The following is a 270,687-nucleotide window of genomic DNA, read 5'->3' as shown; positions in this document are numbered from 1 at the left end:
CAACTTTAGATCATTGTTCGTGCATCGCATCTCATTTTCTCTGGAAGAATGGTTCTTCATTTTATTCCCTTAAGTAGCCCCTCGGGGTTGGGGATGACCTTCCACTCCAGGTCTGAGTCAACTGATGAAGCCAATGTCGGACCTGCACTGTCTGCCACAGAGGATCAGAAGACTGATGAAGCGAATGGGTCGTTATTGGTATTGGTTTATTATTGTCACTTGTACCGAGGTACAGTGAAAAACATGTCTTGCGTACGGTTCATACAGATCAATTCATTACACAGTGCATTGAGGTAGTACAGGGTAAAAACAATAACAGAATACAGAGTGTCACAGCTACAGGGAAGTGCATTGCAGGTAGACAATATGGTGCAAGGTCACAACAGGGTAGATTGTGAGGTCAAGAGTCCATCTCATCGTATAAGGGAACTGTTCAATAGTCTTGTCACCATGTGGTGGAAGCTGTCCTTGAGCCTGGTAGTATGTGCCCTCAGGGTCCTGTATCTTCTGCTGATGGGAGATGGACTCTTGACCCCACAATCTACCTTGTCTAGGAACAGTTCTCAAAGTTCAGTTCAGCAAGTTATGAAGCAAAACAATGAGCAAAGGCTTTTATAAACCACATTAGAATGTAGAGAGGAGGAGTTTACGAATTCCACGTTCCACGATGGAACCAATATGACACCTCAATCGCCAAAGAACTCTTTTGCTTTTAGTCAGAGATAACTGCCACTTCGAGGGCACTCGATACATGGCCACCCACAGATATACCTGGTCCCTGGTACGGGTTACCGACAAAGTGGACTCCATAGATTGCACCAAAAATCCTTACATGGATTGTAAGGTGACAGTCACAACGATTATGCTTCACTCATACATACAGAGACTGGCAGTCAGTGCTATGTTGGCGCCAGAAGTGTGGCGACACTTGCAGACTCTGCCTGCAGAACACTCTATTGCAAAAGATGCATTTCACTGTGTGTTTTGATGTACATGTGACTAATAAAGAAATCTCATCTCTCTCTCTCTCTCTCTCTCTCTCTCTCTGTGCAGTTGCCAGCACATTAGTGAATCCGCCTTCAGAGTCGTACATCATTCCAGTTATAGACGCTTATTTGCTCCCACTTGCAGCAGTCAGATAAAGCCACACACACTACCGCACTACCATCCAGGTGCCTTAAAGGGACACTCACCAAAGAGCAACCTGGCTCGTAACACTGCTGCAGTTCATTTATGTCTCTGAAGCATACAGAAAGCTGTGGATCACTAGTGTCATGAACTTTATACTACATCAAGGTCTTAAACATCTAACACTATTTTCCTCAGATGGTCAAAGGCTGTGCTGATGTTTTGGAGGCAGTGGTGAATTTCATCTTTGAGATTCTGCATTTGCACTTCTCTGAACCCATCTTATTTTTTTATTTGCCTAATTACATATCATCCATTTGTCACTTATTCATTCTGCTCTAGCTGTTCCCATCATTATTTCCCCTGTCCCTTGGTACATGAAAAGTATTTTGTAAATACAATTTGTTCTCATTATTTGTGTGGTGTGCAGCTCTATGACAAACCCAATTGGAGAAACTCAAGTAAGGAACAAATCATACCCTTTGGAAAAAAATAGTAATTATATTGAACCATAACTTTTCTAAATAGTCCCTAGATGACACCATGGGTTTAGTCAGTGAGTATAGCTATAAAGTTCTATGAAGTTGTGGTACAATGCTAATCATTTTGTACAAATTACAATGGTAAAACAGGCACAAAGGTCTTGGAAAACTGGATCCTAATTACACAGGGAGGGTTACTGCTCTCACTGCTGTGTATAATGAATGTGTCAATAAACCTGAAGGACTTAGAGTACATTCCAGTTAGATTCAAGCCAAAACTGTCACTGTAATTAAACAATGGTAGTGTTTAGAACCACACTGGGAAATGGCCGCTGTTGTGTCACAAAGCAACGCATGTATTTCCACAAAGCTGCTGGCCTTACATCAGAGGAGGAAGATGAGGAGCAACTTGAAGCCAGAATTACATTCCCTGTTACTGCTTGCTGTAGTGACAAATGCTTAACCAGCAGATGAGATACCAGGCTCAATGGTGATGGTTTTACAGTCAAATAGCCCCTTGGGGTGCACTGTCTGGACCCAAGCATTAAGAACAACGAGTCAGTCCGACGAAAACCTGAATTACGTCCACAGGAGAAGTCAGATCTAATGTACATTCCAATTATTTTTAGAATTTCTTTCTAGGATGAGACATTAAGCCAAGGCAAGTGGCCATATAAAGCAGAGAGCACAGTTCTAACTGAGATATAGGAACAGGAAGATCGCTGGATATATTTGTACAAAGCATTGAAACAGGCAGTGCAGATTGAAAAGTTGAACTAAAATCATTTGGAACATTTTATAAATACAATCTAAAAGCAACAAAGTCATGATGAACTTTTACAAAACAAAATTTGGCCTCAGTTGCAGTGTTATGTCTAGTTCTGGGCACCAACTTTAGGAAGTATATGAAGATTTTAGAGAAATGATTGCCTGACAATCAAAATGATCTAACCATTATCATCTAGCTCTGTGTGGGAGCTGGTTGTGCAAATTGAGTATCACTTTATTTCCTATATTTCAAGAGTATGTAAAATTATTTAATTGGCTATTGAGCACTTTGCAACAAATGAGCAATTGAGATAATCCAACAAACTATAGGCCAGTGAGCCTTACATCAGTGGTAGGGAAGTTATGGAGAAGATTCTCAGGAACAGGATTTGCTCGCATTTGGAAATGCTAAGACTTATTAGGGATAGCTAGTATGGCTTTGTGCTTGGGAGGTCTGTCTCATGAATCTGATTGAGTTTTTGAGGAGGTAACAAAGATGATTGACGAGGGTAGGCAAGTGGATGTTATCTAAACGGACTTAGGTAAAGCATTTGACAAGGTCACTCATGGCAGGCTGATCCAGAAGATTAGTCACATGGGATCCATGGTGACTTGGTAGGTTGGATTCAAAATTGATCCTTTTTTATAATAAAATATTCCAATTTTTCATTTATTAACTAACTATTACATGTGACTATTACTTCAGAGTATTGTGATCTTAAGCATGATTTAACACAATGTATTCTGTAATATTTTTACTCTTTTTTTGATGCATGTACTCTGTTTTCTCATGGAATTAATAAAAATATTGTAAAAAGAAAGAAAAGAAAATTGATCCTAAAATGGTAGAGGGGTGTTACTCTGACTGGAGATCTGTGACCAGTGGTGTTACACAAGGAGCAGTGCAGGGTCCTCTGTTGTTTGCAATAAATGATTTGGATGAAATATATGTGGTCTGATTTGTAGGTTTGCAGACAACACAAAAATTGGTGGAATTTTGAGGAAGGTTGTCAAAGGATACAGCGGGATATCGATCAGTTGGAAATTTGGGTTAAGAAATGGCAGATGGAGTTTAATCTGGACAAGTGTGAGGTGTTGCGTTTTGGGAGGTCAAATGTAAGAGGAAAGTATGTAGTAAATGGTAGGGTCTCCGCTCAGCTTTGGAGGACCTGGACAACAGCAAAACATACATCAGGCTGTTTATCGATTACAGCTTGGCATTCAATAGCATCATCCCCACAGTACTGATCAACAAGCTTCAAAACCTGAGCCTCTGTACCTCCCTCTGCAACTGGATCCACGACTTCCCTATCGGGAGACCACAGTCAGTAAGAATCAGTAGTAACGTCCCCTCGCTGACAATCAACACAGGCACACCTCAAGGATGCGTGCTTAGCCCACTCCTCTACTTTCTCTACACTCATGACTGTGTGGCTAAGCACAGCTTAAAAGCCATCTATAAATTTGCTGATGACACTACCGTTGTTGGCAGAATCTCAGATGGAAACGAGGAGGTGTACAGGAGTGAGATAGATTGGCTGGTTGAGTGGTGTCACAACCTCAACCTCGCACTCAACATCAGCAAGACCAAGGAATTGATTGTGGACTTCAGGAAGTGGAGGTCAAGGGAACACACACCAGTCCTCATTGAGGGGTCAGCGGTGGAAAGGGTGAGCAGCTTCAAGTTCCTGGGAGTCAACATCTCTGAGGATCTATCTTGGGCCCAACACATTGATGCAATCATGAAGAAGGCATGCCAGCAGCTCTACTTCATTAGGAGTTTGAGGAGATTTGGTACGTCACCAAAGACTCTTGCAAATTTCTATGGATGTACGGTGGAGAGCATTCTGACTGGTTGCATCACCACCTGGTATGGAGGCTCCAATGCACAGGATCAAATAAGGCTGCAGAGGGTTGCAGACTCAGCCAGCTCCATCACGGGCACAACTGTCCCCGCTGTTGAAGATGTCTTCAAGAGGCGGTGCCTCAAGAAGGCGGCATCCATCATTAAGGACCCTCACCAGGACATGCCCTCTTCATGTTACTACCATCAGGGAGCCTGAAGATCCACACTCAATGTTTCAGGAACAGCTTCTTCCCCTCCACCAAGAAATTTCTGAATAATCCATGAACCCATGAACACTACCTCGTTATTCCTCTTTCGCACTATTTATTTATTTTTGTAACTTATGGTAATTTTTATGTCCTGCACTGTACTGCCGCTGCAAAACAACAAGTTTCACGACACACGTCAGTGATAATAAAGCTGATTCTTACTCTTAGGAGCGTTGATGTACAGAGGCATGTTGGGGTGCATGTCCATAGCTCCCTGAAAGTGGCAAACAAGTGGATAGGGTGATAAAAAATGCATACGGCATGCTTTCCTTCATTGGTCATAGCATTGAATATAAAAGTCGGCAAGTCATGTTGCAGCAGTATAAAACTCTTATTAGGCCGCAGTTGGAGTATTGGGTGCAGTTCTGGTCGCCAAATTACAGGAAAGATGTGGGGGCTTTGGAGACAGTGCAAAAGAGGTTCACTAAGATGTTGCCTGGATTGGAAAGTATTAGCTATAAGGAGAGGTTGGACAAACTTGGATTGTTTTCACTGGAGTGTCGGAGGCTGAGACGCGACCACATAGAAGTATTTAAAATTATGAAAGGCATAGATAGGGTAGAGAGTCAGAATCTTTTTCCCAGGATGGAAATGTTAAATACCAGAGAGCATAGCTTTAAAGTGAGAGGGGGAACGTTTAAAGGAGATTTACGAGGCAAGTTTTATTACACAGAGGATAATAGGTGCCTGGAAAATACTGCCAGGGGAGTGGAAGAAGCAGATATGATGGTAACATTTAAGAAGCATTCAAACAGACATCTGGTCAGGGATATGACCTTGACCGGGCAGATAGGTTTAGCTTAATTTGGCATCGTGGTTGGTGCAGATATTGTGGGCCAAAGGGCTTATTCCTATGCTATACTGTTCTATGTTCTAACATCTCAAAAGTTTATAAATGAAGGTCTTTTTTTACTTGCCCGATGTTGAACCCTTTTCTGTCCTCCTCTCCTAGGAGGAGCCTAAAGTTGCCAAAGTGGATTCTCTTCAGGCATGAACTTTGAGAGTGGTTCTCATGAGTCTACTTAACCAGGACATGAAAAATCCCATGTGATAAGGATTGGGCTCAACAGAGATGATCCCACATTTTAATAGTCTGGCCACAATCCAGATTCAGAAAGAGACTCTGGCCTGTGGCATGTTTGACTGTGTCAACTCAAAAAACTTACGGTCATTGACCACGTCACTGCTGCCACTAACCTAATCTAAATCAACACGCACAGGGAATCAGACCTCAGTGGTCTATCTGGATCTTCAGTACATTGAGGGTGAGCAGTGTAGAAAATCATTACGGTATCAGCTATTGTGGAGTTGGAAGCAGTCTTGTCCTTGAGTCAATAGATTGTGGTTCATATCCACTTAAGAAACATATAAAACTAGGCTGATGTTCCAGTGCAGAACCAAGGGAATGCTGCACAATTGCAGATCCACCTTTTGGATGAATTATTCATTTGACAGCCTGCCTATTCTCTTAGTTAGATGTATAAGATCACATGATTCCCATGTAAAGAAAAGCAGGGACCTTACTCTTAGTGTCCTAACGATTTTTTTGATCAGCATTCACTATGGGATCTTGCTGTATGCAAATTGGCTACTGCGTCTGCTGAATTGCAACAATAATTACTCTTCAAAGCTACTTAATTTGCTGGAAAGCACTTTTGAACATTTCCCAATTGTGAAAGGATCAATAGAAATGCAAGATTTTTTTTCTTTCGTTTAATAACAATATTGTAAAACAGCTGCAGTTCATTTTTTAATATTCCATCTGTGTGCCTAGCACATTTGCAGGAGACAGAAAATATGAAATCAGATAATCCGGTTAAATTCCAATTTTTTTCTCTCTGATGGTCACGTTTTCCTGCTCAAAGACTAACCATCCCTTCCACCTCACACAGCACCACACCTTCCATTACCTTCCTGGCTGCTTTCAAATCATTTTCTTTGAAGACATCAACTCACATATTTTCAAGAGATGAATGGTTGGAATAATTAACTTGGTTGCGTTGGCGTGGTCTCAATCTACTGAAATACTCTGATTCTTAGAATTAAATAATTCTTTCTTTTAATAATATCATAATAAAGCAAACCAAACCCTAAGTTGGGGGATAAAATTGAAGAAATTAGGCTGCATGAGTATCAAACCACAGTTAGACCAGACTTTAAGTACCATGTAAAATAGCAGTTGTTATATTTTATACAAGTGCCATAGAGAATGCAGCATAGTCTTTCAAGAGTACCACCAGAAATGTAAGGTTTTTACCTTCCAAGAAAGTATGAGTGGACTGTATATTTTTTGAAAGACCAGATACAGCAAAAGAACTTTTAGGGAAGAACAAATCCAGATGCCGTCGTTACAACATAGGAGGGAAGCAAGTAAGTTGGATTCACAATTGACTCAGCTAACAGCAAAGCGCATTAATCAACAGGAGGTTTATTAACAGGAAGACTATATATAGAACATAGTACAGCACAGGAACAGGCCCTTCGGTCCACAATGTTCTGCTGAACTAATTGAGCTCATGACACCAAATCACTTCTGCCTGCTCAATGTCCATATCCCTCCATTCTCTGCAGGCCTCTTAAGTGCCTCTATTATATCTGCTTCCACCACCACACCTGGCAGCACATTCCAGGCACCCACCACTCAGTGTAAGGAGCTTGCCCCACACATCTCCTTTGAACTTCACCCCCCCCCCCCTCACCGTAAATGCATGCCCTATAGTATTAGACATTTAGACCCTGGGAAAAAGATACCAGCTGACTATCTATGCCTCTCATAATTTTATAAACTTCTATCAGATCTCCCCTCAGCCTCCACTGCTCCAGAGAAAACATCCCTAATTTGTCCAATCTCTCCTTATACCACATACCCTCCAATCCAGGCAACATCCTGGTAAACCTCTTCTGCACCCTCTCCATAGCCTCCACGTCCTTCCTATAATGGGGCGACCAGAATTGAATGCAAAACTCCAAATGCAGCCTAACCAGAGTTTTATAAAGCTGCAACCTTACTTCCTGACTCTTGCACTCAATGCCTTGACTAATAAAGGCAAGAAAGCCCTATGCATTCTTTACTGCCCATATAGTGGGGTTCTGCAGTATGTCACACCTGGCTCTTTGTGGTGTATGTCAATGATTTGGAATTAAATGTAATGGACTGGTTTGGTGGGCATGGAGATAACAAATGGAATTCCATCCACAGAAGTACAAGGTAATGCATTTTGGGAAGGAAAACAAGGCAAGGGAATATGCTGGAAATGATAGGATCATAAAATGTGTGGAGGAACAGAGGAATCTTGGAGTGTGGTTCCATAGATCTGTGAAGGTGGGCAGGTCAGGGGAATAAGTTAGTTAAGAAGGCATACGAATACTTTATTTGCCAAGGCGTAGATTGCAAGAGCAAGGAAGTCACACTAAGACTGCATAAAAGGCCAGTTAGGTCACAGCTAGAGCACAGTGTAACTTCTTCCCGTCACGCCACAGGAAGGATGTGGTGGCACTTAACTGATTGCAGAGAAGATTCTGAGGTAGGTTGCCAATGCTGGAGAATTTTAGTCATCAGCAGGGACCATCTAAGCTGTAGTTTTTTAAAACAGGGGAGATTTGTCTGAGGTGCTTTTGACTGCAGTGTATCATGAGAGGTTCAGGCAGGGTGAATGAGAGCCAAGAGAACAAAAATTAGTGGGTGTAGATTTAATTGAAGAATTGGAGGGAAATGAGAGAAAAACAATCACTCAACGATTAGTGAGAGTCTGGAAATCTTGAAAGTCATCACTAAGGAGTTTGAGGAGATTTAGTATGTCACCAAAGACTCTTGCAAATTTCTACAGATGTACGGTGGAGAGCATCCTGACTGGTTGCACCACCACCTGGTATGGAACCTCCAATGCACAGGATGGGTAGAAGCTGCAGAGGGTTGTAGACTCAGCCAGCTCCATCATGGGCACAACCCTGCCCACCATCGAGGACACCCTCAAAAGGCAGTGCCTCAAGAAAGCAGCATCCATCACTAAGGACCCTCACCGTCCGGGACATGCCCTCTTCTTGTTACTACCATCAGGGAGGAGGTACAGGAACCTGAAGACCCACACTCAACGATTCAGGAACAGCTTCTTCCTCTCCGCCATCAGATTTCTGAACGGTCTATGAACGCATTAGCACTTGATTCCTTTTAGTCCATGCCAGCTGATCTTCTGCCTAGTCCCATCTACCTGCACCAGGACCATATCCCTCAAACCCCTCCCATCCATGTACCTATCCAAACTTCTCTTAAATGTTGCAATTGAAGCCACATCTACCACTTCCGCTGGCAGCTCGTTCCACACTTGCACCACCTTCTGAGTGAAGAAGTTCCCCCTCAGATTCCCCTTAAATATTTCACCTTTCACCCTAAATCTATGACCTCATGATTCCTTTTTTATTGCACTATTTATTTATTTTTGTAACTTATAGATTTTTATGTCTTGCACTGTACTGCTGCCGCAAAACAACAAATTTCACGTCATATAAGTCAGTGATAATAAATCTGATTCTGAAAGTGTGGTGGAAACAAAAGCACTCAATGCACTTAACAAAGGGAGCTTGAAGAACCATAATTAACAATTCTAAGGCCAAGATCTGGAAAGTAGGAATGATATTATTGGCAAGCGTGGGTATAATGGGTCAGTGCTCTCCTTCTGTGGTATGGGCTTATGTGATTCTAAGACAGTCACCCAGAAATCAAACAGGGTATTCAGAAAGAGATGAGTTACAGTTCACTGGCACAGGAAGTAATTGCATGAAGTAGTATAGGTGCGTTTACAGGGAGGCTGGATAAGCCCTCGAAGGAGAAGGGCTTAACGTCACAGTGCACAACATACGGCCCATGGGCTGAACCATGGGTTCTAACCAGCCCCTCCATGGTGAGTAGCTGTCTGACCATCCTTGCCACACCAATGCTATGAGGCAAGTCATAAAACTGGAAAATCATGTAATCTGCAGAGCCACAAAACCAATGTTGATGCAAAGTTTAGTGTAAGATAACTTAAATCTTGGCAGCTGAAGACTGTTTCATCAGTTACTTAGCTGAAAAGAATGTAAGAGAATGGCAGAAAATAATTGATTATATTGAACGCATGATCATGAGTCCAAATTCTTCAAATATAATTATAGTCGGATGAGCCACACATCTGCAAAGGTAAATTTGCACCTAATTTCTGAGAAGGTCCTACAAAAATTCTCACCATCTGTAACAATCTGAGATTTATTTTAAGATAAGATTTCTTTATTAGTCACATGTACATCAAAACATACAGTGAAATGCATCTTTTACGTAGCGTGTTCTGGGGGCAGCCCGCAAGTGTCGCCACACTTCTGACGCCAACATAGCATGCCCACAACTTCCTAACCTGTACATCTTTGGAATGTGGGAGGAAACCGGAGCACCTGGAGGAAACCCACGCAGACATGGGGAGAACGTACAAAACTCCTTACAGACAGTGGCCGGAATTGAACCCGGGTCACTGGTGCTGTAATAGCGTTACGCTAAACGCCACACTACAGTGCCTGCACTAACGTACCGTGTCCTTAGCTTATAAAATGAATAGTTAAGGACCAGAGGTAGTAGGGGGACCAGATACAATAGTGGTGTATGAGAGGCTTTTAGATTGGCACATAACTATGCAGGGGATGGAGGGATATGGATCATGTGCAGGCAGAAGAGATTTAGTTTAAATTAGCGTCATGTCCAGTGCAGATATTGTGGGCAGAAGGGCCTGTTCTGTGCTGTCCTGTTCTATGTTTGTTCTTATTGAAGTTTATAAAATCATGAGGGGCAATGATAAGGTGAATGGTCACAGTCTTGTTCCCAGGGTAGGGGGGTCTAAAACTAGAGGGCATAGATTTAAGGTGAGAGGGGAAAGATTTAACAGGGATCTGAGGGGCAACTTTTTCACACAGAGGGTGGTGGGTATATGGAACAAGCTGCCAGAGGAAGTGGTAGAGGCAACATTTAAGAGACATTTTGAAAGGTACATGGATGGGAAAGGTCTAATGAGATATGGACCAAACATGGGGAAATCGGACTAGCTCAGTAGACAACTTGGTCAGCATATGCAAGTTGGGCCGAAGGGCCTGTTTCCGTGCTGTATAACTCTATAACTCTGTAACATAAGAACTATGAGTAGGAATAGGACAGCAAACCCTTCAAGACTGCTCCACCTTTCATCACGATTATGGCTAATATTCTACCTCAATGCCATTTTCCAGCATTGATTCCCTTAATATCCAGAAATCTAACCAATCTCTGTTTTGAATGAACGCAATGTCGAGTTAGAGAAGTATAAACATTTGCCACCCTCTGAGTGAATAAATTTCTCCTCATCTCAATCATTGGCCTCCCCTTCATTCTGAGACCCTGACTCTTGGTTCTAATCATCTCAGCAAGGGCAAGCACCCTCCCTGCATCCAGCCTGTTGAGTCCTGTAAGAATTTTATAAATTCCAATGACGTCACCTCTCATTCTTCTAAACTCTAGACAATACAGGCCAAGTAAACTCAACACACAAAGCACTGGAACTCAGCGGGTCAGGCAGCACCTACGGAGGGAAATGGATAGTTGACGTTTTGGGTCAAGACCCTTCATCTGGACCTCACCACTTGGCCGTTGACTGTCCAGTTCCCTCCATAGATGCTGCCTGACCCACTGAGTTCCTCCAGTACTTTGTGTGTTGCTCCAAATAAGATTCCTTTATTAGTCACAGGTATATGGAAACACTCAGTGAAATGCATCTTTGCATAGAGTGTTCTGGGGGCAGCCCGCAAGCGTCGCCATGCTTCCGGCGCCAACATAGCATGCCCACAACTTCCTAACCCGTACGTGTTTGGAATGTGGGAGGAAACCGGAGCACCCGGAGGAAACCCACACAGTCACGGGGAGAACATACAAAATCCTTACATACAGCAGCCGGAATTGAACCCAGGTCGCTGGCGCTGTAATAGCGTTACGCTAACCACTACACTACCGTGCCTGCCTCTGCAGTCCTTTGTGTCTCCTAGTTGACTCAATCTCTCCTCATATTATAAATACAAGTCCTTTTGAGGAAGTTGGACATTCTCACCGTTGTATAGAGCTGCTGCTCAGGTCATCGGGGATTATTTTTAACATTTACCTCTCCTCTCCCCACAACAAACCAAGTGTGCAGAGTGGAGGCAGAGTTGAGGTAGGATTACTAAGCCATTGTAGGGAGGGGTGACCCCTGTGGGTTCCTGCTCCCCCACCTGAGAACTAGAAAGTTACAAGGAGCACTAACCCCCACTGCTAGACAGCAGAATTACCTTGGCCTCTTACACCAAGCACCACAGATCACATGTCAGGAGTTTATTTTCCGAGCAGCACACAGCGAGAAAGGAAGACAGTCATTTTATTGTGCCATGCAAATACAAAATTTGCATGGATCATATTTCCATCCAGGTGTGCAGTTTCAGTACCCTCTTCTTCAATGTTGTAGACTAATACTTACAGGTACCCAATATTTTTGAGGGGCAGAAATGAATTGATATGTATAGAGATACCTCTCACTGTCTTGGTGAAGCAGCCAGCATAATCAAAGACCCCACCCACCCGGGTCATTCTCTCTTCTCTCCTCTCCCATCAGGTAGAAGATACAGGACCCTGAGGGCACGTACCACCAGACTTAAGGACAGCTTCTATCCCACTGTGATAAGACTATTGAACAGTTCCCTTATACGATGAGATAGACTCTGACCTCATGATCTACCTTGTTGTGACCTTGCACCTTACTGCATTGCACTTTCTCTGTAGCTGTGATACTTTACTCCGTACTGTTATTGTTTTTACCCGTACTACCTCAATGCACTCTGTACTAACTCAATGTAACTGCACTGTGTAATGAATTGACCTGTACGATCGGTATGCAACACAAGTTTTTCACTGTACCTCGGTACAAATGACAATAAAAACCAATACCAATACCAATAGATAGGAACATATTGAGATGCAGAGGGGACAGTCATATTGCAGGAGTTCTAAGAGTTCATTGGTGTGGGAATTATGCTGGAGATATGAGTCATTATTTGAAACATAGCTTTTTGGTGATGTTGCATGCAAGAGGAATGTTGGTTGACAGACAAAGAGGGCTCTCTGCTCTTCCTTCAGTATGGCAACCGGATTAGCAATGGCCACCACAACCAGACAAGACCTCGATTTAACATCTGAAGCTTGAGCCAAATTCTATAGTGACATATCACAGAAAGACAAATCAAGTAGTTTTGCAGCGTCAGTTGATTCTCTAGTTATACCAGCTGAAAATGCTGTCAATAGGAAGACAAGACCAGACAGGATTATAATTGCAGATAAGAACAGTTTGGGTGGAGCTTTGGCTTAAAGATGAGTCGGATAAGAAATCCTTGCAGAGTGAGACATGGACAGATTTCAAAAACAATTATAAAATCTGGGCATTGCAACTCTAGAAATCGAATGATGTTAGCAAGCAAGGTAGTGAGGGGTTAACAGTAAGCTACTAATGAAACTACTCCTTTTCTCTTGGTTATCTGAACATTGCTTTTTACCTCTCCAGCTCGACAGAAGTCTTGGTAGTGCTGTGCGAAATGATTGCTTAAATTACCTTCAATGGATTTTCTTCCAAAATTGAGTGATTATCAATAATTGCAGGCCTGAGTGCTTTTATACTTTAAGAAAGAACATGCACTCAGAGTTCACCTTTCACCAAGAGCTTCGCAACCAGCACCATAATTACTTTAAAAGCTTCATTGTGGGAAACACACTTAGTCTCCCTTCGCAACAGACTGAAAGAACCTCCCAAAGAGCTGAAGGCTAGTAATTATGTTACAGAGGATCTGCAGGACTCTTGACATTAAGTAAGTGTCAAGGGTGAGCAGTCAACTGCATTCCATGCTATCGCCACAGAAGTATAGGCTGGTAATTTTTTATTCCGTTTCATTCTGCCCCATTTCTGCCTTGTACAATTGTAATGACAGAGGGGTGTCGAACGCCCTCCAGTTTTGCAATGACTGCTAGCAGGCAGGACAGTAACTATGGAGAATGTCATATTGAGACAGACTATGTCCCCACATGTGGCTAATTGCAAATTCAGATCTTGCTTGTTAAGATTATGGTTGACCCTAAGTTTCAAGTCTATTTCCCATCTAGTCACCAGATCACCTGATTCACATCACGTCCAAAACTTGTTGATCTCAGTATATGATGCAGTATATAATGCTGCTCAGTATATAATGCTGCAGCTATATAGGACCCTGGTCAGACCCCACTTAGAGTACTGTGCTCAGTTCTGGTCGCCTCACTACAGGAAGGATGTGGAAGCCATAGAAAGGGTGCAGAAGAGATTTACAAGGATGTTGCCTGGATTGGGGAGCATGCCTTATGAAAACAGGTTGAGTGAACTCAGCCTTTTCTCCTTGGAGTGACGGAATATGAGAGGTGACCTAATTGAGGTGTATAAGATGATGAGGGGCATTGATCTGGTAGATAGTCAGAGGCTTTTTCCTAGGGCTGAAATGGTTGCCACAAGAGGACACAGGTTTAAGGTGCTGGGGAGTAGGTACAGAGGAGATGTCAGGGGTAAGTTTTTTACTCAGAGAGTGGTGAGTGCGTGGAATGGGCTGCCGGCAATGGTGGTGGAGGCGGATATGATAGGGTCTTTTAAGAGACTTTTGGATAGTTACATGGAGCTTAGAAAAATAGAGGGCTATGGGTAAGCCTAGTAATTTCTAAGGTAGGGACATGTTCAGCACAACTTTGTGGGCCAAAGGGCCTGTATGTGCTGTAGGTTTTCTATGTTCCTATGTAACAGAGAAGGAGGCCATTTGGCCCATCAAGCCTGTGCTGCTTTACAGAGCAATCCCATTAATCCTGTTTGCTACTTAGTTCCCTGTAATCTCTCACAATGCCCATCAAATCCATTCTAATACTCCTTCCTTTACCAGGGGAGTAATTACAGTGACCAATTAACCTTACAACTACCACATCTTTGAGATGTGGAAGGAAACCAGAGCACCTACAGCAAAACACACATGGTCAGGGGTAGAACATGCAAACTCCACACGGACAGCATCAGAAGTCAGGATTTAACCCAGAGCTGTGAGGCAGCAGCACAACCATTCAGACACCTTGACTATACTCAACAACTGAACCTCCAGGTTAAAAATTAACAATGTTAAAGTATCAAAAGGTCAAAATTTCAACTGGTAATTGTATTCAAAGTTTCTGGGCAGATGGTTACTGAAAGAAAAGGCTTCACAGTAAGTAAAGTGAGGAAATTAAAATTTGTATCAGGTACCTGTTTGCAGTTTGGACAAGTGGAAAGCTGGGTACAGCACAACATGTAAGTGAACACTGTTGGTATAAGAGGTTCAGAATCTGGAAAGTCATTGATTGAGGAGATAGCCATGAATTAGTGTTAATATTTTTGCTTGGGTCAGATAGCTTGTGGTTCAAAATCCTGTACCGGAGTTTTGAGCATTATATTGAGGCTGATTCTCCAATGCGCTACAGATGCTGTGCCATACTGCTGTATTGCCATTGCAGGCGTGATAGTAAACAGATCTCCAAATGCGTTTGGACATGGAGATAAGATTCTCTGGCACCTACCTCAAAGATAAGTCTCTTTAGTGTCCTGACAATACTTATCCCATACCCAACATCACCGAAGCAGAATGAACTTACCTGGCTTTTACATGGGAACACACAAGATTAAGATAAGATATCTTTATTAGTCACATGTACATCGAAACACACAGTGAAATACATCTTTTGTGTAGAGTGTTCTGGAAGCAGCCCACAAGTGTCACCATGCTTCTGACGCCAACATAGCATGCCCACAACTTCCTAACCCGTACATCTTTGGAAGGTGGGAGGAAACCGGAGCACCCGGAGGAAACCCACGCAGACACGAGGAGAACGTACAAACTCCTTACAGACAGCGGCCAGAATTGAACCTTGGTTGCTGGCGCTGTCATAGTGTTACGCTAACCACTATGCTACCAGGTACAGAAACAATTTATTTGGCCACAGAGTTATACAGCATGGAAACAGGCCCTTCGGCCCGTCTGGTCCATGCCAACCAAGATGTCTATCTGAGATGTCCATCTCAGATGTCCATCAAGATGTCTATCCCATTTGCCTGTGTTTGGCCCATATTCCTCAAGTCCTTTTCTATCCATGTACCTGTCCAAATGCCTTTTATAGATTGTAATTTTACCTACCTCTACAGCTTCCTCTGGCAGCTCGTTCCATATACCCACCACTCACTGTGTGAAAAAGTTGCTCTTCAGCTCCCTTTTAAATCTCTTCCCTCTCACCTTATATCTATGCCCTCTAGTTTTAGACTCCCCTACTATGGGAAAAAGTCTGCGACCATCCACCTTATCTACGTCCTTCATGGTTTTATATCCCTCTATAAGGTCACCCCTCAACCTCTTACACTTCAGAGAAAACAGTCCCAGCCTATCTCCTTATATCTCAAGCCCTTCAGTTCCAGTCACATCCTTGTGAATCTTTTCTGCACCCTTTCCAGTGTAATAGCATTCTGCTTATAGTCAGGTGACCAGACTGCGCCAAGTGCAGTCTCACCATCTACCAGTCCAAGCTGATATTCATGCTCCTGGACCTATATTTGTTGTGGGATCTTGCCGTGTGCAAATTGGCTCCCATATTTCCCATGTATAAACTACTGATCTTCCGTTATCCAGCACAGAGGCTCCCCAAGTTACAAATAATCAGACTTACAAAAATCCAACGTTACGCATATTCTCCCATATATTTTTAAAGCATTTTTTCAGGCTAGTAATGACAATAAAATATCTCATGGTATTCATTCATGACTGTATACAGTATATATTCCATTAGTTTAATTATGGGTAATGTTAGGGGGATCATTCAATGAAATGAAATAACTATAGCAAGTGTCAGAATCAGATTTATTATCACTGACATACGACGTGAAATTTGTTGTTTTGCAGCAGCAGTACAGTGCAAAGACATAAAATTACTATAATTTACAGAAATAAATAAATAGTGCAAAAAAAGGAGTAACGAGGTAATGTTCATGGGTTCATGGACCATTCAGAAATCTGATGACGAAGGGGAAGAAGCTGTTTCCGAATCATTGAGGGTTGGTTTGCAGGCTTCTGTACCTCCTCCCCTATGGTAGTAACAAGAAGAGGGCACGTCCCAGATGATGAGTGTCCTGAGTGATGGATGTGTATGTGGGGCGATATGATATGAAATGATATGGGCTGCTGTAGAAAACAGACGTTTCCAACTTACGGAGAAATCAGCTTACAACAGTTCTCAAGAACGGAACCCTTACACAGCCCGGGGACTGCCTGTAGTTTGCAGTCACTCTCCTGAAAAGTTAACCTGAACAATCCACTCAATTCACGAGTCTGTATGGAAAATTGAAATGAAGAAGTTCTATTGCCCATTGAATCCCACTTTCTTGCCTATTAATCCAACTGTCATCTCATCAGAACCTCTTACATAAGTGTAGGGATGGCCAACTCATGACGTTCAATGGCATTGAACACATGGTGACCTCTACTATCAGCAGACACATAATCTTTTTCCCAGGGAGGGGATGCTAAAAACAAGAGGGCATAGGTTTAAGATCAGAGGTGAGACATCAGGGGCAGCTTCTTCATGCAGAAGGTGGTGCATATTTGGAATGAGCTGCCAGAAATAGTGGTTGAGGTGGGCACATCAGCAACAAATGCCATCTAGATAAGTACATGGATGGGAGAGGGCTATAGGCCAAACATGGGCAGATGGGACTAGCTCGCTAGGCAACACAGTCAGCTTGGACAGGTTGGGCTGAAGGGCCTATATGACTCTATGACTGTTACATATATCAGGAGACTCTGGCATCCAGTAGATGTTGCCTCTTATCTTGACAAACAAGCCATAGAGCTCATCACGGGATTATGACATCAGACAGCATGTCTCACTCACAACACTGGGAAATGTCGCTGCAAAACAGATCACAAGATTTCATCTGAATATCCTCCTGGATCAAAGGTAAGTAGAAGCATGGTGACCACATTGAAACCATGACCAAACAGTGATAGAACACTAATTTCTGTTTAAGAAGTTCAATTCCGGCTGCTGTCTGTAAGGAGTTTGTACGTTCTCCCCATGTCTGTGTGGGTTTCCTCCAGGTGCTCCGGTTTCCTCCCACATTCCAAAGATGTACGGATTAGGAAGTTGTGGGCATGCTATGTTGGCGCCAGAAGCGTGGTGACACTTGCAAGATGCCCCAGAACACTCGACGCAAAAAATGCATTTCACTGTATGTTTCGATGTACATGTGACTAATAAAGATATCTTTTTAAATTGACAAAACTGTTGCAGTCAGTTTCATTATTTCATGGAATGTTGCCCGAGTTGAATGTGCTTATTCCATTGGAGAATTTAATATTCTAATTGGCTGCAATCTTGGATCCAAACAACTCGGAATTCAATGCCTAATAAAGAAAATTCCTCTTTCCAAGAAATCAAGATGGAGACCACATGACCTCCAGCGCTAGCAGTGAGCCAGCACAATGCAACAAGTATGGGTTTAGTGCCTTTCTACAGATTTTATAAGGTGGAGAATTAGCAATAAAAACGAAGATTTATGAGTTGTGCGTGCCTTGCCAGGTCAGAGAGCTACTAGGTTTAGCCATCTCTGCTTTAATGTGTCAATTGACCCAAGAAACAGTGTCCCACTGTTGATCACCCACTGTTTGAAGCAAAACTTTTCAACAATCAAAGCTGAGTTTAAATTCAACAAAACAACATCATTAACTGTGTACTCTCTCTCTCTACAGATACTGCCTGGCGTTCTGAGTATTTTCAACATTTTTATTTTTTACTTGGAATTAGCGCAAACTCCATAATAGAAGTGACAACAAATCAATGTACATAGATTAAAGGCACTGAAGTTCTGGATAAGAGCCAAATTAGTATTATTGGAGAGATTACAGCCGATCACTTTGTTGTAAACCTCTCAAGTGTTTTATTGTAGACACAGGATGAGAATGCATTACGATTGTCCCTGAAGATCTACGAAACTTTGTATTGGTTGCATAAGAATAACCTAACATGCAGAGGTAAGACCATAATCATATAGAAGAGCACCCTGTCACCAAAATCTAAAGCATATAGTGCAGTTGTTCGATTATTAACATTGGAAAGACACTGGGAGGAAGTAATTTATAATGGGAATAGAGAATAATTTGTCACAGTGTTACTGGATATCATTAGCAAGTAAAGTCGGAAATTTTGATCATATGAATTCACATCTCATTCTTTGGTTTATTTGCCCAATCACAATCAAATGAAGTCCCTTGGAACATTTAATGATATTAAAGAGTTGACACAATTGTTACTACTGTCATTTATTTCATGATTCTATCCAATATTGATGTGAAAGTAATGTGACTGTCAGCAACTTTGGGATTTTTGTGCACTCAGGTGAGAACAAGAAGCAGAAGCAGGAGTAGGCCCATTCGCTCTCCCTTGCTGTTCCTTTGCCTGTCCAGACTACCCCTCTGCCTCCACAGATGCTGCCTGACCCACTGAGTTCCTCCAGCAGCTTGATTTTGCACTCAGCTCACGTGCCTGCTCCACCATCCAATGAGATGGAGTCAATAGAGTAACACAGCATGGAAACAGGCCCTTCGGCCCAACACATCCATGCCAACCAAGGTCCCCACCTAAGCAAATCCAATTTGCCTGCATTTGACCTATATTCCTCTAAATTGTTCCAATCCAAGTACTTGACCAAATGCTTGTAAATGTTGTTATTGTAGCGACTCACCGTCCAGTCAGGGAAACTGGCTCGGCAGTCGGGTCGCGCGGCGTTGGAGCGACGAGGCCCAAGATGGCGGCGGGCCTCGTCTTTCCCGAGCGACGGGGAGAACCCACGCGTGGGAAAGACTTGATGACGTAGTACTTACGTCATTGCCGGTTGCATTGGGCGGGAACAGTCTCCCTTAAAAGGCCCGCGCAAGGCGGGAAAATAAACCAGTTCTTGTTTGACAATCCTTCGACTAGCGTCTTGTTTTATTTTGCTGTAGCAACCGCTACATTGGTGACCCCGATGGTCCAAGCGGATTTTGGACCTGCGCAATGGACGACAACGCAGCAGCCAACGCAGTGGCCCTCCAGCTGCCCACCTTTTGGACACTTCGGCCCAGCGTCTGGTTTGACCAGGCCGAAGCGCAATTCCACCTTCAGCAGATCACCTCCGACTCCACGAAGTACTACCATGTGGTTAGCTCTCTGGACCAAGACACAGCCGCCCAGGTTGGGGACTTCATCCAGTCGCCTCCAGAGGAAGATAAGTACCTGGCTTTCAAAGACCTTTTGATTTGGACCTTCGGCCTCTCCCGTCGTGAGCGCGCTGCCCACCTGCTTCATCTGGATGGCCTGGGGGACAGATCCCCATCCGCCCTAATGAATGAGATGCTGGCGTTGGCCGAGGGACACAAGCCATGCCTGATGTTCGAACAGGCCTTCCTCGAACAGCTCCCCGATGACATCCACCTGTTGTTAGCTGACGCCGACTTCAGCAACCCCGGTGAGGTAGCCACCCGGGCAGATGTCCTGTGGAAGGCCAAACGCGAGAGCGGTTCGTCCGTCGGCCAAATCACCAGGCCACGAGCCCAACGCCCACCTCGCCCAGTCCCAGCAACCGAGCAGCCACACCCCAGGAACACAGACGATGATACGGGTGACCAGCTGTGTTTCTACCATCAGAGGTGGGGTGTGGAGGCCCATCGATGCCGCCCACCCTGCAAGTTTCAGGGAAACGCCAGGGCCAGCCGCCGCTGATGGCTACGGCGGCTGGCCGCCGACAGAGCCTCCTATTCGTTCAGGACAAGAAATCTGGACAGCGTTTCCTGGTTGATACTGGAGCGGAGGTCAGTATTTTGCCCCCAACTGGCCGTGACACTCATAACAGGCCACCAGGTCCTGTACTCAATGCCGCCAACAGTACAACAATACGGTCTTTCGGTACCCGTACACTTCAATTACAATTCGGCGGCAGCTGTTTTACCTGGACCTTTACCCTTGCCACCATTGCCCGACCACTCCTAGGAGCCGATTTCCTTCGGGCCCATAACCTATTAGTCGACCTGCGATGGAAGCGGTTAGTCCACTCTAGCACTTTCCAGACCTATCCCCTGAGAGAAATCAGCCTACCAGCCCCACGCCTGGACTCATTTCCCTTTCTGGCGACGATTTCACCAAGCTCCTAGCCGAATTCCCATCAATTTTGGCACCTCCATTTACAAATTCTAGGCCCAAACATGGGGTACGACACCACATCATTACTACAGGGCCACCCCTTCATGCCCGAGCACGACGATTACCTCCAGACAAGCTTCGCCTGGCAAAGGAAGAGTTCCGTCACATGGAGGAGCTGGGGATTGTTTGCAGGTCAGACAGCCCCTGGGCCTCCCCCCTGCACATGGTCCCCAAAGCCACTGGAGGGTGGAGGCCCTGCGGCGACTACCGCAGGCTGAATGACGCCACCACCCCGGACCGCTATCCCATCCCTCACATCCAGGACTTCGCAGCGAACTTACACGGGGCCCACATCTTTTCCAAAGTGGACCTCGTTCGGGGATACCACCAAATCCCGGTCCATCCGGATGACGTCCCCAAAACTGCGATTATCACCCCATTCAGCCTGTTCGAATTCCTTCAAATGCCGTTCGGCCTTAAGAACGCCGCGCAGACCTTCCAGCGGCTGATGGACGCAGTAGGCCGAGACCTGGATTTTGTGTTCATTTACTTAGATGACATACTGATCACCAGCCGTAACCACCAAGAACACCTTTCCCACCTCCGCCAGCTGTATTCTCGTCTCCGCGATTTCGGCCTCACGATCAACCCAATTCGGACTTGACTCTATCGATTTCCTCGGCCACAAGATCACCAGCGATGGGGCAACACCCCTACCCGCCAAGGTAGACGCTATCCGCCATTTTGCCCGCCCCGACACGGTCAAAGGCCTACAGGAATTCCTTGGGATGGTCAACTTTTACCATCATTTCATCCCTGCAGCAGCCTGTATCATGCGCCCTCTGTTCTCGCTGATGGCTGGTAAGGGCAAGGACATCACCTGGAATGACGAGGCTGCGGCTGCCTTCGTTAAGGCCAAAGGTGCCCTGGCAGACGCCACGATGCTTGTACACCCTAGGACAGACGTCCCAACTGCCCTCACGGTGGACGCGTCTAACACCGCGGTGGGTGGGGTACTGGAACAGCTAATCAAAGGCCGTTGGCAAACCTTGGCATTTTTCAGCAAGCTCCTTAGACCACCCGAACTGAAATACAGCGCTTTTGATCGGGAACTTCTAGCGCTGTATCTGGTGGTCCGGCATTTCCGATACTTTCCAGAAGGCAGGCCTTTCACCGCTTTCACCGATCATAAGCCTTTGTCCTTTGCCTTCTCCAAAGTCTCCGATCCCTGGTCAGCTCGTCAGCAGAGACATTTATCCTACATTTCCTAATTCATAACAGATATCCAACATGTCTCCGGAAGGGATAATGTCATCGCTGATGCACTTTCCAGACCGACCATCCACAACCTGTCCTTGGGTGTCAACTACACGGCCCTAGCTGATGCACAGCAAGCTGACGACGAGCTGCCCAGCTACAGAACCGCAGTCTTGGGCCTGCAGCTCCGAGATTTCTTGGTTGGTCCAGGTCAGCAGACCCTACTTTGCGACATTGCGACAGGTCAGCCCCGCCTTATAGTCCCTGCAGCCTGGCGGAGACGCGTTTTCGACTCAGTACATGGGTTGGCGCACCCGTCCATCAGATCAACTGTCCGACTGGTCGCCAGCAAGTTTGTCTGGTATGGCCTGCGCAAACAGGTCAGTGAGTGGGCCAGGACTTGTCCGCACTGCCAGACATCGAAAATCCAATGACACACAAAAGTCCCGCCACAGCAGTTCGAGCCTACCCGTAGGAGGTTCAACCACATACACGTTGACCTCGTGGGCCCTCTGCTGGTTTCAAGAGGAGCCCAGTACCTCCTTACTATGGTGGACCGGTTCATGAGGTGGCCAGAGGCAACCCCCCTGACTGACATCACGACTGATTCCTGCGCCCGGGCGCTGCTCACAACTTGGGTCTCACGTTTTGGTGTTCCGGCCCACATCACTTCAGACAGAGGCACCCAATTCACTTCCAGTCTCTGGGCTGCATTAGCGAACCTGCTAGGGACGCAGCTGCACACCACCACGGCCTACCATCCTCAATCAAACGGGTTGGTGGAACGTTTTCACCGCCATCTGAAATCAGCCTTGATGGCCCGCCTGAAGGGTCCTAACTGGGTTGACGAGCTGCCTTGGGTCCTGCTCGGCATACGCACTGCCCCCAAAGAAGACCTCCGCGCTTCGTCAGCTGAGCTTGTGTACGGGGCGCCCCTAGTTGTCCCAGGGGATTTCATACCTGCCCTTCGAGAGCAAGGGGAACAACACCCAGCAGTCCTACAAAGACTGCGCGAGAAGCTTGGCAACTTGGCCCCGATTCCCACCTCGCGGCACAGTCAAGCCCCATCCTGCCAGCCCAAAGAACTACGAGACTGTAAGTTTGTTTTCGTTCTCAGGGGCACACCTCGGGCGCTGTTGCAACGACCATATGAGGGACCGTTCCAAGTCATAAGGAATAATGGATCCACCTTTATTTTGGACGTTGGGGGCAGGGAACAGGTTTTCACGATGGACCGCCTCAAACCAGCCCATTTAGATCTGCAACAACTGGTCGAGGTTTCAACGCCGCAACGCAGAGGCCGACCCCCTAAGCGGCGGCTGGCACCTTGAGGACTGTATCGCCAGTTCTGGGGGGGGGTTGTGTAGCGACTCACCGTCCAGTCAGGCGAACCAGCTCGGCAGTCGGGTCGCGCGGCGTCAGAGCGACGAGGCCCAAGATGGCGGCGGGCCTCGTCTTTCCCGTGCGACGGGGAGAACCTGCGCGCGGGAAAGACTTGATAACGTAGTACTTACGTCATTGCCAGTTGCATTGGGCGGGAACAGTCTCCTTTAAAAGGCCCGCACAAGGCGGGAAAATAAACCAGTTCTTGTTTGACAATCCTTCGACTAGCGTCTTGTTTTATTTCGCGGTAGCAACCACTACATTATTATCGTTTCTTGGCCTTTTGGCTAAGATCAAGTGTAGTGTAGTAAGGTCATGGCTAATCCTTCACCTCAGTGCCATTTTCCCACTAATTTTACATTACTTGTTCCTTAATATCCAAAAATCCAGCATTCTCTGTCTAGAGTGTACTCAGCTATTGAGTTTCCACCATCTGCTTGGGTAGAGAATTCCAAAGATCCACCACTTTCTGGAGAAAGAAATTCTTCTCAGTGCCTACCCTGAATGGCAGGTCACTTCCATTGAGACTGTCACCCTTGGTTCTAGACATCCAAGCCCAGGGAAACATTCACACCGCATGTACCCTTTCAAACCCAGTAATAACTTTGTACATTTCTGAGAGATCACCTCTTGTGTGGAACTTGTACTAACACAGTCTGCGGGTAAGATGAGATCCTTTGTCACCCATAAGCAGATTGGACACGTGCAGATGTACAGTGGAAAGCATTCTACAGACGTACAGTAGAAAACATTCTGAGTGGTTGCATCACGGCCTGGTGTGGAAACTCCAGTGCACAGGAACACAAGAGGCTACAGAGAGTGGTGGACTCAGCCAGTTCCATAACGGGTACAGCTCTCCCCATCATTGAGGAACATCTACAAGAGGCGATATCTCAGGAAGACGACATCCATCACTAAGGACTCCCACCATCTGGGCTATGCCCTCTTCTCATTGCTGCCATGAGGCAGCAGGTACAGGAGCCTGAAGACCCACACCTCAAGGTTCAACAACAGCTTCTTCCCCACTGCTGTCAGGTTCTTGAACTAACCTGAAAAACCCTAACTCTACCTCGGACTATATTTCCTTCAACTTGCACTAATGCCGTTATGTTACTTTTGTTTATTTTGTCGTGTACATTATGTATAATTTATGTTAATTTAACTTTATGTTACCTTATGTTTGTAATGTACTGTGCTGCTGCTGCAGAAAGCTAATTTTCATGGCATTTATACCCAGGGTATGTATGCCCATGTAAATAAACTTGAACTTGAACTTGTATTAGAGAATAAGAAAGAGAAGGGTGTGAAGGAATGCCCTCCACATTCCATAGTGCAGTTCGAACTATATTAAAGAACTATGAACTTGACCAAGCCTGCTGCTATTGTATTGCTTAATATCTACCAATGTAAGCACAAACTTCCCTCCCATCACTATTGCATCATGGCTGAAGTGTGTAATATCCGCGGCATGCATTGACTAAATGTTGTTGACAACAGCTTCCAAACCCACTGCCTTTGCCACACAGAGCAAATGAAGGGGAGCATCATCACATCAGAATCAGATTTATTATCACTGACATATGATATGAAATTTGTTGTTTTTCAGCAGCAGTACAGTGCAAAGACATAAAATCTATAAATTACAAAAATAAATACATAGTGCAAAAAACAGAATAGCAAGGTGGTGTTCATGGGTTCATGGGCCGTTCAGAAATCTAATGGCAGAGGTAAAGAAGCTGTTCCTGAATCATTGAGTGCGGGTCTTCAGGCTCCTGTACCTCCTCCCTGATGGTAGTAACAAGAAGAGGTCATGTCCTGAATGGTGAAGGTCCTTAGTAATGGATACCGCCCTCTTGAGGCACTGTCTCTTGAAGTTGTCCTTGATGGTGGGGGGGGTTGTGCCCATGATGGAGCTGGCTGAGTCTACAACCCTCCGCAGCCTCTTGCGATCCTGTGCATTGGGGTCTCCACACCAGGCTGTGATGCAACCAGTCAGAATGCTCTCCACTGTACATCTATAGAAATTTGTAAGAGCCTTTGATGACATACCAAATCATCTCAAACTCCTAACGAAGTAGAGCGCTGGCGGCACAGTAGCGTAGCGGTTAGCGCGACGCTATTACAGTGCCAGCAATCGGAGTTCGATTCCTGTCCCTGTCTGTAAGGAGTTTGTACGTTCTCCCGTGTCTGCGTGGGTTTCCTCCGGGTGCTCCGGTTTCCTCCCACATTCCAAAGACGTACGGGTAGGTTAATTTGGGGTTTAAAATGGGCGGTACGGACTCGTTGGGTTGGAAGGGCCTGTTACCACGCTGTAAATAAAAAAATTTTTAAAATTTTTTTTAAAATTTAAATTTAATTTTAAAAAAATGATTGCATCAATGTGTTGGGCCCAAGATAGACCCTCAGAGATGTTGATGCCCAGGAACTTGAAGCTGCTCACTCCACCGCTGACCCCTCAGTGAGGACTGGTGTGCAGGTTCCTCCCCAAGTGACAACCCTTCACCATCCTAACCTGGAAACGTGTCATTGTTCACTGGGGTTAAGATCCTAAGATAAGATAAGATAAGGTCTTTATTAGTCACATGTACAACAAAACACACAGTGAACTGCATCTTTTGCGTAGAGTATTCAGGGGGCAGCCCGCAAGTGTCGCCACGCTTCCGGCGCTAACATAACATGCCCACAACTTCCTAACCCGTACATCTTTGGAACGTGGGAGGAAACCAGAGCACCCGGAGGAAACCCACGCAGTCACAGGGAGAATGTACAAACTCCTTACAGACAGTGGCCAGAATTGAACCCAGGTCACTGGCGCCGTAATAGAGTTATGCTGACCGCTACACTACCGTGCTGGAACTGACTATAAGATAATATGAGGATATCTTCACCTCATGGAATAAGGGCAATTAAGGAAAGGCAGTAAATGTTGATCCCTGCAGTGGTATCATATTGCCTCTATGAACTAATTCTTGGAAAAACATTTCTGTAGTATTTGTGGGTCCCTTTGTGTTGTTGCAAACATCCATATTTAACAGAGGTGGGACTTTAACTAAATACCTTTTATTGAAGGCAGTAACCCTTGACTAACCAGTGGTGCTTGGCACAGGTTGGGTGGCCCAGTGGCACAGTTGGTAGAGCCTCTGCCTCACAGCACCAGAAACACGGGTTCAATCCCCACCGCCGGTGCTGTCTATGTGGAATTCACACGTTCTCCTTGTGACTGTGCGAATTTCCTCCGGGTGCTCCGGTTTCCGCCCACATCGCAAAGGCACATGGGTTGGTAGGTTGTTTAGCCTCTGTAAGTTGCCCCTGAAGTGTAGGTGAGGGGTAGAATCTGGGGGGACCTGATGAGAATGTGGGGAGAGTTAAAAAATAGGATGAGTGTGAATGGGTGATTGATGGTCAGGGCAGACTCAGTGGACTGAGGGGCTTGTTTCTGTGTTAGCAGTTAATGTAACGCTATTACAGCGCCAGAGACCTGGGTTCAATTCCCACTGCTGTCTGTAAGGAGATTGTACATTCTCCCCGTGTCTCAGTGGGTTTCCTCCGGGTGGTCCGGTTTTCTCCGACATTCCAAAGATGGGCAGATTAGGAGCTGTTGGCATGCTATGTTGGCACCAGAAGCGTAGCGACACTTGTGGGCTGCCCCAGCACATTCTTAGTAACGCAAAAAGACTGCGTGTTTCAATGACTAATAAATAAATGTCTAAACTATCTATATCATCCTCCATCTGAACAATGTATCGAAGTCACACCTCTATACTCAGTTCTTATTGGTACATTTACACTTATAAACAATACACTTTGCATGTTCTAATTCCTAGGAATTCACATTAAGGAGAAATGAGAGTCATAACCTTTCTGTGGAACTGAATCATCGGGCACTGCTGTTACATTCCAAAAGGGCAAGTCTCCACTCCCACAGCTTCCTCATTTCTGAGAAAAGTGAGAAATGTCAACCAGGAAAAGTGAGTTCGTCAACTAGAAACCAAAGTTCAGCAACCGTGCCTTTAAAGCAGCTCATTCCAGGAGTTTGCCATCCTTCTGCGTGGAGACTGAGTGGAACGGCTGTGGATTTACGTGGCCTGCTGTTGGTGTTTGCCAGTGAGTACCCTTCTCTGAACTCCAAGCACACTGAGGCAGCTGCTGCCAGACTTCAACCAACACTTACACTGTTACCAGCATTTTCTGTCTCCATGTTCTCTCTGTTGAAATTGCACTGAAGCTGAGTTTTTCGCATTTAGTCTTTTGAGTGACCCACCAGAATTTTTTTTAAATTCATACTGCTCGTGAAAAAATTATTTTTAAAATGGTGTAAAAGGTTTCTGGGAGGAGCTTTGCCGATCATGTACGTGTTTCAACCTTTTTATATTGCACCAGTATGTAGCCAGATTCAAAAAACTGAGTAAATAGCAGAACACAAGTTATTCAGAAAGTGGCAGATATGATTGAAGGGTTGGGGGGGGGGAACACTGAATTGTCTGAGGTGTTTAAAACCATGAAGGGTTTTGGTGAACTAAGGCAAATAATCAGACAGTGGTTGATGAAAGATTATAGGACATGAATATCGCTTGTTTGGACAGCCAGGGGTACAATTTGGAAAGTACAGTCTCATAGAGTGGTGGGAACAGTCATCTGTAGCCGTTGAAAAGGAACCTGTGTTTGGTAATTGGATACAATTGTCACATGTACTGTGATACGCTGAAAAGTTTTGTTTGCGTGCCATGCATACAAATCATTCCATACACAAGTACGTCGAGGTAGTACAAAGGATAAAAGCAAAAACAGAAAGGAATATAGTGTTACAGTTACAGAGAAAGTGCAATGTAGCCGGAGAATTAAGGTGCAATGGCCATGAGGTGGTAGTTTGAGAGATCAAGAGTTCATCTTTATCATACAAGAGGTCATTCAGAATTTATTGTACAAGGGGGTAATTAAGAATTGAAATACCGGGGGATAGAGCGGGGAGGGACCCACACAACCTGTAATGCACTGAACTACATGGTGTCAGGGTGAGAGGTCCTTGAACAACAGAGAGTAGGAGGGTCATGGGCTTGTGTCTCAGAAGGTTATGAGCAAGATTGGGACTGGGGCAGGGGTCAATGCTTTACTGTGGGGCGCACAGAAGGATCAAAGATAAGTAAAGACCTAATCCCACAGGGGTCCTGAAGAAGCACTGCGGTACTGAAACATGGTTGTCTTGGGAATGCCAAAATTGATCGTTCATGGACAACATAATCTAAGTCCCCCTTCAGTGCTCCAAAAGGAGCATTGTGTGGGGAACCACTGGGCATACAAGGGAGCTCCAGGAAGTGTTTGATCACACAAGAGGAGCTGGTATTTATGGCATTTCCCTCTGGCCAAAGTCAATCTCTGATTGTGTGGCACTAAAATAAAATGTGTTTGAATTTCTAGACCTTGGTTCCTTTCACAACATTAAGGTATTCCAAATAACTTTCCAGCCAATGAGGTACAGATGTTATTGTGATGCACTGAGTGGGACACTTACAGCAGGTCTGTGCTGGGAATATGTATTACCTTCTGGATGGAAAACATATAAAAGAGTGACACATTTCCTCCAAATTCATTGGATTTAGAGAATTAAAAGAACCAGACTTATTGTGTAAGGTGAAAGAAAAATAGTAAATGCTCAATAGGTCAGTCAACATCAGTGGAGAGTAAAACAGAGTTAATGTCTCAGATCAATGCCACTGATGAACTCCCCTAGGATCAGAATTTACATTAAGTGATTAAAATGATTAGCATTTTAACATTGTGTGCTGTTACATCTGTCAGCGGTTCAATTACAGTGGAATTATTTGGAGTTCAGTGGCATTGATTTCAAGGCAACCATTTGTACATCACATAGAACTCTGGTCAGACCACACTTGGAGTATTGTGTTCCGTTCTAGTCGCCTCATTATAGGAAGGATGTGGAAGCTTTAGAGAGAGTGCAGAAGAGATTGACCAGGATGTTGCCTGGATTGGAGAGCATGTCTTATGAGGATAGGTTGAGCGAGCTAGGGCTTTTCTCTTTGGAGAGGAGTATGAGAGGTGTACAAGATGATAAGAGGCATAGATCAAGTGGACAGTCAGAGACTTTTTCCCAGGGTGACAATGGCTAACAGAAGGGGACATAATTTTAAGGTGATTGGAGGAAGGTATAAGGGGGATGTCAGGGGTAAGTTTTTTACACAGAGAGTGGTGGGTGCATGGAACGCACTGCCGGTAGATCTTGTGGAGACAGATACATTAGGGACATTTAAGAGACTCTTAGATAGACACATGAATGATAGAAAAATAGGGGGCTATGTGGGAGGGAAGGGTTAGATAGAACTTAGAGCAGGATAAAATGTCGGCACAACATTGTGGGCCAAAGGACCTGTACTGTGCTGTAGTGTTCTATGTTCTATGTTCTGTAGCATATCGTACAGAATGGAAAAGGTTAAGGGAGGTTTAGTAGAGATGTTCAAGTTTAAGGAGGGAGGAGAGTTGAATAGAAATTATAGAAAGTAATTCCAATAGTCGGTAAACTCATCAAATGAACATTTTCACGGTGTATGTGCACTGTACTCTGCTTTTGAAATTCAGTTCTATTGTATTTGGTGGGAAATGGAGTGAAATTAGTCCATGTGATTGCAGAAAAATTTCTGCTCCAGTTTTTCTTCTGCCCCTTCCCTATCTTGAACAGCATAGACTTCCCAAAGAGATGGCTCAGGACCATTCTCCAAACCACTGGGTTGTCCAGTCCAGGAGTACAGTTTGTCCATGAATTTCTAACTTGGGATGAAGTGTGAATGGTTGTGGCGTGGCCTGCGTCAGTTCCAGGATGAAATCATGCCAGAAGCCTGTGCATGCATCAGAGGGTACTCATGCAGTCCATCTGAAAAACACTGACGTCAGCACTCATTTGTATACCCACAGAAATAGGACACCTCCCAACACCTGCGCGGCTTTTGAGACTGATAGGACCTTCGATCAGAGAGTAAGGTCAACCTATAGAAAACATACAATTGTCATCATGTCATTCTAAAGTGTGGACTGAAGTTAAGAAATTTGGCAGAGAGGAACTTTGTTCACAAATTTATATCAGGGAAGAGGAGGGCAGTCTCTTTATGCAGATGACCTGTTATTTTATATCTCTAACCCGGAGAAATCTATCCCTGCAGTATTATCACTACTTGCTCAGTTTAGTGTTTTCTCTAGTTATAGATTAAATCTTAATAAGAGTGAACTTTTCACATTAAGCAAGTCCCAATTTATAGGCAATTACCATTTAGATTAGTGACTGATTATTTTTCGTACCTGGGTGTTAAAATTACCAAGAAACACAAGGACTTATTTAAAGTGAACTTTTTACCTTTAATTAATTAAGTTAAACAATTATTTACTAAATGGTCCCCATTCTCTTTATCATTGATTGGCAGAATTAATACAGTTAAGATGAATATTTTACCAAAATTTTTGTATCTATTTCAGGCGATTCCAACATATTTTGAAGTCCTTTTTTGACACTATTGATTCCAAAATTCTTTCATATCTATGGCGGAATGAAAACCCAAAGTTAAGTAAGAAATATTTACAGAGATTAAAGAAGGATAGTGGTATGGCTTTGCCTAATTTTAGATTTTACTATTGGGCAATTAATATTAGATACTTAATTTTCTGGGTACAAGATTTAGATGCAATTCATTGTCCCTGTTGGGTACACCTTGAGTGTGAATCAGTGCAAGGATTTTCATTAGTTTCTATTTTAGGAGCTTCATTCCCTTTTGCACGTACTAAATTGAGTAAACAAATGACTAATCCAATAGTTAAACATACAATACAGATATGGTTTCAATTTCATAAATTTTTTGGATTGAATATATTTAATTTATCAAGTCCTATTCAATCTAATATTTTCTTTCAACCATCTAGAATTGACTCAGCCTTTTCCTTATGGAGAATGAAGGGAATAACATGTTTTCGAGATTTATTCATTGATAACTGTTTTTTATCTTTTGAACAGTTGTCTAATAAATACAATCTGCCTAGATCACATTTTTTTCGATATTTACAGATTAGAAATTTTTTAAAAATTACTTTACCTTCTTTTCTGACACCATATAAAATTGAAATTACGGAAAAAATTTTAGGTTTTAATCCTTATCAGAAGGGCCTGATAGCAATAATTTATGATCGGATTATGAAAATACGTTCAGAGGAACTTGATAAAATTAAGAATGAATGGGAAAGAGAACTGCAGATACTTTTACCTACAGAGACATGAAAGAAAATTCTTCAATTAGTTAATACATCTCCTATGTGTGCCAGACACTCTTTGATACAGTTTAAGGTGGTTCACAGGACCCATATGTCCAAGGACAAGTTAGCCTGTTTTTATCACTGTATAAATCCTATATGTGACAAATGTAATTTGAAGGTGGCTTCCCTGACACATATGTTTTGGTCCTGTCCCCTTTTGGAAAAATATTGGAAAGACATTTTTAACATTATTTCATCTGTATTGAACATTGATTTACAACCTCGTCCTATTACTGCAATTTTTGGGTTACCAGTAATGGAATCTCGCCATTTATCTGCTTCTGCTTGTCATATGATCGCCTTTGTCACATTAATGGCCAAGCGATCCATTTTGTTCAGATGGAAGGATCCAATACCTCCCACCACTTTTCAGTGGTTTTCTCAAACTATAGCATGTTTAAACTTAGAAAAAATTAGGAGTGGCACTGTTGATTCTTCGCTTAAATTTGAGGAAGTTTGGAGTCCATTTATTCAATATTTCCATATGATATAAGCTGACCTTTTTCAGATCCCTCTCAATAACCCTTGAATACAGAGGAGCGGAGTTGATGACAAAATAATGTTTTTTCTTTCTTTTTAATTGAAGAAATATCAGTCCAGTTTTTTTTGAAGTTTTTAGGGATTTTTTGGTTCATTATCAATATTTTTTTGATTTAGGGGTTCTTCTTTCATATAATTAAAAATTTCTTTTCAATCTTTCCTTTTGTATTCATTCACTTAATAAGAGAACGGGAGGTCTAGATTACTTTTTTTTACTCCTTGTGATTATATATATTAACTGTTACGATTGCTATCCTGATCTCTTAGCACCATATGTATAATTACTAATGTTATATATTTTATTTTGTACTAATTTGAAAATTAATAAAAAGATTGAAAAAGGAAGAGGAAGGCATGTTAGGAGACCTCAGAGATATCATAATCAAGACCATCTTCAAGAAATGAGAAAAATCCTTCGTGGTAGTTACAGTGGAGTCTCCCTGCTGTCTGCCACAGGGAGTATTATCACCAGCGTTCTTCTCAATCACCTGCTCCTAGTGGCTGAAGAACACTTCCCAAAAGCAGTGGATGGTGTCACTTTGGACATGTTTTTCATTGTGTGTCAATTCCAAGAGAAGTGCTGGGAACAGCAGAAATAATTCCATACGTGACCTTACCTCAATCTAACAAAAGTAATTGATTCTCCCTTCAAGACGGATTGTGGAACACCCTGTACAAATCTGGCAGCAACAGAAATTTGTCTCCGTCTTATATCTGTGACATGATGGTGTGGAAGACTCACTCTTAACCAATGGGTTCACAATGACCCAATTCCAATGCAAACCAGTCTCAAGCAAAGATTGGTATTGGTATTGGTTTATTATTGTCACTTGTACCGAGGTACAGTGAAAAACTTGTTTTGCATACCGATGGTACAGGTCAATTCATTACACAGTGTAGTTACATTGGGATAGTACAGAGTGCATTGATGTAGTACAGGTAAAAACAATAATTGCATCATTCCCCAGCAGTTCTCTCAATCTCTCTTTCTCCAGTGCTGCACCTTAGCTCCATCAAGCTTCCCACTAGAGTAGAACTAATTTACAGGGCAAATGGGAAACTGTACAATCTTCATTGCCTCCATTCCATGACCCAGGTCAACCACGGCACGGAACTGCCGTACACTGAAGGTGCTTACACTTGTGAATGTTTGGATGCCAAGCTCCAAGTTATTATTAACTCATTCACTGAAGCATATGACAGAATGGGTCTTAGAATTAACATCTGCTAAACAAAGGTCCTCTGCCAAGCTACCTACACTGTATAACACCACCCTCTGATGAGATCCTGGAAAACATGGATTATTTTCTAGATCTTGAAAGGACCTCTCAACAAAGACAAACATTGATAATGAAATTCACCACTTTATTCAGTGTGAAGCCATGGCCTTTTACCATCTTTGAAGAACAAGACCTCAAACCCCTTTTTGTTTTATTTAAAGTGGACCTCTCTGAAAGTACTTTGAGGGTCAGATTCCGTGGGCAGGAGCCCAGTCCGGTAGATCCACTTTAAGTTATGGCAAAATGGCCTCAGTGTACAGTGCGCAGGGTGTATGAGGATAAAAATTACAAGAATGGCATTTATAAGTCCCTGTGCTTGGAAACAACAGAGGGATAAGAAAAGGACTTTCATTTCGAACATCACCTTCCACAATATTCATTGGCACTTTACATCCAATGAGGTATTGTTCACATCATCGTTACTGTTGCAATGTGCCTTGTGATCCTTTATATGCACATATGTGATCAAATACCACTGGGGTATTTAACACCTACGTTATCCAAGAGAGAACAATGTAGCACTTCTTCACTGGGACATTTGTTCTTAACTCTGTGGACTGGGCCTGGATCTCACCACCTTCTGACTCAGAGCAAGAATGTAACCAACTGAACTACAGCTGACCCCATGGGTTATTTTACAAGGTTACTGACAACTCCGTTTGCATTGACTCATGTGACTACCTGACCAAATTGGAAGGAACTTTGCCTTTTGTTTTATTCTGCAATTCTTCTGCTCCTGTCCAGCTTTTAATCTTCAGTGGCAGTGGGGGCTTTTGTTTTACCGAGATTTTTATCTCATGCATTTAACAATAGGGAATATATATAATTGAAAGTTACCTCATTATAAATCAGCAAATAAAAAAGATGAACGATTTGAATCAGGTTGCTATCTCCCAAGCACTTGCGGTAGTTGAGTAAGAGATAGTGAATGTAGCATCGAGAGCTAGATTGTGACTTTAACCAGAGTGCACAGCAAGTGATTGGAAGTTCAAAGTCAAAGTTGAGTTTATTGTCATATGCACAAGTACATGTGTGCACTGAAAAACTTACTTGCAGCAGCTTCACAGGCACATGGCATCAGAAACACAACATTCACAAGAAAAGCATAAATGCAACATAAATTATACAAACTTAGACAAGAAAGAACATAATTAGAATTAAAAAAAACATTTTGTGGTGCAATGGTCAAAATGGTCTTAGTGTTGGAATACTGAGGTAGTGATTAGGGTTGTGCTGGTTGGTTCAAGAACTGAATGGTTGAAGGGAAGTAACTGTTCTTGAACCTGGTGGTGTGGGATTTCAGGCTTCTGTACCTCCTGCCCAATGGTAGCTGCGAGAAAATGGTATGGCCCGGATGGTGGGGATCTTTGATGATGGATGTTGCCTTCTCGAGGCAGCGCCTTCTGTAGATGTTGGGGAGGGATGTGCCTGTGATGTACTGGGCAGAGTCCACTACTCTGCAGCTTCTTACATTTCTGTGCATTTGAATTGCCGTACCAGCCAGAGAGTTGGCGACCTATTCACCATTTTTATTTACTAGATTTTTTCCTGGTTAAGTTCCAGCTCTCAATGCTATGTTCTCTTCCACTGTAGTTCCCTGAAAGTGGCGACGCAGGTAGACATGATGGCGAAGAGGGCGTATGGCATGCTGGCCATCACTGATCAGGACAGGTGTTGGGACATCATGTTACATTGACTACAAGTCACAGAGCATTGTCCACAGTTCTGGTCATCCAGCTACAGGAAGGATGTCATTAAGCTGGAAAGGTTGCAGAAAGATTCAAGAGGATGTTACCAGGACTGAAGGACTTGAGAGAGAGATTGGATTGGCTGGAGTTTTTTCCCTGGGGCATAGCAGCATGGGATGGAGGTTTTGGAGGTTTTGGAGGTTTATAAAATCATGAGGGACATAGATAGATAAGGGGAATACTCACAGCCTGCTTCCCAGGTAAGGGAGTCTAAAACTAGAGGGCATGAGTTTAAGGTGAGAGGGGGAATATTTGAAAGAGATCTGAAGGGGCAACTTTTTCACCCAGAGGGTGGTGGGTATATGGAACGAGCTGCCAGAGGATGTAGTCGAGGTGGGTACAATTACAAGGCATTTAGACAAGTACATGGATAGAAAATGTTCAGCGGAATATGGGCCAAATGCGGGCAAACGGGACTAACTCAAGTTGACAACTTGGTTGGCATGAATGAGTTGGGCTGAAGGGCCTGTTTCCATGCTGTATAACTCTATGAATCTATGGCTCTATCACTAATTCATCAACAGCTCAGTCCCAAAATTCACCAACACGTGGGGTGGAAGAAGCTTGATTCATTCAGGAGGAAACAAAATGCAGTTCCTTCACCAACTTTTTACTGACCAATTGCAGGCTTTTATCTGCATATCCAGAATGTGATCAACACACTGATCGCAACTGGAGAGGCTTTCAGCACCCGTCTTAACTTTTTACCAGCTTGGACTTGCTTCTACAATCTACCATGGTAATCAGTAATTGGTAGTGGTTTATTATTGTCACATGGACCAAGACAGAGTGAAAAGCTTTTGTGTGCGTGCCATCCAGACAGATCATTCCATGCACAGGTATATCGAGGTAGTACAAAAAGGAAAAAAAACAATGTAGGATATATAGAAAGTGCAGCGCAGGTAGACTAATAAAGTGCAAGGGCCATGTTGAGGTAGATTTGAGAGATCAAGAGTTCATCTTTATCATGTAAGAGGTCTGTTCAAAAGTCTTATAACAGCGGGATAGAACTGTCATTGAGCCTGGTGGTGGTGTTCTCAAGCTTTTGTGTCTGCCCAATGAAAGGGGGCAGGAGAGAGAATGACTGGGGTAGGAGGGATCTTTAATTATGTTGGCTGTTTTCCCAAGGCAGCGTTAAGTGTAGACGGAGTCAGTGGAGGGGGGGCTGTGTTCACAACTTTCTGCAATTTCTTGCGGTCTTGAGCAGAGCAGTTGCCATACCATAGTTGCATCTGGATAGGATGCTTTCTATGGTGCATCTGTAAAAATTGGTGCCAACATACATTTTGCCTTCCTAATAACATGCTGCACATATGCATTGGCTTTCAATGACTTGTGTACAAGGAACCTTGGTCTCTTTGGGTATGACTGATATTCAACAGTTCACCATTTAAAAAATACTCTGCTATTCTGTTTTGTACACAATAGTGGATAACTTCACACTTTTCCATATTATCTGACATCTGCCTTGTTCTTGCCCGCTCAGCTTGTCTCTATCCCCATGAAGCCTCTTTATACCCTCTCCATACTCACAATCCCACCTAGCAAACTTGGAAATATGACATTTGGTCCCCTCAGCCAAATCATTGATATAGATGGTGCCCAAGCACCAATCCATGTAGGACCCCACCCAAGACAGCCTGATAAATGGTGGATGAGTCACCTGGACCAGATGGACTACACCCCAGGGTTCTGAAAGAGGTGGCTGAAGAGATTGTGGAGGCATTAATAGTAATCTTACAAGAATCACTAGAATCAGGAATGGTTCTGGAGCACTGGAAAATCACAAATGTCACTCCACTCTTGAAGAAGGGAGGCAGGCAAATGATAGGAAATTATAGGCCAGTTAACCTGTCTTCAGTGGTTGGTAAGATGTTGGTAAGAGTCCATTATTAAGGATGAGGTTTCGGGCTACTTGGAAGCACATGGTAAAATAGGCCGAAGTCAGCATGGTTTCCTTAAAGGGAGATTTTGCCGGACAAATCTGTTGGAATTCTTTGAGTAAGTAACAGGCAGGATAGACAAAGGAGAGTCAGTGGATGATGTTTACTTGGATTTTCAGAAGGCCTTTGACAAGGTCCCACACATGAGGCTGCTAAACATGGAAAGGTACTAGCATGGATAGAAGATTGTCTGACTGGCAGACGGCAAAGAGTAGGAATAAAGGGGGGCCTTTTCTGGTTGGCTGCCAGTGACGAGTGGTGTTCTGCAGGAGTCGGTGTTGGGTCCGCTACTTGTCACGTTATATGTTAATGATGATGACGAAATTGATGGCTTTGTGGCCAACTTTGCGGATGATGCAAAGATAGGTGGAGGGGCAGGTAGTGTTGACGAGGCAGGGAGTCTGCAGAAGGACTTGGGCAGGTTGGGAGGATGGGCAAAGAAGAGGCAGACGGAATACAGTTTGGGGAAGTGTACGGTCATGCACTTTGGTAGAAAGAATAAAGGCGTAGACTATTTTCTAAATGGGGAGAGAATTCAGAAATTGGAGATGCAAAGGGACTTGGGAGTCCTAGTGCAGGATCCCCTAAAGGTTAACTTGCAGGTTGAGTTGGTAGTAAGGAAGGCAAATGCAAGGTTAGCATTCATTTTGAGAGGACTAGAATATAAAAGCAGGGATATAATGCTGAGGTTTTGTAAGGCGTTGGTCAAACTACATTTAAAGTATTGAGAGAAGTTTTGGGCCCCATATCTAAGGAAGGATGTGCTGGCGTTGGAGAGGGTCCAGAGGAGGTTTATGAGAATAATCCTGGGAATGAAAGGGTTTATGTATGAGGAGCATTTGATGTCTCTGGATCTGTACTCGCTGGAGTTTAGAAAGATGAGGGGGAATCTCATTGAAACCTACTGAATATTGAGAAGCCTGGATAGACTGGACATGGAGAGGATGTTTCCAGTAGTGGGAGAGTCTAGGACCAGAGGTCACAGCCTCAGAATAAAAAGATGTTCCTTTAAAACTGAGATGAGGAGCAATTTCTTTGGCCAGAGGATGGTGAATCTGTGGAATTCATTGCCACAGACGGCTGCGTATATTTAAAGAGGAGGATGATAAGTTCTTGATTAGTAAGGGCTTCAAAGGTTACAGGGAGAAGGCAGGAGAATGGGGTTGAGAGGGAAAAATAAATCAGCCATAATTCAGACTCAATGGGCCAAATGGCCTAATTCTGCTCCTATGTCTTATGGTCTTATAAAGATAGGTTTATTCCCAATCTTTGCTTTCAGTCCAGTAATCAATTCCCAATTCATATCAGTACACACACCTCCAGGCTGAAAGTCAGCTTCTATTGCACTGTTAAAAGATTCTTGAATGGACCTCTTATACAATAAAGATGAACTCTTGATCTCTCAGTCTACCTCGTCGTGGCCCTTGGACTTTATTAGTCTGCCTGCACTGCACTTTCTCTGTAGCTGTAACACTAATTCTGCATTTTTGTTTCCTTTTGTACTACCTCGATGTACTTATGTATGGAATGATCTGTCTGGATGACACGCAAACAAAGGCTTTTCACTGTATTTCAGTACATGTGACAATAATGAACCAGTTACCAATGAGCAGAATATTGCCATCAGCACTCTGTGTTCTTACCCTGTTGACCTATCTCCTGTGTTGCACCTTATCAAAGGCCCTTGGAAAATCCAAAATACACCACATCCACTGGTTCATCTTACCTATTTTGTAATGTGCATGTGTTAGAACCATAGAACCATACAGCACAAAACAGGCCCTACGGCCCATAATGTGCTGAACTAATTAAACTAGTCATCAAATGCATAACTCAACTAATCCCTTCTGCCTACACAATATCCATATCCCTCCATTCTCTGCACATCCATGTGCCTATCTAAGAGCCTCTTAAACACCTCTATCGTATCTGCCTCCACCACCACCCCTGGCAGTGCATTCCAGGCACCCACCACTCTCTGTGTAAAAATCTTGCCCCGCACATCTCCTTTGAACTTTCCCCCTCTCACGATAAATGCATGCCTTCTGGTATTAGACATTTCGACCCTGGAAAAAAGATACTGGCTGTCTATCTATGCCTCTCATAATTTTATAAACTTCTATCAGGTCTCCCCTCAGCCTCCGCTGCTCCAGAGAAAACAACCCAAGTTTTTCCAACCTCTCCTTATCGCAGATGGCTTCTAATCCAGGCAGCATCCTGGTAAACCTCTTCTGCACCCTCTCCAAAGCCTCCACGTTCTTCTTATAATGGCGGCGACCGGAACGTGTGTGTGTGTGTGTGTGTGTGTGTGTGTGTGTGTGTGTTTGTGTTTGGACGGTGTGTGGTGTGTGGTGTGTGTGTGTGTGTGTGTGTGTTTATTGAGCCACATAGGGAAATTCCAATATTATGTAATGTGAAAGCTTTGTGAAACATTTTCTCTGCGGTGCCAAAATGATCTCAACATTTTGTCTACACCTAATTGCCTCATTCAATGTACAAAACATCTCCCATGGTGCAACAGAACCAGTTGTACTGCACTGATTTCCACAAGACTGACTGTGCTCTTGTGGCAATGGAATCTGCATGGGCTGTGAATGTTTCCTCGACACGTAACATTCTCTTTTGCTTATAGTTGCCAACCAGTAGCCTGGGAGCTTCAAGCGATCATTTAGCAGGCAGCACAGTGGTGAAGATTGTTGAGCTGCTGCCACACAGCTCTAGTGAGGCGGATTCAACCATGGCCTCCGGTGCTCTCTGTGTGGAGTTTGTGTGTCCTCCCTGTGACCACGTGGGTTTCCTCCAGGTGCCCTGGTTTCCTCTGGGTTGTCCACGTGGATGGGTGGATTAATTGGCTGCTGTAAATTGCCCCCGAGTGGTAAAGTCTGTCCCTCCCCCACTCCCCTGTCCCTCTCTCACTCCCCTGTCCCTCCTTCACTCTCCCCCATTCCTCCCTCTCCCCGTCCCTCCCTCACTATGGAGGGGAGCTCTGGTGATTTGCAGGTCTGGCTCTTTGCCAAGTTCCCAAATAAAAAGAAATAATTTTTCTTCTTCTTCTTGCAAATAATATTTTTCACTGGATCTGACATTTCAGTGAACAAAAAAGCAGGACCCCGTGGACAGTTTGCACAATAGCACCTGAGTACAATCATGGTGAGTCATCACCCCTCAGCTGTGTGCTTTGATCTGGTTTGGCTGCTCCATCCTTCTCCGGCTGTTTGCTGGTTCACCCCACTGAGTGTGTGTGCAGTCTCCTGGTTCGAGAGCTTGCAATGGCTTCTCATCAATGGCAGTGAGTATAAGAGTCATGAAGCCACATTGCTGCTCTATAAAACTCTGGTTCAGCTGCACTTGAAGTATTGTGTGTGTTTCTGGTCGCCCCATTACAGGAAGGATGTACTGGTGTTGGCATTAGTTTATTATTGTCACTTGTACCGAGGTACAGTGAAAACCTTGTCTTGTATACCATTCGTACAGATCAATTCATTACACAGTGCATTGAGGTAGTACAAGGTAAAAACAATAACAGAGTACAGAGTAAAGTGTCACAGCTACAGAGGAAGTGCAGTGCAGGTAGACAATAAGGTGCAAGGTCACAACAAGGTAGATTGTGAGGTCAAGAGTCCATCTCATCGTATAAGGGAACTGTTCAATAGCCTTGTCGCTGTGGGATAGAAGCTGTCCTTGAGCCTTGGTGGTATGTGCCCTCAGGCTCCCGTATCTTCTGCCTGATGGGAGAGCAGGAAAGAGAGAATGACCTGGATGGGTGTGGTCTTTGATTATGCTGGCTGCTTCATCAAGGCAGCAAGAAGTATAGACAAGAGTCCATGGAGGGGAGGCTGGTTTCCGTGATGTGCTGGGCTGTGTCCACAACTCTGTGGAGGCTTTGGAGAGGGTGCAGAAGAGGTTCACCAGGATGCTGCCTGGACTAGAGGACATGTGCTATAAGGAGGGGCTGGACAGACGTGTTGCTTTCTCTGGAGTGTTGGAGGCTGAGGGGAGACCTGATAGAAGTTCATAATATGATGAGAGTCATAGATGAGGTAGTTAGTCAGATTCTTTTTCCCAGGGTAGAAATGTCAAGTACTAGAGGACATACATTTAATGTGAGAGGGGGAAAGTTTAAAAGAGATGTGTGGGGCAGGTTTTTCACACAGAGAGTGGTGGGTGCCTGGAACAGGCTGCCAGGGGGAGTGGTGGAATGGTGGTGTTTAACAGGCTGTTAGATAGACACGTGAATATGCAGGGAGTGGAGGGATATGGATCACGTGCAGGCAGAAGAGATCTAGTTTAATTTGACCTCTTGATCGGCACAGACATGATGGGCTGAAGGGCCTGTCCCTGTGCTGTACTGTTCTATGCTTTATCCCGTACCCACAATGTTGCCTCTGTCCCTCCCCTTAACCCTTTACATGCCTCATCCACAAACTGTGCCTCATCAGAGTACGTGGTTCTGGCCTCCATCCAAGACACAACAAGCACTGGAACTCTGAAATAAAACAGAGAATACAAACATTCCGGCAGCACAGAACGTGTGAAACATTAGGTTTGTTTCTCATGGAGTCAGTCGGCACAGAAGAAGACAATTGGCATGTCCATGCTGATAATCAAGTAACCATCTCTGCTAATTCCATTTACCAGCACTGGGTTCATAACCTTCTAGGTCTTGGTGATTCAAGTGCTTGTCTAAATGCTTCTTAAATATTACTCTTACAACATTTAAGAAGTATTTAGACAAGCACTTGAATCACCAAGGTATAGAAGATGACGGACCCAGTGCTGGTAAATGGAATTAGCATGGATGGTTACTTGTTTATCAGAATCAGGTTTATTAACACTGACATATGTCGTGAAATGTGTTGTTTTGCGTCAGCAGTACAGTGCAAGACATAAAAATTACTATAAGTTACAAAAGTAAATAAATAGTGCAGAAGAGGAACAACGAGGTCATGTTCATGGATTCAAGGACCGTTCAGAAATCTGATGGATGAGGGGAAGAAGCTGTTCTTGAAACATTGAGTGTGGGTCTTCAGGCTCCTGTACCTCCTCCCTGATGGTAGTGATGAGAAGAGGGCCCTTAATGATGGATTCTGCCTTCTTGAGGCACCGCCTCTTGAAGATGTCCTTGATGGTAGGGAGGGTTGTGCCCGTGACGGAGCTGGCTGAGTCTACAACCCTCTGCAGCCTCTTTTGATCCTGGGCATTGGAGCCTCCATACAAAGTGGTGATGCAACCAGTCAGAATGCAAGAGCCTTTGGTGACATACCAAATCTCCTCAAACTCCTAATGAAGTAGAGCCGCTGGCGTGCCTTCTTCATGATTGCATCAATGTGTTGGGCCCAGGATAGATCCTCAGAGATGTTGATGCCCAGGAACTTGAAGCTGCTCACCCTCTCCACCGCTGACCCCTCAATGAGGACTGGTGTGTGTTCTCCCAACTTCCCCTTCCTGAAGTCCACAATCAATTCCTTGGTCTTGCTGACGTTGAGTGTGAGGTTGTTGAATGCGACACCACTCAACCAGCCGATCTATCTCACTCCTGTACACCTCCTCATCGCCATCCGAGATTCTGCCAACAACAGTGGTGTCATTGGTGAATTTATAGATGGTGTTTGAGCTGTGCTTAGCCACACAGTCGTGAGTGTAGCGAGAGTAGAGCAGTGGGCTAAGCACGCATCCTTGAGGTGTGCTGGTGTTCATTGTCAGCGAGGAGGAGATGTTATTACTGATCCGTACTGACGGTGGTCTCCCGATGAGGTAGTCAAGGATCCAATTGCAGAGGGAGGTACAGAGGCCCAGGGTTAGGTCAAAAGTTGGAATTGAATTTGCAGCTTGAACTTCTGTAAGGAAGTTTCTTTCATGGAAGTATTCTCACTTACTAACCAAAATACTGTTTGTGTTTGTGTTGACAGGTGCTCTGTGTGTGATAGCAGAAGCTGATTGAAATTTTACCCTGGTGCTCAGCTGTGAGAACTGGATTCCTAGACCAGTGATGACTGGATTCTCGGTCTATGGACCCAGTTCCCCAGTTTGGCAACTGACTGACTGCAGTGCAAGCCCAGCTCTGACCCGAGGCAAAGACCTTTCCCCCTTTCTCCCACTGCCCCACTGTGTTCCCACTCCGGAAGAGCAAGTCAAGAGCGTCCCGGTGAAGGGGACTTGTTGGATCAGCCAAGGCAGCAGCTGGAAAGGTCCAATGATATTGCACGGAATGTACAGCAAGTGAACAAGCGCTTTATTTCCATGCAAACCCCTTCTCGCCCTTCCTCGTACAAACCCAACAGTTATTGTCTGTTCCCCTCTCCCCCTGTATCCACCTCCACTCTCCATCTCCCAGCCCACACACGTTCCACCATTCCCTCACCACCCAGTCCACACCTCTCCACTCCCTCCTCCCTGCCATTCCCACCTCCTATTCCCCTTCACCGCCCCTCCCCTCCACCCCCCTCCTCTTCACCCCCTCCTCCCCTCCACCTCCTCCCACCCCCTCCTCCCCTCCATTCCCACCCCCTCCTCCCCTCCATTCCCAGCCCCTCCTCCCCTCCATTCCCATTTCCCCTCCATTCCCACCCCCTCCTTCCCTCCATTCCCATCCCCTCCTCACCTCCATTCCCATTTCCCCTCCATTCCCACCTTCTCCTCCACTCCACTCTCTACCTACTCCTCCACTCCACTCACCATCATTCCCATTACCTGCTCTGCACAGTAAGATCCACATCCTCCAGGCTCTCTGAGTGAAGATGTTTCTCCCGAATTCCCTGTTGGAACAGTATCTCATCTCAATGATGTCTGGTCTTTGAATTGGCCTCAGCACCAATGGATTCCAAAGGAAAAATGCTTATAACTCAACAAAGGCATTGTTGGGGTTGGGTGTTTGGTAGTTTATTCTGAATGGGGTTTCAATGGGGCAACATCCCATCACTCTGATCCACATTACTGAACCAGTTAAAAGCTAAGTGACCTTTGCGGCTCAGTTGGTAGCTGAGTTGACCCGTACCAAGAATCAGTGAGTTCTTGGTTCAAGTCCCACCTCAGGTACTTGGAGCGCAAATATTTCGGCCAATGCTGCAGTGCAGTGTAAAGGGAACGCTGGAGGTGCTTCCCCTCACAGGAGATGCTAAACTGAAGTCTTGTCAGCCAGGCAGAGATCCCACGGAAATATCTCAAAGAGAAGCTGTGGTGATGCCCTGGTCTCCTGAACAACATCAGTGAGTTCATTATCACCTTGCTTTTTATGGGAGCTTCAGACACCACTTTTTACCCACTGAGTACTTCAGCAGCTGTAGAGCCTCTTGGGACATCCTGAATGGGATGTGAAAGGTTCCATAGAAATGCAAGACTTGCTTTGCATTTTTTTTTGCAGATTAAGAGCAGTGAGGTCACCAGAGTTGTTCTCTGTCTCTGGGCCAGAACACTTGGCGTTCTCCCAGTGTCTGCGTGGATTTCTTCTGGGTGCTCCGGTTTCCTCCCACATTCCAAAGACGTACAGGTTAGGAAGTTGTGGGCATGCTATGTTGGCACCGGAAGCGTGGCGACACGTGGGGGCTGCCCCCCAGAACACTCTACGCAAAAGATGCATTTCACTGTGTGTTTCGATGTACATGTGACTAATAAAGATATATTATGTGTAAATATGTGTTTGTCAGTGTTGGATTCGACTGTTTTAATTAGGTTTTTAACATGTGTAGTATCTAATACACCTCAAGTGGCTGCACAAGGAATGGCCGCTTCCTAGCTTATTGGTTCGTCCATCAGGTGAATATGTGTTTTCTCATTGGTTGGTTTGGCCACAGGTATCTAATAGGTTTCCCGATTGGACTATTGTTAGCTAAGGAGGACCTCTTATCTCAGGTATAAAGGGTGTCTTTTTTTGTTAATCTCTCTCTTGCTCTCTTCCTCCCCCAGTCCTAGCTCATCTTTAGTTCCTTTTGTCTCGGCTCATCTCCCAGTAGTAACGCCAGTGCCATGTGCTCTGTGACTGTTTCTTTGTTTTAAACTTTTCCAATAAAACTTTGTGAAGCACCAAGTTGTTTTCAACTCATTCCTGGACTCCTGAAAGAACCTGCAGATTCGAAAATAACCGGATCCGACGTGGGTTATGTCTACTTACTGAGAGTGCTGTGTCGTAAGCACACTGTCTCCAATTGTGCTTTTCTTTTGCCACCAATGTCTTGCTTTGCAGTCATTTTTTTCTTCACTGTCTTGTATAATTTATGTTCTGTGTGTTATCTGAACCTACATGCCTGTGATGTTTTTCATTGTACCTGTACCTCACCGTACTTGTGCATTTGACAATAAACTCAACTTGACTTGACACCTCTGATCCCAGCCCAAGTCTGCCCATCAATAGTGGGATCAGCCTCTGCAATAAGCAGAGTGGGAAACATTTTTTGTGCAGCCCGGGTTCAAGGTCAACTTTGGAATTATGAAGATTCCTCTCTTCTGACTTGGTGCCCGAGGGTTCTTCACAATTCACGGGGCCAGGGGGTCTGGGCTGGGACTGGTGGAAGATGTTCATCCTGGAGTACATAGAACATAGAACAGTACAGCACAGGAACAGGCCCTTCGGCCCACGATGTCTGTGCTGAACACGATGCCAAATTAAACTAAATCTCTTCTGCCTGCACATCACAAGATCACAAGATAAGGGAGCAGAAGCAGGCCATTCGGCCCATCGAGTCTGCTCCAAGGAAAAGGGAAAAAGAAATGGGGTGGGAAAAAAAGAGAGAGAAAAAAAAAACTATTCTAATCCCATTTGCCAGCCTTATCCCCATATCCCTTGATACCCTGACTATTTAGATATCTGTCTATCTCCTCCTTGAATACCCCCACTGATCTGGCCTCCACTGCTGTGCGTGGCAAGGAGTTCCACAATTTCACCACCCTCTGGGTAAAGAAACTTCTCCTCATCTCTGTCTTGAAACTGTACCCTCTAATTCTAAGATTGTGCCCTCTGGTCCTGGACACGCCCACCAAGGGAAACAGCCTAGCCACATCTACTCTATCCTTACCTGTCAACATTTTAAATGTCGCTACGAGGTCCCCTCTCATCCTTCTGTACTCCAGCGAGTACAGTCCAAGAGCCGACAAACGCTCATCATACTTAAGCCCTTTCATTCCTGGAATCATTCTCGTAAATCTCCTCTGAACCCTCTCCAACGTCAGCACATCCTTCCTAAGATGCGGGGCCCAAAACTGCGCACAGTATTCCAAATGAGGCCTCACTAGCGCCCCGTAGAGCCTCATCAACACTTCCTTACTTTTATACACTATACCTCTCGAGATGAATGCCAACATAGCATTCGCTTTCTTAACCACCGATCCAACCTGGTGGTTAACTTTTAAGGTATCTTGTATGAGTACCCCCAAGTCCCTTTGTACTACCGCACTATCAATCTTCTCTCCTTCTAGATAATAATCTACCCGCTTATTTCTACTTCCAAAGTGTACAACTGCACATTTCTCAACATTGAATCTCATCTGCCATTTCCTTGCCCATTCTCCTAAACTGTCTAGGTCCCTCTGCATTCTTTCTATTTCCTCTATGCTCCCTACTCCTCCACTTATCTTGGTGTCATCCGCAAACTTAGCCACACAACCATTTATTCCATCATCCAAATCATTGATGTACAAGGTAAAAAGGAGAGGCCCCAACACCGACCCCTGCGGCACACCACTAGTAACCGGTAACCAACCAGAACGAGATCCTTTTATTTCCACCCTTTGCTTCCTGCCAACCAGCCAATTCTCCACCCATTTTGCTACCCTGCCCATAATTCCATGACCTCTCATCTTATTAATCAGTCTCTTGTGAGGCACCTTATCGAAGGCCTTTTGAAAGTCTAAATACACAACATCTACCGCCTCTCCCTTATCCACCCTACCTGTGATTTCTTCAAAAAACTCCAATAGGTTGGTCAGACAGGACCTCCCCTTCACAAAACCATGTTGACTAGGTCCTATCTTGCCTTGCGCCTCTAGGTATTCGGTAACCTCCTCCTTGAGGATAGACTCCAATAATTTTTCCCACCACTGACGTCAGACTAATAGGTCTGTAATTGCCTTTGTGCTGCCTCCACCTTTCTTATACAACGGAACTACATTCGCTACCCTCCAGTCCTCCGGAACCATGCCAGAATCTATCGATTCCTGAAAAATAATCGCCAACGCCTCCGCTATCTCCACAGCCACCTCCTTCAGAACCCGGGGATGCACCTCATCCGGTCCCGGGAGACTTATCAGCCTTAAGCCCCTTTAGTTTTCCAAGCACCTTCTCCCTATTAATCTCAATTGAAACTCAGCTCCAATTCGTGAGACTCCTGACTAATGGCACATTGCTTATGTCCTCCACGGTGAAGACCGATGCCAAAATATTCATTCAATTCCCTTGCCATCTCACTATCATCCATTATAATACCTCCTGCACCGTATCAATTGGTCCTATGTCAAACCCGTGTCTCTCTTTTATTCCTTATGTATTTAAAAAAAACTCTTAGAATCCTTCCGAATGTTGTCCGCCAGCTTCCTTTCGTAACTCATCTTTGCTTTCCTAATGACCTTCTTAGTTTCTCTCTGCAGATTTTAAAATCGTTCCAATCTTCTGTTTTCCCACTAATTTTTGCTACTTTGTACGCCGCCCCTTTTGCTTTTATTTTATCCTTCACCTCCCTCTTATCCACATCTGTGCCTTTTTTCCATTCAAACCTTCTTTTTCTTGGAATATATCTGTCCTGCATTGTCCTTATTTCTGTAGAAATTTCTTCCATTTTTCCTCTGCCGTCCCTCCAGCTAACTTACTCCTCCAATCAATTTGGGCCAACTCATCTCTCATACCTTTGTAATTTCCCTTCATTCCACTGAAATATCGATACACCAGTTATCAGCTTCTCCTTCTCAAACTTGAAACTAAACTCAATCATATTGTGATCACTTGTTCCCAGTGGTTCCTTTACCTTTAGTTCCCTAATCACCTCGGGTTCACTACACAGCAACCCAATCCAAAACAAGCCGATCCCCTGGTAGGCTCCTCAATAAGTTGCTCCAGAAAAACATCCCTTAGACAGTCCACAAACTCACTCTCCTGAGTACTACCGCCTTGCTGCATTTCCCAGTCCACCTTCATGTTAAAATCCCCCATAATTATCTTCACATTGTCACTCTGACATGCTTTTTCTATCTCAATCTGCAACTTATGGTCCACTTCCTGACTGCTGTTCGGGGGCCTATATATGACTGCTATTATTGTTCTTTTACCCTTGCTATTTCTCAGCTCCACCCATAAGGATTCCACCTCCTCTGACCCAATGTCCTTCCTTTCTATTGATTTTATATCGCTACTAACCATCATGGCCACACCTCCCCCTCTGCCTACCCTCCTATCCTTCCTATATACTGTATACCCCTTGACATTCAGTTCCCAATCACATCCATCATGAAGCCACGACTCAGTGATTGCAACGATGTCATATTTATTAACCTGTAGTTGTGCCACTAGGTCATCTACTTTATTCCTGATGCTACGTGCATTTAAATATAGTATGTTTAGACTGGTATCTGCTATTGATTTTATTGTACCTCTATTGATCAGCAGATTATCCTGACTTTCTACCTGTCCATCCTTCTTACTATCTTCGCTACCTACTATCTTAGACATGTTCGTGTAGACCTCATCCCCTATCCTAACATTCGGTATCCGAACATCCTCATCCCCGATCCTAACATTCTGTATCCTAACATCCGGATTTGTTGTACTTCTATTATTCAGTAAATTATCCTGACTTATCACCTGCCTGTCATTCTTGCCATCCTCAATGGATTCGTTTCTATACACTTTCTCCCTCACCTTAGCATCTTGTAACCTAGCATCCTGGTTACCATCCCCCTGCCAGATCAGTTTAAACCCTCCCCTACAACTAAATTAAACATTCCCGCCAGGATATTGGACCCTTTGGAGTTTAGATGCAACCCATCCTTAGCAAATAGGTCTTGCCTCCCCCAAAAAAGGTCCCAGGTATCCAAGAATCTGAAGCCCTGCCCCTTGCACCAGTCACTCAGCCACGCATTTAACTGCCAGAGCTTTCTATTCTTCCTGTCATTGATACGCGACACGGGTAGTAGTCCTGAGATTACTACCCTTGAGGTCCTACTTTTCAACCTTCTCCCTAATGCCTTGTATTCCTCCTTCAGGACCTCTTCTCTTTTCCTACCTACATCATTGGTACCTACATGTACCAAGATTTCTGGCTGCTCACCCTCCCCCCTCAGAATATTCTCGACACGGTCTGTGATATCCCGTACCCTGGCACCAGGGAGGCAACACACCATCCGAGACTCATTATCGCTATCGCAGAATCTCCTATCCGTACCCCTTACTATCGAATCCCCAATAACCACTGCATGTCTCTTCCTCTGCTGGACCACAGTATCAGACACGGTGCCAAGGTCCTGGCTGCTGAGGTCTTCCTCTATGAAGTCATCCTCTCCAACCGAATCTAAAATGAGATATCGGTTTTTGAGGGGGACTGCCACTGAGGTGCTGTCTACATAATCTTTATAACTCCTGTCTATCTCCTGCTCGCTCTCCCTAACCAACCGAAGGTCATCCAGCTGCTGCTCCAGACTCTCAATCCGTTCCTTGAGGAGCCGCATCTCGGTGCACTTTGCGCAGATGTAGTTATCAGGGAGTCTGGTCGTCTCCCAGGGGCCCCACATCTGACACTCCAAACACAACACTAATCCCAGATGCATACTGCTGAATATCACTGAGCTCAACACTAAACTAAACTAATAACTCACCCCTCTCTATAATCTCGCCTCTTTCCCGCTCTCGCCGAAGCCCGTTGAGCCAAAGCCGAACCCACTCTGCTCCCTCTCACTCAGCTGCCCGCTCCGACGCTGCCCGCTAGATATGCTCGTCTGCTTTTTAAATCGCCCGTGCGCTTCCGGGTGACGTCACGCGCCTGCGCAGTCACTCGCCGCTGTCCCGAACGCTAGAAAGAGAAAAAAAAACTCGTTATTTTCCGGCAATCTCCGCTCTCTCGTCGCTGGAAAGAAAACTTGAAGGCGATCCATATCCCTCTATTCCCTGTATATTCATGTGTCTATCTAACAGCCTCTTAAATGCCACTATCGTATCTACCCCAGGCAACCCGTTCCAGGCACCCACCACTCTCTGTGTAAAAGAACTTGCCCCGCACATCTCCTTTAAACTTTGCCCCTCTCAATTTAAATGCATGTCCTCTATTATTAGGTATTTCTACCCTGGGAAAAAGGTTTTGACTGTCTAAAAATATTCTGACTACTTGGTCTAAAACGAAGAAGGATTGTAGTCTACAAGAGGGGTGGTGGTGTGTGCTGGCAGAGGAGGGAGAGGTGGGGCTGGTGGAGAGAGTGTGTCCTGGCAGTGGTGAAGAAGTGGGGAATGGGGGTGGGTATGCGGCTCGGGAGGAAGTGGGAAGGGGGAGGGTGTGCAAGTGTTCGGAGGGGTTGGGGGAATGGTAGAGGGGTGTGGGCACTGACTCTGTGAATGGGCACAGCCTCAGAATAAAGGGATGTCGCTTTAAAACTGAGGTGAGGAGGAATTTCTTCAGCCAGAGGGTGGTGAATCTGTGGAATTCGTTGCCACGGAGGGCGGTGGAGGCCAAGTCATTGGGTGTATTTAAGGCAGAGACTGATAGGTTCTCGATCGGTAAGGGGGGAGTTAAGGGTTACAGGGAGAAGGCAGGAGAATGGGATTAAAAAAGAATCAGCCATGATTGAATGGCAGAGCAGACTCGATGGGCCAAATGGCCTAATTCTGCTCCTATATCTTATGGGTGGGGTCTCTGAGCTGGGGCCAGGCTGCGGGCAAACACAGAGTGGAGTAACAAACTGGAGACACAAGAGACTTCAGATGCTGGAATCTGGAGCAACACACAAAGGCACTGGAGGAACTCAGCGGGTCAGGCAGCATCTGTGGAGGGAGATGGACAGTCGACGTTTTGTGTTGCTGTGGAGTAACAAACACTCTGCTCCATCACCCAGGACAGGGCCAAGGCAAACCCTCTCCACCTTTGGAGAGTTTTCTGTTCCTTGTTCCCCTACGTTACTCTGCTCTAGCTCTCTGCCCTCTTGCTTGGACGTGGAATCTTTGTGCACATCCCAATTATGGCCCCCACTGCCTTGCAATTCCATCCCTTTGTCCCAGTGTGCCGTCCTCCCTCACCAATTCCCTCCACCCCACTCTCCCCCCACCCCACAGATGTCCTCCACCACACTCTCCGGTAGGGACTCTCCACCTTCTCAAGATAAGGGGTCAGTCAATGGTGACTGAGGAAAAGGGCGATTCATCGTCCAGAGGGTGGTGAGTCTTTGTGCTGCTCTAGGGTTACAGATGTTCGGTCACTGTGTGCACTCGAGGCTGAAGTCAACAGGTTTTGGATATTTGGAGGGAAATGAGGATTGGGAGATCGGACAGGCCACCTTGAATCTTACAGAACTGTGCAACAGATTCAAGGGATCACATCAGCTACTTGTGGGTCTACTTCTTACATTCCTGTTCCTCTGATTAAACCTCCTTGCTATAGTGCTGTCAATGTTCTACCATTGCAAGAGGAACTATATTGTTAGAGGTACGTGTACCATTTCTGCTTGGGTTACTGCACCACTCACTGGCGCACTTAGATTTGACGTTCTGAGTACATATCATGTCTCTCAGCCAGCACAAAGTCTGGAAGAATAAAGCATTGTAAGCCAGAGACTGGAGTTTGGAAATCTAACTAACAAATAGTTCTGGGAAACAAGACACTTGTTGTTCTCGCTCAGATTTTGTTCCCCTCCTATCTGCACTCTCTCCAACCCTCCCCCTTCCTCTGCAACGTAAAACTTGTTTCACAATTCAAGAAATTTGCATGAAACTTGAGAAATGTAAGGTGTGTGTCAAAGTCAAAGCCAAAGTCAAGTTTATTGTCATATGCACAAATACCATGATGCAACCAGTCAGGAGACTTTCAACAGTACATCTGTAGAAGTTTGTTAGAGTGTTCAGTGACATGCCGAACTTCCTTAACCTCCTAAGAAAGTGAAGACGCTGGCGTGCTTTCCTTGTGATTGCATCTATGTGCTGGGCCCAGGACAGCTTATCCGATACGTGAACACCCAGGAGTTTAAAGCTGCTGACTCTGTCCACTGCCGAGCCACCAATGTAGACCGGTGCATGTTCACCCTCCTTCCCCTTCCTGAAGTCAACCATCAGTTCTTTGGTTTTACTGATGTTGAGTGGTATTACAGTAAATGTGGGGGACTTTAATTTACAGATAGACTGCATATGTCTAATTAATAGCAATGAGCTGCTCGACAAATTCATGGAATGTGTACAAGATATTTTTCTATGTTCCGGAAGCAATTAGAAAGGAGGCTAATTTAGATCTAATACTGTGTAATGAGAAAGGGTTAATTAACAATCTTGTTGTAAGGGAAGGAAGACCACAAATTTTACCTTGAGTCTGAAAGTGATGTAGCTCCAATCTAAAACTAGAGTCTTCAATTTAAGGAAATGACAAAGGTTGAGGGATGTGCTTGGAGTTTTAAAATAGGAGTGTAAAGGTGACCCTGCATTACGGGGGTGATGCGTTGCTAGAAAACGGTCTGAATTTCGATTTTCCTAACATGAAGCCGCGTCATCTGTGCATGCACCAAGAAATGCGAATTGCAAAAAATTGTGTTTTTATTTAATTACTTTTTTCATATAACTTTCGTAAGAGCGAATTTTAATTCCATATCCTAGATTTTTTGGTAGGGATTTGTGAATTCCATAAGGGTAGATTTCCATGACCTGAACGGTTGTAATGTGGGGTTTGCTTGTATTGTTACAAGTGTACAGGCTACTGATGAGCTTACACCCAAAGTACTGGACGCAGTTTTGATTCCTCTTAGCAATGGAGGCAATCCAAAAGAGATTGACTGGGCTAATTCATGGAATGAGAAGGTTATCCTACTGCCAGTGGCGAAGGAAATTAGAAGAATGAAGGGGTAATTTTATTGAGAAGTATAAGATCCCTCAGGGGCTTGGCAGAGTAGGTGTTGGGGTGTTTCCACTAGTGGGAGAGTCACGAACAAGGGGATGTAGTTACAGGATAAGGGGTTGTTCATTAAAAGCAGCAAAACAAAGCTCACAAAGGCAACAGAGGGCCGCAGTTTCTGGTTTCTTACAAGTAAGGAAGGTGTTGGGTGGAGCCACAAACAACCTGCTGGAGGAACTCAGAGGGTCGAGCAGCATCGGTAGGAGGAAAGGGATTGTCGACGTTTAGGTTCAAAACCCTGGATCGGGACTGAGAGTGGAGAGAGGTGATAAGTGGAACCAGTTAAGGGAGGAATGATAGGTAGATTGGTATTGGTATTGGTTTATTATTGTCACTTGTACCGAGGTACAGTGAAAAGCTTGTCTTGCATACCGATCGTACAGGTCAATTCATTACACAGTGCACTGAGGTAGTACAGGGTAAAAACAATAACAGAATGCAGAGTAAAGTGTCACAGCTACAGGGAAGTGCATTACAGGTAGACAATAAGGTGCAAGGTCATAACAAGGTAGATTGTGAGGTGAAGAGTCAATCTCATCATATAAGGGTATGTACTCCCAGGATGAACATCTTCCACCTGTCCCAGCCCAGACCCCCTGGCCCCGTGAATTGTGAAGAACCCTCAGACACCAAGTCAGAAGAGAGGAATCTTCATAATTCCAAAGTTGACCTTGAACCCGGGCTGCACAAAAAATGTTTCCCACTCTGCTTATTGCAGAAGCTGATCCCACTATTGATGGGCAGACTTGGGCTGGGATCAGAGGTGTCAAGTCAAGTCAAGTTTATTGTCATATGCACAAGTACGGTGAGGTACAGATACAATGAAAAACATCACAGGCATGTAGGTTCAATAGCCTTATCACTGTGGGACAGAAGCTGTCCTTGAGCCTGGTGGTACGTGCCCTCAGGCTCCTGTATCTTCTGCCTGATGGGAGACGGGAGAAGAGAGAATGACCCGGGAGGGTGGGGTCTTTGATTATGCTGGCTGCTTTACCGAGGCAGCGAGAGGTATAGACAGAGTCCATGGAGGGAAGGGAGGCTGGTTTCCGTGATGTGCTGAGCTGTGTCCACAATTCTCTGCAGTTTCTTGCGGTCCTGGGCGGAGCAGTTGCCATACCAAGCTGTGATGCATCCAGATAGGATGCTTTCTATAGTGCATCAATAAAAGTTGGTGAGTGTCAAAGGGGACATGCCAAATTTCTTTAGCCTCCTAAGGAAGTAGAGGTGCTGGTGAGCTTTCTTGGCCGTGGCGTCTACGTGGTTGGACCAGGACAGGCTATTGGTGATGTTCACTCCAAGGAACCTGAAACTTGAACTTGACTGGGGAAACTGGTGGAAGGGAAGAACACACCACTTCCCAACCCACCCCACCCACCCGCTCCCAGCTGACCAAGCTCCACCTGAGGCAGAGTCTGAGGGGTCCCACATCAGGCCTCATCAGCCACCCATAGATCACCTAAGGGGAAAGAGAGAGAGAGAAGGCGACATCCATCATTCAGGACCCCCACCATCTCCTCGATGCTGCCAGCATCCAGGAGATACAGGAGCCTGAAGACCCACACCTCAAGATTCAACAACACCTTCTTCCCTGCTGCCGTCAGGTTCTTAAATCCATCTGAAAAACAATTCAACCTCGGACTATATTTCCCCTCAATTTGCACTGACATTGTTATGTTATTTTTGTTTATTGTAGAGTGTAAGTTATGTATAATTTATGTTAAGTTTTTGTCATCATATTTGTAATGTGCTGTAATGTTCCTGCAAAAAGCTAATTTTCATGGCATTTATACCCTGGGTACGTGTGCCCATAACAATAAACTGCAGCTTGAAAATGTTCAAATTGAATGGTTCCCATCACTGCCATGTAGCGGGAGCCTCCTCTAGTGGCAAATATAAACCTTGCGTGTCAAAGCTGAGTATTTTCATGCACCAACAGAGGACAGCAGTTTGGGATTCAGGTTCCTAGTCCCAGATATCATGCCCTTAATGCAGCAAATCGTTCCAAGGCACCTTCCAGGAGTTTTATCAAATAAGAGTTGACATCAAGGCACATTAAGAGAAAATAGTCCAAAAGTAAAATACTGCAGATGCTGTAAGTATGAAATAAAAAGTACAGAAAATGCTTGAAATGTCTGTCCCAAAATCATTAAGCTGAAGCTTGAATCTTCCTCGGATTACTACATTTTCCCAGCATCTTATGTTTTATTTCAAGCCTTCTTGTGTTTAAAGGTCGATACAGCATATTAAAAAGATATTAAAAATATATAACCATTACCGGTGCAACATTATTTCTTAACTTTGACAAACCTCACTTAGAGGTTTGTCAGCTTGAGGACTGATATATATTTGTTACAGAAATTATGCAAAGCAACAATTTTCAGGGATTGAACCTCATATAGGTTGCTTTGAGATTTACATGCAAGGAAACAGTGTAACCAGATCTGCTCCTGATAAACCTGGATTAACTTTGGATCTTAATCACACCCATGGTTGACTCTTGACCACACATTAATCAGTCAAGTGTCACAGTCTGAGACCAAGAACTGGACAGCACAGTGGCGCAGCTAGTAGGACCGCCACCTCACAGCGCCAGAGACCTGGGTTCAAATCTGACCTCCGGTGCTGCCTGTGTGGGGTTTTTCACTTTGTATCTGAAACCACATGGGTTTCCCTCGGATGCTCCAGTTTCCTCTCTCACCCCAAGGATGTATGGATTGGTAGGTTAACTGGCCACTGTAAATTGGTGTGTAGGTGAGTGGTAGAATTGGTATTGGTATTGGTTTATTATTGTCACTTGTACCGAGGGTACAATGAAAAAACTTGTCTTGCATACCAATCGTACAGGTCAATTCATTACACAGTGCATTGAGGTAGTACAGGGTAAAAACAATAATAAAATACAGAGTAAAGTGTCACAGCTACAGGGAAGTGCATTGCAGGTAGACAATAGGGTGCAAGGTCATAACAAGGTAGATTGTGAGGTCACGAGTCCATCTCATCGTATAAGGGAACTGTTCAATAGTCTTATCACCGTGGGATAGAAGCTGTCCTTGAGCCTTGGTGGTATGTGCCCTCAGGTTCCTGTATCTTCTGCCTGATGGGAGAGGAGAGAGGAGAGGATGACCCGGGTGGGTGGGGTCTTTGATTATGCTGGCTGCTTCACCAAGGCAGCGAGAGGTATAGACAGAGTCCATAGAAGGGAGGCTGGTTTTCGTGATGTGCTGGGCTGTGTACACAACTCTTTGCAGTCTCTTGCGGTCTTCGGCAGAGCAGTTGCCATACCAAGCCGTGATGCATCCAGATAGGATGCTTTCTATGGTGCATCGATAAAAGTTGGTGAGTGTCAACAGGGACATGCCAAATTTCTTTAGCCTGCTGAGGAAGTAGAGGTGCTGGTGAGCTTTTTTGGCCGTGGAGTCTACGTGGTTGGACCAGGACAGGCTATTGGTGATGTTCACTCCTAGGAACTTGAAGCTCTTAACCCTCTCAACCTTGACCTCAGCACCGTTGATGTAAACAGGTGCATGTGTACCGCCCCCTTTCCTGAAGTCAATGACCAGCTTGGGGGGGGGGGGGGGGAGGGTGGGATGTGGGTGGAAGTTCGGGGAATGCGGGGAGAACAAAATAGGATTAGTTTAAGTGTGTAGTTGGTGATTGGCATGGACTCAGTTAGCTGAAAGGTCTGTTTCTATTCTGTATGACTCTGTGACTCTAATAATTAAAGGCTCTGTATTGAATGTGTCTATGCCGTGTAAGGAGGTAGGAGAATTACAAGCACAAACAGAAGTATTTGGAATATTGTGTTCAGTTTTGGTCACCCTGCTTTAGGTAAGAAGCCATTAAGCTGGAAAGAGCGCAGAGAGATTTATGAGGATGTTGCTGGGACTCGAGGGACTGAGTTATGCAGAGAGCAGGCTGGGATTTTATTCACTGGAGCGTAGGAAAATGAGAGGCGATGTTATAAGGATGTATGAAATCATAAGGGACGTAGATAGGGTGAATGCGCACAGGATTGGGGAATCAAGAGCGAGAGGGCATAAGTTTGGGGTGAGAGGGGAGAGATTTAATAGGGACATGATGGGAAATTTTTTAACACAGAGGGTGCACGGTAGTGTGGCGGTTAGTGTAACGCTATTACAGCGCCAGTGACCCAGGTTCAATTCCTGCTGCTGTCTGTAAGGAGTTTGTACCTTCTCCTTGTGTCTGTGTGGGTTTCCTCCGGGTGCTCCAGTTTCCTCCCACATTCCAAAGACGTACGGGTTAGGAAGTTGTGGGCATGCTACATTGGCGCCGGAAGCGTGGTGACACTTGCGGGCTGCCCCCAGAACAATCTACGCAAAAGATGCATTTCACTGTGTGTTTCGATGTACATGTGACTAATAAAGAAATCTTAATCTTATGTGGAACGAGCTGCCAGAGGAAGTGGGTGAGGCAGGTACATTAACAACATTGAAAAGACACTTGGACAGGTACATGGATAGGAAAGGTTTAGAGGGATATGGGACAAACGCAGGCAAATGGGACTAGCTTAGATGGGAATCTTAGTCAGCATGGACCAGTTGGGCCGAAGGGCCTGTTTCTGTGCTGTATGACTTTAGGACTCTGTGACTCTCAGTCCTGATGAGCCATTGATCCAGCTCCCTTTAAGAGAACTCATGCACAGCGGCATCCCAGTGCTGCCGCAGAGACTTCCTGGCATCTTATTTCCTCCTGGTGATTCACCCCTCATTTATTTTCCTCCACATTCCCAAAATGATCTTTGCTGCAGGCTGTCCCCAGTTTACAAACGCCTGACTTAGACTTAGAACTTAGAACATAGAACACTACAGCACAGCATAGGCCCTTCGGCCCACAATGTTGTGCCGACATTTTATCCTGCTCTAAGATCTATCTAACCCTTCCCTTCCACATAGCCCCCTATTTTTCTATCATTCATGTGTCTATCTAAGAGCCCCCTAAATGTCCATGATGTATCTGCCCCCACAATCTCTGCAGGCAGTGCGTTCCACGCATCCACCACTCTCTGTGTAAAAAACTTACCCCTGACATCCCCCTCATACCTTCCTCCAGTCACCTTAAAATTATGACTTATGGACACCCCTACATATGAACAAGCTCCTGTTATATTATTAAATTCAAAAGTCCAACGTACATACATACGTTCGTTCCTACAAGCTGCAGAACCAGTTTCCTCCTTCTCCACTTGTAGTAATCATTCTTTCTTATCAGTCTAATGTGCGTTTGATGCCATTCATGACAATATTGTGGAGGTCTGGTTACCACACCGAGTGATTATTGTGCCATCATAGACAGACTTGACTCAAGGATATCGGTAAAAACGGAACCCATTCACTACCCGAGAGTGGCCTGTCTCTTACTGTTTCAAGACGTGTTCATGTGTTGAGAACATATCACTTCCTGCTTGCAGATTGTGGTGGCAAGGAGCCAAGCTTTGTTTGGACCAGATGGAAGGGTATGCTTGGTGTCCATGGAATTTTGAGCAATCTTCTCCTGATCTCACGTCACGCCCTCATTGTTACTGTACTGCAATGTTGTGTTGGTAGCTTGAATACGACCAAATCTCACCCTAACAGTATTTGCCGTTCGACGCATCATCCTCCGCAAGAAGCTTTAGCGCCTCGACTTGCGTTTCTGCTTCTCCACCACCTCACTCTCGTCGTCACTGGGCGTGGGCGGTCTCCTGATGACTTTCTTCTCCACCTTGTATTTCTGCTCCCCGACCTTGGGCTCTGCCTTCACCAGGTACTCCCCATTCTGGTAGGTGATGGTGACAAACGTCTTGGGGTAGGTGCCGTAGACTCGCCGGAGCTCGTCCTGGAGAAAGTCGGGCAGCTCCCTCCTGGGGCCGTAAATCTGTTCTATCTTACCCCAGTGCAAGTCGCCCCTTAGGGTGGAGCCTTCAGGCCAGCCACCCGTGACGAGGGAGGGCTGCTGGGGGAAATAGCCGCCGTATGGGTAATAGGGTGGATACGGGTACGGGGCCGAGCTTGCAGGTGACGGGAACCAGAATGGAGACATGTAGGGAGTTCTGTAGAAGTGATGGTACTCTGTATATTTCCCTGCTCCTTCACGCTCAAAGTTTGCGTCCACCATGACGACGGTCAGCGGCCGACTCGAGAAGTTGTGCATCTGAATAGGAGGCAGCACCAAGGCTTCTGTTGGCACCGTGACCCACCAAGGTGCGGGATGTCCATAGGGTCCCGCAGCTGGGTACATGTTTGAACTCGGCCCTGTCTCTGCGCCAGCGGCTCAGTCCATAACTTGGGGAGTGAGGGCGCTGGCGATTGCCTCTACTGAAACGTTACGATGCTGGCTGGCATCAGCTTTCTGTTCGCTGTGGAAGGAAAGGAAAGCTGTGTTTTTTCCCCAAACTTCACGGTTCGTTCGACCAACTGAGCCCCAACCACCTCCCTCCCTTTATTCCATGTCCCACCTTCCTCTCCTATCAGATTCCATCTGCTTCAGCCTTTTGTTACTTCCACCTCTCACCTGCCAGGTTCTGACATCATTCCCACTTCTCCCCCTTCACCCCCCTCACCTGGATCACCTGCCAGCTCTTGCTCCACCCCTTCCCCCCACCTCTTTATACTGGCCATCTCCCCTCCTTCTTTCAGTCCAGATGGACTCAACACGAAATGTCGACTATCCATTTCCCTCCATAGATGCTGCCTGACCCGCTAAGTTCCTCCAGCTCTTTGTGTGTTGAGTCTCAACTGTACAGTTTTCTCAACCACATTTGCAATGTGCGCAGTTGTATAAAACTTGCCTGAGCATTACTTTCATCCTCTTAATACAAATTAATTTATTAAAGCCTTTCAGGATTTTCCAAAGCACTTCTCAGCCCAAAAAGTACTTTTTAAAGCAAGCTCCTGTCACTATATAGAAAGCATTCTTGCCTTAAATAGGTAACCAATACACTAAGACGGATGACATAGATATTTTGCACAGATTTCCATTCCCATTCACTGACATGAGGAGGAAGAAGGCAAGGTCGATCATTTTATTCACTTATTTGAATGTTTGCATTTATTTATTTGCATTTTAATGTCATTGATTTTTTATTTGAAATAAATTTAATAAATTTTCATTCCTCCTCTTTTATATTTCCATTCCTGGAACGTAAGAGATTGAGGGGTGACCTGATAGTATATGAGATCATGAGGGGCATAGGCAGGGTGAAAGCACATAGTCTTTTTCTCAGGGAGGGGGTGCCAAAAACAAGAGGGCATAGGTTTAAGATCAGAGGCAAGAGATTTACAAGGGACATCAGGGGCGGCTTCTTCACGCAAAGGGTGCCGTGTGTTTGGAATGAGCTGCCAGAAGTAGTGGGTGAGGTGGGCACATTAGCAGCGTTTAACAGCCATCTAAATAAGTACATGGATAGGAGGGGTTTAGGGGGCTATGGGCCAAACACTGGCAACACAGTCGGCATGGACAAGTTGGGCCAAAGGGCCTGTTTCCATGCTGTTTGACCTTATGACTCTAAATGTCCCTGTGTATTAGAGACATTCAGAGATAACAGAGTTTATACCTGGATAGGTACATGGATAGGAAAGGTTTAGAAGGATATGGGCCAAACATGGGCAAATGGGCTGAGTTTAGGTGGGCATCTTGGTCAGCATGGATGGGTTAGGCTGAAGGGCCTATCTCCATGCTGTATTACTCTATGGCTCTATAACAGGAGGGACAGCTCTGACCACAGCTGTCAGGACAGTCAGGGGTTGGGTCATTTGTATAAGGTCTGTTGGTCCCTGGGGCCTTCCATAGCCTCACTGCCCAACTGCAGGATGGAAGGGCCAAGAGCAACAGGACCCGGGCATCCACACCGGGTTAGTTCAGGTGCAGGGAGAACCCGAGGTGCCAAAGCCAAGGGTCTCATTAAGTTATGTGAGGACATTGCAGTTTGGTGCGTTTTAAACAGCAGAACATTTATACATCCAACTCATATGCATTGGAATACCATGGAGCTTCCTAAGAACATAAAGCCACCCTATAAATGCATGGTTGCCACATCTTTAAAAGTCAAATAGTGAAGCTCAATTGTAAAAGAAATTTTCAAAGGGAATCCTATCGTATAGAGTTAGGAGGGAGGAGAGGGACAAATGTAGAAATATGGGAAATGGAATGGATCTGATGGAGGATCCAGCATCTACAATGGAGAGGGAACAAATTCAGAGTCAAGTTTATTATTACTGACTTATGGGTCGTGAAATTTGTTGTTTTAATCCTCAGTTAAAGGTAAACGAAGGCACACTGGAATTATTGGTTTAGAATTTGAGGTCATTGGGTTCATAGCAATGGAGATGGATAAACTAGGAGAACTGAATGAGTGATGGGAAGAGTGGAGGGGGAGACAGTGCAATCAAGGTAGCTATGGGAATCAGTGGGCTCATATCCTCTGGAATGCAGATGTTGAGGCCAAGAAAGGGAGTGGAAGAGATCCAAGTCGTCCAGTTTATTGTCATGGGCGCAAGTACGGTGAGGTACGGGTACAATGAAAAACTTGCTTGCAGCAGCATCACAGGCACGTAGGTACAGACAACACCCAGAATTATACAAGTCAGTGAAGAAAGGAAAAAAGTCTGAGCAAACACAAGATCTTAGTGCAAAAGAAAGACACAGAGACTAGTTCACGGTAGTGCAAAAGGTGGTCTGTAGTGTTCCATTGCTGAGGTAGGGGTAGGGTCATGCAGGTCAGTTCAAGAACCTGGTGGTTGTAATGAAGTAGCCGTTCCTGAACCTGGTGGTGTGGGACTTCAGGCTTCTGTACCTCCTACCTGATGGTAGAAGCAAGAGGAGGCCGTGACCCGGATGGTGGGGATCCTTGATGATAGATGCCGCCTTCTTGAGGCAGCGCCTCCTTTAGATGCTGTCAGCGGTGCGGAGGCCTGTGCCTGTGATGGACCAGGCTGTGTCCACTACTCTCAGCAGCCAATGGAGATGGCCTGTGAAAAGATGAGAGCAGGACAGTCCAGGGCAGGAGCAAGAAGCCACACCAAAACATTGTATCCAAAAAAGGGCGGATGGAGGATGAAGTAGAGAACGATCCATGAATCCCACAGAAAGGTCGGCACAGCTTGCACCTGTACATTTCCATAGCAACATGTTAAGGGAGGAAGCACATAGAATGGAAGGAGGAGCAGTTCTGTCTGGGAACTGCCTCACACAAGTGGAGGAGCATTAGTTCGGCCTGCATTTCAGGGCCTTCAGACCATCCTGGTGTGGGATAGAAGTGCGGACCCACCCACCTGTCTCATCACGCTCGTTCTGCCCCACCTTTGGAAGAGTCTGTGGTTCCTAAATCGGCCTCATCCGCCACCTCAGAACCCAGAGAGCTGGAGAGGAAGCGTCATCCTTGATCCTTAGGGACTGCATAAGAAGAAGAAAACGTCTATCAAAATATGACTTTAATTACAGTACCGTGTGTGGTGTTGGACTCCACTTGAAAGGAGGGATCTGAGGTTGTAGTCTGGCGATGCAGGGGTGTAGGTCATAGAGAGATTCACCAGGATCTAAAGAAAAACTTGGTATTTGTTTATTATTGTCACTCGCATCGAGGTACAGTGAAAACTTGTCTTGCATACCATTCGTACGGATCAATTCATTACACAGCGCATTGAGGTAGTACAGGGTAAAAACAATATCAGAATACAGAGTAAAGGTTCACAGCTACAGGGAAGTGCATTGCAGGTAGACAATAAGGTGCAAGGTCATAACAAGGTAGATTGTGAGGTCAAGAGTCTATCTCATTGTATAAGGGAACAGTTCAATAGACTTATCACCGTGGGATAGAAGCTGTCCTTGAGCCTGGTGGTATGTGCCCTCAGGTTCCTGTATCTTCTGCCTGATGGGAGAGGAGAGAAGAGAGAATGACCCAGGTGGGTGGGGTCCTTGATTACGCCGACTGCTTCACCAAGGCAGCGAGAGGTATAGACAGAGTCCATTGAGGGGAGGCTGGTTTCTGTGATGTGCTGGACTGTGTCCACAACTCTCTGCAGTTTCTTGCGGTCCCGGGCAGAGCAGTTGCCATACTAAGCCATGATGCATCTAGATAGGATGCTTTCTATGGTGCACCAATAAAAGTTGGTGAGTGTCAAAGGGGACATGCCAAATTTCTTTAGCCTGCTGAGGAAGTAGAGGCGCTGGTGAGCTTCCTTGGCCGAGACGTCTACGTGGTTGGACCAAGACAGGCTATTGGCGATGTTCACTCCAATGAACTTGAAGCTCTCAACCCTCTCGACCTCAGCACCATTGATGTAGACAGGTGCATGTCACCGCCCCCCTTTCCTGAAGTCAATGACCAGCTCTTTTGTTTTGCTGACATTGAGGGAAAGGTTGTTGTCATGACATCATGTCACTAAGCTCTCTATCTCCTTCCTGTACTCCAACTCATTGTTATTTGAGATACGGCCCACTACAGTGGTCTCATCTGCAAACTTGTAGATGGAGTTAGAGCAGAATCTGGCCACACAGTCATGTGTATAGGGAGTAGAGTAGGGGGCTGAGGACGCAGACTTGTGGGGCACCAGTGTTGAGAATAATCGTGCTGGAGGTATTGCTTCTATCCTCACTGATTGTAGTCTGTTGGTCAGAAAGTCAAGGATCCAGTTGCAGAGGGAGGCGTTGAGTCCCAGGTCTCGGAGTCCGGTAACCAATTAGCTAATATTTTCAATGGAATAATGCAGATTGTGGGGCAATATGACTGTGTTAAAAAGATGAAAGGATGAGGCAGGTAGACAGAAACCTGTGGTTGCAGGACCAAGAACAAGAGCATGTAGATAAAGGATTAAATATAAAAGATTTGAGAGAGGGCAGGAGAAATCTCTCATGCAGGGGAGCTGCAAGACTGTGGAATTCACTTCCAGGCTTGTGCCCGAGGCTGAGACTGTGTCAGCATTCAAGGTTAAATTGGTGAGGGTTCGCAGATGAAGGAGAGGCAGTTGAACAGTGGTTGGGCCAAATGGCTTGTTTCCATGCTTGAAAATCAGTGGCTGGTGTAGCCTATACAACCAGAGGACAGAGGGGAACTAACATGGGTGTGCCAGCAATGTGCTTACAAGGAGCTTTAACTCATGTATGTCTTGTGTGACCAGTCACCACATCACCTCAGTGAATGCATTACATAGCAACATGCATCACTTGATAGGCCATGGCTTGTCTACTGTCTGGTGATGTTATAGGGAAGACCCAATTGCACCGGAGAGGTGCAGAGGACATGCATGAAGATATTGTCAGGACTAGAAAAAAAATCTACCAGGGAAGATTGGATAAATAGGGAGAGTTTCCTCTGGGGCGGTGGAGACTGAGAGGTGTATAAATCTAAGAGGGGCCTGGACTGATTGAACAGAAAGTACATATTTCCCTTAGCAGAGGGTCACAGACAAGGCAACAGAGATTCACAGTAACTAGTGGAAGGATTAGAGGGAAGATGATAACAAAGAACGTTTTCTCGCAGAGGGAGTGGTGGTCGGGAAGTCACTGCCTGTTAGGACGGTGAAGAAAGAAACCCTCACCACAGTTAGAGTCCTAGAGCTATACAGCAAAGAAGCAGGCCCTTCAGCCCAACTCGTCCATGCCGACCAAGATGTCTATCTGAACTACTCCCATTTGCCTACATTTGGCCCATATCCCTCTAACCCTTTTCTATCCATATCACTGTCTAAGTACCTTAAAATTGTAATTTATACCTGCCTCTACAGCTTCCTCTGGCAGCTCGTTCCATATACCCACCACCCTCTGTGTGGAAAAGTTGCCCCCAGGTCTCTTTTAAGTCATTTCCCTCTCACCTTAAACCTATGCCCTCTAGTTCTAGACTCCCCTACCCTGGGAAAAAAGACTGAAGCCATCCACCTTACCTCAGCCTCTCAGTATTTTATATATCTCAGTAAGGTCACCTCTCAGCCTCATACGCTCCAGGGAAAGAAAAGGTCCCAGCTTATCCAGCTTCTCCTTATAACTCAAGGCCAGTCCCAGCAACATCCTCGTGAATCTTCTCAGCACCCTCTTCAGTTTGGACAGCACTTGGATGTATAGTTGAAGAGCTACAGCGTAGATAGTGAATCTTTGGAATTCTCTGTGCCCAGGGATGGTAAAGGCCAGATTATTGGACATATTTCAGAATCAGATTTATTATCACTGACATATGTCGTGAAATTTGTTGTTTTGCGGCAGCAGTACAGTGCAAGACATAAAAATCTATAAATCACAAAAGTAAATAAATAGAGCAAACAAAAGGAATAACGAGGTAGTGTTCATGGGTTCATGGGCCGTTCAGAAATCTGATGGCGGAGGGGAAGAAGCTGTTCCTGAATCGTTGAGTGTGGGTCTTCAGGCTCCTGTACCTCCTCCCCAATGGTAGTAATGAGAAGAGGGCATGTCCCAGATGGTGAGGGTCCTTAGTGATGGATAGGTGGAGAGAGATATATTCTTTCCAAATATTCAAAAGATCGAGGAATTGAGGGTTATGGGGAACTGGCATAGAAGAGGAATTGAGGCCAGCATTGATCAGTCAATACTACCTTGAATGGCCCACTCCTACTCCTATTTATAGATTTATGTCTCTGCACTGTACTGCTGCCGCAAAACAACACATTTCACGTCATATATCAGTGTTAATATACCTGATTGTTCTTGTGCAGGGCTGCAGACCCGATCTTGGAATGTGGGCTTGGGCTAGTTAGTAGCTTTTCAACCAGCATGGAAACAATGGGCAGGATGGCCTCCTTCTGTGTCAAACATTTTCCCTGATACGGCACAAAGAGGCCATTCAACCCATCATGCTTTTCTGCCTCTTTGAATTGGAATTGGAACTGGTTTATTATTGTCATTTGTACCGAGGTGCAGTGAAAAACTTGTCTTGCATACTGTTCATACAGATCAGTTCATTACACAGTGCATCGAGGGAGTACAGGGTAAAACAATACAGAATGCATAATAAAGTGTCACAGCTACAGAGAAAGTGCAGTGCAGGTAGACAATAAGGTGCAAGGTCATAATGAGGTAGATTGTGAGGTCAAGAGTCCATCTTATCGTACTAGGGAACCGTTCAATCGTCTTATAACAGCGGAAAACTATTTCCTGGCCAGTCCCATTCCTTCACTTTCTCCCCCGTTCTTTGAAAGTCTTTCTTCTTCAAGTACCGGTCCTTCGGTAACTTACTGCTGGAAATGTCCTCACCAGCCTTTTGCACATCTCCTTCTAGATCCCAAAACTTGCATAAAATAATTGCATAAAATGATTTCTTTTTGGAAAATTATCTTATAGCTCTTCAGTTTTTCTGCATGCGGTGATAACTCTATTATTCCATCAAAGCCATTCATAATTTTGAACACCACATCTGTTCTGACAAGAGAATTGTTTCATCTTCTGCACATAACCAGAGTCCCCCGTAAGGTAAGCGGCTGAAGGATTCAGGAGAATATTTTTCACCCAGATAATGATGGGAGTCTGAAACTCAGTGCCTGAAAGGGTCGTGGAGGTAAAAACTCTTCATGCTTCTGATTAAAGGTGACGTGAGGGGCAAGCTTTTTTTATGCAGAGAGTGGTAGGTGCCCGGAATGGGTTACCAGAGGTAGTGGTGGAAGAAGGCAGTTTGGTGGAGTTGAAGAGGCTTTTAGATAAGACACATGAATATGAAGGGAATGGAGGGATGTGGATGATACACAGGAGGAGGACATTTAGCATAAATTGTCGTTAAGGTCGGCACAACATTGTGAGCCAAGGGGCTTGTTCAGTCCTGTCCTGTTCTATGGGTATTGGTATTGGTTTATTATTGTCACATGTACCGAGGTACAGTGAAAAACTTGTCTTGCATACCGTTCGTACAGATCAATTCATTACACAGTGCATTGAGGTAGTACAGAGTGCATTGAGGTAGTACAGGGTAAAAAAATAACAGAATACAGAGTAAAGTCTCACAGCTACAGGAAAGTGCATTGCAGGTAGACAATAAGGTGCAAGGTCAAACAAGGTAGATTGTGAGGTCGTGTCCATCTCATCGTACAAGGGAACCGTTCAATAGTCTTATCACCGTGGGATAGAAGCTGTCCTTGAGCCTGGTGGTACGTGAATGTCAGCGAACGTCAGGGACCAAGATCTAGAAAGTAGGATAAGGCCCGAGATTTTTTGGATGGCAAAAACACGATGTTGTAAATTTATTTTATTTAATATTTGTTCTTGGGATCTCGACATCACCAACAGGGCCAGTATTTACTGTCCAACCCCAGCTGCCCTTGAGGAAGTGGTGGTGAACTACCTTCTTGAACCCTTATAGTCTTTCTGGTGAAGGTTCTCCCACAGTGCTGTTGGGGAGGGAGTTCCAGGATTTAGAATTAGCAGCGATGAAGGAGCAACAACATATTTCCAAGTCAGGATGGTGTGAGACTTGGCGGGGAGTGTTCCCACGAAGCCCTTGTCTTTCTCAGTGGTAGAGGTCATGGGTTTGGGAGTATCTGCAGTGCGTTCTGCAGATGACACAGACCACAGTGCGTCAGTGGTACAAGTCACTGAGCCTGGCCTTAGCACCATTCTAGTAAATACCCCCTGTGTCCTCTCAAAGGCTTCTGAAGGAGGGTGCCCAGAATTGGACACAATGCTCCAAGTGACCCCCAAACAGTGGGTATAAACAAATTCCTTTCCGTATGAATACAGCAAACTACAAACAAGAAATAAAAGCGGAATTATAGACTACAACCCTGAAAAATAATTTTCTCTTTCTCCCTCCCTCCATGCACTAATTGTGAATTACTGCCACAGTGCAACACTGAGTCAGGACAATTGCACAATCTTCAAACACATGATGTTTCTGGCAACAGGTTAGCAATATAAGGTTACCTGACCTCTCACTTCCTAGTGATTGACGGTGTGTGGGAGTCTCAACTCCACCTGATGGTATCTGTTTACAAAGAAACTGGAGGTTGCACTTGGAAACTCAAAGGCTGGTTTATGGAATTTTTGTTCCTTAAATGAAGGAAGCTATACCTTCAAAAGGATCATAAATATTTTTTTAAATACTTTGATCTTTCTGAAGGGGGAAATGCCAAAATAAAAACATCCGCTCCACATTAGCAGTCCTAACCTGCGTTCTTCCTTCCTGTACATTCCCTGAATTAAAAACTCAGGTAATTAAACCACTCTATTCAGTGATTTTATTTTCTAATAACGCAAGATATATTAGTTGATTTGATGAGAAGAAAATGGTTAATGCAGCGTGAAGCGGAGATTGAGTATCAGCGCTCGAAGTATAACTTACCTGGGTGTTTCACGCTGAGCCAGACGAACTGTGGAGCTGCTCCGGAGAATATGTAGCTGGTCGCTGGGGAGGAGGCTGCTGTAGAGCCGGGCGCTGTGTTCCCAACGCCAGCCCCGTCCCCCAGCACCAACCCTGTCTCACTTCACACACTCTCGGGCCAAACTGACCGTCGCATCCGTTGCTGTGACCCTGTAACTAGGCGGGGTGGGAAGAAAACAAGGCAGGGAGAGAGGTTCAAACTGAAGGAGGGAGGGGATAAGCGAGAGTGAAAGGCATGAGAAAGGCAGGAAGGAAAGTTCTGAGGCGAAGAAAAGGGGAGAAGGAACTCTGTGGTGCTAATTTACAACTTTAAAATGACTCAAAGCAGTTCAGAGTCAATGAAGTACTCTCTGAAATGTGATCACGGTGGGAAAGGGGACATCCACGTTGTGCGCAGTAAGCTCCCACGCACAGCCAGATCCAAAGTAATAGAAGCAGGCCGTTCGGCCCCTCGTGTCCAGCCTAGCATTCAATAAGATATTTTACCTCAGCCACATTTTCCTGCACTAGGAGTTAGTGCTCTAGGAGTTAGTGCAGGAAAATGTAGCTGAGGTAAAATATCTTATTGAAGGCTAGGCTGGACACGAGGGGCCGAACGGCCTGCTTCTATTACTTCCTTCGATTCCCCTGATATCTACAAATCTACCTCTGCTTTGAATGTATCCAGCGACTGGACCCCTAGGGCAAAGTATTCCAAAGAATCACCAGTGGCTTTGCCAGGGGTGGTGGTGCAAGCAGACACAATAGTGATATTTGAAAGCAACACACAAAAAAATGCTGGAGGAACTCAGCAGGTCAGGCAGCATCTTCGGAGGGAAATGAACAGTGGACTTTTCTGGTCCAGACCCTTCGTCAGGACTCCCGGCCAGAAACGTTGACTGTTCATTTCCCTCCATAGATGCTGCCTGACCTGCTGTGTTCCTCCAGCACTTTGTGTGTGCGTTGCTCCAGATCTCCAGCATCTGCAGTCTCCCTTGTGTCTCCAGTGGTATTTAAGAGACACTTAGGCACATGAACTGACAGGGAGTGGAGGGATATAGACCTCGTGCAGGCACATAAGTTTACTTTAAATTGGCATCATGGTTGGCACAGACATCCTGGGCTGAAGGGCCTGTTCCTGTGCTAAACTGTTCTATGATCTTTCCTGAGCACAACTGTAGAGAGTTGTCAAGCTATGATCTAACCCTTGTTGTGTACAGTTGAGGTAGAATTGCCTCCAATCCCCAATCCCATTCCCACTCTGACCGATCTGTCTGTGGCCTCCTGCACAACAAGGCCCAACAAAAGCTTGAGCGACAACACCTCAAGTTCTCTCTGTGCATTTTTCAGCCTACCAGACTCAATCACAAGTCTCCCACTTCAGGTAACTGGTTCGTTCTTTCTGTCTGCATCAGAACTGGGCATTTCTGCCAGTCAGCCATTTGAGATTTTGGCCCAGTTTTCCTCTCTCCATTAGTATAATTCTGGCTGTCTGGCCATATCCTACAGCCCTGCCATTAGCAAAGCATTGCACAGCAAAGATAAGATAAGATTTCTTTATTAGTCACATGTACATTGAAACACACAGTGAAATGCATCTTTTGCATAGAGTGTTCTGGGGGCAGCCCGCAAGTGTCGCCACGCTTCCGGCGCCAACACAGCACGCCCACAACTTCCTAACCTGTACGTCTTTGGAATGTGGGAGGAAACCGGAGCACCCAAAAGGAAGTACCATCTGATTCCAACTGGCATGTGAACTTACGTATCACTTATCAGAGATATTCCCCTTGTTCTGTGCTCCCCTCCCCACCTTCTCTGCTTCTGAAAGTTAATTTGTTTTCTTTCTTTCACAATTCTGATGAAGGGTCTCAGACCTGAGATGTTAATTTTATTTCCCTTGCCACAGATGCTGCCTGACCTGCTAAGCGTTTCCTGCACTTTCTATTTTTATTTCAGATTTCCGGCATCTGCAGGTTGTTTTCAATTTTCTCCCTCTTTTCCTATGGCCTCAGCTAATGAAGGAAAATATCCCACATACCATTTAACCCACTTTATTGACCGGAAGAAACAAACAATCTGCTGGAACAACTTAGCAGGTCAAGCAGCATCTGTGGGGGGGGGGGCAGAGAGGGTGCAAGGAATTGTCGATGTTTGGGTCAAAACCCTGCATCAGGACAGATGCAGAGCCCTGATGCAGGGTCTCAATCTGAAATGTTGGCAGCTCTTTTCCCCCTACAGATGCTGCTTGACCCGCTGAGTTCCTCCAGCAGATTGCTTGTTGCTCCAGATTCCAGCTTCTGCATCTCTTGTGTCTTCACCTTAGTGACCTGTCCTGCCATCTGTGGGATCAGTGGAAATCTTTCCAACATTCTTCTGTTCCTCCACACCTCCCGTTTATTGTGTGCTCCCTGCCTTCACTGAATCGTCGAATCACAGAATTGTACAGCACAAAAACAGGCCCCATCCCACATTCAGTGCTTCTTTCCCTCCACCATCAGATTTCTGAATGGTCCATGAACATTACCTCATTATTCTTTTTTTGCAGTTTTTATTTATTTCTGTAATTTATAGTAATTTTATATCTTGCACTGTACTGCTGCCACAGAAGAACCAATTTCACGTCATATGGCATGGCTGTGTAGCAGTTAGCGTAACACCATTACAGCGCCAGCGACCCGGGTACAATTCCTGCTGCTGTCTGTAAGGAGTTTGTACGTTCTCCCCGTGTCTGCGTGGGTTTCCTCCGGGCGCTCCGGTTTCCTCCCACATTCCAAAGACGTACGGGTTAGGAAGTTGTGGGCATGCTATGTTGGCGCCGGAAGCGTGGCGACACTTGAAGGCTGCCCCCAGAACACTCTACGCAAAAGATGCATTTCACTGTGTGTTTTGATGTACATGTGACTAATAAAGAAATCTTATCTTAATAAATCTGATTCTGATTCTCAACCATGCTGCCCGTGTTGCTTAACTATACTCATCCCTTTGTCTGCGTTAGGCCTGTGTCCCTCTATGCCGATCCAAGTCCTCCCAAATGCCTTTTAAACATTGTATCTGCCTCCACTACCTCCTTCAGAAACTCGTTCCAGATACTCACCATCCTCTGTGTGAAAAACCTACCCCTCAGATCCCCTTTAAATTTCTCCCCTCTCACCTTAAACTCTAGTTCTAGACTCCACTGTCCTGGGAAAAGACTTTGACTATTGATACTATCTGTGCCCTTCATAATTTTGTAAACCTGTGTAAGCCTTGTGAACCTCCCCAAATGCCTTACCTAGCACTTCTTTGGATTAAATTCCAATTGACACTTTTGTGCCCAACTGACCAGATTAGTTTTTACTTCCTGTGGTCTAAAGCCTTCTCCTATACTGTCAACCACTGCCCAATTTTTCCAACATCTCCAAATTTCTTCACCATACCCTCCTTCCTACAAGAACGGCGCCGGGTAATGAAGGATACCATCAGTAACAGCCTTTCCCTCAACCATTACAAAGTTAATGGCAGGACTCTTAGCAGTGTGGAGGAACAGAGGGATCTTGGGGTCCATGCCCATATATCCCTCAAGGTTGCCGCGCAGGTTGATAGGGTTGTTAAGAAGGCGTATGGTGTGTTGGCCTTCATTAGTCAGGGTATTGAGTTCAAGAGCTGCGAGGTAATGTTGCAGCTCTATAAAACTCTGGTTAGGCCACACTTGGAGTGTGTGTTCAGTTCTGGTTGCCTCATTACAGGAAGGATGTGGAAGGTTTAGAGAGGATGCAGAGGAGATTTACCAGGATGGATTGGAGAGCATGTCTTATGAGGATAGGTTGAGCGAGCTAGGGCTTTTCTCTTTGGAGAGAAGGAGGATGAGAGGTGACTTGATAGAGGTGTACAAGATGATGAGGCATAGATCAAGTGGACAGTCAGAGACTTTTTCCCAGGGCGACAATGGCTAACATGAGGGGGCATCATTTTAAGGTGATTGGAGGAAGGTATAAGGGGGGTGTTAGAGGTAAGTTTTCTACACAGAGAGTGGTGGGTGCGTGGAACGCACTGCCAGCAGAGGTTGTGGGGGCAGATACATTAGGGACATTTAAGAGACTCTTAGATAGCCACATGAATGATAGAGAAATGGGGGCTATGTGGGAGGGAAGGGTTAGATAGATCTTAGAGCATGATAAAATGTCAGCACAACATTGTGGGCCGAAGGGCCTGTACTGTGCTGTAATGTTCTATGTTCTATTACCCTTTGCTTCCTGCCACCAAGACAAGTTTGGGCCCAATTTCAAATCCAAAGTCGATTGGCGTTTGGAATGGGGAAATAAAATGTCGGGCCAAAGTCGTTCAGTGGTGACTGAGGAGCGGCTACATCAAAGGGACACTTGTGCTGCTCTGCAAATAAATATCCGCTGGAGATCTAAGCAACAGAGCTGTTGCAGAGCAGAATCATGTGACAGGTATGCAGAGTGAAGTCTACATCCCCTTAGCGTGTTGTGGTGAATCCTCCACAGCTGGTGTACAAGTTAAGAACATTGGAAGAGGTGTTGAACTGGTGGCCAATCCAATATCGCAATTAAACTTATGTCTGAGGCTTCTGTGATGTTATGTCGGGTGCATAGAGGGTCTTTCAGTATCTTTTATTTTGCAAGCTTGCTTATTCCGTTAAATGTCCCAGTAACAAAGAGCCAGGACAGAATCAGTAGCTGGATCCAAAATCCAAAAAAGTTGCAGATCTTACAGTGAGCTGGCTTGTTAGCACAGTCATGCTATGATTGCAGAAAGGGAACCATAAAGTTTACGACTGCTGCACCAAATTTATTTGTTTGATGTGTGCTAATTTAAAATATTACAGGTTATTACTGAGTGAAGTAAAATCTGGTAAATTGGTTTATTATTGTCACACGTACTGAGGGTACAGTGAAAAACTTTGTTTTACATGCCATCCATACAGATTGTTTTATCACGTCAGTGCATTGAGGTAGTACAAGGGAAAACAATAAGAGAATGCAGAATAAAATGTTACAGTTACAGAGAAAGTGCAGTGCAGGCAGACAATAAGATGCAAGGTCATAACAAGGTAGATTGTGAGGTCAAGAGTCCATCTTACCGTACTAGGGAACCATTCAATAGTCTTATAACAGCAGGATAGAAGCTGTCCTTGAGCCTGGTGGTACATGCTTTCAGGCGTTTGTGTCTTCTGCCCAATGGGAGAGGGGAGAAGAGAGAATGTCCGTGGTAGGTGGGGGCTTTGATTATGTTGGCTGCTTTACCGAGGTGGCGAGAAGTATAGACAGAGTCCATGGAGGGGAGGCTGGTTTCTGTGATGCGCAGGGCTGTGTCTACAACTCTCTGCAGTTTCTTGCGGTCCTGGGCAGAGCAGTTGCCATACCAAGCCGTGATGCATCCAGATAGGATGCTTTCTATGGTGCATCGATAAAAATTGGTGAGTGTCAAAGGGGACTTGCCAAATTTCTTTAGCCTCCTGAGGAAGTAGAGGCGCATTCCAGGTGTCAGTATAATAAACCTTCCCTGAAACTGCTTCCAACCCATCAACAACCTTCCTTAAATAAGAAGATCAATACGTAGTCTGGCCTATGTCCTGAACAATTGAATCAGAACCTCCCTACTTTTGTAATCAATCCACCTCACAAAACTAGATAATATTCTGTTAGCTCCTCTTGCTACACCTGAATACCAGCCCTTTTATGAATCATGCACTAGGACACCCAGATTCCTCTGCACCTCAGGGCTTTACAGTTTCTCACCATTTCATTAAGGATATAAGAATTTTAGAAGCTTGAGCAGAAATCGGCCAATCAGCCCTTCAAGTCAGCTCCGCCATTCAATAAGATCATAGCTGATCGAATATTGGCCTCAATAGCACTTTCCTGCTCTCTTCCCAAACCCTTCGACTCCCTTGTAGATAATATACTGCCTTTTGATTTTTTCCTGGCCAAATAGACAATCTCACCTTTTCACACATAATATTCCACGCTGGATCTTTGCCCACTCACTTAACCTATCCTTATCAATCTGTAGCTTCATCACGTCCCCTCCACAATTACTTTCCTACCCAGGTTTGTGTTAGCAGCAAATTTATCAACCATACCTTTGGTGCCTTCATCGAAGTTATTTGTATAAATAGTAAAAAGTTGAGGCCCCTGCACCTGATCCTGTGGCTCACTGCTTGTCACATCTTGCCAACTAGAAGATGACCCATTGGTGCCCCCTGCTGGCCAGCCAATCTTCCATTAATGCCTACACCATGAGCTCTTATTTTCTGTAATAACCTTTGAATGCAGCTCGTCCTCAAATGCCTTCTGGAAATCCAAGTATGATACATCCACCACTTCCCCTTCAAACACAGCACCTGCTTGTTCTTCAAAGAGCTCCAGTAAATTGGTGAAAGATGATTTCCTTTCTACAAAACGATGTTGACTTTGCCTAACACTATGAATTTTTCTGACTGCACAGCCATTACATTTTTAATACAGCTTCTATCATTTTCTCTATGACAGATGTTAAGCTAACTGGCCTGTAGTTCCCTGCTTTCTCTCTCCCTCTCTTTTTGAATGAGGGAGTTAAACTTTCCAGCCTTCCCTGAATGAAGGGAATTTGGAGAACTAAAACCAACACACGAGCTTTTCTATTGGCACTATTTATTTTTGTAATTTATGGTAATTTTATGTCTTTGCACTGTACTGCTGCTGCAAAACAACAAATTTCACGTCATACGTCTATGATAATAAATCTGATTCTAATTCTGAGCCACTTCTTTGAAGACTCTTGAATGAAGTCCATCTGGACCCAGGGACTTTTTTATGTAGAGTACTACAGCGCAGAAATAGGCCCTTCGGCCCATCTAGTCCATGCCAACCTGACCTTCTGCCTGCACCCAGACCATATCCCTCCAATCCCCTCCCATCCATGTATCTATCCAAACCTCTCTTAAATGTTACAATTGAACCCGCATCTATCACCTCCGCTGGCAGCTCGTTCCACACTCACACCACCCTCTGGGTGAAGAAGTTCCCCTCAGATTCCCCTTAAATATTTCACCTTTCACACCAAACCTATGTCCTCCAGTTCTAGTCTCACCTGACCTTTGGGGAAAAAGCCTGCATGCTATCTATAGCCTAGCTGGTCCAGATCACGCTGCCAGCTTTGATAGCCTTCCTTGCTGTCCACTACGCCGCCAATCTTGGTGTCATCTGCAAATTTGCTACCACATTATCATCCAAACCATTAATATAGATGATAAACAACAAAGGACCCAACACTGATCCCTGCGGCACACCACTAGCCACAGGCCTCCAGTCAGAGAGACAACCATCTACTACCACTTTCTGGCTTCTCCTGCTGCCAATGTTGAACCCAGTTGGCTATTTCATCCTGAATGCCAAGCGACTTAACCTTCTGGACCAACCTCCCCTGCAGGACTTTGTCAAAGCAGACAATGTCCACCACCTTTCCCTCATCAACCTTCTTGGTAACCTCCTCAAAAAACTCTATTAGATTGGTTAGACATGACCTACCACGCTCAAAGCCATGTTGACTATCCCTAATCAGGCCCTGTCTATCCAGATACTTATATATCCTGTCCCTTCAAATGCCTTCTAATAATTTACCCATGACTGACATCAGGCTTACCAGCCTATAATAAAGGGAAATGCCAGCCTCCAATTCCAATTATTTGCTCAGTACCACTTCCCTGACTGATTGCAACTTTTCTGAATTCCCCTTCCCTTCCATCTCCCAATTCACAGCCCTTCGTAGATTACTTGTATTCCCTGTATTAAAGACATGCAGAGTGACTGTTTAATTCAGCTACCATCTCTTTATTTCTCATCATTAAATCCCCAGACTCACTTTCTACAGGACAAACACTCTACTTGTTAACTCTTCTTTTAAATATCTACGGAAGCTCCTACTATCTGTTTTCATACTTCTGGTTTGCTTTATGTCATGTTCTAAGTTTTCCTTATTAATATTTTAGTCATTTTTTTCTAAGTTTGAGATTCCAATTTTCTGACATGTGCATTTGCAGTAATATGTTTGGTCTCTATCTTTGATGCGATCTTATACATTCTTTAGTTAATCACAGCTGAGTGATTGGGTAGGCAGATGGGATATAGTGTGGAAAAATGTGAGATCATCCACCTTCAATGCGAATAACAGAGTACTATTTAAATGGTAACATTTGGGAAAAGTTGATCTTCAAAGGGACCTTGGTGTCCTTTGTTGGATTTGGATGTTTTAATTAGTTTTTTTTAACATGAATAGTGTTTAATACACCTCAAGTGGCTGTACAGGGAACGGCCGCTTCCCAGCTTATTGGTTCGTCCATAGGTGAATACGTGTTTTTTCATAGGTTGGTTTGGCCGCAAGTATCCAATAGGTTTCCTGATTGGACTATTGTTAGCTAAGGAGTACCTCTTATCTCAGGTATAAAAGGTGTCGTTTGTTGTTAATCTCTCTCTTGCTCTCTCCCTCCCCCAGTCCTAGCTCATCTTTAGTTCCTTTTGTCTCGGCTCATCTCCCAGTAGTAACGCCAGTGCCATGTGCTCTGTGGCTGTTTCTTTGTTTTAAACTTTTCCAATAAAACTTTGTGAAGCACCAAGCTGTTTTCAACTCATTCCTGGACTCCTGAAAGAACCTGCGGAGTCGAAAATAACCGGATCCGATACCTTGTACACAAGTCATTGAAAGCTAATGTGTAGGTGTAGCAAGCAATTAAGAAGGCAAATGGTATGCTGCTCTTTTTTACACCATTCAAGTACAGGAGTAAAGATGTCACACTGCTATAAGGCCTTGGTAAAACTGCCCCTGGACCATTGGGTACAATTTTAGTCTCCTTACTTATATTTGCCATTGTTGGAGGACAATATAGATTCACCATATAGGTGCCTGGGGTGGCAGCGGTGTTGTTGCAGCCACACTAATCCAGGAAAGTGCAGGGTGTTTTACGGCACTCTTTGCCTGGGTCTTGTCAATGGGGAATCACTCACTGCGGAATATCCACCCGCTGATTTGCACCAATAACCAATGTACAGTTAAGTTTCTTATCCCAAAAGATGGTGAGGGGAGCACATGTTCCTCCAAAAGCAGTCAAATAAAATTCCTGGAACCATGGGATCATTCCCTGGATATATTCTCAGAGACTTCATTCTATGATCTCTTTTCTCACAGTCCTATCAAGATAAGCAGGTTCTTTCCCAGTTCCGACATTCCATCAGCTAATGAAGAAAATTATTCCAACAAAATAAATAATTTCTTTATTAGTCACATGTACATCAAAACTCACAGTGAAATGCATCCTTTGCCGCAGAGTGTTCTGGGGGTAGCCCGCAAGTGTCGCCATGCTTCCGGTGCCGGCATAGCATGACCACAACTTCCTAACCTGTATGTCTTTGGAATGTGGGAGGAAACCAGAGCACCCGGAGGAAACCCACGCAGACACGGGGAGAACGTACAAACTCCTTACAGACAGCAGTGGGAATTGAACCCGGGTCGCTGGCGCTGTAATAGCGTTACACTAACAAGATTGCAGATGACATCAAAAGTGATGTGATTAGTGAAATGTACGGTACTTGTCACCACGCTACAGGAAGGATGTGATTAAGCCTGAACGGGTGCAGAAAAAATTCACAAGGATGATGCCTGGACTGGAGGGCTTGAATTATAAGGAGAGGTTGGATAGGCAGAGTCTGTTCTCCCTCGAGTGAAGGAGGCTGAGGAATGACATGATAAAACTATGAGAGGCATAGGTGGGGTAGGTAGCCAGAATCTATTTCCTGTGGTAGGGGTAGGGGTGTCTAAAGTTGAGAGGGAGGAGGTTTAAAGGGGATCTGAGGGGTAAATTTTTCACACAAAGAGTAGTTGGTACCTGGATTGAGCTGCCAGAGGAGGTGGTGGAGGCAGGAACCGGAACAACATTTAAGAGGCATCTGGACAGGTGCTTGAATGAGCAGGGCACAGAGGGAGATGGAATTAATGCGGGCGAGTGGAATTAGTATTGATAGGCATGAGGGTCAGCCAAGCCGTGATGGGCCGAAGGGCCTGTTTCTACGCTGTACAACTCTACAAGTTTGCAGATGATACCACCATTGTAGGCCGTATCTCAAACAGCGATGAGTCGGAGTACAGGAAGGAGATAGAGAGCTTAGTGGAATGGTGCCATGACAACAACCTTTCCCTCAATGTCAACAAAAGAGCTGGTCGTTGACTTCAGGAAAGGGGGCGGTGTACATGCACCTGTCTACATCAATGGTGCTAAGGTCGAGAGGGTTGAGAGATTCAAGTTCCTGGGAGTGAACATCACCAACAGCCTGTCCTGGTCAAATCAGGTAGATGCCACGGCCAAGAAAGCTCACCAGCGCCTCTACTTCCTCAGGAGGCTAAAGAAGTTTGGTTTGTCCCTTTTGACTCTCATCAACTTTTACTGATGCACCATAGAAAGCATCCTATCTGGATGTATCACAGCTTGGTATGGCAACTGCTCTGCCCAGGACTGCAAGAAACTGCAGAGGGTAGTGGGCACAGATCAGCGCATCACGGATACCAGCCTCTCCTCCTTGGACTCCGTCTTTACCTCTCATTGTCTTGGTGAAGCAGCCAGCACAATCAAAGACCCCACCCACCCAGGACATTCTCTCTTCTCTCCTCTTCTATCGGGTAGGAGCCTGAGGGCACGTACCACCAGACTTAAGGACAGCTTCTACCCCACTGTGCTAAGACTATTGAACGGTTCCCTTATACAATGAGATGGACTATGACCTCATGATCTACCTTGTTGTGACCTCGCACCTTATTGCACTGCACTTTCTCTGTAGCTGTGACACTTTACTCTGTACCTTTACTGTTTTTACCTGTACTACGTCAATGCACTCTGTACTAACTCATTGTAACTGCACTATGTAATGAATTGACCTGTACCATCGGTATGCAAGACAAGTTTTTCACTGTACCTCGGTACAAGTGATAATAATAAACCAATACTATGACTCTAAATGTCATGTTTTTCTCATAGCCCTATGATCTTGTTAATATTTTGTTGCTTAGCAACAAGCAGGCGAGCAGCCTTTAGTTCTGAGGCGGTATGTATCTATAAGCAGCCTCCATAAAAGATGCTTTTCGTAACACAAGTTTCTACAGCATCTCAGGTATTCCACACGGGGAATCAACGTTCTTCTGCCCAGCACAGTTCCATAGAGGCATGTTATTTCTTTATAAGCGACAATCTTCGTGATGGGATAAGCAAACCTCCCACTATTTTCAACGTTACGCTGCTCAGTCATTTTAATGACGCTATGGCCTAATGTAATTGCAGTCACATTTAAGGGGAGATAAACCTTTGACATAACCAGGCAACAACAATACAGTAATCTGCGTTTTCCCACATTGCAACAGTGACTGGGCTGCAAAAGCATTTAGCTGTACGTCGCTTTGTGACACCGTGAAAGACGCCACATTAATGCAAGTTCATTTTTTGAAATCGCTGGAAAAAATCTGCATTTGAATTTTAACAAGGAACGTTTGTTTCAACTATTTAGTATTTGTAAACCAACGCTTTTACTTCTCTTATTTAAGATTAAAGAATGTGGAAAATATATTTCCTAGGAATAAAAAAAACAACGGTTCCGTCCCTTTGCAACTTTATTGCAAACGGCATTTTGCTAACCCTCTGTCCCCCTCGCCCACTCCCCCGCATCCTTTTACCACTAATCCTTGCATCGCCAACACACCCCCTCTGGATTCCCCGGGATCGCCACGTCTGCACCACCTGTCAATCAAAGCGCCGGCGCCTGCGCGCGCCCCCGCTGCCCCCCCCGTGTGACGGCGGCGCGCGCGTGTCGGCTGACCCTGAACGCCAGTGCGCGTGCGCAGGAGGCAGGCGGGCCCGCGGGCGTCTGCGGCGGCGTCTGAGTGACAGGTAGGCGTGACCAATGAGGTGCTAGGGTCGACCGTCCGTGGCCGGTTTCGACCAATGAGTGCGGTTAGAGGGCGGGGTTAGGTCCAGCGAGGGGTAGCGGGGTGGCCGCGATCCTTCCGTCAGCTGTGGCGAGAGTTGTCCGTCCGTGGCCCGGGCGATGGAGACTCAGGCAGTTGTTATCGTCACCTTCGGGGGGGACTGAGGGAGGCGATGGTGCGGATTAATGGAGAGGTGTCTCTGAAAGGTAGGCGAGGATGTAGGTCCGAGGGGAGACCGGGCCGGGGGCTCCTGCGGGAGAGGGGGGGAGAGAGGGAGGGGAGAGGGAGAGGGAGGGGGGGGGAGAGGGAGAGGGAGGGGGGGGGGAGAGGGAGAGGGAGGGGGGGGGAGAGGGAGAGGGAGGGGGGGGGAGAGGGAGAGGGAGAGGGAGGGGGGGGAGAGGGAGGGGGGGGAGAGGGAGGGGGGGGAGAGGGAGAGGGAGGGGGGGGAGAGGGGAGAGGGGAGGGAGGAGGGGAGGGGAGAGGGAGGAGGGGAGGGAGAGGGAGGGGAGGGGGGAGGGAGGGGGAGGGAGGAGGGGAGGGGAGGGGGGAGGTAGGGAGGGAGGGCTGAGAGGGAGGAGGGGAGGGGAGGGGAGGGGGGAGGAGGGGGAGGGGGGAGGGAGGGGAGGGGGGAGAGGGAGGGGGGGGGGAGGGAGGGGGAGGGAGGAGGGGAGGGAGGGGGGAGGGGGAGGGAGGGAGGGGAGGGGAGAGGGAGGGGGAGGGGAGGGGGGGGGGAGAGGGAGGGGGGGGGGAGGGGGAGGGGGGGGGAGAGGGAGAGGGAGAGGGAGGGGGGGGGAGAGGGAGAGGGAGGGGGGGGGGAGAGGGAGAGGGAGGGGGGGGAGAGGGAGGGGGGGGAGAGGGGGAGGGGGGGGAGAGGGGGAGGGGGGAGGGAGGAGGGGAGGGGAGGGGGGGGGGAGGGGGGAGGGAGGAGGGGAGGGGAGGGGGGAGGGAGGAGGGAGGGGAGGGGGGAGGGAGGGGGAGGGAGGAGGGGAGGGGAGGGGGGAGGGAGGGGGAGGGAGGAGGGGAGGGGAGGGAGGAGGGGAGTGGGAGGGAGGGGGAGGGAGGAGAGGAATGGGAGGGAGGAGGGGAGGGGAGTTGGGAGGGAGGAGGGGAGTTGGGAGGGGGAGGGAGGGGGAGGGGGGAGGGGAGGGGGGAGGGAGGAGGGGAGGGGAGGGAGGGGGAGGGAGGAGGGGAGGGGAGGGGGGAGGGAGGAGGGGAGGGGAGGGGGGAGGGGAGAGGGGGGGGAGGGAGGGGGGGGAGGAGGGGGGAGAGGGGGGGAAGGAGGGGGGAGGGGGAGGGGGAGGGAGGAGGGGAGGGGAGGGGGGGAGGGGAGAGGGGGGGAGGAGGGGGGAGAGGGGGGGGAAGGAGGGGGGAGGGGGAGGGGAGGGGGGAGGAGGGGGGGAGGAGGGGGGGAGGGGGAGGAGGGGGAGGGGAGGGGGGGAGGAGGGGGGAGGGGGGAAGGAGGGAGGGGGAGGGGAAGGGGGAGGGAGGGGGAGGGGAAGGGGGAGGGAGGGGGAGGGGGAGGGAGGGGGAGGGGAAGGGGGGAGGGAGGGAGGGGGGGGAGGGAGGGAGGGGGGAGGGGGAGGAGGGGAGGGGGAGGGGGAGGGAGGGGAGGGGGAGGGGGGAGAGGGAGGGAGGGGGGAGGGAGGGGGGAGGGAGAGGGAGGGAGGGGGGAGGGAGGGGGAGGGAGAGGGAGGGAGGGGGGAGGGAGAGGGAGGGGGGAGGGAGAGGGAGGGGGGAGGGAGAGGGAGGGGGAGAGGGAGGGAGGGGGGAGAGGGAGGGAGGGGGGGAGGGGGAGGGGGAGGGAGGGGGGGGAGAGAGAGGGAGGGGGGGGAGAGAGAGGGAGGGGGGGGAGGGAGAGGGGGGGAGGGGGGGAGAGGGGGGGAGGGGGGGGAGGGGAGGGGGGGGAGGGGGGGGAGGGGAGGGGGGGGGGAGGGGGGGAGGGGAGGGGGGGGGGAGGGGAGGGGGGGGGGGGAGGGGAGGGGGGGGGGGGGGAGGGGGGGGGGGGGGGGGAGGGGGGGAGAGGGGGGGGGGGGAGGGGGAGGGAGGGACAGAGAGGGGGGGGGGAGGGGCCAGAGGGGGAGTGGGCGAGAGGGGGGGAGGGAGGGGGAGTGGGCGAGAGGGGGGAGGGAGAGGGAGGGAGGGAGAGGAGGAGGAGGGAAGGGGAGAGAGAGGGGGAGTGGGCGAGAGGGGGGAGGGAGGGAGTGGGCGAGGGAGGGCGAGGGGGGAGGGGGAGGGAGGGCGAGGGGGGAGGGAGGGGGAGAGAGAGGGAGGGGGGAGTGGGAGGGAGAGAGAGGGGGAGGGGGGAGAAGCGAGAGGGAGGGGGAGAGGGGGGAGGTGAGGAGAGAGAGGGAGAGGGACGGGAGAGGAGCAAATATGAGAGGAGGAGGGGGACGGGACGGTGGGATGGGAGAGGAGGGGGAGGTAGAGAGGTGAATGAGAGAGGAGAGGGAGCGGAACGGGAGGGGGTGGTGGAGAGAAACTGGAGAGGAGGGGGGCGGGGGTGGTTCCTACCGGGGAATGAGAGAAGAGAGGGGGGCTTTGTCTTCACAGGAACAAGGAAGGGATTGGTGGGATGGTCTGGAGGCTCCTCTCCAATAACAAGAGGAGGGTCTGGGGGCTTCTGTACAAGAACAAAGAAGGGAAGGGAGGGTTTGGGGGGGGGGCTTTATCTTCATGGCGAAGGGAAGATGGAGGGTCTTTGGGGCTTTATCTTCACAGGGAAGGAATGAGAGAGGGGAGGGGCTGGGGGCTTTACCCAAGAACAAGGAAGGATCAGGAAGGTCTTGAGGCTTCTCCCCAAGAACAGGTGTTTGGAGAGGGGCTGGCTGAGGCCTAGTCCCCAAGACAAAGGTAGGAAGAGGAGAATCTGGGTTCTTCTACCCAAGAACAAGGGAGGGAGATGAGGGGTTGGGGGCTTTTTGGTAATTGGTTTATTGTTGTTTCCTGTGTTGAGATACAGTGAAAAGCTTTGTTTGCATGTCATCCAAAGAGATCATTTCATGCATCAGTACATTGAGGTAGTACAAAAGGAAAAGCAATAACAGAATGCAGAATATAGTGTTACAGTTACAGAGAGTGCAGTGTAAGTAGACAATAAGGTGCAAGGGCCATGATAAGATAGACTGAGAGATCAAGAGTTCATCTTTATCATACAAGAGGTCTGTTCAAGAGTCTTGTAATAGTGGATAGAAGCTGTCCTTGAGCTTGGTGGTGCATGTTCTCAAGCTTCTGTATATTCGGCCTGATGGAAGGGGGGGAGAAGAGAGAATGACAAGGGTGAGAGGAGTCTTTGATTATGTTGGCTGATTTCCTGAGGCAGTGGGAAGTGTAGACAGAGTCAATGGAGGAGAGGCTGGTTTTTGTGATGGACTGGGCTGTGTTTAGAACTCTCTGCAATCTCTTTTAGTCTTGGGCAGTTGTCATACCAAAGTGTGATATATGATTCTATGGTGCATCTGTAAAAATTAGTGAGGGTCATTAGAGACATGACGAATTTCCTTAGCCTTCTGAGAAAGTAGAAGCGCTGGTGTGCTTTCTTGGCCGTAGTGTCTATGGGGCTGGACCAGGAACATAGGAGCAGGGATAGGAGAGGAGGATCTGGAGGCTTTTTCTTCACAGAAACAGGGAAGGGAGAGGGGTCCTGTTCTGGGGGCTCTTCCCCAGAAACAGGACAGGGAGAAGCTCTCTTGTTCTTGGGGGTCTTCATCCTATTGATGATGAGAATTTGGGTTTTATGAGTCCCTCCTATCCCTTCGTCTTACTGAACTTGGAGGCTGTGAGAGATCACTCCTGGTTTTTTTAATCCTTTTTAAGCATAGCATTCTTGGAAGGAAATGTCTTCTGAGTGATTAATACACGTGACGGAATGTAAGAATATATAATCAGAGACAGGAGTAGGCTCTTTGTCCCGTTGTACTTAGTCCATTGTTCAATATCGTTGTGGTTGATATTTTGCCTTAGTGCCACTTTCCTACACCATACCCTGATCCCTTTAATATCTAAAAATATACCAATTTCTGCCTTGAATATACTCGGTGAATGAGCTGCACACTTGGGTAGAGAATTCCATGGTTCACCACCTTCTGGATGAATTTTTTTTTCTTCCCAACATCATGTTTTGACACTGATCCATGGTTGTAGACACCTCAACCAGGGGAAACATCCCTGTGTCTACCTTGTCAAGCCCTGTAAGCTCTGATAAAACTTTCCTCACCACCCTGCTCTTCCCTTCCTTTCCAACCCCTCTCCCCCTCCTCCCCCCAAGACCATCCTTTTCAAAAATTTTCATCAGAAATGGCACATTTGCTTCCATTTTCAATCTCCTGTTCTGTGTGTTCATTCCTCTTTCCCCTTTGGAGGTACTTTGGAGGTGTCCTGGTTTATATGCTGCTCATTGCATGGTTATCATATTAACACCGAAATGAAGTCTTGATCTCAATTTCATGACCTAACTCTTTAGAGTACTACTTCTGTCACCTTCATGTTTCTTAATGTGAGGAGCAATTGCGATTTGTAAAATGAGGTTTTACAATGAAAAGAAATTGCATGCATATTACAGACAGAAGTCAAAGGTGTGTATTTTGGGTTGTTTAATAGTAGTTGTTTTAAGTTTCTTTTTGGAGAACTCATCCCTTCAATCTCTGGTTACCATCTGGAAATGCAGGCTCTGCTATACCTTCTCACTCAACAGCTTGAGAACTTGAGTTATATCATTGTATAGCAAAGATGGTCCAAGATGTTTTACAGGGGTGCAGTGAGACACCAACCATTGAGTCATTAAAGGGATTATTAGCAGGAAGGCGAAAAACTTGCATAGGAATAGTTTTTAAGAGTCCTAAAGTAGATGATCAAATAGAGACATTTAGGGAGAGTCTAAATTGCTTGGGATTGTGCCACCAGTGGTGGGGTGAAGGGGGTGGGGCAGATGAGTGCAGAGTTTGTAAGTGGAAAATAGATACTGCAGAGTTCAGAGATGGAGTGCTCAGAATCAGATTTATTATCGCTGACATATGACGTGAAATTTGTTGTTTTGCAGCAGCAGTACAGTGCAAAGACATAAATCTATAAATTACAGAAATAAGTAGTGCAAAAAAAGGAACAATGAGGTGGTGTTCACAGGTTCATGGATCATTCAGAAATCTGATGGCAGAGGGGAAGAAGCTTAAGATAGAAGAGGAGTTTCAACACCTGGATGAGAATTTTAAAATCTGAGGTTGGGAGCTGTTGAAGGTCAGTGCGCGTGAGCGAGGCCTGGTGCAAATCAGAATCTGAGTTTTGGGCGATGGGTGAAAACATTGGGTAAAATAACTGAAGATAACAAAGTGTGGTTGATGGCAGATTGGCTGAGCAGGTATGCATAGTCCTGGGTGTTTCACAATTTTTGCTTAATTAAAATTCATTTTAAATCCTACATTTGGAAATGTCTTAACTGTGAATGATATTTGGTATACTATGTTGAACAGCATTGTGAAAGTAAATCTTGGATGTTTAAAAGGTGATGAGGGTACTTGGGAAATGCACTTTAAAGGGAAGTTTATTGTGAAGTTTTGGGCAACTTATTTTATTTTTGCTTCCTTGTCTTCCACCTTTTCTCTCTCATTCCTTCCCACACCTCAATCAGCTATTGGGTAAGACTGAAATAGCTAGAACATTCCATCCATTTAATTCATTGGTGCTTAATGCTTGACTTGGTGGTTACATTTGCCTGTGTCAAAAGGTTGTGGTTTCAATTTCCACTAGCCAAATGGCCATAGTTAGGTGTACATAGTGAGTGCTAGAGTGCTGGAGGTGTCACCTTTCAGTTCTAACATTTTTACTGAGGCTCTTTTTAGCCCTTCTGATGTAAAAGATTCCATGGCACAATTTCAGAGAGAAACAAGGGCACTTCCCTTTGGTCAACGTTTAATTCTCAATCAGCAAAACAAAACAGCTGTCCATTATTACAATTCTACACGTGGGGCCTTGCTGTGCAACTTTGTTTTTTTATTTCCTATTTCATAATTTTAAAAAGTGCTAATTGGCTGTAAACCACTTTGGGATATCCTTGTATTAAGAGACATCCTTGAAATGCAATGCTTTTTCCAATGTTTTGTCCTATTTTTCACTTAGGAGAAGGAATAAACCACTACTAACCCCAGCAACACACACACAGTGCTAGAGAAACAGTAGATCAGGCAGCATCCGTGAAGGGAAATGGACAGCCAATGTTTTGGGTCGAGACCCTTCATCTGGACTAAAAGATAGAGGGGAGATAGCTAGTGTAAAAAGGTGGAGGGAAGGGGTGGTGCAAAAGGTGACAGGTGGATCCAGGGGAGGGGGCGGCGTTCAGGTGGTGGTAGACTAATACCTTGCTAGCACATTTTTTACTGGGTCTAGTTGAACTCCTGAATGTTGAGGCCCCAATTCAAAAGTGAGAATTAGTAGTTAATGTCAGCAGGTTGTTTGACCACTATATCAAACCTGAACCCAATCTTTATTGGGTATCCACAATGTACTGGTCATAGCGCTGATGAGACTGCGCTGGGAGTACTGGTACAGTTTTGACTTCCATGCCTAAGAAAGGATGCACTTGCTTTGGAGGGAATGTGGAGAAGATTTACAAGGTTAATTCCTGAGATGATAGGGTTGATGTATGAAGACAGGTTGAGTGGGTTGAGGCTATACTCGCTGGAGCTTAGAAAAATGACATTGGTTTTAGTGAAAAACTTATTCTGGCTTCTTTGGTTCCTTTGTTTTTCCCTTTCTACATTTCCTTTCACTGAGGTGAGGTCCCAAAGCATCACCAGCTGGGTCAAAAATCAAGGAATTAGATTTGACCCAAGCTGTCACATGCGTCATTATCATCGCAGTGATGTAGAGGGAAAATCTAACACTTATTTTGCCTTTCTGGCTGAGGTTAGTTAGATGTTACAGAGTGGAAACACTGAGCTCTCTAATACATTCATTTGACTTAAAGGCAGTGAGTCACTGGGGAAGCAGGAATTCAAGTTCTGTATTTACTTAGTGATTGTTGATAATTTTCCCTCTGTACTTTCTCCTGTGAAAACATTACAGCCATAGCAAAGCATTTAAGTTGTGCCTTTTAATGTAGCAATAAGTGCTAAATTGCTTCAGAGTTGAAATCAAAAAGTGAATGGTAAGTACTTCCAAAGTGACTAGAGTTATTCAGAGTTGGATTTTGAGGAGGATATTATCGGAGCAGGTGGCAGAATGGGGATTTAGCCAGGGAATTCCAGAGTATGCGCTGTAACGCCTGAAGCAAAATTCATCTAGTTAGGTGAAGGAAATTGAGTCAGAAAAACTGCTTGAAGCTGCTAAGTGGAAATTGAAAAGTAGCAGAGGGTGGGAGCTTGGTGAAAGAATAGGGCATCTGAAGTTGGAACTGGCTCTTCATCAGCCTGGGTTCTTGTGAAGTACAAAATAAATTTTTAAGTATTCCAAGACTGTATATTAAGAAATCACATGTCTACTGTACACAAGACCATCTTCAGTGGAAGCAGTAGTTGCTCCCCTTTCCCCAGTACAGGATGGGATAATGGCCAGGTCATTCGGACCAACTGTTGAGCATGATTTTAAAAGTAGGTAATCCAACGGATTGCTTGTTTGGGGGTACAGAACCTGAAGAGAACCAGAAGGGACAGAAAAGTAAATTTGAAAGAGTTTGTGTTAAGTGTGTGAAAAAGACAACTGACAAAAGGGCAGTAGTTCTTTCTTGCTCAGAATGTAAACATCCCCAGCATTTATTGTGTATACTCAGTTGAAGGTTGGGGTGATTTTCTTCTTTTAACACGCAGTGGTTATTATGTTCCTGGTTATCTAGTCTCCTCTTTTAGGTTTGTGGTATGGTATGGGTACATTATTTGATGTTAAAATTATAAAAAAAAGTACTTCATCTTAAGCTGATATTGAAGGTGAGCCTCTGTGGTAGAGAATTCCAAAGATTTACCACCCTCTGAGTGAAGGTTGTTTTCCTCATTTCAATCGAAAATGATGTAGCTTTTTTTTAAGACTGAACCCTCCTCCATTGTAGACTCTTCAGCCAGGAGAAACATCCTCTTCCCATCTACTCTTTGAAGTCCCGAAAGACATTTTTACATTTCAGTGAAGTTTTCTTATTGTTCTAAATACCGGAGAAGATGTCTAGCCTATTTGATCTCTCGTATGTCAGACCTGCCATCCCAGGAACTGGGCTGGTGAATATTTACCGTACTCCAAAAGCAAGAATATCTTTTTTTAGCAGCAAGGAGACCAAAACTGCACGGCAGATGTGTATAATTGCTGTAAGACATAATTACTGTGGTACTCAAATCACCCAGAAATATGGGTCAACATACCATTTTCCTTCCTAATCCCTTGAAGTCTGTTTTCTATCCTCACTACTTGCCATCCCACTTAGTTCTGTGACATTTGGTCCCTCAAACAAATAGTTGACGTTGATTGTAAGCAGTTGGGCCTAAGCACTGATCCCACTGGTCACAGCCTGGCAGCATCAGAAGGACCTATAATCAACTCTTAATCCACACTAATATATTATCTCCTAATTCCATGCAGTCTAATTTTGATGAACCACCTGTGTAGGATCTTTATTGAAAACATTCTGAAAATCACATCCACTGGTTTCGCCTCACCCACAAGGAACATGGGAAACAGAATCAGGCCATTTGGCCCAGTGAGTTTCCTTTGCCATTCAGTGAGATTGTGGTTGATCCAATCTTGGCCTCAACACCACTTTTCTGCTCTCTCCCCATACCCCTTGAGTTTGTAGTTCAAATATCTGTCAGTCTCTGCCATGTTGAAAACAGATCAATAGATTTCTGGATATTGGAAAAAAATCAGGGGGATATGGAGGTAGGGCAGAAAAGTGATGTTTGAGGTTGACGATCAACCAAGAATTTGTTGAATGGCAGAGCGGGTTTGAGGAGCTGAATGACCTACTACTGTTCTTTATGTGCTTATGGAAGCTCTCAGTCATGACATTTGATGGAATTGTATGTTTAAAGAAGAAATGTATTAAAAGATGGGATTGGAGGAGGCACCTCAGTTGGAGAGCTGGCACCAATGTTAATGGTGAGTGATGTGACTTTCGTCTGTACTGAATTCTCAATTTGTTTTTGACATTCATGTACTTTGTCCACATAATTGGGAATCTCAAACAAATACTTGGATTTCTGTTGGAGTTGATAAATGGGCTCAGTTGTGCAACTTGCATGGTGGAAATAGCTTTAAAATGAATCCTTGCCCAGTCAATAAGACTGATTGCCTGATATCCTCCCTCTCGACTCTACCTCCTGTCACCCAGCTCCCCTCTCATCGACGTCCAACGTGTAGCCAACTTTCTGCCTTTCTGCTAAGCCTTGGAAGGGTAATATTTATCTTATCCCATGAGTGATGGAATTGGGCAGCAGACTTTTGTAGCCAGTCAAGCCAGGGAAGTGAAAAAGTGACTGAAAGTTCAGCCAAAGGCATCTGAAGTCTGTCTGACACTTGCAGCTGTGCCGTCACTGAAGGCAGGAAACAATTGGTGGGGCAGCTCAAAGAAGTTAATAAATCTCATTTGGTCATCACGTGCGTCATTGCCTAGACTATGTTCTCAGCAACTTTAAAGCACTGAGCCCAATTGTAATGCACTGCCACAATTATAACTGAGAGAAGCAAGTTAATCTGGAAGTGTGAGTTAAATGGGGACCTTCCTTCATTTGCATTTTGCCGGGCTATGAATGCCTCTGGTTGTATTTTATGTTAATCATGTGATACCAAACATTCCAGCTGGAGTATTTTTAGTTTCATTTTCCGTATCTGGTGAGCCGTTTATCAAATATTTGCCAAACCATAACCTATAATTTTTTTCCTGGTTAACTAAGGAACATCTTTTCTTCTCGTACTTGGATTGCTGTTTATAATTGGATGTGTAGAGTAGATGTTTATTCAGCCAATGTGGATTCTCTTCTAATACTTATTTATTTTGTGGAGTTTTTCTGACATCAGTTTTTTTTAGAGTGTTCAGTTTATACTTTTATCATAGTAACAGCTGAGGACTCAGTCCATCTGGGCACATCTAAATAAGTTTCTCCCTTACTAAGTTTCTAAACTTCATATCCCATTAGTTGACTTGTTTCATTCCACCCTAAAACCTACTGAAGTTTCCTATTTGATATTGATGACAGTGATTGATCACTCTTTTCCAGAATTGTCAGTCTTTCCCAAATTTCTTTAAGTAGGATTAGTTGAGTTCTCTTTGTCCATCTACTCTGCAAAAACTGCTTTAGAAAAGAATGATCAAATATTTAAATTCTGAGATGCCTAATCACTAGAATACAATACTTCATGAATCATGTTATAAGGCGCCATTGTCATGCTGAATAATGGGCTGATGACTTCTTCATTGCTTATAACCTTGTCATCCAAAAAACATTACTTACAGAATAGCCAGAAGCACAGGGCAGCTAAATGAAAATAACAGTCTGTAAAACAAAATATAAAAATAGAAATGCAGGAAATAATGATCGGAACATTTCTGCCAAGTGATTTAAAAATAAATTTGAGCTGTGCTTTTACATTCTGTTTATGCCTCTTAACCAATATCTGCTAGGTTTTATTTCCTCAAGAAAAAAAATGGAGGAAATGCTGTTGAATTTCAGTCTTCTACTAGTTTTTCTTAATTTCTGCTAGTGAGTTATCCCCTGCCTCACTGATCTCTTAGTTTCAGAGGCTAATGTTAGCCCGAATACAAAATCACGCCATGATTGTCAAACTGGTTAAAAAAAATTAAATACAGAAATGCATAAGCTCATAAGTTGTGACAGGAGTTTCTGAATATCTACACGTGTAAAGGCAAGGGCGATGTTATATATTACGCTTCCCATTTTTGGTGCCCTACCTCCACCTAAGCTGTAACGTGCTTTTTATACCGACTGACGTGGTTTTTGTAAACAATATCCTTTATCCTATGGGTAAAGAGATTGCCTATTGCCACATCATGCAACTTTTCTGTCCAGGGATACCCCTTCCTGTGCTGCTGACTTGAAAATTACCTGTTTCGTGGCACCCACTCACCAGAAGCCCACGATACAAAATACTTTCAAAAGCAGAAGATGGAGGAGATCTCTGTTCCATCTGGTTGGATTGAATCTTTACATAGATCCCATAGAAGAACTTTGACTTTAACCTTACTGGATGGAGGTGAGCTCCCTTCTCCCCTTTCAAGGCTGAAATTCCATCTATGTTTAGGGAAGGGGAAAATGTGAGATTATGGAAAAACTGCAGTGATGTGTTCAGTAATGGGAAATGGTTTTGTCTGGTTGGTCGTTAGAATTGCAAAGGTTACCGAAAAGGCAACATTGCAACAAGGTGGATATTGACCTGGACATTGGTTGTAGTTAATATGGAGGATATTGTAGACACCACATTGGTTTCCATAGCACACCAGTGCCTGCTGTAGGTAGTCCAGGACCCAGAAGTATATAGAAGGTAGGAATCTGCATTGCCCAGAAGACTATAGATTTTGTGCCAGGTCTGAGGTATTGATCATCAAAAGCTATGCTGACATATCGAAGGTGATAATGAATTTCGTTGATGCCTGCTTCTTTGAGAGATTGCTCTTAGGATGTGGGAAGCAGTGTGTTTTCTAGGGTTTTACCATGAGCCTTTATTACTGGAGGGCTGTGCATTGTAGTGGAGGCAGTTTGGTAGAGGATCTTTGTCGTCTCCTGTGAATGCAGGCTTGTGCTCTGCAGTGAACGAATGGGTGGTTGCTTGAGCTTGACAACAGCCTCCAAGTATGCAAAAATACAAGTGTCATCTGTGTTCTGGAATGTCTTCCTTGGTTGCATTGTTTCCCATTTGTTCTGAAGGTTAGCTTCACTCCTGTGGGAAGTTGTTTGGAGGTGAGATGCAACATTGCAGCAAGGTAGATTTGGGGAAGTAATGGGGCAATGATGCAGGCTATTTGACACCAATTTTTATTGAGATTGACTCTGTTGTAGACCCGTTGGTAAGCATCATGGCTTGCATGCCATCATAGTGCAAATGTAAAATGGAGACTAATTTCTTTGACTGGTGAAACTTAAGGAGCACATTCTACAGTCCCTCCTGATTGATAGAGTTAAAGGCTTTAGTGTAGTGGCTGGTGTTGCTCCCTACATTGTTGTCTTGAAGTTCTTGTTCAGTGAAGATGGTTTCTATTGAAAACCGCTGCAATTCAAGAAGCAGCTCTGTGGCTGCTGGGAGGAGGTGGTTGAGAAGGAACCAAGTGATGACTTTCCCTTGCCTCTGTTTTTACCACAGTTGGATTCGCCTCTTTTATTGGAGATGATCACCACAGGATCATTTGTGATCCCCTAGTATATCCTGATGTGGACAGTGAGCTCTTTGCCACTGAGTTTTAGAACTTCAGCAGGGGTACTGTTTGCTGCTGACGCTGTTGTTGTTCTTTGTAGTTGTGATGTGGACTTATTGACATGGGCAAGAGTGATGGAAAGGCTGGACAGAATAGGTTGCTGTGGATGGAGTCAAGGGCAGTCTCATCAAGAATGGACAGTTTGAAATGTTCCTTCCAGCAGAAATTGATTGCCTCTCTGTCCTTGATGAGCTCACCCTCCATTCTTCGTTCAGTTGGGTTGGCTTTTGGGTGTTTGGGCCATGTATGGCTGTGACAGCACTGTGCAACCCGTGCATGTCCTAACAGTCAGCGAGTTGCTGAGCCTCATTTGTTGCATCTATCTGTTCTTTAGGTCTTGTGTTCTTTGCTAGGCCTCTGCCTTAATGCACCTATAGAGCTGTTTTTCCTTTGTAGAGGAGATTTCATTCCAGGAATGCCTTGTATTTGTGGTTACCTAGCTCCTCAATCTGGTCATTCTATCAAGCCAATCTCAGCTTTTCTTGGTAGAGAACCAAAGAGTCTCTTCACGGCTGACATCAGGGCTGTGGACACTCTAACTCCTGTATAAGTGTGAGGTACTGCCTAAGAAGAACCTTGTTTGTGAGGTTCTTGAGAATTGCAGCATTGCTTCTGTTGGTGCTGATGTTTTGGGGTCATGTTGACTGAGAGAATTGAGCAAATTCGGCAGTGGTCAGTCTAGCAGCCACTGGTATCTGTCATGATATGAGTGGTGAGGACATCTTTGCCGTGCCTTGCTGAAATGTAACAGGTGTCAGTGCTTGTACCAGGAGTGTTGCCATGAGATCTTGTGCTTGTCAACCTGACGGAAATGGATGTTTGTTATGACCGAGCTATCATTTGGGGAAGGACTCCATTAGAGTTGGCCTTCCCTTCTCCATCCAAGTGTTTATTCCGAGTTGGAGTGAGCCAAAAGGTCATATGTGTTAACTAATTCTGAAGGGCGAGTTGCTGAGATGCCATCATAGCTCATTATTTGATGGTGAAGCTCAATCCATGAAGGCTGTTCCTGTTTCAGTTTGCCCTCCATCTTTGAAGATGATGTACCCACCACCTTTTTCATTAAACTGCCCATCTCTTTCCTGTCATGTATTACTCAATGTCTCAGCATCTGTTTCATTTCTGAGCTGTGGTAGCAGAGTGGCATTCAGGTGTGTCATTGGGAGGATCTTGAGGTTCCACGTCCAAAGCCATATAGTGGAGTAAAAGTTGTTTGTGAGTGGTTTCTTTTAATTTGGGGTAGCTGTTACTTACTGGTTACCTTGCAGAGCAAGGTCTTGATCCAGTGGCAATGTGGACCAAGATGACCGAAGACCAGGGTCTGCTGCATGAGTATCAGTGTTCACACACAAGGGCACACTTGACTTGACATGTAGGTGCCACTTCTATGTGCACAATTGTTCCTCTTTGCAAAAGTACCCAATAAGTGAAAATGGAATTTTAGCACAGTGGATTCAAACCATACAAGCGTTGTTGTTTATGTATACATTTAAGCTGAAATGTCGACACAAAATGTCAGACATTGTGAGATGATAAAATAAATTGGCTTGTGTGAGGGAAGGGTACCTCACTGAAACACAACACTAGTTTCCATATATGTGACTTAATGATGGCTTTGGATTACATAAAGGAGCCACATTTGTTTATATAAGAACTTCTTGACTAGACTGCCCTGATTTTTTTAGTTTTAATGAACATACACAAGTAATCCACTGGAATGATTACTTGCCCAAGAGGAAGAAGTGCTACAGGGAAGAAATACTGGGAATGCAATAGTTTGGATATTTGGCAGTTTACTGTGTGGCACTTGAATAACAAACTAATGTTATCTTTGGATTGCGGTTCACAGCTTACCAAGGACTGGAAGCTTTTAGTTGCTGTCATAACTTTGAGACTTCTCCGATAACGATCCAAATGAAATGACCAAGGAGCTGGATCTGCGATATGATGGATAGTTGAAGTCATGGGGATCAGACCTGCCAGATGCCTGAACATTCCTACAGCAGTGCTGTATGGTTCCTTATCGCTATTTGTCTCTATTCTGCATAATGTGTTTCTCCTGTATTATGTGGATACATTTGTGTCTGTTTACAAAATCGATAAGTTATCCTTCTGGATTGGTGAGGTAAGTGATTTTATGAATTCTGCTTTTTAATTTAAAAAAAATCTATTTGGTAGCAATTTTTTTTTATCAGCACTTGAGAAATGAAGTCACAACTTACTGTTTCATGGGAATCAGCCAAAATTATTCCATAAATATTTTGTTATGGTTGATGTGTTCCAGGAAGTAAAATGTTATGTGCAATTTGTCCTTTATTGAATGCTCAAACCTTTAAATATAAGTTGAAAAGGAACATTTTAACATGTTTAAGTAACAACAATATTCTTATTTAACATGTACAGTACAATGCTAGTTTTCAACGTAAGCTAATGTTTTAATAATGTGACTTGGATGAAAAAGTGAAAATAAATTTATTTCAAAATTCTTTCAATTATTTGTTAAACTCAATACACAAAATTAGGAAATTCTGGATATATTGTATTGAAACATCCCTTTTTCATCTGTCAGATTGTGTGAGCTAGGAAATTTCGTTACTAACTTGAATTTTGCAGTATACATTTTATTTGGTGATTGTATTTTTGGTGTTTTTTAATCGAAAAGATTGAAATACAATAATTCTGTAAACCAGTTCATGCTTGGTTTGTGTTTGGAATTAAACTGATGTAACTTCTGTAATTCATCTCTGCAACATCTGTCAAACTGTCATCAATGTTCACCTGTTCTAATAGTGTAGAAGAGTACAGCATAGGAACAATCACTTCAGCCCACCATGTGGGCACCTACTATGTTAATCTAAACGAATCCCATCTGTCTGCACATGATCCATATCCCTCTATTCCCTGCTGTTCATGTATCTGCTTAAATGCAGTCCCATTTCGTGTTACCTCGGTGTGATTGCCATTAAACCACTAACTACCAAGCTTCCCTTCCAAGCCATACTCTATTGCAAACAGATGAAATTGATAGTCCCCGTTCCTTGACCACCATTCCAAATCTTCTGTCATCAAGCTTCTGCTCAAACAGCCTCTGATTGCTCTGTCCCTGTGAATCATCACTGCCGTCTCCATTCTCCCTTTCCTGCCAAGTCCTTGAAATGTTGAAGTCCAAAGTCAATGCTTTCAGTCTCTGCCGCAAACTCTGTTCTCTCAGTGAACGTGCAATCTTGCGGTGAGTCTTTTGATCCCTGACTATTTAAACCCTGAATGTAGCTAATGGCAGATACAATTGATATGTAAATCCATTCTGGGTATTTCTGACTTGAAATTTGCACCACATGTGTGCATTAACCACTCCACGTACGAAGCAAATCAATGAAGAACTACATTTATGTCAGAAAATTTATAAGCTGTTCAAAACCTATTATAAAGAAGAGAAAAAATCTGCTTTTCATTAGGTTGGGAGTATGATGGTTATCCATCTTTTTGAAGCACTCTAAGTATTTTTAATAATACATCTGTTGTAATAAGTTGGCAATGAAGTGCTTTGTTCTTGTCCTGTTAAATTATTTAACAGAATCTCAAATGCATTTGTTTGGATAACCATCAGCTGAGCAGGAAGTCTCAATAATAGCTGGGCAGGAAGTGAGATTTGGAAGGACACACTGTGGGGACTGTTTTGTTTCCAATACATAATGTTTCAAATCGTTATTTATATATTTAGCTTCGCTGGTAATCTTGATGTTTTACAGAACTATCAAGTATGTTAACATGTGAAATGATCTCTGCTAACAAACCAATATTATCTCCTCCTCTGGAAGAAAATGAAGATTGAAATATTGTCCTGATTATGTTGCATATTTTTGGGATGGTGGAGGGTCAAGTCTAGGACTGAGTTTTCTTTCAAGTATTTGTTTTCTTGTAGCAAAAAGTAAGATCAATTTTGCGCTGCAGGGAGACTTCTTTGACGCCATGTTAACTACTTTTGTGGGCTGTGTGAGAAAGTTAAGCAGTAATCCCTTTCCAAAGAACAGGGTTTATGACTGAAGTCTAACGATCTCTTGAGTTTAACTAATCTGAAGGATGTGGGTGGAGCCACATTGTCTGCGGGAAATTAACTTCCCTGCAGTATGTTCATCAGAAAAATAGAGAATTCTTGGGGGTGTTTCAACTGCAACCACAGTGCAGTAGTTTCTGATTGGAGCAGAGACTAACCAATTCAACAGAGCAATGGAATGAATAATCAGTGCTTAGTTTTGTCTATACCAGTCACTGCTGGCCAGGGGTGTCAAGAAATGGATGAGAAATTTGTGTGATCCCAAAAAGTGATCACAGCAAACATTTAATTGTAAAACACTTGAAGGTTTCCTTTAATGAGGAAAAGGGTAATAAATATCATTTAACATGAAACATTATTGTACTTCTGGTAACTGTTCAAAGCTATTCAGCTTGGCTGTTGTTCTACATACGAAATGTCAAGTGGAAAAATTCTTTCTAGCTAGTATTTGCTAAAGGAGTGAAAACAAAATCTGATGTTTCCTCCCTAATAAAACCCCTCTAATTTTGAAAATATCTGTAAATCTCTCACTAAACGTTGCTCTGAGAAGAGTTTCCAGTTTCTCTCCTCTGTCCAGATACTCTGTAATCCTCCATACCTGGTTATTATTGTAGTAAATCTCCACTGCATTTCTCCAAGGGATTGATGCTCGTCCTAAAATAGGGTGCCCAGAATTTGACAACACCTGAGGCTGAACCAGTTATGTTGGGTTTTTGGCATAACAATGTTGCTTATGTACACAAGACTTCTTTGTAAAGTCAAAGATTCCATTAATTCAAATCAGTATTTGCTGTCTTCAAATACTTGTGTATCTGTTCTCAATATTTCAACCATTTATATAAATATTAATCATTTGCTGATTTAACTGTTAGAGAGCTCATGGATGCTGTGTGATAAGTTTCAGAACTATTAATAAAGTTTAATTGGCCTTGTAAGTATTGGTATCTGTAGCTGTTTACATCATTTTTCTATTTTAATTTGTATTGCACTTTTCTTCCAGACCATTTTTCTCATATGGAATAGTCTTAATGATCCATTATTTGGATGGCTAAGCGACCGCTCATTTTTGAGCACACAACAGTATGTATTAATAGATATTATACTTGGTGAAGCTCTGCTTAGTTTTTAAGTTGAGTTGATGTCAGAAAAATGCTTGTACCCATTTTGCACTGTTAATGTAAAAGTGTTGCTAGAATTTGTGTTACTGTTCCCAAGAGTGACCACAATCAAGGATTTAGAATTATACATGCAACTAGTGTAACTAGAAGATTGCCAAAGGATACAGCAGGATGTAGATCAGTTGCAGAAATGGGCAGAGAAATGGCAGGTGGAGTTTAATCCGGCCAAGTGTGAGGGGTTACACTTTGGGAGATCAAATGTAAAGGGATGGTACACAGTTAATGGCATGACCCTTGACAGTGTTGATGTATAGAGGGATCTTGGGGTCCAAGTCCATTGCTCGCTGAAAGTGACTGCACAAGTTGATAGGGTAATAAAGAAGGCATATGGCATGCCCGTCCTTATTAGTTGAGGCATCGAGTTCAAGAGTCAAGAAGTTATGTTGCAGCTTTATAAAACTCTGGTTAGGCCTCTGGAGTATTACACTAAATTCTGGTCGCCCCATTATAGGAAGGATGTGTAAGCTTTGGAGAGGGTGCAGAAGGGGTTTACCAGGTTGCTGCCTGGATTAGAGGGCACATGCTATGAGGAGAGGTTGGACAAAATTGGGTTGTTTTCTCCAAGCGACAGAGGCTGAAGGGAAACCGGAAAGAAGTTTATAAGATTATGAGAGGCAGGGGTAGAATAGACAGCCGGTATCTTTTTCCCAGGGTTGAAATGGTTAACGCTAGTGGGCATGGGTTTAAGGTGAGGGGGGTAAGTTCATGGGAGATGTGCGGAGCAAGTTTTTTTTTTACACAGTGGAGGATGCCTTGAATGCACTGGCAGGGAAGGCAGATGCAATAGAGGTGTTTAAGAGCCTCTTAGATAGGCATATGAATGTGCAGAGAATGGAGGGATATGGACCTTGTGTAGGCAGAAGGGACTAGTTTAGTTAGACATTTAATTACTAGTTTAATTAGTTTGGCACAACATCATGGGCTAACGGGCCTGTTCCTGTGCTGAACTGTCTATTCTGAGTAACAAACTGCAAATGAAATATACAGGCTGTCATTTAAGAAAAAAATTATGAAAAGGCTGCTCTCTGTACTGTGAATTTAATTTGATTTTCCTTTTTCAGCACTGCATATATTTTCTGGTGCTTTCATGCACAGTAAATATATAAATCTCATAATGACATGAATTCTGTCTATCATTTAAACCAATGCAATCATTGCATAAATGTGTCTAAATATGAAAAGGTTGTATTTTTGTATTTTCCAGTGGAAACCTTTTTTTAAAACTGACTTACTTTGTCCCAGTGCTCCATCTTGATTACATTTCTTAATGGCTTGGATTTTGCAGATGTAATAACTGGTTTTGCTATCAGTGGTCACAGTTGTTGCATTGAAACCAGAAGCAACATTTTTTGAAAATGTCCACATGCTGTTTAAAAATGGAAAAGAAGTAGTTACTGCCAGCAGTTTCCCCTTGGCAGAGCAAGGAATACTGTTTTGCAACCTCTTGTCTCGGACCCACCACCAGCACCACTTTAGGAGTAATCTGCAAAAATCAGGAACTTTATTGTAAATTTACAAATTAGTTTTACTCTTGGGAATTGAATCTATGTGGGATAATTGCATAACTTTTTTTGCATCTTTTTGAATGTGACTGTGTGGGTCAACAGTATGGTTAGCAGGGCCATTTATAAAATGTGTTTAATGGGGTTTAATCAGTCAGGAATTATATTCTTTCTTGGAGACAACTAAGAGGAAATACATTTCTTCACTCTGAATAATACATTTCTTTGCTACTTAAGTAGATGTAACTTGGTCTGTAATTGCCTGGTCAAATGCTGAAGTACTGTACAAACCTTGCACCCCTGTACAAACAAGGCAGATGCCTAACTGATTATGTCTCTTGCAAAAAGACTTATTTAATGTTATTTTAATTATTGATGTAGGTTGACCAATTAATGTTGTTTAATTTTGATCATTGACATTAATACTATAGTTTAACACTACCTCTGCTAGTATATAATGTATTTATTTTCATTACAGGTCAGGTGCTACAATCTCCTCTCCTGAAGTAGTGTTGAAGCGACTGAAGGCATTAATGCGAAATGGTCCTCTATTTGCACTGTCGTTTCTCTCCTTCTGGGTGGCGTGGGCCCGGCCAGGAGTACAATTTCTCATCTGCCTTTGCCTGTACGACGGATTCCTCACCATTGTGGACCTCAATCATAATGCCTTACTGGCAGACTTGGCAGTATCAGAAAAGGACAGGACTAGACTGAATTTTTACTGTTCCCTTTTTAGTGCCCTTGGATCCCTATCTGTGTTCATGTCCTACGCCGTCTGGAACAAGGAAAACTTCCTCTCATTTAGACTCTTCTGTGCAGCGATGGCTGCCTTTTCTATTTTTGGTTTTAGTATATGCACTTGGCTTCTCAGACAACGGTTTCAGTTGGAAGTCGAAGTCAAACATGCGGAGACTTCCACTTTAAAAGAGTAAGTATTTCTTGGTTCATCCCTCCTTCACCCTGCCCTTCTCCTCAAACTCTTGTCCTTTCTCTTAGAATGGCTCCTGGTTTCCATCCTCGTGCTTTCAAAAAAAAAATCAACATAGGCACTGCCGCTCTCTCCTCTAGCTCCAAACTCCGTACAGGCGGTCCCCAGGTTACGACGGGGCTCTGTTCCTGAGGACTGTTTGTAATCTAACTTTATCGCCAGTTGGAAATGAACAGAAGCAGTGTAGGACAGGATCACAGAAACTGCTGTGAAAAGAGAGCGAGCAGGCACTGGAAGAGCTGCCATCAGCCAGCCTCAATGACTCAGTGAGTGAGTCTGCTCAGTGCTCCCAGCTAAGTTCGGCTCCACCCAGCTCCTAATTGTTGCCAGGGGGTGGTGGGGTGGTGGTGATGCAGGTGGAGAGAACAAAGGAACACCAATGTCCTGCGCCAATCCGATGGAAGCTGTCTGCAGCTGGCAAATAAATACCCATCCATCCCGCTGGTCTCCCAAACACTCATTCATACATACAGTGTGCCCATAAGTCGGGTGTTCGTAACCTGGAGAGGACCTGTAGTTCATTTTGATGTCTTGTGCAACTCCCTTTAGTTAATAGATCACGCACTCAAAATTCCTTCTCAATGCCATCCACCTTGCAAGCTTGAAGTTACTCTTTCTAATATCATTTTCACTTTACCTTGACATCTGTCTTTTCCCTTACAGTGATGAAGCACTGATAATATTTTCTGCATTAAAGGAACCTTGTTAAGGTACCAATATTAGCTGTTAATACTTGTACGTGGCTGGATGCTTCAATACATTTGAGGCCAAAACAGATTCAGGAAAGCAGGTTGAAATATGGAGCCAAGTCATTTCAAATAACATTTACTTTTTTTTTCTGAATTCTATCCAGGTTGTACATTAGTCAAGCACCTCTTGCCCAGGAGCAGACACTGACACTGGCAGAGTATCTGAAACAACTGTCCAGACACCAGAACTTTGTTTGGTTTGTGTCCATGAACCTGGTGCAGGTGAGCCCAGCTGAAAATTCTGTAGGGCTTAGTTTTTTTAATTCCAGTCTCAGTATTTACCAAATGAAGGGTTTAGCTAAGAAATCAGTAAATTCTGTCTGAAGACACAAAGGTATAGAATGAATGCTTGCAGTGGATGGTTATAGCAACTTGCATTATTATATAGTAAGATTCCAGGTATTTCACATGTATAATAGCACAGAAGTGCATCCAGCACAAATAAATATGAGGAAGAAAGACCCTAAGCTCAGCCAAAAGAAGGCAAAAGCTTCAGAGAAGCATTATAGATTTTGCAAGGAATTTCACAACTTGGAGCCTTAATGTGCTGTTAGCAATAGAGCCCATGGAGACTGTGTAATGAGCAAGAGGTCAGAATTGGAGGGTAGGGATGTTACAGGGATGGAAAGGTGATGTGTGAGAAGACCTTCAATGGTAAATTGGTTTATTATTGTCACATGTACTGAGATACAGTGGAAAACTTGTCCTGCATACCATTCATAGATCAATTCATTACAACAGTGCATTGAGGTAGTACAAAGTAAAACAATAACAGTGCAGAACAAAGTATAACAGTTACAGAGAAAGTGCAGTGCAGGTAGACAGTAAGGTGCAAGATCATAAGGTAGATTGTGAGTTCGAGTCCATCTTATCGTACTAGGGAACAATTCAGTAGTCTTATAACTTTGTATCTTCTGCCTGATGGGAGGGGGGGGGGAGGAAGGTGTTGTTCTTTGACTATGTTGGCTGCTTGTCTTCTGAGGCAGCAGGAAGTGTAGACAGAGTTCGTGGAGGGGAGGCTGGTTTCCATGATGTGCTGACCTGTGTCCAGAACTCTCTGCAGTTTCTTGCAACCTTGGGCAGAGCAGATGTGAATGGACTTACAAAGGTTAATGAAAAATTGACTCTCAGAAAATACCTTGAGTTTTTCCTAAGTGCCCAGGAATGGGCTGCAGATTCTATCCCATTGTTATAAGATGGTTCCCTAGTACGATAATATGGACTCCTGACCTCAGAATCTACCTTGTTGTGACCTTGCACCTTATTATCTGCCTGCACTGCACTTTCTCTGTCACTGTTACACTTTATTCTGCATTCTGTTATTGTTTTCCCTTGTACTACCTCAATGCACTGTGTAATGAATTGATCTGTATGAACGGTATGCAAGACAGTTTTTTTAAAACTATACCTCGGTGCATGTGCCAATAATATTCCAATTCCAGATAGTTAGAGCTGCAGTTTTATGGAAGACCAGTTGAGGAAATTTTGGGAGACAAGTCTAGCAGATGAGTCAAATGCGAGAGTTTGAGAGGTGAAAGTAAATGGTCTTTGACTGTTACTGAATGCCCTGTAATTGCTTTATCTTTGAATTGCCCAATAACAAATGTTCCACTAAGATATTTAAAAAACAATAATTGGGGAGAGGAAATCCCAGCTAGTGGTGGCGTGAATGTAAATTTCTGTTTCACAAATCTGAATGAAAACCAATTAACTTTTAGTAACTTAGACATCAATCAATTTGGAAGTTAGCACAGCATTTAACTAGTTCATTTCTGTTGAATGTTTCATTCTGCATCAACTAGCTAACCCAAGACTGCTGGCACTTGACATACAGAATTGTCAGTTCTACTGATCAAATAAAGAAGAAAATTGGGGGAAACCTTTTGCCTTAGAATATTTGAGACCTTATTGTTCAGTCTGGGAATCAGATAGAGGGATGAATGGGCCAAATATGGGTAGCACTAGATTCGAGGAGTGGGATTGGCTCCAGAAGTGCCTCTATCCTGGTTTGGGCTGAGAGGCTGGCTCTAAACTTGGAGTACTTCGAAAGTTGGTTTGGGGTGTTGTGGGCTCTTGTGCAGGGACTCTGTTCACCATATCAGATGATGGGTCAGTGTTGCAATGCACAATTTTACGTAGCACTTGGGACTTCCTTTGTGCAAAATATTGTTTTCTTTGCAAAAGTTATCCTAAGGCTTAATACAACTAAATAAAAGCCCAAGTAAAATGCAAGGTACAACATAATACAGCTTGCTATTACCTGCCAGAGGATCTGGTTTTAGTGGTTGGATATGATTTGCTGATGCCAGAGGGTTGGGAGGAGGAGAAGGGGTCTTAAACAGGATCATCATCACAGGATTTTGGATAGAAGGATGGGTGAAATTTGGTTGTTTCTGACTTCAGTGAAATAACTTCTTTTGAACCAGCTAATATCAGCAGAACCAGCTAATATCAGCTTTTTTTTTCCGAATAGGTATTTCACTGCCACTTCAACAGTAATTTCTTCCCCCTATTTCTGGAGTATCTACTTTCAGACAGAATTTCACTCTCCACGGGTTCCTTTCTCCTAGGTAAGCTCCATAAATTGATGCATTGAGACAAAGTTTTACGAGCATTGCTGAAAGACTCCATTTTTTTTCCTTATGCAGTACAGTTCCTCTCCAGGTTACGACAGGGTCCCATTCCTGAGAACTGTTTGCAACCCAAACAGTTTGCAAGTCAGAAATGTGGCTGCCTGACAATATATTTAAATAAAATCATAAGGCAACGTGTAGTTAAACTAGGATGTTTAACTCAACCATTCAGATTTCTCTGCAAGATGCAATGATACTGCTGCCAACTGAGTTCCCACCTTTGCAGAAACGAGACACAAACAATTCTGCAGATGCTGGAGTCTGGAGCCATTCACAAAAAGTGCTGGAGGAACTCAGCAGGTCAGGCAGCATCCATGGAGGGAAATAAACAGTCAACATTTCAGGCCAAGACCCTTCTTCAAGACTAGAAAGGAAGAGGGCAGAAGCCGGAACAAGAAGGTGGGGGGAGGGGGAGGAGCTCACGCAGGCAGGTGATAGGGGGATGGTAGGTGGGTGGGAGAGGGGGAGAGGATGTAATAAGCTGAGAGGTGATAGGTAAGAGGTAAAGGGCTGAAGGAGGAGGAATCCGGTACGAGAGGGCAGTGGACCATGGAATAAAGGGGAGGAGGTGGGGAATAAATGGAATAAAGGATGGGGAAGGAGAGGAGATGGGCAGGTCATCAAGGTGGAGAAGGGAGCCACAGGAATAAGGGAAGACAAAGGAGTGGGGGGGGGGGGGGGGGAAGAAGGGGTGGGGTTACCTGAGTTACAGCAGTACTGTACTAAAGTGCCTTAGATTTAGTGCTTGGGTTTGGAATGGAGCTTGTATTCTACGATCTCATCAGAAGTGTTGCCACCAAGCCCAAGGCTGACCCTGTAGCAAATTAAATGTAGAGGCCTTGGGTTTGATTTTTATATGATCTTGTTAAGAAGTGAGTAATCCCTATTTGGAATTTATCACCTGATAGCAGAGAAAGCAGGAATGTTCCAAGAATGTAATTAAGTTTTGATAAATTAGAAACATTTTTCTTTTCTCCTTTTTAGGTGCATCGTACATTGCTCCACATTTAAACAACCTTTACTTCCTGTCACTGTGCCACAGATTTGGAGTTTATATGGTCATTCGATGGTTGTTCTTCTTGAAACTGGTGCTCAGCTTGATCATGTTGCTGGCAGGTCCAGATCAAATCTACCTACTTTGTTTCTTCATAGCCAGGTATAGCAATAGTTCGTCTACATTACTTGCGGTTTTAGGAAACATTTTCTAAGCCTGTTGGTTGACCCTTGCTCAGCAACAGTCACGGATCGTTGATCCACTTAACAATGAACTGCAATAGCATTGAATTCTAAGCAATGTTCTTTAATGGTCATGTTGAAAAATCTGTCAGTTTGACTAGGCCACAGCTTGAGTGTTAGGGATTGTTCTGGTCACTACATTCAGGAAAGATGTGAACGTACTGGACGAGGTGCACGGATTTACAAAGATATTTACCAGGACTGGAAAAGTGTGTCTGATAAGGAAAGATGGGGTTGTTTTCTTGGAATCGAGGAAACTGAGAGAAGATTGAGATGCGTGAAATGGAAGGGCTTAGACAAGATGGAGAAGAATCATCATCTTTAGCCAAGGAGTCAAAAAGCAGATTTGAAGTAATTAGTAGAAGGGCAAGAGAGAAGATACGGAATTTTTTTTTTCACTCGGGTAGTTGGGTCTGGAACTCACTGCAAAAACAGCCTGGTAGTCCCCGAAACCCTCATTAAATTTAAATTGTTCCTCATCATGTGCTTGAAGACCCATGACCTGCAAGGCGGTGGACCTTGTGCTGGAAGGTGGGAGTGAAATTGGGTAGTTCTCTTAGGCTGCATAGACGTGAGGGCCAAATGGTAACTTCTTGCTTCATGGATGTTCTCAATGTATAATTCTGGCTGCTGCTTCACTGGAAGGCCAAACAAAACCAACTTAACAGGATTTCAACAGGAGTAATTTGGTACCATTATAGCAAAGTTGGTAAATAATTTTAATAAGCTTTGCAATTTCGTCTGCAGATGAACTAACTTGTATTCTTTTTGTTTATGCCAAACCTCTAACATGGCTGTGTCCCCACACTGCCATTTATCTTGGCACCTGATTCATTAGATTTTCCTCAATGTTTTAGACTTAAATTTTTGAATATATAGAAAAAGACAAATCCCATTCATACAGTGCACCTAAATTGCAGATTACTTCCTCAAAAGCAAAAACTTTACCCGTGTCTCATTCTCCTGGGATTGGCAAAGTTCCACAGCAAACTTTGGAAAAATTTCATTATGCAATTGTAAACACTCCAGAAATGATCTAGCTGTGTTTCCCCTCTAATGCTGCTGTCCTCCACTCCCAAGAACATGTGCAATTTTTATTAAGAACATTGAATTGAATCCATATTTACCACCATGTATTGGTAAACTATCCCAAAAACGAGAACTTCTGTCATCGACACTAATTTCCTCCATTTTCTTTAGCATTCCAGGGTAAATGGGATTGGGAGCACTCCAGGTTTAATACAAGTTCTGATAGTAAATATTAAACTCGAAGGACTAGGAAACTCGTAGCACATCTTGGCCTATCAGACTGAGTTTCAGTTGGTGCTCTTCTTGCTGGCTGTTAACCTCAGCTGGATTTGTTATCTCACATCTGTCCTTGCTCTTATATTTTTGATAAAAGCACTTTGTACAATTAATGTAACTACAGATATCTTGACATTTTGGGCTTGACTTTACCACACAGTCCTTGATATTTGCGTGACTTCCCTGTTTGTAGCACGTATTTATAAGGACAATTTTTCATCTGTAATGGTTACTTCTATCTAATTAATCTCAGCCTTGTCCCTCTCCTATTTCTGGAATATGTGAATCTGGCACAAGCATTAAATTATCTGCCGCAGTGATTTACAAAACCACTAGCTTGCATATTTGGCAGTCCCTTGAACACTGCTCACATGCTTCTCTCTTGTGGAAAGCAGATGTCACTCTTAAAGGCCAAATCCAGTGAGCCATTTCCCCTGTATTCCCTTAAAGCATTTTGACTTTGATCTCCACAACTTTGAGCAAAATTCAACAATTTTCATTTTAAAACAAAATATATGACAAATAGTAAAACTCCAGCGTTGCTGATCAAACAAAATAGGGCCATTAAATATAATCCTGTAGCCATGGTTCAGCGTCATAGGATGGAGCCATATAATTATACAGAGGACCCCTCAATCCTGCATCAGAGGAACGGATTGGTGTATTTTAGTTTCTGTGATCCATTTTACTTGATAATACAAAATCTTTCTGTTCGGGCTTCCGGGCTCAGATGGTAACTTGTAGAGAAAATTGGAAACCAGTAATTTACTGAGAACTGGTGCCTAAGAGGAGCCTAAAGAAAATATTGGTATCCAGTAATTAACTAGAGCAGATGTCAAAAAGGAGCTGATCTGACATTGTGACTTTTGCATTGTAAACATCTTGGCCATTTGAGCAAAAAAAAATATTAAATTAGTGGGTCAAAACTACAGAGAATGGATCATTCAGATTTCTGTGCCAGCTCTTTGAAAGAGCTTATCTAATTAATCCTGTTCCCTGGTTCTTCATCGCTAACCCTGCAAATGTTGCCTTTCACACATTGGCCTTTGGATCTACTTCACCCTCTCATTAAGCAGTGCACTTCAGGTCACAATTCACTCCATTGATTTTTTTTTTAAAAAAAAACAAAATCTATCTAATTTTGTTAGTTATTTTAGATCTTCAGAAGACTTATTTTGCTTGTATACACTTTGAAATGGAATAATATAGAGGGCTAAAATCATGAGGGGCAGAGATAAGGTGTATGGCCACAGTCTTTTTCTCAGGGTAAGGGAGTCTAAAACTAGTGGACATGGGTTTAAGGTGAGAGGGGAAAGATTTAAAAGTGATCTGAGGGGCAGCTGTTTCACACAGAAGGTGGTGGGTATATGGAATGAGCTGTCAGAGGAAGCTATAGAGGCAGATACAACATTTAAAGGACATTAAGAGAGGTATGTGGCTCGGAAAGGTTTAGAGGGATATGGGCCAAACAGTAGATAGGATTAGCTTGGGTAGACAACTTGGTCAGCATGGATGAGTTGAGCAGAAGGGCCTTTTCCTTGCTGTTTCACACCAACTCTACTATCACTTGAGCATTTCTCCATGCTGATCAACATTGCTCTGAGAATGCTATAAAGAGCATTAAACTTGCAGGGCTATCTAAAAGATAAGTAGTACAATTTGAAAGAAGATTTTGGTAATTAAATGTAAACCAGTGATGCAAAATTCTTTTCCTTAAAGTAAATTATATTGGAGTTTGCAGCCAGGAGCTATTTCTCCTCAGTGCTTGTTCCAGTCTTGGAGCATAACAAATCTTTTAAAAACTTTAAAAAGTTAATTTGTTACTTGGTGAAGAATATCACTGAGTCTCGGTTGATCATTGCCTGATTATTGTGGCTACAGGGATATAGCATTGCCAGGAATTCATTAAAATGTCTGGTCATATTAAGAGTTCCTGACTCCCATTTGCTTACCAGTAACTCCAAATGGATGCAGTAATAAGTTAAATATTGGGCCAGTGCTCTTTAGTTATTAACTTTAAAAATTCATTTTCCAGTTTTTTTCCACAGCAGGTCAATTCAAACTTTCATTCTTATAAAGCTGCTGACTATTTTCATCAGCTTATCCATGTGGAATACTACATGGAGGAAGTACTGTGGGTGGTAAAAGTACAGAATATACCCTGGATGGGAATTTCAAAGTCTCTCATCATTGACATGATGGAACCAGCTCAGACTAAATTGGCAGAGTTTGGTGGAAAAAAACTGCAGTTGGTAATAGGAGAAGTAACATGGGGGAATAAGGTAGTTGGTTTGGTTGCTAGTTGACCTGTTAGAGATGGATGTGTCTGTCCATGATAACAAAGAGTGGGATATGTGCCATTGTGCTCATAACCAGCCCAAGACTTTTCTCCACAAAAGGACACCCTCCATTGTGTAGAATGGAACTGGCATTGTGCTAAATTGGATGAATTCAGAAAACATCTCTCGCCACAAAACTGCTTATTGACAAGGCACGATGACCATCAATAGCAGTTAAATTGTACGGCACCACGATCTGTAACGTCGTAGGCTAGCACTTCCCTATGCTAAACGCTGCCGGGAGCAGGGCCAGCTGAAAATGGGGTGCTGGAACGCCAACACAGGATGACCTACATGCTAAACAGTGCAGGCAGCATCTCATGAGATAGAGTTAGATCTTGCAACTAACAGATCTGATCAAGGTTATGTAGTCCTGACATATGCAGTGAAACATGGTTAACAGTTGGGAGGAGGAATCGTGAACTTTCCCATGAAAAATTCAGCATGAATATAAAAGGCAAAGCTGAGGCATTTGCATCTATTTCAGTTCTCTGCTGAATGAATGATCTCTTTCACTAGACAAAAGTATAAAAGACTAACATTTATGTAACACGTTTCACAACCTTGTAACAACCCAAAGTGCTTAAAGACTAAATACTTGAACTTAAAAATGCCTCATTGTGTGAAAGAATTGTTTTAGTTCAGAAAGGCAGTGTACAAATGTAAGTTCATCCATTTGGTTCTGGAAAGTATTAACAACCCAATTATAAAAGGCTACAGAGTGGAAAAGATGCATTCTACCTCAGTTTTTTAAGACTGATTTTCACATCCATCTCTTTGGTTATGTACTTACTTGAGAGCAACATATATTTCCATGAATTGCTAAGTGTTGTATGTCACTCAACAATGTAAATTCCTAATACTTAAAGATTTTATCAATTCCCTTTTAATTTACGGCAACTTTTTTTTTGCTAGCTTCAAACGACTTCACTTACTAACTTATAGTTTCTCCAACATCCTTTGCTATTTTAGTAATCGGGTGTTCACAGAGGGGACCTGCAAGCTTCTGAACCTGGTCATCTCTGATCTAGTGGATGAAGATTTTGTGATGAACAAGAGGAAGCAGGCAGCATCGGCACTGCTCTTTGGAATGGTTGCCTTGGTGACAAAACCCGGACAGACGTTTGCCCCACTAATTGGGACTTGGCTGTTGTACGTTTATACAGGTAGCTGAACTATCCTGAACTATTGAGTCATTTAATCCGACTAATGTCTTGGTTTTTAAACTGCTGCGACTCCCTTTACAATTCAGCTGTTCTGCTTGCAAACATCGAGCTGTTGGAGGAACTTGGTGGGTCAGGCAGCATCTGCAGAGGGATATGGAGAGACTACATCAATCTAGATGAAGGGTCTTGACCCCAAACATCAACTGTCCATTTCCCTCCCCAGATGCTGCCTGACCCACTGAGTTTCTCCAGCAGCTCGTTTTTATCTTGTTCCAGTTTCCAGCATCTGCAGTCTCTCGTGTCTCCAGATGTTCTATTTCTTTGACATAGCGCTCAGTACTGGGGCAGTTCAGCCCAACTATTCTATGGACGTATTGATGCTGTACTTGAGTTTCCTCCCACCCTGCTCCTCACTCTATCAACACACCTGTCAATTCCGTTCCCCCTTATCTTGTTTCCCTTCTGTTCATCCTAACTATTTGCAGCAATTATACCTCGCAGCAGCACAGGCTGCATCTTTTTTCCATGTTATTCGAGGGTAGAGATTTCCCTGAATTTGCTGCCTCACTGATTTCCTTTTAAACAAGGGAAGTTTGCCAACCTAACCCTGTTCTGGGCAGTTTCACTGACTTATGTTTTAAAAACTGTTTGTGAAAATAACCCAGTAATCGATAAATGCTGTTCTTGCCCGTTATACGCACACCGCACTAGTGAATGGGATGTGATGCAGGGACTGAGGAGAAATCCAGAATGGTATAAGTGACAATAATAAACCAATACCAATGATCCCCTCTACATTTGAACCAAATTTTTCAGCACATCAAGACTCTAATCCATTATGAACCTTAAAATTTGTAGGAATAGAACAGCCCTTCCTACCTAACAATTGCATCTTTCGTAGTAATGGCTTTGTTCATCATTGGTTTCACTCTGTTCTGACGATTCATCTCACTGCAGCACCAATTCTCAGCTGATGCTTCAGTGCGGTGGTAAGGAGTGCAGCGTTTTTGGAAGTTCAGTCCTTTTAGATAAGATTTTGCACTGGATATTTCCTGTGTGAAGACTTGAGATTCTGTTACCAGGGCAGGGAGATTTTATCATGAATAACACTCATCACAGGTTGGAATCCTTCACTGATTTTAGTTCTGCCCCACTGAGTAGTTGACCCCAATCCAATTGGTCATTTTTTAAAATATTTGCCCATGGTTATCCCCCTTGAAGTAGTAAACTCTGTCTGGCAGGCTATGAAGCTGTCGGTTTTACACCAGGCAAAGGCAAATCTTGTGTATCACTTTTGTACTAAATTCCAGTTTTGTGATCTGTCTTTTTCAGGGTATGACATCTTTCAGCATGATGCACTACGTGACATTGTAAGCACAAAGCCAGTGGTGGAGCCAAATGCAGTCTGGATGAAGGCAATCCGCCAGGGATGCTTCTACCTATTGGTCTTCATCCCCATCACGTGCGGTGTGCTGCAACTTCTAGCCTGGTCTCAATTCAGTCTTCATGGTAAAAGACTCCAGACAATAAAATCATTGAGACAGAGCACGTATCAAGAGGGCCTGCAGGACATTAAAGCCGTGTAAGCCAAATCTACCTGTGTCAACAAATGCCCGTCCACGTCTATCAGATTTCACTCAACTCTTGGTGACTGGTACTTCCGCTCAGGGTGTGGAAACCTTCAATGGACCAATATGTTTGGATTGTCTGATTTCAATTATGTAGCAAATTCCACATATATTAAGACTAATAGTTAATAAGACACATGTGCCTAAACAATATTTTTATTACTTGGCCTTTATGATTCACCAGAGGACCACGCTTTGTATTTGAAGCCTAGGAGATATTTTGATATTTTGCATGTGCACAAAATCATAAGATCTGAGTTTATAATCTGTTATTGTGCTGTGAATTTTATCCCAGTATAATTCCACCATTGCTTGCAGAGCCAACTTTTGGTAAATAGGTTGCATAAAAGATTTAGCATTGTTGTAATCGATATTTGTGTCCTTGTTAAGTAACATTTCATAATTTAATTGTACTGTGTTTGTGAAACTGGGTCGATAAACTGATGAAGTGGGTTAGATTTTGGCACCTCTCCTTTGGTGTGTTAAGTTCCACACAAATCATCACTGCCCGGCTCTCTGCGGAATAAGAATGAACATTCTCGCTGGAGGGCTTATTGGACATCAAGCATCTAACTTTTCTCAAATTCTCATTGAATTCAGTGGTTCTGCAGCAGCACAAAGATTCCAAGGTTGGCGGCAGAAGCCAGTTATTGGAGGCAGAACTTTGGATCCAACCTGACTTAATCTGGGGCAAATGTACCCAATGCTGACACCCGGTGGCCAAAACAGGAAATAGCCCACAAAGGCACTGGAGGAACTCAGCAGGTCAGGCAGCATCTATGGAGGGAAGTGGACAGTCGACATTTCGGGTCGAGACCCTTCATTAGGATGACCTGAAACATTGACTGTCCATTTCCCTCCACAGATGCTACCTGACCTGCTGAGTTTCTGCAGCATGTGTTGCTCCAGATTTCTAGCATCTGCAGTCTTTGTGTCTACAGGATATATCCCTGTCTACCATATAAAATAGTCATCAAACTTTTTTCACAGCCTAGCGTTTTTAAAAAAAAAAGCTATTCCTAGTGCCAAAGCTTTGCTGTGAATGAGTGATTCCAGATTATATCAATGCCAGGTGTTCCATATTTTTGTTAAAGCTACTGTTTCTACCTGTAATGTTTGCAGCATCATCCCTTGTTCCTCTGCAGTCGCCCACCCTACTTGTACTTTCCAGCTGTGCAATCCTTCAGAACCCCAAACTTCTGTCTCCTGTTGTATTTGTTGCTAAAGTTGGCTAACTCCTCTGAAATAGTCTTGCTGCACGTCTCTGTCATCAAGCTGTGGTGAAACGCTCAGCTGAATGTTACAGACTAATAATCTAGTCTTCCAACTTCCCTGGAGTCTCTCTCATTCATCAAGACAGAACCTTGTCTTTGGGAGGAATGCCTTTCTTTCTATTTGAGAAGTTTATGTCCCGTATCCAGAGTCTCTGGAAGAACTGCAGTGGCCTTTTTCTTCTGTTGCAGGAGACGCAACCAAATAAAATTCCAGAGTGGAGACCTGAGAGACCACACAGGCTGGAATCTAGAGCAACAAACAATCTGCTGGGGGAAGTCGGTGGGTCAGGCAGCATCTGTGGAGGGAAATAGAACCATAGAACCATACAGCACAAAACAGGCCCTTCGGCCCACCATGTTGTGATGTCCATCAGACCACCCTCACACTACCTAACCCCTTCCTCCCGCATATCCCTCTATCTCACATTCCTCCATACGCCTATCCAACAAGCTCTTGAACCTGTTCAATGTATCTGCCTCCACCACCACCCCAGGCAGTGCATTCCATGCACCAACCACTCTCTGGGTGAAAAACCTCCCTCTGACATCTCCCCTGAACCTCCCACCCATAACCTTAAAGCCATGACCTCTCATCTTGAGCATTGGTGCCCTCCCCTCCACCTCTTCTGCCCCCTTCCCTATCCCTCTTAAAACACCGAAAACCAGGAATATTCAATATCCACTCCTCTCCTGACATCAGCCACGTCTCAGTAATAGCCACGATATCATAGTCCCCCATACTTATCCAAGCCCTCAGTTCATCCCCCTTATTCCTGACACTTCTTGCATTTAAGTAAACACTCTCTCTCTCGACCTGCCCATTTCCCTCCATAGATGCTGCCTGACCCACTGAGTTCCTCCAGCACTTTGTGTGTTACTAAATAAGATTCCAGTTGAGCTGTATTCAAAGTGACTGACCAGCTAAGGACCTGCCAGCTGAGGTTTCCATTGCATCCTTTGAAAATATATACAATGCCTGCTTATGAGTCCTGTGTTTTATTTCTAAACTCTCATTTGTAAGCATGTTGCTGCATTTGCACAATTGAATATATTCCCCCAGCCCCTTGTGTGCAGACCAACACCTGCACATTCTAGAGCCACACCAGCCTTGTCCTGTCAGTACCTCTGGCACTGCAGGCCAGTTTTCCCAAGCTGCAGGGAGATGTTTCTTGAGACTACATTCCACACACAGCAGGACCCGATCCTGATGGATCCTGTACGGTTCGGAGTTAAAGGGGCCAATCTAATGTTGAGCACTGATCCCAGGACTTGGCACCCGACAGTTTGTGAGCCAGTACTGGCTTACGACCCAAACCTTGTAAACCCCTAGTGTGACAGACCCTTACTTGTTGAGAAACCAAATTCAGTGCGGAGATAGAGAAGGGCCAACTAATGAGATTTCTGTGTATCTCCCTGTCTGATCACTCATTTCCCTCCAATCTATTCTTCAGCCCAAGATGTGAATACTCACTGCATGTATCTGCTGTACTTTGAGAAATGCTACAGCCACAGAACTTGGTACAGGTCACAGTGTGTGTTGGGGTCTGTTTATTGGGGATGGGGCTCTCTTATCATCTGCAGAGTCTTGTAGTATTTCCAAAGGAAGCTGAATGTGATTTGTTTTTTTTAAACTGCGGGGATGTTGTTGTAAACTGTAAAACAGCTTCATTCTGATTTTACTGTCAGTATTTATATGTTTGTCTTGTAAAGGTGCTTAATCTTGCCAAATTATAATTAGTAGCAAAGTAATAGACTGCCATTTCTGGAGAAATTATATTTGGAAAAGATTGGATAAATTATTTTTAAAAACCTTTATGTGGGGATGTATTCTTTCCACAGAATTCCTCCTTCTGCCCTTTATTGCATTGTTCGGAAGTTGCTCTCTGGAGATGGGGTGATAACAGGGAATGTCTAGTTATGATCCAGCTTGCATGGGCACATGGCAGGCTTGATAGACCTGCTGGTCTTTCTCTCTGCTGGTCTTTCTCTCTAGAGGACGCAAGTTCCAGAAACGGCCATTCGGCCCATCCTGGTAGTAATACTCCACGGTTGTCCTATGTCATTCCTTCTATAAATCTATCAGCATGACCCTCTATTCCCTTCTCCCTTAAAAATAAGCAAGTGAATACTTGAGAAAGAGGGGGCTGAGAGTTCTTGGGGTATATCTTGTCCCACCCACCCAAACATCTAGACCCTTTGCTTGAACCACTCCCCATGGGAGTGAGTTCTACATTCTCTCCCACTCCCTGGGTAAAGAAATTTCTTCTGAATTCTCCCTTTGGATTTCTTGGTGACCATCTAGTATTGGTGGCCTCTAGTTATGCTGTTTCCCACAGAGAAACACCTTAAAGACCCATATTAGGCCAACCCTTGACTTCCTTTTCTCAAGTATTATTATTTGTCTTATCAATCTTTAATGCTCTAGAATTTTGTTTTTAAAAGGGTCTTCTTGCTCCGAATGGATTCCTCATTTTTTTCTTTATATCTCCATATTTGTGTAAACGTTATCAGAATTTTGTAGACAGAGTGTATCAGAAGCTGGGTTTTGTCCTGGATGCATTGTTCTGAAACTTCCAACTTAGAAAAATTAGTTATACTGTCAATCTGGTGTCTCAACACTCTTCCTTGTGATAATGTACCTGGTTTTAATTCCCTCTTGTTTTTTACTCTTGTGCCAATTATTTTCTTGGCTTGAATAATCGACAGCAAACTCTGTCAGGTATACAGTTGGGATTTTCAGCTGTAGCCTTGCCTCGCCCCTCCCTGGGCTGTAGCCCAAGGGAGCACTGTTATAGCACCATGCTGTCGAAGGCTACAGCGTCTAGTTCTCCAGTAGTTTGCCAAAGGAAACTCCTGACCAACCACCCTGACTGTCTTTAACCACTTAGTATTGATGTAAATACAGGTCATTGTCATGAGATTGCCAGCAGGGATTGTCCTCGGAGTTCCATTCTACAGGCTGTCCCTGGTAACATACTGGTTTTGTTTTTACAGACATCCTCAAGTCGATTTTGTTCACAAGTCAGAAAATACACAAATATCATTCTGTGGTAACCATGCCTGGACAGTACTGAATAGCATCAGAAGCACACAAGACTGATAACAAAGAATAGTTCCTAAAAGTAGAGAGTGGAAATTAGTTCTGCCATTCATAAGAATGAATGTATGCTGTACCTTTGAATTTCATTATATTATGGGAGCTGGTTTGTATGTAGGGACGTCTGGAAGTCAGGCATTCGTAACCCAGGGACAGACTGTAACTGCTTTCAAGGAGGTGGAGTCCATTTTCTCTTTTTCACCAGAAGACAAGATAACTGATCACTGGCGGTTATCATACAAGCCTGCTCGTGCAGTACAAGGAGCCTGTGCCAGTTTGAGTGTTACAGCCACATTGTGAATCCAGAATTGGTCTCTGACCTGCTTCTGGAGCCTAGCATCTGCGAATAATTGTCCTTCACACTTGTGTGAGGGTTAACTGCAGCTGCCTGCTTTTTCCTGATCCTTCCCATGGTTTGCAACAGAAATATTGGGCTCAGGATTACATTATAGAGAAACCTTGTGAAAATAATCTAGGTACCTTCTTTCTGGTCCTAGAATATTGAATTATGAGTGTTGAAAAGTGTAAACGTGATTCATTGATCTGCTTTTTTCCACGTTGCATTGAGCCAGTAAGTTTCATTACACGCTTTTTTTTCAATATTTTAAAGCCCTTTTGAGTTGTGTTTGACAAGCAACAAAAAGTCTTAGTTAGTCAATGTTGCTTTGATTTCAGGTCTCCAGCTTTCATGGTTTTTATTTGCTTTAAGTGAAATAAAGGCTTGTTTGTTTTAAAACATTTTGAACTTTGCTTTTTGTTTTAAATTAACAGCAGGTCAATCAGCTTCTGAGCAGAAGAGTTGCTGTTCATGTGAGGTCCCCGATCAAATATTTGCCTTAACTGGGTTGAATGACTCAAATTTAAGAACTTGAATGGGGTTCGGTAGATGTTCCTCACTGGCAAAATCTGATTTTTGTACCATTTTAAATCTCATTATTAAATGATACTTTAATGCCAGTGTAGAGAAGAAGCCTGTAACTTAAACTAGTTATTTTCCAAATTAAAGATATTTTGAGTTAAAAAAGTTTCTTTAAATTTTTTTTTCCTTTTGGTTTAATTGTGCAAAGCAAAATTGTATTTGGTGGAATTATCTTGAGTTTGCAGAATCTATTCCCTGATCTACCCTGCAATTATTTCTCTAGTGTAACTTGCCCATAAATTAACCTGTAAACCAATTTAATGAAGGTTCTGAACCATTTGCATACTTGATGTGAAGCCAAACCTTGCTGATCAACCACTTCTTCTCATGAATCAACAAAGAATCTGCTGGAGGAACTCAGTGGGTTGAGCAGCATCTGTTGGGGGTGGGGTGGGGTGGGGGAAGGAATTGTCCACATTGAGTCGAAACCTGATGCAGGGTGTTGACCCAAAATGTCGACAGGCATTCAAAATCAGAGTAAGTAAAGTGTTTGCACCAGCAAGAGGTCAGTGATTTATGTTAAAAATAAAATCAGAAAGGTGACCAAATTCTTTTAGAAACATTCTATAGAAACATAGAAAACCTACAGCACAATTCAGGCCCTTCAGCCCACAAAGTTGTGCTGAACATGTCCCTACCTTAGAAATTACTAGGCTTACCCATTATTTTTCTAAGCTCCATGTGCCTATCCAAAAGTTTCTTAAAAGACCCTATCGTATCCGCCACCACAGTTGCTGGCAGCCCATTTCACGCACTCACCACTCTGAGTGAGAAAACTTACCCCGGACATCTCCTCTGTACCTACTCCCCAGCACCTTAAACCTGTGTCCTCTTGTAGCAACCATTTCAGCCCTGGGAAAAAGCCTCTGACTATCCACACGATCAATGCCTCTTATCATCTTATACACCTCTATCAGGTCACCTCTCATCCTCTGTCGCTCCAAGGAGAAAAGGCTGAGTTCACTCAACCTGTTTTCATAAGGCATGCTCCCCAATCCAGGCAACATCCTTGTAAATCTCCTCTGCACCCTTTCTATGGCTTCCACATCCTTCCTGTAGTGAGGCGACCAGAACTGAGCACAGTACTCCAAGTGGGGTCTGACTTTGTTCAGCAAAGTATGAAGAACTGAAAGGACCTAGGAGGAGGGATCGGAGGAAGTGGTTTCAGCAGCAACCTTTGAGAAAGGAAATTGTATATACATCTGAATGGGAAAATAAATATTGATTGCAGTGGGGAAAGACAGTGGGCCATGTAGCGTGTTTGCAACACTAACTGAATAGTTTTTTTTAAAGTGCTAGCACAGACATAATGAATGGAATGTTTTTTTTATCAAAATATACTTTATTCAAAATAAAAGAAACTATATACAATAATAAAACAATTCAAACCTTTACATTCGTGTACAGTTCCATTCTTAGTGTTACTTTTTTATATTAAAAAAAACACGGCACCAATGCCACACGTGTGGCTCCCTAGGGGCTACCCAGTCCCGTATTTACAATATTTAGGGGCTTTCTCGCCTGACACTGCCCCTCCCCCTCCTGTGGCAGAAGAACCCTAAACTGTCGTCCTTGCCCACCGAGCCCTTGCGCTGGCTGCACCCAGCTTCAGTGCATCCCTCAGCACATACTCCCGCAGCCTGGAACGTGCCAGTCAGCAGCATTCCCCTAAGGACATCTCACAGTGCTGGGAGACCAACAATTTTCGGGCAGACCAAAGGGCGTCTTTCACTGAGTTGATGACCTTCCAGCAGCAGCTGATGTCCGTCTTTGTGTGCGTTCCCGGGAACAGCCTGTAGATCAGAGAATCCTCCGTTACGCAGCTGCTGGGGAACGGAATGGCCTATATTCCAAAAGTCCATACATCGTGTACTCAAAAGTGGAATTATTGGGCAGGCACGGCAGTGTAGTGGTTAGCATAACACTATTGCAGCACCAGTGACCCGGGTTCAATTCCAGCCATTGTCTGTAAGGAGTTTGTACGTTCTCCCCGTGTCTGCGTGGGTTTCCTCTGGGTGCTCCGGTTTCCTCCCACATTCCAAAGACGTACGGGTTAGGAAGTTGTGGGCATGCTGTGTTGGCGCCAGAAGCGTGGTGATACTTGCGGGCTGCCCCCAGAACACTCTATGCAAAAGATGTATTTCACTGTGTGTTCTGATGTACATGTGACTAATAAATAAAGATATCAACTCAAAAATGTATTAACCTCATCTACGATGCAGGGTCTCAACCTGAAATATTGACAATTCCTTCCTCCTGTCACAGATACTGCTTGACCTGCTGAGTTCCTCCAGCAGTTTGATTTTATTTGCTCTAGATTCCAGCATCTCTTGTGTCTCCATTAACCTCGTCTGTATCTGGCACCCAGCAGTGCATTGTCACTGTAATCTCTATTACAATGGTAGTTTGCAAGGTTTGACCTTGTGTGGGCATCAGTGATTCAACTCTACACCGACATGGTTGGGAGCATTTATTTTCATGCATCCGCACCAATTTCCTCCAGCAGATTGTTGCTTCAGATTCCAGCATCTGCAGTCTCTTGCCTTTCACCCTCCCCAACTTGTTACTAAGAACAGTCCCATTTTGATTCATGGTATGTGTGGACTATTGGCAAAGTCTGTCCGCAAATGACTCATCATAGCTTTTTGGAGGGTGATTAAGAGTTGTGCAGATTTTGGGTTTGGAGTTGGCTCAACTGGGCCAGGCAAGGAAGGCAGGTTTCCTTCCTGAAGGACATCAGTGATCCAGATGGCAGATTTAATTGGTTAATTTCTGAAGCTGTTGTAGGGATGAGTCCAGACCTTATTTTGTCCACTGAAGCAATTTCCACACCTGTTACCACCACCTAGTCTTTCCTCACAATTGGTGGCTTCATTCCAGGTCATTTAGAACCATAGAACCATACAGCACAAAACAGGCCCTTCGGCCTCACACTACCTAACCCCTTCCTCCCGCATATCCCCCCATCCCACACTCCTCTGTATGCCTATCCAACAAGCTCTTGAACCTGTTCAATGTATCTGCCTCCACCACCACCCCTGGCAGTGCATTCCATGCACCAACCACTCTCTGGGTGAAAAACCTCCCCCTGACATCTCCCCTGAACCTCCCACCCATAACCTTAAAGCCATGACCTCTCGTCTTGAGCATTGGTGCCCTGGGAAGGAGACGCTGACTGTCTACTCTATCTATTCCTCTCAGTATTTTATATACCTCTATCATGTCTCCTCTCATCCTCCTCCTTTCCAGTGAATAAAGCCCTAGCACCTTAAGCCTCTCCTCATATTCAATACTCTCCAATCCAGGCAGCATCCTGGTAAATCTCCTCTGCACCATCTCCAACACCTCCACATCCTTCCTATAATGAGGCGACCAGAACTGAACACAGTACTCTAAGTGTGGCCTAACTAGAGTTTTGTAAAGCTGCATGTCCTGATCCTGGAACCCCACGACAATGCAACCATTAATTTGTTACAGCACTTAGTCCTGGAGTCTGAGCACTTGTGGGTATATAGCCCCTATCCTTGGTCTATGCATCCACTGGACCAGGGACCTGGTGCAAACCACTGCCCTCTGCTGGTGCCCTCACAGTACTGAAACTGTGGTCTCATTTCAATGCAGAGTGAAGGTGCAGAGGCTGCCTGTGAAGACTGGTGTTGTAAGCAGTGTGGCTGTTTGGCGCTGATGTGCAGGGGCTTGGTGCGTGCTGGCAGGCAAAATTTCCAGCTGTGTGGTCAAACTAAGAGGATAGACAGCAGCTCCCATCACCTCCAGCAGGAGATGATGAGAGATGCCGCAGATCTGGGCAGTCTGTCAGCACAATGGTCACCTCAGCCTTGTGCTAGCTGTTGCCCTTCACCTCAGTCGCTCACTCAACACTGAGTTGTGTCATTATGAGATTACTTTAACAACTTCATTGCTGCAGGAGCGTCACCAGAGGACTGAGCCCACAACCAGGTCCCTGGTACAGCAGTGGTGAGTGTGAAAATTTGTACCAGGTTCCCAGCAAAGCAGCACACATGTAGTGACTCCTTTTAGCACTGATTTCACTATTGGTGTTATTCCTGGAAATGCATCCTGCACACTAAGCAAGGCCACCGAGGGTATATACATAGAGCAGTACAGCACAGGAACAGGCCTTTGGCCCACCATGTCTGTGCTGACCATGATGCCAATCTAATTCCATCTCCCTGCACACTGTGAATATCTCCCTATCGCCTGCATGTTCACGTCTCTCTAAGTGCCTCTTAAACATTGTTATCAAATCAGTTTCTATCACCTCTCCTGGCAGCTCATTCCAGGCACCCACCACTCTGTGTAAAACCTAAGTTGTTCAGTACATCTCTTTTTAAACTTTCCCCCTTGCACCTTAAACCTATGTCCTCTAGTATTTGGCATTTCCACCCTTAGAAAAACTCTATTTGCATCTCATGTACTTCTATCAAGTTGCCTCTTAGCCTCCAATGCTCCAGAGAAAACAATCGAACATCGCTAAAGTGCAGTACCCAGAATTTGAATCAATACGACTGGCTTAATATCTAAAGCACAACCCTTCAATAATACATCATCTCTGTTCCTACTTTGAAGTGCCTGATTTAAGTGCTCAACCTCTGCAGTGAGATTTGAATCCACATTTTTGTATAGCTTTAAGAATGGCATTTACTGAGCCAGAACTGGGGAACTGTGGACTGACTTCCCTGAGTATGGAACTAGACTATAACACATCCACTTCATGCTCAGCAAAGTTGGGTATTAAGCCCAAGACCTTCCTTACTCAAAGCCCAGCAATGGGTAATTATTGTAGCTAGTGGCATATTTTTAATCGTGTCAACGAACAATCTGTTAAGAGGAACTCAGTGGATTGAGCTGAAGGTCTGGATGCAGAGTTTTGACCTGAAATGTTGACAATTCCTTCTCTCCCCACACAAAGAATGCTGCTCAACCTCCTGAGTTCCTCCAGCAGATTGTTTGTTGCTCTAGATTCCAGCATCTGTAGTGTGTTATTTTTTTACTGTGTGGCTGCTTAAGCAGACAGCTGCTAAACAAATATCTATCATGCAATACAAGATGCTGTGTATACAACCTGAAAAGTTGTTGAATTTGGCAGTAACGTATTTGCAAAGGGCAGGTGACAGTTTACACTTGAGACTTATTGAAATATTTCAGTAATATAATCAAAGGGTTTGACTTTGTGAAAAAGCTGTGATTTTTGTCTTCACAATATTCAGCATCCTGAATTTAACTTTCCTTACAAGTGAAAAGTTAATAGTGCAGGTTTGTGCATGTTATTTGGAGCATATGTCATGTACTTTTTCATAAATCACACTATCACATGCTCAATTTTGTAGGGTGTCAGTCATATCTCTTGGCACTGAAATATGTATTGATACTGAATGAAGATAAGTTAAGTGAAGTGCATTCAGAATCAATCTGTCAACAGAATTCCAGATTCATCTCTGCACATTAGAAATGTATCTGTGTTTGAATCACTGACACCTATTTTTAGACACTTTCCCTGCAAGAATTTTTTTTTACACTTTAGAAGAATGAGGTAATCTCACTGAATTTTAAAAAGATTGGTCCTTAATTCTTTAATCCCTCCTTGTACAACAAAAAAATCGTCCCAGAAATCAGTTGGGTAAACCTTTGCTGTACTCCCTCTATCATAGCATATCTTCTACACCTCCCTACCCAGCAGAGTAGTGAGAATATCTGCTCCAGATGTTGAAGATGACTCACCACAACCCTCAAGGATAATAAGGGAGTACTAAATGCTGGTCTTGCCAGCAATACCCAGATCCCAAAAAGAAATATTTTAAATAAAGGATTACCCGTGCACCATTAACCACTCTCTTTCAAACACTTAATTCCTGCTGAGCATTAGTGACCCAACCCTCACACTCTGGCTGGATGGGAAGCAATGGGTTGCAATACAACCTGTCAAAAGGAAGTCATTCATGAGCTTCCATCCTTATCGGAACTGCTCATACCATTGAAGGCACCTTTCCTTTTGCTGTAATTCCATGCGACAGTCAACACTACTACTTCAGCAGTGTTATGTTTCACCATGACAGCAGCTCCCTTTGCATTTGTACAGCAAGTTTTGCATTTTTTCAGAGTGTTGTAAACTTGTTTTGCAGCCATGCAAGTGCTTTTGAAGCCTGACAGAGTTCCCACTTCACCAAACGGTTGCCCCGGCCAACATTCATCCCAAACCCTGCACTAAAGATAGATTAGCCTTGTAAATTCTTCCGATATCTTAACACCAATGCAACTGTGACCATGCCTCAAAAAAAATTGAACATGAGCATGCTTTGAATCCACTGTTATATAAATGCAAGGTTATGCATTTGTTAAAATGTTATGCATTGAATCATTTGTAAAGCACTTCACATTCTTAATTAAAACTCTTTCAGCCTCTCCTTTATATTGGGTGCATTTGTCTTCACCTCACTGACACAAGAAACAATCACAGGTCTTTTTGAACAGTTTTATTAACATTTTCCAGTCCAGTGGCATCACCTGGCAGCACAGTTCGCAATACTTCTGCATGGTAAAACATTGGATGATAATGTAGTAAAAGCTACAGTCGGAATGGACCTATTAAAATTGTTTACCATCATACGGGGACCTAGATCTACAGCAGCCATGTCAAACTAATGCCAGTGGTCTTCAGTCAATTTTGGTCACTTGCCAAGACATATGTGCTTAGGTAAAAAAAAATTAAACAATCATCTACCATTCAAATAAATGCCATATAATAAAAGGAAGTTTTACTGTATTTACTCTGAGCAGAACCTGTCAGTAGCATTCAGCCGTTCCCTTCTTTGCCGTCAACATTAACAACTGCACATTTAAAATAAAAATGACTGGCACTTACAACGTCATGGATTACTGCTCCACTGTGGATACAAGTGGCAAAACAGTTTCAAGGCTTAAACTCTTCATAAAATTAAACACTATTTTGTTTCTTACATGCTGAACATTATGAGTGTTTTCAACAGGAAGGCGCTCCGGCATAGGTTTGAATTTAGTTCCTGATTCTGAAAAAACATCAATTGCAATATCCCATTCAGCCCCATGCTTTGCCCTCCCCTTCCACCACCCAATCCCCAGAAGCAACTGTGGTGGCAAATAAATACTTAAAACAAGTGCAGGCGGAACCACCGTTTGTGTTCCTTCCCTTGTACCATTAGCTTGCAAACCAGAGTGACGTGGAAAATAACTGCGGTGGCAATCTGAATGAACTGAGCAACACTTGTTCGTGATCAGCTTTAAGTCGCATTGCATTTACTTCTTGCCTATTAATGACAACATTTCTTGCATGTGGCAACCAGTGTTTGATGTTGGAATTCGTGACCTGGCTTGTCCTAATACATTTACAGAAGAATAACTTAAATTATATTACATGCCACACAACTTTAACAGGCGGGTTTTTTTTCCCCCCTACTGGATTTTTCCTGCTGGTTCATTCTCTTCATGAACACTTGATTAAATAGCACAAAATGCTTGTAGCCGGCAGGGGTAAATACCTCATCTAGTGGGCACACAAGCAATATGTTAGTGTTATGGGAGACAGACAGAAAGCACTGGGATATATATATATAATTTTCATACAGAGCTATGCTGATATACTTTTTTTTTAAAAAATTCAGGGACATCAGGGCGTGCAATTTGTCTACGCACTATAGGTTACAAATCCTTTACCAGTCTCAAAAGCAATAGAAACTAAAGCCTGTTAAAAATTCCCACTCAAACCACACTTTCACACGTCGGACTCTGCAGCTTTCATTTCCCTCATCATTTGTTCTATACTCTCATCAAAGCTTCCAACAAAATTAAGACAGTGGATGTGGCCAAATACACCTGGCATATTTTAGTGTAATAGGCTGGACAATGTATTAGCTGTGAATGACAGTACAAGTGGAAAGGCGAAAGCAAAAAGAGTGGAAAAGGGGAAATAGAAAACAATTAAAATGACTAAAACTCTTATTTTGATCACATGCGTCCCAAAACCCAGTCTTTTTTTTTAAATCTCCTCTGTGTTCTCATGTACACACATTCACCTTCTCACAGGCATACACCATACCCAGACAAGCAAGGTTACATCATAGTGAGTTTATGTCTGGACAGACTCTGCCAAGTACTTTAGAACGTCTTCCTGTGGATCGCTCTGGCCCCATCTTCCTCATACTCCTTTTTCGACACCCACATTTTCTTAAACGTGTCAAGTGATGCCAGAATAGAACCACTGAAAACAATCAAAACATTGAAAGAACACATTAACACAAATGTATTCTTGACTGTGTATTGATTAATCATTTCATTGTATTACCAATTTTTTTTTTTTTACAGTAGGATTTGTGTGCTCTATTTTTAATTGCCGATTATAATTAAAAACATTCGCTTGCATCTCTACCATCACAACATGCTCCTCATAAAACACTAGTTCCTCCTTCCTTGCAAATTGTCATTCTGCCTGCAGTTTTTTTCCTCTCCAAGGCTGTACTGTTGCCCAAATCTATGCCCACCTTTCACATGTTGAACCCCTCCTGTCAGATTACCACCCTGCACAGCAATAGAACAGCCAGTACCAAAGCCATGAATGACATCCTGTGACCGGACCAAATTATCCCTCAATTATTTTTGATCCACCTACCTCCCTCAACACTGTTGAGGAGACCTGGTCAGGGCTGGTGAGACTGCATTCTCCCAATTCCATTCTTATCAATACATGCACACACTCATTCGCTCCAAGGATCAGTTCTACTCCCCAAAATCAGATTTATTATCACTGACATAAATGACATGAAGTTTGTTGTTTTGTGGCAGCAGTACAGTGCGAGGACATAAATTACAAAAACAAATTGTCCAAAAAGGAACAACGAGGTAGTGTTCCTGGGTTCATGGGCCATTCAGAAATCTGATTGCGGAGGGGAAGAAGTGATTTCTGAATCGTCGAGTGTGGATCTTCAGGCTCCTGTATCTCCTCCCCAATGGTAGTACATGTTAAAAAGGTGCTATACAAATACCTGGCTGTTACTGTAATACCAGAGATGTGCACATTTAAATGCTGATTGGTTTATGCAGATTGAGTTAGAATTGACAAATCATATTCTAAATTTGCTCAAAATGTGAGTTGCATAGGCTAAATCAAAGAAAGCTGCAATCTTGTGTTTTCCATTTTTACTTTGAACTTTCTACTCTTGCATTATTTATGCCATTGTATTTTTAAAACATCCCTGTTCCCTGTGGTTATCAAGCTCTCTCATTCTGCCTGTACTGGCCAATCCCCCACCCTATTATCTCAGCTACCATAATCACTCAGCTTGTTTAGCCTCTGTGCCTGCCTGCACCAGGTACATCGACCATTAGATTTCTCTGTGCAGCCTATCCCCTGTAAACACACAGAAGCAAAGTCAACGGAGACCCATGTACTAAATGAGCATCTATAGCCCCTCTGTTGCTCAGGTACACAGATCAGAGCAGGGCGAGGGTTCCTGAAACTGTTGGGTCAGCAAGCAGTCTCTGCTTAGAACCAGAGAACACTACAGCAAACAGGCCATTCAGTCCTTCTAGTCTGTGCTGAAACTTTATTCCGTAGTCCCATTGACCTGCACCCAGTCCATAACCCTCCAGACCTCTCCCGTCCATGTACCTATCCAATTTATTCTTAAGCTTAACAGTGAGCCCGCATTTACCACGTCAGATGGCAGCTCGTTCCACACTCCCACCACTCTGAGTGAAGAAGTTCCCCCTAAACCTTTCCCCTTTCACCCTAAAGCCATGTCCTCTCGTACATATCTGCTTGGTGAAAGAAGTGGATAGAAACCAAGTAAACTGGTTCCAGGAGAAAGTGTTATGACATTTAAAGCTTTTACCCACTGCATCTAATATTTCATGTTCCCCTATTGCTTCAGGTTGATATTTAAAATGGAGACTAAACCAGAGGCACTTAGCCTCATTATGATCCGTAAGTGACCAAGGCTTCCTACAGGGAGCATGTGGTCACCCATCCCACTGCTCCATCTCCATTAAACTGGGCGGACAGGATGGGGAGGGGAAAGTGGACTCGGTTTAAAGATTTTTCTTAAAAACTATTTTACAATCCTCCTAACCCAACCTGTATTTGGGATTTAAAATTACACGTCAACTCTCATTAAATCAGCTAAAACGCTGCCTGTTGTCTTTAGAGCGTATATAAAAACCAGTGAAGCATTTGATAGCTCTGCTTATAGTGCACCTAATGACAAGCTAAAATATATTTTGAGATTATTTCCTTTTATCATCACAGAACTAAACAAGAGCATGACAGCACATCTGAAAATCAGTGAAGGCAGTGAAGGAAATGGTTATCACGTGTCGGGAGAATCCACATGATCTTCTCCCACAAATCAGCCAACATGTTCTGATACTGTTAAACATCAGTGTGATTAAAAAGATGGCCAACAGCCTTTACTGTTCACAAGGCAACACAGTGAACCATGCGTTCGCACCAGGGACATTACCAAGCCATACTTTGCCCATTTTAAGCAGGGACAGTGGATGTCATGATCTACCAACGGGTACATACCCTATCCATGTGGAGTATAGTCTCTCCTGAGGAGCAGAAATCTATAATAAAAAACATACACAAAGGATAAACCATTTCATTGTACTGCAATGCCTACACATCTACAAGAAGGGACTATGTCTTTTACCTCTCCAAAACATATTTATAATCATTTGCAGTAAACTACTCTATCAATCTTCAATATGGTATCAGGAAACTTCCTTGCCACTTATGTTTCCACTGGATGTTATAACACTCTGGAAATGAAATGCTTAAAAACCTTTTCCTAATTTGATTATTGCAAATAAAGTAATTTCTATTTTGGTACTTAATCTGAAGGGGGAACATTTGGGTTTGTTGCCACCCCCCCCCCCCCCCCCCACCAACTTGAGTCCATAAATGGGCAGTTGGAGTGATATACAGTCCACTGCAGCACAATACGTGGATAACATGCTGGAGAATCCATGTTCAACCTCTGCAGTGCCACCAACAACAACATGAATTCAATTAAAACTGTACACATCAGCCTGTCTAACTGAGGTGCAACCAGCTCCAGGGGCTGAAGGCACCATTCCTGTTCTCATGTTCAGGAAAATTCAGGGAGGAGGGAAGCAGAGGAAGAAAACATGCATGTGCATGCACATGGGGGAAGAGAGGGCATACATGCAGAGGCATTGCACGTCATAACATGTTGCACATCCTTAATTGAGAATGAAAGGTCTTTATTCCAAAATAAAGAGGAAGGCTTTGAACTGGCACGGGGCAAGATCTGATCGGTCTTCTGTTTTCAGTCCAAGTGTTATGCACAAGGAATGTCTTTGAATGGCGGTGTGTAATGAAAGTTAAGGGAATAAATCAGAGATGGAAAGGATCATGAAATATTGTACAAAGAGATAATGGTTAATTAAGACTAATCTTCAAAAGGGTTAGTTCACAAAATCTCATGAAGCAGTCATAAACTACTACAATTGTTTACTAAAGTAAACTTATCAAGAAGATTCAAGTTATGGGGTCATATCGGTGACACGGACCTTAGATGTGGGCAAAATATATTGTACTCAGCAGTATGGATTTCGACAGGTCTTCATGGGGAATGTATAAAAAGGAAGCAAGAGCTAATCTGTGTGTGGTTGGGCTGTTCACTTCATGCCTAGGATTAATAAAGGCTGAGCCATAGACTCCATTCACCAGTTTCTTGAGCTCACCAGAGACAGAGTGCAGTACTAACACAAACGGTAACCATACCTTTATTTTTATATCTTTTGGTGCCAATTTCTTTACTTCACTCAGCAGTCTATCACCAAATCCTGCAATTTAACAAAAGATTAAAAATTTAAAAACCAGTTGGCAAGAGGTCAAATGAGGTACAGAGTCTCACAAATCAAACATCAATACATTTTTCAAACATCTGGTGCATCTGTCCAATAACTTATAAATCGAAGATGTGTTGGAAATTTAAAGTGGCAAACTATAGGTACAAATCCAGAAACAACCAAAGGATATCCTAAAGGTCTAAAACAAAAACATGGTCATACATTCATTAATGGAATGTGACTTATTGTCACTCAAATGGAAACCTGCCTTATTTTAATTGTGTGATCAACTCTTAGCTTTGACTCTCAAACAAAAGCTACACATTTGACCTACTAAAAGATCCATTGCTCAGGGCGATGCCACAAATTTCACAAACGTTACCAATCAGCTTGACCTTGCCCAAAACCTGAAGATTGTAACTGATATGAAGAACTTGTAGAACGAAGCTGTATGGATAGAAGGGGGTTTGACACCTTAAAACGTCCCAAAGTGCTTTCCAGTCAACGAAGTGGTTTAAGTTTGGCCTCTACTTCAGTGCAGGACATGCAGCAACTAATATGGACATAGCAAGGTGATAATGACCTGTTAATCTGTCCGAGTGATGTTGGTTATGGGATATATTGGTATTGGTTATTATTGTCACGTGTACTGAGGTACAGTGAAAAACTTGCCTTGCATACCGATCGTAGTCAATTCATTACACAGTGCAGTTACATTGGGTTAGTACAGAGTGCATTGAGGTAGTACAGGTAAAAACAATAACAGTACAGAGCAAAGTGTCACAGCTACAGAGAAAGTACAGTGCAATAAGGTGCAACGTCACAACAAGGAAGATCTTGAGGTCATAGTCTATCTCATTGTATAAGGGAACTGTTCAATAGCCTAATCACAGCGGGGCAGAAGCTGTCCTTACGTCTGGTGGTACGTGCCCTCAGGCTCCTGTATCTTCTACCCGATGGAAGAGGAGAGAAGAGAGAATGTCCCGGGTGGGTGGGGTCTTTGATTATGTTGGCTGCTTCACCAACGTAATCAAAGACCCCACCCACCCAGGTCATTCTCTCTTATGTTATCCAGTCTCTATATATGTTATCCAGGACACTAGGAAAGCTTCCTTGCCTTTTTTATTGCAAACTGTGCTACTGGATCTCTTATTTCTTGGACAGAGACATGTTCTGGAAGAGGGCTCCTCCAGCTGCACTCTCCTGACACCTCGTGAAGGGTCAGACTCCAGAGTCGGGCTCTGAAGGTCAAATTAATTGAAAACGGAAACAGCTGACAACAGACCGCAGTGTCCCAAGGCACATATAAACAAGGAAAATATTCAACCTTCTGATATCCCGCTGTAACCAGAAATGTCAAACACTTTTTGTGGAAGCCTTCAAAAAAATTGTAGGAGGCAAGTAGAAGCTTCCAAGAGATTTTTTGATTTTCTTTTACTGATGAAAACAGAAAATGCAGATGCTGGAAATCTGACAGCAGCTCTGGACCTGAAATGTTAATTGTTTCTTTCCACAGATGCTGCCTGACCTGTTGAGTGTTTCCAGCATTTTGTGTTTTTTATTATTTTTCCCCCATTTCTCTCTTCATGGTCTAACTCAAAAGGACACCCTCAGAACAGCAGGCACTCTCTCATTTTGCTGGAGTCTGCAAAGGGGGGCACTGCATTGTTGTGCAACTGAAGAGCAGTTTTCCAGTTCCACAATATCCCAAAACTACTGTTAAATAGTGAACAAGGCAACTGATGGAACCAAGGGTCTAGCAGCATCTAGTGGAAAGAGTGAGATAATACAGCAATTTTTAATAGATTTATACACGAGAACAACCTTTGTCTGACTTAAGTAGCAGTGCCTAGTTTCACATCATTTCCCTGTATTTGCTACTTTGATGATTATCTCCAAGTTAGATCTGTTATTGTGTAAAAATCTGAGCCATACTTCATAAGCTAACAAATCTCAGTTTCTCCATGTGAATCTGTTCATATTTGACATCTATGCTGGAATATTTACTATTTAATATTTCCTCTCCCACATTATCCATTGTTTGTGCCTCTCAACTCTCCGAAAATAAACACTGCCTTCCCCAAGAACAACTTCATTAATTTTTAGCCAGGGTGACTCTGGGGAATTTAGAAGGGAAGAGAGAAGGGAAAGTGGGCAAGAGGTCACTGGTCTCAGCAGGATTTTCTGTTCATTAAATTTTATTGGAACAACTGATATCAGACATTTAAAAAGGTATACTCTTTCCAACTATTCAAGACCAAACGGTAGATTTTCAGCTCGAGAAAATTACACTAGCCCCTTCTGTAAAGACTTATACTAATTACAAAATATCTTTACATTTTGATCAGATTGCTTTTTTTTTTGCATGGTTTCTGTGAATACATCCAAGGTGTATTCACTCCCAGTAACAACATTCAGAGATAGATGGACGATAACTGTTAATTGCTTATTCCTCTAATTTTTTTAAAATTATAATCATGTTCAAGTTTAATCACAACCACTTGTAGTAAATAAGGTTAGCTAAGTAACAGCCCAACTTTATAATCTGGAAATGAGGGAAACTTCACTAAGTTACAAGAAAGCTTAAAAAGCATCAAAAATAAAGCATGGAGGAGTGAAGACATAACAACCAGGACTTAAAAATAATGATGGGAAGCAACCAAAGGTAAGGTTAAAGAAGTATGCAAACTTAACGTTGTGAGCAACATTTTAAAACTGATGTCAGGAATTAAGTAACTTTATCTGTAAAAACATTTGGAATAATCAGTTACACAATAGAGCCAAAAATATTCACCATGTGGCTGTGTATGTAATGGGGAACCAGTTTAAAGGAGGACGGGCTTCAATGACCAGAACTGCCTGTTCCCTACCCTGGGCTTTGGTGGATGAGTGACAGGCATTTGATGGGATGTATCAGAGCTTTCAGAAGGTACCACATGGAAGAGTAAATGAGAAAATTAAGGTGTAGGCACTTAGGTGAACAGCAGAAAGCAGGACTAATGGTCTCAAAGAGGAGATGAAACTGCATTTTCTTAGAATGGATGAGATGAGTAATAAGGTTCTACTCAGGGGCAGCTTCTTTTCATATTGCATGGAAGTGAGTCTCCTTCAATAAGGAGAACTTTAGTTTAATGAGAGTATTAGGTGGGGTGGAAGAGCTGGGTGTTGAAGCAGATCTACTGATACAGATTCTCAGCACCTTGGACGTGCTGAAGCAAGTTTCCTTTAATCAGCAATGAAGCTGGCCAAACATGTATGCCCATATGTGCACTAAGTAAACCCAGTGGATGCCACTGTGCATTTTCAGATGCTTCCCTGCATTTTTGCATCAGATGCACAGGGGAAAAATGCAGACTACGAGATCTACATAAAGTCCCCAATTATTTTTTCATGGAAATTCAATCATGTAGTGCACATAAATACTGTGCTACACAATGGAATTTCTATACTAATGCCCCAATCCAGTAGACAATGCCTCCCAAGAACCAGAGATTAATTTTTGCTGCAGCTTTTAAACATATTTGTAAGTTTTCAATCATCATTCTGTCATGGATTGGGAAAACATGCAGCAATACTTTTATTTCCATTTCATATGCTTTCTTGCCCCTGGCTTTGATAGAAACCATTTAAATGTGAGCCTATTTCACTCAGAGCAAGTACATGGATTTTACAGCAGAAATTAGGGATCGGCATTCACCGTTATGGGTGAATTTCAGCATCAACGGCATCTTTCAGCATCCACACCGCTGTGGTTAGATGTGGAAATCAGAAAGAAGCTACCCAAGTTACACTTCTCTTCCAGAAACCATGCTAAGGCATTAGCTCACTGAGACTCTGCAATGAAAGAAAAGGATGCAAATTTGCAGTACTTGCTAAATACCCCAGAAAAAAATGAGGTTGTTTGCCAAAAGGTAATCAAACTTACAGATCGTCCCCAGGTTAACAACACCTGACTTATGGACAAGCCGTACACACGGACAAGTGTTTGGGAGACCGGCGGGATGGATTTGCCGGCTGCTGCGGGGCTGCAGGCATCTTCCGCCAGGTGAGAACGGGCCATTTCTACATACCTGCTCTCCCACCCAAATCACAACAATCAGGCTGGGTGGAGCCCAGCCGAGAGCACTGCAGAGTCAGTGAGGCCGGCTGGCGGCCTCTCTTCCCATGCCTGCTCGCTCTCCCGTCACAGCCGTTTTTGTTCATTTCTGACTTATAGACAGTTCTCAGGAGTGGAACCCCAGAGACTGCCTGTGTACTATAATGAAAGTCTGAATTACCCTCACTCTCTCCAGCACTGAAAATCAACTTTCACTTGACTGGAGTCTCAGTCAGATTTTAATTACTGTTCAAATTAAAAAGTAATCTTTTTTGCATTATTTCTTATATCTTTATTCTTAGACTCATAGTCCTACAGCACAGAAACAGGCCCTTTGGCTGACTATGTCTGTGCCAAACATAAAGGACAAATCTATATTAATTCCATTTACCAGCACCAGGTCAGGAGCCTCCTATATCGTAGCAATTCAAGTGCTCATCTAGATGCTTCTTACCCACCCCCACCACCACCACCACCTCAGGAAGCACATTCCAGATTACAACCACTCTCTGGGTGAAAAAGAAACTTTTTCAAATTTCTTCTAACCCTCTTACACCTCACCTTAAAACTATGCCCTCTCATTTTAGGCATCTCTGCCATGGACTAAGGTTTCTTGCCATCTACCCTTTCTATGCCTCCGCAAGTGCAATAATTGGCAACATCATTTGCTCAAATATTGTGTCTGGGACAATAAAGGAATGAAAGGACAAAAGAACATGGATGTGGATAATGAAGCATGAATGATGACACAAACACAACAAATGAGCTTTAAAAAAAAGGTGAATCCCCTTCTTTTTCAGAAAATCTTGTAAATATTCTGGTTGGAGCAAAAGATGGTAGAGTAGAGAAAGGTACAGTATTGGCAAAATCAAACACCTACTTCTTCATCCTCTCTCCAAACAAATGCTTTAACATATGCCTGAGGATTTAATTTGAAGCTGAAATGATAATGTGCTTAGATGATCAGTTATTGGTTTTAACATTGGTAAGAACCAATGCCTGCAGGCATTGAACATGTTTATATTTTCCTCTGTATGTCTGCACAACTTTGTTTCCTTCCAGGCAAGAAAGAACTTATAGCTTGTACTAACACAATTTTTTTTTTGCTGTGCTGTCACCTGAGGCAGCATAACTGAGACAAAAGAAAATCTAAATGAACCTGCTGAAAGAACCAAAGAAAACCAGATGTAGGGAGCACTTTATATAATGATCACACCTGACTTATTTTTTTTAAATGTTGCTCTGGTTGCAATACACAGGTATTGGAGTGCAACATCCAAATCTCTGGGTGTGGTATATCACACGGTGGGCCCCGATTTTATATATGCTGCTGTGAGAATTTTTCTTACATCACGACCGCTAGGATAGCCTGTTAGCTAACAGACACTCCCAAGAGCAAGAGCAGCAACAAACCCATATCAAAAATCAGCAAGATCACAAATGGAGCCTCAGACACAAATCAGCAAGTCTTCTGAGGGCCACAAGTGGCACCTAGCCTTCCCCCCACGTTGTCATGAACTGTTGCTTGTTTACTTGGACTTTGCCTGCAGACTTTTAAAGTTTCTACTCAAAGCTTCTACAAAATTTTCATTTCCACTGTTACAACACAGTGTTGTATACACAATTACTGCGAGGTAGAGATCGTCCTTCCCTGGAGAACAGTTCGGCACCTGCCATGCAGCTGAGACTGAGAACTTGCCAAAAGGGAAAGATGGACCTCTATTCAATAGTGTCTGAATGCTAGAACTCCCCATTGCTGCAAGTTGTGCGCCCATCAGTGAATCTTATACAGTATAAAAATTTATTCTGCATTTTTTTTTTAAAAAAAGAGCTTTCCAAATGAATGCAGAACTTAAAGCCTACAAATGACAGTGAGATCTTGCAGTATTTTAAGTTAAGCAGAGGGGAAGAAGAATGGTTGTAACATCACTATGGATTATTTTGCTACAAGGTTAACACAGAGCTAAGACAGAGACAACCCAATTCAACAACATACCTTTGAATAAAGTTGATCCTCCTGACAAAACTATGTTAGAGAAAAGCGTTCGCCTCAAGTCCATGTCAGATTTCTGGATTGCAAACACCAAGACTTCATGGATTCCTTCGCACTCCTCACCGATCAGGTCGGGCCGAAACAGAAGCTCCGGAGCACGGAAGCGCGCAGGACCTATCTGCAAAGAAATATCTGCTAACATTTTGGGCATAAACAGGACACCACCAGAATAAACATGAAGTAGTTCTCTAGACATTGACTCTGGTCAGAATGCTGTTAGTTATGTCTCTATATCTGAGACATAAATGTTTCCAGGAACTGATTATATTGGTAGAAATGCATTCATTGATTACATATGGAAAGATTTAAAGCAAACTATTCTTGACAGAAACCAATAACCTAGCCAGAAAGCCTATACGAATGTAAACTTCATATGTAAATGCTGCATGGTGCTTAATTACATAAGCAATGTAGATAATAACCTCTGGGCACTATGATAAATATGTGCAGACCTGAAAAAGCACGGTCTGATACAAGAGCAGTCACATACATTCAGGTAAAATAATTAGTTTGGTGATGGGGAAGGTGAGAGGAGGCAATAAGTTGCCAGTTACATTAAGCATTGAAAATAAACATGAAGAGGAATCAGATTGCTTGGTAGTTGTACAACATTTAAGTATTTCATTGATACCATGATTCTAACAGTATGGTCACAATTCCTCCACTTCCAAAGGGCTCAGGGAAGAGCTGCTTAATTAAAGAATGCAAGGCAGCCACAAGAATGACACAGAAGGTCCTTGTGTCTCATCTATTCAAAACAAAATACAATCTCTGTTGCAACATCCAACTGCCTTCGTTTAAATTATTCCCAGATATCTGCATCCATAATCCATCCTAGGGATGTATTATTCTGCCAGGATGAACCAGTGCTTCTTGTTCTGTTATGATTTAACTTCAGCAAACAAGATTAGCAATCATGTGTTGAAAATGGTGCCTTACTTCAATTGTGCTTCCATCAGGCAGAATATACTGAGCTTTCTCTGTCTCTAGAGTCTCATCTTTTTGTGGATTTATTGACAGATAACAGGCACGCTGTGAATCAGAAAAGATACATTTGCCGGTCATTTCCCAGAAAGATCAAATGCACATTCACAGTTAAAGCAACAGTTTTAAACATTAGTTCTCAAAGAAAGAACAATAAAATGATGAGATATTCTTTAACATGTTAATTCAGGATACACAATAAGGAAATTAACCAAATAGCTAACTGGCTTCTTTTTCTGAACTGACGTTATCTCTTAACCATGCATTTGCAAATCAGAGGCTAAGTTTGTTATTATTTGCTCATGTTACATTAAAGAGTCATTACTAATTTTAAAGACAATAAAACACGTAACAATTATTCTTTAAATTATGAGAATATATTCCCAGCACTTCATTCAAAGTCACAGTAAACACAGCATTCATCTTGGCAATAAAATGAAACAAATTTATGCATATAATAAAAATGTAATTTTTTACCTCTTTGATCGTTTTCACAATCTCAAACTCTGATGATGTATGAAAATCATATCCTTCTTTTCTAAGGAAAAGGCGTAAATAGCGAGACACATCACGTCCAGCAATGTCAATCCTCATGATGGAATGTGGCATTGCAAATCCTTCATAGATAGGAACTGCATGTGTGACTCCATCACCTGAATCTAACACCACGCCTGTAGTTCTACCTGTGGCATACCTTCACAAAAGTAAAGAAGGAAAACACATTGGCAAGAAGAAAGATAAGCTGATGAAGTACTTGAACAAATTAACTTCTGGGAGTGAATTTTATTTCCATTTTTGGCACCCTTCAATAAACATAATTTGAAATAGTAAGATCACCTTCTGCCCTTCCCCTGCCTGGGTTAGCTACTTGAGTAGATTCAGATAAAACTTGATTAAATTTTGCCAGTTCTCTTTTTTTTTTGACTGCATATTTCTACCCTAGGAACTCAAAATGATTGCTAAACTGAACGGGACCCAATGGGAAGCCTTCCACTTTCTTGGTAGAACTTTAGTCAAGTGAAGAACGAAAATGTTTCATGCTGGTGAATGCCAACTTGGTTCAGTCAGGAAGTGCTCTCTTCTGGGCAAGAAAATTGCAACTTCAAACCCCATTAGGTATTGAGCATTTAATATAGGTCAATGATACAGTGACGGTATATCATCTTTTGAGGTCCTAAATCCCTGAATGAACTCAGAATTAAATGGTCAGTATCTAAGTTATTACAGGATGTGGAGCAATGGCAGGAATACAGCAGGTCAATCACCAACTCACTAATCAAGTTTGAGAAGTCAAGTGGCTGACTCCAGCTCCTTGAAGATCAGATGGGCCACAATAATCGAGGACTGGGTCAAGCCGAGCACAGTTTACCTACTGAGTCAGTGAGGCCGGCTGGCAGCCAGTCTGACCACGTCTGCTTGCTCGCCTGTCACTGCCCTTCCTGCGATTGTCTCCCACACACCGTTTCTGTTCATTTCAGACTTACAAACAGTCCAGGTTATGAACAGTCCTCGGGAAGGGAATCCTATCGTAACCTGGAGACAGCCCGAACTTTACCTACCCCCATCTTAGTCTTTTAGTCCACTAAATCATCAGTGCCCAAGGTAAAATTTTGGCATTCAGTACATGATAAATGAATGCTTGAATAATATTTTACTCTTTAGCTCATTTTAAAAAAAGAATACTTTTCTGACAATCTGAAATTGACATATTGCAGAACTAATAAAATTTAAAGCTCAATAATTCAAATACAGATAGATTCTAAAAAAAATTAACTGAACTTTTTAAAATTATGAAAGGCATAGACAGAGTAGATGGTCAGAATGTTTCCCTCCCCATCCCCCCTAAGGTGGAAATGTCAGGTACTAAACAGCATAGGTTTAAGGTGAGGGGGGGAGATTAAGGGAGACAATTTTTTTAAAAAAAATTAACATGGAGGGTGGAGGAGCCTGGAACGAGCTGCCAGGGGAAGTGGCAGAAGCAAATACGATAGCAACGTTTAAGTTGCATTTAGACAGACACACGAACAGGCAGGGAATGGAAGGATACAGACCTTGTGAAGGTAGATGTGTCTAGTCTAGATTGGCATCAGGGGCTGAAGGGCCTCTTCCCATGCTGTACCATTCTATGTTCTAAACTGCAATGGAGTTTAATTAAACAAAAACTAATGCAAAGGACAGCAAAGCCAAGGTTCAATCTGCTTTCAGCATTAAGTTGGTTTATCTGAGCTACGGTGACAAAACAGATGGCATCATTAGTTTATAGAGGTGTGGGGAAGCACATCAGCTTACCCCAACCTCAAATGAATAATGTACAAGAAACAAGCATAAATTAAGACATGATTGTGGTGTACAAGAGGAAAGGATGACGAGTGTGCCACTGCCCAACAGCAGGTGAGAGGGAATGAATAAAAGTGGCCATATGATGCGATACAGAAGGCAAAAACCTTTATGGCTGTATTTTAATAATTAGTATATTTCTGAATATAAAATACTAACAGACTAAGTACAGCCTGCATCGAGATGAACAAAGCAGGCACGTTGAAAGTCTCGAAGAAAACCTCAGCAGCGCGCTCACGGTTTTTTCTTGGATTCAAAGGAGCTTCTGTGAGGAGTACAGGATGCTAGGAAAGATTTAATGCAAAGTACATGTCATTGTCTTTTCAATTAAAAAGATTTTCACATGCTCTACAAATATAGTACAAATTAAATTGCTAAAATAAAGAGCTGTTTGATGATTCTGTTAAAAATTGATGTAACATTTTATTCAAGTCCAATTTACTTTCTAAATACTTTTCGTAGGGAAAACAAAAATTCCACTCTGCAAATGATTACTCTTGCAGTCAAAATACATTCACCCTGCTAACTATGTCAAGCTGGTCAAGTTACTTTTTAAAGACATTGAACAATTACAAAAGGAACACCAAGGTGGTGTGACTTGCACAGGAAGTACAAGACATTTGTACTACCAAGCAGAAAGTTACACTGCAGGTGGGGGAAAAGTATTTTTTGGCAGTTTTGAGCAGGAGATATTTTAGTGTAGGTTTAACATACAAGTAAGTGATTAAATAACATTCCAATTTAGCTAATTATTAAAGGGACCAACTAATTGGCATTCTTCTCTTTGTATCTGATTCTCCACATAGTAAGTTTAACAGCACACATACTTCCAGCCAAAAGACTACATGTTACCCTGAAGGAGGACTATGAAAATAAAACACTCCAGATTCATGAAAAGACTCTTTGAAGAACGCAGCTGATTGCATTAGTTGGGCAAGTGCATTTGCTAGGTGGGGAAATTTAAACAAAAGGGCAAAGACCGCAAATATACAAGGAACATGTATAACAAAGTGGGACAGATACAGGACACACAAAGGGTGATATATATTAGATACGCCTTCCAATTCTTATCCAGCAAAATCCACTGGAATACATGTGACTGTGGAAGCACAGTGTTGAATATGATGCACTCAAAGCTGCCAACACTTATTGTTCTCATATGAACCATGACTACTTGGCTTAGGTGCCAAAAGCCAACCGGCAATAATGGAATCTTTTCCAAGCAAGGTTAAAAACTTCAAGGAAGTAATGAAAAAAGTGTCAAGATAAAAGTAAAAGTTGTGCTAGTCCTCAGGAGAAAAACCACCCAAGAGTAATATATTTGTGTTTATATGCAAAACTCATTGAGCTTTGAAAAGATAGACAAGCCACACAGAGATTATCATCATTTTAATCTGATGTGATGCTATTTATCCAGCCAAACATTTATAACTTTCAACATCTTTGGCATGTTAAGAACTCAAATTAAAATTATGTACATTGCAAGCAACATTTGCAAGCATCATTAAAAGATTCAGAACAAACTAGCTTATCCCCACCCCCCGAATTAGATAAGAACTATGACGACTGCACAACCATCCTAAGAGAATATTCACCTCACCTCTTCAGAGAAAGTCTGGAGTTGGTCTTTGGAATACACATACTGCCAGATCCGTTCCATATCATTCCAGTCTTTTACAATTCCATGTTCCATTGGATACCTGATGGTCAAGAGGCCCCTATGTTCCTATTCAATCACAGAAGTTAAATAAAAAATATCATTTTCTATGTTGACAATATTTAAACTGGAATGGTATGAGAAAATAATGACTGTGGTTCCAGTTTGTCACCTCCTAATTGTTTTCTCCAAATGTTTTAAAGCATCTCCAAAGTTCATTTTAACAAGGTTCTCTCCAACTCCACTTTCACTCTTCATGCACAGCCTTGAGTAAAATTTCTTTTTCCTTCATGCATCTATCTAACCTGCTCATAGGTAGTGATATCTAAAGTCGGAAATACTACTGCACGTTCAACAGGAGTGGAGAAAGGCGAGGAGCTCAGGGAATGGAGATCGTGGAGGAAGCATGTTGAGTAGTGGACTGGAGTTGAGGGCAAAGAGATTTATGAGGACTCAGGACATCAGCAAGGCAGTGTTGTGGGAGCATTAGGAACCACCAACAATGCAAAGGATGCAGAAAGAACCTATATGGAGGAAAATTAATAACTCAAACTTCTTAGCATTGTCCCAGCTACAGATAGACTGCTTAACCAAACTAAAGCAGTTAAACCTCCAGTTAAGACCTTTGGTATTCAGAGATAAAGGTTCCACTCGTACGTGCAGAATTTCATGCAAGTGATATTGATGAAACATTTTATGCCATTTGATACTACTGTGCACACTCAGTATCATCGCACACAGCAAGGACCCAGATCAAGTATCCGTAAGTGCTCCCTCACCATGTAAAATACCCAGTTTTGCTTACTCCTAAGCCAGAGCGCCTTTGATCACCAAATCTTCCAGACTGCAATGTGGAGCTTCAAATCTACTCTTCCTCCCACTCCACACACACGAATCGTTTATCCTGCTTCCTGATCTATATCTCTTCTATTTAATCTTATTGGTGCTCTGCTGTTCTAGACCACTGTTAGACAGAATATCGAATCAGTATTATCAAATTATTGTAATTCCCTTTTCTTTAAGGGACTTCATGAGGGAATGCTTACTGCTGACACAGAATAAGAAGCGTATTCCTTGACACAGGCAGAGCACTTCAGAAAAGCAGAGCACTCAATCAAAGTTGCAGCAAAATGAAATAAATTAAATAGAAGTACCTCGGCTTTTGGTCCAATGAAAATATCTCCCTCCAGGGCACCAGCCATAACACGTACATGCTTAGGCCTTCCCACACTATGCAAGAAATGTTTCAAAAATAACTTCAATTAAAAAAATGCTTTGTTTTTTTTTACCTTTGTGATCTTACAGTAATACGGATAAAGCAGTATCACAGACTCACTGATTACACAAAAGATCATGAGCTCTGTTGCAAATTCTGCTATGTACGACATTTCATACCATCATACATAGCTGAATTTTACACAACTTGTAATCAATTTGCATTGCAAATATCTTTTTAAGAATCTGTTACTATTTAAAGAGCATCAACAATACATCACTCCTCGCCACCAACATTCCTATTGGCTTTGCGAGCTGGGACTGCCATCCAAGGGAAAGCTGGCATTTAACAGGTGCTTAATTTCTCCACTCAAGAAGCAGAGCAAAGCAAAGCAAAAGCCAATGGCTACTGCTGAGGAGGCTACATTTACCAAAGAGTTTTATCCACATGCAAGCAAAATTGTTTTACTAGGAGGAAAACCTGAAAGACACAATTTGCAAATAACCAACCATTAACTCCAGACAGCTAAGATAAAAGTTCTGGTCACATATACAGTATATATCACCTAAAAAACAAAGGCAAATATCCAATCACAGCAAAAGTTAATGGTGCAATACTTAATCAATATTTAGTAACATGTCCGTGGAAATGGGATTACTACTTAAGAATGTATTCACTAATTCACCAATTATGTCCAATATGTACTTACCATATTAAAACCTTACTTTTTATTTAAAACTAATACAACGTAGGAGAAAAAAAAGTAATATGGCACTAAGCTTTTCACTATTCTTGCTGATGGACCAGGATTTAGTTTTAAACAGCATATCAGTAACTTCTACGATATACTAGGACTTTCATTGTGTAACATTTTGCCTTGTGGTTGAAGTCCAAAAAGTAATTCGCAATGAGGGGGAAAACATCCTCTCAATTACTTTCATGATATTGAAAGTATCGACTGAAATGGTGTTGGAAACAGGTTCAATAATAACTTTCAAATGGACATTGAACAGACACCCCAAGAGGTAAAAGTTGCAGTTTTATAGGGCAAGGGACTAACTGCTCTTTGGAAAATGGGAGCATTGAATCCTCTATGCTTTATTAGTCTACAATAACATTAACTTGCATTTATATATCACCTTTAAAATACCACCATCTCCCTAGAGCACTATCAAACAAGATTTGGCACCGAACACACAAGGGGTTAAAAGGATATACAATCAAAAGCTTGGTCAACACCACAGATTTTGAGCAAGAGTTTCTTAAGACAGCAGAGAGGTCTAGCAATCAAATTCCAAAGCTCTGATCTTTGGCAAGTAAAAGCACAGCTCTCAATACTACAGTGATCAAATATGGAACTGACTAGGAGGCCAAAATAGAGCTGCAGTAAATTGCTGAGAAAAGGTAAAGTGAGGTACAGTGATTTGGAGACACAAATCAAATCACTACTTGATCAGGAGCCAATGTACATCAAGTAAGATGGTGATGAGCGAACAGATCAGCAGAGTTTTGAATGATTTCATGCATCAAGAATAGGATGCCAGCCAGGTGCACATTGTTCAGCCATATGGCACAAACATGCATTCCTACACTTATCCTGGAGATTAATATAACACCAAGGTTCTATAAATATAACAGCTTGGTTCAGCCTCAAGACAATTGCCCAGTTGATTCAATCTTCCTTTAGCTTGAGGAACTTCTGTTCATTGAGTGTTGCACATTGGGATTAAGGGTGGGTAGGGTGGAGAACTAGATGTTCTCAGCAGATACATGGAAATAAGCACTATAATTTCAAATGATGTAGATGAGAAGTAGGTACAAGCCAAGAAGACCCTAGAGGTAAGCAAAGGTGTTGATTCGATAAATCAGTGATGTGGAAGAGCTGCTGAGGAGGAGAGCTTCCACCTCGTATCTACCAACAGCACACAGCGCCTCCCCTTTAGGAGGGGCTGCTCAGAATTTGCAAGGTGAACTCCAGCAAAACAACATAAATGCCCCCAAACCCAGTGCCTGGAAGGAAATTGTAGCACACACGTTTATGAGCTGTTGTTAATTAGAATACAATGCAAGTTATTGATGATAGATCAGTTAGATAGATCTGCATCTTTACATTAAAAATGTAAAGTTTCTAGCATCAAATTCTCATCCAGAAGTTCCAGCTCTCTCCTGTCTATTCCCAGTAATTCAAAATGGTTTTTAACTTTTGAAAACTATTAATTAAAAAGTAAGACTCAAGGCTCTGTGGCAAGTTACAAAACTGAATTTCATAATTAAGGCAAATGTATGGAGAAGCTCCAGAGAAAACAAAATTCCATAGCCCAAATACTGCACATCACATTTGTGGTCCAGTTTAACATGAGGCTTTTCTATTTATTCATTCACAAGAATAGGCATTGCTGGTAAGGCCAGTGTTCATTGTTATTCCATAACTGCCTTTGTGGTCGATTAAAGCAGTTATACCGTTGGAGACATACACAGGACTATCCAAGCAAGGATGGAAGATTTTCTTTCCAATATGACAATCAGATTATTTCACAGTTACCATTATTGATATTAGCTTTTTCAAAAAAAATGTATTAACTGAATCATGGTAGGATTTGGATTCATGTCTGAATCATCAATCCATGCTCTGAATTGATAATCCAGAAAATTAACCTCTGAATTCCCAAACCACAAAAGATAAGCATGTCTAAGGCTTGGCCCCAAAATTCGGAGCTGGGACTCATTTCCTTTTATGCAAATCCAAGACCTAACCCATGGGCTTCAGGACCCTCAATCATATAACATATTGGTGCTGACAGTCTTCTCTATGCTAAATAGCATGGCAAAATTGATGCCTCTGGAGAGGCAGTTTCTAATGGCTTTTTCCCCAACAGCTTATCCACTTCCAGGTTCACCCATGAATTCTTAGCCAAGCCAATTTCTGTAGCAGTGACTTAACTGGTTAGATGTTTGAGGATCAGAACCCATCATAAGCACCTTGTGACTCCAATTTCACACCAACTGACTGATCCTGAATATTCTTTGCAATAGACTCGAAAGCCATTCTGTTGTCAGAACTAAGAGCGAGAAATGAAAAAGACAGAACTTTCATTTATATACAATTTTTAACATCTTCATGATGAGACAAAATGAAGAATTATCTTTTAAAATGCATTGATTTCCCAATTTGTGCACAATAATGACCCACAATGAGATAAAGAGTCATTTCCTGCATTATTATGAAGATGTTCAAGGAATACGTGTTGAAATGGTGCCACAGAATCCATTAGGTCTATCTGAACAGATAGTCAGGGGATGTCATCCTTCAGGTAAAGCTTACCGTCGCACCTGGAAGACAGCACTGATCCTGTTATGGGCTAGTTTAGATTACGTGCTCAGTTCTTAGAACGGAGCTTACATCCATGAGCTTTAATTCAAAAGGCAAGAATGATTCTGACGAGCCAATCTGAAACTGCTCACATCCAGGGCACGTATTCTTAAAGGAATAGCAAGTGTGAAGTTAGTGCCAAGAAAAAAATTCTGGATTTTATGTAATTAAGTGATTTTGAATTAAGATTATATATATAAAAAAAAATCTTTGTTTACATGAGATTGCTGCTATTCCATAACGTTGCCAAAGGAGTCAGTCTATGGGCTTGTAGCTTTGAAATTACTGTAATTTATGGGGTTTTTTAAATATATTTTTGCATTTCACAAAATGACTAGCAGGATATGCGCTGTAAGGTATTGAATCTCGGTCAGGATTCAGAAATCCATCAAGGCTTTGTTCTGTTATTAAAAGATCTGGTAAACTAAAAAACCATGACCTATAGGTGCACCAACGCACACTATTATTATTTCATTAACAGCAAATTGAGGCCACATTAAATTCATGGACAATAAAGTCTTTTGAACAAGGACATTCTTTTCGAAGTACTTGTATACTGGGTCACAAATCATTTTCCAATGACAAAAGCCAGAGTAAACATTCAACTATTGTCTAGAGATGGAATGAAAACTCCAATTTCTCTCCAGTTCCACAACCAAGTACAGAGTTAGGTTTTTTCCCTAAAGCATAGAAATTCCCCCAACCAATTTCTCAGCATTACAAGAGTGTTACAGGGTCATTGAAACACAATTTACAAAAGTCACAAACAGCAACAACTTCAATTGTGACATTGAAACAGTCAAGGTTTCCTATGTAATGAATGCCAGTCTAAAACTGACTACTTGTAATCTGGACTACCTACTGCAGGTACCTTAGGGCACTGGAAACATCAGCACAAAATTCTCAAAATCCACTGGAAGAATATCAGTGTCCTGTCCCAAGCCAACATCCTCAGTGTTGGGGCCCTAGTTACATCAAGCAGATCACATCATACACATGCCCAATACCAGACTCCCAAAACAAACACTCAGTTCCAAACTCTGTCACAAAGAGAGATCATCAGGCAAACAGAAGATTCAAGAATGTGGCCATAGCTTCCTTGGTGGTGGGAAGCTGCAGTAACCCCACTGACTACTGGAAGCCTCCAACCTACAATTCACAATGGTATGGAGAACCATGTCACAAGTTCTCTCAGTTCTCACCATGTAGAGCAGCTGGTGCAATCTTTGCAGGCAGTTCAAAATGTGACACACTGCAATGCAAGCAAGACTCTTTCAGTTACTGGAGGTGTTGTTGTTATCTAATGAACAAAGAAATGATAGACAGTGTTTTGGGAGAATGGTCCCCCAGGGATCAGAGCAACTTGAACAGGATGCTGAATAACAGTGCCTTTAGAGGGTGCGGGAATGACGAGATATTCTCGGACTACAACCAAGAGCTCCTGGCAGGAGGTTGCCAGGGAGGTGTCTGTAAGGAGATGAGCTCAGTCTATTAACACCTGCACTTTAGAAAAGCATGCAGGGAGGTATCTTTAAGGAGACAAGCAAGTCTATTAACACCTGCACTTTAGAAAAGCATGCAGGGAGGTATCTTTAAGGAGACAAGCAAGTCTATTAACACCTGCACTTTGGGAAAGCTTGCAATGCAGGCAAATGCTCATGTCCTTTCTGCATGCTTCTGTGGGCTGAAGGAAAAGACCTATTTTATTTGACAATGGACTGTTTGTCAAGCCACTTTGACAATCCATTCTAACCCTGGTTTCATCATTAAATTTCAAGTTACATAATGATCACAATCAGGAATATTGACCAAACCTCTTCCCTTTTTTTAAATAGAGGAACATTGTAGGGGAGTAGTTTTGGTTCCTTGAATCACTGTCGGAGTCCTGAGGCAAGTTTCCTTTCATTATATTAACAGTAACTTGTTACACTATTTAATGAGATGAAAGATACAAAATTAGAATTCCAACATTTCCCACACATGCAACATAGAATCAAAGTCCATAAAGGTAACTTCTAACTGAAGTTCTTTTGTTGTTACCAGATGTACAAAAAATTAATATTAATCTGTGAGAGTCAATCGATGGATTTACAGGCCTTGGCATCAGAAATGGTGGACTGAATGTGAAAAATGTTTCAAGCACAGATTTTGTGCACTGACCATCTCCAACTGCCCCAGCTTCCCTGCTTATTCTATATCATTCACAGAATGCGGGTACAGACTGTTCTTAAAATAGAATTTGCAATAGAAAAGTACTTACTAATTAGGGAAGCAGTACTTTGGAATCTGATCACCTGCAAACCCAGCTTTAACAACTCCAGAACCCTGAAATAAAAAGTATAAACACACATTAAAACAAACATACAACTTCAAGTTTTAAGTGCTCCAGACTCAAAGCCCATAAGTAATGGAAACACTCTTTTCTTCGTAATTCCCAGCGTTGCCTCCAAAAAACATATCAACCAAAAATGGCCTCACCGTTGCAAATTTTGTAAAAGTTGTGACTCAGTCCCAAATGTCTCATCCCATATCCTAAGACTATGACTCCTCACTCGAGACACCCCAGCTAGGGAAAACATTTTCCTTGTATCCAGTCTGCCTAGCCCTGTCAAGAGTTCAGAGACTTCACGAAATTCTCAACAGCGTAGCAAGAACATCAACAGCAACTTCTGGATTTCCATGTATAAATTACACTCTTATAAACTCCAGAATAATTACAACTGCAAAATTCAGCCCGTTACATTTATTTCAAGAAAGAACAATTACAAGCATTGCAAATTATAATAATGAAAATCCAATATAAACCACACGTAGGGAACATTCTGATGTTTATCGTTTGGACACTACCAATGGTAATGATGAGAGGATTTCATGAGAGTTGCACATTATGGACTTTAATTTCCTTTTGAATGCTATTTTTAGTACAGTAATTAACACAGGTTTAACAACAGCACTGAAATAGAACAGGCAAGAGGCGAACACAAATATGTTAACCATTGCACTAAGTATAGGAAATTAATCCCCAAAGGGGAAATTATACTCCAAGGGGATCTAAATGTTGCGGCTTTAGTAGGACTGTCCTTAAACAATACTGCTCACTAGCCAAAAAAAGAGTCATTTAAAAGGAGAAATCAAATCTACAATTAAATTTTGTCACATAGCAAAGTAGTAAACTTTTTGGTTTTGCAGTAAATTATGTTTAAAACTTGATCAATTGTACTGATTTTATAATGACAACTTAAAAGCTATTATTCATGTTCAGATTCTCCTATAGCAGGGCAAACACTAGCACATTTAACAATCATGACATAGACTACAACTATCTTTATAACAAAATCCAGAGTTAAATAGAAAATCCGGGAAGTATTTAGGTCAAGCCGCATCTGGGAAAAGAGTTAATGTTTCAGGGTGATGACCTTATACCAAAGTGAAATCTTGACTTATGTTAATTATTCCAAACTTCAAGTAGTAACAGAATAAAATTACCCATAAGATTTATTTTATTTAAACAAAAAAAATAGGCAGCAGGTATTCTCTTATTCCTCCAAGAGAACCAAATTGCTGATTCATTATATAGTATGTGATTACCAGCTGCTAGCAGGCCCTGGAAACTAAAACCTTCATTCACTCTTCACAGGCAGGTCACCACAGGGCACATCAGAATGCCATGGGAGCATCACCACTGTCAAGTTGATATTGCTTTAACACACATCCACAATTTACCCAGCAACGAGGGGAAGAAGAAACAGCAGTTCTTTCTTCTGACTCAGTGCCCCTGGCTTTGATAAGACAATGTATCAAAAATAAGGGACTAAAACTGGCTGTACATTTAGTGCAGCTCTACAGAACAAAGGGATTCACATGGCACTTTTCTCAATCAGTTCACAGCCAAAAAAATCTTGCAGTCACTACTGTAATGTCTGGATTTATATCAGCCAAATTACATTAACAGCAATATAATTAATGTCTTAGGAATGTTGGTTAAGGAATAAATGACTTGGGACACCTCCCTGCTTTTCTTCAAATAATGCCAACAGATTTTTTTTCTTCCGTTCCAACTGCCCCACCAATGTCAAGAGGAAGATGAGGCTTTGGTTTAACAACACAGAAACAAAAGTATCTCCTAAAGTTCAGCACTCCCTTCTTCTGGATTATGAATTCTCATGTTACTTGTGGGAGCTTGAACCCACAGGAGCAATGCAACCATTTCCAAGCTAAGACTGGCATCTTCACTGTGTATAGATTGAAGCATTTCCATCTCTCCACTCTAGGATTTGAGCAATCTGGACTGTACTTCAGGAAAGCATTGTATTACATTCTTGATGGGAATTAAACTAAGGCCTCATCTATTGTTAATCATATTTATAATATCCCAAGAACGATCAACTTATTCTCTTCAAGTCCCACCCTGCAATCCTCTTCAACCAACAGAATAGAATATAAATCAGCTGATCTTGTGCTGTTTGGACTTCAGTTTTGCATAAATTAGCTGCTCCATTTGCCCAGTTAAGTTATGGTAACTAGGCCTTAAATGAGTTTCTTACAATATTAAGTGCTTTGAAACACCCAACTGCTTCATTAATTCTTTGTCATTAAAAAAATGATCTTGTCTGTGCACCACACAAGCCTTAGGAATAAGGCTTTCAGTTCTTGTTTGACAGGAGCATGCAGCACATTATGGAAACCAGCCTCCCCTCCATGGACTCTGTCTATACTTCTCGCTGCCTCGTTAAAACAGCCAGCATAATCAAAGACTCCACCCACCCTGGATATTCTCTGTTCTCCCCACTCCCATCAGGCAGAAGATACAAAAGCCTGAAAGCACCTACCACCAGGCTCAGTGACAGCTTCTATCCCACTATTATAAGACTATTGAACAGTTCCCTAGTATGATAAGATGGACTCTTGACCTCACAATTTATCTCATTAGACAATGAGGTGCAAGGTCATATCTGCACTGCACTTTGTAACTGTAACACTTTATTCTGCATTCTGTCACTGTTTTACCTTGTACTACCTCAATGCACTGTTGTAATGAATTGATCTGTATGAACGACATGCAAGAGAACCTCGGTACATATGACAATAATAAACCAATTTACCAGTTTTATACCTACAACAATACCTCATCTATAATTAAACCTCCTGTTAATATTTCATATAGATTATAATAGTACCATTCATAATTATATGAATATAGTAAGGAAGCCTGAAATGATTCTAGAATTCGTGTTCTGGTTACCTAGTTCGTAACGAATTTTGGGAAAGAGACTGGGTAATTATTGGTCAGCTCACTGATCAAAAAGTTCCATGCAAAATGCTTCTGAGCAGCCTCAACCTGGTTTAAAATGAACATGCATCTACACCACAAAGATGAGCGTGAATGGATTATTGCCATTGACTGAACCTATATATCCTTGGGCAGTGGGAGCAGGGGGTATGCGGTTGCTGGGAGGCACAGGGAGTCAAAATATTCTTCTGAAATTTAGGTAAACCGTACAGCTGGCGCAAGAGTGCTAAACCCAACCTGAAATGTCAATACTAGCACTTAATGACAAAGCACAGTAAAGAACCAATTATACCAATTTGCATTTTTGAATATAGGACAGCTACTGCAAATCTGCCAACGTTATTATTTCTAAAATTGCAAAATAATAAACTCAAACAAAACAACATTCTTTTTATGCCAATGTCAGCAATTTACCTAGGTGGGGTGCAAAACCAATACTGCATGCTGCCAAACTACAAGCTAACCCTGTTCCTTGAGGGTTGTGCTGTACAGAGACGCAGTCAATTCCTGAGTCACACTTAGTTATTCTGGCTGATCTGCAAGATCTACTTTAAGGATCCATAATACAAACTTTGAATAAATGAAAGGACGAATCAGATGTACAAGAACATGCTGCACTTCTTTTCTGCAATGAGAAAACAGATATCGGAATAGATAAATGATATTTTAAAGACAAAGGCCAATGCTGGTGCTACCACCTACGTGCCACCTATGCTAGTACCATAACCTTTCTTCACGCCAACAAAAATAAGAACTTAAGAAACAGGAGGCAGCAGCCAGTCAGGTCGAGCCATCTCCACCACTCAATAAGATCATGACCAATACAACCTTGGCCTCAACATCACTATCACGCTCTCTCCCCATATCCCTCAATTCCCTTGTAATGCAAAATATATTTGTCAACCTCTGCCTCAAATACATTCACTGATTCTGCATCTAGTTTTCTGGGGTAGATTCCAAAAATTCATGACTTTCAGAAGAAATTCCTCATTTCCATTTTATATAGTCAAATGCTCCAAAATCAGCCGCCCCCCCTTGTTCTAGCTTCCCTCACTAGGGGAGACATCCTCTCAGAATCCATCCACCCTCAGAATCTTTCAATGTGATCACTTCTTATTCTGCTAAACTCTAACAAGTACAAGCCCAATCAGCTCTTCCTTTCTTCATACATCAATTAAATTGGTTTATTATTGTCACTTGTACCAAGGTACAGTGAAAAACTTGTCTTGCATACTGTTCCTAAAGATCAATTCATTACACAGTGCATTGAGGTAGTACAAGGAAAAACAATACAGAATACAGAAAAAATGCAGTGCAGGTAGACAATAAGGGGCAAGGTCATAATGAGGTAGATTGTGAGGTCAAGAACCCATCTTCCCAAGATACAATGTAGTAAACTTTCACACTGTTGCTTATGTAGGTATATCTTTCCTTCAATATGAAGGCCAAATGGTTCCCAGTACTCCAGGTACACTCTCATCAGTGCCCTACAAAATAACATCAAGACTTATCTAGATTTTTTTATTGCATCATTTCATTAGCTTTACTAATTACTTGAAGTTGTATCGATTTCACACTTTTTTTCTTGTCTTTTATGTTAAATATCTGGCACTATCATAGCAAGAGATTCATCCCTCTGCAGGCTGTAATGTCCCACATGATGTGAATTTGATCAGTTTCACCTCAATTCCTAAATGGACATTAATACACATCTGAAAACTGACCCAAACAGAATAAGCTGGAAATTCAGTACAGAAAGATTAAAAGATTAGGTATAAATGTGAAATTAAAATAAAATTGCACTGCAGAATTGCACATTTAAACCATGTAGTGGGAGTACAAATTAGTCATAGTTAGCATTTACACCTTGGTTAAAAACCCAAAAATTCATCTGCAGTGAATGAAAAATTCAAATGGTATAAATACAATATGATAATATTCCTTAATAAAAGGGATGACTAATTATAAACAAAAATAGGCAAGGCAGCATCCATGGAGAGAATAAACAGTTAACATTTTAGATCAATGACATTGAATGAAACGTTAACTGTTTTTGTTTTTAATTGCACACTACAGATGCTGCCCAACCTGAACATTTCCTACACTTCGTATTTATTTCAGATTTTCAGGAAGTGCACTTTTTGATCTTCTACCCGATTATGTACTTCCATTTGCCTATAAGTATTATTTCCTGCCTTAAAATTAACAGGAAATTAACCATTCACAAACCCTTCTGTCAAGGATAACTTGAATCTGGAGGAGAGTTCAGACCAGGGCAAGGAGAAATTTTTTTCTGCAAACGATTGTAAATGTTTGGAATTCACTGCTGCAGAGAGCTATGGATACTCAGTGATTGAGAACATTCAGAGAAAGTTTGATAGTTTTGGACATTAAGGGGGTCGGGGGGTAGAGAGCATAGGGGACTTGTGAGAAAGGATCAGCCATGAAACCAAATGAGATGAAAATAGCTTGAGGGGCTTTATAGTTCACTCCTGTTTCTATTTCTTTTGTTCTTAAGCTAACTATTTTTCTCTGCAGAAGTTAACTCAAGTTCAGCATTTTGAAGTGGTTACTTCCTTTGTGACTCCTTGGTCTGTTCCTTCACTTCTTTCCTTCCCACCAATCACGTGAAGCAGTGAGTCACTTGCACTTTTAGCACACTGTATTTGATGTTCAAGGTAAAGTCTCCTCTACATTGGAGAAGCCAAATGCAGACTAGATGATTACTTTGCATCTGTATTCAGATCTTGAGCTTCCTGTTGACTGCCACTTTGGTTCTCCATTTCACTCCCTCTCTGACCTGTCTGTCTGCGGCCTCCTGTACCGTTATACCAAGGCACAATGCAAGCTTGAGGAATGATACGTCATTTTCAATCTGAGCAGTTTGCAGCCTTCCAGATAATATAAAATTCTTCAATTTCAGGTAATTCACTTTGTTCGTATCAAAACAGACCATTTCTGCCAGTCATACATCTATGATTATGGTTCAGCTTTTCTCTCTCACACGATCACAAGACAAAGGAGCAGAAGTAGGCCATTCGGCCCATCGAGTCTGCTCCGCCACTTCACCGTGAGCTAAGCTATTCTCCCACCTAGGCCCAATTCCCAGCCTTTTCCCCATATCCCTTGATACCCTGACTAATCAGATACCTATCAATCTCCTCCTTAAACACCAATTAGTATAATCTCCAATAGTATAATGCTGATTACCATGACATATCCCACATCCCATACAAAGAAACAAACTGCCACACGAGCCCATCTGCCCTATTCACCCTTCCATGACCTTTTCTGCAATTAAAAATAATTTGTTTTTCTCTGCTTCCAGGTTCACGGGACGTCTCAGACCCCAAACATTAACCCTGTGTGCCTTTCCACGGATGCTGCCGGACCTGCTGAGTGCTTCCAGCATTTTCTGCTTTTATTTCAGATTTCCAGCAGCTGTTTTGTTTTTAACTTTTTAGTGCAGCTTTCTAGAGTCCGCATAACTCTCCTCTTTTCTTTTTCCTGGCATTTCGCATTGCAAACGCGCCCCTTCGCAATGGACATTGACCACCCAACTGAGAAACCGCCCCAGTCTGACTGTGTTTTGCATCAACCGGAAGTCAACCTCTCGCATCGAGATCGGCACCAACCCGCCGCCAATCACGCAGCGAGCGATGACGTCGCCGCCAACAACCGACCAATCGGCGTGGGACTAAAGGGGCGGGACCGGCTGCCCCGCCCACCATAGGCCTCAGGCTTTCATTCTTCCTGCTGACTAACAAATGGGACGATCAAACGGTCCATTTAACGGAGGTAAGCGACTTATCGTCGAGAGGAATCGACAATTCGCTTAAGCCGATGTTAAAATAAAAACAAAAACGGGATTTGACCAGCGGCGCCAATGAATGACAGTCGGGGCGCGGCTGCTGCCATGGCAGCGGCCAGCAGCATCCAGGCGATTGTCCGTCACTTTATTTGAATAAAACGTGGCCCGAGGTTTTTAATTCCCTTTTCCCTTCGAGTTGCAAACAGCTGAAGTCCGTGCAGCGGGCGAGTTACTCACGTTGTCGATGACCACCGGCTGGTTGGCGATCACATCGTACGACTCCATCCCACACCCGACCGTGCCTCACCCCGGCCACCACAGCGCATGCGCCGCCGCCCTGGACCATTACATCACCACCCGGCTGTCAATCACACACACACACAGCCTTCTGCGCCTGCCCATGAGATGCCCAGCTAAATCTGTCTGCAAGTCAAGGCAGCAAATCCAGACCACATATATACACACCGTAAAAATAAAGATTACTTCATACTTTATTGATCATGATTCACAAATACGGATCAATCACAAGTGAGGAACTTGTCTAATTCTTGCACATTTTCCTGATATTCAATTTATTTATTCTCATTGGCGTCAGTAACCAAATTTATTTCTGACCCATCTAAAAATAAATTTTAAAAATTTAGGAGCAAGGTGAGGGAGCTTAAAAAGTTCATCTGACTTATTAGGTTACTTATTAACAAAAATCCCTACAAAAGGTTTTGCTCAAATGTGTCCACTGTAGTTCTTTGGTACTTGTGTCGTCCCGAAATTAATTTTCCCCTTCTGTCCGCTGTAAGTAACACAGTGCCACGAGGTCAATTCGAACAAATACCTTTATTAGCAGTGCACCGCTAGGAGAATTCTCTTCAGCACTCACTAAGAGCCGCTTCCCGAGTTCTCCCCGCACAAAGGGCAGACAGACATTTATACAGGAATTGTCACGCACATCCCATGCAAACGGCGCCGCGAGTTTCAGTCAAGCTATAGAGATCCCGAGACAGCTATCACACCTCTTGTCTTAGTATAATTGAGTTATAATCAAGGCACTCAAAGGCAGGTATCACCCTTCATTGTTCAGACCAAGCCTTCACCTTGATTTTAATAACACCCAGTATCGCCACCATCTGACATATTGGAATGGTCCGTTACCCGAAACAAAGGCAGTTAACGTACTTAACATTCCAACCTAACTAGTGGGTCAGCAGCTTGCTAGTCCTTGCTAGAGAAATATAAATGCATATATATTTTGTTTACCAGTTATAGTTATGGTTGCAATTCTTAACCCTTCACTTCCTCACTTGGCACTTGAGTCCAGCCAGAATTCCTAATTTCCATCATGTATCTGGACTCCAGCTACAAGGATAGAATCAACGGAGTAGAAGTAATATGACTCCGTACATGCATGCCTCATTGACAGACTACAACCTAAACGTTAAGTGTTACCCTAGATATAGCCCAGGGACCAATTTTCCCAGATCTTACTTATATTTGGTATGTTTCCTTATTTTCCAGGATATAAGCATCATTAGCAAGACTAGTGCTTGTTGCCCATCCTTAATTGCCCTTGAGAAGGTACTGGTGAGCCACCTTCTTGAATTGCTGCCATCATACTGTTGGGTAGAGAATTTCAGGATTTCGACTCAACAGTGATGAAGGACAGGTGAATATATTTCCAACTTACGAGGGCATGGCTTTAAAGTAATGGGTGAGAAGTTCAAGGGAGATATCAGAGGGAGGTTTTTTTTTACCCAGAGAGTGGTTGGGGCATGGAATGCGCTGCCTGGGGTGGTGGTGGAGGCAGGTACATTGGTCAAGTTCAAGAGATTACTAGATAAGCATATGGAGGAAGTTAAAATAGAGGGATATGTGGTGGGAAGGGTTTAGATAGTTTTTAGGGGAGGTTTAAAGGTCGGCACAACATTGTGGGCTGAAGGGCCTGTATTTTCTATGTACTAGCAACAATAGAAACACAATGAGCCATGTTTAAATGTTAGTATCTATTTATTAATAACTAGTAATAATAAGAGAAATAAAAACATTAGATATTAAACATTGACCCCAAATAAACTCGAAGTGTGTGTGTGTGTGTGTGTGTGTGTGTGTGTGTGTGTGTGTGTGTGTGTGTGTGGCAAGTTCCCAAACCCCCAAGTCTAGGAACAGTTCTCAAAGTTCAGTTCAGCAAGTCATGAAGCAATACGCTGAGCAAAGACTTCTGAAAACCACTGTAGAATGTAGAGAGAATATAGAGAAAAGGAGTTTATAAATTCCACAAGTTCCACGATGGAACCCATACGACACCTCAATCACCGAAGACCTCCATTGTTTTGTTCTGAAGTATCTGTCACACCGAGGGCACTCAATACATGGCCGCCCACAAATACACCTGCTTTCCAGTACAGGTTAACGACAAAGTGGACTCCACAGATTGCTCCAAAAATCCATACATGGATTGTATAGTGACAGTCACAGCTAGTGTTCTTCATCCATAGATACAGAGACCGGCAGTCAGTGCCACTATCTCTCTCTCTCCCTCTCTCTCTCTCTCTCTCTCTCTCTCTCTCTCTCTCTCTCTCTCCCTCTCTCTCTCTCCCCATCCCTCTCTCTCTCCCCCTCTCCCCATCTCTCTCTCTCTCTCTCTCTGTCTCTCTCTCTCCCCCTCTCTCTCTCTCCCCATCTCTCTCTCTCCCCCATCTCTCTCTCTCTCTCTCCCCCTCTCCCCCATCTCTCCCTATCTCTCTCTCTGTCTCCCTGTGCAACTGCCAGTACGCTCCAGTCTTTGTTTGCACTCGCAGTGGTCGGACAAAACCACACACACTACTACACTACTGTCCGGGTGCCTTAAAGGAACACTCACCAAGTAGCAACCTGGCTTGTAACAGTGCCATGCATTTCGTCGACTGTCCTGATGCAGGGTTTCAACCCAAAATGTTGACAATCAGGGGGCCACATGAGTGCTGTGGTTTAAATAAAAAGTGTTAACACCACTGGAGACACAAGAGACTGCAGATACTGGATCTGAGCAACACACAAGACACTGGAGGAACTCAGTGGGTCAGGCAGCATCTATGGAGGCAAATGGACAGTTGATGTTTTAGGGCAAGACCCTTCATCTGGTCTCAGATGAAAACCAAATGAAGGGTCTCGACCCAAAATGTTAACTGTCCATATCCCTTCATAGATGTCGTCCAGATTAAGGGTCTGGACCCAAAACGTCGACTGTCCATTTCCCTCCATAGATGCTGCCTGACCCACCAGCATCTTGTGTATTGTTGGCACTACTGAATGTATCGACTAAGAATATAAAGAGTTTTGCACTTTTTTCCTTTTGTATATATATTTTATTACGAATAAAGTTTATTTTTGAAATAAAAGTAAATTCCTTTACCCCCACAGATGCTGCTCCACCCGCTGAGTTCCTCCAGCAGATTGTTTGTTGTTCATTGATTCTCACTAGTTTTTTATGAATGAATCCAGCTGGAAGGACTCAGCATCTGTGGAAATAGAAACAGATATGAATATTTCAGGTCGTTGATGTTTCAACAGAATTGGAGAAAGCTGAGAATTGGGGAGAGATACGGACAAAGGCGGGAGGGAAGGAAAGATTAAAGGGAATGCTGGGACATTGGAAGGATTAAATAAATGCAAGGCGAAGTTGTCTAGGGGAGGTGTATGTGACCAAAGCAGGATTATGAAGGATAAGTATAGTATCCCGTGGAGGACATCTTTTTGGGATACAGGCATTGCTCGCATTTAATACTCATTTCTAAGAAGTTGGTGCTGAGCCATTTTCATGAACTGATACAATCTGTTTGCTGAAGGCATTCCCACAGAGCTGGTAGTGACACCCAGGATTTTGATCCACTCGTGATAGGGGTGCTCTTTCTTTTAACTAGGGTTCCTTGAAGCTGCTGTTTTTCAAATGTTGCCTTAATGTTAAGGGAAGTCACATATGCCTCACTCTGGAATTCAGCTCTGTTTCATGTTTAGGCCAAAGCTATAGCGATGTCCGGAGCTTGGTGGTCCTGATGAACCTTGTAGAAAATTGGAACAGTGACTTGGGGGGGAACTGAATGAATAGATGGGGAACGTGGTGGGGGACAAATTATCTAGTTATGCCAACGCCAGCACAAGCATTATGTACAATATTGTTTCCTTGTGTGCTTCATCATTCTAATTTAAATTTAAGGGTGCTTCTTATAACATATTATGCCACATTGTCACTGCTGATGAATCCCACTTCTTATGGCTCTTAATCCTGATTTTTCATGCTTACCCATCCGGAGTGTTGACATTCGAATAGTTGGATGTGAGGGAAATAGAAAGCATAAATGTTCCTAACTGATCCTATTTCTTATGTTCTCATAATCTTTTTCATCAGTAAAAGTTACTTCAAAAAAAAAGAATTCTAATTGATTTTCTGTGGTGTTGCCCATTGTCACCTTAAAATAATATTATCCACAAGATTGTGATAAAGTTGGTGGGGTGGGGGGGGGGGGGGGGGGAGAAATTTGCTCAACAGTGCCACCTCAAGTTCAAAGTCTGTAACTACATGACCACTATTAATATCAGATTTTCTTTCCTAGAATGTACGTAAACAATTTTAACGTTAAATATTAAAGTGTGACCAAAAATCAGAACAACCCCACATTTGCAAGCATAAGGTTGTAGGCATGTAGATATTAGCTCAACCTCCACAAAGCATGATGGGAAACGAAGCTAACTTTACATGGGAAACAGCTTATTTGTGAGAATTGAAAAAGTTTAAAAATAACCATCCCAGAACAGAAGACTGGATAATGTTTTTGGTTTTGAATAGGCCACACACAAGGATAGTTAATGATCTGTGAAGTTCTCTGAGAATGATAGGAGAATTGACAACAGCTTAACTGGACAAGTGTTTGCCAATATTGATTGATTGATCAGAATTCAAAGTCAAAGTCGAGTTAATTGTCATCTGCACAAGTACATGTGTGCACTGGTGCAATGAAAAACTTACTTGCAGCAGCATCACAGTAAGTTTTTCATTGTGAATCAGGAGGTGCTTTGAGAGGCTATCTGTGGCAATTAAACTGTGAGCTATAAACTGAAAGCAGACATTCATGAGACAAGGAAATGTAGTAAAATAATAGTCTCTCAGCCTCATTATTCTTATTGGGCAGTTCTTGGCTTTTGATGGCGTTCAAAAGTTTCAGAAGCCCAATAAATAAACAACAGTAGCCATTTGATTGTAGTGTGCTAAGAAACTCTGAAACATCTTCCATGGTATCAAATGTCTCAACAGCACAAAGTGGGGTTCGTTGGCACAATGGTAATAAAAGATAACCAGAGGCCTAGTTTAAAACAATGAAATACCAACATGGGAATACTTGGTTATGAGACCCACATGAGAAAACCAGCAGGAGCAATCAATTCCATGCTCCTCTGTGTCAAATTGGCTCAGCTGGGGTCCCTAGCATTCTGAAAAACATATAAAAGACCAAACATCAAGTAGGTTGGCAGCAACAACCTGGCAACAACTATTACAGAAGGAGGACCTGATTTCAGAACCCCGTGAAGACTACAACCTATCGAAGTGAGAGTGTCCCATTCACCTCGCACAGGCAGCATCTGAGTCCAAGTCATGAGTTTTGTGTTTTAAAGTTTTTTAGTAGTAAGCTTGGACAGTGAGAAATGTAAGGTCATTGAGAGCAATGAGGTTTAATTTAATGCCTGTATGCTTTAAGTTGAGTATTCATAAAGACTGAGTTGTACTAAACTTTAGTTGAAGTACTTTCTTTGTCTGTCACCCTGATTGACCCTCTATATTTAGGCAAAGGGGCAACAAGGTCTCAAAATAATGTACGTACTTGGAGCTGCGTTCATCTTGGTGGACAAGTATCAAAATAGTCTGCACAATTTACAAGCTTAAAGTTCGAGACTGGAAGCAAAAGAGACAGAAATACAGAAAGACTTGTTGCATTAGTAGAGTATTAATCTAAGCCTTGGTATTCCTTTTAAAAAGATACATTGAGGATCTAATAATACAGCTATATTTGCATTGCTGAAATGTTTCCCAGATTGTGGGGAGAATTGTTGTACCACATGACACCACTTGAAGTGCTATTCAAAGGACACGTGAAGCCAAGGTGAAAAGTCAGCAAATCTAAAAGTCTTTTGTGAATTTGCCCAGCACTTGTTTGAATGAATGCTGTGTGTTAACTGTCTAATGCTAAGGCTCAAGTAGCAAGCTTGTTATGGAAAAAAGCACACATTTAAATTAGGGATATAAACAGCCACAAGTAAATTAAATAGAAAGAGGAACAGGAAAAGCAGAACAGATCAATGTCTGATCGTAAATGTGTGAAGTCTTCTATAGTCACACCATGTATGTCTTCTTGATTCATTTTGACTTACGTGTACTTTTCTGTTGTCTCATAAGTCCAAAATTGAAACATTGCTATTGCAGCACAATTTTTTTCATCTATTTGTTCACTGGTTATAGACATTAGAGGCAAAGCCAGCATTTATTGCCCATCCCCAATTGCCCCTGTACTAAAGAAGCAGTTAAGAGTCATACACATTGGTGAATCTAGAGTCATATATAGACTTGGGAAGCCTTCCCTGAAAGATTAAAGAGAAGCAGATATGTTTTTGTTAACAATAACCCACTAGTTTCATGGTTACATTTACTAGGACAAATGATTATGTTACTGGGCTGGTAATCAAGAGAGCAGGAATAGTGACCCAGTAATATGTTGAACTCCCACTAAGGTAAGTGAGAAATTGTGTTTTAGTGTTTTGTTTTCTTTAATCACTCGTACAATTTCCTTTGAAGTCTATTTCACTTTAATATAAATATTTTTGTTTGATATAATTAGATTGTCTTAATTTTAAAAAATGCCTACATACTTTAAAAGGAAAATGCATTAATTTTAATGGAACCAAATGTGCAATGTATGACTGGTATTTAGTACTGATGATCAAAAGTGAATTCTTCCACATTCTTTCTTGGTTGCAAAGTTTCCAACATGTGGGATTTATCATGAGAGATTGTGGAGATAAGCAACTTCTGTAAAGAGGGACAAAATTGCAGATTCACTAGCTTGGTTCTCCCTTCACATCGCTGTAATTAAGGTGGGCCCTCCCCACGTTGACAGTATCTACAGGAGGCACTGCCTCAAGAAGACGGCATCTACCGTCAATGATCCCCACCATCCAGGTCATGCCTCCTTCTCACTACTACCGTCAGGCAGGAGATACAGGAGCCTGAAGTCCCACACCATCAGGTTCAGGAACAGCTACTTTTCTTCAAACATCAGGTTCTTGAACCAACCTGCACAATGCTAACCCTACCTCAGCAATGGAACACTAAGGACAACCACTGGTTCTACCATGGATTTGTCACTGATTGTGTCTTTTTTTTGCACTAAGGTCTTGTTTTTGAATAGGTTTTTTCCCTCTCTCTTCACTGTCTTGCATAACTTATATATAATTTATACTCTGTGTGTTGTCTGTACCTACGTGCCTGTGATGATGCTGCAAGCAAGTTTTTCATTGTACCTGTACCTCACTGTACTTGTGCACATGACAATAATCACAACATGACTTGATTTGCCTTGACTTACTTTCGAGATGTAGGTCTCTTACACTGGGCTTTTGCATCCCAGAGTCCAGCAGCATGCTCTCAGTGATGACAAGTCATGTGTAGTACAGTGAAGAGGCCCCATTCTCCAACTGAAAGGGGTACAAGACTCTGCCAGCTATAAATGTAGTAACTAAACTAAAACAGAAAATACTGGAGACACTCAGCAGGTTAGGCAGCATCTGTGGACAAAGAAATAATTAACATATCAGGTCCAACACCCTGGCATCACAAAGCCGAAATATAAACTGTTTCTCTTGCCACAGAAGCTGCTTGACCTGCTGAGTGTTTCCTGCAATTTTGGTTTTGTTTCAGATTTCCAGCATCTGCAGTTTTTTAAAAATTTTCATTTAACATGGACTGCCACCTCCTATACATACACACATATGCATACTATGTCTTCCCCCCCTTTACCGGCTGGACTCATCATGGTGTTATTTAATATATTGATATTGATATGCTGCTGATTATCATTATTATTATTATCATGGTTCATTTGCACACTGCCTTTTTATATTTTTTATACTTTATATTTGTGTAAGTATGTTTGATTTATTTTATAGTTATAATTGCTCTTATCAATTTACTGTTTTGGTTTTTATTAGGCAAGGGAGTGCCATCGTAATCTTGTTGTGTTGTTGCAACAGTACAATGACAAATAAAGAAATAAAGAATAATAGTTTTTATACAGCTCTGATATTTGGAGACATTTAAAAGCTATGAAAAGCAAATTAATTTTTCCAAGAGATTCAATTACCACATTTAAAAGGCATTTAGACAGGTACATGGATAGGAAAGGTTTAGAGGGATGTGGGTCAAACAGAGACAAATGAGAGTAGCTTGGGTAGGCAACTTGGTTGGCATGGAGGAGTTGAGCCAAAGGGCCTGTTTCTGTGCTGCATGACTCTATGACTCTAACTTGACTAAAATGCCTAAAAACAATTAAAGTGAAGCAAAATAATTTCAAAAGAAGTAGTGCCTTTTTCTTTTTGTCCTAAAGCTATGCCCTGCAATACCCATTGAAATAAGTGGGGTCTCGCCCTGATCTGGTGCAGGATCCAAGAGTGGCTTCCGTCATGTTATGCTGGGAAATCCCAGCAAGTCAAGAGTCTGGCACTGGGCTTCGAAACTTTTATGTTTGACAGTGCATGCAAGGAAACCTAGGAATTACTGCACTGTCATCAGCTGAACACCAGCACTGGCAATAGTCAGGAAGATCAGACCCAATTTGTGTGTTGTGAGATCTCATCAATTTCACAAGGACACCCAATGAAAGATGCAGCTCAGAAGCATTCTAGAGGCCCCTGTGGATTTGCCTCCAAGTTTTTAAAGGCACTTTTTAGTTCGAAGTTATTGTTGTAGTTGGAGCCTGTAAACTGATGTGTCTCAGGACAGCTAACTGCAAAACTACTCAAGTGTGATTATTGGAAAATTAGCAGACTTGAAAATCAGCAGTTATGAAAAGCTGCTGGGTGGGAACAAAGTATCATTGGCTTAATTTTAGAAGAATGAGAGGGGATCTTATAGAAACATATAAAATTAGATAAGATAGAGGCAGGAAAATTGTTTCCACTGGTAGCTGAGATGAGAACTAGGAGACATAGACTCGAGATTCGGAGGAATAGATTTAGGATGGAGATGGGGAGAAACTGTTTTTCCCAGAGAGTAGTGAATCTGTGGAATTCTCTGCCCAGGGAAGCAGTAGAGGCTACCTCATTAAATATATTTAAGACACAGTTAGATAGATTTTCGCATAATAAGGGAATTAAGGGTTATGGGAAAAAAATATAAGGTAAGATAAGATATTTATTTATTAGTCACGTGTACATCAAAACACAGTGAAATGTGTCTCTTTGCATTACTGAGTATGTGCTGGGGGCAGCCCGCAAGTGTCGCCACTATTCCGGCGCCAACATAGCCTGCCCACAACTTCCTAACCCATACGTCTTTGGAACGTGGGAGGAAACCGGAGCACCCAGAGGAAACCCACGCAGAACGTACAAACTCCTTACAGACTGCAGCAGAATTGAACCCGGGTCACTAGCGCTATAATAGCGTAACGCTAACCCCTACACTACCGTGTAGCAGTTATCCACGCTGAGTCCACGGCCAGATCAGCCACGATATTGAATGGCAGAGCAGGCTTAACAGGCCAGATGGCCTACTCCTGCTCTTATTTCTTATGTTCTAATCATAAGCTCTCCCTCATCTATTTTGCTTTGTGCTGGGTGGTTCACAGTTGGGGCATGTGAGCTCTCACGGGTAGGTCGCCTAGTGGATAAGTTACTGAGCTTTATCCAAAAGGCTGGATCTGGAGACATGAATGAATCCCATTTTGGCAGCTAAGGAATTTAAATTTAGTTAATTAGGCATGAATTTGAGGAGCAAGTTGCAATTGTAACCATGAAACTACCAAATTGTTGTTAAAATCTATCTGGTTCATTACATGGAGACACAAGAGATTCTGTAGATGCTGGAATCTTGAACAACATACACAAAATGCTGGAGGAAGGCAGCATCTATGGAGGGAAATAAACAGTCAACGTTTTGGGTCGAGACCCTTCATCAGGACCGGAAAGGAGGAGGGCAGAAGCCAGAATAAGAAGCTCAGGGGAGGGGGAGGAGCACATGCAGGCAGGTGATAGGTGAGTCCAGGTGAGAGGGGGAAGGTAGGAAAGTGGGGGAGGGGGAGGTGTAAGAAGCAGAGAGGTGATGGGTAGAAGAGGCAAAGGGCTGAAGAAGGAGGAATCTGGTAGGAGTGGACAATGGAATAAAGGGAAGGAGGTGGGGAATAGATGGGCAGGTCATGACGGTGGGGGAAGGGGAAAGAGAAGGGATGAGGGGGCCACAGGAATGAGGGAAGACACGGGGTGGGGGGAATAAAATGGGACGGGTTACCGGAAGTTAGAGAAATTGATGTTGAGGCCATCAGGTTGGAGATTATCAAGGCCGAATATGAGGTGTTGTTCCTCCAACCTACGTCTGGCCTCTTTTTTTCCAGTAAATGGGGTTTCCCTTCCACCACCTTCAATGCTGCCCTCACCCGCATCTCCTCCATTTCCCGCACATTCACCCTCACCCCATCCCACCCCCACTGATATAACATTCCCCACCTCCTTCCCGTTATTCCATGGTCCACTGCCCTCTCCTACCGGATTCCTTCCACTTCAGCCCTTTGCCTCTTCTACCTACCACCTTTCAGCTTCTTGCATCTCCCCCCTCCCCCACCCTCCTACCTTCCCCCGCTCACCTGGACTCACATCACCTGCTCTCGCCCATCACCTGCCTGCGTGCTCCTCCCCCTCCCCTGACCTTATTCTGGCTTCTGCCCTCTTCCTTTCCAGTCCTGATGAAGGGTCTCAACCCGAAATGTCGACTATTTATTTCTCTCCATAGATGCTGCCTGACCTGCTGAGTTCCTCCAACATTTTGTTCATTAGACGTACTTAAAGGGAGGAAATCCACTGTCCTTATTTGGTCTGACCTATGTCGATTCCAGAACCACTAATGTATTTTTCTCTTCATTATCTCCTAAGTTCAGACTGGTAGGAATGGGCAATTAATGCTGACCTTCTCAGTGATCTCCTCGTCTCATGAACAATTAAAAATAATCCCACCGTGAACGTCCAAAAATTAAATTGAATAAATCCAGAATAGCGATGGACCATGGTTTAAAAAGTTCAGCAGTAAAGAGAGCCTACTGTCCCAACTAATACAAGCATGATTTCAGTTATTACTCTGCAATTAATATTGAATGGTCTCTGAGGTGGTCTCATGAGGCATTCATTTGTGGATAATAAAACTTTCATAACCCCAAAATCAAAGTGAAACAGCAAGACCACAAGGTCTGGAGTCATTGAAGGAGAAAGCTCACCACTCCTTTATAGTTACTGGAGATGGACAATATGTGTACCCTTGCCTACATCTCAAGAACAAATATTAACTCACATGGCATGCTAGTGCCTTCTTAATTATCCATAGTGATAAGTAAGTTTAACACTGATGTTAGCAACGTCAATAATGTACAAAGGCAAGCAATAAGCATGACATTTTTATCAACAGATTTAAGCATTGAAAGAAGGTTATGCTGAACTTGTTTACTTTGTGAAGGAGGTGTTTATTAAATTTTGCAGAATTATTAAGAAGCTTAACTATTCAGCAAATGATTTTACATGGCAAGGGGTTCAAATGACAGGTTACATGAGTTAAAAATTAGTAAGTAGGAGTAAGAAGGAAAGTCAAGTGGAACTTTTTTACTCAAAAGATAATAAAATTTTTGAATAAGTTACTGGGAAGATTATTGAAGCAAAAAGTAAAAGTAGATAATTGTAAATGAGGTCAGGGTCACATTCAACTCCAATGCTTTTGCAGTTGATTACCCTGTTGTTACTTAAAGTGAAGGTCACATAGCGAACATCGTAGACACAGTTAATCACCACATGGTGGCACAACTAAAAACAAGTTGTGCTGGTTTTGCAGTTTAGGAATAAGACATTTTCTGCAAGAGAGATATAGCAATTGTCTTTTTGAAGTCTTGTTACTGTTGAATTCCTCTTGGACACTTTTTGGTTAATGCCAGGAATAGTAAAAAATATTCTTATTTATGTAATACCTTTCATGTTGTTACTTTTGGAAGCAAACATGTTGGTGCATTGGAAGGTGCAACAAACAGGAAATTAGATAAAAGCCACATGTTTTTCTTAGGAAGAAATGTTGCTCTGAAGAGTGCCACCTTTTTGTTCTTCAAATGGTATCATGAATATTTTATATTCAATTGAATAGGCAGCCAGTATATTTCAACCAAAAGCCAACACTGTACTGAAGGTCAGCCTAGGCTGCGTGAGTCTTCAACCCACAATCTCCTTACTCGGAGGCAAAACTATGGAAAACATGTGTTAGTGTCTGACACAGTCACATTAACTGAAACTCTCCTTCAGTCACTTTTCTCAAGAGTAGGTGGGTAAGCACCACAGGGTGTTGGAGTTTACTGACAGAAAATCGTCAGTAATGCAAGAAGTAAGTAAGGACTCTTCTGTAATGCAGTTTGGAACTCTGCTGGCTTTGCTTAGCAATTAAACTTCAAGGTACAATATTAGGGTTGTTAATGAAAACATTTCAACAGCAATTAATGAAAAGAGCTAAGCAATCCCACAATCAACAGATCAGATCAAACCTCTTCAGTCCTGCCACATCTGATTGTAAATGGTGGTAGACAACTAAGCTGCTAAGATGAGGAGCAGGTGCCAAGAAAATTCATATGCTCAGTGATGATGGGGCCAGCATCTGAATGCGAAAGACAAGGCTGAAGCATTCACAACTACATTCAGCTGGAAATGCATCTTCCTCCTGAGATCTTCACCATTAGGAAAAAAAGTTTCTAGCCAATTTTATTCACTCACTGCATACCACAGAGACAACGGGACTATCTTCCTAAAAATACATCCTATAATGTAGCATTCTATTACATAATATACATTATAAGTTTCAATTTAAATTACATATTTAATCACCTTAAAAATGTTCTGCATATAAATTAAAATCATTTTTATTTTTCTAAACATAACATTATACTTATATTGTTTTAATTTGGAGCATTAATTGTATGGAATACTTTGTGGCTTCTATCCAAAATATCAATTATGTAAGTATGCATTTAACATTTTTTTAAGGAAAATCTTATTGCTTGGGGATGACTAGGTGAAGCAATGGGTTACCGTAATCAATGTGTTTGCTTTCATTGTAGGAGTCAGAATCTGCACTCCACCATTACGATGTTAATTTTGGCCATCTTGGGATTTGATATTTAAGAAATGTTCAAATAAAAAAAATGAACAGTTTACGAATCTCCAATCAAGTTACTCAGAAATTAACAGAGAGTTTGTTTTCTTCAACATGGTGTGTACACTATTTACTTACATGAGCACGCTCCATTTACCCAAAGCCAGAAGCACAGATTTAAGACTTGGGGATCTGGATCATATGCAAGGATACTGTTGTTTAACTAATAATGCAGCTTACTAGCAAAGTTTCCTTTCACTTGGCTAACCAAGTGCAAAGAATTCTACCTCCTGACAACAGATTCAACAAACAAACTAGGTTGTTTGGCCAATCATTGGAACTATCTCGGAACATTTCTTTCTCTGCAGTTTTAGATTGTTGACTCCTTCTTAGATGATATTTGTGTAAGCCGGAACACATACTAACCCCAGCCTTCAGGTAGAATACCTATGAAGTAATCTAGCCATTTTTGTGGTTAGAAGACTCCTATGTATGCTGACTGTAATGACATAATGCAAAATGAGAAGCCAAGGAGCCCGAACTCAATTTATCATGGGTTTAGGTTATGAGCAGAGTACTACTAATTTCACACCAACTGATAGTCTTGTTCAGAGAGAGATTCACCTGTCTCAGAGGTGAACAATATTGCAATAGTAAGTGCCTTTCTGAGGTTGTATTGAAGAGAAGAGGTAACAATTTCTACATTACTTGTGTAGTCCTTAATTTAAGACTGCATTAATAACAGGTTCAGTGGCAATAACATTCATCACCTTGAACAATATAATAATTCAACAACTTAAGGAAATTAACCAATTCAAGGTGGTGGATAGAATTCCTGTAAAACATTAAAAGGAATACTGTGCCTTCTGGGTCCATACATGTAATGAACATTATTTGCTTAATAAAATGTGTCAGGTATTACTCACATGTACATGGAAACACACAGTGAAATGCACCTTTTGTGTAGGGTGTTCTGGGGGCAGCCCGCAAGTGTCGCCACACTTCCGGTGCCATCATAGCATGCCCACAACTTCCAAACTCGTGCGTCTTTGGAATGTGGGAGGAAACTGGAGCACCCGGAGGAAACCCATGTATGACACTGCAAAATATTTTCTGCGGCTGCAGTAATCCTTGTCTTGTTGCGTAAGATTCATGAATTCAAATTTGTACAAATCTGAGCTGATCTGTTGAAGATGGTCAACATGATTTTTCTTTGGCAGTCGATCAGGATTGAGGATAACTTGCTTCCATTCTAGTTTTTGGGTTCTGCGGTGGCTGATGAGACCAATGCGACCTCTTCCACAGTGGAGCAGAAGGTGCCTGATGGAGCAAGTTGGTTGGTAGTTTGTAAGGAGGTCTACTCATTCCACCACTTTCCCAAGGCTTCTCCAAGCTTCCAATGCAAGGATTCTATCATCTCAATAACAGTCCAAATGCTCCTTCTCCACTTTGAGCAGTCATGGGCCATAGCTTTCCAGGACTCAGTGGGAATATTATATTTCTTCAAGGAAACTTAGACCACATCATTGAACCTTTTCTTCTGTCCACCTGGTAAACTCTGCCCATGATAAACATCCAAAGAGTATCTGTCTTCAGGAGTCTGGTCTCAGGCATGCAAGCAGTATGGCCTGCTCAACGTAGCTAACTGAGTGTAACCAGGGCCTCTATACTAGAAATGTTGACAACATCATTCTCGAGGTGATGATGGACACTAATGTTGGTTGGGTTAGGGTTGGAGTAAATTTGGAAGATTTTGTGGATACAGTTTTATTGATATCTTCAGGCCATGAGGTGCCTTCTGCATGTAGTGCAGGTCTCAAGAGCATATAGAAGGGCAGGGATGACTGCTCCCTGTGTTTTGTAGCACCTTTGAGGTCTTGATCTTCAAATTCTCTTTTCCTCAATCGAGCAGATGCTGGTGCAGTGAATTTTAAATAAAAACAGAAAATGCTGGAAAAACTCAGCAGGTCAGGCAGCATCGTTGCAAAGAGAAACTATTAATGTTTTTGGTTCAGAACACTTCATCAGACCCTTCACTGATTTTGACGAAGGGTTCAAGAGCTGAAGCATTAACTGCTTCCCTTTCTACACGTGCTGCCTGACCTGTTGAGTTTTCCCAGAATTTTCTGTTTCATTTCGGGTATCCAGCATCTACAGGTTTTTTTTAAGTTTTCATTTGTGGTGAATTTCATCATTGATATCAGTCTTCACTGAGAGGTGTTCCCTGAAATATAGGAAGCACTCCACATTTTTCAGATTCTTGCCACGAACCTTTATTATCAGAGAGCAGTGTGGTTCATTGGGAGTGGGTCAGTAGAGAACCTTTATTCTATAGATGTTGCACGTAAGGCACATTCTCCTGTATGCAACTCATTGACAGCCATGACATACATGGGTTCTTCAGCGCTATTAAGGCCATCTATATCCCAAACATCCAAGGCCCCACACCACTAAGAGACTCTGTCTTTATCTCTCGTTGTCTTGGTGAAGCAGCCAGCATAATCAAAGACCCCAGCCACCCGGGAAATTCTCTCTTCTCTCCTCTTCCATCGGGTAGAAGATACAGGAGCCTGAGGGCACGTACCACCAGACTTAAGGACAGCTTCTACCCCACTGTGATAAGACTATTGAACGGTTCCCTTATACGATGAGATGGACTCTGACCTCACAATCTACCTTGTTGTGACCTTGCACCTTATTGCACTGCACTTTCTCTGTAGCTGTGACACTTTACTCTGTACTGTTATTGTTTTTACCTGTACAAAATCAATGCACTCTGTACTAACCCAATGTAACTGCACTGTGTAATGAATTGACCTGTACGATTGGTATGCAAGACAAGTTTTTCACTGTACCTCGGTACAAGCGACAATAATAAACCAATACCAATACCAAGAATGGGAGCTGAGCTCATCAAGGACAGAGGGGCAATCAACATACTTCAAAATCTACTCAACCATGACTCCATCCTTGACTTGGGTGTACTTGACTCCATCCCAATGCAACCTATGCAGACCAACCTTGTCACCACTTCTGACTGACGAGAAGTCAGTCAGGCCATATACCGACTAAAAAAATAACAAGTCCTTGAGAGTAGATGGTGAAAAGCTTCACTTACGAATCCATAATCTCATTATCCACATCTGGGAAGGGGGTGATAAACCAGGGAACTTCACAGAGCACAGAACCAAACTGCAATGGTACCTTTTAAACACCTTCACTGTTATAAGGTAGGAAATACAAGTCAATTTGCACAGAAGAAGCCCCATAATTTACTTGTCTATTTTATCAGTTATTATGTTTACTTCTTGGAAAGACCACTTCTCTTCAGGTATTCAAAGTAATTAATTCTACCAAAAACATTGAGATTATTTCTGATCAACCTAATACATACCCAAAGTCTTTTAAGCACAAAGTCACATCCATAACAACCCAGGTTTTGCTGAGAGTGGCACAGGAATAGGCATAACACTTTATTCTGCACTCTATTATTGTTTTACCTCATACTACCACAGTGCACTGTGTAATGAATTGATCCGTATGAACTGTATGCAAGACAGGTTTTTCACTGTACCTTGGTACATGTGACAATAATAAACCAATTCACCTCCAGTATGACCAAACTTTCTGCTGACAGCAAAGAGTTCCGGCATTCTGTATTTGTACAGGATATCTGTGCCATCGGTGAGCAGGTCAAGGAATATGATTGCTTATCAATTAGTCAGACTGAAGAAACCAAGGTGATACACAGTCTACAAAGCAACCTTCAGTAGCTGAGCTACCAGGAGATTGGGGAGTCACTCAGTCACAAGCATTAAGTGTTCCTGGATTGGACGTTCCACTATCAGGGGCAGTGCAAGAGGACAGAATAAAGAGCTTTGGGCAAGTCAAGTTTGGAGGGTTAGAGAGGGCATCTGGCCAGCTGAGATGTTGGGGGAATAGAGCACATCAGGGACAGCATGGGGGATGGAGCAGGCATCATCAGGAACAGTGCAAGGGTGATAGCAGGGAGCATTAAGGGACTACTTGTGTGATGGAGAGTGCAGGGGCAGCAAGAGAGCATCAAAGGCAGTGTGAGGGAGGTGTGCAAATGAGAGCATTGGGCATAGCTTGAGGGGAAGGAACCAAGAGTGTCAGGATAGTCCAGTGGGGTGGGGAACAGAGATTATCAGGGGCAGTGCCAGAGGAAAGGACAAACTGCTTTGGATGAATGGAGTGAAGGTGGTCAGACAGGACAGTATGGGCAGTATGAGGGAAGGAACAGAGTGTGAGGGGCAGAGCAGGGGAGAGGAACTGAGTGTGAGGGGGAGGGACTATAGGGGGAGGGACTGAGTGTGAGGGGCATTGTGAAGGGGTGGGGTGAGTGTGAGGGACTGACTGAGGGGGAGGGACAGTGTGAGGGGGGAACTGACAGTGAGGGGCAGTGCGAGGGGACGAGGTGAGTGTGAGGGACTGACTGAGAGGGAGGGACTGAGTGTGAGAGGGAAGGATTGACTGTGAGGGGCAGTGCGAGGGGGAAGGACTGAGTGTGGGCAGTGCAGGGGGGCGGGGCGAGTGTGAGGGGGAAGGACTGAGTGTGAGTGGGAGAGACAGTCTGAGGGGGAGAGTGTGAGGGGGAGGGGCTGAGTGTGAGGGGGAGGGGCTGTGTGAGGGGCAGTGTGAGGGGGAGGGGCTGAGTGTGAGGGGGAGGGGCTGAGTGTGAGGGGCAGTGTGAGGGGAGGGGCTGTGTGAGGGGGAGGGGCTGAGTGTGAGGGGCAGTGTGAGGGGGAGGGGCTGAGTGTGAGGGGGAGGGGCTGAGTGTGAGGGGCAGTGTGAGGGGGAGGGGCTGAGTGTGGGGAGGGGCTGAGTGTGAGGGGGAGGGGCTGAGTGTGAGGGGGAGGGGCTGTGTGAGGGGCAGTGTGAGGGGGAGGGGCTGAGTGTGGGGAGGGGCTGTGTGAGGGGCAGTGTGAAGGGGAGGGGCTGAGTGTGAGGGGGAGGGGCTGAGTGTGAGGGGCAGTGTGAGGGGGAGGGGCTGAGTGTGAGGGGGAGGGGCTGTGTGAGGTGCAGTGTGAAGGGGAGGGGCTGAGTGTGAGGGGGAGGGGCTGAGTGTGAGGGGCAGTGTGAGGGGGAGGGGCTGAGTGTGAGGGGGAGGGGCTGTGTGAGGGGCAGTGTGAGGGGGAGGGGCTGTGTGAGGGGGAGGGGCTGAGTGTGAGGGGCAGTGTGAGGGGGAGGGGCTGAGTGTGAGGGGGAGGGGCTGAGTGTGAGGGGCAGTGTGAGGGGGAGGGGCTGAGTGTGAGGGGGAGGGGCTGAGTGTGAGGGGCAGTGTGAGGGGGAGGGGCTGAGTGTGAGGGGGAGGGGCTGAGTGTGAGGGGCAGTGTGAGGGGGAGGGGCTGAGTGTGAGGGGGAGGGGCTGAGTGTGAGGGGCAGTGTGAGGGGGAGGGGCTGAGTGTGAGGGGGAGGGGCTGAGTGTGAGGGGGAGGGGCTGAGTGTGAGGGGCAGTGTGAGGGGGAGGGGCTGAGTGTGAGGGGGAGGGGCTGAGTGTGAGGGGCAGCGCCAACATCGCGGCCAGTGAGCGCCGGCTGCACGAGTGCGAGCGGCAGCGGGAGCGCGCCTTCAGCCCAGCACGGGGGGGGGGGGGGTTGTTGTGGGGGGAGGGGCTCACCGGCAGGAGGCGGAGGTCCCGACGCCTCATTCGGTCGTCCGCAGGCCGGAGTTGAGCCGAGTCCGGTTGAACCGAACGGAAGGTGCAGGCCTGCGGGTCAGACAGCCGCCCCGGACCGACTCGGTGCCAGTTCGTAGCCGATCCGATGGAGGAGCTGAGGCCTAGCGGCCCGGGCATCGCCGCGCTGCTGCCCCCGGGATTGCACGCTATCTACCAAGAGTGCAGGAGGCTGTACTCGGACCAGCCGAATCCTCTGCAAGTCACCGCCATCGTCAAGTATTGGTAGGTCACCTCGACATCAATATCCTCGGCCTGAACCCTTTTCCCGAGGCCCCACATCCCAGAAGAATAAGTTACCATGCAGTAGGCTTGACTCGAGGAATTTAAATACTTTTTTTACAAGATAAACCTACCTATAAAGGTTCTTTTCCTCGATTCCTTTTTGTTAGTGCACGAATTTCTTTGCTACGTTTAACACAGCTGCTTTTTAAAAAGTTATTAACTTCATTGCAGCTTTCAGAATTTTAGTTTCAATTCTTTGCTTCAGGTATAAACTCGGCGAAAGTTCTTGTACAGTGTGAAGTCTTTAAAAGGAAGCTGCTTTATTATGGTGTTTTGAAGTAAATGATGAACGTGTTATTTGAACTTTCTGTATACATTACAATATCTGACGTATTTTGTTCAGAAGAACTCTTTATAGTATTTAATTTATCCCAATGTGAATCCTGTAAACTCACCGTGCCTGAACAAAAATGTCTCTGCTTTTCTAGTCTTTCTTTAAAGAAACAAAAACGGTGTCGCTGGTGAATGGAGAATGTGATTTTTCTTTTTTGTTTCTTACCTTGCAATTATTCTGTTGAAGGTTGGTTAAAGTAGTGAAAATAAATGTAAATTGGAAAATTTATTTGGATTATTGGTGTTGATGATCATAGAATTTAGTGTGAAATGGGTTGTTTATTAATGTTAAACAATTTTGATTAAAAATTCTCAATGAACTTTTATGTAGTTGTAAATTTGTTTCACAGAATTTAAGTATTGAAATATTTGTCGTTACCAGATGTAGTAGTCATTTGGTATTTTTTAATTTTGGTGGATTCAGATGTATTCAGTCAATTCATAAGTTAAACTACAATTGAGGTTGATTTGTCTTTGCACTAACTTTGCAGCTGTACCAAAGTTATATAAGTAGTTATAGTATATTAGAAACAGCATTTATTTAAGTTAGAGGGAAAGATTCTGGTCTTTTGAATTTATTTACTGGAATCCTGGCTGTAGGCCTGGGACATATTTCCCCATGCAGATCATCAAAGGTACATCATTGTGATGGATCTGGATTACCTGAGACAATCAATATTGAATCCCTTATAATTAAACTTCTATAATTTCTCATTGTTGTTTTATGTTGTGTTGCCTTTTATAGAAAGTTATTATTTTTCATGAAATGCTTTTTTATAATATGTATGTAAGAAAAATTGATAGACTGTAACCTAGTAACATTTTTACCTCTTGCTCTATCAGATTTTCCTCTTACTGCTAGTGCCTGCTTTGTCTCTTATCTTTAATACTCTGTTTCCTTTTCTCTTATCTCAAGGCCTAGAATGAGCACCTAGCTGCCAGACCTCAAAGTCTACCAGGTAGGGTAGTGTAGATGAAAACATTTGCCTCATTTGAGAGACAGTTAGATAAATTTGAAGGGGATCTTAATTTTCTTTTTTGGTTGGGTCAGCTAAGGTTGATCGAGCGATACATACTCTTCCTGCATTGGGTTACATTGTCAGTGATGGCTCACACTGCTGAGTTCTTGTATGAGCAAAATAATACACTTCCTTGGATTCTTTGCCGTTAATAAAAAGCCAAAGATAATGTCAAAATATGCTGCAGTATCCCAATATACATAGGCTTTTCAATCTGTAAATCAGTTCTGAAATGTACGAGGGTGCAGGGAATGGGTTGCAGGATAAACCATTTAAAGACCTGTAGTACTAAGTGCATTGCTAGCTGAAATAGGGAAAATGGCAACTGAATGTCAGACGTTGATGCATACTGATTGTATTTGATGTTGCCTTCAATGCCTTTGCTGTGTCAGCATTGTAGAGCATGAGGGGGACAGTGAAAGATATTTATGGAAGTGAAGCTGGCAAAAAAAAATTGTTGCTGAAGATGACTGATACAAATTTGCATCCTGTGTAAATTTACTAAAAGATCTCTTGCTGATTGGTAAAGTACCATTTCAACTCTTCAGTCTTAACTGAATTAAGTGATCAGAGTACTGATAAGTAGGAAGAAGGAGACCATGTAAGCATTAAATAAGAACTTAAATGCAATAAAGAAGCCAAGAAATCGGGGGGTACAGATACACAAATCTCTAAATTAAGGAAAGCAATTTAAAAAAGGCTATTTAAAAATATAACCAAGGCAGCAGGAGTAATTTCTGAGGATTTGCATTCAGGAGCAGGGAAGTATTATTAAATGTTTGTCCAGCTTTGAATAGGCCAAACTTGGGGTACTGTGAACAATTGTTGTTTCATATTTAAAATCGAAAGTGAAGCATACTGGAAAAAGTGCTAAAATGATGCCAAATCTGAATGGTAATGTCTGTCAGAGAAGTATTGAATAGGCTCCGGCTATTTTTCTCCAGGAAGAAGACGTGGTGATCTGAGTGATCTAAGCTAATGAAGTACTTTGACAGAACAAATATAGAACTATTTCTATTTGTAGGATAGATGCAAACTAGATGCCATGAATAAAAGGCTGCCTCTGGTAAAGCTAATGGGAACTCGGGAGAAACTTCCTTTACCCAGAGATGAACTGACTATGGAACCTGTTAGCAGAGGAGCCAAATAATGTTCATTTGATGGAAAGTTAGATAGACTCGGGAGAAGGGAATAAATACGTTGATGGGGTTGGTTAGGAGGAGGCTCATGTTGAACTTAAACACTGGCATGTACTTGTTGGGCTGAATGGCCAGTTAGCCTCCAGAATAGCATTACATAGAACATCACAGTACAGGCCCTTCAGCCCACAATGTTGTGCTGACGCTTTATCCTGTTCTAATATCTATCTAACCCTTCCTCTCACATAGCCCTCCATTTCTCTATCATTCATGTGGCTATCTGAGTCTCTTAAATGTCCCTGATGTATCTGCCCCCACAACCTCTGCCAGCAGTGCGGTCCACACACCCACCACTCTGTGTTTTTAAAAAAAAACTTACCCCTGACATCCCCCTTATACCTTCCTCCAATCACCTTAAAATTATTTCCCCTCGTGTTAGCCATTGTCACACTGGGAAAAAGTCTGACTGTCCACTCGATCTATGCCTCTTATCATCTTGTACACCTCTATCAAGTCACCTCTCATCCTCCCCCTCTCTAAAGAGAAAAGCCCCAGGTCACTCAACCTATCCTCATAAGACATGCTCCCCAATCTAGGCAGCATCTCCTCTGCACCCTCTCTAAAACTCCCACATCCTTCCTATAATGAGACAACCAGAACTCAATACAATACTCCAACCAGAGTTCTATAGAGCTGCAACATTATGTCGCTGCTCTTGAACTCAATACCCCGACTAATGAAGGCCAACAGACCACATGCCTTCTTAACAACCCTATCGACCTGTGCAGCAACCTTGAGGGATCTATGGACGTCGTCCCCAAGATCCCTCTGTTCCCCCACACTGCTAAGAGTCCTGCAATTAACCCTGTATTCTGCCTTCAAATTCGATCTCCCGAAGTGTATTACTTTACGCTTTACTGGGTTGAACTCCATCTGCCACTTCCCAGCCCAGGTCTGCGTCCTATCAATGTCTTGTTGTAATCTACAGCAACCTTCTACACTATCCACAACACCACCAACCTTCATGTCATCAGCAAACTTACCCACCCCTCTGCATCCTCATCCAAGTCATTTATAAAAATCATAAAGAGCAGGGGTCCCAGAACAGTGCTGTCTTTTAGATGTCTGCATAAAGGTGAAGGAGAATTTCAAGTGAGAAAAAGGGGGGAAAAAACAAACAAAATTGAGCAGATAATATTAAAATTGGTTTAGATCTCTAGTGAAGTTGACCTTTCTTGATGGTTGATGTTTAATATGGGGTTCTAACCTTAATCAAGAATATGGCATTGATTTTGTCTCATCTTGTGGAGTGAAAGCAAAACTATTTAATTTCATTGCTTGGTCATAACTTGAGCTGTATTTGCTGTTTGGTTTTGTAACTTCGATGCATGTGCCTGTTGTAACTTAGATGTAAATAGATCAAAACACGGGGTGATCTTATTGAGGTGTATAAAGTCATGAGGGGCATAGATAGGGTGAATGGATTCAGTCTTTTTCCCAGGGTTGGGGAATCAAGAACTAGACAGCATAGGGTTAAGGTGAGATGGGGAAGATTTAAAGGAACTTGAGGGGCAACTTTTTTTTACACAAAGGGTGGTATCTATGTTACGTGAGTTGCTGGAGGAAGTAGTTGAAGCAAGTACAACAACAACTTTTAAAAGACAGTTGGACAGGTACATGGATAGGAAAGGTTGAAAAGGTTATGGGCCAAATGCTAGCAAATGGAACTAGCTTGGATGGGACATCTTGGTCGGTATGGACCAGTTGGGCCAAAGGGCCTGTTTCCGAGCTCATGACTCCTTCATAACTTCAGGCTATTTGTTTATCTGAATACTTTTTGAAGAACAGAAAGTAAATTTAATGTCGTTAATTAAGACTGCTTTTTTTAACATTAGATTTTTTAATCACCCTACTAGTCTGTTGTAACTTGGGGAAAAATGATAAACCTGGTTATTGCTGTGCCAAAGGTAGTTGTGCAGTCATTGGGATATTTACCTGGAAAACACATCTATGCTTGAAAATTATATTTATTAAGTTTTAAAATTTTATTGTTTTTTTTTAATAAAGGGAATTTTGTATCTTTGCAGATTAAGAAACCAGAGAGAAACAGTAGTAAGCCATTCAGACACTCACCTGTTTGCCATTCACTTTTCCATCCTAATCCCATATCCCTTAATTCCTTTGCTATCCAAAAATCTTTTGGGACTAATGAAAACCAATAAAAACGGTATTTGAACTGAAACATTTATTAGTTTTTGGTATAGAGCAATCATTATTTGACTATGTCCAAGAAAGGATTGATTCAAAGTGGTAATTCTTTGGAAGCTGTCACTCTAGCCTCATTTGGAAACAAACATTGTGTGATGTATGGCATTATTTTTGTGAGCTTGTCTATTTGGAATACATTATCAAAGTATAATACATACTGACTCAATTTATAACCTTTTCAAGTATCTGATTTTCATTATACAATGATGGGGAAAAAAAGATTTATTTTCTTGATGATACCATTTTCTCATATGTGCTTAATTCCATTAGGTGACCCTTGATTCAGTGCCAAGCATGTGGTACAAAGACTGTATCTGCATTTTACATTATGTTCCTAATTCTTATCTGATTAAAGCTGTGCAAGCCATTAGACTAGTGGAAGATTCGGTTTCTGAGTTTAAGCTTTCCTCTTAATGTTCAACATATGCATTCCGCTGAAACAAATGTGGCCAATGAGTTAGCATTACGACTGGAAGTATCTCCCACAGCTAGTTGGGCAAAATGGGTCTGACTTTTATGCCCACCTCAGAATTAAACTGAGAACCCACATTAACAGATTAACCATGTTCATGTTCGTGTATTTGAACAGAGTTTAAGGCTCTGATTTCGACACTTTTTAGGGGTGCACTTTGGTACAAGAGGGATAGTGCTTTGTGAGGTTGCTATATGATGATTGACCTTTTGATCAATGTAATGCCAAAACATGAAACTAAGAATAACCTTCTTATGGTATCTAAGAAGCTATTCTTCCATTAACATGTTAGTTTTCATGTTTTTTTGGGACTTAAATTGGTGAAATTACTTTGAATAATTGTTAAATGATAAAATTAGAAAAATGAATTTAGAAATATCCCATGCTTCACTGGTTACAGATATTGTTTTGCTGCAAGCTTGGGCAGAGAAAAATTCTCTTGTCTTACATCATACTATGATTGCCTATGGTTTTGAATCATTGCAGCTCGTTGCCGTGTCTTCAATCATAACATTGCACCCATCTATGTATTTATTCATTAATTAAAACAGAGTGCAGTAAATACTCAGCAGGCCAGGCAGCACTCTTGGAGAGAGAAACAGATAATGTTTCAGGTTGATGACCTGTCAGGTTTTGAGGATCTGCAGCTTTTTTTGCTTTTCAGTTACATATTTATTCAATTGTAATACAAAGGAATGGCCATATTACTCAAAATTCACAACAACTGCCCCCTCTAGCATTGCTGCTTGTGAAAGAAATCTGAAATAATTGTGGAATCAATCGTCAGAAGGGAACTTGTCTCCAGATGGAATACAGAAATGGGACTACTTATGGGTGTTATATTAAAAAGAAAAACAGGGCTCATAGAAGAATTGAAAAGTACCCATATCTCACCAGCAGTTATCCCTAATGGGCACAAGAGAATGATGGAGGAGGAGGAACAATTCCTATGGTTTGAAGCCCTGCAGGCTGCTTTATGTATGCCACCAGCAGGCAGCTGAAACTTCCAAATCAAGTGAATATGACCAATAAGATGCCGTCTGCATTTTGAGCATTCTACAATTATATGAAAATTCAATATCAGAGTTCTGTAGTAACTTTCTTGCTTCTTGGAGCACTATTTCATGGAATCTTAGAAATGGTATGGTACAGGAGGAGGTAGTTGGCCCACGAAGTCTACACCAGTTTTGTGTTGAGGAACGTTGTTCATTCCCTAGCTCTTGACAAAATATTTCTCTGTCAAATGCCTATCCAATTCTTTTTTTAAAAGGCACCTGATTTATTCTGCTTCCACCATTTCTACAAGCAGTGAAAGGCAGATCACAATTACTGAGTTTTTAAAAAAAAGTTCAAGTCTCCTTTGGGCCTTTTGATCAAAATTTTACTTGCGTGTACCCTAGCCCTTTATGCATTTGCTAATGGGGGCAGCTTCTTTGTATTTACCCAACTAGTCAATACCTTCAACTTAATTTTCTCTAAGTGCTTCTCCATTCTAACCTTTCAGCTGAAATTCCTCTTCCTTGACTCATTGTAGTGCATCTTTTCTGCATCCTCTCTGGGACCTTTACATCCTTTCTAAAATATGGCAAGTCGAATTGAACTTGGTATTCCATACGTGGCCTATTTGTTGTTTTGTATTAGATTCAACACAGCTTTCCTGCTTTTGTCAGTTTTGATAAAGGTCTCAGAGCTGAAATGTTAGCTGTTTTTCTTTCCATAGATGCAGTCTGATCTGCTTGATTTTTGCAGCATTTTCTGTTTTGCTTCAGATTTCCATACAACATTGGGTCAATTGTTCAATCAAGTCTATTGCTAGCTCTTAGCACAATGCTTTCAGTCTCTTTCCCCCACTTATACCTCTGTAACCTATTCTTTCTCATGTGCCCATCAACTCCATCTTGATTCTCCTACCACTCACTGCAATTTCCAGCAGTCGGTTAAACTACCAACCAACATGTATTTGGGAATCGGGAGTAAACTGGATCACTCGAGAAACTCACGTGGCCATAGGGAGGATGTGCATATACCACCTTGGTTAACTGCTGCAACACTCTGCCACCCATTATAAAATCCAGGACCCTGTACATAAGGCAGCTTCAACATCTGAAAGTTCATCATTTGCATCTTCAAGTTCTCATTTTACTAGGGTTGTTGACACATTAATAGAGTATTTCTAAACTAATGTCAGTCATTCCTTAAATTCTTGTCCAGGCTTCTGTTAAGGCAGTTGCCATTTTGAAGTGTCTCTTAGATCAGAAAAGAAATCTGTTCTGCCGTTAAATAGTGGGTTATTTTATATATAAACCCTTAAGGTTTCCAGAGGAGGCCTGGCTTAAAAAGGAAAAAGGCAACTCTTGTATCTACGGAAAGTTTCTTATTTGATTCCTGGTGTCTTGATGGCTTTCCTTTACTTGTTCTCAATTAAGAATTTAAGTTGAATTGATTTTTCTCAGACTTCCAGCTATAGCCTTTGTTATATTTATTGCATACAAAGAGTATTGTATTAATGTAAGTATTTTTGGGTCGATTCTCCCTTTTCCTTTGCCATGAATTATGATTTTAGAGTATTATCTCCAAATCTTCAGTAACAGATCCTTTATGGAATGATTTACATTAAGGATTTTTTGTTTATTGGCAGGGCAGCTCCTTTTTTTTCCTAGTTTGCCTGAATATACCTAACTTCAGCCTAAATAACTTGCTTCCTCACCCCAGCCCTCTCCCGAGCAAGTTAGCAATCCATCAGCATTTAAACAGTTTGACTTTCTAACAAACAGACCGCAGTCAGTGAGGATAGGCAGCAATACCTCCGGCACGATTATTCTCAACACTGGTGCCCCACAAGGCTGCGTCCTCAGCCCTCTACTCTACTCCCTATACACTCACGACTGTGTGGCCAGATTCTGCTCTAACGCCACCTACAAGTTTGCAGATAATACCACCGTTGTTGGCCGTATCTCAAACAGCGATGAGTCGGAGTACAGGAAGGAGATAGAGCTTAGTGGAATGGTGTCATGACAACCACCTTTCCCTCAATGTCAACAAAACAAAAGAGCTGGTCATTGACTTCAGGAAAGGGGGCGGTGTACATGCACCTGTCTACATCAATGGTGCTGAGGTCGAGATGGTTGACAGCTTCAAGTTCCTGGAAGTGAACATCACCAACAGCCTGTCCTGGTCAAATCATGTAAATGCCACAGCCAAGAAAGCTCACCAGCGCCTCTACTTCCTCAGGAGGCTAAAGAAATTTGGTTTGTCCCCTTTGACTATCACCAACTTTTACTGATGCACCATAGAAAGCATCCTATCTGGATGTATCATGGCTTGGTACGGCAACTGCTCTGCCCAAGACCACAAGAAGTTGCAGAGAGTTGTGGACACAGCCCAGCGCATCACGGACACCAGCATCCCCTCCTTGGACTCTGTCTTTACCTCTCGTTGTCTTGGTGTAGCAGCCAGCATAATTAAAGACCTCACCCACCCAGGACATTCTCTCTTCTCTCCTCTTCCATCGGGTAGAAGATACAGGAGCCTGAGGGCACGTACCACCAGACTTGGACAGCTTCTACCCCATTGTGATAAGACTATTGAACGGTTCCCTTATACAGTGAGATAGACTATGACCTCACGATCTACCTTGTTGTGACCTTGCACCTTATTGCACTGCACTTTCTCTGTAGTTGAGACACTTTACTCTGTACTGTTATTGTTTTTACCTGTACTACATCAATGCACTCTGTGCTAACTTAATGTAACTGCACTGTGTAATGAATTGACCTGTACAATCGGTTTGTAAGACAAGCTTTTCACTGTACCTCGGTACAAGTGACAATAATAAACCAATACCAACTTGAAAATTTGTACTAATTTTTATTAGAAAAATAATAAGGTATCTCTTTTTTTCCTTTCTCCTGAAGGTTGGGAGGACCAGATCCACTGGACTACATCAGCATGTACAGAAATCCAGGGAGTCCAACACAAGATGTGCCTGAGCATTGGCATTATGTCAGCTTTGGTTTAAGTGACTTGTATGGAGACAATAGAGTACACGAGTAAGTACCCCAAAAGAAGTAAAAATTTAAAAAAAATTCAAGATTCGAACCGAAAATTTACTCATCTTAGATCTGTTCAAAACCTGTTGTCCCTTTCCAGAGTTTTATTGTTTGAACGCATGGCACAATGGCTATTTTGCAACATACAAATTTTTGAAAATAATTCTGTTATTAACAAGGGTTAGTAATAGAAATGTTTTTGACGCAAACTAATTTGATATCAATGTTGCGCATATAACTATGAAAGATACCAAAAAATGATTGATTGTATGTGGTTGCTGTACCAAAAATTGCTAAAGTGAAAAGTCTTTGAATATAATTTGTATGTTGCTGATTGTAAAAAAAAATGTTTTGACCTTAATGTAATCTGAGGATTGGCTCCTTCACATCTGGGTTGACTTATGGAATAGCCACCACCTAGCATGATGAATTGGAACTCTATAGGCTCTCAAAAGCAATTGCCCAGTGTCGTAGTTTAATTTGGCCTTGATGTACCAGATAGAGACCAGGGTAAGAGAAAACGTGATAGAGGAGGAGGGATGAAAGGGGGAGGAGTGGCGCATGTCTGTGCATAGACAGGACAGCCCGGAGGGCTCGTCTACAGAGGCCATATGGGTGGAGCTGAGGAACAGGAAAGGTGTGACCACACTAATAGGGTTGTATTATAGACTGCCTAATAGTCAGAATTGGAGGAACAAATCTGTAGGGAGACAGGAGACCGATGGAAGAAACAGAAAGTTGTAATAGTAGGGGATTTTAACTTTCCACATATTGACTGGGACTCCCACACTGCAAAAGGGTTGGATGGCTTAGAATTTGTCAAATGTGTTCAGGAAAGTTTTCTAAATCAATGTATAGAGGTACCAATGAGAGAATGCAATACTTAATCTCCTATTAGGGAACCAGGCAGGTCAGGTGACAGAAGTATGTGTAGGTGAGCATTTTGGGTCCAGTGACCATAATGCAATTAGTTTCAAGATAATTGTGGATAAGGATAGGTCTAGTCCTCGAGTGGAGGTTCTAAATTGGAGAAAGGCCAATTTTGTGGAAATAAGAAAGGATCTAGGTAGGGTGGATTGGGATAAGTTATTTTCTGGCAAGGATGTGCTCAGTAAATGGAAAGCCTTCAAAGATGAAATTTTGAGAGTGCAGAGTTTGTATGTTCCTGTCAGGATTAAAGGCAAAGGTAACAAGCATAGGGAACCTTGGTTTTCAAGGGATATTGGTGAGCTGGTTAAGAAAATGAGAGAGGTGTATAGCAGGTATAGGCAACTAGGAACGGATGAGGTACTTGAAGAGTATAGGAAATGTAAGAAAATGAGGAAGGCAAAAAGAAGACATGAGGCTGCTTTGGCAGATAATGTGAAGGTAAACCCAAAGGGTGATAGGTATATTAAGAGCAAAAGGATAGTAAGAGACAGAATTGGTCCCCTAGAAGATCAGAGTGGTTGTATATATGTGGAGCCTCAGGAGATGGGGGAGGTCTTAAACAGTTTTTTTGCATTAGTTTTACTCAGGAAACTGGCATCGTGGATATGGAAGGAAGGGAAACAAGCACTAGTGTCATGGAACATATAGAGATTAAAAAGGCAGAGGTACTTGATGCTTTACAGCGAATAAAGGTAGATAAATCCCCAGGGCCTGACAAGATATTTCCTCGGACCTTGAGAGAGACTAGTGTAGAAATTGCAGGGGCCCTGGCAGATGTATTTAAAATGTCCTTAGCCACGGGTGCAGTGCCAGAGGACTGGAGGATAGCTCATGTTGTTCAATTGTTTAAGAAAGGCTCAAAGAGTAAACCAGGTAATTACAGGCCAGTGAGCCTGACATCAGTAGTGGGTAAATTATTGGAAGGTGTTCCGAGAGATATAAGTATTTGGACAGCCAAGGGTTGATTAAGGATAGTCAGCATGGCTTTGGGCGTGGTAGATCGTGTTTAATGAATCTTGTGGAGTTTTTTGAGGAGGTCACTAAGAAAGTAGATGAAGGTAAGGCTGTGGATGTTGTCTACATGGACTTTAGTAAGGCCTTTGACAAGGTCCCACATGGGAGATTAGTTCAGAAGGTTCAGTCAATGGATATCCATGGAAAGGTTGTAAACTGGATTCAAAATTGGCTGAGTGGGAGAAGACAGAGTGGTTGTGGATGGTTGTTTCTCAGATTGGAGGCCTGTGACTAGTGGTGTGCCTCAGGGATCTGTGTTGGGGCCTTTGCTGTTTGTTGTATATATCAATGATCTAGACGATAATGTGGTAAATTGGATTAGTAAGTTTGCGGATGACACTAAGATTGGAGGTGTAGTGGACACTGAGGAAGGCTTTCAAAGCTTGCCGAGGGATCTGGACCAAATGGAAAAATGGTCCAGAAAATGGCAGGTGGAATTTAATGCAGACAAGTGTGAGGTGTTGCATTTTGGAAGGACAAATCAAGGGAGGACATACATAGTAAATGGTAGGGCACTGAGGAGTGCAGAGGAACAAAGGGATCTGGCAGTTCAGACACACAATTCCCTGAAAGTAGAGTCACAGGTAGACAGGGTTGTAAAAAGGGCTTTTGGAATCCTGGCATTTATAAATCAAAGTATTGAGTGTAGGAGTTGGAATGTTTTGGTGAGGTTGTATAAGTCATTGGTGAGACCAAATTTAGAATATTGTGTGCAGTTCTGGTTGCCGAACTACAGGAAGGATGTCAGTAAGATTGAAAGAGTGCAGAGGAGATTTACAAGAATGTTGCCGGGTCTTCAGGAGTTGAGTTACAGGGAAAGATTGAGCATGTTAGGACTTTAATCCTTGGAGCGGAGAAGAATGAGGGGAGATATGATAACAAAATGATGAGGGGCATAGACAGGGTTAATGCAAGTAGGCTCTTTCCACCTAGATTAGGAGAGATAAGTACGAGAGGACATGGCTTTAGGGTGAAAGGGGAAAGGTTTAGGGGGAACATTAGAGGGAACTTCACTCAGAGTGGTGGGAGCGTGGAATGGGCTGCCATCTGATGTGGTAAATGCGGGCTTGCTCTTAACTTTTAAGAGTAAATTGGATAGATACATGGACGAGAGAGGTCTGGAGGGGTATGGGCTGGGAGCAGGTAAATGGGACTAGCAGAATAATGTTTTGGCACAGACTAGAAGGGCTGAATGGCCTGTTTTCTGTGCTGTATTTTTCTATGGTTCTAAAAGTTATCCTCTTTTTTCCCCCCCCCCCGGTCAGAAGAAGAACTGATGAAAAGGATTATCAACCTGCTTTCAGTTTTTGCTGTTTGGTCTGACACACAAAACTTTTCAAAAAGAGTGGTTTGATTAACCAATTCATGGTATATTGCGATACACAAGATGAAAATTAATTTCCTACAAAGCAGTCTGCATTGAAAAATGTATATGTAGCAGTAAATACTTAAGTACATGTTGTAATGCATCACTTGACCTTATTACAATATATTTACTTGACCTACGTTTTTGCAAATAATCAATCTTAATTGACCATACATAAGTTTATCCTGTTCAATATTTTTCTAGTGATTAATTTAATCAAGACTAATTTTAGAACTGGTTCCTTATTTATTGACTTTGAAATCAGCAAGTTATAGTTCAGAACTGGTCTTTGGAATTTTTATTTTGTATCACCTGAAACAGGAAGTATTTTATTTTCAGAGTCTAAATTGAATAATCAATTTACTTAAATTCCCTTTTGAACTTGGCCAGAAATGATTATGGATTAAAATGCCCCAGTGTATACTTTGCATACAAAAATACGAGACTTGATTAGAAAACGGTTATATGTCAGTGATATGTGTGTTGAAATCTGCTTTATGTAGTCAGGACTCCAGCTTGAAATATTTGAGATGCAGAAATTCAAATGATAACAGTCTGATGACTGACCCATTTTCTGGGTTGTGTAGCATGTAGCATCTTTCTTTCAAAAAACAAAATACTACAGGTTCTGGAAATAGGAAACTAAAACAAGATTCATGAAATACTCAACAGGTGAGACAGCATCTGTGGGGAGATGATCAATGTTTCAGGTAGATCTTTCATCAGCCCATTCAGCTTCCTGACAAAAGGTTGTCGAACTAAAATGTTAAAGGTATCTCCCCACAGATCCTACTTGACCTTTTGACTATTCACAGCATTTTATGTTTTAAAACTTAATGAATTTGTTTGGAGTTGTACAGCATGGAAATCGAGCCTTTGGCCCAACTCATCCATGTCGACCAAGATGTCTATCTGAGCTAGTCCCATTAACTTGTGTTTGGCCCATATCCCTCTAATCCTCCTTTATCCATGTACCGGTCCAAATGTCTACAACCCTTGTTAGACTGTTCTTAGTTGGAGAGTGGGAATAATCATCATCTCTCTGGTCTTTGTAATTCCCGCTGCTTCCTCACCCTTGACCAAAGAGTATTCTACAGCTGAACTCAAAGTGAATAGGAGTGCCTCCTCAGACCTGAGATGTTCAGTACTCTCTCACCCTTCCCTGGAAAATGCATCGACCTTCATCTTTTAGTTGCACTAGTTGTCTTGACAGATCAGTTTCGTAGATGAAGTTCTTTTTAACTGGATGAGTTATGGTGAAAGCAATTTTGATGCTGTTGAATAAATGTGCCTTTTCCAACTGTGCAATTCACTGTGTTTCAATGAGTGGACTATTTCATAAGACATAATCTACAACTTGAAATCATGTCTGCATTGATTACAATTATCCAGATCATCTAAGCTTGTGAAATTTTACATCATTAATTCTTGTTGTTGGTTCTATGTTTTGTGATAGGAATTTAAAATGTGTTCATCATGTGTGCAAGTTGGGAGAAATAAATTAAAACCAGCATGTGAATTTGGCATTATTTGAATCTTGTTATTCAAACATGTGTTCTGCATGAGGCTCATGGCATGGTAGTCTTTATTTTTGGAGCACGATATATGTACGTTTTGGATTTTCCTGCAGACAACTTTGTAAGCAGAGATTAAGCAAGGTATTGAAATAATTTTGCTAAGAACTTTGCGATCAAAAGCTTTGCAAAGTGACCCCCTTAACCCTACTGGTTTTTGAAAAATGTAATTTTTAATCCAAAAATGAATATATTTTCCTAAAACTACTGCCGCTGCCAAATACTATTTATGTTTTTAAGGGATGGTGATGGTTCTCTGTACGGTTGGTACTTAGTACAGATTTTATTCCTTTGCAGAATACATGATCATTATTAACTCTTAAGTGGGATGTTCCATGCAAAGGATTATAATAACAGCTTCTGTTCTCTTGATTCTTTTTCAGTGCAAGAGTGGACTATATTTAATAAAGCTATCTTGTTCTTTATATATAAACTTGAAGCTTTCTCATTTTGTTCCTCTGATCAATATTTAGTAATGTTTAATTGGATTGTTCCACTTAACTCATTTTTGCCTCTTCATCTCCCCTCACTCCTTGCCTGCTCAATCTCAGGACTCTCCCACAAAATGGTCATGTGGTTTATTTCAGTAAACCTTGCAATTTTTTTCCGTAATCCAGATTTCAGTTGTCTTAAATAGTTGAGGGATTTGATCATCTTTTACCTAATACTTACCTACCCTTTTGACTTGCTATTAATTTTAGTAAGCTGCTGTGATGTTAGTCAATCCTGTCTTGCATCTGATGCAGCTCAGTTTATTTCTGAACTCTACAGTGTTTGGTAGTATTTGCCAAACTGTTCAGTAATCTATTCAAATCTCTTGTATAATGAACTTTTAATTCCACTCCCTCGCCCTGAAGCTTGTAATTTATCTTATAATACCATTCTGCAGGTAGCAATTTTGATCCTAAATTGTGAAAACCATGTGTTGTTCAAACATGATGGTAGAGGACTCCTATAGTTGATTCATTCTATGCCTGTGAATCTGCACACTTTAGATGAGACTACTTGGTAAAATGTTGAAGAGTTGGAACATTGTATTTTTCTACTGCCTCAGGATGCCAGAGCAGAATATAAGGGACAATAGGATCGTTAAATTCAACACAAATCAAGAAATGAATAATCAGAGCACAAATACAGGCAGTCCACAGGTTATGACAGGGTTCTGTTCCTAAGAATTGTTTGTAACCCAAACTGTTCGTAAATTGGAAATGAACAAAATCAGTGTGTGGGAGAGGATCACACAAACAGCTGTGATGGGAGAGCAAGCAGGTATGGGAAGAGTGGCCACCAGCTGACCTCACTGACTCGGTGAATGAGAGAGTCTGCTCAGTGGTGCCACCTTTGCTTGGCTCCACCCATCCCCTGATGGTTGTGGCTCAAGGGCGGGAGATAGAGGTGGGTAAGAAGGTACAGGGAAATGCCCCATTCCCATCTGGCAGAAGATGCCTGCAGCCCCGTGGCAGTGGGTAAGTCCATTTATATCCATCCCGCCGGTCTCCCAAATGCTTGTTCATGCGTACAGGGCTGTCCATAAATTGGGCATTTTTAATCTTGGACCTGTAGTGCATTTTCAAAAATTCTTCAATCAGCATTTGTCCATTCCTAATTACCTTTGAAAAGATGTTGGCCAGTATTGAGTCACAGCATTCTATGGATTGAAGGTGCTTCCATAATGCTGTTAGATAGAGGGTTGCAAAATTTTAACCTATCAAATGTATTCCGTAGTTTGGATTATATTTGACTTGGGAATGTGCAGGCAATACTATTGCTGTGCATCTGCAACTATAGGAATTTGAGATAGCAGGGGTTTAATTGTTCATTGACAAAATATGCATATCTTTGCCAAGGCTTGTATTTATTATCCATCCCTAATTGCCCTGAACTGGGAAGATGGTTACGAATCAATCACATTGGAAAGTCAGGATTCACACACAGGCTAGATCAGATAAGGAAGGCAGATTTCATTCCCCTCAGGACTTTAATGAAGAAAGTGGGTTTTCATGACAAATTCTGTAGTTTCATAGTCTTTTTAATTCCAGATTTATTTAATTATTTGAATGTGATTTTCCCAGATGTTATGGTGGGTTTATTTTGTGTCTGGGTCAGTGGTATAGGCTTCTGGATAATAATCCAGTATGCTGCCGTTATAGTTTAGGATAGCAGCATACTGAACTATTTGCTGCCTCGGATCTTGTAGACCTTTCACAATACAGATAATATTTGCATTTTTAAGAATATCTGTAGAAAATATGAGTGAAGTAATTTTGCTTTGGATGTTGCACATTGATTTTCTTTGGTTGTGATGAACAAAGTTTCAGTCAGTAGAATGGTTAGCATATGATTCAAGATGTGACCTGATAATTTTGGACAGAAAGTGTGCATTCAAGCATTGCAGCTAGACATTTAGGCTGGATCTCCCACAATACTGGATGCTGGCTATTTTTTAAGTACTTAAGGCCATTCCTCACTGTTCCTGCTGAACTTCTGGTGGAGTTCAGTAGCCCTCTTGTCTTAATAGGCACGCTCCCAAAGCTAAAAGATTAAAAGAGCCCCAAAGAGAGGTAAATGTAAAGATTGAAGCAAGGGTCAAAGTACAGACAGGAAGATCTAGAGAGTCTCTAATCATTTCCATTTTCTGTCAGCTTTTTGATATCTTTCATGTTAAGGACTTGCGTGCTATTTCCATGGCTATATATAAATAAACTGCATACATGAAATTTTAATGTTATTTTAAATGACTGATTCTTTTAAAATTTAGGGTAGGGAAAGGAGGCTTTCAAGCAGAATGTTAATATTTGCCTAGTATTGAAGATCCTGGCTGTGGTTTCCTGCCACAGATTTTCTGTCTCACCCACAAGCCAGACTGTCAATTTGGCTGGCTGACATGCAAGAAATCAAGCAAAAAATTATAATGTGGCCTTGCAGTTTTCCCATATTGTTCTTCAGTTATTGTGGCCTTCCTTGCAACATTCTGGCCTCTTCATAAATCACCAACATCCTACCTCAGAAGTTCAGAATATTTAAGCCAATTCAGAATCAATGTCAGTATTAATCATACCCATACTAGGGATTGTTTTGAGGATAGTACTGTTTTGTATATATTCATTCAACCTTGTTACTGGCCCTGACACAGTCAAATTTTCTCATTTACTGTAGCTATTTTATTTTAACCCCTTATGAGGTACTGTCTTGCTGTAATTGCAGCAATATTTAAATAAATAATGGTCTTGCCTATGGGTTAGGGTACAACCACATAGGATGATTTAATTCAAATAGAGTTCATTAGCAATTTTCCTCAGACTCAAACTATCCTGTGATTAAGGTGTGATTTGATTAAAGTTTACCAGGTTTTAAGTGTAGACAGATCCTCTTTTCCATTTGCAAAGTCTAGGACTAAACAGCATAGGCTGAAAATGAGATCTAGGTCTTTCAGAACTGGAAGTCAGAAATATCTTCCACATGCAGAGAGTGGAAGAAATTTCTAACATTTCTATAGATGGCATTTGAGGCTAGGTCAGTTGTTAATTTAAAATTTAAATTAGATTGATATTTTTAAGCAATTATTTAAAGGGAAAAAGATGTATGGGGTTGGGTCACATCTCAATCATATGTTGTGACATAAGTCACAAAGGTGTATTGATTAGACTTTACTAATCATTATGACAATGGATGTAGTTAAAGATATTATTTAAATGGCACCCACCCAATTTCATATTGCAAATGAACATGGAAGTTGGCAGAGTCTTGTAGTTCATTGAAAAACTTTATTCTCCAAAGCAGTAAGTAAATAGAGAAATAGTGCTCATAAAAATGTTATTTGAGGCTTTAGATAAATATTATACAATAAAATTAGTCTAAACTACTTCTCGAATCATCGAATAAAGGCGTAGACTATTTTCTAAATGGGGAGTGAATTCAGAAATCAGAGGTGCAAAGGGACTTGGAAGTCCTAGTGCAGGATTCCCTAAAGGTTAAGTTGCAGGTTGAGCCGGTAGTAAGGAAGGCAAATGCAATGTTAGTATTCATTTTGAGAGGACTAGAATATAAAAGCAAGGATGTAATGCTGAGGCTTTATAAGGCATTGGTCAGACCACATGTGAGCAGGTTGGAGCCCCATATCTAAAGTAGGATGTGTTAGCATTGAGAGGGTTTGGAGGAGGTTTACAAGAATGATCCCAGGAATGAAAGGGTTTATGTATGAGGAACATTTGATGGCTCTGGACCTGTACTCGCTGGAGTTTAGAAGGATGAGGGGGGAATCTCATTGAAACCTATCGAATAGAGAAAGGTCTGGATAGAGTGGACGTTGAGAGGATGTTTCCATAGTGGAAGAGTTTAGGACCAGAGGACATAGCCTTAGAATAGAAAGACGTTCCTTTAGAACAGAGATGAAGAATTCCTTCAGCCAGAGGGTGGTGAATATGTGGAATTCATTGCCACAGGCAGCTGTGGAGACCAAGTCATTGGGTATATTTAAGGCAATGGTTGATAGGTTCTTGATTAGTAAGGGCGTCAAAGGGTACAGGGAGAAGGCAGGAAAGTGGGGTTGAGAGGGAAAAATAAATCGGCCATGATCAAATAGCAGAGCAAATGGCCTAATTCTGCTCCTATGTCTTGTGATCTAGCACAATCATGACTAAATATGCCACACATGTCTGGCCACATACTTGAAATTACTTTTTTTTAAAAAGCAACGACATAAATATTGTTTTTTTTCCCCCATTATGCAATTTTATTTACCTCAACAAATGAAGAATAAGCAGGTTTGTCATTTTGAGATGCTGAAAAGAACTAGTTCACTTTGAAATGATCATTATCAATTAATTATGATTTTTGTTGAAATACAGAATGAGATTGCATCATTCAGCATAATCATGATGGGCAACAATTTTCTTCCCCTTTTGTAATGGTCTGCATGGTTACACCCATAGCACGATGCAAATTTTAACCACAATCTGATACACCAACATCCAGTTAATTTCAGTTTATTAGGATTGGTGAATCTTTCTTTCATGACATTTGAGTTCGGCATTATTAAGCTCAGGTAGGAACTCAGCAGTGTGGCAGCAGATGGTATTATGGGGTCCAGTGTATTGAAAAGTTAGTGTCTCATTAAAATGTCCATTGAATGGCCAAATTGCCAGCAAGGCCAATGGTAGGTCAGATGAGCAGGCCAACATGTTCTCCCACTAGCGCAGTAAATTTGGAGCAAAAAGTGGAGCTAACTGACATAATAAACAAGATGCAGCTATCTTGAAACACTGGATTGAAAGAAGTAATTGATTTTGTTCTAAGCCTAGTTAAAGCTGGATTCTGCCATGGTCAGAACATTTATAAGAAAGTTTGAGCCTTAACTGTTTTCAGAAAAATCAGACTAGTCTGGTGTTGTATTCCATGACTTAATGCAGCACATTATCTAGCATATTGGTCTTTTGTGAGAAGTATCAGGAGCTCTGATGATAATGGGCCACTGAATTATTATTGTGTGATCAACTCTAATGAGTACACCTAACCATTGATTTAGCCCTCAGATACTAAACAGTGGCCATGCTCGGGGATCAGAACTGAAGCCCCTTTTCGATTCCCATCAGTCTCCTCTGATAACTCCCCCCAATTTACTGATGTCTGATTTCATTAAATTTTACTTGATAAAATAAGAATTCTGAATGGTTTAATTGGATACAAGTCAGAGGAGTTTAATGAGGTGCGGTGGAAAGATTTTTGACCACTTGCAATTCAAAGTGAGTTAAAGCAGCTGGAAGGAATGTTAAGGTAAGTAAACATATATTTCCTTCATTGTGAATCTTTTGGTTGAACTTTCCTAATGCTGATAGAAGAAAATTGCTGGGACCATGAATAGTTAGAGGTATATTGTGTAATTTTGTATGTTAAAACAAGGAAGGAGGCAATTAATGACCTGCTGTAAGTGACTTATGGAAATATATGCAGATGAGAATACATGTGTCCTATCAAATCTGGAATTGGCTCTAGATGATTGGAATGCTATCTAAAGTGGCACCTCAAATAAAATAACAAAGATTGTGAGGAATTTTCATCTGCAAAATGTCAGCTCAGATTGTGAACTCGTGTTAAATAGTCTACCTCACAAATTGACAACTCACCAAGTTTACTTTGGATACCCTGGACTAATTTACAAATTAGTCTGGCCAGCCAAACAAGTACCCAATTTGTCCTCCAATACCCCCACCTTCAATTTACTGGTGCCTAATTTATTTAAACTTTTTCTTGCCAAAAAATCGTTCTGAGAAATGGTTGAGATTCAGTTGGGTAGAAGGAGGAAATTAATTAGGTCCGGTAGAAAGATTGTTCACTATTAGCAACTTAAAATGAGTAAAAGCAACCAGAAGGGATTTTAAAGCATTCAAACACACTCTTCCTTCATAGTGAATCTACCAGTTGTACTTTTTTCTCATTCTGAGAGAAGAAAATTTCTGGCATCATGGAATATTAGAAGTAAGGTGACTGATGCTGTATGTGTTGAATCAAAGAAGGGGGCAATTAAGGTCATCCTGGCACTTTGGAAGTACTGTCTGGTGGTGCAATTTCCTGACCTTTTTTCTCATGCCCTTCTAATATTTTGCTTTTAAGACCTTTGGATTTTGCTTCCATCATTTTGAGGTAGTGAATTCCATTTGCTTCTAACCCAGTCTGTAAAAAAAAAACACAAATATTTTTTCTAAGTAAAACAAAAGATGCATTTTGAAAATAAAAACACTAAATAGTAGAAGCGCTCAGTAATGTAAGACCTTTAGATTCACCCAATTCTAGTTTAACTGAGATTCAAAGCCAAGTTGTCCAAGATTTTGATGGAAGCAAACAGTTATTGGCACTTTTTTAAAATGCTGTACATGGAACTCAAACTCAGATGTGGTATTACTTTGAATCAGACTTTTGGCTGCTATTTATTCTTGAGCTTTGCAGCTGGAAGAAAGGATTAAGCAGCAGCCTCTCTGCGTTGAACAGCTAGCAATCATCTTCCAGGTTTGACTGAGGAAGAATTATGTAACTGCTAGCAACAATCATATTTCTGCAATCTCCTGTACCAATTATTTGTTAGTAATGGGCTGACTTTATATTGGAGGAATATATACTTCTCCACAAAACTGTCCAATGGTAATGGTAAGGTTCTTTTAAAGAACACTGATAGAAAGTGTAGTATGTTCTGGTTTCTAAGGCACCTTCTAAGCTCTTGTTATTTCATTGCCCCATCAAAGTTTAGTAGCTGCTTACGTTTTGCTACTTCTGTTAATATTGCGACTGCCTGATTTGATAGGGTAATGCTGGCTATTCATCAGATATTCTGTTCCTTTGTCTCAACCAACCACATCCATTCCTGTCTGTTATTATCAGTGTTGGTATATTATGACTATCTTTCAAGATTCTAGTCGGTAATGCTTTTGTTGCTAGCTAAGGTTTTATGTCAGTTTTTCCAATCAATTTCTTTTAAGTTCTGACTCCCATTTGTGGCACAAGACTTTAGCTTATGGCAATATTCTTATAGCAGTTTGGGTAGTATTTCTAGAGAGAGAAGATGGAGTTAATGTTTCAGGGTTAATGGCCTTTTCTGGCATCCATTACAAAAGGGCACCAATAGTCACAGAAAGAAAAACTTGTGCCTTGCGTGCCCACAAGATAACCCAAAGCATTTTATAGGAAACCTTTCAGATTTTTTAAAATAGGTAATATAGCAGTACCTGCACAGACATAAGCCCAAAGTAAGCTTGAGGAGCAGCACAACCTCTGCTGTCTGGGTACATTGCAGCTTCCTGGACTTAAGTACCACAACTTCAGTTAACTCACTTTCTCACTGTATCAGAACTGCCACATTTATCTTGTGTTATTGGCTTAGTTTTTCTCTCTCCATTTAATACAGCCTGACTTGTTGGGCATGAATCTTTAACATTCCTTTTTTATACTTATTTCCTAACTGCCCTCATTTCATAGTTTTTTTCATTTTCTTTCTTTCTCTTTATAATTTGTTCTACATTCTAATTGTATGAACCCATCAATCCAATGACCTCTACAACTTAACCATATAGCAACCCTGGCCTTGCACTATTAGAGATACTTCCTTTGTCCTATCCATCCCTACCTCAACTTCTATGCATCTTAAAACTGACTTGTTTTCTCTATCTCCCAGTTCTGATTAAGGGTTGTTAACTCATTTTATCTTTTAACAGATGCTGCCTGACCTGCTGAATGATTCCAGCATTCTGTTTTTATTGAAGGTCTGGCCAACATTTTTTAACAATTTGTAATGCCTGCTTTAGTGTTTTTTTTTCCCACTTGTGTGTGCTATTTCCACTTTTGGTGATAAAAATAGTGTTATTAAATTAAAGCAAATATTTGAACTTCAGTGACATTGCCAGACAAATCTTGTTCACTTCCAGCAAACAGGCTGCTGCTAGTAATTAGATGTGTCACAAATAATCCTAAACAGTAATTTTCTATTATTTACACAAAATACCAAAAGAAAGTGTTCGGTCCAGATGTGGTTTATTGTTGTTAAAGAATTAGCATTGCCAAATTATTTATCTATTAAGCAATCCGAAAGATTTCCTGCCATTATTCAGCTTTGGAATTTGCTTCTCTACCCCACAGGACATTTGAACATTCTGAGGCACTCGCATGTTTTGTTTTTTGGGCCAAAATGCTTTTTTAAAAAAAGTTTTTAAGTCCTCTCATGAACTTAAGTCTTTAGGAATAAAAATCTGTTGCCAATCCTCTCCTTGTATCACATGGTTGGAACCTAAGGTGTAGCTGCAGTCTTTTCCTCTACGATATCATGGTAATCTAAAACTTAGACACAGATTCAATCTGGGATTCTTAAATACTCTATTGTGGAAAGTACATTGGAGAGCTACTTTGACTTGCCTATTAGGGCACAATATGGAGCCATTCATCCACTGGGTCATGCTGGCTCCCAGCAGAGCAATCCCATCAGCCCCATTATTGCTCCTTATTTACGCTGTACCCTGCAACTTGTTCTCTGCTCAGCAACACACCTTTGATTCTTTTGCCATTTATCTACACTACCAACAGATCCTTGGAATATTGGAGGAAACCGGAGCACTCAGCATATGGAGAATGTGCAAACTCCACAGACGATAGCCAAAGTCAGAATCAAATCCAGCTCCCCAGAGCTGTGAGGCAGCAATGCTAACTGCTCTGGCACTAAACCACTTTTGTTTTGAAAATATTAGAACATAGAACACAGAACACTACAGCACAGTACAGACCCTTCAGCCCACAATTTGTGCTGACATTTTACGGTATATTTAAGTATAGTACAGTATATTTAAGCTGTTATACTTCTTGCCCATTAGAATGTGGAACAGTACAGCCCTTTGGACCAGCATGTGTGCACTGACCATGATGCCAATCTAACTAACCCCATCTGCCTGCAGATAGTCCGCATCCCTCTATTCCCTGCCTGTTCACGTGCCTGTCTGAATGCCTCTTAAGCATTGCTATCATATTTACTTCTACCACCTCTCCTGGCAGTTGTTTCAGGTGCCTACCACTGTTTTTTTTAAATACAACAACAACTTGCCTTGCACATATCCCTTAAACTTCCCCCTCTCACCTTAAACCTGTGCCCTCAAGTGTTTGACATTTCCACCCTGGGAAAGGGCACTACCCTATCTGTGCCTGTCATAAGGTTGCTCCTAAGCCTCCAAAGGTCCAAACAAAACAATCTAAGTTTGTCCAACCTCTCCTTGTAGTTGATAGACTCCAATCTAGCCAACATCCCGGTGCATCTCTTATGCACCTTCTCCAAAGCTTCCACATCCTTCCTATATTATTGGTAAGATGTAAGTGAATACTGAATTATTAACAATTATTCATTGGCTTCTGATTTTTGTATTACATGTTTTCTGGTTGGTTTGATTAACTTGGACAGTCAGGGAAAAAGTTGAACAAATTTATGCAAAGTTCCTGCAAAGTGATTGGACAAGCCTTGAGAACTAAGGATTTGGATATCAGAATCCATGCTATCTAATGACTTTTGAAGCATTATAGTTATGCAAATGAAATCATTATCTTTGTTCTTATAACATTTATTGATTGTAATAATTCATCTAATCACCAGTGTAAGGAAGAGTGGGCAGTCTTTTTCAATCAGATTTAGGATGAGCCTGGACTATTGCTAGAGCTTCATGTTGGTGCACCAATATTACAGATATAAATGTTGAATGTTAGTGGGGTTAATATGATGCACATACTTGAACTACATAGCGGCTCTGTATTGCGGCATTCTTTAATTCTCTTGAAGATGAAGACTACATGGAGAATGACGTTGTGACAATATCTGCATGGTTTTTGAATGCAAGCAAGTAGATTTAGCTATACTTCTCTTGATAAGGTTAACAAAAGAAATTATCCTACAGTACCTATTGGAGCCAGTGTTTAGTCATACAAATTGAAGTAGGTTTCGGACATGAATACATAAGCTGAGAGTCTAGGATCTTCTGATGCATTTGATAAGCCAAATTTATCAGATTGTCCTGCAGCTGAATGCCACCTGAAAATAAGGTGGCACTAGGATGCTGCGGAATCATCACTCCAATTCTATGCTGATTGGGTGATTAAATGTGAAGGATAGTCTCTTAGTTGCTTTAGTTTAAAGTCTCCACATTGTGCTGCCTATAGGCTATTTGCTGTTCAAACCTCATTGCTGGACTTTATGGTACGGCACGCATCAAAATGGGCCTTGGCATTTGGTCCAGACAAATAGGGGGAATAGTGGGCTGTGCAGTATGAGCCAGATCCAGCATGACCCAGCCTATTATGTCAAATAATTTTGCTTTTAAGTTCATGAGGTACATTTTCTGAGGAGCATTCTGATTTTAAAAAAAATCAGGTCCTCAAATTTGATTTGTGTGAAAGTAGAGCTGGAAAAGGAAATTAAGGGCATGATCTAATATTTAGCAACACCTTGCCAAAAATAAAGAATAATGGCATGTTAATCTTGCATGTTGTTGTTATTGTGGAAATTGGCCAACAATGTACCAATGTGGGTTAACCAATACACCCGAGTTGTGAATCTGAGGCGTGCTGATTATTTTGTGCTGGTCCATTATTGCTTTGCTTAAATGCAATTTTATTTTCAGCAGCTTTGTTATTTTTAAAAGCCTCATGGAATTGTACATTAATTTGGTGCTTAAATTATTACAGAAAAAATTAAGGCAGTATTTAACAACATTTTTTAAATAATAACTGTTGATATATAACTGCATATCCATCTCTAAAAGGGAACAATTTTGAGCTGTTCAAATCATTCCTGCATGTAAAATCTAGGAATTAAAATCAATCTTTTAAAAAGTCTTTCTTTCTGTCTTTTATTCTTCTATCTTGAACGTCATTTTATCCCCCTCTGCATTTTTATTATACACCTGATTTTGTTGTTGAAATATCACTGGAGAACTAATTATAGGGCCTGACACTATTGCAATGGGGGAAAAATAGCCTCCTTTGTTAATTTCTGTGGTACTAGCAGCAATACAAGGCAGAATTTGAAGCTGGTCAAATTTCATGACCATATTTTACACACCAATCTGTATTTATGAAGCACTTTAAATGGAGATGAGGACCTTGCTGTTCTTCCCAGAGACTGAATCAGACAAAATTAGATTCTTCACTGGAGAAGGAAATGATGAAAACAAAAATCATAATTCTGTGAATGGTGGAAATTGAAATATAAAAATCAAAAATGATGGACATATTCCATGTCAGGCAGCATCTTTGAAGAGAGAAGCAGAATTGGCATTTTTGGTTATAAAGAACTTTAAATAGAAACGTTTAACTTTCTATTTAAATGCTTAAATACATTTAAGGCTCCAGCAAATACAAGCCAAGCCTTTCTTCATAATACAGCCTGCCCATTCCAGGTATTAGTGTGGCAGGCCTTTTCTGAACTGCTTCCAACACATAACATCTTCAGGTAAAGAGACCAAAACTACATATGGTGCTCCGATGGGAGTACTGAGGCTAGGACATGCACTGTGAAATGTCGGGTCCCATGGAATATTGAGGAACAGAGGGACCTTGGTGTACATGTGCAAAGATCCTTGAAAGTGGTAGCACGGGTAGATAATGCATTTAAGAAGGCATATAGCATACTGGCCTTCATTTGTCTGGGCATTAAATACAATAACAGGTAGGTTATGCTCCAACACTATAGGAAAGATGTGATAGTACTAGAGAGGGTGGAAAAGGAGATTCACCAGGATGTTGCCTGGGATGGAGTGTTTCAGTTATGAGGAGAGACTAGGTCTGTTTAAGGGGTAAGAAAGATAGAGGGGATCTGAGAGGGACTTTTTTCACCCAGAGACTGAGTACCTTGAATAATTGACAGAGTGATGCATTTAAGAAGCGTCTAGATGAGGACTGGAATTGCCTTGGCATAATGTGCTAAATTTTGGAAGATGGCATTAATACAGAATGGGTGGTCGGTGTGGATGTGGTGGGCTGGATGGCCTGTTTCCATGCTGTATGACTCTGACTTTGATGCCACACTAATGCCCTATATTTGTTTCTGGCATTTGAATTGGGAAAGATTTGTTTTCCCAAAGGTTTCTCATGGCTGGTGGCAATTATAATATTTACTTTTTCTAGCAGTTACTGTGATTCCAAAGAAAAAAATGAGGAAAATGTGTTACTTATTAAAACAAAAATCAGTAAGTGCAAGCAACTGTTGTATTTTCTGTTCTTTCACATAGTGAGCTTATTTTAAAATAAGCTCACTATGTTTTTTTTAAAATTTGCCTTTCAAATACATTTTAAGACTTGGAGAAGTGTTCCATCCATATAGTCAACTGATACTAATACTTGGGTACACTGCAGATTACTTGGTCTAAATTAAATTCTCAATCACAGCTCGAGCTGAAGCTTTTGGAAGATGCTGAGGGCTTAAAGTAAACTAAGCAGTAAAGACACTTAAAAGCGCATAGTTCAATGGGTTTGGTTAATCTTATTGTGAAATTAAATCTTTAAACATTTTGTAAAACTGTATTTGAATATTATAAAATTAAATAATGGGCATATTGGGCTGGGGTGCTAGATGTGGAAATAATGAAGAATTTTGCATTGCTTTTATGCACCTAGTGAGCTTCCTGTTAAGCACTTGCAATTAAAATAGGTACCAATATGATAAATGTGATAATAACCATGACAAATTTAATTTTTAACTAGTTATATTTGAAAAAAATTTTTTAAAACTTCTAGTACTACTTGGAGGTTGCTCTCTGGATAATGTGCATAATTTTAGTTTAGTGCTTTATATTGGCCAATTTTGGGATGGCTTGGAGAAAGGTGTCTGGTTGCTTAAGTGTTGAAATATAATGTTGGTCTGGTTTTCCTTCTTTATTTAAAACACCCCACCCTGAATCTGAGTGAGTTTGACAAGTTATAGTCTTGCAACTTTTCGGTCTCAATGCCAGCAGCAATTTAGTAATGGGCTTTCTCCTCCTCTCAGCCCCTCTATATCAAGAAGTTTTTCAGTTTTTATCTAGTTGGAATTTGAGGACGTGCAATAGTATTTAAATACTGGTTGGCAAGCTAATAGTTCATGCCCAAGTTATTTGAGCTTTTGAATGGTGCTACATGGTGGGAATTGATGTGAATTTCTAATCGTGCTTCCCGTTGCTTACCAGCTCTATTATCTCTTCTGTAGGGTTATTGCACCCCCTCTACAGAGAGCAAATTGCATGTATGCTATCTAACCAACTAAGTTTTAGGGGCGTTTTGTTAATGTGGGCTCCATTTTCCTTGTATGCCACAGTGATTATGATCAGAAATGTTGCATTATTACTTAACCAGGATATTACTTGTCCCCACTTGCTGAGAAGAAAATTATATTGAGCACTCTTGCATTGAAATTGCTGTGGTTAGTTTTAGGATGTGCTCTCACTGACGTTTTACTTGTGAAGCACACTGCCACACATAGGTGATGTGACTTCTGGTGTCAGTATCTTTAGTTTAAATTGATAAAAGTTTTGAATTGGTTAAATTTTCAGATGTTTTTGAATGCAATTTGATGGATGTTCAGGTTCAGCCATACATAGCCGTCATCCCTTCCGTTCTCCAAACACACCTGGGATGGATGTAGAAGGCAATTTGAGCTGACCCGTTGCACCCAGGAAGCATAGCAGGACCTCCCTGGTCAGTAGGCCTCGGGCAGCAGATTCCTGAAGCCATGCTCTGGCAAAGCTAGTCTCTTGTCAAACATCACGGCTTTGAAACATTTAATGTATCCAATTTCAGACAGACACTTAAAATGATGGATTTTTCTAAAAAAAATACAAAACAAAAAGCATTAACTGCACAGAAATAATGAAGTACATTAAAATAAGTGTTATAACATTAAATTGCCCTTTTCTCCTGATCTTCACACAATGAGTCCCAGCATAATTGGGCTCTGCATTGGACTCCATGTATAGTTCAGCGCTGGAGCCAAGTGATGGGTGTGCCAACATTTATCACTCGGCATGTAGTGGGTTTAGTGGACCTGGGCAGGTCTGTGAATTACATAGAAATGGTTAATCCACTGCGGTTCACTTCGTAATGTTATAATGGGTAGTTACTTCATGCAAAGAGAAAAATAATTTTTTAAGACATCTTTTGTTGTCCAGATTTACAGGAGTGGAAGGACCAAGTGGCTTTGGGTTTGAACTGACTTTCCGGTTAAGACGAGAAACTGGGGAAACTGCACCTCCGACGTGGCCAGCTGAACTGATGCAGGGTTTGGCCAGATATGTATTCCAGTCAGGTAAACTTCCATAATTATTCATTTACAAAAGATTCATTTCCAATTGGGGGGTGGTGGGGGGGGAAGTCATTGTCTACAGCTTTGGAGAACCTAATGTAGTACAAAATGGCAAATTTTTGAACTGAATTCCTGTGGAGCAATTTATGAGGTCTTAGTGTCTCACTGGTTCTCAAATGCAGTAGGATCTATCCTGAAGAATTTTTCTGTTTATGATATTCTTTCTTTTAAAAGAATTGAAATGTGGATGAGAACTGTAACACACTTAGCATGACATTGGGAGAAAAGGAGGAGTATTTTATAGCATCCTGCACAATCTCAAGACATCTCAAATCAGCATATCCACTAAAGTAATTTTGAAGTGCAGCAGTTTTTACAATATATGCTTGCCTTTTAGTGTATGTAAAAGCCCCAACAAGAATAAAGTGATAATGGGAATTGGCACAGAGAAGTGGAATTAATGCTTTCTGACCTGAGTGTTTCTGGGATTTTCTCTTTCATTTTTCTGATTTCTGACATACACAATACTACTTGTGTTTATGGTGTTGTTAATGAGGAGATGTATATTGGCCAAGATGCTGAGGATAACTCCCAAGATTATATGACACTTTAATTCCTATACCAAAAAATTCCGCATTTGACAATACAACATCTGCACACAACTGCACCGGTATCAGATCGCATTACTGTGCTCTGAAATGGTACTGAAAGACATTGTGTTGATTTGGGGAACTGCCATTGTTGGATGTTGCACGTGATTCAGTTTACAAGAAAGAAGGAATTTCTGGTGGATGAGAAATGATTATATATTTGGAATATTCTAGCAATGAATGTGCTTGAGCTTTGTAAATGTGTTGGGCCAACGCAAATCCATCATTCTGCTTTATGACTAAACCACGTATAGAGCCCATTGCAGAGCTGAGTCATGCTGGGATTCCTGGCAAATGAGCAATTTTTAGAAAAAGTTAATGTACCCAATTATATTTTTTATTTTAATTTATTTACTTTTTTAACTAAAAGTAATCGTGACAGTTTTTGGTGTTCCTGAACACTAGAGACAATTAAAACCTGCTTCAGAACCTTCAACTTTGACAGGAGATTTTGATTGTGCGCAATAGAAGAATCTGAGTTACAAAACAGTTTAACGTAAATGCAGATCTGACCTTAGTGAGGAGCATGGTCATCCCATGGCAGTCTTTTCTTTCAGATGAGTTTGATGACCTTCAGTTGTTTATATGTTCATATCCTAGGGGTAGTTCACTCTGTCGTGGTACTGCTGTGTTTTACATCAAGTTGTTTGGTATTTTCTTTGTCTGATGCATGTCATAAACTGCTTGCTAACTTTCCAGAGTATGCCAAGTATATCCATGATTGCTCCAAAAAATTGCAAAGCCGTTTGCCTTCCTCTTAGTTGTACTTATCCTCTCCCACCAGAGGAGCAGAAAACCAGTAAAGAGCAGGTGAATTTTAAAAGCACAAATAGCACTTCAGTGAGGGGGTAAACTTTGGCCAAAAGATATAGCTACAGCATTTTCATTAAGGTCTTCAAGCACTTCTAAACACACAGGAGCAACTAGTGGATATATTCACATCCTTTCAGGAACTTGAGATTGTGAACAATGATTTTGCTCCAGTTCTTTGAATTTGTCCTTCTTTTGGTGTTCCATGACTCTTAAGTCTTCAGTTTTAAAAGCCCATTTTGTGTTCAAACATCAATTAACCAGCTGTCAAGGTTTCTCTATGTATACTTAAAGGGCTTCTCTTTCTTGACTCACCAAAAGAATTATGATGTCGCGGAGGACACAATGCCCTTGATCACCACAGAAAAATTAGCTTTTATTATTTCACATATTTCATTATATCAAATAAAAACAAAATAGTTCATAATACCATTTGGCCCATATTGTTTGTACTGGTATTTTACTTGAGAAACACTTCATAACCTGTATTTTTTTAGTTTCTCCAGAGGCTGGTATGTTTAAATCATTCAGATGTAGAAGAATTCTTTCCCTATAAAATGACCCATTATGGCAAAGCGGTTTGGGCTCCAACAACTCGCCCTGGAAATTAAACTTTCTCTTCACACTCCTGGTGAAATTAAATTGCTGACTCTTATCATTGACTCACAACCAAAGTAAATCTTTTTGTTTGAATCCCTCTGTCAAACTCATCGTAATTTTAATATCCTTCATTAAATATTCTCCAGCATTTCATTGTTGAAGTGAGCTTAGTTCTCCTCCCAATTCTAATGCTTACCCTGGCATTAATGTGATTAGTCTACATTGAACGTATGTTGTGGCTTTAATTTTTTAAATTGTATGTTCAGAACTCTGCAGTGTATTGAGAGTTAAGACACCGTCATGAAGGTATTTTATAAAGAGAGGCAGTCCAGGGAATCTGACTCTGGGATTCTTTGTAAATTCAGTTTTCAAAAGTAGTAGAACCAGGAGTAGGCCATTCAACCCTTTATGCGTGCTTTACCATTCAGTAAGATAATGGGTGATCATCTGTCTTGCATCTGCTTTCCCGTGCTAACTTTGTATCTCTTGATTCTGTTAATATCTAAAAAGATGTTGACCTTTGTCTTGGATATACTCTGTGACAATGCCTCCACGGCCCTCGTGGGTAGAAAATTCCAAACGCTTATTAATTTATGGATGAAGACATTTCTTATTAAATGGTCGATCCCTATATTTTGAGACTATTTTGAAGCTATTCTGGAAATCCCAACCAAGAGAAATCTTAACTCCACATCTACCCTGTCTTGGCCTTAAGAATTTTATATATTACAGTGTGTTCACTTCTCATTTTTCTGAACTCGTCAGTACAGGCTCTACTTACAGAATCTCTCCTCGTGCAACAAAATTGTAATCTCAGGAATCAAATAATGAACTTCTGCTGGACATCCTCGTTTGCAATTCTATCTTCCTTAGTTAGAGAAACCAGACCAGTACACAATATTCCAGATGTGGTCTCATCAGGATTCCATATATTTTGAGTCATCACTACGTTTATACTCAAATCCTCTCGCAATAAAAGTGAACATTTAGTTTGCCTTCCAAAGTAATGCTGAACCTTCATGTTAACTTTCATTGATTGGTGTACTAGGGGATCCAGGTAGCTCTGAACATTAACACTGTTTAATGTTTTGCCATTTAAAAATACTCACCTCTGTCATTTTTTTTCTATCAGATTGTAAGACTTCGTATTTTTCCACATAGTATTCCAACTGCCATTTCCTTCCCTATTCATCAAGCCCATCTGCATTCTCACAGCCCACATTGCTACTTATCTTTCTATCATCATTGAACTTGGACATATCACACACACATTCCTCAAGCAGATCATTGATACAGATTGTGAACAGCAGGGATCCCAGTACCAATCCCTACGACACCCCATTTGTCACATTATCCCAACCTGAAAATGTCTTGTTTATTCTGACTGTGTTTGGACTGCTGGCTTAATCCTCAATTCTTCTCAGTATAAATTGAGAACAGAATATTCCAGGAGCCTATTGACTTGCATTCCATCCAATGAGTGTCATCTTGGGCCATCAATAGAGGTTGTCTTCATTCAATGCTGATGAATGGAAACCTTTGCTAAATCATGACATGTACTTTCTACAATATTTGTTTCAGGATCTGTGGGCTGACAATTTTCTAAGACTCCTTGGTCATTTTTAATCCTTAATCTAAGGTAGTTACTTTGGTGTTTCTTATGACAATGAGTATCAAAAAGGCTGGATCTTATTTCATTGGAACGGTCTGTGATGGCTCTGTAGGATGCAGGTTTAGATTGGCAATTTGTAGCTAATCAAGAAGTATCATCGTTTGATATTTGCGACTTAAAAGCTGCTAGGTTGTTAGGGTGCTATTGCACGAAGCTGTTACAGTGAGTGATCATCTGCTTTAAAGTCCAAGCTGCATTTTACTGACAGTAGCATTGAAACATGACCTGAATCGCATTTAGTGATTCATTTTGCATTTGAAAGTTTATAAATGTTAGTTATAAGTGATTACAAAAATATAAAAACTAGGCTCAAAATTTATAATGTTGAATGCTGTTTCATCAAGGTAAGGAAGTTACAGGAAATAGATTTCCCTACTTATTCTTTCCTGTAACATTAGTAATGTTTGAATTGTTTGGTTTTCAAAAATAAAAACTGAAACTCAAACTGTGGGTTTAATCTTTTTGACACCAGTAAAACTGTATTAGCAATGTATTGCCAACCAAGCATGTTTTAAGAATGAAGGTATGGTGCACAGACAACTGAACAATGTCATTATGGGCACATAATCGAATATGCTAGCAAATTGCATGACTGAGTAAGTTGGGGTGATTTCAGGAGAACTCATTCATGCAAGTGCTGGAGCCAAAGATTGACTTTGAATGTGAAGATATTAACTGTTATTAACAATTTGGTTACAATTTATGGTAGAAACCAAGATTTGATCATTTTCCAGAATTTTTTTACATTCAAAAATATGAATTTTGGCAAAAAGATGGCTGAAAAAGACATCGCCATGTTGAACCAAGAATGGGGGCGAGGGGGCAGAAAAAGCAAACTATTCAAACTAGTAGCATCAATACAATTGGCAAAGAAAAGGAAGAAAAATAACACACTTTAAACCTTTAAAAATTTATTGGAGCAACAATCACACCAGAAAAAGAAATAAAAACAAGATTAACCATTGCTACTGGAGAGCTAGCAAAGCAGAACAAAATCTGAATTGGCAGCGATATCGTAGTGAAAATGAACCTCCTCTCTATGGCTGTGAGATCTGGACACTGCCAAGTTACTGGAAGAACGAATTGAGATCTTAGAGTGTTTCACATGACTTCTACAAATACTGCACTCAGAACAAATGAATCTGAAATATCAAATCATGTCAGGAGTTGGCGAATAGGAATCCTTGTACAAATTCGTGAGATAAAGTCAGTGGTTTGACATGTAACAAGGAGCCCTGGCACCCTTATCAGAACCTCTCTGCAAGCTATTATCGATGGATGAATCTTTTCAAAACAAAAAAGGGAAGCAAGGTGGACACCAGCTACAAAGATTGGTCAGGTTTCAAATTGACATATGTTCAAGGATGACAGAAGACTTGAAGGTGCCCAAGGATTGGTGGAGCCTTGGGACTGACTAGACTTTCTGACCCGGCTGTCTTCTGAAGTGAATAATGAGAACTTATTCAAATGCTATGTAGTCACTGTGGAAAAATTTCCATCCATTTAGTAAAATTTAACTAGGCTGCCAAACCTGGGTATTTTTTTGATTGTGGCATGCTGTTATTTTGATACTTTAAGGATTTTATAATTAAGACAGATCTACTGTAAATTATAATTTCATAGTTTGTGTTTTAGCTAGGTTAGATTCAGTTTGGTCATCCTCAGATTTTTCTTGTGTGGCTGGCAGGGAGAAAGGATTCATTAAACCCAGGTACCTCTTAAATAATTTATTTCTCATGGTATGCAATCTGATGTTGGCACTTTTGCTTATTTTGCAGTTTCTGGATTCCAACTTGTCAACTTTAAAAAAAAGATAATGGACAACCAACAGAATTTGTAGAGTACCAACAATATTTGGGATTAATAAAATTGAATTATTCATGTTTTTTTAAAATCAGCTTTTTGAAGTTGCTTGTATCCAACCATTACTTTGTTCAAATTATCTGTGCAACTATTCTTTGAATTATTCATAACAGTGCACAGAATGATAGCATTAAAATGTATTCCAATGAGAAGAATTGAGATGGCATAAAGAAATTAGAATCAAATGCCTGGTTTAGGATTTTTTGTTAGTGATCTGGTGGATTGGGACTATAGTCTCATGCAATTTACCAAACTTTGGTTTCATGGATACAAACGTTCATTTGCTACAACTGAACAAGAGTGGTAAAGGGACTGGGAATAAAGATAACAACAGTCTTTCTGCAAAGTTCTGAAACCTTCTGAATGGTGAGGTGTAGGTACAACAAGAAAAATATTCTCCAACCCTTTGTGTTGTATAGATCTCGAGAGATTGCACTATTAGTTGAAACACTGTTGGCTTATCTTTTGGTATTTAAATAATATAAATTGTGGATGCCTTTTGGATTAGCTTGTTTACGATCTAAGAAGTATTTGAAGAACATTTCAGTAGTTGGTCAATAGTAATTTAAAAAAGAGTGAATCCATAAAATGAATTAATTACATTGTGCATAAGTAAACTTTTCTCTGAGGCATAGAATAGATATCTGCAAAGGACAGACTCCAGTGATGCATACAAAATCTTTAAGTTTTTCTCCTCCCCCCCCCCCCCCCCCCCCCCCAAAACTTGAGTTAAATAATGGATAAATGGAATGTGAAGATAGTTGTTTCCATATTCTGAGTTTACATAGGTGTTGCCGCAGGTAAACTTTGCTTGAAAATGGGACTGCACAAAGGTAAATAGTGAGAGAACCTTCCAGAGAAAGAAGTTGCAAAACTCTATCGCCAGAACTAATGAAAATCAGTTGTTTATTGCCTTAGAGGAAAATTTATGTATTGATCTTTTTCCCCTCCCCACCCCTGCAGTTATTTTGCAACTGGAGTCATGTAAAACCAAAACAGTCAATTGGTTTTTCTTGAGAACACCATTTAAGTTAATGAAGATATAGCTATTTTGTCTATTTATTAACCATCGAATCTAGTTGAATGTCAAAATATGATATTATTCCCAAGAGCATTCAGCTGATGGCATACCAATGCAGGGAAAAATCTTCAAAATAAGGCTTCCAGAAAACATTTGTAACTCTATTTTCTGGAAATTTCTTAATGCTTATTATGTTGAACAGTAGGAATCGATGTATTGGTGCAAGAATATCTCAATTATTCTGACTGTCCACTACTTCTGCATATTCTTCAGATTCATATTGCTGTTGGGAAGAGAAGCATTTGGGCAAACCTGTAGCTTTGTTTTCTTCCCTAATTTTCTGTAGATACTAGTCTAAAATGTTGCAATTTAGGCACTTCTTATTTCTGATGAAAACTCTGATTAAACTGGCCCCTAAACTAAGAATTGAGTAGTTAACACCATCCCTTGAGGTTGCTGAGGATCTGATGAGAAAATGGAAATCAATTTACAGAATATTGGTAATCGCCTCGAACAAGCATGGTGTGTATCTTGAAGCAGACTAAAAATAACTCAAACATTTACAAAGTTATCTTAATGTGATCTCCCTAACTAGCAGTCCCTGCATACTGCTATCTCAGAAGTCAGCATTTTGTACCTGTGTTTGTTTGTTCAGATTATCACTGCTTGTAGTGCAACATGAGGTCTTTTAATTGTTTTCTTACCTGGAATGGTGATCCTAGAATTGATAATATAAAGTTTGCCTAAGACTGGGCAACTGTTTCTGCAATATATCTGATCTTTAAGTTGAGCTGAAATGTGATTTGTTAATGTAGTATTGAATAATGCCGGTTGCCTAAAGCTTGCTGGTGATTGTGGAGTAAGTGGAAATGTACTGTATGACATGATAAAAGGCAGAGGAAAAAAATGTAAATACTGAATGTGATATCTTGTCTGTCTGCATTGACTTTGGACTTTTATAGAGCAGTCTTTGTGAACAGTACACCGTTGCATTATATTCGTCCAGCTTAATCTTGTATTACTGCTTGCTTGTCCGAAGCTCTTAAACCATTGGATGAATGGAAAGAAAATTGAAATTATTCTATTTAGTCCATATTGAGACAACTGTTGGAATCGGTGACTTGGAATTTTGCAGGACCCAGAAGCACCTTATTACAGAATTTATCAAACTATATGCATACTTATAAGAATATTGATTTGATTCCTTTGTTATTGTGTCTTCAGCATTTTGTGGTTTTCCATCAAATGTAGTGTGGCAGCTGCACGTACAACAGCATATTTCCACTTAAATAGGTAGGTAATCAGAATTGTAAATAATTAAAACTTGCATAAATATTTAAAATCAGTACTATCCTAATTCATAGTAGACTATGTTTATTAAAGGCAATGCCTTTGTTAATTAAATGGATGATAGAATCATAGATTCACTCTAGTACACACCAAGTTCCTACTTAGATTGTTTTTACAATATACTTCACCTTTTACTTTAAAGTACAGCAAGAGTAACCAGTAAATTGAAGTTTTTATTCACATAGAACATGAGTATTATGTTAATTGTGATACTTGAGATTAACTCAAAACCTTTCCCAATTATAATTGTTTTAATTATCTCAAATCTAATTCCAAAAGTCACCTCCCACAGTTTATAATATAGAGACTCTTAGTAGAATATTTAAAACCCACTTGGGAAAACCTGTGTCTGCTAATTATGGAGTCATTAATGCAATTGTTAATGTTACTAGGTTCAGCATTTTAAATTCTGGGAGCAACTAATGACCACTGGCTGTAGAGTTGGAAAGATTTCTTTTGCTCTGTAGAATTTATTTTTTGTCCTGAATTTGACTACTGAAATTAATAGGACACTATAGTTGTATGGCTACTAGCTGCCATTTTTCAGAAAACTTCAGTTGTGCAATCTAAATTGCAAATCGTTTTGGATCAGATTTCTTTTTTTTTTTGGCACATCTTATTTATTATTGAATGCAAAGTTTGAAAATTAACATGTTGTTATCCACGTCTTAATGAATGCACACTTTTTTTCGTATCCCATTCCAGACAGTAGTTTAAAATCTAGGTTGAAACTATATTGCAATACTCAGCATGCACTGCAGTGCTGGAAGAATCAACTTTAAGATGTTGACAATGAACTTTGAGGTAAATGCAGTAGGTCCCATGTAACTTTATTAAAGAGTAGAAACGTTAGTCTGTGGTTTATCCCAATGTTTATCCCTCCACCTGATAAAACAGATTTGCTGTTGGTATGGGGTTCAGCAATGTATTATTTATAACTGTTTGCTGATCAATGCAAGTGTGCTAGAATTGCTGGTTTAAAAAAACTTACACTTAGCAAAACAGGTACTTTAAAATTGGTGGTTTAATTGTGGAAAAATTGGCTTAAGTGTGATATCTTTACAAGAAAGACAATGGTAAAAGTGCATTGACAGGATCAATCATTGTATACTCAAGTTAAAATTTGGCATCCATAATGTTCTGCCATAAACATAGGAGCCAGGAATGAACATTATAGTTTTACATTTCATGTGTGTGACCTGTCACCTGGCTTTTAAGTAGCTGCTTTTAAGTTAATATGCAATGTGAGGCATTGGAGGAGTATTCATGATTCTTCTGGTGGGCTATTGTAAAAACTATTATTGGTAGTTTTATGCAAACTGGCAGAATTCTCCAGCTTTAGGAATGCAGTCCCATGTTGTTTTAGTACTATGGTACTCAACTGGAACAGATTTTCTTCCTTTTGGTCTTCATACTTTATGGGCACTGAAGACTGGTAAAGTCATCTAATATTAATTAGATGTAGTTACAACCTTAATTTTAAATAGCAACCTTTGCCTGTTCTGTTGCAAGTATTCTGCCAAGCCAATTTTTCAAAAAATAATCTTGTATAGTAGATGTTGAATATATGGACTTCCAGTAAGAATCCAACTAAGTGCCTCACGGGGACTTGCTATTAAGGGGGAAGTGGAATATGGACTCTCAATTGCTGCACTGAGAGGAAACGAAAGTTGGTAGTAATTAGGTGTTTTTCAAACAGGGAAATGAGTTTCAGTGATGTTCCCAAGGTTCAGTAAGGGTATATAACATTAAAATTTCTGTAAACAAAGAAGATTGATTTAAGGGGTATTTTAAAGTCTGCAGGTATTAAATAAAACTTGGCAAAATAGTAAATAGTGATGAGATAGTGATAGGCTATGGAACCTGATTACTTTCAGGTGCATACATCAGAGATTTTATCAGTTGTGTACTCTCAATCCCCTGTAGAAGAGGCATTATAAGAAATGAGCTGCTATCAGAGTGAAAATGGAAAGTGTGAGGATATTTCCTAAACACCACCTTTTGAGCATCATGTCTCTGCAGTGGACACTGTCAGTGCACCTGCACTGTGCAATTACTATTTTTCTGTTTAGTGCACTTTGTGCATTGTGTCTGCAGTTGAACATTTTGTACTGTGCCTATAAATGCCTGATTTAAACACCACCTGATAGTTACTTTGAAACCTGTTTGAAATATCAACTGTCTGTTGGACATAAAAATGTATGCCCGGATATAACACTTTTTATTGCATGGTTTTGTAGCAGTAATCTAATTTACTATCAAGAAGTAACTCACTGCTAAGGGACATTGAAAGGGTGATAGACTTCTACCCTCATCTTGCACCTGTAATCTGATTAATATTTCTCCCACCTTCAATGGTTCAAGAATTTATCATCGACCAGAAAGGGAGCTAGATCAGCCAAGAGCTGGGCATTCTTGAATAATTAAATCAATTTCTGACTGCTTGAAGCAACTCCACTAGCTCTGACTCAAAAAGGACATTAGTGCAGGAAAGATGCTTGATGTTTAACACCATTGACAGGCTGATAACTTGATTGGCGCCACAGCATGCAATGTGATATTCACTGCCTTCATCACTAGTGTATTTCTGGTTGCTGTATGCATGATATACAGATTATAGTCCTGCAGCAGTTTGTTTTAAATTGTGACCCCAGCAGTACAGCTGGCACTATTGTCATTAACTATTTTAAACGGTGACAGCATTATTGTTACTCGGAGAGAGTCTGTCAACTCCTTCATTAAATGAATGGAAGATGCATTTAAAAAAATATGTATTCTCTTAATAGATAACAGGATGTAAGAATGCAGCTTTGAAACTGCTTTTCAGTTTGCAGTGCATTTAAAAATTATGATAGTATGCTCCAAGGAGTTTGGTTTCTGGCTTTCAATCATATTATTCAAGGTTTTGTATGCTTTAATGTAATTCAGCCTCTGCATTGAATCTGGTCTTCAAGGATTCAAATTGTTATAGAAATTATTTCCATGCTCTGTTAAAATGAAATCATTTTAAGTTTAACCAACAGTTAGTGGGAGCCAGGTTTTCTATTTGGCTTTAAATCAGGGGGAGGAAAAAAGAAATGAAAAGAAGATAGCATTGTTATATTTTTGGATTTTGCTTATTTGGTTTTTCATTTTGGATATTTTTAGCTTCAGATTATTATCATAGGTTATTATATTATTATTACTATAATAGATTATTATCTAGGTCATCCATTTGGCCAGATCTAAGTTCATAGTGCCAAAATGCTCTGTTTCAGGATTCTGACAAGTAAGTGCCTAGATTCTCTCAACTTTTTAGCAAGGAAGTGTTTATAATCTTATCTCCAATCTCAAGTCCAAGGGTGAATGATGCTTTACTTGTTTTCCAAATTGTCTTCCAACAGACCCAGTTCAGATCAAATTAATTTAAACTCTTCAACTCCTCAGATTGTCCTCAAAAATGCTGTTGCAATAACTTTCATGGTTGTAAGTCACAGCTTAAAATTGTGTATGCAAATGTTTTCAGATATTTAGCAGTTAGTGGCAAATCATTAAGGTATCATTTACTGAATAAAACAAGTAGTAAAGTTTTTATACATTTTGATATGAAAAGATACTGCATCTAGCAACAACTTGTTGTGATACTTAACCTGCCATCAAGTTGTTGTAAAAGCCTCACAATGTAATTATTCATTTTACTTTCTCTCTTGCTATAACTTGCCTGTAAAGATATCTTGCTGAACCTGTTGGATAGATTCTTACACATCCAAGAGAGGATAATCAAATTAAGCAGTAAGTTAGCAGAGCAATGTGAACCATTAAGCACTAAGTTAGCAGTGACCACTGTTACTACCAAGATGCAGACAGGTTACGGTCTAGAAAATAAGCAATACCACTGGCAGCTGTCATGACATAAAATAATCTGAGGGATGTGATATTTTTATTTCCAAATTTTAACTTCACATAACAAATCAGAATGATGCTGATGCTAGTTGACTTTGCCACTCCAGCCCCCGCTTCCTCTTCCTCTGCTATAAAGCATACCAGATAAATGTGGAGCCCTGCGTCTATCATTGAATCGCTGGGCTATCAATTTTTTTTTACAAAACCAGCATTGGGATTGGATTTACCGTTGATCTATCATTTCTGCAGTTTTCTCCAGGAACAATTGAGGGATAACATCTTTGTCTTCCGTAAGATGTTTTACCCAAGCTATGAATGGTGGGTCATTGCATGAGATAATTATCAATTGGACAAAGATCTTGCAATCAACAGGTTTTATGGTTTTAATTTGTTTATACTTTTTTTTACATTGTTTGTCTGGTGCTCAATACTGAATGACCACAACTTTCCTTAAGCTGAACGTTGGTAAGATTGAAGCCATGGTCTATGATTTTCACAGATAAACTTGGCTCTCTGGCATGACAGTCATTCACATCCCTGGAAACTGGAGCAGAATTGTGAATTGCGTTAAGATCATGTATAGTTGCTACAAGTGGAATTGGTCATGTAAAAATTAAAGGTCAATCCCAAACTAAGCGTATTCCATTAATTCCAAAGGCATGTATGTCGTACTCTGCACAGCACATCAATTGGGAGGTATCTACAGGAAGAGATATTTGAGTTCCTGCATGTTTAAATAATATATATTTTTGTCTAAGAACTTAATAGAAGATAAGGAAGGGTAGGAATCCTTTGTACTAGTGAAACTGTAAACAGCCAGAGCATACTAAGAAATTAATAAGAGGCACAAAAAGGGAATCATTTAAACCTTTACAAGTATCTTGAGAGTGGGAAGAACAATATGGGCCATTAAAAAGATGTCGGCAAGACTATAATGCATAATAAGGAAATGGCAAACATGCTGAATAAGTATTTTTGTATTGTTTTGAGGAAAAAAATGTGGTACAAATGAATCTGAAAATAAGTCAAAGGGATGGATTTAATATGAAGAAGTGATAATGAAGAAAATGGTTCTTTCGGTAAACATCTAGGACCTGATATTCCCATGCCAGAGAATAACATGCAGATGAGAAAATTGCAGATGATATTAATTATTTTCCAAAGCGCTCCAGAATAAGAAATTATCCCTTTGTTGATTGAAAAATTGCAAATGTCATGCATTGCCAAAGAAGCAAGTGAGGGAAATGCCAGGGTATCTAAGCCTTTCCATCAGATATCAGTTGGAACATTACTGAAATCTATTGTTAAAGAAAATGATTGACCATAAGATCAGAGGATTATCAATGATCTGTAAAGAACTGATGGAGTCTAACTAATTCAGTTTTATTTAAAAAAGAGGTTGCTATCAGCATGGCTATTCATCTTCATATGATTAGAAGTCATGTATTATGGTTCCATACAAGATATAATGAGCATTAATGAGACCTTGAGATTCTATGTAACCTTGTACAATGGTTATGAGGTAGGAGAAAGAATTTGTCTAAGACAAACAATAGAACAGTGGAAGAACTGTGGTTCAGGCAGCATCTGTGGAGGCAAAAAGTCTTAAATTGATGTTCAGGTCAAGACCCTGTTTCAGGACCCTACATCATTTACACCTTTTCCCTCCACCAATGCAGCTTGACCCAAGGAGTCCTTGCAGCATTTTTTTTTTGTTCCATATTCCAGCATTTTGCAGTGTCTTGACTTTAGCTAAAGAGTTTGTTACTGGGGTTGGGAAGAGGTTAGTTTTGGGCTATTTTGAATTGTGTATTTTGTAAATCTATCTGTAACCTTGCATACACAACCATGAACAACAGGAGATAAAATATAATTTGAACTTCTTTGATCTCCTTATCATTAAACAGAAAACACATTATGCAGTGGTGACCATGTCTCTTGGCACAGCCCATTGGACAACAGTGAATCCCGCATCCAACATATGTTATTGACAGAAGACCCACAGCTGCAACCTGTCCGTACCCCCTTTGGAACAGTTGCATTCCTCCAGGTATGGGTGCACAATTTTTTTCTGATGTTAGTGGTGGTTGGCAGTGGGTGATAGGGAACTTGCTGTAGTTGTTCAAATACGCCTTTCAGAAGATTCATTTTTTTCCCCAGTGCTATCTCTGCACTACATTTATTTATTTGAATTTGGCAAGTTTTTTGACAAAGGGTTGGTAATTTGAAAAAAAAACTCTATTTCTCTTTTCACAGATGTTGCCTGGACTGCCGGGTGTTTCCAGCACTTTGTTTTTATTTCAGATCTCCAGTATCTGCCGATTTTTGATTATCTTTCATTTGATTTTGAGGTTGCATCAGTGAAGTGTTTTGCTTGAAACCATTTGCCAAAACTCTCAACTTGAAAATCTGTAACGGTTCTGGTATTGCATTGTTGAAACTGCTGTACTTTCTATCCACTATTTTCTCTGTCCTATCTTTAAAAAGGATACTGGCGATTGGATTGTATAAAAATAACTGAGCAGAACCAGGGCTATTAGTATCTAGGATGTCAGTGGAAAATATTGATTTGAGCTTTAGTTTACTTTTGCTGTGGTGGGTTACTAATGTGTTCAACTGTAGAATTCTTACTGATTTATTGATTTTCTTTATTTGCTGCCTCACTACATTTAATCTCCAAACTTCTAAGTGTGGAGTCCAAAATATAATTGAGTAGTGTGACCATCTGTACCTTTTTTTGGTCAGTGAAGTCCTGACATTTTTTTAAAAAAAAGCCTTGTTCCCACTGCATTATAGTTTGACAGCAATTTCCTGTTATCCACTGAGCCCCAGTGACTTGATAGAGGCAGTGGTAGCAAAGGAAAGGGTTTTGGGAGGTGGCTGCAGATGAAACAGTCCCAAAGTCACAGCTTCAGAGGAACAGAGTCCCAGGAACAGCAATGACGGGAATTTTGATTGGATTGGTTGGAATACTGAAAAATCTGGAGGAGTCTGGGATTTTAAAGGGCTAAGAAAGAAAAAGAGGCTGCAATCATCTTTGGGATATTAAATAGTAACAGGAGAGTGGGATTAGGCAGGGTAGGATGTTGAAGGGCACAAGGTGTGGAGTGGAATCTGAAAACCTATTGTTTACCATCTTTCTCTCCATTCAGTCTATTCTTTATCCATGCAGCTACTAACTCTTCTATCTATAGTTTTTTTTTGTGGGGTTCTGTCAAATGCCTTCTGAAAATCCGTAGAAACGAGATCAACTACTTATCCTTCATCAGACATCTCTGTTACCTCACTAAAATGTTGACGGGTTTGTGAAAGATGACGTTGGCTTTTAAATTTGTAATAGGTCTCCTATATTAACTCAAACTTCTCCCAAGCATCTATTCATGTTCCAAAATTGTTATAAATACTCGCCCACCACTGATGTTAAACTGACTGGCCTGTAGTTGCATGTTCTTGAACCATTTTTTTGTACATCATTGTTAATCTGCAATCTTCAAAATTCTTCAAATTGTACTGGCCTGAATCCAGTGAATGGTTTTGAAATTCCTGTTTGGAACCAACAGCTAGATGCCAATGTAAATGAGGTCAGGCCTCTGCTTTTCTTTGGCTGTTTTAGAGTCACCTGCCCAGATGATATAGTTCCCACTTTTATTCCCATTTTAGGGAGTTTATTAAACATTTTGCTCTAATGTTGCTAGGTTCTAACACTATTGACTTGAAATTGAAGTGAAAGTTAATTTAAGATTGGAAGTTTAATAAAAACTAATATGAGCTAGTGGTATTAAGTGTGATTTAGACTCTTTGTTTTGTTCTGTGTGGATTTTTTTTCACTGGTTATGTGATCATTGCAATTGAATTCTGTTGAAATGGTAATGCATAGCACCACAGAGTGGCAAGATATGGTTTTACATCTGACACTGTTACTGCAAGGAAGCAAGACGTGAGATGCAGCTTTAGAGGGCAGTAGGAGCTGAATTGCTCATTTCTGTAATGTGCCCAGGTACTGACGATGTTTGTACTAGCGTCTAAGTAGAACAGTTGAGATTTATTTCCAGTTTATTTTATTGGTGTGCTTTCAGCAGTTGTCTTTATTGAAAATAATCTGGATTTTGTCAGAGGTTGCATTTAAAACAAGAAAGGAAATATGAACATATTGAAATTTCTCTTTGAACTTTGATTTGAAGAGAAAATAATTGGATTAGCCAGTACTTAACAAGGCATTATTATGGTATAGCTAAAACTGCTGGAGCAGTGCTGACCCTCAGTAATGAGGACTTAGCTCCATCTACTGTTTTGAGTAATTCTGAATTGTGAAATGATTCTTGTTGATGTGGCTTTTAATTCTCATTTTTTTTAAACAGTCAGATTTGATCACTTGTGTATTTGGATAAAATATTGATTGCTCCAATTCAATAATGGCCTCAACCATATACAAATTATATCTATGAAGAGATGCACTTCCAGAGAGTGACTTTTGAGTATTCTATTAGCTGCCTCCTTTCCATATTCCTCCATGCCAACTTCCATTTCAAGTGGTTTTCAAATAAGTTTGGTTTTACTGTTGGCCTAAATTTACTATTTTAACACTGTGCAAGGGATGATCTGGTTACCTTCCTGGACAAGTGTCGTTTATTAATTGTAAAACTCTACTGCATTCTGCACAAATGCTCACCTGATTCTGGTTCCTGCCTGCCATTTAAACTCATGGTGGGCCAGTTCCTTGTGCTCCCTTTTACCTCACTGGAGCCCAGTTTCTCCCCTCCCTCTTCTCCCTCCCCCCCGCCACCTTCTTAAAGTTTACCTGTTTCTTTGGAAAATTTATCAAACGAATGTCTGACATTTTTCAAAAAAAGCTATTATTTTTAGTCCAGAAAATCTGTCAGTCTGGCATATCAAAGTCTCGAGGGTACTGGATTATTGGAGTTTTACTGTACCTCAATGGCAGGCACGGTAGTGTAGCGGTTAGCGTAATGCTATTACAGCGCCAGCGACCCGGGTTCAATTCCCGCCACCGTCTGTAAGGAGTTTGTACGTTCTCCCCGTGTCTGTGTGGGTTTCCTCTGGGTGCTCCGGTTTCCTTACATTACACTGTATTGATGATTTTAAAATAATGAGCAGTGAGAATCAAGATGATTGCCTAGAAATTCATTAGCTTTGTTTTGGAATGTTAAAACACAATTGCACAGTGCACCCACACTAATTCGCCTAACTGCAATAAATATGCACCTCTGAATAAACCATGCTTAACCTAACTGAATCCATATTCAAAGACACAAGTTCTATTCATCATGCATCTACAAAGTATCATGTCATGTGATAATATGACACACTAATAACAGGGTATTCACACTTCAGTGGACAGCTAGCATGTATATTACACTTCCAAACTCCAAAGGATACAAGTCTAGCTTGTCCAGCCTTTATAAGACAACCCAGCCATTCCAGATATTAGTCTGGTAAACCTTGTCTGCTTTCAATGCATTAATATCTTTCCTTAAATAAGACAATCAATAGTGTACATGGTTCTCTAGATGTGGTCTGACTAGTGCTCTGTATAACTGAAGCATTACATCCCTACTTTTGTATTCAATTCCCTTAACAATTAAAAAAAAATAACTTCCTGGTAGCTTTCCAAATTACTTACTGTACCTTCATACCAACCCTCTGTGAATCCTGCACTAGAACACCCGGATCCTTCTCCACCATAGGAATATTTTACTATTTAGAAAAAACCATAGAAAATAGGGACAAGAGTAAGCCCTTCAGGCTTGCTGTACCATTCAACACAATCATGTCTAATCATCCACTTGAGTACCCTCTTTCTGCCTTCTCCCCAATATCCCTTGATCCCTTTGAATGTATTTAGTGACTTTGCCTCCACTTCCTTACATGCTTGTGAATCTACAGGTTCACCACCATCTGGGTGAAGAAATTTTTCCTGATCTCACTTCGAATTGGTATACCCCCTATCATGAAGCTGTGACCCCTGGTTCTGGTCTCACCAGCCATGGGGAACATCGTTCCTGTATCTAGTTTATTTAGGCCTGTTAGAGTTTTATGTATTCTGTGAGATCCTTATGATTGGTTTCTATCAGGTAATGTGCTTTTTATTTTTCCAAAATGGACATTTTCATATTTCATAAGCCTCATTTGCCAGATCATCTTCCCCCTCAATGAATCTACCTGCATCTCTTTGTAGTCTCCATGTTTTGTTCATAAACCATTGGAATAATTCTAATCTTGCTGATTACCACACTTCCCTGCTAGCTTTTTGCAGATTTTGAAGTTTCACCCTGTGCACCCATATCCATTAATGTAGTGGTACAAGCATAGAGCCCAGAGGAACACGCTGCCACTGATTCTTTAATTAGGATTTCATTGTAGCTATGGTTAGCTGAAATTGATAGAGTACGCTGGTAGGTTGATTGAGAATATGCGGGAAGTTGATGAGCATGTGAGGGAGTAGGCTACAAGGAAATCAGTGGGGGAATAGCGACATGGGAGTGCTCTGAGAACCAGCATGAACTCTGGGTCAAATGGCCTCATTCCATGTTGAAGGAAAGTACAATATGAAAAGATAATTGTGCCTTGGAAATTTTTATAACTGAATCTTTTTTTTTATTTTTGGTTCTTTTTTTTCCCCTTCACTCTCAAACTTATTTGCTTTCTGATGTTGTTGCTGGAGTTGAATTTCCTTCATGTGTTCCTAGTGAATTTGAGTATACAGCAGTTTGTTAGTCTCCTACTTTGAACAGTTTGGTGAAAATAAATGTTTTTGGACAATATTGGAATAAATGGCAGATTTGTTTAGATCCCAATAATTGAAAATGCAGATGGAGTGGGTGTGGAATTAAACTCGGATTCTACTTTCATTCATTCAGAATCGGGCTTATTATCACTGACATGTCATGTAATTTGTTATTTTGCAGCAGCAGTACAGTGCAATAATAGAAGTTATTATAAGTTACAAAAATAACTAAATGGTACAAAAGAGGAATAACAAGGTAGTGTTCATAGACCATTCAGGAATATGATGACAGAGGGGAAAGAAGCTGTTCCTGAAACATTGAGTGTGGGTCTTCAGGCTCCTGTACCACATCCCTGATAGTAGTAATGTGAAGAGGGCATGTCATGGATAGTGAGTCCTTAATGATGGATGCCGCCACCTTGAGGCACCCATGGCGGGAAGGGTTGTGCCCGTGATGGAGCTGGCTGAGTCTACAACCCTCTGCAGCCTCCTGCAATCCCATGCATTGGAGCCTCCGTACCAGGCAGTGATGCAACCAGTCAGAATGCTCTCGACTGTACATCTGTAGAAATTTGCAAGAGTCTTTGGTGACATACCAAATCTCCTCAATATACTAATGAAGTCGAGCTGCTGGCATGTCTTCTTCATGATTGCATTAATGTGTTGGGCCCAGGATAGATCCTCTTGAGATGTTGATTCCCTCAGGAACTTGAAGCTACTCATCCTTTCCACCGCTGACCCCTCAATGAAGATTGCTGTGTGTTCTCCTGACTTCCCCATCCTGAAGTCCACAATCAATTCCTTGGTCTTTCTGACACTGAGTGTGAGGTTGTTGTTTCGACACCACTCAACCAGCCAATCTATCTCACTCTTGTACACCTCCTCATTATTGTTCATTATTCATTGTTGTTAGTAAAGTTCATACCACTAAATGTTTCTGGTGACATCCAGCAAACCACTTAAGGCTATTGATGAGCATTTTGGTCATTCTGACATGAGAATATTTTTTTTCCTTAATGTTCTTTACAGTAAATCACTTGTCCAATTCAATTTCTCAGTTATTTTTTTAACTTTCAATCCATATTAGATTGTTGGAGTTTGTACAGAAGAACTTCAAGCAGCGCAGCAGTGGAATGGTCAAGGGATCTTGGAGCTTCTCCGGACTGTTCCTGTGTAAGTGACATTATTAAATTTCCACCCTGAATTTGCAAAATATAGTGGATTAGATGTGAGAAAAGTGAAATGTTAGATTGACATGTTTTTGATGTGGGGGAGAGTGGGAAAGTGTTGAATCATAAGTTTTATTAAATGATGCAGCAAATTTGAGAGGGCATATGGCTAACTATTTTGTACGCACATTGGGTCACGTCAGTGATTTTCTGAAAGCATTATTAAATGTGCAAAACACATTTGATCCCAGATTCTTACTTCAAATAATCAGATAAGTGTATTTGATGTGTGCAAATGATCTGTTCTTTTTATCTTCCACCTGGAATTCAAGGTATTCCATCATCTGCAATGGAAGAATAAGTTTGAAATAACATTTTCTTTTAACTCTATAAATTTTGATAAGATCTCCCAATAAAAGGTCATTAATTTCCCTACCATTTATGTTGGATTTGCCAATCTGTAATTAGCTGACATCCCTGCTGCACATGTAGAATAAAAGAACAGCATCACTTTCCTCGTCTTGCGCCTCTTCTGTCTCCAAGGAAGATGTGAAAATTTCTGTCACAACCCCAACAATCTCTTCCCTTGTCTCCTATAGCAGCCTGGGAAACATTTCATCAGGCTCTGGGGATTTATCCACCTTTAAACCCACTAAGACATTAATAACTTATCAATGGTGATTTGTTATACAATTCCACTGTACTCCTCCCTGAATTCTCCAGAAAATTATGTGCCATGGAAATGATTATGGTCATAATTTAAAAGATTTTGGTGGTTCCATCAGATGTTTATGTTTATATTATTATCCCATCATAGTATAGACAAATTTGTAAGCATAAGATGTCTTGATATGAAAAGTAGACACTCCACTGTTGGACAAGCTACAAGCCAGATTCATTGCAGCATGCACTTGACAAAACTCCATTTTAGAATGGGTTTCATCCAGTGATTTTTTTTTAAAAAAGCCTTTGTAGTTGTATTAGGCATTTCTATTTTACTGAATCAGTTTTGTCTGCTTTTGAGCAAAGCAATAAACATGAGATAAATACCAAAGGATTCATTAGAGTAGCTCTAAAGTATCATAAATTGTCTTACAGAGCAGGTGGCTCTTGGCTAATCACAGACATGCGAAGAGGAGAAACTATATTTGAATCTGATCCACATTTGCAGGTAACCATTGACTTGAATCCGTTCTATTCTTCACTGCTGCAATATCTGCTGGGGATAAAACTGTTTCTGTAATCTCTTTAATTCAGCACCACTTTGCACTACCCCATTTAAAGTTGCAAATTTCCTTTTTTATTCATTACCTGGCTGAACCATCTTAAAATCTCCAGTTTGCTTTTGATTTGCTACTTCCTGATGCTTTCACAACACCATCAGAGAAAAATTGTGGGGAATCTTTGGAACTGATATTTAACATTAATGCATATACAGTTATGCATTTATGCTGAAATTTATTTAAATTCTATTGAGTGATGCATTGAATTAAATTGTTAGGGCTTCTACAAGAGTTGGCATGGACTTGATGGGCTGAATTACAGCCTTCTATGCTGTGTGGAAGTATAAAATAATTCACTGTGCCAGAGGTATTTTGGTAATTCTGATGTTTGACTTTCTTAGACTTTTTAAGTACTAGGCCATTTCCATTGTGTTTTTGACTGTGACCATAATTTTGTTAAAATACTTGCTTTATATTTAGGAAGCTTATTGGAGTAAAAAGTGCAACAAATATGTAAACTATTGCTTGTAACAAATCATCAAATAAAATACATTAGAACTTGAGCTCTCATAATGTCATTAATCATCTGACTAAAGTTCTTGCATGGTGGTAATTGGAAATAAATTTGCTACTTGTACAGATTAAAAATTCTTTTATTTTGCCCTCTATCCAGGAGAGGGTGGACAAAGGCATAGCGACTGATGGATCAAATCTGAGCGGTGTGAGTGCAAAATGTGCATGGGTTGATCTAAGCCGCCCCCCAGAAGATGAAGAAGATAGCAGAAGTATTTATCTTGAGATGCAGCCACGTCGTTTGTCAGATAAAGGTAAATTTTGTCATAGCATTGTTATAATAACATAGTTCAAAATTGTTCATTGTTGGAGATCTAACAGGATCTAGTTGCTATAATTCTATCTCCACCTTTTTATCATGAAATGGGGAAGAAGGAAAAGCTCTAGCAGTTTAGGAAGCTTTACAATTTTTCCTTTTAGTACTTGGTCTTTTTATCACAAATATTTGTCTTTAAATGTATTTTGAGTTATTCTTGAAGTATATTAATTCCGTTCTACATCTGCTTTAATTAGGTACAATAATCTAGTAGTTCATTCTGTGCCATCTTTTTATAATAATCACCTCAACCAATCGCTGAAGGTTGATTTTTTTTTCTGAGATCTCGGAGGCTTCTCTTTTTTCCTGTCATCTTGTTTGCAGCCCAGTGTTCAATCTCGCCAGCACAGATATTTCTGTTGCTCTTTTCTTCAGTTGCCCTGCAGAGGAAAATAAATAAATAATCTCCACTGGTATTGCATGTGTCATCTCTTCATGAACCACAAACAAATATGCTTGCTATTTGATATGCTGGCAAAATATATGGTGTTGCAGCACAATCTGCCTACCTTATTTGTTTAACTGCTTCCTATGCCTTGTATTTAAAGAGATGAAAGGTTCTGCTGGAATGTTTTCAATGAGGATCCAGAATAAGATTTATTATCACTGACTTATAGGAGGTGAAATTTGTTTTGCGACAAGGGCAAAAACATAATTACTATAAATTACAAAAATAAGTAGTGCAAAAAAAAGGAATAATGAGGTAGTGTTCATGGAACGTTCAGAAATCGGATGACGGAGGGGAAGAAGCTGCTTCTGAATCACTGAGTGTGGGTCTTCAGGCTCCTGAACCACCTCCCTGATGGTAGTAACAAGAAGAGAGCACGTCCTGGATGGTGAAGGTCCTTAATGATGGATGCCACCTTGAGGCACCGCCTCTTAGCCCTCTGCTCACAAATTTGTCTGAATATTGACTTCTGACTACTAAACAAGAACAGCTTGTCTTTACTTAACACTTTTAATTTAGTAAAACATCCCAAGGTGCTACAAGAGCATTATCACACAACACTTGCGTTTATCCACTTGTTTTTAACAAAGAGGGGTATTTGAAGGAGTGTCTTAAAGCAAGGAGGAGTGATTTAGGAAAGGAATTGGAGAGCTTAGGGTGCAGACAACAGGGTCAATAGTGCCACAATTAACATCAGAATTAGACAAGAAACCATTATTTTGGGAAGGTAGAAATGGTGTAGATATTGTGCCCAAGGCCTTGGAAAGACTCGAAAATAAGTGAGGATTCTAAAAATTGAGGCATTGTCAGGTGAGTCAAAGTAGGTCACTATGCACAGAGGTGAAGTAGGCTTGGTGTGAGTTAGGATAGTAGAGCTTTGGATGACCTGAAAAGGTATGCCTGCAATCAAAATAAAGTCACACATATTCTGCCACACTCATCCCCTCTCTGCAAACAGATTTTGTACAGGCGCCACAATCACAGATTATAGCCTCTCTTAAGGAACTTTTCTTCCACTACCCAGCTGCTTCCCACTCTCCCATAGATCACCTCACAATGGATTTTTTAACATGAGCCCTTAACCTACTGCATGTGCAAACGATTTCCATCATACAAAATCTAACGTTGCCTGTAAACAACTTCATCAAGACGTCACTTAAAAAGTGGCAAATCTTAAGACAGCAATGTGGTTGCCTAACAGAAACGGCCTCAAATCACACTGCAACTAACTACCATTCAGATGCAATTGATATGAGAAAACTGAAAATTATGTGAAAGCTATCCAAGCTATATACATAGTTGTGTATCACGTTAATAAATGAAATATTTGAATTTTTGCTATCGCTGTATATGTTTAAGTGTTTCATCATGTAAAGAGGGACAAGAATAAACCTATCAAAATTGACAAATGCTTCAATAACTTTTATACCTTTAATATATTTTAAAAGTTTATGGGAAGGGTTTCTATGCCCTAAGCAGCTCAGTTTACTGCAGTGGAAGCCCATACTGTAATGCAAGTAGCAACCTATTTAAAGGCCAAGTATTTGTATCAACAAGCTGGATGTGCTTAAAGTTTCTATGCTCTTCCTTCTCTCCTTGGCTAAATGGCAGCGTTATGTTGATACTTGTCCCATGTGCCAAAATCTTTCATCAATTCCTTTCATTTTTTTCAAAGAAATTTGGCACAACATAAACGCTATAGATTTGTTTTACCTAATTATGTAAACATGGAATCGTGGTAGAAATTAATAATCCCTCTGTTCAGTCTTTCAGCCTTGGAACCTGCTTCAAGTAATTATAATTTCTCTAATTTCAGATACAGAGCAAATCAGAGAGGTCTTGCGTAGGGGCCTTGAAATGAACACCAAGCCAATCTTGCCACCAATCAGTTCCCAGAAACCCCAGCAGCAAAATGGAATGAATCATGACCGAGCACAGTAAGTTATTTACCACTTTAATATATTTGTTATTCACATAGCCTGGAGTCATCAAAAATTATTTTGAATTTTTTGGGTGGGTAGGCAATGTTTGTTGCTGCGTTGTGTTCATACCTCCCATTTGACATTCCTCAATCCTAATTCTGCTTAGTTTTCTTCATATCTTTGATCCTTTGAATAAAAAAACACTTTGTTTGATTTAACAGTACAATATGTGGTTTTTACAAAATTAGAGAAGTTTAAATTATTACAAAACTTCAATAATATAGCTAAGATTTGTTTACTGGTAGATTAGAATGAGAAAGTGGGAAATTAGATTCTATTGAAGAGTCTTGATTTGCTTTTCATAATGAGAAACTTACCACCTGGCACTGAACTTCACTCTGATTAAATGTGGCGCTCATAAAATGGAAGTGCATATGATGTTCAATGTTATAAGAGATATCTGTGTGTCCATTAGAGGCAACTGGGAATTCCTTCTCAAATGCCCTTATGAAATCAGGGCAGTTCCTCCCATGCATCCTTCAACAGTTATGATAATGTTAGGTGAGGAACTTAAAATAGAAAACTTGCTCTCAGGCTTCTTATCTCACGTAGTATTCAACAGTAAAATAATAGAAGGTTAAGCTAAAAATGTTTCAGTTTGTTCATATAACAGAATTGTGTAGCTCATACAGAGGAACCCTTTTATGGTGAAATTAATTCCAGAACAAATTACTGCTTCAGCTATTTGACAAAACATTATCGATATTTTATAATGCAGAAGCTAGTGCATTGTTAGTGGGAGTGGAGCTAATCTTCAGAATTAATGGGAAACTGTTCAACCTGTGGTGACTACATTTCAGAACCAAGGTCACCTGAACCTCTGAAGTCAAGCTACAGCATGCAAATGACATTGTATTTGTGCATGCTGTGAGGATAAGCTCCAAGATATCGTCGGCTTGTTCACCAAGGCATGCAAGAGAATGAGCTTTACACTCAACATCTGCAAGACCTCGATCCACTGCCAACCTACCTTTTGATGCACCACACTGCCCTCAGATGATAAAAGTTCACTACAAAATCTTGGAAAACATAGACCACTTCTCCTATCTCAGAATTCCCCTCTTGGTGACGGGTAGATATCACCTTCAGTGTGCCAGGTCATTGAGGTAAAGTATCCTTGAATGTCAAGTCCCAAGACTTGGCACAAAGCTTGTGGTCTCCAGACCGCAGTGATCCCTGCCCTCCTAAAACCTGGATTACCTACAGCGGGCATCTCAAAGCACTAGAAACATAGCACCAATGCTGACTCCATTAAATCGTCAACTCACTGGAGGGATAGGCAAGCCAAAGTCAATGGCTCTCTCAAGCCAACATCCCCAGTATTGAGGCCCCTGTTATTCTCAGTCAGCTATGTTGGGCTAACCACATCATTTCCATGCTGGACACCAGATTCCAGAAAGAGAGACTATTCCAAGCTCTTGTGGGAGGAGATTACCAGGCAGGTAAAGAAAAAGATTCAAGAATTTACTCAAAGCTTTTTTTGGAGAAGTGCAAGATCCCCAGTGACTCCTGGGAAGCTCTGACCCAGGATCATTGAAAGTGGGGGAAGAAACATTTTGTATGGTTTGGAGAATCTCAAGACCGTGGATTGGGAGCAAGTAGAAGCCCTGCATTAGTGGTGCACTGCCTCATAATCTGCCTACCCTTTTGTACCATTAGACATCTCCTGCCCAATGTGTGGAAGAGAATGTGATTTCCATATTGATCTTATTAGCCAAAAAAAAAAGTGGAGCCCCAAGATGCACCAAAGAAGAAGAAATTAGTTCAATTGCTTGACATATTATGCTGATGCATGATGCTGTGGGATATTCAAATATGGACTCATACTTTCTATTATCTTCGCAACAAGCTGTTGATTTTAAAAAGAAAATGTATCAAAATAAAGCAAAGGTTGCTGAACAATACAATTATCAACAATATCTAAAAGAAAAAGATGGGTTAACCTTCCCTATGACAATGCATCAGATCGTGCTCTGTCAAATGTTGGCCAGGTGTGTTGTGCACTATTACCTTTTTAAAACCTTCAATCTTGGAAGCAACTTGGACAACTACTGCTTTGGAGCGAGGGGTGGTGGGTGTGGAGGGAAACCTCAATAAAAAAACTGAATCCCCGGGGCATATCCAAGTAACCAGTTTTCAATACACTGTCATCTTCAGTAGCTGTCTGGATTTTTTGTTCCAAAAGGAAACTGCTGCACAGCCCGTTTTTCATTATTGTTTTCAGTACTTTAATTTAAAGGGCTGAGGTTTTTGATCTGCAACTGAGTAGATCTACCCACAATGTTAGTTTCTACTTGGATCTAATTCTCTAATTAATGTTAAAGGGGTCAAGGACTAGAAGACATAGAATGTTGATTGGCAAAAGAACCAAAAGTGGCATTAAGAAATTTTCTTTTAGACGGTCTGGAATATACAGCCTGGGTTAGGGGGGAAGCAGTGACAATTACAGCATTCTAAAGAGTTGAATAAGCAAATAATTTGGTCAGAATACTAAAATTGATCAATATCCCATCCTCAACCTTCTGCAGACTAGCTCATCCAAAACCCTTCTGCCCATAATCTTCGGGTTGATGGAACAGATTTCATGGGATGGTTCACAGAAGAATTTTTCAATATTCTGACCAGTATTTATTTACCAACCACCATTAATGTTGTGCACCTTGTAAAGGGAGAATTAAAGCTGTAAACACATTTCTAAAAGTACTTCTCATCTCTGGACTTTGAGAGATCTAGAAGTTGTAAAAACAAAAGTGTGTTAATTCAAAGCATTGGATAAACTTATTCATCCAGCCCATTAAGTGTATTCCAGCCCTATGCAAAGTCAATCCAGTTAGATCCACTTCCCCACACTCTCCCCATTTGCCTGCAAATGTTTATCTGATTCCCATTTGAAGGCTTCTGTTGAATGTGTTGTCACTGCCCAATCAAACAGTGCATTTCACATCTAGTAAGCATTTTTTTCCTCACGGCGTTTGTCTCTTTTGCCAATCATTTTGAATCTGTGTCCTAAAAATACTATGTAATCCATCGCAACCAAGCAGATGAGTCATTGTCTGATGTTCTAAGAGGAAGGGAGATCTCCCAATAATGCAACAGCTCCCCAACACCACACTAGACAGCTAGCTCAGATCTTGTAATAAAATTACTGGAATGAAACTTGGAGCTTTGAGGACGGTTACAACAGACAAGGTTGAAATTGATGAATCTGCAGGGGCTGTAACCTGTGTTGAGATTTGGATTGGAGCAAGAGAAACGGTGTGGTGTTCAAATTAGATGGTGTCAGAAGAATGAAGTGAGAAACCAGCTGATTTGGTGACACATGCTATCCAGTTGCCATGGCAATTTGGTATGTGAAGATAAATATATATATGAACTGTGAAATGGTAGAATACATATTCATGAAATAAAGGCAGAGTGGTTTTAATGAGATATTTCAACTTTTATATAGATTGGGTAAGTAGTTGCCAAAGTAGTGAATTTCTGGAATATATTCAGAATAGTTGTCTGCATCATTCAAATTCTAGTTTGGCAACTGAGGAATTAAAAAAAAATCAATGAATTAATTGAAACAAGTTTGTAGGAATATCATTAATCCGTTGAAATTCTTAAAAGCCCACTTGGTTTACTCATGTCCCTTTGGGAAGAAAATTCTTGTCTAATTTGGTCTGAGTCCAACCAACAGAGGTGTGGCTGATGCTTAACAGCTCCCTGAAATGGCATCACATGATAGTTAGATCAAAACAACCATGCACTGTGGGAATAGCTTCTCAGGGACTGCAGCAGTTCAAATAGGCAGCTCACCACCCCAATTAAAGATGATAATACTGGCCTTTTCAGTGATGTCCATTTCTCGTAAATAATTTCAACTAATAAATTATGAGTCCATATGTAATTTTGTAATGAGGTGAGTTTATTTAACAATCTAACAGTTTGTGAGTTGTATATCAGCATTATGTGATTGGGTTCCGTAGACTATTTGAAACAGAAGAATGCAAATCACCTGCAAAGATTATGGGTTTGGGTGAGGCCTACTTCTATGTGATGGGAGGGTGACCATCCTTGGCAAACACGGCAAAGCAATAGTAGATCAATACACAAGGTGTTTTAAAAAGATATGTGATACAAAACTAGCTCCTAAGGGGCAATAACTTGTCAAAGAAAAAAACCGCGATGAGAACAGTTGAAGAACTCCAGAAGTTCACAAGGAACAACACAACTACTATAAATAGTAACAAAAAGGCAAAAACTGTGCAGGTCCTGGTGAGTGGGAGGGAGATGATAAGCATCAAAAGGTAACAACCTCGAGGAATAAAATGAAACTTTCAAGGTATATCAAAATTAATACAGAAATACGTCTGAAAGAAAAAGGGATGAGTAGGATCAGTGGGAGGGTCCTTTAAGCAGACAAATATTGTTATAAATGGAAAAAGGGAATGAGCATCATGTGCAAATACTTTGCATTAATGTATTTACGTTTGAGGAAGAGATGGCATACCACAGGGACTAATGTTGAATCTCCAAAATCATCAAAAGTACGATAATGGGAAGGGTGATAAATAATTTGGGATGACCAGTTAAGTTTATACTACAACCATATAAATATCCAAGAAAAATGGCATTTATCACGTTAGTTTGGCCAGATGTAATAAGCAAGTCTGCTATGGCGCCTAATGCCCTTGTACACTAATCAGGTATGTGGAACTGTTGAGCTATCAAGGACATGTGCTTTAAAATATTTAATGTGTCCTTGGAGGAGAAACTGTTTTGCAGTATTAGTAAGTATGGAAAGAATGTTGGCTTAATGATGAATGGGTGTGGTCTTGGGTAAGTTATTACACTTATTTTGAAACAAAATGTTTCTGTAAAATGCAAAAGTTAGCTAATCTAAACTTGTCATGGCTTGAAGTGATGTCTAATTTGCATCTGCTTGAGTATTTTTTGAAGCTTGAAAGTAAAGATAATGTTGCTAGCTTGCAGTAGTTTAGCTGAATGAAGTTAAAATTAGCTAGTAAAACTAATATTGTAACAATGTTTGCCAGCAAAATTGGATCTTCTCCATAAAGGTTAAAACTTTTTTTCAATGAAGTGATCAAATTTAATTCTTTATATAAGCTTATATAATTCTTTATATAACCCTTTAATATTCGTTCATGTTTATATAAAGCTTTCAAGGTTCAATTTTAAGTTTTTTAAAAGAAAAATGCTTGCATGAGTTCGGTGAAGCATTTGGAGAATGATTACTTGTAGTATTGACTTAACCGTTGATTTTACTTTCCAAAAATATATACATATGCCTCTTGGAAGATGCTGTTCAGTTACATGTAAATTGCCATATTAAATTTTCACATTTGGGTGCAGAGTAACCTTTGTTCATACCTTATAGGTTAGTAGCTCCCACATTCATGATCTGCTGGAGTTTCTTGCTTAGCAGACAAGTCATCTTGTCTCAGGAACTCATGACAGAATTCATAGATTAGAAAAGGCTAGTGTCCCTGATCCAGGGAGAAGAGTATTAATCACAAATGGGCCTAAAGTGACAATTGGAGGACACTTTCTTTTTCCTTTTAAGTTTGCATTAATTATTAAGCAATTCTGCCCTTCCTACTGAAGTGAAATTCAAAAGATGTGTTCTGATTAAAGATGTACATTTTAATCACTGTTGATAATATTCCATATTAAAAGGACTCAAGATAAACTTCAAATTGTTGGCCAAGCCTTCAGCTTTGTTTTTAAATTAAATTATATGAACTCTTTCAAATATATTTATTTAGTACAAGAAACTCCCGTGGTACACCAATTAAGAATATCTGCCACTGCACATAAACTGTAACAGCAGTATTCTGTAATTGGTTTGTAATAGTACAATAGATTAACTAAATTTTAAAATAATTTTCAGTATCAAAATGTGCCAAGAATAGAGGTTTGCATTTTGCTACATTTTACACTGAGAAGACCAGAACCATTAGTCTTAGATTCGCATGAGTGTAATAGTGTGGTCATGTTACCAGAGTGACATTCAAGCCATAGTTTCAGATCCCACTAGGGCATTTCAAAATTTTAAAATCTTGATTCACTTAAAATCTGTAAATAAAAAGCAGTTTATTGTAGAACATTATGTGGCTAAATAATGTAAAGAAACCACCCATCCTTACTGGTCTAGTCTTTTTTTGACTCCTGTTCTAGATCAATGTAATTATCTTTTGATTTTGAAGTGACAACTGTACAAGACCAAGTTGAGATGGGCAATGCTCAAGAATAAATGAATGGAAAAAGATCATTGTCATTCCACTGATTCCATTACCTTCCCTGGTCAATGATTTTAGCTGAATGAATCTGTTCATTAGATACCGCACTGAGCTTAAGACACCACCCATTTCCACTGCTACTTGTCTCCTTTTAACTTCATTCAATCAGCTGTTAAGACTCTTATTGTGCCTTCTTTTTTATCTCTAGACTTAGTTATTCCAATGCTCTCCTTTCTGGCATTTCTTCTCCTTCTATAAAGTTACACCCATCCAAAACCCTGTCTTTCTCCTAACTTGTGAGAATTCCCATTTACCATTTATCCTGCATTAGTTCCTACTGTACAAGAAATCTATATGCTGAATTCTTGTACTTGTTCAAATTCATTCTCGTCCTATTCTATCACTGTAACTTCCAACCCTCCAAGATTGCTGCATTCCAACGTTTTTGTTGTATGTCTTTCATAGCTCATTCTTCCACCTTTACTACCCTGTTATCAGCTCTGTATACCCCAAGCTCCAGAATTCCCCATTTAAGCCTTTTCAAAACTCTTTCTTCCTCCAAGACACTCCTTAAAACTTACTTTTGACCGAGCCTTTAGTCACTTCTCCATTCTCCCCAGCCCTATAACTCATTGGTCTAATTTATGACCTTGGAACAGTTTCCTACATTAAAGCTGCTGTATAAATACAGAGAAATCATTGTGTCCCTTATATTATTGAACCTGTACTATTGGACTCAAGATAAGATGGCTTTATTAGTCACATGTACATCGAAACACAGTGAAATGCATCTTTTGCGTGGAGTGTTCTGGGGGCAGCCCGCAAGTGTCGCCACGCTTCCGGCGCCAACATAGCACGTCCACAGCTTCCTAACCCGTACGTCTTTGGAATGTGGGAGGAAACCCGAGCACCCAGAGGAAACCCATGCAGACACGGGGAGAATGTACAAACTCCTTACAGACGGTGGCTGGAATTGAACCTGGGTCGCTGGTGCTGTAATAGTGTTACGCTAACTGCTACACTACCATTAGTGTTTGTGTGCCCATGGTAGAACTGAGAATAGATGTGATGCACATCAAGAATGTTAGGTATCTCTTTGACGGAAGAAAGTAAAGAAATTTGGGAACAGAGCAGCCTCATAGGACTTGGTTTACAATTTATGGAAGATAAACATCCACACAATTTGGTTGAATTGAGACCTGTTTCCATGTTGTAATTTCTCAATAAACGTCTAGCTTTCTTGAAACCTTTCTCTCAAAATATGCCCATCAAAAATTAACAAAGTTTTATTTTCCTATGCGTTTAAGCTAATATTTTTTAAAAGGGAATCCAGTGTCTCTGTGAATGTAATACCGGTTGTTTTCCTCTTCATTGTTTTATATTCTATTCTTTTGGCTTCATGCCAGACTATTACTATAAAATGTAGCATTCTGTAACTTAGGTTTAGTTGGCTTCTTGCACCAAAATGAATAAGAGAGTTGCCTCAGTTGCTGTCTCATGCCATAATAGACGACCCTCATGTTATGGAGTGGTTGCATTCCTAGAAAACAGTCTGTGTCAAGATTTTCCATAATGCAAAGCCGTGTCATCTGCACCAGTGTCAAGAATCTCGAATCGTGGTGGGGGGGGGGGAATAATTAAAGAAATTTTTAGTTACTTTTTTCCCCACAAGTTCAGTGAGCGAACTTTATTCAGAATCTCACATTTTTGCATGGTAACTTGTGAATTCTGTAAGGTGGGGGTCGCCTGTACTATTAGAGGCTGACTGCATTGTTTGAATGAGATATTATCATCAAACATGAAAATGCTATTATGTCACATACTTATTGACAAATGGGCAGTGTCACAGTTTAAGATAATGATGCATCTTGGTTACCTGTAACTTCTCACAATTTCTCCCTTAACACATCTCATTTTAATATTGAATTATTAAAAGAATCATCAAACTATGCAGAATGTTGAAAGGATGGGGATGTCATATGTGCGGTTTAGGTAATATTACTTGTGAATGTAGTCCATTGGAAGAGAGTTTATGACACTAAATATTTGTTTTTTAAAATGCATAAAGAAATTTATGTGACAGAGGTGTCACTGTTGTAAAATCTAAAGATATCTGTTCCCATTTTACTTAAAAGCTTTTTGATAGTAATGAGCTCAACAAAATGAGAACTTCTCCCATGAATTGTTCATAATTGTTTAAATATAGATTCTCATTTTCTAAGTTTAAGGCATGTATTGCATTATATATGCTAACATTACTTTGGAGTTCACCATTACGTAAACTTCCAACATTACATATAATATTGCACTCCATGAAGCATATTTTATCCTTTTCTAGAATTTATCTAACTTCAAATGATTTAAAGAAATAAAAAATGTTTCAACCTTTGAAAATAACAGATCAGAAAGATTTTGGGTCAAAGATTAATCCTATTTGTAAATCTAAATAGTTTTGTTTTTAAAATATGGTCATTGTGATTATTTTTGGTACAAATCTACCCATAATTTTTCCATAGACTAGTGCAATCAGTGGGCCATTTCCAGAGCAAGCAGACTGAAAGGTAAGAATATAATGCAGTTTGTCTTGCCCTTTCCCAGTCTCTCTGGGTTTGTGAAGCTCAGATTATTACTTCCTGTCTCTTGCATTTCTACCTAGCTAAAAAGACCACTAAGCTGAGAATTAGAGTTTTTTTCTTTACAGGTTATGTGTACATTCATGTTACAAATTTTACGAAGTTAATGTAAAAAAAAATTACATTTTTAAAATATCATGTAGTGTCAAATGTGTGATATTTTTGTATTTTAATTATTGCATGCAGAGTTGAATTAGAAATAATGGGAAGTTTTCCATTCTATACCATTGTACAGTACTGCATTTGACAAGTCAGAATTGAATTTGGTCAATGCTTCATTGGTTCTGTTTGTAAAACTACATTGCCTAAAGTTAATGTTGCATAGTTTGTAAGAGTTTTGTAAATGCCATCTTCTTATTAGTAGTATGAATTGGCTTTTATTGATGCACAATAAAAGTCGCAGGAATACTTTCAGCTGTTCTACTAATATTTGAGGTATGGCTGCTTATTCAGGTTAGGAAGAGGCCATGTTGGGCATAATGTTTGCTTCAGCTTATTGTAATGGAAAGCTAGGAATAATTAACCTGGGCCAGAGATTTTTTTAAAAAATTATAGTTGTGATGAATAAAACAGATGTTGTGACTGCCTAATCACAGTTAGCTTTTGATTTATCCAGCAGCTGATTTACCATTTTGTGGGTTACCTGTGTGAGAGGCAAGACAAAGGCCTGTGCTTCCAGGCCCAATTTGGCAGGCTTTGCAGTTGGCAACCATGCTGAGTTTAGTGATTGCCTTCTCTGGATGCGACGTTGGGCTTGGATGACACCAAGGGTGGTTTGCAGATGTTGATTGCTGTCGGGGATGACATCAGGTTGAGCCCTTTGTATATGGCTGTGAAGCTTGTTCTCGGTCTCGAATTTCATGTGAGACAGGAGCTCCTTTTGCACTGGGAACATGGGAAGACACCAACCAGCCCATTAGTCAGTGGGGATAAAAGAAAGATGCTCTGACCTTTTTCAGATCCCTTTCAATAACCCTTGAATACAGAGGAGCGGAGTTAACAACATAATAATATTTTTTTTAATTGAAGAACTATCAGTTCAGTTTTTTGAAGTTTTTGGTTTATTATTAATATTTTTTTGATTTGGGTGTTCTTTTCTCATAATTAAATCTCTTTTCAATTTTCCCTTTGTATTATGTTCAATAAGAGAGCGGGAGGTCTAGGTTACTTTTTTTACTCCTTGTGATTATATATATATTAACTGTTATTGTTATCCTGATCTCTTTGCTCCATATGTATAATTATTAATGTTATATATTAATTTGTACTAATTTGAAAATTAATAAAAAGATTGAGAAAGAAAGATGCTGTTCTCTGCAGCATCAGACATGCTCCTGAAAACCATTGAGATCATTGGCCACCTCTAAGCAAGATTTGCATTAGTAAAGCAGAGGGAGGCCTGGCACTGCCAGTGTTTTCTGCTCCCAGTTGTGGACTTAGTCATGGACTTAGCACAGATACTTGAGGAGGAGGCTGAAACCTTGAAGCAGAGTTGGTAAGAGTGCATCTGATCAAGCTTATCCAGGTGCAAGGTCTTTGGGTAGATCTGTAGCATAGCCACAGCACTGAAGACTTGATGCAAAAGATGGAGGTGGTGCTGGACGGTTAAGAGGGCTGCTGCTGTTGTGTTTTCTAGATTCATTTGCATTATCTGAGAAGGCACTCACCTGCATTACCCTCTATAATTAAGAGTCTACTGTTACGTCTGTGTATAAGGGTAGGTTTGAGTTCTTTTATAGTACTTTCAAATTTCAAGTTTGTTTTAATTTGTGAGCGTTTAAAGGGGCCACTGTATACTTCCATTTGTAATTTTCACTGGGATCATATGAGGAAATACCTTTTTTTTGCCTAGTTTCATTAGGCTTTATAGGCATTGCAGCAATGGGAATGTTGCAATTAAATAATGCTTGCCTCATTTAAGAAGATGAATGCATCATTTGTACTTCTGATCAGGGTTATTGTATTACAATATCATGTAATGACTCATCCTTAATATCGGGTAATTTGCAACACTTCTTGGTCGCATTTAAAGAGTGCCACGGATTACGTGGAATCGGAGGAAAGATGAACATTCTTGGCAGTAGTCTTGACTATTTAAAGCACAGAACTAAAACTAAAAGAATCACTGACTGAGACATCATAGGAGATGCATGTGTTGCCTTTTTGGTAGAATTATCCAACTAGTCCCATCACTCTGCCCTCTGTTCGTAGAGTTGAAAATTAAATCCTTCAAGTATTCATCTAATTCCCCAGTTTCCTTTTTTAAATTTGTTGCCATTATCCATTCAGACAGAACGTAAGAAATCTCAACAATTTGTATCCAGAAAAATGTTTTGTAGCATAGACTTTGGGTCACCTATCCAACATTCTCTTAACCTCTGCTCCAAGTTGCAAAAGTCTAGCCTTTCCCAATAATTCATCCCTTGTACCATTCTAGAAAATGCTCTAACTGAGACCTAACCCAGGTTTTTATAAAGATTTGGCATAACTGTATTTTTCTCATTATAAGTATTTTGCTGAGAGCAGTTCCAGTTTACAGCTATTGATTGTCTCATTTTCTCCCATGTATGCAACAGCACCGCTGTTATTTTGTATCACTGCATGAGAAACCTTCAGTATGGATTCATGGACTATTACGACAATGTGTGGTATATCTCCATTATAAATATACCAAAGATGTTAGTTTAATCTTCCCCTTCCACCTGCAACGAAGCACTCCCTTTTCTTTATTCCTCTTCAATTTTGCACATTTTTAGTCACTGAAAAGCTTCATAATTCTGTGCCATCCATAAGACCCGTATTAGAATTAGTAGTTGGCTGAAATTTCTTGATGTGAAAGAGATTTTGATGTACTCAGTGTTAAGTAGATCTAAAATAATCAGAAAATTGCTTTCTAAAATTAAGGATGTGAGTGACTAAAACCCAAAAGTAATGAGCAGTCACAGTTCAGATATGTTTTGAGAAATTGTCTTTGAATATTAGGATATGTGCGGCTAGAGAAAATAGGATTCATTGAAATTTTGTGCTTTAAATGGTGTTGATTTTAATGTATGGAATTAAGTTGTGGTGGATCATGGCTGTTATCAGTTTTTTTTGCCACTTTTATTTAGAAGTAGTTATTTACAATACAGTTTTAATATGTAAATCAAATTTTCACTCATTTACCATGTTAATTTTTTTGGGACACCATGGAAACAAATTCTGTGACCCACCTACTTACTTCTCCCACAGCTCACTTAAAGATGAGATATATTTAACATGCCACAGATGTAGGATGTTTTAATTCAGATTGGCAGCATATTAAAAGCTTTCATAATTCTTTTTCTATTTGTTAGTGAACTTATCAGAATCAGCTATGGTGTAGTGTTTAATGTCTTTTTATCTTCACTTTGCAGATCCTTCTCATTAGGTTGTGTTGCTGTAACATTAGCTAATGAAGCTCAACATATTTTAGATTAATTTTCTGCCCCCTCCCAGAGAGGTGCGAGCTGATGATGAATAAACATTGTCCTCTTGACCCTGACCTTTATTCTAGCTAACACATCTAAATCCATGACAAGAAACTTTGACCTTCACTCCTAACTGTGCATCGCTTATACTAACTCTCTTATGTATTTGAGTGATCTCTCAAAATACATTTTCCATAATGACCCTGACTGTTTTCCTAAGCTTCTCCTTTTTTTTGAAAGAAGGCAGATTCATTTAGGCATTTCTGGTCATGTCCTTTCTGCTCAAATCATTTTTGATCTCCAGTATCTCAATGTACTTGTTTCAGTACCTTAAATCAATTTTCAAAATCCTTCCAAGCCTGAATTGTCTGTTCCTGCTTTGCCATCTTTCAACCCTATATTTTCTACTCTCAGTTGTAATGTATTGTGTGCTTATGTCCTCTGATTTGTAATTACTGTAGAGCATACACAACTAATGTCTTCACAGGGTTGGATTCACTAAATCATCTGCATGCTGAAATCTGCTGCATTTGCCTCCATCTTGGAAGTGTCCTTAAAATTCAACTCTGCAGCTACTCGTTAAGTATCTAAAAATATTTTTTGGTTACATCACAGAAGGCGGCCATTTGGCTCATCGAGTCTATGCTGGCTCCTAGCAGAGCAATCCCATCAGTCCCGTTTCCCCCTCGTCTTATTTCACTATGGCCACGCAACCAATTCTCTCTTTTTTTGATTCTTTTGACACCTACCTACACTATGGTAATTTATAATATTAGCATACCTTTGGGATGTGAGAGGAAACTGGAGAATCCCAAGGAAGTCCACGTAATCATAGGAAGAATATCCAAATTACATACAGATAGCACCCAAACCTGGGATCAAACTCTGGTCCCTGGAGCCATGAGGCAACACCTCCTCCTAATGTAACCCCATTTCAACACACGAACACCTATATCCTTTCTGCCCATCTTTGATGTCTACTTGAAGAGTCTTATGACAATTTACTATATAAAAGAGTAAATTACAGAATTGTGGTGGTACCACCCAAAGCATACTTGACCAGGTTGGAGTGATTGAAGTCCAGACAAGGGTGCTGGTCCTGATGAAGACCCATTTGGATCTGCTGGAAATGAATGTTGGAAATAGAAGTGGGTTTGGTTACAATCTTTCCCTTGGTCAACCAGCCAAACGACACCATCTTTCAAAGGCACAAAAGTAATAATTTGGGAAAGAGATCAGATGAAGTGGTACTTTCAGGAGGTAAACAATAGTTCTGAAAAGAAGTTTAAATGGGAAGATGGTGCAGTTTAGATGACATTTTGTGACAAACTACTTTTGAATGGAGCAATGAGAAGTCTGAAATGTCTTACAATTGCGTTATGAAAAAATAATTTGTGAAGGCTAATTTATTGTTATTTTATTGTGCTCCCTGCATTAACCATGGTGCTTACAATAGGTTATTTTGTTTACATTCTTTCAAAATGACATTAATCGTTCATGAAGAATAATGGAATGGCTAATGCCTTAGTGCAATAATCTTCATTCTGTTTGTTTTACTGTTGTTGTCTTTTACTCAATTTAGGTCAGGTGTTGAGTTCTGTGAACATTATTTGCTTCCTTATGCCCTCTCAAAATTTAATCAGATTCAGCTATATGGTAGTGAACATTTGATGCTTCAAGCAAATAACCTGAAGCACGTTTCTGTGTTAACTTTCATTGTGGAGTTGTGCATAAGTGCTCATAATCCAGTTTTCCATTATGTTAAATGCTGTTTATGACTCTGGACTGTCTTTGAAAACTGAGGTATTAAGTGATTCTTGAGCTGGAAATTTAAGATTTGGTTCAGCATAATTTAGTTATCATACAATTTATTTAAAAATAAAATAAATGGGAAAGCCGTGAGAGTCGCGTATTTATCACTTGGTAATATGTACATTTCCAGACAGATGGGGGAAATTTAGTTGCCCTGAGTGAATAATTGCTGGTCAGAATTTATTTGGAGGTGATATTCTTCGCGCAACAGTCTACAAACTCCTGATAAATTTTTTACCTAGTCAGTGCCATTCACGCCAGGATCTCGACGTCTGAAATATGATTGCCTCATTTCAAGATTTAGATTTTTATTAGATTAAAATTAATTTTTAATATTTCCTTAGTAAACTATCAGAAATGAATTTTAATTTGTCTCCTTGTTCTGTTTTCTAGGACTAGGAAAGATAGTTTGGAGAGTGAAAGTTCTGCTGCTATTGTTCCTCATGAATTGATCCGCACCAGGCAGCTGGAGAGTGTACACCTTAAATTCAACCAGGAATCAGGAACTCTTATTCCGTTGTCACTGAGGTGAACAGTTACTAAGTTTTGCTGAAAGAAATGAAATCCAGAAAGCCTTCCTTGTAGCACTATAAACATTTATTTGAACTAGTAAGGATCAGAGGAAAGCCATACATTCATGATTGTATCAAGTTTGACAAGGTGTTAGTACTTGCTTTTGGGCTTTGAGGTGAAGATTAGGTACTTCAGTATAGGCTGGGAAATTTGGAGGAAAACCACTCTAATAACTGTTTACACCACAACTTTTCAAAGATTTTTCAATATTATTTCCACCCAGGTGAGATGTCACATGGGACAGTTCAACAATATTAAAAGAAAATGTTTACAGGACATCCGGGGAATAAAACCTACTGGAAATAAAACATCCTTCAGGGATTAATTATCAGCTATACGATCCTTACTCTGAGCTCCCAACACACAGCCACTCTTTCTTTGCTGCTAATTCAATGGTTGTGCACTTCCAGCATTTGCACTTCTTAAATTTTAATTTGCAGGACAGTAATTAGACTAATATGCTATTTCATAATAACCACTCTAGCATACTTTCTGCTTTCATTGAAGCAATAGTAAAGGCTTTGAATTAATCTTAGCAATTACCTTTACATAATAGATCAGAAGATGCTACTACTATTTTGGGATATTAATGACAGTTGTAAAAAATGGTTATAAAACGTTTTTAATGCAATTGTCCTATGATCACTAGAAACCATTTTGTTTCTATCAGGCAGCACAGTGGTGCAGCAGTTAGTGCTGCTGTTCCCTAGCTCCAGCAACCCAGCTTTGATCCTGACCTTGGGTGTTGTCTGTGTGGAGTTTGTACATTCTCCCCTCGAGCACCTGGGTTTCCTCAAGGTGTCCTTCCATATCCCAAAGATATTCTGGTAGGTTAATCAGCTACTGCAAAGTACTCCTCATGTTGGCAGGTAGCAGGAGAGTTGGGAGGAGATGATGGGCATGTCCTAGGGAATAGGCAGTAGGGGAATGGGACTATGGAAATGCTATGAGAGCTGGCCTTGGCTTGGTGGGCCAAATGGCCTTCTATTTTAGAAAGCAGCAGATAATGAAATTCGGAGAGAAGGACAAGGGGACATTTAAGGTAATTGGACATAAGCAAAACAGTAAGTATAAGCTTTGGTGCAGATTTCACTTCGTTATTAGAAGAACTGTGAAGAACGAAATTAGTTTCTCCACCATTTTAATAGCTGTTGAAAGTTGCATTTGTCCTTGGCTGCTGTGTGGCATTGTCTTCCTCAGTGAAAGTCAATGGGGTTTGGAGAATACTTGACATTCATAATTCCACAATCCATGAATGTTCTTCAGAATCTCCACTGAGTCAAGCAATTGTATTTTTCCCAAAATTAGGATTGAATTTTAATATATGTACATTCTTTGCTGAAATGTACTGCTTGGCTTTGAGTTGTTGAATTCCATCCGATCTGAAAATTCTTATTTTAAAAAAAACTACAGTTTGATCCAGAAAAGATTCACAATGTTTTAGCTCCTGGTAGAATTGGGTAAACTGTTCTCTGTTCCTTTTCAGCTTCTGCACTGTGGTGCACAAAGTACTAGATTGTAATAAAACTACAGTCATCATATCTTTACAAACACAGTTGTATTTAAAATTAAACACTTCATGTTATCCAGTTCTTCCTCTTTTTGTTATATTTTAAAGTCAAAATGTAATGTTTTGCTCTTGCACCCGCTCCCGTCCCCACAGAAAGGGAAAAATTAATTTATTTTATTCCTTGGATAACTTCAAGTGCTCATTTGGCTTTGGAGGTGGAAGGTATTTTTCCCCCCAAAAGGTTTTCAAGGCCTTTCATTGTAAAAGTTGACCCAATGATAAGTATATGTGCCAAAGTACATGTCATCGGCTCCCGTGGTCTGACAGCTCATCCACAGCACTAGACTGCATGCAGGGGTCTCTTTTCCAGTCCTAGTGAAAACAAGTCAATGTATTATGCTGGTTCCCAGAATTCATTTGAACCTAAGAAACCTGTGTATGTGAAAGTAAGTACAAGTCTATGATGTTGAAGAAATTTGCTTGTTTTTATTTTAGAGGTAGATTGTTACATGGAAGGCACTTTACTTACAAAAGCATCACAGGAGATACCGCAATCACATTTGTTTCTACTGGAGTTGAAGGGGCATTTGCCACAGAGGAACACCCATATGCAGCTCATGGTCCATGGCTACAGGTGGGCATCTACTTTATTGCCGTGTCTTCACTTTACTCACTATGGGCAAGTGTCACACCAGTTATTACCATGCAAGTGGTACAAAATAATTTGCTTTCCTCTTGTGAAGTTAACTAATTATCCATATTTAACTGACCATGTTCTTCTTCCTGTCTGGCTAAGTATATTAGTTTAAAATATTCATATTAAGAATCTTAAAATTTAAAAAATCATCTTGAAGCTTTTTAGAGTGATTTTTTTCTTTTAAAATCTAATCTTGTATTTCTCTGTTACCCTTTCACCTGCAGTAACATAAAACTGCTCAATTAATATAAGTGTGTTTTAGCAAAGAAAATGGAATTGACGGGTTATTTTTCATAATCTTCTGTTGTGTTTGGAAAAGTTGTTTTTCACTTGACAAACATTACATGACACTAATTAGTGCTCATCATGTGACCAGGATTTCTGCCTTCATATATGCACGGAAATCCTGATGTTTTGCCAGTTGACGATGGCAGCTACTAAATTTCTGGGGATTACCCTATGAAATCCAAACCAATGTGCCTTAACTGCTTGAGCTTTTGTTAAGCATTCTTGTTCAACCATGCACTTGCCCTACTTCTATATCCAACTTTCTGTTTATTTTTCTCTTTTGTCCTCATTTTAAAATCTAAATATTTACATTTAAAATAATTTTTTTAATAGTTTTAGTTTTATTGAAGATAATTGATGTAATATGGCAACTCAACAGTAACATGCTGAGGATTGGTTTTATTAATACCAGTGCCTGACCTCCTGAGGGTCTAGATAATGACCGTTGGTAAACTAATCCTCTACTCTGTGGAAAGGCAGTTGAGATGAAACATTAATTCTGTTTCTCTTTTCACAGATGTTGCCTCACTGCTCAGAATTCCTGGCACTTTCTGGTTTTAATTCAGATTCCCAGCATCTGCAGTTTTTTGCATTTTGACTTTTGTTAAAGGCTTTGCAAACCCAATTCTGTTCTTGTCCAAATCCATCTCCACCAGTCCAGTCCAGTCCAGTGGTCATTTAGTAGGATTCACCAGCAGTCTCACTGAATGCTTTCAGAGGAGTTGCTGATTGCATTCTCCATTGCTGACTCTCCCACCTCTCCTCTGTTTATTCTTTGATTCCATTGTAAGTTCTGGATACACCACTCAACTGCAATCAGCCTATGTTCCTCAAATCTGAAACCTTCTGACTTAGTGCTATCGAATTGCCTTTATCCACTTGTCATGCAGTAGTTTGTGTATTTGACTTTTGCCGGGTACCTTTTCTCGTGGAGTGAGTTGTTTTCCATAGTCACGTCGTCTCTGAAGGCATGTAACTATCTTAACCATTTTTAAAAAATATTTTCATTATTACCGATGCATCTCTGGCAGCTAAAATGAAAATTTATACCTGATGAGGGTTTTTACCACTGTGGTTCCAGGTGGAATTTCAGACCTCCAATACTCCTTGGGGAAAGGGGAGAATTCTTCAACTCCTCTCTATTATTTGGATCAAATGACTTAAATCTTTGTTGGCTACTTATTAACCTTCCTACTAAGGGAAGTAGGTCCTTCCTGTTCACCCCGTCTGGTCCTCTCAAGTTTATAGACGTCAGTTAAATCTCCCTTCACTCTCCTTTGTTCCAAAGTAAACAGCCCCAGTCTCTCTAACTATAGTTCTGTAACCCTGGCAACATTCTCTTAAATCCTCTTTTGCAACTTGTTGTTTTGTCACATCTACCAAATCAAGGCTAGGCTCTGTGTAGCTCTCGCATAACTTCTCTTCCATTGTTATCTAGCGCATCAGGTATATAAAAAACAACATACTGTTAACCTTTCTAATTACTTTCTGTATCATCCTAGGATTTTAGTGATCATTTATATTAACCCTGAAGTCCTTCACTAATTTATCCTTTCCTCTTTCTTTAATTTGCAATCTGATCACACATTACGCAAGCACAGAGATGGCATTTGATTAAAATATATATTTGTGCACTTCCCTAACCCCCCACCCAGGAGAAACAGCATCCACTGCTGCTTCAGGGGACATGTGCAAAGAATGGGAGGGTTAGTCCATGAGTTTTGGGATCTCTGCAGGTAAATTGAAGTGTTATTCCCCTTTTCCACCCAATTTTAAATTAAATCTTTCAAGTTTCCCTCTGTCTTTTAACTCCAGGGAGGACTTGGTTGATACAGGGGATCACCGGTGGCTCCTGGTTGATGGATTCTTTAAATGAGCCAATTTCATGAATATTCAGCCTTTTCAACTACATAATGCCACTCTGTTTTGAAAATTATTATTGAATCTGTTTCTACCACCTTCCCAGAAACATTGTGTTGCTGCTTAAAAAAGCACTGACCTTGTGTTTACAAGCAGGTTTCTAGAACGAGGTATGTTTTAATCACAAAATCATTCATAAAGCAAAGGGAACATAACTTATAGGTAGTAAAATGCAGTGCTTGAGCAAAGAGAGGGGAAATGTTGAGAGATTTGGCTGAGGAGAAATTGTATGCATATCCTCAAGGTTGGTGCAAGAACAAATTAAATACCTGGTAGAAATTTTCTTGTGTAAAGTCCTTTAGTTGGGAGCAATGCATGGCTTAAGAGAAATGAAAACTAAATTGAAGCTTGTCAGTGCTGCCATAAGTTTTTAAATGTTCAGGGGTTTCATCAGAGGCATTCGGTGAATTGTACTTTTTTAAGGTGAATTTCATTCATCTCTGACTGCTAAAGCTAAACTGATGCAAGTATCTTGGCTGGTTATGCTCATCTTCTCTCATCCAAAGCAACTAATAAGAGATTTCCACCTATTGTTGGAAGTGGGTGCTTTAAGTTATGTTTAGCTGCATCTTGCAGTACTGAACATGACCATTTGAGCTTTTCCATATGTACTGGCCCTTTAAAAGAAGGATCTAATTTTGTTGCAAGCACCAGCTTTTTTTGTCTAAAACTGCAAATTAGTTCTCTGTTTATGGATGCTCTTTTTAAAAACTGCAGTAGAATATGCTTCCACTATACTTTATTTGAAACAATGGCATCTCAAAATGTAGAAATTTCTCAATTGTTCACTTTGGATTATCATAAGCCAATTAAGTTGCTGGAGGAGAAAGTTTCTCCCTAATTGCTGTACCAAAATCCTTAGATTTTGAAAAGCTGACTTTTGAAAAGCACTCCACTTTTTCTGCTTTAAAGATTAATGATCCTAGTTTTTAACCATCTTTCCACAAAACCAGGCTCCCTCACTCTGGTTTCATCCTGTTTAATCTTTTCATTCCTTTCCTGGGCTTTGTACCTTTCATGTCATGCTTGGTATTATACTCGATACTGAGTTGAGACTTCATCGGTGATTTCTGTAAACACTAAGCATGACTTCCTTGTTTTTGTATTCTAAATATTACGTACATTTACTTAACATTTTCAACTTGCCTTGCCATCATCAAGGATTTGTGACTATGCATTACTCTAACTGTGCTTTTGCACTGTCTTAGAACAGTATCATATAGATTATACTGCCCCTCTACTTAGAATAAACTGTTTCTTTGTGCATGTCTGTTCTCCCAACTGTGACTAAAACAGGTTTTTAGTTTGTCATTGTGAAGACAAAATAACTGATGACCCAGATTTTACAACAACTAATGTCACATTTCTGCTTAAGTAGCTAATGTAAAGAAATGTCATTTTTCTTGTTGGGCAGAACATTTAGTTCCCGTGAATGATTTGTTATCCTATTGCAGGTGTATAAAGTAGTTTGGAAGGTGCAACATGTGCACCAATGCTTGTATTAATAATTATAAATTGGCCATTTTTCATATGATGTATTTGCATTTTTGCTACTATATCTACTGGAGTATTGATTTCATTTGGAATAGCTAGAACCTCAATTTACAATGCTGTTCACAAGAATATATTGGTTAGTTTATGTATAGAATGTCAAATATTTAACTCGGTGATGAATACTGCCCAGTTTTAGCTGTTACCATACCTGTTGCATTCTCTTCATACAGTCCTAAATTGAACAAAATAACAAGAAGGAAAATTGCGAGAGAGCTAAATTTAGCTAAGTGCTAAATTATACTAGTGGAATTTAGGCCAAAGCATATAACAAAAACACGTCACATCAAAGGTATTGATTGTAAGTGTTAATGAGGTATCTGGATATAAAGGAAAGAAGTAATCTATTACTAATATGGATTGAGGGATTTGGAATTTTGCTATGCAATTATACTTTGTTACCAAGAAGGTTATGGGGAAAGAATCCTAGCAGTAGACTTTGAACACCTCAGCACTATGTGTTTTAGACTAACTATTGTGTATTTCCTTTAATGCTGTTTAATGCTTATTGAATAAAATTCATGCAGGAGGACTGTGGGAAGGGATTTCAAAATGAGAATCTTTTGCAGAGCTGTGTGGGTAGATTGCAGTATCAGATTTAGATAACTAGTTTGTTCTGGAAATGTTCACTGATTTTGTTTTCCCAATGTTTTCGAATAATTTGGCAAGTACGTACTTCAGAAATTTTACTGTGGGTATTAGAGAAATGAGAATACTGGGAAAATAAAATATCGCAAGTTCTGTAAATGCTTTCGTTAAGCTGGAAAGTCCTTGAATTGTTTTCAGTTAAAATGTGTATGTTTGTTCATGAAATGCCGAAGTTTCCAAGAACTGAAAGTGCTAGGCTTTGCATTCTAGGCTTGGTTGAAAAATCAGTTTTTGAAATAGCTACTTAGGGCTTTAGTACTGAGAATCAATGCCATTTTATAGGATGAATCTAAAGGGATTCCTTGTCACTAGTGTTCTTGAGGCAGTTTTCAAGCTTCATGGATATTCATAATGACTTAATTGTAAAAACTGTGGAAAAATTCTCAATTTTGGTGTGACATTACCTATTTTAGTGAAAATATTACTGAGCTGTGTCCCAGTAGTTTGCTCAGAATGCAATTATACAATGAGTCATATGGAAGAAACTATCTGTGCACCTCAACTTATTGTAACCATTTTCAGATTCTGCTGAATGAAGAATTTGTGGAAAGGATGTTAGAGGATTTGGAAGACTTGGCCTCTCCAGAAGAAGTAAGATTTCACGAACAAGTCAACAGGGATTCAGGGAAACTCGGTTTATGTGCATGTGTGAAGGGGGACATGTATATGTATTCTTCGGAGTCCCAGTTTATACCATAGAGATTGTGTGATGGATGGCACTCAGATTCATATTAATAGACATTGTTTCATTTGGTTATTCAAAGTATTTATTGTACTGGAATATTGTTTGTATAGTGAGTGCAATTGAACCCCCTTTTAACTACTTGTGCTTTGCTTTCTCTTGTACCACTGTCAGTCAACATTAGCACTAAAAGCAAGTAAACAGTCTTGAACATTTCATAAATCTTTAAGAAAATTTTCTTCCTTAACTGCAGTTTCATAGTTGAAATTGGTATTGTTTTCTACTATAAATAAAACATAGCAGTAGTAAAAAAAATTTTTAATCTAAAGAATTTTGAAAAGAGTCATGTTTGTCTGCATTTAAGCAAATGTAGAATTTCCTCCTTTGTCCTTGCTGTTTAAAAGCAGTTTTAATAGATGGTACTTTGGAGAATTTATATGCTGCAGTACGTTAAGCACTGGCCTTTCATCTTTAGAATCTATTCAAATTGTTTCAATATTGTGGGATAAAATTGCAGTCTGTTCTCTTGGTGGGGAATGACCCAGTAGTATAGCACCAGTATTAACCGATAAGTTCAGTCGAAAGGTTTCAGTAATCAAATTTGAGCAATTTTTTTTTAACCTATGTGCTTCTGGGGCTTGTATTGAGTTGGTGAAGCAGGGAAGGATCTTTAACCCTGATATATATGTAAGTTGGGAATACTTATTGTAAACTTGAGTGCCAGGAATAATAGAATGGTCCATTAAGCTGCACTTCCATCCATTATTATAATTGTAATATTTACCATAAGGCATTAATTGCTTAAAGTTTTATGGTAATGCCACTGTTTTCTGGCTTTTTAAGTTGTAGTGGGGAAAGAAATCTTTAAAAATTGCACTATTGACTCTGAAAGGTAAGATTGATTCTCTGTTGTATTTTTGCAAGATATGCAAAATGTTTTTTTTATCCATCAGTTCTAGATTTAAATTAGTGAGCATGTTGGTGTATGACATCTCAGTCTGTTCCATTATCAAATTTATTCCTGCATCTCAAAAAATATTTTGCTTGTAAAGCTGCTGGAAGTGCAAGCTAATAATAGCACAACAAATGCTTCAGTGACCTTGATGAACAAGACAAATAGTGTCTGCTTAACCAGTTTAAGGATTTGGGTCTATACACAAGACTGAAAAAGGTGAATTAGAGTAGTTGGTTTCAAAATGAATTGGGTATTGAAAGAGAGATGTAGAGAAGGAAAGATTGGATAGAGACAAAAAATAAATGAAGGAAATGCAAGCAAAAAGAAATTGAATTTTAAAATGTGCCACTTTGAAAACCAACAACAATTCACTGTATGACGAAATGTAAGTCCACGCTCCTTGAGGGATGAGCTTGATAGCAGAAGTTGACCAGTTATTACGTTCTTGAAAGTGTACTTATGCTATTAGATTGCTCAATCTATGCAAATTAAATGGGTAATTATCATGCAAGTACAGTAACTGTTGAAGTCACAGGGTCGTTAAGGGGATGGTGCTGTTTCTGTGAAACAGGCAGAACATCACAAAGCAGCCGCCAAATTCTGATTAGCAGTTCACAGAATATCTCTTCCTTCTAAATTTAGGGCTTATTTATGCATTAGAAGGTCAATAAAGAACGGGCCATCTTCTATTCCAATGGCTCTACTGTTGCTATACACACGAAATGCTGGAGGAACTCAGCAGGTCAGGCAGCATCTATGGAGGGGAATAAACAGTCGATGTTTCGGGTCGAGACCCTTCATCAGGACTGGAAAGGAAGAGGGCAGAAGCCAGAATAAGGAGGTTGGGGGAGGGGAAGGAATTCATACAGGCAGGTGGTAGGTAAGTTCAGGTGATAAGTAAGAGGGGGGGAGATGTAAGAAGCTGAGAGGTGATGGGTAGAAGAGGCAAAGGGCTGGAGAAGGAGGAATCCGGTAGGAGAGGGTGGTGGGCCATGGAATAGAGGGAAGGGGGTGGGGAATAGATGGGCAGGTCATGAGGGCGGGGCGGAGGGGAAAGGAAGGGTGGAGGGGGCCACAGGAATGAGGGAAGACAAGGGGGGGGCAAAAGGGAAAACTTCTAGTAACTCCTCCCCTTTCCCTTTTTTTGCCTGCCCCCCTTGTCTTCCCTCACTCCTGTGGTTCCCTCCACCCTTTCTTCTTCCCCACCCACTTGACCTGCCCAATCTATTCCCCACCTCCTTCCCGTTATTCCAAGGTCCACTGCCCCCTCCTACTGGATTTCTCCTCCTCCAGCCCTTTGCCTCTTCTACCCATCACCTCTCAGCTTCTTACATCTTCCCCCCCCTCCCCCACCCACCTACCTTCCCCCCCCCCTCCCCCACCCACCTACCTTCCCCCCCCCTCCCCCACCCACCTACCTCCCCCCCCCCCCCCCCTCACCTGGACTCACCTATCACCTGCCTGCATGTACTCCTCCCCCTCCCCTGACCTCATTCTGGCATCTGCCCTCTTCCTTTCCAGTCCTGATGAAGGGTCTCGTTCTGAAATGTTGACTGTTTATTTCCCTCCATAGATGCTGCCTGACCTGCTGAGTTCCTCCAGCATTTTGTGTGTTGCTCCAGATTCCAGCACCGGTAGAATCTCTTGTGGCTCTACTGATGCTTATGTAATTTTATTTAATTTGATATTGATGCCATTTCCAGTTTTACTTTGACCTCTGAATATGTTTAATTTTTTCAGGTGAAACTGCCAAAGGAGTACAGCTGGCCAGAGAAAAAACTGAAAATCACAATTTTACCTGAATCGGCATTTGACAGTCCTCTCCAGTAGCTGAGAATACCAAGACTAAATGTTATCTATGTAAAAGTACCTTGCCTTTATGTTCCACTTCTAAACTTGCAAAAATAATTTTGCAGTACATAATAGTTATATAAAGGATGGCTACCTAGTCATTGTAGTTTAAAGCTGTATTAAAAAGTCACACTAATGTTAAATCTATTCCAATTAAACTGGAGACTTGTGTACTTTAGCTCACCATACCTATTATATTGAAGACTAGTGTGGGAGGGGAGCAAGAAAATCAGTTGCACATAGTATTTTTATAGCTTGTTGTGCCTATCTTATCTCTGATGACTTAAGTGCTGAACAAGTACGGCTTACCTAAAGTTGTACTTGTCCCGTTGATGTGTGGATCATGCCAAAATTGTGTTCCGCAGCAGGTGACTTGTTTTATTTTCAAATTTATTACTTTTGTACAATTTTATTACAATCTTTTCATCACAAGACTGATATTTTTAAAATCAAAGTAGAGGGTTGGGCGGGGTGGGAAATATGATGGGAAGTTGGAGTGACTGGGTGAAACAGGAGATGTTCAGACACTTGCTGTTTAACTTTTTCCTTTCATTTTGTGATAAATCAACTTTATAATCATCTGTTTAGACACATTTTAATGCATGGAATGGTAGATTTGTAAAGATTAATTATTAGCAGTTCAATTTTTGATGGGTTTTTTCATTCTCCCCACACCATTGTATCATAGTCTCTAATCATACAGAAGGGTGCCATTACAAATCAACAGTATTTTCACCTTTCATTAATGCATTCCAGATCATATGAAACCGCATTAAATAAATTCTTCTAACCTCATGATTCTTTGGATGGTTACCTTAATCCTATGTTCTCTAACTACTCTCCCTCCTCCTCCTGGGAACCCATTGTAATTTTTGAACACCTCCATTAATTCTCCCCTTAGTTTTTTTTCTTAAGCCCGGTTTCTCTGGTCTTCCTTCAGAGCCGATGTCCCTCATCTGTGGTTTTCTTCTAGCATTTTTCATCAGCTCCCCTCGGTTCTTGATGTTCTTCCAAAAGTCTAGTGTGCAGACTTGAATGCCACTCTAGCTGAGGACTAACTAATTATTTATAAAAGCTTTGCATTAGCAAAATTTCACTTTCTGAAATAATTGGGAGTTGTATGGACAAAGGATGAGATGTCTTGCAATATTTTTATTACTAATCCACAGATTGGGGGTATTGCTGGTAAGGTCAACATTTATTACTGATTCTTAACTGCCCTTGAGATGGCTGTGATCAGCCAATTACTGCAGTCCTTACGGTGGAGCTGCTTCTGAAGTTTTAGGAAGGGAAGTCCAAGACTTTGAACCAACAAAGTTGCAGGAATGGAGATAGCTCTCCCAGTTAGGATATGGTAAAATGAACTTGGGGTTGGGAGGAGCGGTGAAAGTTGTTCCCATTTTCCTTCCAAATGTAGAAGTTGCTGAAGACTTGCATCTTGCAGGTGGTACACACAGCGACTAGTGATGGAGGGAGTGAATGTTTAAGGTGGTGGATGGGTTGACCTATTAATCAGTTTGGTTTATCCTGGACTGTCTTAAGGTTTTTGAGTGTTTTTAGAGTTACACTCATCCAGGCAAATGCAGTCTGTTCCATCACACTCGTTGTCCCTTGTACATGGTTGAAAGGCTGAGTCAGGAGCTTGGTCATTATGATGTGCGAAAACTTTTGATTTAGCAGCCATTTCTTTTACTTACCAAGCTCTTCGACAAATACTCTATTCTGCTTTTAACTTGAATGAAACACATACCTGAAATGATTGATCGTCGGGATAATTGTTGGGTCACAAGTGTAAATGGAAATTAATGTTTCAATCATTATTTAATGTAATCATTTAAAGAGGATGTTGCCTTGGATCACCTTTTATGACAAAAGCCTATATGTACAGGTTGATCCTGTATCTGATGACCATTGTTTGAGCATCATTTTTAACAGCTGTCCTGAACAAAATAACTTGGAGCTGCCATGAAGTTGAAGAGAATATCATGCTCCATTCCTGGAACTGATTTACTCCACAACGATCCTTTCTATGCAGCCTTTTTGAGATTAGGTTTATGATGCAAAGTCCCGTAATGCCACCTGGGTTCAAATATGATTGTTTCATGTTAGTAACTAAAAATTAATAATTGTAATTAATTTTGTCACCAGTGTCATCCAGGTGGTTTTAAAAAAAAATTAGACTTGTATTTAACATGAGTTTGCTGACATTAATGGATAAAGCCTGACTCGATTCTGCCACAGAAGTGGTCGAAGCCACTTGTCATAGTAGGCTAGTTAAAAGTACAAGACTTCAATTCACTACAATAGTAGCTTGCAATTGGCATTCTAGGTGAACATTTTTGTAGTTCATCTCTCGTGTGCAGTGTTTTGTTTTGCATAAATTCTTGACACTACAGATTTAATTGAAGACCCCCTGCAGAACAGCAGTGTAATCCATGGTTTTTAGATACTATTTTTAAAATGAAGATTACTAGCAGAAGTGTTTTATAATGTTTTTATTGTAGTTGTCTAATGTAAATTTTTTCTACCTTGTGTGTGTTGCAGCTTGGCTTGCACTTTTGTAATATTTTTTTGTCACTAAACTATTCCATCAGTAATCTGTGCATTAAAGTAATTTACTTGATAATTCAAGCTGTTTAATTTGTTTTTGTCTGTACAATGATCCATTTATCTGAAAATAAAGGTTTATTCTACGTAACTACATTCCACACAGTTCTCACTTCCTGAACATTTACCATGTTGAACTCAAGGAGACATTTAAGAGACTCTTAGATAGACACATGAATGATAGAAAAATAGGGGGCTATGTGGGAGGGAAGGGTTAGATAGATCTTAGAGCGGGATAAAATGTTGGCACAACATTGTGGGCTGAAGGGCCTGTACTGTGCTGTAATGTTCTATGTTCTAGAAGTTTATATTTTATCTGCAGAGTTGGTATTTACACCACTATTGGAAAATAACTCTTAATTTGGCTTTGTATTTCCTTTCTTCTTGCTCTGAAGCATAAAAAATTCCTTTCTTGCTAACTCAGTATATACCAGTGTCAAGAAAACTGTCCTTAGGCTTTTCTCTTGTGCAGTTTATAATAAATTTCCCTCTGAAATCACTCTCTGGAGAAATACATGACCAAATCTATTATCTACGTTCGGGTGGTGTTACTCAGGCTAGTAAATCTCAATATTCAATAATACTTGCAAAGCTTAGAAGTCGGTATCTTCACTTTTCACCTCGTGCTGGTACCAAGTAACTGTCCTTTGCCAGTTATAACTTCAGTTGCATACCGCTATAGTTTGCCTCACTTGAATGGTGCTGAGCTTGCAACCTAGTTGAAAATAAAATCAAACTTTCCTTCAATAGCTATATAGAACTAAGTATTGGTGCTGTTGACAAATCTTCACCTTCTTAAAGATGTTCACTTCAAATTTAAATACAGTAAAATTTTTGATTATCTAGCACACTTGAAATTTTGGTGTTATACTGTGCCCTGATACATTCTTAATTCATTTTTTAAGATAAAATGAGATTTTTGATTATAAATTTCCCAGTTAACCCAGGAATTTAAGTTTAATGGGAGTGTGGGGAAAGAGATCCTGGTCAGTTGAAAAAGTGAGCATGGGAAATGGGGCCCTGGTGAGTCACGAGTGCGGAACTGGGAAGGTGGGAACTAGGGCGCCCATTAAATTGTAAGGGAATGTGGGAAATGTCACCTGGTGAGCCAGATGCCAAAACATCAGGATTTTTGAATATAGTGGATTTTTGGAATTTTAAGTAGTGGTTTGATTTTTGTTTCATAGTAATTAAAATGTTTTCAACCCTTTTCAACAGTTTTAACTCTGCATTGGTTCAAAAAATCTTTTAGTGTTGTGAGTTAAAGACTTACAAGGAATCAAAGTTAATCCCTTTAACTTGATTATTGCATTTTTGAAATCAGCGGCCAGCCATACTATAACCACCTTGTTCATCCTTTAATTCCTCCTCTCCTTGGAACCTTTGTTGTTTTCATCCTAGTCTCAACTCTTCCAAAGTTCTTTCAGTGCCTACTTCCCCTCATCCTTCTGATCTGTGGCTGCTTCTATGCTGGTCAAGGTTTTTCAGATTCTATTAACATACTTCACAAATTTTAACCTGTAACTGTGTTCATTTATTTTTCTGAAAGCAGCATCCATGCATGCAGATTACTTCAACGCGGTAAAGCTACTGTGGAATTTCAGGTTTGGTATAATTACCAGACGAGTGTCATACTTTGCAGTTGGCCTCACAAGCCTTGATCTTGTGTCCTTTTCCTTCCATAGAAGGCAGTATCATTTGCTTTTCTTAAAAAAAACCCTGAATGATTTGGAGAAATACCTAGTGAGTCAACATTTGTGGGGGAAAACTCAATCCTTTACACCCTTCACAATTGACTAATAAAATTGTGCCACAATGAGGTAACAGACCAAGTATTCAAAATGATTCAAAAGCTATGTGCTTATCAAGGTAGGACTTCAACCGTTGGTAGGCAGTATTAAACTGATGAACATTTCATTTAATGAAGTATATATAAAAGATTTTATTTTTTTTTCCCTCAAGTAAAATATTTCAGCTGCAAACACTTGAACTCAATAAAATCTAGTGTTGGGCTCCACACACCTCCATACCCCTCTCTCACCCCCATCCCCACCACATATTCATCCCCCAAAAAGTTGCAGCATTTTTGAGAAATGAAGTTCAAAATGTAATCAACAACAAACTGCTGCTTCTTACGTGCTGGAGAAAGTTTATGGGATGCAGATAATGTTTCACTATTTTGACCCGTAACAACATGCACTTACTTTATGCCATTTTACCACTGAATACACTATGTTCAACATGCTAGTGGTGGCAAGAACTAAGAAGTGACTGATGGGCTGATGAATGCATGCTGTCATCAAGTAGAAGTGACTCAGCATAGACTTGGATATGGTTATTGAAGGCTGCCACTTGTGTAGCAACACAAATTCTGGGTCATAAGCCACTACATAGTCTTTTTTTCAGAAAGGGAATTTATCTTAAAGATATCTTTGAGTTTATTAAGACTAGGCTGTTTCTATAGATGTACGGTGCAGAGCATTCTGACTGGTTACATCACCGCCTGGTATGGAGGCTCCAATGTACAGGATCGCAAGAGTCTGCAGAGGGTTGTAGACTCAGCCAGCTCCATTACAGACACAACACACCCTACCCAGGACATCTTCAAGAGGTGGTGTCTCAAGAAGGTGGCATCCATCATTAAGGACCCTCACCACCCGGGACATGCCCTCTTCTCGTTACTACCATCAGGGAGGAGGTACAGGAGCCTGAAGACCCACACTCAACAATTCAGAAACAGTTTCTTCCCCTCCACCATCAGATTTCTGAATGGTCCATGAACACTACCTCGTTATTCCTTTTTTTTACTATTTTTGTAATTTACAGTAATTTTGAGTCTTTTCACTGTACTGCCACAAAACAACAAATTTCAGTTCATCTAAGTTTGGAATGGGTGACAAATGGGCCTATCCTCCTTTCAAGCTGGATAGACAAGCTAGTCAATATTTTGGGTTATGATTTTTAATCCAATTAATTGGAAAAAGTTTGTCGGAACAATTCAGCTCAGCAGTGATCCACCTTATCGTTGGAAGACGTTAGCTATTTTGAATCACCCTCCAGAATAACCCGTTGGCAAGGTGCTAGACAACTGATTCGTTCTTCTCCCAGAGAATGTCCAAGCTGTGGTACTACAATCTACACAGGTCAAAGGAACCCCAACATCTTGAGTCATAAGATTTAAAATGTTAACATTTGTCAGGAGCTGGTGATGGTAATAGATACTTGTGATGTAATTTAAATTTATTCCATAAAAAAATTACCATTTCCAAACCCACGGTAGCTAAATTTTCTGAAGGTTAAATCCTTGAAAAGAAATTGGGTGCTATTCAACAGTTAACATAAATTGCCAATTGCACAGATGCCTAAATCCAGTGGCATTGGCAGGGAACCAAGTCAGCTGTTGTAACTTGCGTGGCTCGTAAAGGTGGGTAGCAGTGAACAACTTCTGCTGATGCACAGAGTGGTTAGTCAGAGATGCCTTAAATGGAATCCAGTGAGTAAAGGTGAAAATTTGGGGAGATTGAGAGTTTGGAGCATGAGAGAAAGTGGTTCTACCTTACTGTACTTGTAACAGTGGTCCAAAAGGTCTGGGGTTCTTATACCGAAATGTTGAGGATAGAGATGAAAAATAATCAAATATGCTAGAGGAACGCTGACTTTTACTTCTGTAAAGCTGGATGACAAGGAGGGAGAGGTTGTGCTCCATTAGATAAAGCCCTGGCCTATTGTGAGCAGTTCCTGGCACCATACTTTGGGGAGGATGCACTTGTGGAGGAAGTGAGCCATAGATTTTCCAGAAGGATACCAGAGTTAAGTTACAAGAAGATGTTGTACATATTGCAGCTGTGTTCATTAACAGTGAGAAAGTTAATGCATGATTTGTTTAGTTATTACATTTTTCAAGCAGCTGATGGTTAGAAGGTCCAAAAGAGCAGTGCATTTCATTAAGGAATCACTTTTAGTTGCTGGGTCAGTTTCTGCATCCAATCTTTCTCTCCGAAGCCTGTTGCTTCCACATTGGTGAGGTCCTGGCAAAGGAACCACCTCTCAGGCTCCAGAATTACTTTGAGACCTTGTTAAGCAATATTCTCAGGCTTACCAGATATCAAACCTGGCAAGGGAATCGAATATCTGAATGTACCATACGTTCACAAACATTTTTTTAAAGAAATACTAAATTATTACATTAAAAACAGTAACAAATTATTTTTTTAAGTAAAAAATACACTAGGAAGCAATCACAGTTATTTAAATCAAAATAGTTCTTTTTCTATTTGTTGATATAAATATTCTTGCACTAACGTGTTTACAGCCACTTCCTCCTGTTGAAATTAATAAATCTGCTGAATTTGGGGAAATCTGCCAAAGTTTGTGCTTCCCCACTAGCCTCCATGAAGAGTGCTGTTGTCCTTAAATTGGTAATAGCTGTACCTTAGCATGAGAGTGCTGACCCTCTGCCTAGTTAGGCAGATAAAAGCCGGCATGTCCAAGTCAATCTGCTATCTTTTAAGTGGGCCATTAATTTTGTATTTGGGATTAACAGATTTTTGAAGTCAGGTCACAAATCATTGAATGGCAGAATCAGTTCAAGAAGATAAATCGCCTCCATTCGTACCAATCTTTTCCATGTTTCAGTCTAAAAGAAAATTCTGCTTGTTGCTTTGGCCCGGTCATAAACCCTGCCTGTTTGCCATGAGACAAGAAATGGCACACGTACAGGCAAAAAACATGTACCCTTCATGCCAAGAAAAATTAGATAAAGTTTCTTTATTAGTCACGTGTACATTGAAACACACGGTGAAATGCATCTTTTGCGTAGTGTGTTCTGGGGGCAGCCCACAAGTATCACCACGCTTCCGGCGCCAATATAGCATGCCCACAACTTCCTAACCCGTACGTCTTTGGAATGTGGGAGGAAACCGGAGCACCCGGAGGAAACCCACGCAGACACGGGGAGAACGTACAAACTCCTTACAGACTGCGGCCAGAATTGAACCCGGGTCGCTGGCGCTGCAATAGCATTACGCTAACCGCTACACTACCATTAATGGATTTGTTCACTGTAACCGATGCACTCAACCATTTCTTGAGATCTTCTCGGCTAGAGCTTGGTCTCAGTAAGGATGGGGACCTCGGGAGTAGGTTCAGCCACACCCTTGATTTACCACCCTGCTTGTTCAGGTGCTTCATGATAAAGATGTGCTTTATGATTTCACAGTTGCCTCCTCCATTCCTTTGTGTCATCTTCCTCCATAACAGCCACCTCTTTGCCACTAATTCATTACATCTTGGCCTTCTGCTCATTTCTGAGATTCAAAGCCCATAAACACCCACAACTTTATCTACACAACAAAGCCCACCTCCGTTCCTGCCTCAGCTCCCCACTCTGCCTCCAATGAAACCTTTGTTTGTGCTTTGGAAGCTACACATCATGGCTACTGCAGCAACATCTTTACTAACCCTTCCTTATTTATCTCCTTCTTCCACCCAGCCCCTGTGTCCATTTCTGCACCCTTCATGAAACTAAGCTGCTTAAACTCTGCTTAATGTACCATGTCCTGCACAAAATCCCACTCCCTGCTGAGAAGGCTTTGATGACCTGCACTGGTTTCTTGTTCCCAAGGCCACAGATTTAAAGTAGTCATTTTGGCCTTTGAATCACTTCATGGCTTCAAATGCTGTCCGGACTTTAGCTCCAAAGTTCTCTGTTCCTTTGACACTGGTCTGTCTTTGCTCCAGCTTCTCAACAAACCTTTCTGCTGCCTGGATTCTCTCATTCCTCTCCGAAGCTCTTCCTGCCTTTTACATCCCCATCTGCAATTCAAACAGATGGTGAAAGCAAACAGATCACAAAATCTAAAGCCCTCTACACTCTGATAATTGACAAGACGAGCATCCTGTGATTGGGTAAAGCTTCTTTATTAATTGCACTTTTCTGCTACAACTCATAATGGAAGGTCTATTCATGGTGGTTACCTAGACAGTAACTTTCGTTAAATATTCAATGCAAATAGCCATGCTATTTTCTGTTTCCTGAGGGGTGGCAAATGACAGAGATAAATTAGTGACAAAGGTTTGTTCTGTTCTAAATATTTGACCATGACAAATGGAAATTGTAAAACACAAAACCAAACTCTGCACATCATGCAAATAAATAATTAATATAGACAATGCAGCTGTAGGTAAAAGCAAAACTCAAGTCTTCATTGATGTGGTAGGGAAGCACCCTTTTGAGTTATGCAAAATCAGGCTTTGGGGACAGTGGAACGGCTTTGAGTTGCTAACCCAGGATGTCTCAGAATGGAGAATGTCAAAATGCATTCACTTAACAAGGGTTGAAGTTGCTCACGTTCACATTAAATTAAAGGGTGAGTATCGACATGCTGCGCAGGTTGCAATTGCTGGTTTGTGTCTGCATTCCTCTGCACGGCGAGCCCTTGATCATAGTTGGGGAGGCCTCGGTTATTGGCTGTTCTTTGTGGAGGGTGAGCTGGTTACTCCCGCATCAGCCTCCCTTATAAAGGCCTGAGAACAGGCTGCTTTTCGCCTCGGCACTGAGTGGCACTCTGGCTGAGACAGACCAGAACAGGGATCAATGAGGACAACCCATGTAATTGCTAAAGACCGGCGAACTGTTCCAGCAAACAGCTATAAAGGGACGTCTTAAAATCCCAAAGTATTCAATTTTACAGCCAAGGCAAACAGGGCTGCCGTACAGCTTGTAATGAGTCTGAAACATCAGCATTCCTTCTCGCATTAAGAACCACTGTAACAGTACACTTGTCAGAAGGGTGTTGGGTTTACATTGAAAAGACTTGCCATAGCTGACAAAATAAGCTCAATTTACATGCCAAGGTATTTGCATTATGTGTGGGAATATTTTTTAAAGGTGTTTGACTATTGCAAAAATAGATTGGGATCCCTGTAATAAAGTGATGGTGATTTATTAAATATTCAGTATTCCACACCAAAATGTACAGAGCAATGAATATATACTGAGGTGAAAGACATTCAGCAAGTAAATTAGATTTTCCATTATAATCCATCAGGCTTTAATGGTGAGACACTAATGGAAAAATGATAGGCATGTTTATCAGCAATATTATACTTGTAAAGAAATTCCAAATGTATTGAGAAGGAACTGAAACTACGATTCTGGTTCCTGTGGCCAGCACTGGAAGAGAAATCATTAATCAAAGGATATTTTATTTGCTGAAATGACTTAATGCAGTGGCTGCTAAACCTCAACGTTGCTGTCTGAGTGTTTCACTAAGTATGGCAGTCAGTACAGCTCTCACCGTGGCAAGCAGTGGAATTAATGCAATATTCACCAGAATAAAATTGACATAAAATGTGCTATTTCTGTAAGATCCCACTTAGTCCACCTATGTCCTTCAGGGAAGGGAGCCAGCCATCCATGGGTTGAATCTAGACGCACTTCAAGCTATCCTGATGGTCATTCCGTTGCATAAACATTTGGAGAAAAAAATCACTCACCTCATAAGAAATAGGAGCAGCAGCATTGGGTCGTACAACCTGTTCTGCCATCCTAAGATCATGGTTGATCTGATCTTGGCCTTCATTTTATGCCTGATTCAAGTTGCCATTGACTCCCAGTAATCCAAAAACATGTCTGTCTCACCCTTGAATACATTTGATGAACCAACCTCCATGGCCAACCGTTGGGAAATCTCAAATAGAATTGACAGTGTGGCTACCTTCATCCAGCACTTAACCAACATGCCTCCTTATTCTGAAACTGTGCCCCTAAGTCCTAGATTCTCCCACAGGAAGAAACATTCAGCATCTACCCTATCAAGCCCCCTCAGAATGTTGTATTTCTCAAGATTAGCCTTCTTGGTACGGCAACTGCTCTGCCCAGGACCGCAAGAAACTGCAGAGAGTTGTGGACACAGCCCAGCGCATCACAGAAACCAGCCTCCCCTCCAGGGACTGTCTATACCTCTCGCTGCCTTGGTGAAACAGCCAGCATAATCAAAGACCCCACCCACCCGGGTCATTCTCTCTTCTCTCCTCTCCCATCACGCAGGAGCCTGAGGGCATATACCACCAGGCTCAAGGACAGCTTCTGTCTAAGACTACTGAACGGTTCCCTTATACGCTGAGGTGGACTCTTGACCTCACAATTTACCTTGTTTGACCTTGCACCTTATTGTCTACCTGCAATGCCCTTCCCTGTAGCTGTGACACTTTACTCTGTATTCAGTATTTGTTTTTACCCTGTACTACCTCAGTGCACTGTGTAATGAATTGACCCGTACGAACAGTATGCAAGACAAGTTTTTCACCTCAGTACAAGTGACAATAATAAACCAATAACAATACCAATACTAATGAGGAAAGATCTAACCTGATCAGATGATGTTCATAAGATAACTTCCGATCCCAGAAATCAAATTAGTGAACCCTCTCCAATGCCAGTATGTGCATCCCTTATCTAGGAAGATCAGGACTGTATGCAGTCCACCGACTGTGGTCTCGCCAGCATCCTGTGCAGTACAGTTGAGGCAAAGCACCCCTATTTTTATATCCCATTCCCCTGCAATGGAGGCCAACTTTCTGCAGTTACTCCCATAGCACCTCACAAATCTGTGACCTTCGGCACTAGAAATGACAACGTCGGCAGGCGGGTGGGAACCTTCCAAGTCACAAAATCACAGGTTTCGTTTCGTATTTTCTTGTGAATACTGAGACCATCAAGTTTATGCTGGTTACCACACACCATCAAGTACTTTTACAATGGCAACACACAAAAGCACTGGAGGAACTCAGCGGGTCAGGCAGCATCTGTGGAGGGAAATGGAAGGGTTGAGACCCTTCATCTGCACACCACAGCACTTCAGCTCGTCCCACTCGCCCGTCCTCTCCCAGTACCTTGGCAACGTTTACCCTCTTATGTACTTATCCAGTTAAGCACTGCCTCACCCTCACTTGGAAGTATATCACCCTTCCTTTGCTGTTGCTGAGTCCAATCCTGGAACCCCTGACCCAACAGCACTGTGGGAGCACCTTCACCACAACTGCAGTCACCCAGAACAGTGGCTAACCACACTCTTGAGGGCAATAAATGTTGGCGCCACCAAAGATTTAAAATAAGCCTGGCCTTGCAACTCTGTTCTGCCTTCCTGGCTACTTTGACTTGTACTCAGCCTGTGTATCCGAGGATTCAGTTTAGAAACTTAATGCAGACTCTCATTACCAGTAACCCTGTGGCGACAGCCTTTACTGTCAAATACCTTCTTGAATCTAATTATTTCTGTACATGGAGTTTAGTGGCAGATATTGCTCCAAAATGTCACAGCAACCAGTGTTGTGAATGTGCAAAATAACACACAAAAATTCCCCCAAAAATGTGAAAACAGGAAGTGACCTTTTGAGGACAGGAAGGACATGCAGATCTAAGACTTTCTAACATAGGTTGTGAATCACAGCAATGGCGAGAATCTACATTGATCTTCCGGAGAGTTCTTCCTGCCGTATTTGTCCAGCACTGATCATTATCCTTTGTTTCCTGTTCTTCAGCCAGGTTATTACTCATTGTAAAACCCAGTCTTGTGTACCACAAGCTTTCAGTGTAGTCAGAGGTCTCTTGAAATGCATTTTGTCAAAAGGCTTTTAAAAAATCAAGTCATTACAGTGTCATTTATCAATTCTGATATATCCTCAGTAAAAGCGAAGTGAAAAACACAATGATGCTGGAGGAACTCAGCAGGCCAGGCAGCATCCGTGGAGAAAAATGTTCCTCCAGTATTGTGCTTTTCATCCAGATTCCAGCATCTGCAGTCCTCTGTTTCTCTAGTAAAAGCAAAGTCTTTGCCTTTAATATTTTTATGCTAACTTAGAATTACTGTCTTTTGCGGTTTCATTATTTTCCTTGCAATCAAACTCAGATGTTTCTGTGACTACCAAGGCTAAAGTAACAGAACCATAATTTTTCAAGATTAGGCATTTGGACCTTTTTTTCAACCAGCCTGTTCTAAGGCCTGTAATTTAAGATAGAGCACAAAATCACCATCTTTCATTTTGTTCGATGTTTTTTGGATACTTTCCACCAGTTCCTGGAATCTTGTGATTTTGAAACCCGGTTTTAATTGACTGTTTTATGAGTATGTTGATTTACTGTGTAATCTCAACTATAAAAAGGATAGACACTCTCCTGCTGTGAAAACAGTTTTAAAGAATTACTTCAGCAATTTTTATTTCATTATTTCTCTTCTCTGGTCTTGCGTAGTCCTATATCTGTTCTTCAATAACTTCCTGATCATCACCCACCAACCCCTCCACTCAATACTTGTCATTCCCCACTAGTCAGCCATTTGGTAAGTCTGTTTTAATTCAGCCTGGATCAAAGGACATACAAACATGGGGATGGAACGTAGAGAACCTCTGGTGAAATCTTCCCCACAGACCGATTACTCTTTGCACCCATGTATTGCAATGTGGAGTTCAGAGCTGATCCGAAGTGCCAATGAATCCAACAACAAGACACAAACACATTGGTATTGGTTTATTATTGTCACTTGTACCAAGGTACAGTGAAAAACTTGTCTTACAAACCGATCGTACAGGTCATTTCATTATACAGTGCAGTTACATTGAGTTAGTACAGAGTGCATTGATGTAGTACAGGTAAAAAACAATAACAGTACAGAGTAAAGTGTCACAGCTACAGAGAAAGTGCAGTGCAATAAGGTGCAAGGTCACAACAAGGTAGATCGTGAGGTCAGAGTCCATCTCATCGTATAAGGGAACCGTTCAATAGTCTTATCACAGTGGGGTAGAAGCTGTCCTTAAGTCTGGTGGTACGTGCCCTCAGGCTCCTGTATCTTCTACCCGATGGAAGAGGACAGAAGAGAGAATGTCCTGGGTGGGTGGGGTCTTTGATTATGCTGGCCGCACTGTATGCACTTCATCTGCAGATCCTTAGCTTCAGCCCAAGGACTTTGATCAAAAGGTACCTAAGAAACAGGAGCAGAGGTAAAGGAGATGGCTTCTCAAACCTGCTCCACATTCAATAAGTTCATGACCGATCCAATCTGGGACTCAGCACCACTTTCTCTCTCACTCCCCATCGCCCTTGACTCCCTTGTTGTTCAGATGGCTGACAAACTCTATTTCTTATATATTTGATAGCTCCATCTCCACAACTCTCTCGAGTTAAAGAATTTCAAAGATTTGTAACATTCTGAGAACTTATGTCCATCTTAAGTGAAAATGCCTTATTCTAGAATTATGATTCTTAGTTCTAAGCAAAACATCCTCTCAGCATCTGCCCTGCCAGGTCCCACTCAGGAACTTCGATAAGGTTACCTCTCATTCTGCTAACCTCCAATTTGATCAATCTGTACATCAGCCCTTTCATCCTGAGAATCCAGCGACCAGAGAGCGGAAAGTGCCGGAAATTAACGAGGAGCGTTTTTTTTTCTTTCTAGCGTTCGGGATAGCGGCGAGTGACTGCGCAGGCGCGTGACGTCACTCGGCAGCGCGCGGGCAATTTAAATAGCAGACCAACATATCTAGCGGGCAGCGTCGGAGTGGGCAGCTGAGTGAGAGGGAGCAGAGTGGGTTAGGCTTTGGCTCAACGGGCTTCGGCGAGAGCGGGAAAGAGGCGAGACTAATAGAGGGGGGGTAAGTTATTAGTTTATTTGTTGAACTCAGTGGTATTCAGCAAGATGCATCTAGGGTTGGTCTTATGTTTGGAGTGTCAGATGTGGGGACCCTGGGAGACTACCAGACTCCCCGATAACTACATCTGCGCAAAGTGCACCGAGATGCGGCTCCTCAAGGAACGGATTGAGAGTCTGGAGCTGCAGCTCGATGACCTTCGGTTGGTTAGGGAGAGCGAGCAGGAAATAGATAGGAGTTATAAAGAGTTTGTAGACAGCACCTCTGTGGCGGTCCCCCTCAAAAACCGATATCTCATTTTAGATTCGGTTGGAGAGGATGACCTGATAGAGGAAGACCTCAGCAACTGGGACCTTGGCACCGTGCCTGGTACTGTGGTCCAGCGGAGGAAGCGAAATGCAGTGGTTATTGGGGATTCTATAGTAAGGGGTACGGATAGCAGATTCTGCGATACCGACTATGAGTCTCGGATGGTGTGTTGCCTCCCTGGTGCCAGGGTACGGGATATCACGGACCCTGTCCAGAATATTCTGAGGGGAGAGGGTGAGCAGCCAGAAGTCTTGGTACATGTAGGTACCAATGACATAGGTAGAAAAAGAGAAGAGGTCCTGAAGGAGGAATACAAGGCATTGGGGAGAAGGTTGAGAAGTAGGACCTCAAGGGTAGTAATCTCAGGATTACTACCTGTGCCACGTGTCAATGGTAGGAAGAATAGAAAGCTCTGGCAGATGAATGTGTGGCTGAGTGACTGGTGCAGGGGGCAGGGCTTCAGATTTTTGGATAATTGGGACCTTTTTTGGGGGAGGCATGACCTATTCGGTAAGGATGGGGTTGCACCTAAACTCCAGAGGTTCCAATATCTTGGCGGGAATGTTTGATTTAGTTGTAGGGGAGGGTTTAAACTGATCTGGCAGGGGGATGGAAACCAGGATGTTAGGTTACAAGATGCTAAGGTAAAGGAGGGAGTTTATAGAAACAAGTCCAATGAGGATGGCAAGAAGGACAAGCAGGTGAGAAGTCAGGATAATTTGCTGAATAATAGAAGTACAACAAGTCAGGATGTTAGGATACAGAATGTTAGGATAGGGGATGAGGTATATAGGAACATGTCTAAGGTAGTATGTAGTGAAGATGGTAAGAAGGATAGACAGGTGGAAAGCCAGGATAATCTGCTGAACAATAGAAGTACAACAAAATTAATAGCAGATACCGGACTAAACTTACTGTATTTAAATGCACGTAGCATTAGGAATAAAGTAGATGACCTAGTGGCACAACTACAGGTTAATAAATACGACATTGTGGCAATCACCGAATCATGGCTTTATGATGGATGTGATTGGGAACTGAATGTCCAGGGGTACACAGTGTATAGGAAGGATAGGCGGGTAGGCAGAGGGGGAGGTGTGGCCATGATGGTTAGTAGTGATATAAAATCGATAGAAAGGAAGGATATTGGGTCAGAGGAGGTGGAATCCTTGTGGGTGGAGCTAAGAAATAGCAAGGGTAAAAGGACAATGGTAGCAGTCATATATAGGCCCCCTAATAGCAGTCAGAAAGTGGACGATAAGTTGCAGTTTGAGATAGAAAAAGCGTGCCAGAGTGACAATGTGAAGATAATTATGGGGGATTTTAACATGAAGGTGGACTGGGAAATCCAGAATGGCGGTAGTACTCAGGAGAGGGAGTTTGTGGAATGTCTAAGGGATGTTTTTCTAGAGCAACTTGTTGAAGAGCCCACCAGGGGATCGGCTGTTTTGGATTGGGTGCTGTGTAATGAACCAGAGGTGACTAGGGAACTAAAGGTAAAGGAACCACTGGGAACCAGTGATCACAATATGATTGAGTTCAGTTTCAAGTTTGAGAAGGAGAAACTGATAACTGGTGTATCGATATTTCAGTGGAACAAAGGAAATTACAATGGTATGAGAGAAGAGTTGGCCCAAGTTGATTGGAAGAGTAAGCTGGCTGGAGGGACGGCAGAGGAGAAATGGAAGGAATTTCTACAGGAAATAAGGAAATTGCAGGATAGATATATTCCAAGAAAAAAGAAGGTTTTTAATGGAAAGAAGGCACACATGTGGATAACGAGAGAGGTGAAAGCTAAAATAAAAGCAAAAGGGGCGGCGTACAAAGAAGCAAAAATTAGTGGGAAAACAGAAGACTGGGAAGCTTTTAAAAACCTGCAGAGAGAAACTAAGAAGGTCATTAGGAAAGAAAAGATGAATTATTAAAGGAAGTTGGCGGATAACATTCGAAAGGATACTAAGAGTTTTTTTAAATACATAGGGTGTAAAAGAGAGACATGGGTTGATGTAGGACCAATTGATAACGGTGCAGGAACTATTATAATGGACGATAGAGAGATGGCAGAGGAATTGAATGAATATTTTGCATCGGTCTTCACCGTGGAGGACGTCAGCAATGTGCCGGTTAGTCAGGAGTCTCACGAAATGGAATTGAGTTCAGTTAAGATTACTAGGGAGAAGGTGCTAGGAAAACTAAATGGACTAAAGACTGATAAGTCTCCCGGACCGGATGAGGTGCGTCCCTGGGTTCTGAAGGAGGTGGCTTTAGTGTTAGCGGAGGCATTGGCGATTATTTTCCAGAAATCGATAGATTCCGGCATGGTTCCGGAGGACTGGAGGGTCGCAAATGTAGTTCCATTGTATAAGAAAGGTGGGAGGCAGCATAAAGGAAATTACAGACCTATTAGTCTGACGTCATTGGTGGGAAAGTTATTGGAATCTATCCTCAAAGATGGGGTTACGGAATACCTAGAGGCGCAGGGCAGGATAGGTCCTAGCCAACATGGTTTTGTGAAGGGAAGATCCTGCCCGACCAACCTATTGGAGTTTTTTGAAGAAATCACAGGTAAGGTGGATAAGGGAGAGGCGGTAGATGTTGTGTATTTAGACTTTCAAAAGGCCTTTGATAAGGTGCCTCACAAGAGACTGATTAATAAGATGAGAGGTCATGGAATTACGGGTAGGAAACAGAATGGGTGGAGCATTGACTGGTTGACAGGAAGCAGAGTGGAAATAAAAGGATCTCATTCTGGTTGGTTACCGGTTACTAGTGGTGTGCCTCAGGGGTCGGTGTTGGGACCGCTCCTTTTTACCTTGTACATTAATGATTTGGATGATGGAATAAATGGTTTCGTGGCTAAGTTTGCGGATGACACCAAGATAGGGGGAGGAGTAGGGAGTATTGAAGAGATAGGAAGGTTGCAGAGGGACCTAGACAGTTTAGGAGAATGGTCAAGGAAATGGCAGATGAGATTCAATGTAGGGAAATGTGCAGTTGTACACTTTGGAAGCAGAAATAAGTGGGCAGATTATTATCTAGGAGGAGAGAAAATCCAAAGCACGGAAGTACAAAGGGACTTGGGGGTACTCGTGCAGGATACCTTAAAGGTTAACCACCAGGTCGGATCGGTGGTAAAGAAAGCGAATGCTATGTTGGCATTCATTTCGAGAGGTATAGTGTATAAAAGTAAGGAAGTGTTAATGAGGCTCTACGGGGCACTAGTGAGGCCTCATTTGGAATATTGTGCGCCGTTTTGGGCCCCACATCTTAGGAAGGATGTGTTGACGTTGGAGAGGGTTCAGAGGAGATTTACGGGGATGATTCCAGGAATGAAAGGGCTTACGTATGAGGAGCGTTTGTCGGCTCTTGGACTGTACTCGCTGGAGTACAGAAGAATGAGAGGGGACTTCATAGCGACATTTAAAATATTGATAGGAAAGGACAGAGTAGATGTGGCTAGGCTGTTTCCCTTGGTGGGTGAGTCCAGGACCAGAGGGCACAATCTTAGAATTAGAGGGTACAGTTTCAAAACAGAGATGAGGAAAAATTTCTTTAGCCAGAGGGTGGTGAATTTGTGGAACCATGTACAGCAGTGGAAGCCAGATCAGTGGGGGCGTTCAAGGAGGAGATAGATAGATATCTAAATAGTCGGGATATCAAGGGATATGGGGATAAGGCCAGTAATTGGGATTAGAATAGTTTTTTTTTCTTCTTCTTCCCCCATTTCTCATTTCTATTTCCCTTTCCTTGGAGCAGACTCGATGGGCCGAATGGCCTGCTTCTGCTCCCTTGTCTTGTGGTCTTGTGGACCCAGTGAAGTTTCTTCAAAGCAGCCTAGCCTTCCTTAAATATGAAGGCAAAAACTGCATGCAATACTCCAGGTGAGACTCACCAACGTCCTGTAGAGTTACATCAAGACTTCTCTACTTGTGTATTCCACCTCCCTTCCAATAAAGGCCAACATTCCATGAGACTTCCCAATTACTTGAGGTATCTGTTTCATGTACTCAAACCCCCAACTCCCTTTACATTGCAACAATTTGCAGTCCCACTCCACTGAAATAATAACTCATCTTTTCATTTGTCCTTCCAAACCTCACATTTTCCCACATTATATTCCACTGTTAACTTCTCATACAGATGGGTAACTGGCTTGTTTGTTTTCCTTTACTTTATTTTGGTTCTTTAATTAATTTCTAGTAACATAAAATATTTTGGAGTAAATGTATTTCTTTTCACTTCTTAATTTTCTTACGTTTTAGAACATAGAACACTACAGCACAGTACAGGCCCTTCGGCCCATGATGTTGTGCCGAAATTTTATCCTGCTCTGAGATCTATCTAACCCTTCCCTCCCACATAGCCCCCCATTTCTCTATCATTCATGTGTCTATCTAAGAGTCTCTTAAATGTCCCTAATGTATCTGCTCCCACAACCTCTGCAGGCAGTGTGTTCCACGCACCCACCACTCTCTGTGTAAAAAACTTACCTCTGACATCCCCCTTATACCTTCCTCCAATCACCTTAAAATTATGCTCCCTCGTGTTAGCTATTGTCACACTGGGAAAAAGTCTCTGACTGTCCACTCGATCTATGCCTCTTATCATCTTGTACACCTCTATCATGTCACCTCTCATCCTCCTCCTCTCCAAAGAGAAAAACCCTAACTCAGTCAACCTGTCCTCACAAGACGTGCTCCCCAACCTAGGCAGCATCCTGGTAAATCTCCACTGCACCCTCTCTAAAGCTTCCACATCCTTCCTATAATGAGGAAACCAGACCAATTTTTAACCAATTAAACCAAGTTTTAAAAAATCAAGGTTATCAGATACATTAAAGAAAAGTTATGAAGACCTTTACAGCAGAAGTGGTCTGAGTGCAGGTAACAGGATCCACCTCCTCATCCCTAGTTGCTTCTCATGGCTGGCTCCACCTTGTAGGATGACAGCCGCTCAGACCTTGAGTTTGATTGGAGCCACCAAGCCTCAAAGGACACAGCTTTAAGGCGAGAGGGGAAAAGTTTACA

General features: G+C 41.6%; 4 protein-coding genes across 6 annotated transcripts; 2 read left to right on the top strand and 2 right to left on the bottom strand.

Moving 5' to 3' along the window:
- Positions 1–56,090: 56,090 nt before the first annotated feature.
- Positions 56,091–68,774, bottom strand: LOC127576889 (uncharacterized). Of its 3 annotated transcripts, XM_052027709.1 has the most exons (4): positions 68,542–68,774; positions 62,540–62,660; positions 58,857–59,625; positions 56,091–56,642 (listed from the first exon to the last, which is right to left on the bottom strand). In XM_052027709.1, the coding sequence occupies exon 3, from the start codon at positions 59,505–59,507 to the stop codon at positions 58,902–58,904; it is 606 nt and encodes a 201-aa protein (XP_051883669.1). In that variant the 5' UTR covers positions 59,508–59,625; positions 62,540–62,660; positions 68,542–68,774; the 3' UTR covers positions 56,091–56,642; positions 58,857–58,901. The 3 variants fall into 3 exon arrangements, with proteins under 3 accessions (XP_051883669.1, XP_051883668.1, XP_051883670.1); XM_052027708.1 differs by having other exon boundaries at positions 56,091–59,625; XM_052027710.1 differs by having other exon boundaries at positions 56,091–59,625; positions 62,568–62,660.
- Positions 68,775–80,559: 11,785 nt separating this feature from the next.
- Positions 80,560–114,762, top strand: mfsd13a (major facilitator superfamily domain containing 13A). The gene is made up of 9 exons (XM_052027699.1): positions 80,560–80,711; positions 94,749–95,024; positions 97,954–98,033; positions 100,112–100,561; positions 101,475–101,592; positions 103,844–103,940; positions 104,988–105,159; positions 109,856–110,049; positions 111,382–114,762. Exons 2-9 carry the CDS (start codon positions 94,863–94,865, stop codon positions 111,633–111,635), a joined length of 1,527 nt encoding a protein of 508 aa, XP_051883659.1. The 5' UTR covers positions 80,560–80,711; positions 94,749–94,862; the 3' UTR covers positions 111,636–114,762.
- Positions 114,763–123,443: 8,681 nt separating this feature from the next.
- Positions 123,444–154,078, bottom strand: LOC127576887 (alpha-centractin). Its single transcript, XM_052027702.1, has 11 exons — positions 153,884–154,078; positions 146,806–146,870; positions 141,114–141,189; positions 139,903–140,028; positions 138,462–138,586; positions 136,443–136,659; positions 135,921–136,013; positions 134,925–135,099; positions 128,765–128,826; positions 127,541–127,581; positions 123,444–125,218 (listed from the first exon to the last, which is right to left on the bottom strand). Exons 1-11 carry the CDS (start codon positions 153,929–153,931, stop codon positions 125,116–125,118), a joined length of 1,131 nt encoding a protein of 376 aa, XP_051883662.1. The 5' UTR covers positions 153,932–154,078; the 3' UTR covers positions 123,444–125,115.
- Positions 154,079–172,670: 18,592 nt separating this feature from the next.
- Positions 172,671–253,741, top strand: sufu (suppressor of fused homolog (Drosophila)). Its single transcript, XM_052027700.1, has 13 exons — positions 172,671–172,968; positions 182,174–182,308; positions 201,847–201,983; positions 215,736–215,878; positions 221,661–221,746; positions 222,841–222,913; positions 223,639–223,792; positions 226,119–226,239; positions 235,046–235,090; positions 240,817–240,951; positions 243,002–243,140; positions 248,133–248,201; positions 250,988–253,741. Exons 1-13 carry the CDS (start codon positions 172,832–172,834, stop codon positions 251,075–251,077), a joined length of 1,464 nt encoding a protein of 487 aa, XP_051883660.1. The 5' UTR covers positions 172,671–172,831; the 3' UTR covers positions 251,078–253,741.
- The last annotated feature ends 16,946 nt before the right edge of the window (positions 253,742–270,687 follow it).

This window comes from Pristis pectinata, chromosome 12 (assembly GCF_009764475.1).
Source record: "Pristis pectinata isolate sPriPec2 chromosome 12, sPriPec2.1.pri, whole genome shotgun sequence".
Classification (NCBI taxonomy): Eukaryota; Metazoa; Chordata; class Chondrichthyes; order Rhinopristiformes; family Pristidae; genus Pristis; species Pristis pectinata.
The sequence above is the reverse complement of the archived record's forward strand: the minus strand, read 5'-3'. Positions and strand labels throughout refer to the sequence as shown.

Excerpts from the sequence above, each read along its gene's own strand:
- LOC127576889 (XM_052027708.1), bottom strand. The coding sequence starts at position 59,507 with ATGTACCCAGCTGCGGGACCCTATGGACATCCCGCACCTTGGTGGGTC.
- mfsd13a (XM_052027699.1), top strand. The coding sequence starts at position 94,863 with ATGGGGATCAGACCTGCCAGATGCCTGAACATTCCTACAGCAGTGCTG. Across the intron at positions 98,034-100,111 it reads TCATTTTTGAGCACACAACA|GTCAGGTGCTACAATCTCCT; the intron begins GTATGTATTAAT and ends TTTTCATTACAG. Across the intron at positions 101,593-103,843 it reads TGTCCATGAACCTGGTGCAG|GTATTTCACTGCCACTTCAA; the intron begins GTGAGCCCAGCT and ends TTTTCCGAATAG.
- sufu (XM_052027700.1), top strand. The coding sequence starts at position 172,832 with ATGGAGGAGCTGAGGCCTAGCGGCCCGGGCATCGCCGCGCTGCTGCCC. Across the intron at positions 215,879-221,660 it reads GAACAGTTGCATTCCTCCAG|ATTGTTGGAGTTTGTACAGA; the intron begins GTATGGGTGCAC and ends AATCCATATTAG. Across the intron at positions 235,091-240,816 it reads CAGAGCAAGCAGACTGAAAG|GACTAGGAAAGATAGTTTGG; the intron begins GTAAGAATATAA and ends TCTGTTTTCTAG.
- LOC127576887 (XM_052027702.1), bottom strand. The coding sequence starts at position 153,931 with ATGGAGTCGTACGATGTGATCGCCAACCAGCCGGTGGTCATCGACAAC. Across the intron at positions 140,029-141,113 it reads TCATTGGACCAAAAGCCGAG|GAACATAGGGGCCTCTTGAC; the intron begins GTACTTCTATTT and ends GTGATTGAATAG. Across the intron at positions 138,587-139,902 it reads TCCAGACTTTCTCTGAAGAG|CATCCTGTACTCCTCACAGA; the intron begins GTGAGGTGAATA and ends AATCTTTCCTAG.